Source organism: Salvelinus alpinus, chromosome 7, assembly GCF_045679555.1.
Source record: "Salvelinus alpinus chromosome 7, SLU_Salpinus.1, whole genome shotgun sequence".
Taxonomy (NCBI): domain Eukaryota; kingdom Metazoa; phylum Chordata; class Actinopteri; order Salmoniformes; family Salmonidae; genus Salvelinus; species Salvelinus alpinus.
This window is the reverse complement of record NC_092092.1, coordinates 10,053,262-10,311,689: the sequence shown is the minus strand read 5'-3', so window position 1 is coordinate 10,311,689 and position 258,428 is coordinate 10,053,262. Positions and strand designations below refer to the sequence as shown.

General features: G+C 43.6%; 6 protein-coding genes, 2 non-coding genes and 1 pseudogene across 21 annotated transcripts in view; 5 read left to right on the top strand and 4 right to left on the bottom strand.

Moving 5' to 3' along the window:
- LOC139580410 (suppressor of cytokine signaling 3-like) overlaps window positions 1-6,613 on the bottom strand; it is a 7,774-nt gene extending 1,161 nt beyond the window's left edge. The window contains exons 1-3 of the mRNA XM_071409058.1: window positions 6,266-6,613; window positions 2,432-2,845; window positions 1-2,179 (exon numbers count right to left, since the gene is read on the bottom strand). The exon at window positions 1-2,179 is cut by the window's left edge and continues 1,161 nt beyond it. Of these exons, the coding sequence (XP_071265159.1) occupies window positions 1,604-2,179; window positions 2,432-2,527 (672 nt within the window). The 5' untranslated portion in view covers window positions 2,528-2,845; window positions 6,266-6,613 and the 3' untranslated portion in view covers window positions 1-1,603. The remainder of the gene's footprint in view (window positions 2,180-2,431; window positions 2,846-6,265) is intronic.
- A 14,879-nt stretch (window positions 6,614-21,492) lies between these two features.
- On the top strand, window positions 21,493-46,170 carry LOC139580408 (CDP-diacylglycerol--glycerol-3-phosphate 3-phosphatidyltransferase, mitochondrial-like). 2 transcript variants are annotated; one of them, XM_071409055.1, is made up of 10 exons: window positions 21,493-21,724; window positions 30,444-30,651; window positions 30,843-31,017; window positions 31,110-31,299; window positions 31,420-31,598; window positions 34,299-34,501; window positions 34,690-34,981; window positions 36,162-36,310; window positions 36,577-36,715; window positions 45,161-46,170. In XM_071409055.1, the coding sequence occupies exons 1-9, from the start codon at window positions 21,561-21,563 to the stop codon at window positions 36,694-36,696; spliced, it is 1,680 nt and encodes a 559-aa protein (XP_071265156.1). In that variant the 5' UTR covers window positions 21,493-21,560; the 3' UTR covers window positions 36,697-36,715; window positions 45,161-46,170. The 2 variants fall into 2 exon arrangements, with proteins under 2 accessions (XP_071265156.1, XP_071265155.1); XM_071409054.1 differs by having other exon boundaries at window positions 21,494-21,724; window positions 45,158-46,170.
- Window positions 45,057-141,830, bottom strand: LOC139580409 (dynein axonemal heavy chain 17-like). The gene is made up of 77 exons (XM_071409056.1): window positions 141,296-141,830; window positions 139,588-139,778; window positions 139,302-139,494; window positions 136,090-136,189; window positions 135,906-135,991; window positions 135,690-135,815; window positions 135,344-135,496; window positions 135,135-135,221; window positions 134,769-134,936; window positions 134,112-134,228; window positions 133,751-134,019; window positions 133,346-133,541; window positions 133,020-133,166; window positions 132,754-132,862; window positions 132,566-132,669; window positions 132,334-132,471; window positions 131,557-131,700; window positions 131,279-131,464; window positions 130,893-131,147; window positions 130,337-130,506; window positions 129,795-130,017; window positions 129,480-129,596; window positions 127,691-127,777; window positions 127,450-127,602; window positions 126,963-127,211; window positions 126,593-126,715; window positions 126,343-126,465; window positions 125,797-126,113; window positions 125,554-125,680; window positions 125,303-125,455; window positions 125,057-125,182; window positions 123,842-124,081; window positions 118,740-118,900; window positions 118,380-118,536; window positions 118,163-118,267; window positions 117,862-118,019; window positions 117,540-117,678; window positions 117,159-117,386; window positions 116,504-116,641; window positions 116,176-116,308; window positions 112,840-112,967; window positions 112,546-112,694; window positions 110,277-110,559; window positions 109,815-109,988; window positions 108,348-108,721; window positions 108,106-108,208; window positions 107,806-107,953; window positions 107,516-107,607; window positions 107,143-107,304; window positions 106,846-107,010; window positions 106,480-106,671; window positions 104,987-105,253; window positions 101,645-101,806; window positions 101,278-101,511; window positions 93,983-94,243; window positions 93,128-93,345; window positions 92,764-92,971; window positions 84,729-84,844; window positions 84,287-84,479; window positions 83,317-83,552; window positions 82,491-82,613; window positions 81,918-82,122; window positions 64,012-64,176; window positions 63,783-63,923; window positions 63,499-63,669; window positions 63,143-63,265; window positions 56,773-56,966; window positions 56,547-56,695; window positions 56,333-56,460; window positions 53,401-53,628; window positions 52,498-52,689; window positions 51,879-52,058; window positions 51,616-51,798; window positions 51,344-51,526; window positions 48,331-48,474; window positions 46,363-46,588; window positions 45,057-45,393 (listed from the first exon to the last, which is right to left on the bottom strand). The coding sequence occupies exons 1-77, from the start codon at window positions 141,632-141,634 to the stop codon at window positions 45,146-45,148; spliced, it is 13,383 nt and encodes a 4,460-aa protein (XP_071265157.1). The 5' UTR covers window positions 141,635-141,830; the 3' UTR covers window positions 45,057-45,145.
- Window positions 57,841-57,893, top strand: LOC139581973 (U7 small nuclear RNA). Its single transcript, XR_011676300.1, has one exon. It is a non-coding gene; the product is annotated as a U7 small nuclear RNA (small nuclear RNA).
- A 225-nt stretch (window positions 141,831-142,055) lies between the features above and the next one.
- LOC139580407 (cytohesin-1-like) lies at window positions 142,056-200,834 on the bottom strand. 13 transcript variants are annotated; one of them, XM_071409040.1, is made up of 13 exons: window positions 200,530-200,834; window positions 159,607-159,689; window positions 153,286-153,350; window positions 148,204-148,270; window positions 147,981-148,099; window positions 147,167-147,247; window positions 146,965-147,077; window positions 146,701-146,849; window positions 145,494-145,605; window positions 143,989-144,065; window positions 143,819-143,890; window positions 143,539-143,693; window positions 142,056-143,239 (listed from the first exon to the last, which is right to left on the bottom strand). In XM_071409040.1, the coding sequence occupies exons 1-13, from the start codon at window positions 200,609-200,611 to the stop codon at window positions 143,161-143,163; spliced, it is 1,254 nt and encodes a 417-aa protein (XP_071265141.1). In that variant the 5' UTR covers window positions 200,612-200,834; the 3' UTR covers window positions 142,056-143,160. The 13 variants fall into 13 exon arrangements, with proteins under 13 accessions (XP_071265141.1, XP_071265142.1, XP_071265143.1 ...); XM_071409041.1 differs by lacking the exon at window positions 200,530-200,834 and adding an exon at window positions 184,650-184,845; XM_071409042.1 differs by lacking the exon at window positions 200,530-200,834 and adding an exon at window positions 176,749-176,887.
- Window positions 170,714-170,790, top strand: trnaa-ugc (transfer RNA alanine (anticodon UGC)). The gene has a single exon. It is a non-coding gene; the product is annotated as a tRNA-Ala (tRNA).
- Window positions 200,835-233,074: 32,240 nt separating the features above from the next.
- On the top strand, window positions 233,075-239,403 carry LOC139580406 (metalloproteinase inhibitor 2-like). The gene is made up of 5 exons (XM_071409039.1): window positions 233,075-233,624; window positions 235,603-235,703; window positions 235,813-235,921; window positions 236,502-236,626; window positions 236,727-239,403. Exons 1-5 carry the CDS (start codon window positions 233,495-233,497, stop codon window positions 236,922-236,924), a joined length of 663 nt encoding a protein of 220 aa, XP_071265140.1. The 5' UTR covers window positions 233,075-233,494; the 3' UTR covers window positions 236,925-239,403.
- Window positions 239,404-242,436: 3,033 nt separating this feature from the next.
- Window positions 242,437-250,957, bottom strand: LOC139580405 (sideroflexin-2-like; annotated as a pseudogene).
- Window positions 250,958-250,969: 12 nt separating this feature from the next.
- The window catches only part of LOC139580404 (ADP-ribosylation factor-like protein 3), an 8,911-nt gene continuing 1,452 nt past the window's right edge, over window positions 250,970-258,428 (top strand). Inside the window, exons 1-6 of the mRNA XM_071409037.1 lie at window positions 250,970-251,086; window positions 251,620-251,763; window positions 251,862-251,978; window positions 256,387-256,437; window positions 256,538-256,723; window positions 256,808-258,428. The exon at window positions 256,808-258,428 is cut by the window's right edge and continues 1,452 nt beyond it. Coding sequence (XP_071265138.1) covers window positions 251,084-251,086; window positions 251,620-251,763; window positions 251,862-251,978; window positions 256,387-256,437; window positions 256,538-256,723; window positions 256,808-256,855 — 549 coding nt within the window. The 5' untranslated portion in view covers window positions 250,970-251,083 and the 3' untranslated portion in view covers window positions 256,856-258,428. The remainder of the gene's footprint in view (window positions 251,087-251,619; window positions 251,764-251,861; window positions 251,979-256,386; window positions 256,438-256,537; window positions 256,724-256,807) is intronic.

Below are 258,428 nucleotides of genomic sequence, written 5' to 3'. Positions count from 1 at the left end.
CCCAGCCTCACCCCTACTTGTCTTCCTCACTCTTTCCTCACCCTTTCCTAACCTCTCCCCCAGCCTCACCCCTACTTGTCTTCCTCACCCTTTCCTAACCTCTCCCCCTCTCCCCCAGCCTCACCCCTACTTGTCTTCCTCACCCTTTCCTAACCTCTCCCACTCGACTTCTGACTATGTTCTGCTTCAGTTGTAGTTGTTTCTGCCTGTGTCTCAAATGGGAACCTATTTCCTATAGTGAACTACGTTTGACAAGAGTCCACAGGGTCCCAAAGTAATGCACTATAAAAGGAATAGGGTGCTATTTGGGACACACATTGTTCTGTCTGTCTGTCTGTCTGTCTGTCTGTCTGTCTGTCTGTCTGTCTGTCTGTCTGTCTGTCTGTCTGTCTGTCTGTCTGTCTGTCTGTCTGTCTGTCTGTCTGTCTGTCTGTCTGTCTGTCTGTCTGCCTGCCTGCCTGCCTGCCTGCCTGCCTGCCTGCCTGCCTGCCTGCCTGCCTGCCTGCCTGCCCCCTGGGACTATAATAAGATCCACTGTTAGCTTTGGTTTTCTGCCAGGGCTTTTGTCCTACTAACAGTGGTCTGCTCAGACTCACTGTCACAACTCCTGTTCTCAGAGAGATATGTGGTGTGGGGGGGGATAAAGACAAGAGGGAGAGACAGGGGCACCTCCATCACATTCTAACAGAAGAGCTTCCAAAGCTGTGTGTGTCTATCTGTGTGTGTCTATGTGTGTGAGGCTAGTGGCTGTCTTCAGCCTGTGTGTGTGTGTGTGTGTGTCTATGTGTGTGAGGCTAGAGGCTGTTGTCAGCCATGATCCCTCACACCTTCCTATGAGGCCATGCTAGTTGGCATGCAGCAGTGGAAATGTGTACGACACCATGCACACAAACACATTCACTCTGCTATGGGCCCCTGGTTTGACATTCACTGCCATACTCCCCACCCTCTCTCCTTTTCTCTCATTATACTTCCATCCCTCTCTCTATCTCCCTCTCTCTCTCACTCTCAATCCAGTCAGCCCATTTTACATGTCAGACAGGAGAAAGAGGAGAGGTAAGCTTCTGCTAATCAATAGAAAGAGCTGTTCCTCAGCCCCAGCAGCACAACAAACCCACAGGAAACCTTCTGACAACACTCCTAAAGATACTGCTAAAGGGTGTGTTTGCTTGCGTGTGTGTGTTGGCTTGCGTGTGTGCACGTTCACTGTCTGTGTCACTTTAATCTTTTTGACTACCCAATCACAGCTTCCGCTGGGAGAACGACTAACTTGGCTAACAGGGCAATAACCTTTGACCCCCAGGGTTTTCCTGACTCCCATTGACAGTCTCTCCAGGAGAGGTGTATCCATGGCTACCTATATGAGGCTCCACTTGATAGGAAAGCAGTGGCATCGATCTAGGATCAGCTTACCCTCTCCAAATCCTATCCTCAACCGTTAGACGGGGAAACCCCCCAACTGGACTGTGTGTGTGTGTGTGTGTGTGTGTGTGTGTGTGTGTGTGTGTGTGTGTGTGTGTGTGTGTGTGTGTGTGTGTGTGTGTGTGTGTGTGTGTGTGTGTGTGTGTGTGTGTGTGTGTGTGTGTGTGTGTGTGTGTGTGTGTTAGATGGGAGCATCGTACTCCGCCAAGAAGTCTCTTAGAGTGTGAGGGAGCTGGTGTGTGTCGGGGGGATCCGGGCCCCCCAGGTGTCCGTTCAGGGTCCTTCTACACAGGTGCTGGAGGGAGGACAGGGAGGAGGGGAGGGGTCGACGCAGTTCTAACGGAACCTTCTCTCCCCCAGAGTGGATCAGATACAAACTCCCTGTCCCCACAGTCTCCCCTGCAGTCGCAGCCATGCCTCCCCCTGTCCTTACCCCGGCCTCCCCATCTCCTCCTCCACCTCCCTCCTTCCCCATGTAGTGTCCAATCAGTTTGAGCACACAGTCGAAACGCGGGGGCGTGTGCGTGCAGTGGGGGTCAGGCTGCAGGTAAAAGCTTCCCCCCTGGCTGTGGATCCGGAGGTTCTTGGTCCCGCGAGCCGTCTGGACCGACAGTGTGAAGAAGTAGTGGTGGTCGGAGGAGTCTCGGACCAGGAAGGTCCCGGGGGGCTGGGAGCGGAGCAGAGCGCTGGCCTCACGACCCCCCACTGCACCCCAGTAGAACCCACTCTCCTGTAGCTTACGCACCGCACACAGCACCTGGAACAGGGGGAAATAATAGGTTTTAATAAAACAATTGTTTCATTTATGCAAAGTAGGTACATCAAATATACTATACACACAGCACCTGGCAGAGGAACTATAATATATGATGCTGTAATGATAACAATTAGACAAACCATCTGAGACTAAGAGGAATAATGATGATGATGAGTTAGCATTTAGTAAGAGGCTAGCTAGTTTGCATATAGTACATGTGGAGCTGCCACATGTTGACAGAGTTGAACTGGCCTGTTGGTAGTGTGCGTGCGAGCTGAAGGGTTTGTAGCGCAGGGGGTGCACGTCTGACCCCTGACCTCTGGCCTCTGGGTGGGTAACGCTGCTCATGGCTGGGGGGGTCGTGCCTGCTATGGGTTACCATGGCGCCCTGACCCCCCCTGCTCGGCTTGCTGACCGAGGGGTGGGGGGTCCAGAGCAGGGAGGGGGAGGAGGTACAAGGGGAGGAGGTGAGTTGTGATGGAAGTGGAGAGGAGAAAGGGAGAGGACGTGAGGGAGGAGGGGAGGAGGGAGGATGAGGACGTGTGGGGGGAGGAGGGGAGAGGACGTGAGGGAGGGGAGGAGTAGGGTAGTGGACGTGATTCCCAGAGTGAAGACACTGAGGAGCAGTCCAGAGAGGACCTCAGAGAGACCACCCACTGCAGACAGCTGCAGGGAGAGAGAGAGTGAGAGTTATCTCTATTGAAAAACTTAATTCATAACAAACCGTGTTTTTATTTATTTATAAACACACATATACACACACACAGTGCCTTCGGAAAGTAGTCAGACACCTTGACTTTTTCCACATTTTGTTAAGTTACAGCCTTATTCTAAAATTGATTAAATAGTTTTTCCCCCTCTCATCAATCTACACACAATACCCCATAATGACATCACAATACCCCATAATGACATCACAATACCCCATAATGACATCACAGTACCCCATAAGTACCCCATAATACCCCATAATAACATCACAATACCCCATAATGACAAAGCTAAAACAGGTTTTTAGAAACTGAAACATCACATTTACAGAAGTATTCAGACCCTTTACTCAGTACTTTGTTGAAGCACCATTGGCAGCTATTACAGCCGCGAGTCTTCTTGGGTATGACGCCACAAGCTTGGCACACCTGTATTTGGGGAGTATCACATTCTTCTCTGCAGATTATCTCAAGCTCTGTCAGGTTGGATGGGGATAGTCGCTGCACAGCTATTTCCAGGTCTCTCCAGAGATGTTCGATCGGGTTCAAGTCCGGGCTCTGGCTGGGCCACTCAAGGACATTCAGAGACTTGTCCCGAAGCCACTCCTGCGTTGTCTTGGCTGTGTGCTTAGGGTCGTTGTCCTGTTGGAAGTTGAACCTTCGCCCCAGTCTGAGGTCCTGAGTGCTCTGGAGCAGGTTTTCATCAAGGATCTCACTGTACTTTGCTCTGTTCATCTTTCCCTCAATCCTGACTAGTCTCCCAGTCCCTACCGCTGAAAAACATCCTCACAGCATGATGTTGCCACCACCATGCTTCACCGTAGGGATGGTGCCAGGTTTCCTCCAGACGTGGCGCTTGGCATTCAGGCCAAAGAGTTCAATCTTGCTTTCATCTTGTTTCTCATGTTCTTAGAGTCCTTTTGGCGAACTTCAAGCCGGCTGTCATGTGCCTTTTACATAGGAGTTACTTCCGTCTGGCCACTCTACCATAAAGGCCTGATTGGTGGAGTGATGCAGAGATGGGATAACCTTCCAGAAGGACAACCATCTCCACAGAGAAACTATTGAGCTCTGTCAGAGTGACCATCGGGTTCTTGGTCATCTCCCTGACCAAGGCTCTTCTCCCCCGATTGCTCAGTTTGGCCGGGCGGCCAGCTCTAGAAAGTGTCTTGGTGGTTCCAAAATTCTTCCATTTAAGAATGATGGAGGCCACTGTGTTCTTGGGGACATTCAATGCTGCAGACATTTTTTTGGTACCCTTCCCCAGATCTGTGCCTCGACACAATCCTGTCTCGGAGCTCTACGGACAATTCCTTCGACCTCATGGCTTGGTTTTTGCTCTGAAATGCACCGACATGCACTGTCAAATGTGGGACCATATATAGACAGGTGTGTGCCTGTCCAATCAATTTAATTTACCACAGGTGGACTCCAATCAAGTTATAGAAAAATCTCAAGGATGATCAATGAAACAGGATGAACCTGAGCACAATTTTGAGACTCATAGCAAAGGGTCTGAATACTTATATCTGTAATAAAACCCTTTTTTAGAGATTATTTTTTTCTTATTGGTTGTGCCTGGCTCCCGAGTGAGTGGGCCTGGCTGCCAAGTGAGTGGGCCTGGCTGCCAAGTGAGTGGGCCTATGCCATCCAAAGATTAAGGCTTAATTCATGTATTAAATTGACTGGTTATCTTATATGAACTGTAACTCAGTAAAATCTTTGAAATTGTTGAATGTTGCGTTTATATTTTGTTCAGTGTGTATATACACACAGTGCATTCTGAAAGTATTCAGAACCCTCACTTTTTCCACATTTTGTTACGTTACAGCCTTATTCTAAAATTGATTCAATTATTGTTTTTCCTCATCAATCTACACACAATACCCCACAATGACAAAGCAAAAGTAGGTCTTTAGAAAAAAAATTGAAAATGTATTACAAATAAAAAACAGAAAAACCTTATTTAAAAAAAAAAGTGGTCTGCCCGTTGTTAGGCCGGTTGGACGTTCTGCTAAATTCTCTAAAACGAAGACGTTGGAGGCAGCTTATGGTAAAGAAATGAACATTACATACTTTGGCAACAGCTCTGGTGGACATTTCTGCAGTCAGCATGCCAATTGCACACTCCCTCAAAACTTGAGACATTTGCGGTGTTGTGTTGTGTGACAAAACTGCACATTTTAAAGCGGCCTTTTATTGTCGCTAGCACAAGATGCACCTGTGTAATGATCATGCTGTTGATATGCCACACCAGTCAGGTGGATGGATTATCTTGACAAAGTAGAAATGCCCACTAACAGGGATGTAAACACATTTGTGCGTAAACACTTAGAGAAATACGTTTTTTGTGTGTTTAGAAAATTTCTGGGATAGTTTTTTTTTCAACTGAAGAAACATTTGGGGCGGCAGGTAGCCGAGTGGTTAGAACGTTGGGCCAGTTACCGAAAGACTGCTAGATCGAATCCCCGAGCTGACAAGGTAAAAATATGTCCTTCTACCCCTGAACATGGCAGGTAACCTACTGTTCCTAGGCCATCGTTGTAAATAAGATTTTTTTCTTAACTGACTTGCCTAGTTAAATAAACATGGGACCAACATGTTGCGTTTATATTTTGTTCAGTGTACATCATAGGCTGTATTAAACATGTGTTATCTCTATCTCCAGTATACAGTCAGACGATTCAATTGCCATCGATTGCCCCCCCCCCCCCCCCCCGCCGGGGGGATTCTCAGTAAACCGAGTTTTATGAATGAGTCCCGGTCCATTCTGAATAAACAACCTCATTCCCATGCAGCCTGCTCGCGCCAGCAGAGCGGCTATGGTTCTCCGGTTTCACAGTAAATAGGCTACCCCGGATGGGTCTGGTCTGGCGGTCTCACTGTGCTACTGGTCGTTGCATTTGGAGCGAGACGGAACGTGCCCGGCACAATAATGGATGGATCTTCATTCTCCAGGACCGCCTCTTGTTGTTACTCGAAGCGGCGCCATAACTGCCCGCTATGCATCTGCGAAACACGTCCTCCGCCTGAGCCAAGCTGGAGACTCTTCCAGCCACAGAATAGAAACATGACTTACAACGAAAACGCAGAAATAGACAATGCTATCTGAAATAAGGAGAATGAGTAGGCTATATAGCCTAGCGTGTGTCCCACATAGGAGTACTGTTCTGCATTGCGCCATTACAGCCTGCTGTTCGTAGTAGTGCTGGCTCCCTAGGATGTTTTAGAGAGGCAATTGCTCGAGCCCAAAAAGCTCACCATATCCCCATTATGATAACGTTTTGCCCAATTGCCCAATGCACACATGCACTATGCTATTTTACGCACCACAGAGTAACGGTCAAAGCGCCGGGTATGGAGCCTGTTTATTTACCTTGGAGATGGTTCCTGTCTCGGGCTCCAGCGTTCATCTCCGGGGGGAGAAAATATCCAAAGTCCCCGAGTTAAATCATTTATAAACTTGGTCATTAACTCCTGTCTCTTCTAACCGACAGAGGAACGGGTCCGTAGGCTATTGTCGGTAAAGACGTCGGGGTCCTCCCCCTTCTATTCTTATTCTCTCTCAATTCAATTCAAAGGGCTTTATTGGCATGGGAAACATGTTTATATTACCAAAGCAAGTGAAATAGATAATAAACAATACTCTCTCATTCTTTCTCTATCCAGCAAACGGAGGTAGTTGTGTTACAGCGACCAACGAGTAGTCTATAGAGCTGATATTCGTAAGGCTCCACCTCCTCGGCTCCGAAGTTCTTCCAGTAATAACACACACACACACACACACACGCACGCACGCACGCACACACACACACACACAAAAGAATAATCAGTGTGTGACCTTCTTTTACGGGGCGATTCCCGTATTAGCTGGTGAGTCCTCCCTTTCCCTCCACTCCGCCCTGACAAGATGAAACAGTTGAAGATGTTTATTTACCCTTGAGGAAACCCATAATTCCTGACTGACAACTAGCCTACATTGTACTTTACATTCACGTCATTTAGCAGACACACTTATCCAGAGCAACTAGGGTTAAGTGCTTGCTCAAAGGCACATAGACAGATTTTCACCTAGTTGTCTCGAGAATACGAACCAGCAACCTTTCATTTACTGGCCCAAAACTTTTAACTACTAGCCTACTGCTGACCGCACTGATAAACAGTGTTACACAATTTAGACTCATGCTTACTTGCCTACAGTAGGCCTAGGCTAGAATTTAGACAAGGGACCCAATTTAGGGTAGCCTCCCAGCTAGCACATAACGTTCTGAGAACCTTAGAGCTTGGCGAGAGTGTGGTTGTCTTATGGTTATTTTGCATACAACCTTCCCACAACATTCTGGGAATGGTACAACATAGTTGCTTGGCTTTGAACATTCTCAGGAGATTTAAGGAACTTAACAAAAAAAATGTACATTTCTTGGCATTTCATTAGTTTAACAGAATGTTTCCTAAAAGTTACATTTAATTTCAATTTTGGTAGTGTTCTAGGAACATTCTCCAACTGGTTTGACATGGAATGTTCTCAAATAGTTCAGAGAACATTAAGAAGTGGGAGAATTTGTGAGTATTTCAGTACTTCAGCATAACCTTTCCTACAGGTTTCCTCATGGTTCTATTTAAATGTCCTCAAATTGTTTCGAGAACGTTAAGAAAACTTTCCATAAAAAACACAAGAAAACCTTAGTAACGTTCAGAGAACATTTTAACAATGTTATTTAAATGCAGAGGATGCGCACAGTGCAACAATATGATCAAGTGTGAATATTTCTGCCACCCACAAACGGTTCCAAATAAATGACATTATTACGTGTTCCACCACCCATGTTATTTACATTATTAAATGTCCATGTGGGCTGTGCTACAATATCCGGACCCCTTCTACTGCCGGTATGGGGCACGGAACCACGCAGATCCTCTACGACTGGAATACTGACATAATCTGCCCTAGGACTCCAACAGGCCCCTCAGGCGCGACGCCCGCTGAAGGCCCATTCTGCTAACCTGCTAGGCCTGCTAGCTACCTAGAGCTACCTGGAACCCTACTAATTCCACGACTGGTCTATCGACGTCACCGCACGAAGAGGCAAAAACAGACTTACCCCCATCGCGACGTACCCCAAAGGCTAACTTGCTAGCCCCGGTCTGCTAACTGCTAGCTTGCCTGACCCAGTTGGCTAACTGCTAGCTTGCCTTCCCCGGTCTGCTAACTGCTTGCTTGCTAACCCAGTCTGCTAACTGCTAGCTTGCCAGCCCCGGTCTGCTAACTGCTAGCTTGTTTAGCCCCGGCCTACTAACTGTTAGCTTGTTAGCATCGGCCTGCTAACTGTCTGAATCGCCGTGTCCCCAGTCAGCCCAACCACTCACTGGACCCATATGTTCACTTGGCTACGCATGCCTCTCTCTAATATCAATATGCCCAACCACTCACTGGACCCATATGTCCATTACTGTCCTGGTTAGTGATTACTGTCTTATTTCACTGTAGAGCCTCTAGCCCTGCTCAATATGCCTTAACCAACCATGTTGTTCCACCTCCCACATATGCGATGACATCACCTGGTTTAAACGTCTCTAGAGACTATATTTCTCTCATCATTACTCAATGCCTAGGTTTACCTCCAATGTACTCACATCCTACCTTACCTTTGTCTGTACACTATGCCTTGAATCTATGCTATCGAGCCCAGAAACCTGCTCCTTTTACTCTCTGTTCCGAACATGCTGGACGGCCAGTTCGTATAGCATTTAGCCGTACCCTTATCCTACTTCTCCTCTGTTCCTCTGGTGATGTAGAGGTTAATCCAGGTCCTGCAGTGCCTAACCCCACTCCCCAGGTGCTATCATTTGTTGACTTCTGTAACCGTAAAAGCCTTGGTTTCATGCATGTTAACATTAGAAGCCTACTCCCTAAGTTTGTTTTACTCGCTGCTTTAGCACACTCTGCCAACCCGGATGTCTTAGCCGTGTCTGAATCCTGGCTTAGGAAAACCACCAAAAACCCTGAAATCTCCATCGCTAACTATAACATTTTCCGCCAAGATAGAACTGCCAAAGGGGGCGGTGTTGCAATCTACTGCAAAGATAGCCTGTAGAGTTCTGTATTACTATCCAAGTCTGTACCCAAACAATTAGAGCTTCTACTTCTAAAAATTCACCTTTCCAGAAACAAGTCTCTCACTGTTGCCGCTTGCTATAGACCTCCCTCTGCCCCCAGCTGTGCCCTCGATACCATATGTGAATTGATTGCCCCCATCTATCTTCTGAGCTCGTGCTACTAGGTGACCTAAACTGGGACATGCTTAACACCCCGGCCATCCTACAATCTAAACTTGATGCCCTCAATCTCATACAAATGATCAATGAACCTACCAGGTACAACTCCAAATCCGTAAACATGGGCACCCTCATAGATGTCATCCTAACTAACTCGCCCTCCAAATACACCTCTGCTGTTTTCAATCAAGATCTCAGCGATCACTGCCTCATTGCCTGCATCCGTAATGGGTCTGCGACCAAACGACCACCCCTCATCACTGTCAAACGCTCCCTAAAACACTTCTGCCAGCAGGCCTTTCTAATCGACCTGGCCGGGGTATCCTGGAATGACATTGACCTCTTACCGTCAGTAGATTATGCCTGGCTATTATTTTAAAGTGCCTTCCTCACCATCTTAAATAAGCATGCCCCATTCAAAAAATGTAGAACTAGGAATAGATATAGTCCTTGGTTCACTCCAGACCTGTCTGCCCTTGACCAGCACAAAAACATCCTGTGGCGTTCTGCATTAGCATCGAATAGCCCCCGTGATATGCAACTTTTCAGGGAAGTTAGGAACAAATATACACAGGCAGTTAGGAAAGCTAAGGCTAGCTTTTTCAAACAGAAGTTTGCTTCCTGTAGTACTAACTCCAAAAAGTTCTGGGACACTGTAAAGTCCATGGAGAATAAGAGCACCTCCTCCACGCTGCCCACTGCTCTGAGGCTAGGAAACACTGTCACCACCGATAAATCCACTATAATTGAGAATTTCAATAAGCATTTCTCTACGGCTGGCCATGCTTTCCACCTGGCTACCCATACCCCGGTCAACTGCCCGGCACCCTCCACAGCAACCCGCCAAAGCCCCCACCATTTCTCCTTCACCCAAATCCAGATAGCTGATGTTCTGAAAGAGCTGCAAAATCTGGACCCCTACAAATCAGCCAGGCTAGACAATCTGGACCCTCTCTTTCTAAAATTATCTGCCAAAATTGTTGCAACCCCTAATACTAGCCTGTTCAACCTTTCTTTCGTATCGTCTGAGATTCCCAAAGATTGGAAAGCTGCTGCGGTCATCCCCCTCTTCAAAGGGGGTGACACTCTAGACCCAAACTGCTACAGACCTATATCTATCCTACCCTGTCTTTCTAAGGTCTTCGAAAGCCAAGTTAACAAACAGATTACTGACCATTTCGAATCCCACCGTACCTTCTCCGCTATGCAATCTGGTTTCAGAGCTGGTCATGGGTGCACCTCAGCCACTCTCAAGGTCCTAAACGACATCATAACCGCCATCGATAAGAGACATTACTGCGCAGCCGTATTCATCGACCTGGCCAAGGCTTTCGATTCTGTCAATCACCACATTCTTATTGGCAGACTCGACAGCCTTGGTTTCTCAAATGATTGCCTCGCCTGGTTCACCAACTACTTCTCTGATAGAGTTCAGTGTGTCAAATCGGAGGGCCTGTTGTCCGGACCTCTGGCAGTCTCTATGGGGGTGCCACAGGGTTCAATCCTCGGGCCGACTCTTCTCTGTATACATCAATGATGTTGCTCTTGCTGCTGGTGATTCTCTGATACATCTCTACGCAGACGACACCATTCTGTATACTTCTGGCCCCTCTTTGGACACTGTGTTAACTATCCTCCAGGCGAGCTTCAATGCCATACAACTCTCATTCCGTGGCCTCCAACTGCTCTTAAATGCAAGTAAAACTAAATGCATGCTATTCAACCGATCACTGCCCGCACCTGCTCGCCCGTCCAGCATCACTACTCTGGACGGCTCTGACTTAGAATACGTGGACAACTACAAATACCTAGGTGTCTGGTTAGACTGTAAACTCTCCTTCCAGACTCACATTAAGCATCTCCAATCCAAATTTAAATCTAGAATCCGCTTCCTATATCGCAACAAAGCATCCTTCACTCATGCTGCCAAACATACCCTTGTAAAACTGACCATCCTACCGATCCTCGACTTCGGTGATGTCATCTATAAAATAGCCTCCAACACTCTACTCAACAAACTGGATGCAGTCTATCACAGTGCCATCCGTTTTGTCACCAAAGCCCCATACACTACCCACCATTGCGACCTGTACGCTCTCGTTGGTTGGCCCTCGCTTCATACTCGTCGCCAAACCCACTGGCTACAGGTTATCTACAAGTCTCTGCTAGGTATAGCCCCGCCTTATCTCAGCTCACTGGTCACCATAGCAGCACACACCCGTAGCACGCACTCCAGCAGGTATATCTCACTGGTCACCCCCAAAGCCAATTCCTCCTTTGGTCGTCTTTCCTTCCAGTTCTCTGCTGCCAATGACTGGAACGAACTTCAAACATCTCTGAAGCTGGAAACACTTATCTCCCTCACTAGCTTTAAGCACCAGCTGTCAGAGCAGCTCACAGATTACTGCACCTGTACATAGCCTATCTATAATTTAGCCCAAACAACTACCTCTTCCCCTACTGTATTTATTTATTTATTTTGCTCCTTTGCACCCCATTATTTCTATTTCTATTTTTTATTTACTTTGCACATTCTTCCACTGCAAATCTACCATTCCAGTGTTTTACTTGCTATATTGTATTTACCTCGCCACCATGGCCTTTTTTTGCCTTTACCTCCCTTATCTCACCTCATTTGCTCACATTGTATATAGACTTATTTTTCTACTGTATTATTGACTGTATGTTTTGTTTATTACATGTGTAACTCTGTGTTGTTGTATGTGTCGAAATTGCTATGCTTTATCTTGGTCAGGTCGCAGTTGCAAATGAGAACTTGTTCTCAACTAGCCTACCTGGTTAAATAAAGGTGAAATAAAAATAAATAAAATAAATATGTAGGTAAAACCTCTCATTCTCTCAAACAGAGGATCAGTGGACATAAAAGTTAAATCAAGAGAAACGACAGGGATTATCCAGTCGCAGTACATTTTAATGACCAAAAGCATGACATTTCTACCTTTAGATTTTGTGGCATAGAGAAAGTTAAGATATCAGACAGGGAAGGTGACATTAATAATACTCTGAGTAAAAGATAATGTTTTAGGATTTTCACCCTCAACATGAATTATGCTCCTATTTAAGATTACTCTGTTTTTTGTACGATGTACCCAATGGTTAATGAAAACTTGCTCGGTAGGTCTATGTCCTCATTGTGGTTTTACAGACGTGTTTAATATGTCTTATTACACACTTTATTCGAATATTTATGAAATGTATATTGCTATATTTGGTAGCACTTATTTGTTTTTCCTTCGCCTCCAACCCCTTTCGATGCGTGGAATGGATGTGGGTGGGGCTAGGTCTACATAAGGGTGCAATTTTTTTTTTTACTTACAAAAGCTCTGACGAAGGCCGTGAGGCCGATACGTAAGCTTATTAAAGATCAGTGATACTATCAAGAGCAGTGTGCGGTTTCCTTTTTCCTTCGTCTTGTTCAACTGTTACCATGCACCTGCAAAAAAGATTGCTCAGATGTGCGAGTGCCTTTTGAATGAATGAATTAAGAATGTTACTTAAAAACATACATTCTGTTCTGACAGTGAATAAAATGTTCCATGAAAAACGCAAGAAAACTTTAGTAATGTTCAGAGAACATTTTAGAATGTTATTGAAAAACATACATTCTGTTATCAGAAAGTGAAGAAATGTTTCATAAAAAACACAATAATCAACAAAACACTCTCTATCCTATATTTTGTTAAGAGTGTTCAGGTGTGTTGGTTCAGAGAACATTAAGAAGCAACATTCTACTGTGGGAATTTTAGTACTTCAGCATAATGTTTCCTACAGGTTTCATCATGGTTCTATAAACAGATGTGCGGGATAATGGTGTTGATGTGAGCCATTACCAGCCTTTCAAAGCACTTCATGGCTACAGACGTGAGTGCTACGGATCTGTAGTCATTTAGGCAGGTTGCCTTTGTGTTCTTGGGCACAGGGACTATGGTGGTCTGCTTGAAACATATTGGTATTACAAACTCAATCAGGAACATGTTGAAAATGTCAGTGAAGACACCTGCCAGTTGGTCAGCACATGCCCGGAGCACACGTCCTAGTAATCCATCTGGCCTCGCAGCCTTGTGTATGTTGACCTGTTTTAAGGTCTTACTCACGTCGGCTACGGAGAGCGAGATCACACAGTCGTCCGGAACAGCTGATGCTCTCATGCATGCCTCAGTGTTGCTTGCCTCGAAGCGAGCATAGAAGTGATTTCGCTCGTCTGGTAGGCTCGTGTCACTGGGCAGCTCGCGGCTGTGCTTCCCTTTGTAGTCTGTAATAGTTTGCAAGCCCTGCCACACAAGATGAGCGTCGGAGCCGGTGTAGTAGGATTCAATCTTAGCCCTGTATTGACGCTTTGCCTGTTTGATGGTTCGTCGCAGGGCATAGCAGGATTTCTTGTAAGCTTCCGGGTTAGAGTCCTGCACCTTGAAATCGGCAGCTCTACCCTTTAGCTCAGTGCGAATGTTGCCTGTAATCCATGACTTCTGGTTGGGGTATGTACGTACAGTCACTGTGGGGACGACATCCTCAATGCACTTATTGATAAAGCCAGTGACTGATGTGGTGTACTCCTCAATGCCATCGGAAGAATCCCGGGAACATGTTCCAGTCTCTGATAGCAAAACAGTCCTGTAGCTTAGCATCTACTTCATCTGACCACTTTTTTATTGATCGAGTCACTGGTGCTTCCTGCTTTAATATTTGCTTGTAAGCAGGAATCAGGCGGATAGAGTTGTGGTCGGATTTACCAAATGGAGGGCGAGGGAGAGCTTTGTACGCGTCTCTGTGTGTGGAGTACAGGTGATCTAGAATTGTTTTCCCTCTGGTTGCACATTTAACATGTTGATAGAAATTTGGTAGAACTGATTTAAGTTTCCCTGCATTAAAGTCTCCGGCCACTAGGAGCGCCGACTCTGGGTGAGTGGTTTCCTGTTTGCTTATTTCCTTATACAGCTGACTGAGTGCGGTCTTAGTGCCAGCATCTGTCTGTGGTGGTAAATAAACAGTCACGAAAAGTATAGTTGAAAACTCTCTAGGCAAGTAGTGTGGCCTGCAATTTATCACAATATACTCTACTTCAGGTGAGCAAAATCTAGAGACTTCCTTACACGGAACCCAAACCGGCTGCGCGAGTGCGCCATCGTGCATACATTTATTTTGTCCCCCTACACCAAAAGCGATCACGACACGCAGGTTAAAATATCAAAACAAACAATGAACCAATGACACATCATTTGGGGACAGGTTGAAAAGCATTAATCATGTATGGCAATTTAGCTAGTTAGCTTGCACTTGCTAGCTATTTTGTCCTATTTAGCTAGTTTGCTGTTGCTAGCTAATTTGTTCTGGGATATAAACATTGAGTTGTTATTTTACCTGAAAAGCACAAGGTCCTCTACTCCGACAATTAATCCACACATAAAACGGCCAACCGAATCGTTTCTAGTCATCTCTCCTCCTTCCAGGCATTTTCATCTTTGAACTTATATGGTGATCGCATCCAAACGTTCATAGTATTACCACGACCACCGGCAAAACAGTTCGTGTTTCAATCACCCACGTGGGTATAACCAATGAGGAGATGGGAGTGGCAGGACTTTCAGCGCGATCTGCGTCAGAAATAGAAAGGAGTTCTATTTTAGCCCTTGGCATCGCAGACGCTCGTTGGCGCGCGCGAGCAGTGTGGGTGCAATAATTGAATAACATGGATTTCTAAATTTATTTTGTGACGCTCACGCACGCGACGTGTCCGGTCTGGTCAGCATGTTAGATTTCGTGCACCAGTTGTGCACGAAATGACAACCACCATGTCGTCATTCAGCCATGATTCTGTGAAACATAGGATATTACAGTTTTTGATGTCCCATTGGTAGGATATTCGTGATCGTACCTCGTCTAATTTATTATCCAATGATTGCACGTTGGCGAGTAATATTGATGGTAACGGCAGCTTTCCCACTCGCCTTCTGCGTGTCCTCACAAGGCATCCCGCTCTGTGTCCTCTGTATCTGCGTTTCTTCCTCTTGCAAATAACGGGGATGTTGGCCCTGTCGGTTGTTTGGAGAATGTCCTGTGCGTCTTGCTTATTGAAGAAAAAATCTTAGTCTAATCCGAGGTGAGTGATCGCTGTCCTGATATCCAGAAGCTCTTTTTTTTGCCATAAGATACGGTTGCAGAAACATTATGTACAAAATAAGTTACAAATAACGCGAAAAAAACACATAATTGCACAATTGGTTGGGCGCCCGTAAAACTGCTGCCATTTCTTCCGGCGCCATTTTATACATCCAACCGGCCTCAACCACGTGTATCCACGCCAGCCCAGGACCTCCATATCCGGTTTCTTTACTTGCAGGGTTTGCAACCGTAGACTTTTGGCGTTGGGGTTATGGTATGGGGTTATGGTATGGGCCGGAATAAGCTACAATTGCATTTTATCGATGGCAATTTGAATGCAATTTGAATGCAATTTGAGATACCGTGAGGAGATCTTGTGGCCCATTGTCATGTCATTCATCGGCCGCAATCAACTCATGTCTCAGTATGATACTGCACGGCCCCATGTCACAAGGATCTGTGCACAATTCCTGGAAACTGAAAATACCCCAGTTCTCCATGACCTGCATACTCACCAGAAATATCATGTTTGGGATGCTCTGGATCAATGTGTACAACAGCGTGTTCCAGTTCCCGCCAATATCCAGCAACTTCGCACAGCCATTGAAGTAGAGTGGGACAACATTCCACAGGCCACAATCAACAGCCTGATCAACTCTATGCGAAGGAGATGTGTCACACCAGATACTGACTGGTTTTCTGATCCAAGGTATCTGTGACCAAGAGATGCTTATCTGTATTCGCAGTCATGTGAAATCCATAGATTAGGGCCCAATGAATTTATTTCAATTGACTTATATGAACTGTAACTCAATAAAATCATATAAATTGTTGCATGTTGCATTTATATTTTTGTTCCGTCTATATACACATATATACGTATATCAGTGGCGGTCGGTCCCGTTTAGGATTAACGAGGATGCTTTTTTTATTATTATGAGCATGGCCTTATTTTCTATGTCAGCATATTGGATGACTGTCATTCATATTCCATTCACCCAGCTCAATGTAACATCGATAGGTTTAGACTACTGAATGACACTCAAATTTTCCCTATACTATACCCATCATGAAGTTACTACAACCTGGCCTATGAAGGAACGTTTACAACATACACTACCATTCAAAAGTTTGGGGTCACTTAGAAATGTCCTTGTTTTTGAAAGAAAAGCAAGTTTTTTTGTCAATTAAAATAACTAAAAATAAATTGATCAGAAATACAGTGGAGACATTGTTAATGTTGTACATGACTACTGTAGCTGGAAACCGCTGATTTTTTATGGAATATCTACATATGCGTACAGAGGCCCATTATCAGCAACCATCACTCCTGTGTTCCAATGGCACGTTGTGTTAGCTAATCCAAGTTTATCATTTTAAAAGGCTAATTGATTATTAGAAAACCTTTTTGCAATTATGTTAACACAGCTGAAAACTGTTGTTCTGATTAAAGAAGCAATAAAACTGGCATTCATTAGACTAGTTGAGTATCTGGAGCATCCGCATTTGTGGGTTCGATTACAGGCTCAAAATGGCCAGAAACAAAGACCTTTCTTCTGAAACTCGTCAGTCTATTCTTGTTCTGAGAAATGAAGGCTATTCCATGCTAGAAATTGCCAAGAAACTGAAGATCTCGTACAACACTGTGTACTACTCCCTTCACAGAACAGTGCAAACTGGCTCTAACCAGAATAGAAAGAGGAGTGGGAGGCCCCGGTGCACAACTGAGCAAGAGGACAAGTACATTAGAGTGTGTAGTTTTAGAAACAGATGCCTCACAAGTCCTCAACTGGCAGCTTCATTAAATATTACCCGCAAAAAAACAGTCTCAACGTCAACAATGAAGAAGCGACTCCGGGGTGCTGGCCTTCTATGTGCACAGGTTGAGAGAATTTTGAGTAATCAAGGTGACAAACAGTGACACATTCAATACCGCCTTGTATACTCTTGCCTGCATCTAGCTGATCTAGGGCGTAATCATTAGTCTAACAGTTACAAATTTGAGTTCCCATTTGACAAATTCAGGTATGTTTATCCCGTTCCGTTTGCTTCCGTTTAAGAAATGTTTTTCAACAGAATCGGCGGAATGAATACACCCCCGATCACACGCAAACACAGTTCGCTTTCATAATAGCCATGTAAAAAGAGCATGATCACTTTGCTACATGTAGACAGTATGGTGGAATGGAATGCTCGAAGCATGTTGGCTAATGGGCAGGAGTTCAAGCAGTTCATTGTGGCTATTCCAGCTAAGCCTGATGTGATTTGTGTGCAGGAAACATGGCTTATCATACAGGGATATGTAGTGATTCGTAGGGACAGAGATGTGGGGGGGGGGCTTCCCTACAGGATGCTAGGCAACGGTATTGAACAGGAATATATGGTGGTGGAGGTGTGGCTGAGAGGAGGGGTGATAGTGAAACTACTATAATCTGTGTCAGATATTGGACCTGGAAGTGCTGGAGAGAGTGGAGGGCCTGATAGAAGTAAAGTAATGTGGTGTGGGGATTTTAATGCCCACAACACGCTCTGGGGGAAGGTGGAACGGACGGATGGAAATGGCCAAGTGATGGAAAGTATGATAGAAATTAAAGATCTTGGGCGCCTGAATGATGGCCGAGGGACCAGGATTGATGTAGCCACAGGGAAAGAATCTGCCTTGGCCCTCACTCTGGTATCTAGTGCGATGGCAGGAAACTGTGAGTGGGAGTTATGGGAGGAGTCGACAGTAGGGAGTGATCATTACCCCATAGTATGCACAGTAGGCGGGAGGGAGGAGGAGGTGTCAGTGGATGGAGTAGGCAGGTGGATGTTTGGAAGGGCAAAGTGGGATCGTTTTCAGGAGCTGAGTGAGCAGGTGATGGCTCGGGTGGATATGAGAGGGGATGTGGATTGTATGAATAACTGGGTGAGAACAGCTTTAGTGGGGGCAGCTACTGAGGCTATACCTAAGAGTTCAGGGAGGAGGAGGAGGAGGAGGAGGGGGAAAGCAGTCCCACGGTGGACGGAGGAGTGTGGGGAAATGGTGCGGAGTAAGAACAAGGCATTTAAAGTACTGAAAAGGATGTATAACTTCCAACATCTCATTCAGTTTAAGCAGGCCCAGGCCCTGGTGAGGATAACTATCCATCAGGCAAAGAGGGCATGTTGGCGTTGGTGTCAGAAGGGAGTGGGATTATCCAGTGTTGACGAGTGGGGAGGATGTGGCAGTAACAGATGAGGAGAAGGCAGAGATGATGGCCAAAGTGCATAACTCGGCAAATTTGAGGGGCAGAGGGGGAGAGAGAGAACGAGAGAGGAGCATCCTGGAGTGCTGGATAGGAGAGGATGTAAATGATGAGTTGAATTAACCATTTACTATGTCAGAGATGAAAAGGGCAATTGGTAAGGCTGGGTTAACTTCACCTGGGACAGATGAGGTGTGCTATGTTACGTTGGCCCATCTTAGTGATGAGGAACTGGATATGGTATTGGTGTTGTACAACAGAGTGTGTGAGGAGGGGAAACTACCAGGCATCTGGAAGGAGGCAGGAGTGGTACCAATCCGTAAGCCATGGAAGGACCCAACGAGGCCAACAAGCAATTGGCCAATAGCTTTAACATCACATGTAGAGGTCAGGAAGGCTCAGGTGAACATGGAGACTGTTTGTAGCTGTCTTTTCTGATGTGGAGAAGGCGTATGATATGATGTGGAAGGAGGGGTTGTTAATCAAGTTTGATATTATGGGGGTAGGAGGAAGAACGTACAACTGGATAAAGGATTTCCTGTTTGGAGTTCTATCCAGGTGAGGGTGGGGAAGTCTCTATCAGGCAGCTACCTGGTGGATAACGCTACACTGCAGGGGAGCGTGATTAGTCCTCTGTTGTTCTCAGTCATAATCAATAATATTTACTCTCAGGTATAGACGGATTTTGGGAGGTCGTTATTTGCAGATGATGGGGCCTTATTGAAGTGGGGAAGAAATGTGCCATATATGGTCAGGAAGTTACAGGAAGCAATTGACGAGGTAGAGTGGTGGGAATTAATGTGGGGATTTAGGTTCTCTGTAAAGAAAACTCAGACAGTGTTCTTTACCAGGAGGAAGGTGTGAGATGAGGTATGCTTGAGGTTATATGGGAGAAACTTGGAGAGGGTGGGGGCTTTCAGGTTCCTTGGGGTAAACTTTGACACTAGGCTGACCTGGGCAGAACACATTGAGAGGTTGGGGACCTTCAGGTTTCTTGGGGTATACTTTGACACTAGACTGACCTGGGCAGAACACATTGAGAGGTTGGGGACCTTCAGGTTTCTTGGGGTATACTTTGACATTAGACTGACCTGGGCAGAACACATTGAGAGGTTGGGGACCTTCAGGTTCCTTGGGGTATACTTTGACACTAGACTGACCTGGGCAGAACACATTGAGAGGTTGGGGACCTTCAGGTTTCTTGGGGTATACTTTGACACTAGACTGACCTGGGCAGAACACATTGAGAGGTTGGGGACCTTCAGGTTTCTTGGGGTATACTTTGACACTAGACTGACCTGGGCAGAACACATTGAGAGGTTGGGGTCCTTCAGGTTCCTTGGGGTATACTTTGACACTAGACTGACCTGGGCAGAACACATTGAGAGAGTGGTAGGAAAGTGTAAGAAGGTGCTAAATGTGATGCGCTGTCTGACGGGGAAGGAGTGGGGGGCTGGGCGTTCCTCATTGAGGACCATGTATGTTTCATTGATCCTGTCTGGCAGGGAAGGAGTGGGGGGCTGGGCGTTCCTCATTGAAGACCATGTATGTTTCATTGATCCTGTCTGGCAGGGAAGGAGTGGGGGGCTGGGCGTTCCTCATTGAAGACCATGTATGTTTCATTGATCCTGTCTGGCAGGGAAGGAGTGGGGGTCTGGGCGTTCCTCAATGAGGACTATGTATGTTGCATTGATCCTGTCTGACGGGGAAGGAGTGGGGGGCTGGGCGTTCCTCAATGAGGACTATGTATGTTGCATTGATCCTGTCTGGCAGGGAAGGAGTGGGGGGCTGGGCGTTCCTCATTGAGGATCATGTATGTTGCATTGATCCTGTCTGACAGGGAAGGAGTGGGGGGCTGGGCGTTCCTCATTGAGGACCATGTATGTTACATTGATCCTGTCTGACGGGGAAGGAGTGGGAGGCTGGGCGTTCCTCATTGAGGACCATGTATGTTACATTGATCCTGTCTGACAGGGAAGGAGTGGGGAGGCTGGGAGTTCCTCATTGAGGACCATGTATGTTTCATTGATCCTGTCTGGCAGGGAAGGAGTGGGGGGCTGGGAGTTCCTCATTGAGGACCATGTATGTTTCATTGATCCTGTCTGGCAGGGAAGGAGTGGGGGGCTGGGAGTTCCTCATTGAGGACAATGTATGTTTCATTGATCCTGTCTGGCAGGGAAGGAGTGGGGGGCTGGGAGTTCCTCATTGAGGACAATGTATGTTGCATTGATCCTGTCAGGCAGGGAAGGAGTGGGGGGCTGGGCATTCCTCATTGAGGACCATGTATGTTTCATTGATCCTGTCTGACAGGGAAGGAGTGGGGGGCTGGGAGTTCCTCATTGAGGACCATGTATGTTTCATTGATCCTGTCTGACAGGGAAGGAGTGGGGGGCTGGGCGTTCCTCATTGAGGACCATGTATGTTTCATTGATCCAATCTGTAATAGACTATGGCAGTATAGCGTATGTTTCGGCAGCTCAGACCTCATTGGAAAGGCTAGATCTCTGTTGATGTACTGGCTAAACAAGCACTTAGAAGTGGGGATGTTGAGGTTGTAGTTTCAATGACCAAGGCAGAGGCAAAAAGCCTGATATGGACAGCGATGGTGCAGAGATGGCGGGAGCAGGGGAATAGAGAAACTAAGGGAAGGCATTTATTTCTAGTACAGAGGAAAGTTGGGGAGAGGAGGATGGCAGGAAGGGACAGAAGAGAGGAGGCTATTTGTTTAGGGTGGGACACAGCCAGTTGAATAAGTCCTTAAATGTGATAGGAAAGCATCCAACAGGAAAGTGTCATTATTGCCAGGAAACAGAGACCGTGGCGCATGTACTGCTACAGTATCAGAGGGAAAGAGAGAGACTGAGATCTAGAATGAGGATACAATAGATTAGATTAAAGAGTATATTGAGTAGAACGTCCTTAGATATAGTCTCAAATATTTGTTATCTTTTTTGAAGAGCAACTTGGCTGGCAGGTAGGATTTAGTTCCTCCGTGTCTCTGGCCCACACTCCAGTACAGTAAGTGGCGGTAATGCACCATAACGTTGGATGCCAACCGCCGATAAACCCCACCGAAGAAGAAGAACGGCTGTAAAGATGGCGGCTCCCTTAACGTGGAGGAGGCTGGGGTACTGTGTGTACACGCGGGCCCTGGCTGGGGTTTTCACCCGAATATCAGACCGATTCTTCCGTACACGCGATCGGAGGAGAGGGTAAGATACGACTGTTGTGGAACTTAAGTGGAGAAGAAAAAGAGAGACAACACTGTTTTTCTTCGTCAGACGTAATGACAGCGCTCACATGACAACCTCTAGCTGGGTATGTCAACTCCAAGATGAGAACAACTCGGCTAGCCAACCACTTGTCGTGGCAGAGATGTATGCGTGCAGCCAGTCTTTACTTACACAATGTTTCAGTGTTCTTTCATAATGTAGGAAAAAAATCTATGTTGTCATTTTTCTAGCGTGCGTCAAATATTATTGCCACACGTTTTCTGTTGTAATCTGATTGTTGCTTGCGAATAGTTTCATAATGTAATTTGATAGTATTATGGTCATGGCGAAGGTTACATAATAAACATAAGCGTGCAAGTTCAGCCAGCACATGTAAGCGTTGCAAAACATTATCTCCCCTTGAATTTTCTTCCGGTTGCTTAGGCGTACTTTTATTTGTGAATTTAAATTTCCACCCCATGTGTTGTCAAGTCTGTGTAGGGTAACGTTAACAGTAACTCAGAAATTCTCAGAATGAGGAAATCTCTCTCGGGTCTTTTTGTGGTTTCCTGAAAACCTGAAGTTGCAACAACTGCCAGATATCTGTCTGCCAGTCAGTCTGTCCATACCTGCATATAGTCACGTGCCTTAGTTTCACATCTTTATTATCTACCATAGAGCGGCACACTGAGCTCTGAGTCTGTCTCTGGCCAAGGCTTAACTGGGAGTGCCAAGGTCGGTGCTGGAGGTAGCTTTGGGACACAACGTAGTCTGTGTTTTGGTTGGACTCCCTGAGTTGTGCACCGTTCTGGTGGTCCAACCAATACACAGACTACTAGTCTGGAGGATGTCATCCAGAAGGGGGAGATCAACCCTGGGCAGTCAAGGCTACTCCTCATTCAGACTAGAGCTGTCTCCCAAATGGCCCCATATTCCCTATATACTGTACTACATTTGACCAGGGAAAGTAGTACACTGAGGGGGGAATATGGGGCCATTTGGGACACAACTTTGAGCTTTATCTTCAACCCCATGACCTAAGAAGGCTATCATCACCTAGACAAGCTAGGCGATGGGACTAATGGCCGTAGAGACGGAACAGTTTTATCTCAAACATGATCTGTAGATATAGCTAACTAGCCAGATGCACTACATGACCAAAGGTATGTGGACACCTGCTCAGAGGTTGGAACATCGCTGCGGGGACTTGCTTCCATTCAGCCTCAAGAGCATTAGTGAGGTCGGGCACTGATGTTGGCCCTTGCTCACAGTCCGCGTTCCAATTCATCCCAAAGGTGTTCCATGGGGTTGAGGTCAGGGCTCTGTGCAGGCTAGTGTGCGGCTGCTTGGCCATGGAAACATTTCATGAAACTCCCGACGAACAGTTCTTGTGCTGACGTTGCTTCCAGAGGCAGTTTGAAACTCGGTAATGAGTGTTGCAACCGTGGACAGACAATTGTTTTTTCCACTTCACAATAACAGCACTTACAGTTGACCGGGGCAGCTCTAGCAGGGCAGAAATGTAACAAACTGGAATCCTATGACTGCCATGCTGAAAGTCACTTGAGCTCTTCAGTAAGGCCATTCTACTGCCAATGTTTGTCTATGGAGATTGCATGGCGGTGTGCTTGATTTTATACACCTGTCAGCAACGGGTGTAGCTGAAATGGCCGCATCCACTAATTTGAAGGGATGCCCACATACTTTTGTGTATATAGTGTATGTCTTCCCTTCCATAAGCTTCTGGTTGCTTTAGGTATACTTTTATCTGTGAATTCCTATTTCTGTCTCCTTGTGTTGTCAAGTCTCTGTGTGTAGAGTAAGACTAGCTCAGAAATTCTCAGCATGAGGAAATCTCTCTCGGGTGTTTTTGTGGTTTCCTGAAAACCTGAAGTTGCAACAACTGCCGTCTGTCTGTCTGTCGGACAGTCTGTCCACACCTGCGTATAGTCACATGCCTCAGTTTCACATCATCTTTAGTAGCTACCATAGAGTGACTATGAGCTTACAACTTTGAGCTTTATCTTCATCCGAAAGACCTGAGGAGGCTATCATCATCACCTAGACTAGCTAGGCTATATAATGGCCGTAGACAGAATGGTCATGGCACATAGAGGCTTGGCTACACAGTGTCAGTTCTACACAGCGTCAGTGCTCCATTTACTTAGCCAAGAGACAGAGGAATGGGAAAGGCTACAGAGGGGAGGGAGACGCTTGCATGTATTCAGGGTAATATTCATTAGGGCACACCGTAGCAAAACGTTTTTAAGTTGAAATTGAGTTCAAGTAGTCCCTCCATGTTTCAGTCTGTTTTCTTCCGTTTAATGCCTAATAGGAAATGAAAGACACGTCTGTCAATGGCCTCCTGACTGTGAGGTAGAAGAGGGGAGGATTGTGTTGCCGTAGACTTGGTTGTAATAAGAAACTGTGTAAATAGAAGGCACAATGATCTGAATTCACCCTCGAGGACTCATACAAATACACAAGGCAACCACGTTCTCACAACTGAAATAGCTTGCCTTTACTAAGCTGTCACCGGTACATATTGGCTATGTGTCCGAATACCTAGACTTGCGTTCTAAATAGTAGGCATTTTAAGTATGTGAAAATATAACGTTTTATAGAATTTGGAATTTCAAAAATCGAGTACTTTAAATGCAAATGTTATATACATTTCGGCTTTTCATCTAGTAGAATTCGTTGCTCACGCCTTCCTCACGCACCGTTTTAAGTAGATGTCCTGGATGGGTGGGAGCACGGGCCCAGTGACGTACTGGGCCGTCTTCACCACTTACTGGATGGCCTTGCGGTCGTGGACGGCGCAGTTCTGGTACCAGGTCGTGATGCAACCAGTCAGGATGCTCTTGATGCAGCGGTAGTATTTGGAGAGGACCCTGGGTGGCATGCCACATTTCTTCAGCCGCATTAGGCTGTAGAGACTAGGGTTGCACATTTTGGGGAATATTCAGAGGTGAAAACTTTCTGTGGGAATTAATGGAAATATTTGCAAATTAATATTAATACCATTTAAATGTAATGTTTTTTGCATTGGATATATTTACCATATCATATGGAGACAGAAACATAAACTTTATCATAAGTAGACAGAATTGCAAATGATTAAATCCTTCCAATAGAAATAAAAAGTGATTTAGTTACGACTTGAACTTTAATTAAATGAGTTGACTCTTCACATGGGATGGTTTCACTGGACAACAAAATAAATGGAATATTGAATGATCCCCAATGATCCATCGCAAATCCCCAAAATGTTTAAAACATACATCTGTAAAATGATAGTCTAGAAACTAAAGCTTTTGTTGTCTTCCTCTCAGGCTTCTATATATTCTCCCTGGACCTCTCAATGTCCACCTCTTGAAGCCTCATCTTCACTGTCACGTTCCAACCTTGTTGAGGATGGCTTGTTGTCGGGCTCAAAAAGCATCAAATTTGCCCAGATGGCCACCAATTTTTCAACCCTTGTATTGGTCAGCCTGTTGCGTGTTTTGGTGTGTGTTCCCAAACAAGGACCAGTTGCTGAGGCGGCCGATTGTTGGTTGGATTTGGAGGTTGATGGGGGCAACGGGGGAAAGAGCCTCAGATCCACAAAGTCCCTTCCACCAGGTGGCTGATGAGATATGTTGGCACGACTGCTATATTGCATCTCCATCCCAAAGCCCTTGCGTGGAAGTGTACTTCGTCAGACTGCCAAGAACCTTGCCCTGTCGAGACACGGTAGTGATGACACCATAGGCCTTGTTGATCTCTGCACCAGACAGGATGCACTTGCCAACATACTTTGGGTACAACATGTACACTGCGGCGTGTATGGGCTTCAGGTAGACATCTTCACGCTTATTGATGTATTTGAGAACTGCAGTTTCCTCTGCTTGGAGCAACAGTGAAGTCATCAGGGCAGTATGGATTTCTTCTCTTACATCTGCAAGCTGAGTCTGAACATCAGACAGGATGGCATTGTCTCCCTCAATCTGTGCAATGGCTACTGCTATAGGTTTCAGGCTGCTTACCACTCTCTCCCAAAATACATCATCCAGAAGGATCCTCTTGATGGGGCTGTCTATATCGACTGACTGATATGGCCATTTCTTGGCAAGACTCCCCTCCAGGAAACTGTCAAACATGACAACACCACCCCAACGGGTTTTGCTGGGCAGCTTCAATGTGGTTCTCTTATTCTTCACTTTGCTTGGTGAGGTAGATTGCTGCGATAACTTGATGACCCTTCACATACCTAACCATTTCCTTGGCTCTCTTGTAGAGTGTATCCATTGTTTCAGTGCCATGAGGAGCAGATTCAATGCATGAGCAACACAACCAATGGGTGTGATGTGAGGGTAGGACTCCTCCACTTTAGACCAAGCAGCCTTCATGTTCACAGCATTGTCTGATCAGTGCAAATACCTTTTGTGGTCCAAGGTCATTGCCTGCCTTCAGCTCATCTGCAATGTAGAGACTGATGTCTGTTGTCCCTTGTCTGTGCTCTTGTAGAATACTAGTTGAGGGGTGGAGATGATGTAGTTAATTATTCCTTGCCCACGAACATTCGACCACCCATCAGATATTGCAATAGTCTGCTTTCTCTATGATTTACTTGACCTTCACTTGAATTCTGTTGAACTCTGCATCCAGCAAATGAGTAGATAAAGCATGTCTGGTTGGAGGGGTGAATGCTGGGCGAAGAACATTCAGAAATCTCTTCCAATACACATTGCCTGTGAGCATCAGAGGTGAACCAGTTGCACACACCGCTCGAGCAAGACATTCATCCTCATTTCTCTGACTACGTTCCTCCATTGAGTCAAAATAACTTCTGATTCCAGGAGAACCATGAGCTGTTGCTATCAATAAGGTGTCTGATTCATCATTTTCACCTCGAATAGAAGTGGAGGGACTTTTGTCAGAAGTTGCTTGTGAGCGCTGAGGGAACTTCATGCACTTGGCCAGATGATTCTGCATTCTTTGTTGCATTCTTCCCATATGATTTGGCACAGTATTTGCAAATGTACACAGATTTTCCTTCTACATTAGCTGCAGTGAAATGTCTCCACACATCAGATAGTGCCTGTGGCATTTTTCTGTAAAGATTAGGAAAAAAATAGGAAAAAAATAAAATCCTGACTATAATTCCATGTACAGATAAATAGTTAAGCAGTTAGATTAAACAACTCCTTTTGTAAGAAATGTTTTAAAATGAAACCTGTATGGAAACAGTTGAATTAACACTCCTCAATTAGCAGGCTCAAGCAAGCTAAAACCTACATGGTAGCAAAAACTAACTAGCAGAAATTGTGAACAAGTTAGAAATAATTTAAACACACTTGGCTGTAGGCTACTACTTACTAGTTAACAAAAAATCATGTATGTCCTATAAAATATAGTCACCCCACCCAGTTGTCATGACGTTGGGTGAGGTTTATGACCCCCCCCCATAAATACCTTTCTCCCTTTTCTCTCCACTCTACTGAATGGACTCTTGGAAAGCCCTTAGTACCACAGAAAAAGTGTGGTTACATCAAAAGGTTGGGGAATGGAACAATAATTCCCCTTTTCAACCAGTTGAAAGTATCCATTGGTACTTAAAGAATATGATGTCAGATCAGATGTTGTCAGGGACATTATATCTGATGATCGGACGACATACAATGTATCTTGGAAAGTCTACACATTCTAGTTATCAGATTCACATAGAATTGTTGTGCAATTTAAATGTTTAAATATAAAACTATTTGTGCTAAAATTACATTTAATCTTTTCATTCTAAATGAGAGAATTGTTTTCATAAGTAAACTATGTTCACTCAGTGGCCAAGTGAACAGACATTGGTTGGAGAGGGATGAAACACGTCCTTCTCTTCATAAGAGAAGATAATTTTAAGCTAGGGTTCGTGCAGATAACCAAGAATTTTACGACGTTCAGATGAGACTGATAGAAGGTAAAGAATAATTAATGACTGACTGCTATTTATATAAAATATCTTTAAGAGTGGATTTTGGAGATAGCCGCTCTATATATAAATGAACACTTCCGTGGTGCCCCAGGTTATTAATGAGTTAATTGTTGTATGATTTAATTCAATCACTTAATCGATTTGATAAAATGGCCTGTCATCTCATTTAATCATACTAGAGACAACACAGTATTGTAATCAAAACTTTCCAGAAAGCATGTAGTCCTTGGCTCAGACAGTGTAGTAGTGTGGGCTCAATAGCATCTCATTAGTGTGCAAGATCTTGAGAATCATGTACATGTGATGGAAGAAAGCACTGTGCATGCAGAGGGTTGCAATTCCATTGAATTGGGGATAGTTTGACCAAAATATGCCACAAGACCTAGAATTACCTTTTGTGTATCCCACAACAAAAAAAACTGTTATAAGAACTTTTTTGATGAATTTAAGCAACATTCCCGGGCTTAACTTCCCATGGAAAACTTCTGGGAAATTTACCTGAAAGTTTCTGACCATTTGCAACCCTAGTAGAGACGCTGTTGTGCCCTCTTGACAAGAGTGGTGGTGTTGGTCCATGTCAAGTCCTCAATGATGTGGACGCCGAGGAACTTAACTGATGACTCTACTGCAGTCCCGTTGATGTGGATCGGGGCATGTTCCCTTCTCTGCTTCCTGGATTCAACAATCAATTCCTTTGTTTTGCTGACGTTGAGGAAGAGGTTGTTATTCTGGCACTGCAATGCCAGTTCACTTACATCCCTACAGGCTGACTTGTCATTGTTGGTTATCAGGCTTACAAACGTGGTGTCATCAGCAAAGTTGACGATGGAGTTTGTGTCGTGCAAAGCCACTCGGTCGAACAGGGAGGACACACCCCTGGGGGTCCCTGTGTTAAGAGTCAATGTGGAGGAGGTGTTGTTGCCAATCCCCACAGCCTGTGGTCTGCCCGTCAGGAAGACCAGGATCCAGTTGTAGAGGGTGGCGTCCAGACTCAGGGCTCTAAGCTTGGAGGGAACAATGGTGTTCAATGGTGTTCAATGGTGTTCAATGGTGTTCAATGCTGATCTGAACTGTAATCAACTAACAGCATTCCCACATAGGTGTTCCTCTTGTCCAGATGTGTTACAGCCGTGTTAATAGCGACGCAATTGCATCTTCCGTGGATCTGTTGGCGTGGGTCCAGTGTGCCTGGCATGCTAGCCATTGATGTGGGCCATGACCAGCCTCTCAAAGCACTTCATGATGACCGGGGTGAGCGCGACGGCGTGATAGTCATTTGGGCATGTCACCTTGTTTTTCTTGCCCATTGGTACGATGGTCGTCTCCTTGAAGCAGGTGGCGACTACAGCCTGGGACAGGTTGACATTGTCAGGGAAGACGCCTGCCAGTCCTTGCCACATGCGTCGTGAGTCTGAGTTGTGAGACATCAATTTTTGTCTATCTTTTTGCGTCCCTAATGGATTCAGAGCTTGTACCTGCTTGCCTTATACTCGTCGTGCGCCACAGAGTCATCGGGTTTTGTTGTACTGACAATAAATGCTGCAGTATGGTCTCTCAGCATGGTACGGATATCTACGTTCATCCAGGGGTTTTGGTACTTGTATTTTATTTAACTAGGCAAGTTAAGAACAAATTCTTATTTACAATGACTGCCAAGCAAAAGGCCTCCTGCGGGGAGGGGGTCTGGGATTAAAAATATAGGACAAAACACACATCGCAACGAGAGACACACTACATAAAGAGAGACCTAAGACAACACCGCATGATAGCAACATGACAACAATTGTTATTGTGGGTACATCAACACATTTCCCAATGAAGCCTGTGACTGGTATATATTCCTCAATGTTGATGGATGAGTCCTGGTGGGATGAATCTTTGAACATATTCCAATTTAGTATTCTCAAAATAGTCCTGCAGCATCTGCCTACTCTGTCCACCTTACTATTCTGTTTTGGTCGCTCCCTCTTGAGTTGCTGCTTGTAGGCGGGGAGTAGGAACAGATGTGATCTGATTGACCGAAGTGGGGGCGGGGGATGGCTTTGTACGCGTCGCAAATGTTTGTATACTGAACAAAAATATAAATGCAACATGTCATTTCTCTACCATAAGCCGCCTCCAACATAGTTTTAGGGAATTTGGTAGTACGTCCAACTGCAGAGCACTTGTAACCACGCCAGCCCAGGACCTCCACATCTGGCTTCTTCCCCGGGGGATCGTCTGAGGCCGCTGACAAAACTGTGGGTTTGCACAACCAAAGAATTCCTGCACAGACTGTTAGAAACCATCTCAGGGAAGCTCATCGGCTTGCTTGTCGTCCTCACCAGGGTCTTGACCTGACTACAGTTCAACGTTGTAACTGACTTCAGTGGGCAAATGCTCACCTATGGCCACTGGCACGCTGGAGAAGTGTGCTCGTCACGGATTAATCCCAATTTCAACTGTACCGGGCAGATGGCAGACAATGTGTCTGGCGTTGTGTGGGCGAGCGGTTTGCTGATGTCAACGTTGTGGACAGAGTGCCCCATGGTGGGGTTATGTTATGGGCAAGCTACGGACAATGAACACAATTGCATTTTATCAATGCAATTTGAATGCACACAAGATCCTGAGGCTCGTTGTCATGCCATTCATTGGCTGCCATTTGTTCAGTGTTTATCTATAGGAGGCAATTACCACTCCAGCTGAAGGCTTCCATGGAAGTAATTCCTATCCCTCCTGCCTTTCTCTCTTCCTCCCCCCCCCCCCAAGGTCATTGTTGCTCCTAGCCCCTCTCCTAGCCGAGGCAGACTCCTCTCCCCTTCCTCTCTTCAGATCCCCCGGGTCGACTGGAGCTCAGGGCACCGATGGCCTCCATGCCCGCTTCCTTTGGATGGCAGAACATGTACCCGCCTTCAGGGTGCCTGGCACACACATCCACATCCTCACCTCCCCTGACCAGTTTTACCAGGCAATGAAGGTAAGGTGTGTGTGTGAGATAGGGAAAGCTCCACACCCTCTAAGTCATGTGCTGTACTAAAGATGGTGTACTAAACATTCCCCCAAAAATGATGAAAATAATAATAAAAAAATTATAATAATAAGGGGTGAAGCCTCCTTGTTTGTCCTGTAATACCTGATTTAAACTAATTTCTTGTGTTTTCTGTTCAGGCTCGAATAAAGACGGCTAAGAGGCGAGTGGTGATGGCCTCGCTGTATCTGGGTACAGGACCCCTGGAACAGGACCTGGTGGACTGTATGCAGGAAGCTCTGCAGCGTTCACAGGAGGTTGACAACTCCGACCTGCAGGTCTCCATTCTTTTAGACTACACACGCGGCTCACGAGGTAGGAGGGGTTCTGTGTATGCGAGAGGGAAAATGCCATATAACTCTTACCAAGCTCAATGGGTGTCTGTGACCCCCTCTGTCTCTGTCTAGGTCAGACTAACTCTAGGACCATGTTACTGCCGTTGCTGCAGCAGTACAGCAGTGGGATGCGTGTGTCTCTGTACCATACCCCTGACCTGAGAGGGCTGCTCCGGCTCCTGGTCCCACAGCGCTTCAACGAGACCATCGGGGTACAGCACATAAAAGCCTACCTGTTTGACGATGACCTCATCATCAGCGGGTACACACACACGAACACACACACACCATTGTTGTAGTTGTTGGTGTTTTTCTCATACAGTTGATGTTGCTTGGTATACCTTTTTTACCTGTCTCTTCCATCTCTCCCCTCCCTCCGTAGGGCCAACCTGAGTGACTCGTACTTCACCAACAGACAGGACCGCTATGTGCTCCTGGAGAACTGTTGGGAGGTGGCAGACTTCTTCTCTGATCTGGTGGGCGCCGTGGGAGACGTGTCATTACAGCTACAGCCTGACAACTCTGTCAGCATGATGGAAAACATGGTGCACCCCTACAGAGGTATAAAACACATGCGTAACACCAATACATACAATGCATTCGGGAAGTATTCAGACCCCTTCACTTTTTCCATATTTTGTTACGTTACAGCCTTATTCTAAAATTGTTTTTTCTCAATCTACACACAATACCTCATAATGACAAATCAAAAACAGTTTTTTTGAAATTTTAGCAAATGTATTACTACTCTACTTTGTTGAAGCAACTTTGGCAGCGATTACAGCCTTAAGTCTTCTTGGGTATGACGCTACAAGCTTGGCACTCATGTATTTGGTGAGTTTCTCACATTCTTCTCTGCAAATCCTCTCAAGCTCTGTCAGGTTGTACAGGGAGCGTCACTGCACAACTATTATAAGGTCTCTCCAGAGATGTTCGATCGGGTTCAAATCCGGGCTCAGAGACTTGTTCCGAAGCCACTCTTGGCTTGTTGGAAGTTGAACCTTCGCCCCAGTCTGAGGGCCTGAGTGCTCTGGAGCCGGTTTTCATCAAGGTACTCTCTGTACTTTGCTCTGTTCATCTTTCCCTCAATCCTGACTAGTCTCCCGGTCCCTGCCGTTGGAAAACATCCCCACAGCATGATGCTGCCAACACCATGCTACAACGTAGGGATGGTATTGGCCAGGTGATGAGCGTTGCCTGGTTTGGCATTCAGGCCAAGGAGTTCAGTCTTGGTTTAATCAGACCAGAGAATCTTTTTTCTCATGGTCAGAGTCCATTAGGTGCCTTTTGGCAAACTCCAAGCGGGCTGTCATGTGCCTTTCACTGAGAAGTGGCTTTCATCTGGCCACGCTACCATTAAGGTCTGATTGGTAGACTTCTGCAGCGATGGTTGTCCTTCTGGAAGGTTCTCCCATATCCACAGAGGAGCTCTGTCAGTGATCATTGGGTTCGTGGTCACCTCCCTGACCAAAGCCCTTCTCCCCCGATTGCTCAGTTTGGCAGGACGGCCAGCTCTAGGAAGAGTCTTGGTGGTTCCAAACTTCTTCGATTTCAGAATGATGAAGGCCACTGTGTTCTTGGACCTTCAATGCTGCAGACATTTTTTGGTACCCTTCCCCAGATCTGTACCTCGACACAATCCTGTCTCTGAGCTCTACGAGCAATTCCTTCGACCTCATGGCTTGGTTTTGCTTTGACATGCAGTGTCAACTGAGGGACCGTATATAGACAGATGTGTGCCTTTCCAAATCATGTCCAATCAATTGAATTTACCACAGGTGGACTCCAATCAAGTTGTAGAAACATCTCAAGGATGATCAATGGAAACAGGATGCACCTGAGCCCAATTTAGAGTCTCATATCAAAGGGTCTGAATACTTATTTTTAATAAATTTACAAACGTTTCTAAACTTGTTTACACTTAGTCATTATGGGGTATTGAGTAAATGGTTTTTATTTAATACATTTTAGAATAAGGCTAATGTAACAAAAGGTGACGGGGTCTGAATACTTTCAGAATGTACTATACATAGCACATAAGTAACACACACATACATCTACAGAGGTAAAACACAGGGTCCCCAGGTGCTTAACTCTTTGCTCAGCTTGGCTGGCAAGTTCTAAATGTAGTGTAATGCGTTGTTCTTGGAAAGGTCCTTGGAATCGGATTAGTTGAAAGTGTAGCTTGTTCCAGCTCAGACACACAGTGAAATCGGTCCCGTGTGGCTCAGTTGGTAGAGCATGGCGCTTGCAACGCCAGGGTTGTGGGTTCATTCCCCACGGGGGGACCAGGATGAATATGTATGAACTTTCCAATTTGTAAGTCGCTCTGGATAAGAGCGTCAGCTAAATGACTTAAAATGTAAAATGAAATCAGAGAACTGGCACGTGTGTGAATGAAAGAGCGAGAGAGTCAGGAGAGGTAGACAGACAGAAAGAAAAATAGTGTGTGAGTGTGTAACCAGAGAACATTCAGTCAGGATGTTGGGTCTGGCGCTAAATGACATCATGTCTGCAGAACCGGACCACAGTTGTCACAGAGACCAGAAATAGAGCAGTGAAGTCACGGAGTTGCTGGTAAACACAGTGGGAAGATGCGCACGCACACACTCTAATCATTAGTGAATGAAGTTCTCCTGCTGGAAGAGGGCAAACTTTACAGTAAAAGCACGTCTTTAGAATGAACTCATGCTGAGGCTTGCAGGTATCTCTCTCTCTCTTTGTCTCTGTCACGGCCGTGAGTGGCGCCAGCCGGCAGGCGTAGTCCAGATATTGACCCATAGCCGTAATGCCCAGAACTAACTTTACACACTCACCTGCTCTACTGCACACATACTATGTGCGTGTGAGCGGGGAGAGCGAGTTTGTGTATGGTTACACAGAATTGTTAATTGCAAAAATAACAAAGTGGGCACCGCGCCTCTTTCGTTAAAAAGCTGAGGGAGAAATGGAACCACTCTGAAATTCAGACAGAGCTATGGACTGACCATCCATGCTAACAGTTAGTATTAACTGCATTTTGAGGTAATACATTGTTTACATTTATATTGTTTACAAACATGGGACAAAAACAAGCTTATATTTTGGGTTCTGATGGTGTGTGACAGTTGCACTAAGCTCATGAGGTTATATTCTTCAAGAGTTCATTGGTCTATATCATTAATTTACAAGTACAAAAATGGATATAGCAACTAAGGATTCTAGTTTTAACCAGGTCGGTCTGTTTTCCTCTCTTACATCCCTACATTATTTTGTCACCAGGTAACCGGGATGATTTCTCGGCGTCGGCCCGGCAACACATCATGGAGGTAGTGAACACGGCTCGTACGCGCCAAGACATCGCCAAATCTGAACGTTTGAAGCGGGAGAGCAAGGGTGAAGAGGGAGGGGAGGAGGACACTTGGGTTTTTCCTCTGATTCAGATGAAACCTCTGGGAATACAGGTGGATGAGGAGATCACACAGGTAGTTACACACCTGGACACCACTACCCTCACCAACTAATATTGAACAAAATAACTCACCATCGCATGTGTTTATTATTTTATATATATAATATATATATATTTTTTATTTATTTGTGACTTAATAAATGTAGAAATGTGGTGTTTTAGTGAAAGGACACTACATCTGAGCATCTTATTTCCTTGTAGCGTTTGCTGACAGATGCGGGTCCCGGTGCAACTGTGTTTCTGACGTCAGGGTATTTCAACCTGACAAGGGCCTACATGTCGCTGGTTCTGGGGGTGGGCGCCGACTATCGGATCCTCACCGCCTCCCCGGAGGTCAACGGGTTTTTCGGTGCCAAGGGCATTGCCGGGGAGATCCCAGCCGCCTACATCCACATTGCCAGACAGTTCTACAGCAAAGTGTGTCAGCTGGGACAGCAGGAGAGAGTTCACCTTCACGAGTATCACAGAGCACACTGGACCTTCCACGCCAAGGGTGGGACACACACACACACACAATATAATCCTTGGCCTTAGAGCCTAGATTGATTCTGAATGGTTCTACTCTATTGTGATTAGTTCTGTTTGGCTGTGAGTTATGACTGGTAGTGACGTTCCATGGTCAGACAGTGAGCATCCTAAACGGCACCCTATTACCTATATTGTGCGCTACATTTTGTAACAGCCCTATGGGCCCTGGTCAAAAGTAGTACACTATGTAGGTATTGGGGAATAGGGTGCCATTTGAAACTCACTCATGGGGCCAATTCCACCCTGACAGACTTGTACTGTTCTCTGGCTCTGCTGTTCTGTCCCTGTGGTAACCCAGACATGTTGTGTGAGACGGCGTCAAGTCGGGGCGGCAGGTAGCCTAGTAGTTAGTGTTGGACTAGTAACCAAAAGGTTGCAAGATCGAATCCCAGAGCTGACAAGGTAAAAATTTGTCGTTCTGCCCCTGAACAAGGCAGTTAACCCACTGTTTCTAGGCCGCCATTGTAACTAAGAATTTGTTCTTAACTGACTTGCCTAGTTACATATATTTTTTTAATTCAACTTTAGCCCCGAGCAAAGGAAACAGTCACTCCTGGGTTTGTATAGACGTTGGGGGTTTCTGTGTGCTTTAGTGTTTCCTTTATAGTTGTGGACATGGTCAACGAGAACCAGATTTAAACATGAAAAAATGCTGTAAGGAATTATATCTGAATTACTACCAACCTTTCGCTGATACTTCATATATAGAATAAAATGGTAATGTGTCCCAAAGAATATTCTAAACAACTGAAATGTTAGTGGTGCATTAGTAGATAGGTAAATTCTTGTCGTTTTTTTTCTTCAAAAGCCAGATTGAGCCACAGAGAGGGGGAAATGAACACACACAGTGAAGCAGCGTCAGTGGAATGTAATTTCACACGATCGTAGAAGTCCCATTTATTAGATAAAGCAGGGCGGGCCGGCCGTTTCCCGTAATCACAGCACACACTGCACGGGAGAAATCACACAGCACCCAGCTGGGAGAGAATCAATGACCATTAGAGTCGACCCTGACCCCCAGCTGCAGAACAAATCACTGATGTTGGGAAACCGCTCTCCCTTTTTCTCTCTCTCCTCCCTCTTTCCTTCCTCCACCAATCCCCCTCTCCTCCCCCTTTTTCCCTCATCCTTCGCTCTCTCTGCAGGGCTGTGGTACTACCTGCGGGGGCAGGTACGGCCGTGCCTGACTCTGATTGGCTCTCCTAACTTTGGCTACCGCTCGGTGCACCGGGACCTGGAGGCCCAGATCGCCATAGTAACAGAGAACCAGGACCTACAGGCCCACTTGCAGGAAGTAGGCCATTCAAACCAACACAACTTTATTTAAACAGACTTGATGGCTCGATACTATGGCTCTGTTTTATACAGCTCTCAACCAAAAGGCCTGTCTCCAAAATGCAACTAATTTGATAGCTTATGATCCCAGGAACTATGTGAAGCTGGTAATAATATGCAGAGCGAGCAAGCAGGGAAACCTGCTGTGTATCTCATATGTGTACACAAACTCGTTCACTCTCTCTCTCACACAATTACTCTCTCTGTCTCGTCTGTGTGTAACAGGAGCAGGAGATGTTGTACCAGAGGTCTACAGAGGTGTCCAGCTCTACGTTCCAGCAGCCAGATCGCCATGTCAAGCTGTGGGTCAAATTGGTCACTCCCCTCATCAAGAACTTCTTCTGAGAGAAACAGCCAAACAAAGGTAACGCCCACTCACACGCCACAGGTACCACACCCACATACTCCCTCTGAACGATCGTCTCCTAGTCACACATAGAAGTACAGATGCTTTTTATAGAATGGCAGAACTTGGTTTCTCCAAAATGTCCCTAGCCACTGCTATGTGTACCAGCCCTCAACCCAACCTAGCCCAAGGCCGCATCAACCTCAGAAGCTGAACCCAGCTACCCCTGATTTGAATCCTACTCCGTCACACACCTTTATCCACTTTACTCCCCCTCCTCCTCAACGTCCCGTCTCTCTGAGAGAAACTGTCTGACCCATCTGGCCTTTGACCCCTCAGCATCAACATTCTGTAGTCAGCATCTGGACCCATTCGGGTGTGTGAGAGAAAAATCATTGTGCTGATGGCTAGAGTAGGCGGTGTACTAGGCAGTGGGGTCAAAGGCGGCTTAGACGGGGGAAGGGTGGCTTATTGTTTGTGTTCTAACAGGGATGTAGACTTGCCTTACAGGAAGTATTTTCTTTTTATGGTGACGGTAAATGCTGAAGGGGAGGTGTCTCGTCACCACAATGTTACTCAGTGAGACAAATAGCCACTAAATGTCAGTGTGTGATCACCTGCCGTGAGGGTACAATGACTGATGGGGCCACACATTCCTCGTCATAATCCACAAGCATCCAAATACATGAACAAAGATGTTATCTATCTATAGTTTGTTTTTGTTACTGTGTAGTTCTTGTAAATGAACAAATTTAGAAATGTAAATTAAAACACACACTTAGTGGACACACACACACACTCACTGAGCATGTGAGGTGGGATCAGGGTCTGTTGACTGACCTGGTCTGGGAAACAGGGTTATCTATAGATGAACATCCATCCTCCCTCCTGCCTCTCAGAAACAGCCCTAGTATCCACTGGCGTAACGCAGTTTCTCTGGACCCCCCCCCCGCAAGGTCAGAGCCCCCCCCAATCAAAGTATAGAATACCGTCCATGGTGATTAAATTGCGAAATGTCTACACGGGTGGATGCTTATTGAGTCGATTTATAGGGTTTCTGTGGTGCCATGGCATAACTTTGCTTTAGCTAGTGTATAAATGTTTATTGGTAGGCCTATTTGGTTGTCATTTTCTCATGTTAAGCACGCTGTCGCAATGCTGCCATTTGTAGCTTGCTGGCTGGTGGCAATGTAATTACTTATTCTGTAAAATTATAAATGTTTGACGAAGCAGCATACGGTACTAATCAGCTACCAATATATATATTTTTGGATTATACAACTGTCCTGTATAGGCTACCTGAATCTGCATGACATGAACCCTCATGTTCTCTCCCAGCTTGGATAGAAAGTTGTGGATAAAACCAGTCTTAATGGCAAAATGATAGTCGGTCCACCTTCAAAACACTAGCTTACTAGGGATTGTTTCATTATGCAGTGTACTATCTATAGCTTTACAGTGCCTTGGGAAAGTATTCAGACCCTTTGACTTTTTCCACATTTTGTTAGGTTACAGCCTTATTCTAAAATTGATTTAAAATTGTTTGTTTTTTTCCCTCGATCTACACACAATACCCCATAATGACAAAGCAAGAACAGGTTTTTAGACGTTTGCTAATATATTACAAATAAAGGAAATATCATATTTACATAGGTAGGTATTCAGACCCTTTACTCTGTACTTTGTTGAATCATCTTTGGCAGTGATTACAGCCTCGAGTCTTCTTGGGTATGACGCTACAAGTTTGGCACATCTGTATTTGGGGAGTTTCTTTCATTCTCTGCAGATGGGCTCCTGACTGGCGCAGCGGTCTAAGGAACTGCATCTCAGTGCTAGAGGTGTCACTACAGACAGCCTGGTTCGAATCCAGGCTGTATTACAACCGACCGTGATTGGGAGTCCCATAGGGCGGCGCACAATTGGCCCAGGTTTGGCCGGTGTAGGCCGTCATTGTAAATAAGAATTTGTTCTTAACTGACTTGCCTAGTTAAAGGTTAAATAAAAATCCTCAAGCTCTGTCAGGTTGGATGGGGAGCGTTGCTGCACAGCTATTTTCAGGTCTCTCCAGAGCTGTTCGATTGGGTTCAATTCCGGGCTCTGGCTGGGCCACTCAAGAACATTCAGAGACTTGTCCCGAAGCCACTCCTGCGTTGCCTTGGCTGTGTGCTTAGGGTTGTTTTCCTATTGGAAGGTGAACCTTCGCCCCAGTCTGAGGTCTATAGCACTCTGGAGCAGGTTTTCATTAAGGATGTCTCTGTACTTTGCTCCGTTCATCTTTCCCTCGATCCTGACTAGTCTCCCAGTCCCTGCCGCTGAACAACATCCCCACAGCATGATGCTGCCACCACCATGCTTCACCGTAGGGATGATGCCAGGTTTCCTCCAGACGTGACACTTGGCATTCAGGCCAAATAGTTCAATCTTTTGTGAAACCAAGATTGAACTATTTGGCCTGACAGGACAAAAAGCAATGGGAACCTCCCCAGATTCGGAGAGACAGGTTTGGCGATGATAGGGGCAGCGACCTTAAAGAAGAAAGGATCTGAACCAGATGTTTTTTTGGGGGGTCAAGTTTAAGGAGCTCCTTTAGCACCTCGGACTCAGTGACCGCCTGCAGGGAGAAAGTTTGTAGCGGGCAGGGGAAAAAGAGGGGGGATCATCGGATAGTCACATTAGAAGGGGTGGGAGATGAGGAAATGTTGGACGGGCAAGGAGGCATGGCTGAGTCGAATAGGACTCGACTTAATGAAGTGGTGATTTTTAAAGATCTCAGCCATGTGCTCCTTGTCAGTAACAACCACATCATTAACATTAAGGGACATGGGCAGCTGTGAGGAGGGTTTATTTTCCAGGTCTTTAACTGTTTTCCAGAACTTCTTGGGGTTCGACCCACAAAGCGAACTACTCCGTAGTTACTTTAACTTTGGCCTTTCGGATAGCCTGAATGCACTTTATTTATAATTTGCATGAACGAGAGCCAGTCAGCCTGTCAGTATGCGTGTGCCGAGCTATTTGCCAAATGGAATTCTTGAGGTGGAGTAACTCTGCCGGATCAGGGGCTGAACCTGTGTTTTTTCCTCATTTTCTTTATGGGCTTGTATTTGTTAACGATACCACTGAAAATAGATTAAAAAAAAAAAGGTCTTCCAAGCGTTTGACAGAGGGGATCAAGCTGATTCTATACCAATTTACAGAGGCCAGATTGTGAAGGAAGGCTCGCTCATTAAAGTTTTTTAGCAAGCGTCTTATGACAAGTCAGGACAGGTCGTTTCACTGAGCAGCCATTACAAACACAGGCTGTAAAACAGTGATCACTAAGGTATCAGTCTGGTGTTTTCTGTAATGACCTGTAAGGATAACATTAATGGGAGTAGTCTTTTCTAGGTGTTTTGAGTCATACCTTGTGGGATTGGTAATAATATGAGAAAGATTTAGGGAGTCTCATTGCTTTAGGTCTTGGTCAGGTTGTTTAAGCATGTCCCAATTTAGGTCACATAGCAGGACAAATTCAGACTTAGTGTAAGGGGCCAGGAAAGAGCTTAGGGCACAGGCAGGTGCTGATGGTGGCCAATAACAACCAGCAATTAATTGAAAGTTTAATGTGTAAAACCAGCAAATCAAATTGTTTGGGGACAGGCTTGGTGGAGACAACCGAGCACTGAAGGTGTTCCTTGGTAAAGATTGCCACTCCACCACCTTTGGAAGATCTGTCTTGCAGAAAAAGGTTAGAACCAGAAAGGTTAACATCAGTGTTCAAAACATTCTTTCTTAACCACGTCTCAGTAATGACGAACACATCTGAATTGGAGCTGTGAACCCACACTTTCAACTGATACATTTTAGGTAATACGCTTCTACTGTTAACGTGCAGAAATCAGTGTAGCAGAGCACAAATCAGAATTGGGGTTAGCAACAGTAGATGGGCCACGGTGTACATGCACATTTCCAGATATAATCAGCAGTAATACAATCAGGGCACGGCAGAGGACGGGGAGAGCTCTGCAGTGTTGATTTATAACATTTGAATCATATTGTACAGCAATTTCATCAGGTAACATGAATACAAAGCCGGTGAGAGGTGGTTAGAATAAGATGGCAGGCCAAGAGTCTGTGTAACCAATGGAGTCCGAGTCCCAAGTGTGGAAACAAACAGACTGTCCCACGGTTGGGTAAACAAGCAAGTACATAGTCAACAAACCACGCAGGAGTCATGAGGCAAATTGCATAAAGCACAAGAGAAATTTAACAACTTGGGGCTAGCCATTGTAAGTTCAGAGTCACTCGCCTCAACAGTGCATGTGTGCTGGAGGCGACTGAAAGCTTGGGAGAGAGGGGGGTACCTACACCAGACGGGGAGACAGGCCAGGGCAGACGGTTTACAGATCGCCAGGTGGAATCCAGGCAACGGTAGTCGATGTCACAACCACTTGGGAGAAGCTTTTCTCGGGAGGCAGATTCCTTGTAGAAAATCCCAGCTAGCAAGTCTCTGTCCGTCTTTTCCATTAGGGAAAAGGAGGTCGTTAGCTAGCTATATTTTTTAAGTGTTAGCGACATGGTCCTTTACGACGTCCAAACAAAGTTGTCCAAACAAAGTTGTCCTGTGGCTGTTATATTTTGGGGATTCTGAGGAGGATATAATCTCTGCACAGATGGAGGGGGCTTCAAAGGCCTCTGCATTTGGGGGAGGCTGTGAAAGTCTCCTGCCATTGTTAGGCTCAAGAGTTTTCACACTGCACTTCAGTGCTAATTTCAGTCAGATTCTTTCCTAGCAGCTTGATAGCCTTATTTAAGAAGCTTTATATAACAAAATTACCTAGAGATTGTCTTTTACTTTTTGGCTTCAGAAAGTAGGTTGAACATTACTCACTCAATGTTGTGTTGGATGGCATTTCCATGTTCCGCTGTGTTTCTTCTGCAGGTTTTGGCTTGTTAGAAGTTTTCGTTTTTCTTGATAGTCCTTGGTGGTAGTAGTCCATTCAGGTAATTTTGTCCAAAATCAAGATTTTAGGTATGGAATTGTGACTTGGAATGACTGTTTTAATGTTAGTATCCTATATAAGTCCTTGCAGGTTGTGGGCTGACTGTTTTCTATACTGAGTATTGCCAACTCAGACAGCCTTTCCTGAGACATTAGGCATTATACAGTATTGTCCATTGCGCTATATACAATATAAACTTAGTTTTGAATGATGCCAAGATATACCAGAGATAAGGGACTGTTGATATTGCAACCACCCAACTCAAACACCGGTTCACCAGTATGAACGAATCGCAAACAGCCCTCAAGAACTGTTTTTCTACTAAGTTGATCACCACATCAGTAAGTGCGTCGATGATGTTGTCCCCACAATGACCGTACGTACGTACCAGAAGCCAAGGCTTACAGGCAACAGCCGCACTGAGCTAAAGGGTAGAGCTGCCTCTTTCAAGGAGTGGGACTCTAACCTGGACGCTTAGAAGAAATCCCGCTATGCCCTCTGACGAACCATCAAACAGGCAAAGCATCAATACAGGACTAAGATTGAATCCTACTACACCGGCGCTCATCGGATGTGGCATGGCTTGCAAACTATTACAGACTACAAAGGGAAGCACAGACGCGAGCTGCCCAGTGACACGAGCCTACCAGACGAGCTAAATGACTATGGGTGCTTCGAGGCAAGCAACACTGAAGCATGCATGAGAGCACCAGCTGTTCCGGGCAACTGTGTGATCACGCTCTCCGTAGCCGATGTGAGTAAGACCTTTAAACAGGTCAACATTCACAAGGCTGCATGGCCAGACGGATTACCAAGAATTGTACTCCAAGCATTTGCTGGCAAGTGTTTTCACAGACATTTTCAACCTCTCCCTGACCGAGTCTGTAATACCAACATGTTTCAAGCGGACCACGATAGTCCCTGTGCCCAAGAACACCAAGGTAACCTGCCTAAATGACTAACAACCCGTAGCACTTACATCTGTAGCCATTATCCCAGAAACCCTAGACCCACTCCAATTTGCATACCGCCCCAACAGATCCACAGATGAGACAATCACCTGGACAAAAGGAAACACCTACGTGAAAAATGCTATTCATTGACTACAGCTCAGCGTTCATTGCCATAGTGCCCTGAAAGCTCAACACTAAGCTAAGGACCCTGGGACTAAACACCTCCCTCTGCAACTGGATCCTGGACTTCCTGACGGGCCGCTCCCAGGTGGTAAGTGTAGATAACAACACATCTGCCACGCTGATCCTCAACACAGTGGCCCCTCAGGGGTGTGTGCTTAGTCCCCTCCTGTTCACCCATGGCTGCATGGCCATGTATGACCCCAACACCACCATCAAGTTTTCCGACGACGTAACAGTGGTAGGCCTGATCACCGACAATGATCAGACAGCCTATAGGCAGGTAGCCTAGTGGTTAGAGGATTGGACTAGTAACCAAAAGGTTGCAAGATCAAATCCCCGAGTTGAGAAGGTAAAAATGTCATTCTGCCCCTGAACAAGGCAGTTAACCCACTGTTCCTAGGCCGTCATTGAAAATAAGAATTTGTTATTAACTGACTTGCCTAGTTAAATAAAGGTAAAATAAATAGGGAGGAGGCAGTGTGGTTTCAGGATAACCTCTCCCTCAACGTGATCAAGACAAAGGAGATTATCGTGGACTACAGGAAAAGGAGGGCCGAACACGCCCCCATTCTCATCAACGGGGCTGTAGTGGAGCAGGTTGAGAGCTTCAAGTTCCTTGGTGTCCACATCACAACAAATTATCATGGTCCAAACACACCAAGACAGTCGTGAAGCGGGCACGACAAAGCCAATTTTCCCTCAGGAGACTGAAAAGATTTGGCATGGGTCCTCAGATCCTGAAAAAGTTCTACAGCCGCACCATCAAGAACATCCTGACTGGTTGCATCACCGCCTGGTATGGCAACTGCTCAACCTCTGACCGCCAGGCACTACAGAGGGCAGTGCGTACGGCCCAGTACATCACCGGGGCCAAGCTTCCTGCCATCCAGGACCTCTATACCAGGCGGTGTCAGAGAAAGGCCCTTAAAATTGCCAAAGACTCCAGCCACCCTAGTCATAGACTGTTCTCTCTGCTACCGCACTGCAAGCGGTACCGGAGCGCCAAGTCTAGGTCCAAAAGGCTTCTTAATAACAGCTTCTACTCCAAGCCATAAGACTCCTGAAAAGCTAATCAAATGGCTACCCGGATTTGTATTGACCCCCCACACACACACACATCTTTACGGTGCTACTACTCTGTTTCTTATCTATGCATAGTCACTTTACATCTACCGACATGTACATATTACCTCGACTAACCTGTCCCCCCGCACATTGACTCTGTACTGGTACTCCCTGTATATAGCCTCGTTACTGTTATTTTATTGTTGCTCTTTAATTATTTTTGGTAAATACTTAACCAACAATGCAGTTAAGAAAAATGTGTTATGGGCTTATAAGTAAGCATTTCGCTGTAAGGTCTACACCTGTTGTATTCAGCGCATGTGACAATTTGATTTGATCTGTTTGCATCTGCCAATATACTGGCGGCCCAGTATCCAGACGACCTGTCCCCAGAGCTTCCTATACAGTTAATATTTTCTGTAACGTGTTGAGCCTTGCTTTAAGGAGAATGAGAGGCTAAATAAAAAATGTTACAGAACTACAACTCCCTGTCTAGTTTCCCAAGCTCTTTTTACCATCCCTGTAACTGTCATTTCTGCAGAGAGATCATTTTCTAAACTAAAACTCATAAAGAACTACCTAAGAAACATTAGGTTCTCGGTCTGTGAATTTGAACACCTGAGTAAGCTCCACTGGCTGTGAGGGTGTCTGGTGCGCTAGTATCAACACCATACCATCTCCATGTGGTTTCACAGGTACACCCTCCCAGAATAAAAGTTAAACGTGGTTATATAAGTCTGTGGTTGAAGTAAGTACTTACTGTAGCTGTGATCTGGCAAAGAGGGAAGATGGGGGGGGGGGGAGATAAGCTTAGCTCTAACAATAGCTGAGTGGTTAAAAATTGATGTTATCTACAGTACGTTTATTGTTACTGTACTGACAACAGACTGGAAGCCTTCCAATAATCACACCTCAATTTCACATTCAAAAGGTTATCACCTGAGGTTTGTGTGTGCATGCCTGTATTGTTCTTTGCATCTGTGTCCTAACCATGCTTGTACAGGCTGCCCCCTAGTGGACCTTCCTAGGAACACTGGGACAGTGAGAAAGCTGTACATGATACAGTGGAGTTGTTTCACACCGTTTCCAAGCTCAACACACATCTTTCTCTTACCTCACTGATGGCTGTGTTCATTACATTCCTCCAATAGACATAGATGACAGAAATCTGTAATTCTTTTTGTGCAACATTGATGCTTTTTATTAATGAAAAAGGTATTTCGGATGAAAGTGGTCTGAGTGTTTCTGTGTTTTCTCTTGCCTCTCTCTTACACACTAAGCAGGAGGCAGACAGCGGCCAGTACCCACTTGGCAGGCTTCTCCTTGGTCTTGAGGTTGAAGGTCCAGATGAAGGTGGGACCCCTCATGCGGGTCTTGTAGACAGGACACTCATACACGTTCTTGGTTTCCTGTCGGTCCACCGGTACCGCCTTGATGAAGATCACCGGCATGTTGGGGGTCAGCTCCTTCAGACGAGCATCCGCTATCACCCCCGTCTGGGTGTCCCAGCGTGCCCCTGTACATACACAACCAGACACACATACCTAACGTAAAAAGTTGAACTCTAAACATATAAAAACATCATCTCTCCACAATGAGACTGTATGGTTGTGTATATCTACTGTACAAATGGACCACTTAATTATTAATGCCTGAGAAATAGCAGTATTTTTGTGACGGAAACTAGTTGTGTTTTCCATGAACATGCTGAGTACATGTTGCCAGCAGGAGGAATGTTAGTACAGGATGTTTTGTACATTCCATAACCATTCCATTAGTTTTGTATTGACAGAGGAATCTGGTACATGATGAAAGTAGTGTGTGTGTGTGAAGGTGACTAGACAGCCCGCTGTGTGTGGAGTTTTGAGATCCCTGGAGGAGCCTTAAGAACAATTGAGAGGAGAACTGATCTAGCAGTGTTTACTACGGTACTCTAACCAGCTCATACAGTGAGTCATCCCAGGAACTGAACTTGAAAGTAAGTTGGAATAGTAGAATGCACAAGGTACAATTTAGAAATTGGGTAGTGCATCATCAGTTCCTCTTGTCATGTCAGTCATTCCATATCTTAGACAGCTATTTATTCAGAAATGTCCAGATCAACTAGCCCATGTTAGCTAATGTTTTTTTGCCCATAGATTTTATTGTAATGTTTGGGAACTCCTGCACTAACCAGCTCATACAGTGAGTCACCCCAGAAACTGAACTGGGCACTTTGTGTGGATGGATGACTCTTTGTAACCTAAAAGATCATTTTATGAGTAAAAAAATAAATAAAATGGTATTAAAGTTTGGACTGCACCTGATGTGTATTATTGACTGACTTCATCTCCAGGAGATGGATGCTAATGGTTAAAATTGCCGCAAATGTGTTATACCACTAAATATCACTTAAAAAATCCGGCATGGCATTTTTTTGGTGTGTTTTATCTATATAGGGAACAGGATGGCATTTTTAGAATGCAACCAAGATGATAACCCGTACCCTCCATGTAGAGTCCGTAGACGTAGGCCCCCTCCCTGGGTGGACTGGTCATGTCCTCGCGGTTCTTCTTGGTCACCTCTACAGACAGACACATCCTGTCCAGAGGCCACTCGTTCTTCCTGGCCATGGACTGCATGATAGCTGTCAGGAACGACTGGGGGTTGAAGAACCCTGCCAGCCACACCGTGGTGGGGAGAGCGAAGTCTGCTGTCCACGACTCCAACTCCTACACAGACAAAAGTGATCAGAGTATGTATAGACAGAATATTCAATACGATCGCGTGTTATCGATAATGCGTCTTTCGAATACAATGTTCGGAGATCTCATTCTCGGTAAACACTGCTATGTCGGCTCAATTGGAAATTACCTGGCTTTAAAGGGGGGCTGAACTTCCTGATTTTAGCATCTGTTCAATTCTCCTCCATTAGGAAATGCGACAGAACATCTGGGTTTTGGAGCTGTGCTTTGATGTGTTTTTGTGTTCGAATGTGTGAAGCGTTTGTGTACGGTTTTGGCAGAGTTAAAGTACATTCACTCACCCTTCTAGTTAACTTGAAACAGTCTAACCAGGTTTTGTATCGAAGTCGCCTAGACTAGCAAGCAAGCTAGCCGACTTCTTTCGCCCAATTTAGCTTCAGCCGGCTTGTGCGACCGTGGCAAAATTGGTTTGACTTAGGCTATCCAATCTTTGGGGCTAGTTGGGGAACATCCAATAAATGACACAATGTAAATGGAACAATATGTTCATGTTGCACACCTAGTTGTCTCATTAAATTCTTTCAATATAAGTATATGATTTTCTACAATTTTATAGTTGGTTTGAGGTTGTCATTCAAATCTGGAGCAATTGACATTTAAAAAATATTGTCCCATGTACATTGTGTAATCCCCATAGGGATATATGTCAAACCATATTGACCATAGGCATGACAACCTTGTGAAGATGCTGGAGGAAACGGGTACAAAAGTATCTATATCCACAGTAAAACCATTCCTATATCGACATAACCTGAAAGGCCGCTCAGCAAGGAAAAAGCCACTGCTCCAAAACCGCCATAAAAAAGCCAGACTACGGTTTGCAACTGCACATGGGGACAAAGATCGTACTTTTTGGAGAAATGTCCTCTTGTCTGATGAAACAACAAAAATAGAACTGTTTGGCCATAATGACCATCGTTATGTTTGGAGGAAAAAGGGAAATGCTTGCAAGCCGAAGAACACCATCCCAACCGTGAAGCATGGGGGTGGCAGCATCATGTTGTGGGGGTGCTTTGCTGCAGGAGGGACTGGTGCACTTCCCAAAATAGATGGCATCATGAGGAAAGGGAAATTATGTGGATATATTGAACATCTCAAGACATCATTCTGGAAGTTAAAGCTTGGTCGCAAATGGGTCTTCCAAATGGACAATGACCCCCAAGCATACTTCCAAATTTGTGGCAAAATGGCTTAAGGACAACAAAGTCAAGGTGTTGGAGTGGCCATCAGAAAGCTCTGACCTCAATCCCATAGAACATTTGTGGGCAGAACTGAAAAAGCGTGTGCAAGCAAGGAGGCCTACAAACCTGACTCAGTTACATTAGCTCTGTCAGGAGGAATGGGCCAAAATTCCCTCCTTTTTTTATATTTTTTACTAGGATTAACTGTCAGGAATTGTGAAACACTTTAGCCAAATACATTTAAACTCAGTTTATGTAAACTTCTGACTTCAACTGTAGGTGCCAGGTGCACCAGTTTGTGTCAAGAACTGCAACGCTGCTGGGTTTTTCATTCTTAACAGTTTCTTGTGTGTATCAAGAATGGTCCACCACCAAAAGGACATCCTGACAACTTGACGCAACTGTCAACATGGGCCAGCATCTCTGTGGAATGCTTTCGACACCTTGTAGAGTCCATGGCCTGACTAATTGAGGCTGTTCTGAGGGCAAAAATGTCTCCTAATCAGAGAGTATATTATGGTGTTGTACCTTGATCCTGAGCAGCAGGTCTGCATACCAACCACCCAGGCCCTGCAGGGAGGGGTAGGCGAGCTTGGTCCAGGACTCTGGCACCGTGTCCAGGAACAGAGCGTTACCCAGCTCCTCCATGTCGGTTGTGATTGTCAACTCACCCTACAGAGACGGACAGACAAGACAATGTCACACCCAATGTTCCATCTGAGCTGCGCACAGAATCCCCCGGGACTGCCTTGCAGAAATATCAGCCCACAGGTCATCAACCAGTCAATTAATCTCCAAGGCATTTTCCATTTTAAACATTTCTTTAAAAATTCTTGTTCCTATTTTTTTATTATTCTCGGGCTGTTGGTGGTAGGTGCACCCGATATAGCTGCCCTACGCGCCAGGTAGGCGAACTGTTGCCATTTCATTTGTCTGAAGGTACACACTCTGCCTTCCCGGCGGGCCCAGTGAGCAAATCAAGTGCACTATAGGCCTACTGCTAGCCAATCAGATTGCTCAGACTACCATGTCTGTAGTAAGTAGCAGGCATAAAATAAAGCTACAGCAGAGTTGATACTTTGATTTCCATACGTTTAAAACCATGACTAGAGAGACTGTCAACAAATACTTTTCTGTATTTGTTGACAGTCTCTCTCTAGTCATGGTTTTAAACGTATGGAAATCAAAGTATCGACTCTGCTGTAGCTTTATTTTATGCTGCTTTTTTTAATGAGTGAGTTTAATTTCTTACTCAGCACTGTCAACACCTTTTATAAGCCATAAAATGCACATTCTTCCAATATCCACTCAGCAGTAATGAATGAGTAGGAAAGTGTATTTACAGGCTTGCGTTATTATTAGTTGTTTGGGTCTTTTTTTTAATATCAAGGAATATTTCACTCTCTGTTCATTGGAGTAAAACATTAATTTGTGCATGAGGCAGAAATAATACAGTGTGATGGGTTCTGACTTCTAAACTTGTAATATTGTTAATCATCAGGTATCCTATGGAAAGGAGCAGAGCCACAGTCTAGTTACACCAGAAGTTAATGGTTTTCTGTAGGAGGAATTTATATGGGGGAGTCAATTAAGGTTGGATATGAGCCAGGGGCTTGGAATGTTACTAAGTAAGGGAAAGGCACTGACAAAGGTGGAGAGCTGTGGATTAGTGAGGAATAGGGGCCGAGGTCAAGTCACAGTAATTGAGAAGGAACAGATTATTACTCACATCACTTAACTTCCTGCCTAGCAATAAATATGTAATGTTTAGAGGGAAGGAGGAGACTTAAATTGGGGTATATATACTTGTGCTGGTGGGAACATGTATTTTTCTGTTCAGCTGTCTGACACATTGGGTGAATAAACTTGGTTTTAGCTTTTCATAGTTGTCCTTCAGTTTTTAGAACCTAACAGGTGCTACATGTATTTCGCTATCAGCTGGAAGACGGTGTTCCTTTTATGGTCAGTGTCAGTGGGGGAAAGAGAGAGCGGAGGGGTGTTAAGAGGCAGACCCTCAGTCTGCTGCTCTCTCCCTCCACTGAGACTGACCATCAGATGCAGGCACCATCAGCCCAGTAAAATAAAAAATGATTTAAATGTATGCTCACTCAGCTATGCCTCACAATACAACAACAGATCTATTACCGGTGTGATCATATAGCCTACCTCAATTTGAAACAACAATGCATTGGCAGGGCAATTCAAACAAAGCTAATATGCGGTGATAATGTATTGGGCCTATAGCTCACTGCACAAAAGTCATTGATACAGTACTGTTTTTAATTGGTTAATGTTGCATAGGCTTACGTTTTTTAAGTCATGTAAAAAAAAAAAAATCTAAGCGGTAGATCTCGGGTTGCAATTTTGACTCAAGTGATCTTGACTCGGAAAAGGTTGGTGACTACTGTTCTAGAGTTTTCCCTGTTAACACCATCAACATTTCCCTTTACTGTGAATCGAATCAATGCAATATTAACCACTTTCAATGCAACATACCGAAACAAAATTAACTATGCAAGAGATTTTGTTGTAGGCAGAACGCATCGAAGTAGGATTCTATTGCATTGACACGCATTACTCAGCCCGTACTCTACACAGACCGGTGTGGCATAAACAATCAGAGCTGCAGTAGGGCTACTGTATATACAAATAGACCATTGACATATACTGTATGGATCTGTGTCATTTACTTTGAACTGGACTTTATTTACAACATAAGTGATCATGAGTAGATGCGCTTGTTTTGAGATGAAAGCGAGAGATGCACATTTTGTTCATATCCTTTGCTAGTTAGTGAGCTATTAGCCCAGTTATAGATCATTTGTAGTCAGCGATAGAGGAGTGATTGCTTCCTACAAGAACACAAAACATGTACATCTTTGAAAAGCGAGTCAGGTAAAGAGCTTTTTTTGTCTTAAAGGGACAGTGTTGTGTTTTGAGACAGGCTTGAATAAGCTATGTAGCCAATAGGCAGAGGTTAGCATAATTTGTCTGATTATCTGTAATAATGGTATGAGAATAATAAAGCATTTTATTTTGTAAAGTTGTTTCTTGCATCAAACACAACAGCATTTTCAGTCACCTTGTCTGAAGGACAAGTGGATAAACAGGTTAATGTAAAGCCCTGCATGTTTTTTTTCAAAAGACTCTTGGAATGTAGGCCTACATTGAACACCACACATTGGCTGAATGATAGAACAGCTATTTCCATGTTAAAATGTTATGGGATGTATTTTCTCCATTGTTTTTGATGGTAAGCCACTGGTAGGCCTACATTATGATCAAATAGCCACAGTAGCCTACTTGACCACTGTTAAAACTGTAACTTAAAGTGGGTACAGCCTCAGTGTTCACTGTTAACATGCGCTGGAAGTTGCACAGAATTTTCACAACGTTCAAGTTTGCGCTCAGCAGACCTGAAATTTGCTCAGTGCTGGAAAGAATGAGGGAACATTGGTCGCACCATTCGCTGTATACTCCTTTCAGTATGACTACAGACAACCACTGTGATGTCATGTCACACACTCTGTCTCTCCCGTACCTTGAGTCCGAGGTTGAGCTCTTTGAGAGAGCGCGTGATCTCCTTGGTGAGGAAGTTCATCCTCTCACACTCCTGGAAGGCCACGATGATGTAGGGAGTTCTCTCCTCCACCTTGGCCATTATCTCTATCATGTTGAAACCATCTGGCAGCTTCTCCAGAATCTCATCCAGGATGCCCTTCACCTGTAGGGGATAACACAGGCACACACAGGTCAGGACTCTAGTGGGGGTTAATTAAAGGCTCTGAGGTGTGGTGATAGTGTTTTTCATACCTTCTCCTCTCTGGACACCCCTCCTCCCCCGGCTGCGTCTGACTCTTTGGGCTGCATCTCCAGCACGGTGCGGAACAGCTTCTCTGAGGTGATGGTGAGGAAGCCAATCTCAGCGTTGGGGTGGAGGCCGTACAAGTAGGGGCTCTCTGGAGGCAGCACCTCATCTATGTACATATGGTAGCCCTGGACACACACACTGAGGGTTACTGATAGGTAACAATATTTTTAGTTTTTAAGGGTGTTGTCGTGTGTGTGTTCCAAACCTTGTAGTCAGAGTTGGGTGGTACAGGGAAGCTGGGTGCGAGGTACAGCTCTCCCTCCAGCATCTCAGGTCTGACATACTCCTCCAGATAGGTACGACACAACTTCCTGTCCCAGTCGTCTGTGATGTGGCCACCGTACATGATCTCCCCAAACAGATAGCGCAGGTCGTCCCACGGCACCTGGAGAGAGAGGGAGGTGGGGTGAGAGAAATGGAGAAAGAAGAAGGGGGAGAGAGGGAGGTGGGGTGAGAGAATGGAGGGAGAGAGAAATGGAGAAAAAAGAAGGGGGAGAGAGTGGGGTCAGACACACACTACAAGCATTGCCACCAATGTGCCGTTCTACCTGCTACACATAAACCAACCAAAATCAACTTATTTGATTAGAATGAATGCGCACGTCAGCCATCGAGCATTGAACCTCAGCGATTCTTGACATTGGACACGATGCAAGGCAAACAGTATAGCAGCTTTCATTGATTTCAAAGAAAGCAGTCCCTCGATGGCTGTTGTGCAGCAGCGCCATAAAGCTCTAGGCTGATTGAGAGATGGTGATGTCAGTCACACATTCATTCACCTTGGAGTTGGCCTCCAGGTAGTTAGTGATGTCCGTCACACTCACCTTGGAGTTGGCCTCCAGGTAGTTGTAGAGCACGTTGACGGAGATGGTGAGGTCTCCATTGTTGAAGGGGTAAGATCTGTTCCAGCCCTGAGCTCCAAACTTCCTCCTCTCAGCCACCACAGCGTGGAAGTAGCACAACGCAAACAGGATCACCTTGAACTCTGACTCTTTAGAGCACATTTCCAGAGTGTCCTAACACACACGTAGAGATAGGGAAGAGATTACATTCAACTCAAATTCAATTTAAGTGTGTGCATGTACTGTACACTGAGTACACCAAACATTAGGAACACCTTCCTAATATTGAGTTGCACCCCCCTAGGGATGCTGGCCCATGTTGACTCCAATGCTTCCCACAGTTGTGTCAAGTTGGCTAGATGTCCTTTGGGTGGTGGACCATTCTTGATACACACGGGAAACTGTTGAGCGTAAAAACCCCAGCAGCGTTGCAGTTCTTGACATAAACCGGTGTGCCTGGCACCTACTACCATACCCCGTTCAAAGGCACATAAATCTTTTGTCTTGCCCATTCACCCTCTGAATGGCACACATGTCTCAGTGCTTAAAATCCTTCTTTAACCTGTCTCCTCCCCTTCATCTACAATGATTTGAAGTGGATTTAACAAGTGACATCAATAAGGGATCCTAGCTTTCACTTGGATTCACCTGGTCAGTCTGTCATGGATAGAGCATGTTTTGTAAACTCAGTGTATATGCATAGTTGTCTCCGTTTCAGCACCAACTGGTAAAAATACTCTGATCTTGTAGATTATTTAGGCACATTTTAGGGTTAGGAAAGTATGCATGAATCATTAAAAAAAATGGTTTTAAGAGCCTTTACGCATTCTTAATGTTTTGTAAAGTCAGTGTTTGTTTGTGTGTGTGAGCGTACGTATGTGTTACCTGGTTGAAGAGATACAGGGCCTTGTGCAGGTTAGCTTGCATGCCGGTGGGCGGTTCGTTGGTGATCTTAATGCCATTCTCCAGCAGGCCCTGGGGGATGTAGTGCGACTCTGGCGTGGGCGAAGGCTCAGCTGACATGTACACGCGATAGTCATCATGGCTACCCATGCTGTAGCGCTCCACTAGTTTATCCAGGCTGCCCAGCCACTTGGCCACCAGGTGGATGTTCTACAAAGGGGAGGGTTTATTATTGAATACCTGGCGAGTAGTCTATATACAAGGGAAAAAAATATAAACTCAACATTCAGCAATTTCAAAGATTTTACCGAGTTACCGTTCATGTACGGAAATCAGTCAATTCAAATAAATTCATTAGGCCCTAGTCTATGGATTTCACATGACTGGGAATACAGATATGCATCTGCCGGTCACAGATACCTTAAAAAAGGTAGGGGCGTGGATCAGAAAACCAGTCAGTATCTCCTTGACATAGAGTTGATCAGGCTGTTGATTGTGGCCTGTGGAAAGTTGTCCCACTCCTTTTCAATGACTGTGCGAAGTTGCTGGATATTGTTGGGAACTGGAACAAATTGTCGATCCAGAGCATCCCAAACATGCTCAATGGGTGACATGTCTGTTGAGTATGCAGGCCATAGAAGAACTGGGACATTTTCAGCCACCAGGAAGTGCGTACAGATCCTTGCGACATGGGGCCGTGCATTATCATGCTGAAATATGAGGTGATGGCGGCGGAAGAATGGCCGGACAATGGGCCTCAGGATCTCGTCACGGTATCTCTGTGCATTCAAATTGCCATTGATAAAATGCAATTGTGTTTGTTGTCCATAGCTTTTGACTGCCCATACCATAACCCCACTGCCACCATGGGGCACTCTGTTCACAACGTTGACATCAGCAAAATCACTTGCACACACGACACCATACACACTGTCTGCCATCTGCCCGGTACAGTTGAAACCAGGATTCATCTGTAAAGAGCACTCTTCTCCAGCATGCCAGTGTCCATCGAAGGTGAGCATTTGCCCACTGAAGTCGGTTACAACGCTGAACTGCAGTCAGGTAAAGACCCTGGTGAGGACGACGAGCATGCAGATGAGCTTCCCTGAGACGGTTTCTGACAGTTTGTGTAGAAATCCTTCAGTTGTGGAAACCCACAGTTTCATCAGCTGTCCAGTGGCTGGTCTCAGATGTGGAGGTCCAGGGCTGGCGTGGGTTCACATGGTCTGCGGTTGTAAGGCCGGTTGGACGTACTGCCAAATTCTCTAAAACGACGTTGGAGATGGCTTAAGGTAGAGAAATGAACATTCAATTCTCTGGCAACAGCTCTCGTGGACTTTCTGCAGTCAGCATGCCAATTGCAATCCCTCAAAGCTTGAGACAGCTGATGCATTGTGTTGTGTGACAAAACTGCACATTTTAGAGTGGCCTTTCATTGTACCCAGCACAAGGTGCGCCTGTGTAATGATCATGCTCTTTAATCAGCTTCTTGATATGCCACACCTGTCAGTTGGATGGATTATCTTGGAAAAGGAGAAATGCTTACTAACAGGGATGTAAACATATTTGTCCACATAATTTGAGAGAAATAAGCTTTTTGTGCGTATCGAACATTATCTGGGATCTTTTATTTCAGCTCATGAAACCAAAACTTTATATGTTGCGTTTAGATTTTTGCTCATTGTAGTTAGTCTATAACTAGTCTATATGAGGTTACAATTGCAGTTTAATAACAACCAGAGCCATTTAAAGCATTAGGCAAAAAATATCCTTCACGTTGGAACAAAATATTCCATGACAATGGATGCGTCCCAAATGGCACCCCTATTATTATTATAGGACCCTGTCAAATCTGCCATGCGGAGAACGCAGACAGAATCATGGAATTCAGACATTAAAACGGGAATTCAACAATATTCAAAAATATATTGAACTTAGTAGGAAATCAACTAAATATATGAATTTGCCCAAGATTATCATAAGAGATTAACAAAATGCATCATTGATTCCTATTTTCCTTCAACTTTCTGAATAGGCAATGCGGGAATGCCCCTCTCTGTGTGTGCCTACTTTATGCAGCCGTTAGCCAGCTGATCCGACCCGCTTGCTTACAGCTGCACTAGGATCGGACAGGCTTCCTGTGTAGATTAAGACACAGAGGAGCTGGCATGAGATATGGCTCGGAAAACGTACCTCAATCAAGGGGTGAGAAATGCGTTGTACTTCGAATTGTCCCATTATCCCACCCAACTGTTACACCGAGAAGATTGAACGACTGCTAGTCTTTAAGTAAACTGCGGTGTCTTAATCCAATAATACACAGGAAGCCTGGCCAACCCTAGTGCAGCTGTAAGCAAGCGGGTCGGATCTGTTGGCTAGTAGCCTTTAGTGATGATGCCAATGATAACCTTTAACAATTAAATGTTAACTACAAAGTAGTCTATGTGGACCTGACAGAACAATATTATGATTATTTGCATCAATGCAGTGGCGATTTGTTTATCAAACTCTGCAATCACATGTGCACTACAGAAACACCACTAACCAAACAAGTAACTTGCTGGGCATCTACATCCAAAAATGAACATTTCTTAGATTTTTCTCAAACCTCAAAAGAGGTCTCCTGATGTGGTTTAAGTATTGTTGTGGACTTAGAACAGACAATGTTGTTGTTGTTTTTCTATTAAAAAAGTGTGATTTTGAGAGTGAAAACCTGAAAAAACTAAATGGAGAAAATGGAATTTGGGGGGAAAAATTTATGGAATTAGGCAAAAAATAAAACATTTACTTAAGAACCTACTATTCTCCGGCCTATATAGTTGAATAGGGTTCCATTTGAGACGAAGACCATGACTTGCACGCTGTTCAAACTCCAGCCTGTGAGTAAGGAGTAAGTGGTGCTCATTCAGTGTACCTGCAGTATAACCCAGTGTCCTTCTCTAGCTGCCATGTTCAGAGCAGCCTCGGCCACCACCTCCTGGCCCTGACCCAGAGACACGTTGTGGAACTTCCCGTTGTCAAAGGTGAAACCCATCTTCTTACCTGGACCAAATGACAGGATGGCAGGTTAGACATGAAACAGATAGGGTTCAAGGTCCTATAGCAAGTGTGTGTGTGCGTGTACAGACCTAGAGCTTCCACATCTTTGAGGGGGTCGACTCCCGGGGAGAGGATGAAGAACATGGGAGTAGACGAGCTGCTCTCCTCAAATGATACGGCGAACTCCACGCTCCTCCCCTCCACGTACTTTGTACCCATCTTCTCCTCCACAAAGGTACTACAACACACAGAACACTCAACATTACCAGAACAAACATCTGCTTCCTTTACACTATGTGTGTGTGTGTCTTGTACCTGACTGCGTAGGACATCCGGTCCGGTCTCATACACCTCATCATGCAGAGTTTCTGTAGGCCCGTCTTGTTCTTCCACTCCTGAGGAAACTTTTCCTTCTCCGGAGCCTCCGACTCAACAAACTTCTTCCAGCGCTTTGCAGATCCCTCCATGTCCCGGTCCAGGTTCTTAAACTCATCAAACTCCGACAGGGCCTGACACACACACACACATAAACACACATACACAAACCTCTATTACTCAGCTCTGCAGGGGGATAGTGTGTGTCAGTAGAGTGTGTGTGATTGTCGGTACACTCTCAGAAATAAAGGTGTACAAACGCTTGTCACTGTAGTGGTACGTAATTTGTACCTTTAGTTATAAAAGGTACATCAATGTACCCTTGCCTTTTTAGGGTACCACCACATTGACAAGGTCATTTGTTCCTTTTAAGTGGCAAAAAGTTTTTGGGGTGTTGTTTTAACACTGTAGGGTGTAAAGCCTTTTTGCATATTTCCCAGGGTGACTTTCAAGTAAATCTGAGTTACCAGTACCACCCATGACTGTTTTTGCTAGTGACAGAGACATGGTTGTGGCCTTCAATGGCTTTCAGTTCTGTAGCCCTCACTAAGTGAATATTTGATAATTGAAATTAAACTCTTTATGACAACACATTACATACAGGTAACTGCCAAAATAATGGAAACACTTCAGTAAATGAGGGACACAAAGTATATTGAAAGCAGGTGCTTCCACACAGGTGTGGTTCCTGAGTTAATTAAGAAATTAACATCCCATCATCCCACATGAAATACTACAGTTTACTATAGAATACCACAGAAATTACTATAGAATTCTACAGCAATCTGTAGTATACTATAGTAAATACTACAGTCAGCAAAAACACTACACTTTTTTAAATATAGTAAATTCTACAGTATTTAATTTGCATACAATTTGTGCCACCCATAAGTGAGAAAGCTAAATGCCAAGTATTGACCATATATTGTGTTCCCTACAGGTTATAGAAAAGAGCAGAAGCTCTGAACTATCTGTTCAGACCCCAGTACAACCTACCTACAGACTGGAAAATGTACTCTTTTAGTATTTATCCAGTAGGTTTCCTGAAGGAGAAAGCCCACTTATGTCAAAGATAATAAAACAAAAACACTATAGTAAATACGACACTACAATCTGCAAAAACACTACATTAATTACTATAGTATATACACTTCAGTTATCTTACTACAGTAGTTATACTATAATTAACTGTAAATACTACAGTATTCAAAAACTATACAGTGAATCCTACAGTAAATTCCACAAAAACACTACAGTAAATACTATAGAATTAATACCATTGTATACTATAGTATTTTTTCATTTGGGATGCTTAGGGTCATGTACACAAATGCTGGGCAGGCCATTATTTTGGCTACCATAGCTATGTCCCCATTGGATAACAATGCTCCAACCCACAGGGCACGAGTGGTCACTGAATAGTTGATTGCTCCATGCTTGATTGTTCATCTTGATGATAATAGATTCATCAAGTATATGGTTTGGCTACGTGTATTAATCTACACGCAGCCAGAGACAGTAGCAGCAGCATCGCCCTTGCAAAAAAAACGCTACAGATTGGCAAGTGAAACGCACACTGGGCACTCTGATTGGACCAGCAAACTGTCAATCAACACAGGGGTGAGTTAGCAACAGATTGTTGATTTGCTGTACCGCTATAGGTTCCGGTGCAGCACAAACGTCAAAATGTTGTGAGAGGATTGCCCTAATAAATAAATATGCAGCTCCCCAAAAAATTGGTGATCAAGAATATTAACTGTTTACTTTGCAAGCTCACCAGCAATGGTGGCAACAATTACTAGCATAGGTCTACTGGTCTTTTGGTATGTAACAATTGCTTAATATTGATAATTTACTTATGGGGCTTGTATTTGGAATGTGTTGTTCAAATCAAACATTACTGTGGCGAAGAGGCGCTGCTCTTCACGTGCGGTCTCCAGACTCCCGCCAGTAGTTTTTTTCTTCCTCTTGTTGAAATAAAATATTTGCTGTTGCTTTCACACGTTTACATGCATAGGCCCTATGTGGTAAATCTATATTCCATTTAATACTACAATAATTGCTAGCGTTTCATCATTCCATTGCTTTACTGTTTATTGCAACACGTAGACATTTCTGTTTCATGTTTGATAGGCCTACGATACATTTTCATTTTTATAGCCAACCATTTCTTACCCTGCTCTGAGTGGGCGTGATGTTTATAGTGCACATGAACATTCACAAGACTCATGAGGTAGAAGTTATGTTTATTTAATTCAATATATAGTTTCATTTGTTCATGTTTCCTGGGTTATGTCAGAGTTGCGTGTGTCTGTCCAATGTCTGTAATTTTTGTTGCGCCTTAGTGCGCATAGAAATAGGCGACGTGGCCTGCGCTCCACGCTTTGGAGTCGGAACGTTGAATAAGATAAAATGATTGTTCCATGTATGCATGGTGTTGGAATATCATTAATAATAATTACGTCTAATTAACTTCTTATGGCTGAAGGGGCAGTATTGAGTAGCTTGGATTAAAGGTGCCCATTGTAAACGGCCAGCTCCTCAGTCTCAGTTGCTAATATATGCATATTATTATTAGTATTGGATAGAAAACACTCTAAAGTTTCTAAAACTGTTTGAATTAAGTCTGTGAGATTAACAGAACTCATATGGCAGGCAAAAACCTGAGAAGTTCCACTTCCTGTTTGTATTTTTTCTTTTTTCTGGGGGTGCCATATTTTCAACCAAGCTCTTATTCAAAATACAGAGACATATGGATGAGTTTTCACTTCCTACGGCTTCCACTAGATGTCAGCAGCAAGTCTGATGACTCTAATGTGAAGGGGGGTCGAAGGAGACAGAATTTAGTATGAGGTGCCATGAGGTGACCATGCATTCAACACGCGCGTTCACGTGAGAGGCAGCTCTGTTCCATCTCTCAATTGAAGTCGATGTAGTTCTCCGGTTGGAACGTTATTCAAGATGTATATTAAAAACATCCTAATGATTGATTATGTACTTAGTTTGAAATGTTTCTTCGACCGGTAATATCACTTTTTGAAGTTTTTGTCCGATATAACGCTGACCAGAATTAGCGTTTGGATATGTAAACCAGACGCGGTAACAAAAGAAGGTATTTGGACATAAATAACGGATTTTTTCGAACAAAACAAACATTTATTGTGGACCTGGGATTCCTGGTGTGCTGTCTGATGTAGATGATCAAAGGTAAGGGAATATTTATCATATATTTTCTTGTTTATTTCGACGCAATCTTTGCTGCTGTGGTGTTTTACTTTTGAGCGCTGTCTCAGATTATAGCGTGGGTTTCTTTTTCCGTAAAGTTTTTTAAAAATCTGACACAGCGGTTGCATTAAGGAGAGGTATATCTATAATTCCATGTGTATAACTTGTATTATCATCTATATTTATGATGAGTATTTCTGTTGAAACAATGTGGCTATGCAAAGTCTTGATGTTTTTGCAACTAGTGAATCTAGTCGCCTCAATGTAAACTCAGATTTTTTTATATAAATATGAATTTAATCAAACAAAACATGCATGTATTGTGTAACATGAAGTCCTATGAGTGTCATCTGATGAAAATAATCGAAGGTTAGTGATTAATTTTATCTCTATTCTGGTTTTTGTGAAGCTATCTTTAGCTGGAAAAAATGGCTGTGATTATTGTGGTTTTGTGGTGACCTAACATAATCGTTTGTAGTGCTTTCGCTGAAAAGCCTATTTGAAATCGGACACTTTGGTGGGATTAACAACAAGATTACCTTTAAAATGATATAAAACACATGTATGTTTGAGGAATTTTAATTATGAGATTTCTGTTTTTTGAATTTGGCGCCCTGCACTTCGACTGGCTGTTGTCATATCGGTCCCGTTAACGGGACTGCAGCCATTTAAGACCAATGTAGCAATGGATGTGGAAATTTCCTTTAACATTGTAGAACCATTTTATTGGTTATAATTGCCAATTGGGTAATTGTATGGTCCTGGGGGCCAAGTACTTATTATGTAGGTCTACCTGTTTGAGCTCCTGTTAGACAAATTCTATTTGGTTTCTCAGATAGGGCAGGTTAAGCCTGATACAGAGGCTATTGCCCGTGTATATTTTGTATGATATGTCGCTTTCACCATTGTATCACCAAGACCTGTAAATAAATGTACACTCTGAGCTCGTCAACCTGCCTTCTGCTGCTACAAGGTCTATATTTTACAATTACATAGGCTGCTAATAAAAATATGTTGTAGGCAAAATAATGAAAAGGGCTGTCCTGTAGCCTCGATAGACAAAGATTTGTAGTTGAACAAGTCATTGCATGTATACAGTTTAGTCGGAAGTTTACATACACCTTAGCCAAATACATTTAAACTCAGTTTTTCACAATTCCTGACATTAAATCACATTCCCAGTGGGTCAGAAGTTTACATACACTCAATTAGTATTTGGTAACATTGCCTTTAAAATTGTTTAACTTGGGTCAAACGCTTCGGGTAGCCTTCAACAAGCTTCCCACAATAAGTTGGGTGAATTTTGGCCCATTCCTCCTGACAGAGATGATGTAACTGAGTCAGGTTTGTAGGCCTCCTTGCTCGCACATGCTTTTTCAGTTCTGCCCACAGATTTTTTATAGGATTGAGGTCAGGGCTTTGTGATGGCCACTCCAACACCTTGACTTTGTTGTCTTTAAGCCATTTTGCCACAAATTTGGAAGTATGCATGGAGTCATTGTCCATTTGGAAGACCCATTTGTGACCAAGCTTTAACTTCCTGACTGATGTCTTGAGATGTTGCTTCAATATATCCACATAATTTTCTTTCCTCATGATGCCATCTATTTTGGGAAGAGCACCAGTCTCTCCTGCAGCAAAGCACCCCCACAACATGATGCTACCACCCCCATGCTTCACGGTTGGGATGGTGTTCTTCGGCTTGCAAGCCTCCCCCTTTTTCCTCCAAACATAACGATGGTCATTATGGCCAAACAGTTCTATTTTTGTTTCATCAGACCAGAGGACATTTCTCCAAAAAGTACGATCTTTGTCCCTATGTGCAGTTGCAAACCGTAGTCTGTTTTTTTTAGGGCGATTTTGGAGCAGTGGCTTCTTCCTTGCTGAGTGGCCTTTCAGGTTATGTCGATATAGGACTAATTTTACTGTGGATATAGATACTTTTGTACCTGTTTCCTCGAGCATCTTCACAGGGTCCTTTGCTGTTGTTCTGCGATTGATTTGCACTTCTCGCACCAAAGTACGTTCATCTCCAGGAGACAGAACGCGTCTCCTTCCTGAGCGATATGATGGCTGCTTATACGATGGTCCCATGGTGTTTATACTTGCGGACTATTGTTTGTACAGATGAACGTGGTATCTTCAGGCGTTTGGAAATTGCTCCCAAAGATGAACCAGACTTGTGGAGGTCTACAATTTTTTTTCTGAGGTCTTGGCTGATTTCTTTTGATTTTCCCATGATGTCAAGCAAAGAGGCACCGAGTTTGAAGGTAGGCCTTGAAATTCATCCACAGGTACACCTCCAAATGACTCAAATTATGTCAATTAGCCTATCAGAAGCTTCTAAAGCCATGACATAATTTTCTGGAATTGTCCAAGCTGTTTAAAGGCACAGTCAACTTAGTGTATGTAAACTTCTGACTCACTGGAATTGTGATACAGTGAATTATAAGTGAAATAATCTGTCTGTAAACAATTGTTGGAAAAATTACTTGTGTCATTCACAAAGTAGATGTCCTAACCGACTTGCCAAAACTCTAGTTTGTTAACAAGTAATTTGTGGAGTTGTTGAAAAACGAGTTTTAATTACTCCAACCTAAGTGTATGTAAACTTCCAACTTCAACTGTATATATATATATTTTTTGACTCGAGTCTTGACCCGTTCTACTTGGGACCCGATTTGAGACTTGCTTGTGACTCAAATAATAGTAACTTGGTCCCACCTCTGGCAATAAGTCCAACTTCTAACAGCTTGGATTAGTTTAGAAAAATGTATGTTATTTGTCTTTGTGTAAAAAATAAATAAAAATATTATAATGATGGGTGAGGCTTTTGAGTGTGTGTGATGACTGTACCTTTATATTCAAAATATTGGGTACAAAAATGTACCATTATAATAGATTATCCGCACATGTACCCTAAAAGGTACCGCACAGTACCATGTGAGATTATATGTGTACCTCTGAAAGGACATTATGCAAATGTTGATATTTTTGTACCCCTGGTTACAATACTGTACCCTAACCGCACTCTTTCTTCTGAGAGTGTAGAGTGTGTGTGCGTGTGTGTTTGGGCTGTGCCCACCTTGATGCCACCCCAGCCCTGGTTGGCCAGGAAGTCGACCGGAGAGCCCAGGCCAGCTTTGTACGGGAACCTCAGGAGGAAGTCCAGCTCAGTAGGGTTGATCTCCTTCTTCATCAGCAAGATCTACTCACACACACATATAAATAGTATTCTCATCCACTAAGCAGAAATGTTCTACGTAAGTATATGGGCCTATGTGTGTCACCAAATGTCACTTTGATTCTGTAAGTTCCTATTTTGTCAAAAGTCATTCTGTCTGCGTCCCAAACGGTACCCTATTCCCTATTTAGTGCTCTACTTTAGACCAGGGCTCATAGGGCACCCTATTCACTAGTCTGTCTGGTGTGTTTTCTGACCTGGAATGCGACCTGAGCGATGAAGGTAAGCTTGTCCCTCTCAAACAGGCTGCGGTTGGTGTACATGAACACAGAGTAGGTGATCTGGTCTATCAGGTTGTTCACTCTGTGTTTCACCTCGTCCGCCGGCTCTGTAAGCATGATGGCCACCTCAAACACAACACTGAAGGCCTACACACACAGACAGACACACAAAACCAAGTTTTCATAAAATATTAGTTCTGAGGTTGATAATAAAGTCAAGAGTATTGAGAGTGTGATTCTAAAGTCCTGTGGAGTGTTACCTTGAGGGAGAACTGGTAGATGGGGTTGATTTTGTTCAGATCGTTGAGGATAAAGTAAAGCAGAGCAGCTCGTATTGATGCAGGTCTGTAGTTCTCTCTGGCCTCGTTGATCTTAACCTCTGTTATCTTCGCTTCGCGCACCTGAAGGCCACAAACCCAAACACTCTCCACTCACCTTCACACCATAATAGACCATCATTAGAGAAAGTGTGTTTGTGTGTGTGTGTACCTTCTCCTCGATCTCGGTGGCGGTTGCCTTGGTGATTTCCAGGTTCTCTACGAGGGCGGTGTCTCCCAAAAAGTTGCCGGAGGCAGCCGAGAGGCGAGCCAACAGAGAGTCCTCCAGCTGCTTCAGCACAATCTTAAAGTTGTTTTGTTGCTTGGTCAGCTCAGCCTATATACACATCGCAGAGCAACGGGGACGGGTTAGTCAGAACACCCGGAGTAGAGTAAAGGTGCCCTTAGATGCTGATCTTGGGTCCGTTTTGCATTTTCCCCACTAATGGTTAAAACGATTGGGGAATGTAGAAGCTGATCCTAGATCAGGTTGTGTGGTTCCCAACACTTCACCCCGGAGCCACACCACCTACCACTCATCCTGAAGAAATTCACTTGAAGACAGGGGAACTGACTTTTTTTTGTTGTCACAAACCAGATCAATTATATTGGATATAATTTTTCATTGCTTGATTTGGCTTGCCCTCTCTACACACACAAAAATGGTTCTACAGTGTAACCATAGCGGATCCCTTTTGGGGTGCTATATCGAACCCTTATTTGAAGGTACTATAAAGAACCATGCTCATAAGGTTCTAAAATAAACCTTTATGGTGCTATAAAGAACCCTTTCCTAAGCGACAAAGAATAATTAAAAAAAGGTTCTAAATAGCAAAGGGTTCTTTATCTTTAAGGAAAATGATTCTATAAATAACCTTTCTCGATCTCAAAGGTTCTACGAAGAACCATACAGGTTTTTATTTATTTTGGTTAGCCATATTAAATTGTAAAAATAATTTAGTTATATTTGTCTTGTTTTAAATGTATTTAATTCTGTCCTTGAGCTGTTCTGGTTTAATCATGTTCTGTATTATGTCATGTTTTGTGTAGACCACAGATAAAGTAGCATCTGCTTTGCAACAGCTAATGGGGATCCTAATAAAATATCAAATACCAAACACAAATACCAAACATTTAATGACATAACACAACAGATTAGACTACTGACACTCTCACCCACGGTTGCACAAAGTGAGCTGTGAGCAAACAAAGCCCTTACATTTTAATTATTTTTTATTTTATTTATTTCACCTTTATTTAACCAGGTAGGCCAGTTGAGAACATGTTCTCATTTACAACTGCGACCTGGTAAAGATAAAGCAAAGCAGTGCGACAAAAAACAACAACACAGAGTTACACATGGGATAATCAAAAGTACAGTCAATAACAATAGAGAAAATCTATATACAGTGTGTGCAAATGGAGTAAGGAGGTAAGGCAATAAATAGGCCATAGTAGCGAAGTAATTACAATTTAGCAAATTAACACTGGAGTGATAGATGTGCAAGTAGAAATACTGGTGTGTGGGCTGTGTACAGATGGGCTGTGTACAGCTGCAGCGATCGGTGAGCTGCTCAGATAGCTGATGCTTAAAGTTAGTGAGGGAGATATAAGTCTCCAACTTCAGCGATTTTTGCAATTCGTTCCAGTCATTGGCAGCAGAGAACTGGAAGGAAAGGCGGCCAAAGGAGATGTTGGCTTTGGGGATGACCAGTGAGATATACCTGCTAGAGCGCGTGCTACGGGTGGGTGTTGTTATGGTGACCAGTGAGCTGAGATAAGGCAGAGCTTTACCTAGCAAAGACTTATAGATGACCTGGAGCCAGTGGGTCTGGCGACGAATATGTGGCGAGGGCCAGACGAGAGCATACAGGTCGCAGTGGTGGGTGGTATATGGGGCTTTGGTGACAAAACGGATGGCGCTATGATAGACTGCATCCAGCTTGTTGAGTAGAGTGTTGGAGGCTATTTTGTAAATGACATCGCCGAAGTCGAGGATCGGTAGGATAGTCAGTTTTACGAGGGTATGTTTGGCAGCGTAAGTAAAGGAGGCTTTGTTGCGAAATAGGAAGCCGATTCTAGATTTAATTTTAGATTGGAGATGCTTAATATGAGTCTGGAAGGAGAGTTTACAGTCTAGCCAGACACCTAGGTATTTGTAGTTGTCCACATATTCTAAGTCAGAACCATCCAGAGTAGTGATGCTAGTCGGGCGGGCAGGTGCGGGCAGCGATTGGTTGAAAAGCATGCATTTAGTTTTACTGGTGTTTAAAAGCAGTTGGAGGCCACGGAAGGAGTGTTGTATGGCATTGAAGCTCGTTTGAAGGTTTGTTAACACAGTGTCCAAAGAATGGCCAGATGTATACATAATGATGTTGTCTGCATAGAGGTGGATCAAGGAATCACCCGCAGCAAGAGCAACATCATTGATATATACAGAGAAAATAGTCTCCCCGAGAATTGAACCCTGTGGTACCCCCATTGAGACTGCCAGAGGTCCGGACAACAGGCCATCCGATTTGACACACTGAACTCTATCTGAGAAGTAGTTGGTAAACCAGGTGAGGCAGTCATTTGAGAAACCAAGGCTGTTGAGTCTGCCGATAAGAATACGGTGATTGACAGAGTCAAAGCCTTGGCTAGGTCGATGAAGACGGCTGCACAGTACTGTCTTTTATCGATGGCGGTTATGATATCGTTTAGTACCTTGAGCATGGCTGAGGTGCACCCGTGACCAGCTCGGAAACCGGATTACACAGCGGAGAAGGTACGGTGGGATTTGAAATGGTCAGTGATCTGTTTGTTAACTTGGCTTTCGAAGACTTTGGAAAGGCAGGGCAGGATGGATATAGGTCTGTAACAGTTTGGGTCTAGAGTGTCACCCTCTTTGAAGAGGGGGATGACCGCGGCAGCTTTCCAATCTTTCGGAATCTCGGACGATATGAAAGAGTGGTTGAACAGACTAGAAATAGGTGTCGCAACAATGGCGGCGGATAATTTTAGAAAGAGAGGGGCCAGATTGTCTAGCCCAGCTGATTTGTACGGGTCCAGGTTTTGCAGCACTTTCAGAACATCTGCTATCTGGATTTGGGTGAAGGAGAAGCTAAGGCCATACAAATTTGACTTGATGTATAACAGATGCCCCGCTTAACATTTTCCCAAACAAATATACAAATAAATGTTTTACATAGATTCATTTTAAACTATTCCTTTTGACGAATCGACTGATTCGCTTCGTCACTGTAGTGGTTGGGATTCGGTTCAATCACGGTGAATAGAATTGTGGGAATCAAGTTTGTGAATTGTAAACAGTAAAATAAAAAATGTAGTAGCCTTCCTTATGGATCATGTTGTTGCAAAATTTGATTTTCAGATACACTACATGACCAAAAGTACGTGGACACGTGCTCATCGAACATATCATTCCAAAATCATGGGTTTTATGGAGTTGGTCCTCCCTTTGCTGCTATAACAGCCTCCACCCTTCTGTGAAGACTTTCCACTAGATGTTGGAACATCGCTGTGAGAGACTTCATTCCATTCAGCCACAAGAGCGTTAGTGAGGTTGGGCACTGATGTTTGGCGATTAGGCCTGGCTCGCAGTCGGCGTTCCAATTCATCACAAAGGTGTTCATTGGGGTTGAGGTCAAGGCTCTGTGCAGGCCAGTCAAGTTCTTCCACACCGATCTCAAAAAAACATTTCTGTATGGACTTTGCTTTGTGCATAGGGGCATTGTCATGCTGAAATAGGAAAGGGCCTTCCCCAAACTGTTGCCACAATGTTAGAAGCTGTAGTTTATGCTTTCAGTACTAGATTCATTCTCTGACCCTTTGATTGGGTGGACAATATGTCAGTTCATGCTGCAAGAGCTCTGATAGGTTGGAGAATGTCCTCCAGAAGTTATCATAATTACTGTGTAAGTCTATGGAAGGGGTGAGAACCATGTAGGCAGTATACCATATTTTATGGTATACTGGTATTGATGCATGGACCGGTTTGGATTTTTACTTTACCTTCTATACTGGTATTTTAATGTTTAGTTTGTTAAATGTGATACGCCATGTGTAATGTCAATGTTTATAGTTTACTTCACTACTTCAGTCATCTCTCTTCGCGCCACTTTCCACACAGACCTAGCCACGCCCTCTGTCACTCAAGGAGCGCGTTTGATGTTCCTCAACTACGAGACACTTGTTTAGTCTGCATGGTCAATGCAGCACATGCAAAAATGTTGATTACAATGCTGTTTTCACTTTGCTTCTTAATATAAATCCACAAGCGTTCTACAATTACACTGTTAGCTTGTGTTTCTTACATCAGCAAACAGCTAGTTTGTCTTTTCTTAGCAAGTTGCCCTAAATCTTGTGAGACACTATGTTAGCCGCTAATGCTAATAGCTAGCTAGCTAATAAATGTACTGAGTAAGAGCAAACGTAGCTAGCTAATACAGCCTGATAATACCAGTGATGGTGTAGACCTAAATCAGCATGTGGTTTATGCAACAGTTTCTTCTAAATCAAAGAGGAATATCCAAAGCAAGAATATGTTAGCTACAAGAAGTAACTAAGAGAAAACATGCAATGTAGCCAAAGCTTATAGGGTCCCCTAGGAAACACTTTTCCTACTTTATTTCCTACCCTGTCACAATAACTCCTCCCTGGCATTTTAATTCGTTGTCATCTCAAACAACACTATTCAAAGTGCTCACTATTATATTCTAACTATAGAATTATAATATTTGAGCTAACTCAAATCATGCTGGAGCTAGCCAGCTGAGGAGTTCCATCACCATCCGGACCCGTTTCTTTTGTTGCTGCTGCAGATACGGAACCCCACCGGGCCTTCACGACTGACTGCCGCGACTGACTGCCGACGTTATCTGCCCGAGGGATTTATCCAACCGGCACCTCCATCCCGACGTTACCTGAACGCTCATCTGAGGCCCGCTAATCGTTAGCTGTCTTATCGGCTGCTATCTGAACAAAACCCCACTACACGGAACCCCACTAACCTACCGACGGAAACGCACGAGGTATCTACAAACAGACCTCCATCCTATGCTGCTACCGATAGCCATATACCCGGCCAGCTGTCTGGATCGCCACGACCCCAACCAACCTCTACTCACTGGACCCTTATTGATCACTCGATTAAGCATGCCTCTCCTTAATGTAAATATGCCTTGTCCATTGCTGTTCTGGTTAGTGTTTATTGGCTTATTTCACTGTAGAGATTCTAGCCCTGCTCTCTATACCATATCCAACCTCTCAGTTCCACCACCCACATATGCGATGACATCACCTGGTTTCAATGATGTTTCTAGAGACAATATCTCTCTCATCATCACTCAATACCTAGGTTTACCTCCACTGTATTCACATCCTACCATACCTTTGTCTGTACATTATTCCTTTAAACTATTTTATCGCCCCCAGAAACTTCCTTTTACTCTCTGCTCTAGTAGCTCTAGGCGACCAATTCTCATAGCTTTTAGCCGTACCCTTATCCTACTCCTCCTCTGTTCCTCTGGTGATGTAGAGGTGAATCCAGGCCCTGCAGTACCTGGCTCCACTCCTATTCCCCAGGCGCTCTCTTTTGATGACTTCTGTAACCGTAATAGCCTTGGCTTCATGCATGTTAACATCAGAAGCCTCCTCCCTAAGTTTGTTTTGTTCACTGCTTTAGCACACTCTACCAACCCGGATGTTTTAGCCGTGTCTGAATCCTGGCTTAGAAAGACCACCAAAAATTCAGACATTTTCATCCCCAATTACAAGATTTTCAGACAAGATAGAACGGCCAAAGGGGGCGGTGTTGCAATCTACTGCAAAGACTGCCTGCAGAGTTCTGTTATACTATCCAGGTCTGTTCCCAAACAATTTGAACTTCTACTTTTAAAAATCCACCTCTCTAAAAACAAGTCTCTCACCGTTGCCGCCTGCTATAGACCACCCTCTGCCCCCAGCTGTGCTCTGGACACTATATGTGAACTGATTGCCCCCCATCTATCTTCAGAGCTCGTGCTGCTAGGCGACCTAAATTTGAACATGCTCAACACCCCAGCCACCCTACAATCTAAGCTTGATGCCCTCAATCTCACACAAATTATCAATGAACCTACCAGGTACCACCCCAATTCCGTAAACACGGGTACCCTCATAGATATCATCCTAACAAACTTGCCCTCCAAATACACCTCTGCTGTTTTCAACCAAGATCTCAGCGATCACTGCCTCATTGCCTGCATCCGTAATGGGTCAGCGGTCAAACGACCTCCACTCATCACTGTCAAACGCTCCCTGAAACACTTCAGCGAGCAGGCCTTTCTAATCGACCTGGCCGGGGTATCCTGGAAGGATATTGATCTCATCCCGTCAGTAGAGGATGCCTGGTCATTTTTTAAAAATGCCTTCCTCACCATCTTGAATAAGCATGCCCCATTCAAGAAATTTAGAACCAGGAACAGATATAGCCCTTGGTTCTCTCCTGACCTGACTGCCCTTAACCAACAGAAAAACATCCTATGGCGTTCTGCATTAGCATCGAACAGCCCCCGTGATATGCAACTTTTCAGGGAAGCCAGAAACCAATATACACAGGCAGTTAGAACAGCCAAGGCTAGCTTTTTCAAGCAGAAATTTGCTTCCTGCAACACAAATTCAAAAAAGTTCTGGGACACCGTAAAGTCCATGGAGAATAAGAACACCTCCTCCCAGCTTCCAACCGCTCTGAAGATAGGAAACACTGTCACCACCGACAAATCCACTATAATTGAGAATTTCAATAAGCATTTTTCTACGGCTGGCCATGCTTTCCACCTGGCTACCCCTACCCCGGACAACAGCACTGCCCTCCCCTCTGCTACTCGCCCAAGCCTTCCCCATTTCTCTTTCTCCCAAATACAGTCAGCTGATGTTCTTAATGAGCTGCAAAATCTGGACCCTTACAAATCAGCCGGGCTAGATAATCTGGACCCTTTCTTTCTAAAACTATCTGCTGAAATTGTTGCCACCCCTATTACTAGCCTCTTCAACCTCTCTTTGGTGTCGTCTGAGATCCCCAAAGATTGGAAAGCAGCTGCGGTTATCCCCCTCTTCAAAGGGGGGGACACCCTTGACCCTAACTGCTACAGACCTATATCTATCCTACCCTGCCTTTCTAAGGTCTTCGAAAGCCAAGTCAACAAACAGATTACCGACCATTTCGAATCACACCACACCTTCTCCGCTATGCAATCTGGTTTCAGAGCTGGTCATGGGTGCACCTCAGCCACGCTCAAGGTCATAAACGATATCGTAACCGCCATCGATAGGAAACAATACTGTGCAGCCGTATTCATTGACCTGGCCAAGGCTTTTGACTCTGTCAATCACCACATCCTCATTGGCAGACTCGACAGCCTTGGTTTCTCTAATGATTGCCTCGCCTGGTTCACCAACTACTTCTCTGATCGAGTTCAGTGTGTCAAATCGGAGGGTCTGTTGTCCGGGCCTCTGGCAGTCTCTATGGGGGTGCCACAGGGTTCAATTCTTGGACCGACTCTCTTCTCTGTTTACATCAATGATGTCGCTCTTGCTGCTGGTGATTCTCTGATCCACCTCTACGCAGACGACACTATTCTGTATACTTCTGGCCCTTCTTTTGACACTGTGTTAACAACCCTCCAGGCGAGCTTCAATGCCATACAACTCTCCTTCCGTGGCCTCCAACTGCTCTTAAATACAAGTAAAACCAAATGCATGCTCTTCAACCGATCGCTGCCTGCTCCTGCCCGCCTGTCCAACATCACTACTTTGGACGGCTCTGACTTAGAATATGTGGACAACTACAAATACCTAGGTGTCTGGTTAGACTGTAAACTCTCCTTCCAGACCCACATCAAACATCTCCAATCCAAAGTCAAATCTAGAATTGGCTTCCTATTCCGCAACAAAGCATCCTTTACTCATGCTGCCAAACATACCCTTGTAAAACTGACCATCCTACCAATCCTCGACTTCGGTGATGTCATTTACAAAATAGCCTCCAAAACCCTACTCAATAAATTGGATGCAGTCTATCACAGTGCCATCCGTTTTGTCACCAAAGCCCCATATACTACCCACCACTGCGACCTGTACACTCTCGTTGGCTGGCCCTCGCTTCATACTCGTCGCCAAACCCACTGGTTCCAGGTCATCTACAAGACCCTGCTAGGTAAAGTCCCCCCTTATCTCAGCTCGCTGGTCACCATAGCAGCACCTACCTGTAGCACGCGCTCCAGCAGGTATATCTCTCTAGTCACCCCCAAAACCAATTCTTCCTTTGGACGCCTCTCCTTCCAGTTCTCTGCTGCCAATGACTGGAACGAACTACAAAAATCTCTGAAACTGGAAACACCTATCTCCCTCACTAGCTTTAAGCACCAGCTGTCAGAGCAGCTCATAGATTACTGCACCTGTACATAACCCATCTACAATTTAGCCCAAACAACTACCTCTTTACCTACTGTATTTATTTATTAATTTATTTTGCTCCTTTGCACCCCATTATTTCTGTCTCTACTTTGCACTTTCTTCCACTGCAAACCAACCATTCCAGTGTTTTTTTAGTTTTTATTTTACTTGCTGTGTTGTACTCACTTCGCCTCCATGGCCTTTTTATATTTTTATTTATTTATACATATATTTGTTTGCCTTCACCTCCCTTATCTCACCTCACTTGCTCACATTGTATATAGACTTATTTTTTTTCACTGTATTATTGACTATATGTTTGTTTTACTCCATGTGTAACTATGTGTTGTTGTATGTGTCGAACTGCTTTGCTTTATCTTGGCCAGGTCGCAATTGTAAATGAGAACGTGTTCTCAATTTGCCTACCTGGTTAAATAAAGGTTAAATTTAAAAAAAAAATTTTTAAAAAAAATAGTCATTCTATTTCCATGATTCCAACAGTTTTGCTTCAATTCGCAAGTCAAATCGCGATTGCGACATTTGGTTAAAAATATGTACCAGATTATTTGCCCATATCGTGCAGCCCTATGTGGCAGTGTGGAAATGATCTCAATTGAGCAGTGGTGTAAAGTATTTAAGTAAAAATACATTCAAGTACTACTTAAGTAGTTGGGTATCTGTACTTTACAATTTTTTTTTTTTTTTTGACTACTTTTACTTCACTACATTCCTAAAGAAAATACTGTACGTTTTACTCCATACATTTTCCCTGACACCTAAAAGTACTCGTTACATTTTGAATGCTTATCAGGACAGGAAAATGGTTCAATTCACACACTTGTCAAGAGACCAGAACATCCCTGGTCATCTACTGCCTCTGATCTGGAGGACTCACTAAACACAAATGCTTTGTTTGTAAATTATGTCTGAGTGTTGGAGTGTGCCCCTGGCTATCTGTAAATTAAAAAAACAAGAAAATGGTGCAATCTGGTTTGCTTAATATAAGGAATTTGAAATGATTTATACTTTTACTTCTGATACTTAAGTACATTTGATCAATTACATTTACTTTTGATACTTAAGTATATTTAAAACCAAATACTTTTAGACTTTTACTCAAGTAGTATTTTACTGGGTGACTTTCACTTTTACAATTAACATATCTTTACTTTTACTCAAGTATGTCAATTGGGTACTAAATGCAGAAGTGCTGAAACTTGTTTTGGTTAAAGTTGAATTGAACAGTATAAAACAATAAGAATGGAGAAAGGCTCATTGAAATCACTTAGAATGTATGTGTTGCCACCCTAGTGTAACCGATGTGAAATGGTTAGCTAGTTAGCGGGGTGCGCGCTAATAGCGTTTCAATCGGTGATGTTACTCGCTCTGAGACCTTGAAGTAGTTGTTCTCCTTGCTCTGCAAGGGCCGCGACTTTTGTGGAGCGATGGGTAACGATGCTTCGAGGGTGGCTGTTGTCGATGTGTGCAAAGGGTCGCTGGTTCGAGCCCAGGTAGGGGTGAGGAGAGGGACGGAAGCTACACTGTTACACTAGGATCACTCACTACTCATAAAGCAAATGTAGAACTTTTATTATTCAAAAACTAAAAATACCATCAAATACCGTCATACCATCCATTTTTTTTATTTTTATAAATACAGTGATATAATATTTTGCCCAGCTCTACATGAGTCTCCTAGGTTTTGTATTGAAATCAATGTACCAAGAGGAGGACGGAAACTAGCTGTCCCCCGGCTACACCATGGTGCTACCCTACAGAGTGCTGTTGAGGCTACTGTAGACCTGCATTACAAAACAGTGTGTTTTAATCAATTATTTGGTGACGTGAATATATTTAGTATAGTTTTATCTAAAAATTATCACTTTAATGTTTCACAATTTTTATTTTTATGAAATTCACTGAGGAGGATGTTCCCTCATTTCCTCCTCTGAGGAGCTTCCACTCAGGTCTTCATATTTAGATTACCCTATGCACCCCTAGTTTGTTCCTTTAGTTAGAATGGCCGACAGCTCATCAGTCAATTACCCCTAACTTTCTATCCAATCAGAGACATTCTATTTAGCCTGCTCGTTCTAAGTCCCACCTCCAGTCAGTTGCAGCATGTTGAACTGTATTTGTGCGTGCATCTAAAAGTGAGTAGTAATACTGTATGTGAAGTTTTCTGTATGCTGTCGGGGGCATAAAGTAATTCGGGGGGGTTATTATTGAGGTGTAAGTTGCTTATGCATCGTCATTACTAGCTAGCTAGTTAGCCAGGCTAAAAATGTTCTATGCGTCATGCACACGGTGCATTGCAGTTATGTGCCTTTATGTAGGCCTATAAGAATATTACTGAGGTAAAGTGGTGACATTCAATAGACATTCATCAGACATTCATCCGACATTCAGAGCTTTTATCCATAAACTGCATAATGGACCCAGTTTTAGTGTTCTCTTTCTTTTCATACATTTTTACCTTCATGGCTGATAAACACGCCCCCTTAAAGTGAATTAGGGTAAAAAAATCGAACTAATCCTTGGTTCTCCTGTGATTTGAAAATCCTTTTTCTGCAAAAGAATCAAGCATGGGCCTTGGCGAGGAAAACTGGTGAAACAGCTGATTGTCTGCTTTTTAGGCAATTGAGAAATAAATGGACCGGAGGAATAAAAAAGGCAAAATCTAGGTATTTTCTTGATGCTATGACAGAGTCTGCTGGTGATCCCGCTAAATTCTGGAAAACTGTCAACTTACTTAAATGAGGAAACTCCTCGACTTCCCTGCCGAAGCAAATTACATCGGAATCTGGGATCATCGGTGACCAAACTGAAATTTGTGATGTTTTTAATAAGCATTTTATTTCTGCTGGTTTTCTTTTTGAGAGATAACCCTAACCCTAATGGCCAAAATGATCCTGACCGGTCTATTGTTTCAGCCCCTCGGCCTTTAGCTGATGTGGAAAACAGTAAGCCGGTTTTTAATTTTCAAAAAGTCACAGAAGATCTTATCTGCACTATCTGCTATAGATTCTAAGAAATTATTAGGCGCTGACAATCTGGATCCATATTTACTCAGGTGTGCGGCACCTATTATTGCTGGTGTAGTGACGCATATTTTTAATTAAACATTTGTCGTAGGAAAGATTCCTAAATCTTGGAAAAAAGCTTTTGTTTTACCACTCCTCAAGGGAGGTGATGGTAGTGAATTGGATAATTATCGGCCCATCTCTAAGCTCTCCTGTTTGTCTAAAATTCTAGAGTCACTGGGTGAATAGGCAAATACAATCTTTTTTAACTGTTAACAATACTCTTTCTAGTAATCAATCTGGCTTCAAACCTAAACACAGTACTATTACGGCCACTGTACGTGTTGTAAATTATATTACTAATGCCCTAGATAATAGAAAGTACTGTGCCGCCTTGTTCATAGATTTATCTAAAGCTTTTGACACTTTAGACCATGTGATACTTTTGGGTAAGCTGTCGTTAATAGGACTGGGACTGGATGCCTGTCGTTGGTTTCATGACTATCTAAAGGATAGAAGTCAGGATGTTAGAGTCGACGGCATCCAGTCAGAGCCATTGGAGTTGGTTAAAGGGGTCCCACAAGGTTCTATACTTGGTCCATTACTGTTCACTCTCTACATAAACAATATCGGTGATGAGATAAGAAAGTGTCAAATTCATTTATATGCTGATGACACTGTCATGTACTCTATCGCTTCAACGGCTGACCAGGCATTATCACTATTGGAGACAGATTTTAAGATATTACAATGGTCTTTTATACAGCTGAAACTTGTTTTAAATGCAAAGAAAACACATTTTATGATTTTTAATAGGTTCAAAAAGTTGGTTGAAAATACACTTGAGCTTAGATGGTTCTCGAATTAATCAGGTCTCTGCATATAAATACTTAGGGATATGGTTGGATGATAAACTGTCTTTTAAAATGCATATTGACGAACTTTGTAAACGGCTAAAAATCAAGCTAGGCTTCCTCTATAGAAACAGGACATGCTTGTCCTCTATAAATAGAAGACAAATTGTGCAAGCTACTTTTATGTCTGTTATTTGGGGATATTATTTACATGCATGCTACGGCATCAACACTTAAATCGCTGGATGCTACTTATCATTGCGCACTTAGGTTTATTACGTGTGCTAGCTACAGAACTCACCACTGTGTTTTATATTAAAATGTGGGTTGGACTTCGCTGTCCATGAGACGAGAACAACATGCTCTCGTGTTTGTCTATAAAGCACTTCTGAATAAACTACCTTCTTTATTTATCATCACTCATCAATATTAGAATTAGAATTCCTAAAATCAGGTCTCAAGCATGGATTACACTTGAGGCCCATGCGATTTCCACAGAGTTGGGTATGGCTGCCTTTTCCTGTTACTCTCCTTGCCTATGGAATAGCCTGCAGACTAAACTTAAACTTGAGACTCTTGTCCCCCCTGCTCATTTTAAATATTTATTGGAGCATTTTTATTTTTATATTGCTTGTAACTGTTTCGGGTAATGCAAGTTCTTGTGCTGTTAGTAGAATAACCTGTGTAAATGAAATCTGTTACTGTATATATATATTTTTGTATTATCTGTGATCGTTATGTTTGTCTTGTTTAGTTTTTTAATCATTGTACCTAAACTGTATGTGTAAACATGTATATGCAGGGCCCAGCTGTAAAAGAGACCTTGGTCTCAGTCTGTGTTCCTTGTTGAAATAAACATATAATAATAATAATTCATCAGACATTCATCAAACATTCGCCAAAATCCATTTACAATAGTAAAAATCAATAACTAAGATTCTGTTTGTCACAGAATCATCAAACTAGATATGATTAATTCTCTAAATGTCTAGCATACTTTTACAACCTTTGTTTTGAGGAAAAATTCCAGTTCCCTCCTTCCCCAAAACACTGTTCATATTTGACTATAAATTGTGCATTCCTGTATTATACTTATGCTAAAATGTTTATTATATTCTACTAAGCAATTTACTTTATGTTCGTATTCTTATATTTTATTATTTCTTATTGTTGTAGCATTGTCAAGAAGCTACCTGCAAGTAAGCATTTCGTTAGACAGTGTATCCCTCCCTATACGACTAATGCGCAATGTCCACCAGATGCATATGTGTTTTGCCCAATGTCTAGCCCGCATTTTCCATACTTGATGCACATGTGCTTTGCTTTTCAACTAGCTAAAATGTGCACTTCTGTTTGTGCCAGCCCACTGTAAAGAAACGCACAGGAGTTGAAAGTATTGAACGCATGCGGAACACAGAACGCACCACAGCCTAGTGCCGCACCCCCAATGTAGCGTAATGGACTGCTCCATTGACAATCAATGACTACCGCCGAAACGCAGTTTGATGCATTTGGTGGACATGAGGCGTAATAAAAACGTAATAATAACGCAGTTATTGCACCTTGCAGTGGTCACGTGTCTTTGCAGGCCACTTTATAGTTTACCGTCTATGTTTGCATACAGTGTAGCAGTGTAGACACTGCAGCTGTATTCTGCTTTGTAATTCATGTTCTCTTATACTGCATCATCCTTCAGATGTAATAGAAGCCTATTACATACAGCATATCATTTTAAGTCAGTATTGTGTTCACATCTGTGTGAAGCCTTATTTCCTTACGTTAACACTGGATACTGTAGTAAGCTAAGCTGATTCAGCCTTTCTATTGAATGCATCTTACGTTCATAATTGCATATTATTGTGTACTATAATCAGTGGTGTAGTGCTATTTTTGTAGTTGAGGGAGAGCAAAAAAAAGTAATTGAAGTCATCATTTCCTCAACCAAAGTTTGTACCGACAGATGTAGCCTACCAATATAAAACATGCCTAAAAAGCACCCTCCAATTGCAATGTCTGCCTATGCCCACACATATTGTCTCAAGAACTTTTAATATCCTCAGACACTAAGTTAGGCACACCTCCTTTCAAAATAGGCCATCATCACTGTCAATCACTTTTGACTGTTTTTACCCAAACTGCATGCCAATCATTTGATTGAATTCAATCAGTTTCATAGGAATGTGCAATTAAATGATCTTGAATTATCTTCTTGAATTATGTTTTGATGTATGGGTTCATTGTCATTTGTAAGGGACTGGTCCAAATTCACATGACAATTGCTAGCTAGCTAGCCAGCTAGTTAGCCTTGTGAGAGTACTTGACACCTTTCATTGAAGGTTAGTGCTTTCCGGGATCCTTGGGATGTCCCTATGCTAACCCCTTAACATTTTAAATATCAACTTCAATGGGGGGGAGAGAGGGAGGGATAGCAAGGACCGTTCACTGGGGCGAGACAATTATCAGAATTCAATGGCTACAGCCCTACAATCGCTGAAAACATAGCTAAATACCAATACATTGAAAATGTGTCCTTTGTCGTTGTTTTCCAGCTAGCTAGCATGAGGGAGCTCATTCTTCAGCGCCTTGGCAGATTTTTTTGCTGGAATCAGTGCAGTTTATGCTCCTTTCACTAGAGCAGTGTTAATCACTATTTTCAACTTTGGGTTGAAACTATCATTCAGAGGGCCGCACAGATTTTTGTTTTGTTGTACTTTTTCTTCCAATATTATTAATTATCAATTGAGAGCAAATTCTGAGCAATAGAGCACATGCAATTGATTTGATGTTATCACGTATACTCCCTCTCCGGCCTCTAGGTCATCAGGCTGCTGATTTTCCCGCACACCTGTCTCACCTGGACTCCATCACCTTGATTATCTTCCCTATATCTGTCACTCCCCTTGGTTCGACTCTGTTTTCATGTCGGTGCGTTGTTTGTGTTTATTTTATTTATTAAAAACACTCACTCCCTGAACTTGCTTCCCGACTCTCAGTGCACTCGTTACAGAATAACACCTAAGGGAAGCACCAGGGAGTGTTTTTTTGTATTTCATTTTTTGTGTCAGAGTAATGACGTCGTGTCCGGGAACTGCTACAGGCTCTCATGCCTCAGCCGGATCGCCAAGCTTTCATGACTCAGCCGGATCGCCAGGCTCCCCTGCCTCAGCCAGCTCGTCAGGATTTCATGCCTCCGCCGGATCGCCAGGCTCCCCTGCTTCCACCGGCTCTTCAGGTTCTCATGCCTCAACCAGATTTCCAGGCTCCCCTGCCACAACCAATCTGTCAGGTTCCCGCACCCCAGCTGACTCGACGAGTTCCCGCGCCTCAGCTGGCGTGACAGGTTCTCGCACATCAGCAGGGGTGACTGGTCCGCTCCTGATCCCCGGGTTCGTCTGGAGCCGGGCGTCGGGGAGGGGGTACTGTCACGTATACTCCCTCTCCGGCCTCTAGGTCATCAGGCTGCTGATTATCCCACACACCTGTCACCATTGTCTCGCGCACCTGGGCCTCATGACACTCACCTGGACTCCATCACCTCCTTGATTATCTTCCCTATATCTGTCACTCCCCTTGGTTCTCTCATCGGGTGTTATTGACTCTGTTTTCACGTTGGTCCGTTGTTTGTGTTTTGTGTTTATATTATTTATAAAAAGGGTATCTGCAGGTTCCATCAAGTTGAATGTAATAATTTTTTAATGCCACTTGAAATGCAATTTAATACTAATTTTGAGGCCAATGCTCATTCCGTGCGTCTCAGTATCTCAAATCCATATCAAATCAAATCTCTTGGTTGTAAAATAGACAGCTGAGAAAGAAAAAAATATACCTGCACAAACCTGAGAACATCCTCTCTTCAACTGTGTCAAGTATTATTACACAGGATAGCTGTGCTTTTCTTATAGCTACAGGAGCGCAGTGGGAAAAAGTGGCTTGCTCATTATCACTGCAGCATGCCCCAGTGAAACAGGAACATGGGCAGGGCAGACACATTTCATTATAGGAATTATGAAGATTCTGCACTATACTGTTTCACCCAATTTATTTTCTTCTTATTTTTCCCCCTTTTTCTCCCAATTTCGTGATATCCGATTGGTAGTTACAGTCTTGTCCCATCACTGCAACTCCTATACGGACTCGGGAGATGCGAAGGTCGAGAGCCATGCATCCTCCGAAATACGACCCTGCCAAGATGCACTGCTTTTGACACATTGCTCGCTTAACCCGGAAGCCAGCCACACCAATGTGTCGGAAGAAAAACCATACAACTGGCGACCGTGTCAGCGCGCATGTGCCCGGCCCGCCACAACAGTCGCTAGAGTGCGATTGGACAAGGAAATCCCGCCTGGATTAACCTTTCCCGAACGCGGACGATGCTGGGCCAATTGTGCATCACCTCATGGGTCTACCGGTCGTGGCCGGCTGCGACACAGCCCGGGATCGAACCCGGATTTGTAGTCACGCCTCAAGAACTGCAGTGCCTTAGACTGCTGCGCCACTCGGGAGGCCCGACCAAATCATTTAATAGCTAAATAGTTAACTAGCTAGCTAACGAGTAAACTAACTACCCTAGCTACAAGCAATGTTTCGAATTGGCTATCTATTTTGTAGCCTACCTTACTCTCTGTGCTCTATCATCTGGCAACAGCAGACTTGCAGTGGCACATGCACACACAGAGTTGTAGGCTACATGTGGGAGCTCTCTAGCATCTTGAAAATGTGCCTCGGTAGGAGTAGGCTATGATTTGATGTTCATTTTTTTCTCCAGATTTTGTCATGGTGGCAAAAATTAAGCAGCTGCACAACATGTACACTGTACATGAAACACTGTATTCATCTCCGGTCGCATTTTTTAAGACCATTGAAAACTGAATTTAAGACAAAACGGCCCAAGTCCATAACAAACCGTTTTGAGCACAGCCGTTTTAACAAACCCCTCAAGGAGTTTTCTGTCTGTTGCTGTTCTTGTTAAGTTGGATTTGGCCTGCTCAAAGTGCGCTTTGAAGTTAGACCGAAAGAGCTCGCCACCCAGCATGGCCTCGGCCATAGCCTATAGTTCTTCATTCTTCTCCCCACCGCCGGAGAGAAGACAGGGAACAAACCACCATTTACCTAACTCTAGGCTGCTATACATATTTATTTGGTTTGTCATTCTATAATTTTTGTTGGAATTTGAGTGGTTATTTAATATATTTGATTTGGAATTTATCAGAATACTTTTCCAAAAATAGTTTTGCCACCTCTAAGTATTCTCAAATTGGAAAAAGTAAGGGAGTGCCGCTCCCCCACGCTCTACACCCCTGCCTATAATATGTCTTCTACAGGTGTAGACAACTAAAAGACGTGATTGGATTGTGATTAGATGTTCCCGACCACGTCCGGAAGTAGTCAGACAGGCATTGTGAGATATCTTAGGCTGTGTTTATACAGGCAGCCAAATTGAAATTTTTTCACTAATTGGTCTTTTGACCAATCAGATTTGAAAAAGATCTGATGTTAAAAGATCTGATGTGATTGGTCAAAAGACCAATTAGTGTAAAAAATATCAGAATTGGGCTGCCCGTATAAACGCAGGCTTACAAGAGTGGAAGAATACCTGACAAATAATTTGCATACAGGGAGGATATCTGGTCACAATGTGGACACAGTGGATGGATAAGAGACATTTTACTACCATGTGTAGATGCAACAGCTACAATCAGAATGTAGATCAGATCAGAACAAAGGACGCATGCTAGCTCTAGGTATAAAAAAAAGGCTTCTGTCACCTTGAGCTCTTCCAGGTCTGGCCGTTCCTTAGCGACCACGGCGGCTAGCAGCTGGTCCTCCAGCCCGTCTCTGGTAACCAGGAAGTTGATGAGCGTACACTGAGCCTGCATCTCAGGCTTGTAGTGAGGGTTGAAGTACTTAGTGTGCAGGATGAGACGGAAGCTAGGGCTGTACTCTACCTCCTTGTCTCCTATCCGGATGTACCTGCCAGACAGAATGCATGAGAGAGACTGAAGGACATTTTATTTTCATTGGACGGCAAAGAAATATAATACATTTTAGGTGTGGCCCTCCGGACCTCAGTGAAGACCAAATGTGGTCCTCAAGGAAAATTTGTTTGACATCCCTGCCCTATGTGGAGTCATTGTGTGTGTCTGAAATGGCACCGTATTCCCTAAGCAGTGGACTACTTTTGACTGGTCAAAATAATATATGTCGCATTACTACCAGGTCAAAAGTAGTGCACTAAATAGGGAATATGGGATGCAGACATTGTGAGGAGTCATAGTGGCCCAGGGAGGGGTGTCAGAGGGCTGTACGTGGTATATAGAGGTGATGATGTGGTGACTTACTTGCCCTTCTTGATGGTGTTCCTGCCCAGTAAAGGGTCCAGGACGGGTTCTACATTCTCACTGATGTTCTCTATCAGCAGAGTGTCTCCGTTAGACACAGCGCTCTCGATGCTGTCCAGGTACCTGCACACACACACACAGGATAGGTAGTATATCAATGCCTGGTCAACAAGACCACACACTGGCTACTTGATAATGGAATTTATATGTTTAAATTAATGATTAGAATATTCCACCCTGAAACCATATAATTGTATGAAATTGATTAGAATCATAAAATTATATTCTGATGATGTGTGTAGGTTTAGTCAGAATTAGGTTAAAACAATGTATCTGTATAGTGGAAAAATCCAGACTGTCTGAGCAAGGCGTAGCTCAGGATTTGAACTTGTATGGGGGGGGGGGGAGGCCGAAGAAAGATACCGAGAACAGTTAGACTGTGTTTGAACCCACCTGGCAGGAACTGAGAAAACTTAGGAGAACAGGGAGGATTTCTCAAGGTTTCCCTAATCTCGGGGGAATGGAACTGATAAACAGTGGATACAACTCACCTACTGTTCGTGTGCATGTATGTGCGTATGATATCTACTGTTTGTGTGGAAGTATGTGCGCCGCTATAAAATGGATGTCTTTGTATTGTGGACTTCAGAGCGCTCTCGTGAATAAACATTTGACTATTATAGGCTGGGCCTCTGTCTGTTTTCATTTCAACCAGTATCTTATAAATTCTGGGTTGCAGACTGAGTAGTTAAGTTCAGTTTATGAACATTGAGAACATAATTATCTTAACACTACTCTATCTGGACTGTGTGTGAGAAGGACTGACCCTTTCTGTCCCAGCCGGATGACTTTAAGGTTGTCTCCGTATTTCCTTTTGATCCACTTGATTCCCTGGAGCTGGGCATCCACGATGAGCGGCCAGCGCTCCGTGTTGCACAGGATGGTGGCGTTCTCAATGGACATGCGGTCACTAGGCAAGCCCTGGTTGCTCCAGGCAGCGATGTCTGCGTCATCTGTCAGCAACATCAGGGGGTCCAGCCCCTCTGTGATCGGGATGGGGACCTGGGAGAGGGAGGGGTGGAACAGGAGATTACTACAGTATACTACATCTGCATCACTTTGCTGGTTAGCAAATGTTTAATTGATAACACACTCATACAAGTCAATCTCCTTTCAGGTGATTAAGTCATGTTGAACTGATTTATCATTCTATTCATTCAGTGACCCGGGTCTGACTGTGATGTTTCCGTTACTGACGTATGGTTTGTGTGCTGAGCCAGGAGTGTGTGGTGTACCTTGAACTCTCTGAGGTAGTGTTAGGAGTGTGTGGTGTACCTTGAACTCTCTGAGGTAGTGTTAGGAGTGTGTGGTGGACCTTGAGCTCTCTGAGGTAGTGTTAGGAGTGTGTGGTGTACCTTGAGCTCTCTGAGATAGTGTTAGGAGTGTGTGGTGTGTGGTGTACCTTGAGCTCTTTGAGGTAGTGTTAGGAGTGTGTGGTGTACCTTGAGCTCTTTGAGGTAGTGTTAGGAGTGTGTGGTGTGTGGTGTACCTTGAGCTCTTTGAGGTAGTGTTAGGAGTGTGTGGTGTACCTTGAACTCTCTGAGGTAGTGATAGGAGTGTGTGGTGTACCTTGAACTCTCTGAGGTAGTGTTAGGAGTGTGTGGTGTACCTTGAACTCTCTGAGGTAGTGTTAGGAGTGTGTGGTGTACCTTGAACTCTCTGAGGTAGTGTTAGGAGTGTTTGGTGTGTGGTGTACCTTGAGCTATTTGAGGTAGTGTTAGGAGTGTGTGGTGTACCTTGAGCTCTTTGAGGTAGGGCAGCCAGTACTTGTCCATGAGTTCAATGCGGTACTTCTTGGTGAAGTAGCCCACGTAGGAGACGAAGGCAGAGATGAGCATGACGTCACCACTCAGAGTCTTCTCCTGGATCTTAAACTGGGCCACCGACTCTGACCAACGCACCTTCTCTGAGGCCAGACCTCCCACCAGCCTGCCAGAGAGAGAAACACAGTCACACCATGTGTCAATATGACAGTTATCAAAGATGGTAGACTAAATGTTATTAAATCAAAGATATAATTTCAAATTCTAAAAATATTTAAATATCTCTATACTTAAACTGAATCAAATGTTCAAAGACACAGTTTGAATTTAAACCAGGAAGGCACAGGCAGTGAGTGTCATCCCATGTCTGTGGTTGTGTTTTGTTGTGCTGTACTGCACTGTAGCTGCACGTCACCTGTTGGCCAGGGAGATGGTCTGATTGGTGGCGTCTGCTTCCTGTTGACACCTCAGCTTGTCCGATGTGGCCTTCTCAAACTCCGACGTCAGTTTGGCCAGGTTAGCATTCAGTTGCTAAATACAAGACAACAACATCCCTCTTTCATGGATAATAAGACCGGGAGGGTGAGAATAGAAAGACAGCAACAAGGCACATTTCTGTTTCACAATGGAATTATTCTATTCTACACTGTAAGTTAATGTCAACTTGAGTCAAATCAAGGAAACCAGCTGCAATATGATTTCTAGTTCACTCAACTTTGTGTAAGAAAAGTTCTGCTAACATACATTACATTTGTCAAAGTTGAGTAAACTAGAAATCGTATTGCAGCTGGAAAAATATGGAAAAATGGAAAAGAAATAGAAAAAAATAGAAAAATAACAAATAATTAAAGAACAACAATAAAATAACAGTAATGAGGCTATATACAGGGGGTACCGGTACAGAGTCAATGTGCGGGGGCACAGGTTAGTCGAGGTAATATGTACATGTAGGTAGAGGTAAATTAACAGAGAGTAGCAGAAGCGTAAAAATGGGGGGTAACCATTTAGTTAGCTTGTTCAGGAGTCTTATGGCTTGAGGGTAGAAGCTGTTAAGCTGCCTTTTGGACCTAGGCATGACTAAGGTGGCTGGAGTCTTCGGCAATTTTTAGGGCCTTCCTCTGACACCGCCTAGTATAGAGGTCCTGGCTGGCAGGAAGCTTGGCCCCGGTGATGTACTGGGCCGTACGCAGTACCCTCTGTAGTGCCTTGCTGTCGAGGCTGAGCAGTTGCCATGCCAGGCTGTGATTTGGACACCAAGGAACCTCTCAACCTGCTCCACTACAGCCCTGTCGATGAGAATGGGGCCGTGCTCGGCCCTTACTTTTCCTGTAGTCCACAATCATCTCCTTTGTCTTGATCACGTTGAGGGAGAGGTTGTTATCCTGGCACCACACTGGCAGGTCTCTGACCTCCTCCCTATAAGCTGTCTCATCGTTGTTGGTGATCAGGTCTACCACTGTTGTGTCGTCGGCAAACTTAATAATGGTGTTGGAGTCATGCTTGGCCATGCAGTCATGGGTGAACAGGGAGTACAGGAGGGGACTGAGCATGCACCCCTGAAGGGCACCTGTGTTGAGGATCAGTGTGGCAGATGTGTTGTTACCTACCTTTACCACCTGGGGGCGGCCAGTCAGGAAGTCCAGGATCCAGTTGCAGAGGGAGGTGTTTAGTCCCAGGGTCCTTAGCTTAGTGATGAGCTTTGAGGGCACTATGGTGTTGAACGCTGAGCTGCAGTCAATTAATAGCATTCTCACGTAGGTGTTCCTTTTGTCCAGGTGGGAAAGGGCAGTGTGGAGTGCAATAGAGATTGCGTCATCTGTGGATCTGTTGGGGCGGTATTAAAATTGAAGTGGGTCTAGCGTTTCTGGGATTATGGTGTTGATGTGAGCCATGACCAGCCTTTCAAAGCACTTCATGACTACAGACGTGAGTGCTACGGGTCGGTAAACATTTAGGCAGGTTACCTTGGTGTTCTTGGGCACAGGGACTATGGTGGTTTGCTTGAAACATGACTCTGTCAAGGATAGGTTGAAAATGTCAGTGAAGACACTTGCCAGTTGGTCAGCGCATGCTCGGAGTACACGTCCTGGTAATCTGTCTGGCTCTGCAGCCTTGTGAATATTGACCTGTTGAAAGGTCTTACTTACATCGGCTACGTAGAGCGTGATCACACAGTTGTCCGGAACAACTGGTGCTCTTATGCTTGCTTCAGTGTTACTTGCCTTGAAGCGCGCATAGAAGTAATTTAGCTCGTCTGGTAGGCTCGTGTCACTGGGCAGCTCACGGCTGTGCTTCCCTTTGTAGTCCGTAATAGTTTGCAAGCGCTGCCACATCCGATGAGTGTCGGAGCCGGTGTAGTAGTATTCAGTCTTAGCCCTGTATTGACGCTTTGCCTGTTTGATGGTTCGTTTTGAGGGCATAGCGGGATTTCTTATAAGCGTGCGGGTTAGAGTCCCGCTCCTTGAAAGTGGCAGCTCAACCCTTTAGCTCAGTGAGGATTTTGTCTGTAATCCGTGGCTTCTTGTTGGGGTATGTACATATGGTCCCTGTGGGGACGACATCATCGATGCACTTTTTGATGAAGCCAGTGACTGATGTGGTGTACTCCTCAATGCCATCAGAAGAATCCCGGAACATATTCCAGTCTGTGCTAGCAAAACAGTCCTGTAGTTTAGCATCTGCGTCATCTGACCACTTCCGTATTGAGCGAATCACTGGTACTTCCTGCTTAAGTTTTTGCTTGTAAGCAGGAATCAGGAGGATAGAGTTATGGTCAGATTTCCCAAATGGAGGGCGAGGGAGTGCTTTGTACGCGTCTCTGTGTGTGGAGTAAAGGTGGTCTAGAGTTTTTTTCCTCTGGTTGCACATGTAACATGCTGGTAGAAATTAGGTAAAGCGGATTTAAGTTTCCCTGCATTAAAGTCCCCGGCCACTAGGAGCGCCGCCTCTGGATGAGCATTTTCTTATTTACTTATGGCCGTATACAGCTCGTTGAGTGCAGTCTTAGTGCCAGCATTGGTTTATGGTGGTAAATAGACAGCTACGAAAAATATAGATGAAAACTCCCTTGGTAAATAGTGTGGTCTACAGTTTATCATGAGATACTCTACTTCAGGTGAATAAAACCTCAAGACTTCATTCATTTTAGATTTCATGCACCAGCTGTTATTGACAAACAGACACAGACCGCCACCCCGTGTCTTACCGGAGGCACCTGTTCTATCTTGCCAATGCACGGAAAACCCAGCCAGCTCTATGTTATCCATATCGTCATTCAGCCACGACTCGGTGAAACATAACATATTACAGTTTTTAATGTCCCGTTGGTAGGATAGTCTTGATTGGAGCTCATCCAGTTTATTATCCAATGATTGCTTGTTGGTTAATAGGACTGATGGTAGAGGCGGGTTACCCACTCGCCGTCGGATTCTTACAAGGCACCCCGACCTACGACCCCCCATCTCTTCTTCATGCGAATGATGGGGATTTGGGCCTTGTCCGGTGTCTGGAGTAAATCCTTTGCTTTTGACTCGTTAAATAGAAAATCTTCATCCAGTACAAGGTGAGTAATCACTGTTCTGATATCCAGAAGCTTTTTTCGGTCATAAGAGATGGTGGCAGAAACAGTATATACAAAATAAGTTACAAATAACGTAAAAAAACACACACAATAGCATGATTGGTTAGGAGCCCGTAAAATGGCAGCCATCTCCCCCGGAGCCATTAATCATTGGGTTAGTGGAGTATTCCATGTCATCTCAACAATTTCCCAATTTGAAGTCCAGCCAACTTGAATATTTAAGCTACATGGACTTTTATAAGTAGATTTTTGTATTTTTACACTGTGTTCTGTTATGTAGTCGGTTGATCAGTGTTAGCACACAGTTAAGCAACAAACTCTACCAGGATACACTTCCACACTCCATCCCCCAGATGGCAGCACCAACCATGTCCAAGTGCTGTGCTTAGAAGGAAGCATTGAAAAGCACACCAGGTGCTGCCAATTAAGGTGATTGTCAGTAAGATGCCTTTTTGTATTTTTCCCTTTTTGTACATATTTATTTAGTCACCATATGAACAAATAATAATCCACTTGGACTGGCCAACCACTAGGTCAAGAGGGACCTGGCCCTGGACTTAAAGAGCAACTCCGCCACTTTTCAACCTCATATTCATTATCGCCAGCACCAAACCAGTGTTTATGTATGTGAAAATGGTGCATTTCTACGTATTGTAGAAAAGTTATTCCCAATGAGATCAAAAGATTTAAAAAGTTAAGTGATTTTCAAACACTATGAGATTCGCAGTGATGTGGAGCAAGAAAATACCCTCCCTCTGGCTAAAAACTAAAGTACGAAAATCACTGTTTTTCATACTTTTAATCCTACGCTGTGATACCAGAGAATACTTTTTTGGAACTTTTCTTCCTATCTTTTTAACCACAGATCATAGAAACGTGCCGTTTTCACATATTTGACCTGACCCGTTTCAGAATGCTGGTTGCATGACGGACGTCACTTCTTCACAGGAGAGGCATTTGAAAGTAAAAACGTGAACTTTGCCATAATAACAAACTTGTACATTACCGTTCAAAAGTTTGGGGTCACTTAAAAATGTCCTTGTTTTTGAAAGAAAAGCAATTTTTTTTGTCAATTAAAATAACATCAAATTGATCAGAAATACAGTTTAGACATTGTTAATGTTGTAAATGACTATTGTAGCTAGAAACGGCTGATGTTTTATGGAATATCTACATAGGTGTACAGAGGCCCATTATCAGCAACCATCACTCCTGTGTTCCAATGGCACATTGTGTTAGCTAATCCAAGTTTATAATTTTAAAAGTCTAATTGATCATTAGAAAACCCTTTTGCAATTATGTTAGCGCAGCTGAAAACTGTTGTTCTGATTAAAGAAGAAATAAAACTGGCCTTCTTTAGGCTACTTGAGTATCTGGAGCATCAGCATTTGTGGGTTTGATTACAGGCTCAAAATGGCCAGAAACAAATAACTTTCTTCTGAAACTCGTCAGTCTATTCTTGTTCTGAGAAATTAAGGCTATTCCATGCGAGAAATTGCCAAGAAACTGAAGATCTCGTACAACGCTGTGTACTACTCCCTTCACAGAACAGCGCAAACTAGCTCTAACCAGAATAGAAAGAGGGGTGGGAGGCCCCGGTGCACAACTGAGCAAGAGGACAAGTACATTAGAGTGTCTAGTTTGAGAAACAGACGCCTCACAAGTTCTCAACTGGTAGCTTCATTAAATAGTACACGCAAAACACCAGTCTCAATTTCAACAGTGAAGAGGCGACTCCGGGATGCTGGCCTTCTAGGCAGAGTTGCAAAGAAAAGACAAGATTAAGATGTGCAAAAGAACACAGACACTGGACAGAGGAAGATTGGGAAAAAGTGTTATGGTCAGACGAATCTAAGTTTGAGGTGTTCGGATCACAAAGAACATTATTCGTGACACAGAAAAAATGAAAAGATGCTGGAGGAGTGCTTGACACCATCTGTCAAGCATGGTGGAGGCAATGTGATGGTCTGGGGGTGCTTTGGTGGTGGTAAAGTGAGAGATTTGTACAGGGTAAAAGGGATCTTGAAGAAGGAAGGCTAACACTCCATTTTGCAACGCCATGCCATACCCTGTGGACAGCGCTTAATTGGAGCCAATTTCCTCCTACAACAGGACAATGACCCAAAGCACAGCTCCAAACTATGCAAGAACTATTTATGGAAGAAGCAGTCAGCTGGTATTCTGTCAATAATGGAGTGGCCAGCACAGTCACCGGATCTCAAACCTACTGAGCTGTTGTGGGAGCGGCTTGACCGTGTGGTACGTAAAAAGTGCCCATCAAGTCAATCCAACTTGTGGGAGCTGCTTCAGGAAGCATGGGGTGAAATCTCTTCAGATTACCTCAACAAACTGACAACTAGAATGCCAAAGGTCTGCAGACGATTCTTTGACGAAAGCAAAGTTTGAAGGACACAATTATTATTTCAATTAAAAATCATTATTTATAACCTTGTCAACGTCTTGACTATATTTTCTATTCCTTTTGCAACTAATTTCATGTATGTTTTCATGGAAAACAAGGACATTTCTAAGTGACCCCAGACCTTTGACCCTAGTGTATGTCATCTGTAAATACAAATCAAATATTTAAATTACGAGCCTAATTGGTTTAGACACAGAAAAAGTCCTGCTAGCCATGATTGTCTGAGATAATGGCTGGGCTGGACATGCCGAGATACATTCTGATTGGTCTTCCATGTTGCAGGCTTCTGTCTATAATATGAGCTGCTCCGATAATCCTTGCTACCGCAGTTTTTTTTTTAAAGATATAGCCACGGAGAACTGCAAAAGTGTTTCTACTTCCCTCAACAACATTGCTGCCCTGAAGTTAGCAGGTGCTATCGACAAACATCACTGGAAAGAAGTTGTGATGGACTACTTTCTGGTGACCGTGCCATGCTGACTCTCTGACTCTGAAAATGAATCAGACAATGAGGAAATCCCTGATGGGGAATAAATGTAGATCAACAGTGTTGTTGTCACGGAAGAAGTTTAATTATTTTTTAAATCAGTGGAATGCCCAGTGGAAGCTGAGTATGAGAAGGAGAAAATTATGACTTTTGATTGCAAATAAGGAGGGAGTCGAAAAAAGAACACAGAAGGCTGTTGTATAAAACACCTGTCTCCGGATAAAATTTTCAAACTAAGGGGATTACAGAGTATTTTGTGTAGATCGTTGACAAAAAATTACAATTAAATACATTTTAATCCCACTTTGTAAGACAACAGAATGTGGAAAAAGTCAAGGGGTGTGAATACTTTCTGGAGGCACTGCAGCTAGCTGGCTGGCCCGCTAGCTACATGTATGATCTGTGTAGTAATATTATTCATATCTCAGAAAGCTGTTTGCATTGTTAGTTATAGCTTACTGTTAGCTAGCTAGCTAACATTGAACCTACTTGGTTAGCTTTAGCTACCGGGAGATTCATGCTACATCATTTCATGCATGTTGGCTAGCTATAAAAATCTGTTTATATTGCTACTGTATGGGTTGGGATTATGGTTAATTGTTTAGCTAGCTAGCTACATGTCTAAACAAAAGACTCCACTTCACCAGATGATTACATGACCCATCAATTTAGTCAGGTGTGTCTGGGGGTGATTACAGCCATCTATTGTATTTCATGAACATGTGAACAGATATAAACATTTTAGAGACCTATCCACTTAGCTAGATGTAGCTGGGGGGGGTGGTTATATAATCTCTTTCACATGACACATCAATTTAGTGTGTCTGGGTAAGCCTCATCTAATAATGATAAAATATTTGTATCTCGATTTTGTCTTTCAGCATCAGCAGAACACGCCTGACTCTCCTCCACCAGTCATACAATAAGAATGGTCTAATGCCTCCAATCAAAAAGAGTGCCGGCCCTAGCAAGCACAGGTTACACCTGAAGCATGAGGATTTGCAGCGAGTTGTGAACTTCAACAACTATGCAGAGGATAATGCAATAGTATTACCAGGACGCCACCCAGAACACAAAAACGTTGGTGCAAAGCTGCTGCCATCTCATGTGACAAAAGCAGCGGTGAGTCTCCACCACAAATCCATGACAACACTTGGTATGTAAAGCAAAAAAAACATATTTTGATTATTTAATTACCACTAACATGATTAGTATTACTTTTATTGCTTTTACAGTCTTTATAAAGTGTATTTTTACCTGGAGTGTTTCCTTATTGTAGGCAACTACTTTCACTACTTTTAGTCTTGAAATCTTTGGTTGTTTACTACACTACCTCACATGTGAATCCTTAAAGAGATGGATGGGGCTGAGGCTTAAGAGGGGGTGAACAATGCTGAACAGGTGTGAACAAAAACTAAATACTTATTTTCCACCATAATTTGCAAATAAATTCATTAAAAATCCTACAATGTGATTTTCTGGATTTTTTCCCCCTCATTTTGTCTGTCATAGTTGAAGTGTACCTATGATGAAAATTACAGGCCTCTCTCATCTTTTTAAGTGGGAGAACTTGCACAATTGGTGGCTGACTAAATACTTTTTTGCCCCACTGTATAAGTGAATTTGCCAAATACGTTTGGTCCGCTAAAATGGGTGGATTATGTCCAAAAAGTGCTGTAATTTCTAAACAGGTCACCTGATATCGATGAAAATACCCTCAAATTAAAACTGACAGTCTGCACTCTAACCTTTTAGTCATTGTATCATTTAAAATCCAAAGTGCTGGAGTAAAGAGTCCCCCCAAAAATGTCACTGTCCCAATACTTTTGAAGCTCACTGTAGATGCACATCTTAAATCAGCTTACAGACCAACTAGGCCTAAGACCCCTAGATTTAGCGAGTGCAACTATATTAGAAGGCTAGTTAATCGGTTTTGTAACAATTCTATTGTATTCTCTCACATTGATCTTGGTCTTGATGATGGAGAGTTTGTCCAAGGCAGCGGCCAGCTCAGCATTGGCCTGGGCCAGAGTCTGGCGTTTGGGCTCCACATCACAGTACACCTCGTAGAACATCACAATGTTGATGCACCACGAACACAGACCTGCAGCAGCAAGTGACTTAGAGCGGATGTATTCTGGCTCGAATGTGGGGTCGTTCTTAAACGGTCTGCACAGGGAATAAAAAGAAGATACACACAAAATCTATCATCAACAAGATATAAAAGAAAATAAGGGGGAAAGGGACTCAAATCTTCAGAGAAATAAGGATTTCCTGATGAATCAGCCAAAGTGTTTGGATGTCAGCTAGGTTTGTGTTTCTCACTGGAAGGCCTTAATGCAGGTGTCAGGGATGTTCTCCTTGTTGTAGTTGATCAGGGCATCCAGGAAGGCGTCCACCTTGGCCATGGTGTTCTTGGCAGCCTTCCAGCTCTTGTCTTTGGGCACCTTCCCTCCGGGGGCCATCAGGATCATCACAGCACCCATCACGTTCACCACCGCCTCCGGAGGTGAGCCAAACGACTTCAACTCTGTTAGGTTGTTCTGCAGTACAGGGGGAACAGACAGGTTATATGACACACAGACTCACTTAACTCACTGAACAACACATACATACACTCTTCGGCATTTTCGGCTCACTACAGTAGTTTCGATTCCTACTAATCTTGTTAACTATCCTAGAATGTGTTGAAAGCTCTATACATACTACATACTATACACACACACACACACACACACACACACACACACACACACACACACACACACACACACACACACACACACACACACACACACACACACACACACACACACACACACACACACACACACACACACACACACACACACACACACACACACACACACACACACACACACACACACACACACACACACACACACACACACACACACACTCACTATGTTCTATCCTCGTGGGGCCCTAAAATGAATTTCCATTCAAATTCCCTAAACCTAACTATAACCACTAACCCTTTACCTCAACTCTAATTCTAACCCTAATTCTAACCCAAACCCCTAAACTTAAAATAGCCTTTGTCCTCATGGGGACGTGGGAAATATCCCCTCCAGGGATAATTTTCCTTGTTTTATCCTTGTGGAGACATTTTGGGATTTAAGGAACCAACCACCACCCCTCCCCCACACACATCCAGACCTTGTTGAGAGTGTTGAGAGCCTCCTGGGCAGCCAACAGGGCAGGTTCTGCTTTGGCTAAGTCCTCTTCACAAGACCTCTGTTTCTCTCCCACATTCTTGGCGATTACTTGCACTTTGAGCTCCTCATCGTTGGCTATGACCTTCTCCTTGGACACTTTCTCTGTTTCCACACCGACCACCTCGATGAGCTTGTCAGCATCCTCGTTCTTCTGCTTGAGCTCCACCTCCTGCACGGCCAGCTTGGCCTTCAGATCATCCACCTGGTGGAGGGAACCCACACATCAGAAACAGAACACAATGACACACACATCAGAGACAGAAGACAACGCTGTGCAACTCTTCTGCAGATTGTTCATCATTGGTATAAAGGAGAATATGTTCTTAGTCAACTTCATTGGTAAATTAAAGTTTGGTGGGTTATCAATGTCTCAATGCCTAATACAGTAATGACTAGTGGTGGGCACCAATATCAATAATTCGATGATATCGATTGCGTTTGATATCGATATGACGTAGGCACGTTATGATATCGTTTAATACTTATTTTACCCGCATATGTATTCACCCCCTTTGCTATGAAGCCCCTAAATAAGATCTGGTGCAACCAATTACCTTCAGAAGTCACATAATTAGTTAAATAAAGTCCACCTGTGTGCAATCTAAGTGTCACATAATCTGTCACATGATCTCAGTATATATACCCCTGTTCTGACAAAAAGACCAAAGATAACCCTGAAGGAGCTGCAAAGCTCCACAGTGGAGATTGGTGTATCTGTCCATAGGACCACTTTAAGCCGTACACTCCACAGAGCTGGGCTTTACGGAAGAGTGTCCAGAAAAAAATAAGCAAACATGTTTGGTGTTCGTCAAAAGGCATGTGGGACAATACAGTTGAAGTCGGAAGTTTACATACACCTTAGCCAAATACATTTAAACTCAGTTTTTCACAATTCCTGACATTTAATCCTAGTAAAGAATTGCCTGTCTTAGGTCATTTAGGATCACCACATTATTTTAAGAATGTGAAATGTCAGAATAATAGTAGAGAATGATTTATTTCAACTTTTATTTATTTCGTCACATTCCCAGTGGGTCAGAAGTTTACATACACTCAATTAGTATTTGGTAGCATTGCCTTTAAATTGTTAAACTTGGGTCAAACGTTTCGGGTAGCCTTCCACAAACTTCCCACCATAAGTTGGGTGAATTTTGGCCCATTCCTCCTGACAGAGCTGGTTTAACTGAGTCAGTTTTGTAGGCCTCCTTGCTTCCACACGCTTTTTCAGTTCTGCCCACAAATGTTCTATAGGATTGAGGTCAGGGCTTTGTGATGGCCACTCCAATACCTTGACTTTGTTGTCCTTAAGCCATTTTGCCACAACTTTGGAAGTATGCTTGGGGTCATTGTCCATTTGGAAGACTCGTTTGCGACCAAGCTTTAACTTCCCGACATCATGCTGCCACCCCCGTGCTTCACAGTTGGGATGGTGTTCTTCGGCTTGCAAGCCTCCCCCCTTTTCCTCCAAACATAACGATGGCCATCATGGCCAAACAGTTCTATTTTTGTTTCATTAGACAAGAGGACATTTCTCCAAAAAGTACAATCTTTGTCCCCATGTGCAGTTGTAAACCGTAGTCTGGCTTTTTATGGCAGTTTTGGAGCAGTGGCTTCTTCCTTGCTGAGCGGCCTTTAAGGTTATGTTGATTATAGGACTCGTTTTAAATCATACTCCATTGAACAGTTTGAACGACAGTTGAAATGTGCCAGCATAACAACATCCACGGTCATAAGCAATGTTGACCCTCATCAATTACGTTAGATAAACTAAAGTTAGCTAGCTAGCTAGGTTTGCTGAAAAACATATTTTTTATTGCTAACTAAATAATTGTTCTGTTTGCCAACTTAGTTAGTCAGCTAGTCTAGCTAGTTAAGTTAGCTAAACAACTACAGGTAGCCATAAATATGACTAAACATAGAATAGGTTTTACAATCTGAGATCTGTGTAACATCACAAAAATAATTTGGCTAGCCAGCTAATTTGGCTAAGCTGGAACACTAGCACGAGCCTATTGCAAATTAATGGAATCGAATGTTCGCAGAGCCTGTTTTAACTGGAGTGACGCTTAGAATTCCATTTTGCCTAAATGGCACCAAAAAATGTATCCCTTTTTATTTTACCACTACAATCTGTTCTTAGGACGAAACTGAAAAACAACAACTTGTGTAGAAAGTAAACATTTTGATGGTGCCAAGTGTGCTTATGTCTGCTTAACGAGGAAGTAGGTCAAAAAATTCAACTTTTGACTATTTCTGGTCTAGCGATCGATGACAGCAGAGTACGCTGCCCAACCTTATGTAATTAAGAAAAATACAGTTTACTTAACCAAAGTTAGTTCACTACATCCAAACTAATTTGTGATATATGATCATATCTAAACCTGAAATGTCATCGACTGCAAATTGCACTCTGGAGTCAGATGTTAAGATAATGTGTAATTTTGACTATTAAAAACAAAAACAATGTTGTAATTGAGAATTAGGCAGGTCTGATGCCGAAAAATAAATCAAATTATTGCCTACTTCACCCATATTTTATTTTTGCAAAGAAAGTAGTGTGTAGTTCCAGTAGTTAGCTACACCTCTGGCAAAAAAGTAATTAACTACTGAAAACACTACCAAGATTTGAATATAATTAAACTACCACCAAGCTACTGCAAAATGTAGTTAAATTACTAGTTGAACTACATTTCTGATAAAAATAATAATATTACCATATGTCCCAACTGCTTGCCGTAGTTTTGAAGTAATCACGAAAAAACAGGCCTTATTTTAGGGCATTTTTCACCCTGCCAGCTCCTATTAGCTCTATTGAGCACCGTGGCACCAACTTGCCTTCCGAATGTTCTATTCCCAGCTTATTGTTCTACGTCACAATACCTGCTTTGCTACTGTTAGCAATGAGACCTGCTCACGTTGCTGGTAGTTAAAATGTAAACAACAAAAAACTCTGAGGTCGTCCCATTGTTTACTATAGGGAAATATAGGTATGTATGTCTATTTTGCCAAATATCTCGCAATGTGTATATTTAGATTTCTTCAAATTGGACACCATTTTAAACATGAGAATCTCCTCTTTCTAATTAGGGATAGGCGTCCTGTTAACGGGACAGTTGTAAATCATGCAGCGCCTTGTGTCACGATAGCAGATTTTAGAGAAACAACAAATGTCGGTACATATAAGTGTCTTATATCGGCTGAAAGCTTAAATTCTTGTTAATATAACTGCACTGTCCAATTTCCAGTAGCTATTACTGTGGCAAAATGCCATGCTATTGTTTGAGGAGAGCTCCTAACAACAAAACACGTTTTTCACTGTGATAGGTTTGATAAATTCACCTCTGAAGGTGAAATGTGTACTTACATTCTGAAATCTTGCTCTGATTTATCATCCAAAGGGTCCCAGAGATAACATGAAGTGTTGTTTTGTTAGATAAGGTCCATATAGCATGAACGATCAATTTTGTATTTCCACTCGTTCAATTTGCAAAGAAAGGAATCTGTGAAAATCTAACCCTAAATGTTGTTTCAACCAGTCAAATCACGTCCGTATGTATTCCTCAGAGATCCTAGAACGTAACCAGACTTCACTATATCATTAGGGATGTAGTATATCCTATAGGACACCAAATTTGGTCAGAGAACGACGACTTCATGGCACGCCAATGACGTGGCGGTCTTCATTTGATCAACTGTATAGCCAGCAGCATACCACCCTGCATACCACTGCTGGCTTGCTTCTGAAGCTAAGCAGGGTTGGTCCTGGTCAGTCCCCTGGATGGGAGACCAGGTGCTGCTGGAAGTGGTGTTGGAGGGCCAGTAGGAGGCACTCTTTCCTCTGGTCTAAACAAAGATCCCAATGCCCCAGGGCAGTGATTGGGGACACTGCTCTGTGTAGGGTGCCGTCTTTCGGATGGGACGTTAAACGGGTGTCTTGACTCTCTGAGGTCATTAAAGATCCCATGGCACTTATCGTAAGAGTAGGGGTGTTAACCCCGGTGTCCTGGCTAAATTCCCAATCTGGCCCTCAACCATCACGGTCACCTAATAATCCCCAGTTTACAATTGGCTTATTCATCCCCCTCCTCTCCCCTGTAACTATTCCCCAGGTCGTTGCTGCAAATGAGAACGTGTTCTCAGTCAACTTACCTGGTAAAATAACGGTAAAAAAAAAAAAAAAAAAAAAAACTGTATCTTTGTCAAATAAGCACCAATCGGGGTCAAACAAAGCTATCTAGATAGCCAATGAGCTGGGCTTTACGTCAATGTTGGGAAACCCTGTGTCTGTCGCAAAATGTAGCTGCTAATCTTGTGCGACAGCATGCCTTTGACTAAGAATATGGAGAGATATGAAGTTATGAAAACTGGGTGTTTTGCAAATGTTGAACTTATAATATGGCTACTAATACAGTAAAAGCTAAATCAAAGTCCAAGTATACAGATTTGACGATATTCTTGCAGAAAAATGTGAATGTCTAAATCACGATTTGCCCAAATGTACCTTTGCACATACACTGCTGCCATCGTGTGGACTAGAAGTCTACCGATTATGATTTTTCAACACCGATACCGATTATTGGAGGACAAAAAATCCGATACCGATTAATCGGACGATTTAAAAAAATTAAAAAGTATTTATATATATATCATACACACACACACATTTTTGTAATAATGACAATTGCAACAATACTGAATGAACAATGAACACTTTTATTTTAACTTAATATAATACATAAATAAAATCAATTTAGTTTCAAATAACATGAGAACATATGTTAAAACGAACCACCAGCTTTCATGGGTCTTCAATATTCCCAGTTAAGAAGTTTTAGGTTCTCTCTCTAAACCATATACCTTTGACTAATCCGGAAACTATCACCTCAAACAAAACATTTATTCCGTTCCGTATTTTATCTAACGGGTGGCATCCATGAGTCTAAATATTCCTGTTACATTGCACAACCTTCAATGTTATGTCATAATTACGTAAAATTCTGGCAAATTAGTTTGCAAAGAGCCAGGCGGCCCAAACTGTTGCATATACCCTGACTCTGCGTGCAATGAACGCAAGAGAAATGACACAATTTCACCTGGTTAATATTGCCTGCTAACCTGGATTTCTTTTAGCTAAATATGCAGGTTTAAAAATATATACTTGTGTATTGATTTTAAGAAAGGCATTGATGTTTATGGTTAAGTACACATTGGAGCAATGACAGTCATTGATTGATTGTTTTTTATAAGATAAGTTTAATGCTAGCTAGCAACTTACCTTAGCTTACTGCATTCGCGTAACAGGCAGGCTCCTCGTGGAGTGCAATGTAATCAGGTGTTAGAGCATTGGACTAGTTAACTGTAAGGTTGCAAGATTGGATCCCCCGAGCTGACAAGGTTAAAAATCTGTCGTTCTGAGACAGAACGAGGCAGAACGTTCCTAGGCCGTCATTGAAAATAAGAATGTGTTCTTAACTGACTTGCCTAGTTAAATAAAGATTAAATAAAGGTGTAAAAACAAACAACAACAAAAAATCGGCGCCCAAAAATACCGATTTCCGATTGTTATGAAAACTTGAAAACGGCCCTAATTAATCGGCCATTCCGATTAATCGGTCGACCTCTAGTGTGGACACCATCTGAATTACAACCAGAGTGATGGCTAGATTTGGGGCCTTTCTGTTACATTTCAAAGATGGTGGTAGGGGGAAAAAACTGTTGTTTTTTTCTTTGTATTTTCTTCTACCAGATTTATTGTGTTATATTCTCCTACATTCAATTCAAATTTCCACAAACTTCAAAGTGTTTCCTTTCAAATGGTACCAAGAATATGCATACCCTTGCTTCAGGGCCTGAGCTACAGGCAGTTAGATTTGGGTATGTCCTTTTTAGGCGAAAATTTAAAAAAAGGGGGCTATCCCTAAAAATGTATTAAAAGGGTAGCTTTAGTGTAGTGTCACTTCTTTCAGTGTGAAGTACAGTATATGATACACTACATTACCAAAAGTATGTGGACATCTGCTCGTCGAACATCTCATTCCAAAATCATGGGCATTAATATGGAGTTGGTCCCCCTTCTGCTGCTATAACGGCCTCCATTCTGGGAAGGCTGTCGACTAGATGTTGGAACATTGCTGCGAGGACTTGCTTCAAATCAGCCATAAGAGTATTAGTGAGGTCGGGCACTGATGTTGGGCAGGCCAGTCAAGTTATTCCACACCAATCTCGACAAACCATTTCTGTATGGACCTCGCAAACTGTTGCCTCAAAGTTGGAAGCACAGAATCATCTAGAATGTCATTGTATGCTGTTAAGATTTCCCTTCCACTAGAACTAAGGGGCCTAGCCCGGACCATGAAAAACAGCCCCAGACCGTTATTCCTCCTCCACCAAACTTTACAGTTGGCACTATGCATTGGGGCAGGTAGCGTTTTCCTGGCATCCGCCAAACCCAGATTCATCCGTCGGACTGCCAGATAGTGAAGTGTGATTCATCACTACAGAGAACGTGTTTCCACTGCTCCAGAGTCCAAAGCAGTGGGTTTTACATGACTCCAGCTGACACTTGGTATTGCGCATGGTGATCTTAGGCTTGTGTGCGGCTGCTCGGCCATGGAAACCCATTTCATGAAGTTCCCGACTAACAGTTTGTGCTGATGTTGCTTCCAGAGGCAGTTTGGAACTCAGTAGTGAGTGTTGTATTGCAACCGAGGACAGACAATGTTTACACGCTACGCAATTCAGCATTCGGCGGTCCCGTTCTGTGAGCTTGTGTGGCCTACCACTTCGCGGCTGAGCCGTTGTTGCTCCTAGACGTTTCCACTTCCCAATAACAGCACTTACAGTTGACAGGGGCAGCTCTAGCAGGGCACACATTTGACAAACTGACTTGTTGGAAAGGTGGCCTCCTATGACGGTGCCACGTTGAAAGTCACTGAGCTCTTCATTAAGGCCATTCTACTGCCAATGTTTGTCTATGGAGATTGCATGGCAATGTGCTCAATTTTATACAGTACACCTGTCAGCAACGAGTGTGGCTGAAATAGCTGAATCCACTAATTTGAATGAGTAGCTTTCCCAACACAGTCGGACAGAGATGGAACGGGCACAAATTATATAGAAATCTTAAAATGAAGATATGATACAGTATAAAATGTAATAGCCTGTTTGTGTTACATTTAGTGCAGGTGGATAACTAACTCCCAGACAGTGTGTGTGGTGGTATACTGTATATCTGACCTGAGCGGAGGTGTTCTCCAGTTTGGTTAATCCGTTCTCCAGGCGCTCCATCTTGGACAGCAGCTCGCTCCTCTTGACGGCCAGGAGGTTCTGGTAGAGTTTGATCTGCTCCAGGAAGGTCTTCGGCGTGGTGTAGTTGTAGCGACGGTCTGACAGCAGGTAGGACTTGGACATCTCATTCACTGTCTTATGGACGAAGGCCATGAACTGGCTCAGAGAGTCCTTCACCTCGGGCTGGGGGGAGAGAGAAAATCAGACACACAGGAATACAGTAAAAGCTAAATGAGGGGTCTACATGAGGCAACTCAGGGAAGGGGCTAGGGATTGTTTTGGAACGGGGTCGAGGGGTGTAACGTGTCTTCCTCACCATGATGCCGTCTGTCTCGGAGAGGAAGCGAGCACTGACAGACACCAACGCCTCCTCTGGCCACTCGTGGAACCAGTCGATGGAGGTGCAGTTGACCACGGCAGGGAACTTCCTGGCTCGCACCCTCAGAGTGGATCCCACCGGAGAGAAACACAGAATCACCTACAGGACGACACACATGCGCACACACACTTTACCCAGCTAGCATATTTGGTTCCATGGAAGTTGTGGGAATGTATGTTTTTGGTTTCACATTGGTTGTGGCAACGAAGCCATACGTTTCCTGACCAGTAAAACTAAACGTTTTTTAAATGTTCTGAGAACAGAAGTGAAAATGTAGCCTGTTCTGGGAATGTTAATTTTTTGGTTGTAGGGAGGTTCTGAGAACGTTTTACTCTGGTTCCCTGAAAGTTTGCCTGGGAGGTTTTATTAACGCTCTGAGAACGGAAATGATTTGAAGGTAATTAAATAACATTGTGCGAACATTCTCAAAATGTTGTGAAAGTTATGGTTATTATTGAACGTTTTCTTAACACTCTAAGAATGGAATCTAAAGGTTATTTGGAGGTTTTTAACTAACTTCCTTAAACCTTTCACTTAATGTTTCAATAAGACTTTTAATACCTCATCACTATCCCTAACTATTTTGGGGAAACGTTTTTGAACTCCAAACACAGATAGGACACATGGAAATGTATTTGCTCATGCATTAATCATGCATTTTTTATTGTGACACGGCATCAGTGAAAATCCAAAATTCTATGATCTTCTGTTATCTATCCATGGATCTAGTGAAATCTAATTTTATTAGTCACATACACATATTTAGCAGATGTTATTGTGAGTGTAGCGAAATACTTGTGTTCCTAGCTCCAACAGTGCAGTAGGATCTAACAATTCACAACAATACACACAAATCTAAAAGTAAAATAATGGAATTAAGAAATATATAAATAATAGGATGAGCAATGTCTGAGTGGCATTGACTAAAATGCAGTAGAATACAGTATATACATATCAAATTTGTAAAACAGTATGTAAACATTATTAAAGTGATTAGTGTTCCATTTAAAGTGACCAGTGATTCCATGTTTATGTACATAGGGCAGCAGCCTCTAACATGCAGGGTTGAGTAACCGGGTGGTAGCCGGCTAGTGACAGTGACTTAAGTTCAGGGCAGGGTACTGGGTGGAGGCCAGCTAGTGATGGCTATTTAACAGTCTGATGGGCTTGAGATAGAAGCTGTTTTTCAGTTTTGGTCCCAGCTTTGATGCACCGGTACTGACCTCCCCTTCTGGATGGTAGCGGGGTGAACAGGCAGTGACTCAGGTGGTTGATGTCCTTGATGACCTTTTTGGCCTTCCTGTGACGGGTGCTGTACAGTAGGTGTCCTGGAGGGCAGGCAGTGTGCCCCCGGCGCACCAGTAGGGCTGTGGCAGTCACGAAATTTTGTCAGCCGGTGATTGTCAAGCAAATAATTGTCGGTCTCACTGTAATTCACCATTAATTAACATAAACTAATATAGCATCTCTTTGCTTCCACACATCCACTGATGATGACCTTTGGAACAACTACATTTTAAAAAGTCTAATAAATCCATGTAATATAGCCTTCACCTTCACAATAAATCCATTATTTATTTTAGACAGGTCGAAAGAAGCATGATATGAAGAAAATGTAGTCTATTTCAGAAGAACAGAATAGCATACTCTTTGAGTTGTCCTTATGTTACGTCCTCATCTAGCTATGCCAAATGGCTGTGGGCTACACTAGTTCATTTAGCAGACAAGATTTGCTTAGAATTCCATTATTATTTTATAGTTAAATGCCTCCTGGACCGTATACAGTGTTCCCCGCCGAGTTCCTTGAATTCCTATCGCACCTTGTAGTCATTGCATGTAATATAAAAAAGCAATATTCACATGGAGAAGTCCACAGACCCATTCCAAAAGGCTATCGGAGCCATCATCGACTCAGTGGGTTTTGTCTAACATGTCTCCAGACCTACGCATTGCCACAATCATACCCTGGATCTAGTTTTGTCCCGTGGAATAGATATTGTGGATCTTTATAAAAATCCTCGTTATCCTGGACCATCGGACCACCATATTATTACGTTTGCAAGTCTTTACTGAAGACTCATTTCTTCAGTAGGTCCTATGATTGCGTGTAGTCTGGCCCAGGGGTGCGAAGGTGAATGACAAGGCACTGGTGTGACAAACCACCCTTGCTGTCTCTCCCTGGCCGGCTCCCCTCTCTCCACTGGGATTCTCTGCCCCTAACCCTATTACAGGAGCTGAGTCACTGGCTTGCTGGTGCTCTCCTGTTCTGTCCCTAGGAGGGGTGCATCACGTCATACAAGGCTTTTTTTCTCTCAATATACTTAACTTCAGTGGGTTGAGTCACTGATCTTCCAGTCTGGTTTTGCGCCCCCTCGGGCTCGTGTGGTGGGGGAGATCTTCGTGGGCTATACTCCGTCTTGTCTCAGGGTAGTAAGTCACCACTATTTATGCTGCAATAGTCTACGTGCCGGGGGGCTAGGGTCAGTCTGTCCTATCTGGTGTAATTCTCCTCTCTTATCTGGTGTCCTGTGTGATCTTAAGTATGCTCCCTCTAACTCTCCCCTCCCGGAAGACCTGAGCCCTAGGACCATGCCTCAGGACTACCTGGCCTGATGACTCCTGGCTGTCCCCGTACCCAGTCTATCGTGCTGCTGCTCCAGTTTCTGCTGTTCGGCCTGCGGCTATGGAATCCTGACCTGTTCACCGAACACACTACCTTGTCCCGGACCTGCTGTTTCGACCCTCTGTCGATCGACCTCTGAATGCTTGGCATTGAAAAGCCAACTGACATTTACTTCTGAGGTGCTGACCTGTTGCACCCTCTATAACCACTGTGATTATTATTTGACACTGCTGGTCATCTATGAATGTTTGAACATCTTAAAGAATGATCTGGCCATAATGGCCATGTACTCTTATAATCTCCACCGGGCACAGCCAGAAGAGGACTGGTTACCCCTCAGGGCCTGGTTCCTCTCTAGGTTTCTTCCTAGATTCCTGATTTTCTAAAGAGTTTTTCCTAGCCACTATGCTTCTACATCTGCATTCCTTCTCTTTGGGTTTCTGTATAAACACATTGTGACATCTGCTGATGTAAAAAGGGCTTTATAAATACATTTCATTGATTGACAACCACGCTTTAACCAAGCTCTAAGAAACATATGGTTCTCAGAACGTTATATGCTAGCTGGGTGACCCCTCTGTAACGCTGCTGAACATACAGACCAAAACCCTCAACAACCCCCAATGACAAGCCAGACTGGCCACACTGAGTATCACCTTGAGCTGTTTGCGGACTCTGTCGATGAAGAACTTCCAGCAGTTTTCTCGTGAGTCTGGCAGGCCCACAGCCTTGACCTCGTTCCTCATGGCAACAATGATGTTCTCCACCTCATCGTCTTGGAACAGACCGGGGATCTCCCCCGACGCCAGCAGGTCATTGATCAGCACCAGGAACTCCTCCTCGGCCACCTGGCTGTCGGTCATCAGGAACACCGTCCCTATGTTCTTCACACCAGCCTTCATGTATTGGGCGGCCACGTCCAACTACCAGGAGACAGAGAGGGAGGAGGGTGGGGAGAAGGGAAAGGAGGGTGGGGAGAGGGGAAGGGAAAAGAGGGTGGGGAGAGGAGGAGAAGAGGGGAGAGAGGAGGGCAAGGGAGGAGCGGGGGAGATGTGTGTCAGCATCTTAACTTCTTCGGGGTAGGGGGCAGCATTTTCACTTTTGGATAAATAGCCCAATTTCAACTTCCTTCTACTCATCCCCAGAATATAAGATATGCATATTATTAGTAGATTTGGATAGAAAACACTCTGAAGTTTCTAAAACTGTTTGAATCATGTCTGTGAGCATAACAGAACTTATGTAGCAGGCAAAACCCAGAGGACAAACCATTCAGAATCTTTATTTTTTTGAGGTCACTGTCTTTTCAATGAGTTTTCATTGGGACACCAGATTTCTAAGGGACTTGTTTTCAGTTCCTACCGCTTCCACTGGACGTCACCAGTCTTTGGAAATTGGTTGAGGTTATTCCTTTGTGTAATGAAGAAGTACGGCCATCGTAAAGGAGGGTCACTTGAAGTAAATTGTTTGAGAGAGGCACATTACCAAAAAAGCTGCGTCAGTTTGTTTTCTTTTTGTATTGAACACAGATCATCCCGTCTTCAAATTGATCGATTATTAACGTTTAAAAATACCTAACGTTGTATTACAAAAGTAGTTTGAAATGTTTTGGTAAAGTTTACATGTAACTTTTGATATATTTTGTAGTGACTTTGCGCAAGTTGGAAGCTGTGTTTTTCTGGATGAAACGCGCCAAATAAATTGACATTTTGGATATATATCGACGGAATTAATCGAACAAAAGGACCATTTGTGATGTTTATGGGACATATTGGAGTGCCAACAAAATTGGCACTCCAATATTTCGTCAAAGGTAAGGCATGAATTATATTTTTATTTCTGCGTTTTGTGTCGTGCCTGCAGTGTTGAAATATGCTACTCTCTTTGTTTACTGTTGTGCAGATAATAGCATCTTATGCTTTCGCCGAAAAGCCTTTTTGAAATCTGACATGTTGGCTGGATTCACAACGAGTGTAGCTTTAATTTGGTATCTTACATGTGTTATTTAATGAAAGTTTGATTTTTATATAATTTTATTTGAATATGGCGCTCTGTATTTTCCCTGGCTATTGGCCAGAGAAAACTTTCCCTGGCTATACCCCAGAGAGGTTAACAGAGGTTAACAGGTGGCCAGAGCATAGCATCAAACCTTGAGGTCGGGGATGCCGTAGCCTTTCCTCAGGGTGATCTGGAACACCTCCAGGTTGGCGATGCTGGCAGCGAGGCGAGACAGAGACTGCTTGCCGCTGCCGCCCACCCCGACCAGCAGGGCGTTACCGCGAGGAGACTCCAGGATACGGTTGATACGGCAGATATGGGACATTGCGTCCTCAAACAGCACCTGAAGAACAAACACATATGCACGTACACACACAAACAAAGAGGGTCACAACAGGAAGGTCTAGGACTAGACTCTCCATCTCAATCAGGTTTTTAACTACTCTGGGTACTATCCAGTGATGACGCGATGCCAACACAAAGTATTTGCTTTTGTAGTGTGTCATGGTGGACTCACCAGGTTCATGACAGCATTGACTTCGTTGTAGCTGTCCAGGCCCTCCAGTAGCAGCTTGTTCAGAACCACCCAGTCTGGAATAGGGAAGTATTTGGGCTCGCCGATGCCTTGGGCAAAGTGGCAAAAGATGTTGGGCTTCTCAAAGAGGAAACCTGCATCTATTTCCTGCAGACAGAGGATAATACACACCAATATGGACAATGAGAAATCTGCTGTTAATATTGAATAACTTTATTCAACATTAGTTTAGTTATTTTTTCTCAATATCAGACAATGAGTGTTTATGTTAAGTCTTACCTCGAAGCACTTCTTGCAGATCTCTCCCTCAATCTTGGCAAACAGCACCATGTCCTTCTCCTCCACCAGCTTGTCTCCGTACACACGGTCACACTCATGAAGCCACAGTCTCACCAGCTCAGCAGGGGCCCTCACACACTCTGGCATGGAGAACAGAAGACCCTGGCAGCAGACAGGAGACACAGAGGGACGAATTGAACATCTCACACACAGGCACTAACATGATGGTGATCTCTCACCACATTTACACACACACACAGCAAGATATCTCCTTCCTCTCCTCAGTAATCCATAACAAAGTGTCTCAAACCAACTTTATGATGTATGATCAAGATGCCCATCATATAGATAGATGTAAGGGAGAAGGGTTTACCTGGAAGATGTTGGAGAGGTCTCTGAGGTTAAAGACGTAGTGGAACTTGACTGCCGTGGGAAGGAAGGAGGTGGAGATCCTCTGGTGGAACACTGGAGAAGAAAATATACACAGACAGGTAAGAACATGGAAACAGGGAAAATACTGTAGGCCTATATAATGCATTGGTTTCCCCCATCTCTGACACTAGTTCAATGTCATAAAATGAGATGGATGAGATGTTGAATTAAGTCATTACATTTTCAGTTTGACATGATGATTATCTCAGTGTTTCTAGGTAGTGTTCTTACTGATTGCAGAGGTGACCAGCGTAGGGCAGAACTTCTTGACGGCGGGGAGAAAGCCATTCATGTCCAGATGTTGGGAGAAGATGGAGTTATAGATGCTTTGGAGTGCGTCCTGGCCCGGGAAACTCACCGCAAAGACACAGAAGTGCCTCTTAGAGAGAGAGAGAGGGAGCAGGTTTACAGTATATTACCATACATAAGGCAACTATGGGATGTCTAAAAGTCTAAAACAGAACGACTAGAGAGGTTTCTTCTACTATGCTTCTTCTCCAGCCTTGTGTGTAGCGTTAGTCTGGTGAGTACCTGCAGTCGGGGGTCGATGGTGAAGCTGCCAGCTGTAGGGTTCATACAGGCCACATACTGGCAGTTATGGATGTCCTTCAGAGTCAGCTTGGCTCTGTCATACCTGGGACGGGAGGCAGGGAGAGGGGGATGAAAGGGAGGGAGAGAGGAGGAGAGAGGTAGAGAGAGTGAGGGATCAAAACAGTGATTGTTGTTATGTTGTGGTTGTGTAATGGTTGACTAGTCAATGGCTGTGATCGTACCAGTGTCCGTGGTCCATGTGCTGGCGGATGAGTGTGTGCGGAGCCACAGTGAAGTACTTGTCGACCTCAGGCATGTTCATGTCGTCTATGAAGTAGATGAGACTCTTGCTGCCGGGGGGGCCGTAGTTCCGGCCTGCCTTCTTCTCCAGGGGTTTCTCCAGTATGGCCTGCAGCATGGCCGAGGTTGTGTAGAAGTTGAAGGGGACAGACTGGACCACATAGTAATCAGTGCTGAGGCCGCGGAGCTTGTCTCCCATCAGGACTGACTTGCCACTGCCCGCGTTGCCCACCAACATCACAGGACACTTCCTCTCCATCAGTTTGTCCATGAAGTAGCGGATACGGATGGTCTCAGCCGTGTGAACTAGAGACGCCTGAGAGGAACAGGGTAAAGGTCAGCAGAATAACTCTCCAGAATCTGGTACTTAACAATCCTCTTAAGCTGACTGTCACTGAAATCGGGCACTAGAATTCCTTAAAAAAATATGTAGATGTTTACATTACTTATTTGATTGATTTCTCACTGTTTTATAAGTCAGAAGACAGCAATCCAGACTTTCCTAGGAGCATGTAAACGTCCTCTGTCAAATAAACTTGTATTTGCCTCCCTCTGGTGGTCGGCTGCATCATTACATCGATTTATATCACTTCACTGCAACATTACATCAAAAGGGCAGTCCTTAGAAAAACATTTATCCAGCTTGGCTGCTTCATGCCACAGACATGGCAAAGCAATCGGCATTATGATAACGAATGCGATCTACACACTTTCTAAAACCTAAAATAAGTAAATAAGTAATTGTGTGTGGAAGTCAAATATTTGCATTTACGTCAGAGGCAGACACATTGCATTTGCCCAGAATAACAAAATCAAGCCCTTTACATAGTCCTTCTCCCCTTGTCTGTAGGCGGTACACATGCTGTTTAAATGGCCCAAATGTTAGACGTTCACAAATGTAACAAATTCTGACGAAAGTATGAAAAGGCTTTTTCATTCACTTTTTTTATTTTTATTATAACCCCTCTCCTGTGAAGTCGCGACTTGCGACATATGCCTAGTTTCCTGAAACGGGTCACATATCATCATATTTGTATATGTTTTATTATACTTTTATTGTGTACTAGATCATATGGGTTGAAGTGTTTTTTTTGTCAGACATAAATAAACTATTCCAGGTGAAAGCCAAAGGTCATAGCTTTCTAGGGGTGGGGGACACACACTACTACATTAATAAAATATTGCCCTCTTGCTAGATTGATGACTAAAGCCATAGCGAAACAACGCAAAATGCCTGTCAGCTCAATTAACTCTCCAAAATCTCAATTTATTTGAGAGAAACGTCTTACTACAACACTGTTGCAGAACACCTAACAAAGACAAACTACAATGTCCTAGAAGCTAAGAGTTAGTCCACCGTGTCATTCATTAATTGGGTGAGTTGCTAGGCAGACAGACAGGACTCTGACCTGCAGTGGGAGGTCTGGATCCAGCTGGAACTTGGGGACTAACTCCGTCCAGGGCTGGAACTTCTTGGAGTCTCTGTCGATGTAGTAGTCAAACACAGTCCCCGCAGATGGGAACTTGATGGTCTTGAACTCATTCACCCACCACTTACTGAACTCCACACGGTAGTCTGTCAGCTACCAACCAAACACACACAGACAGAGAGAAGTTAGGTTAGTCTGAACTCAGCAGAATCTGACTGTCACTTTCCTTCACTTGTTCATGCATTTCGCAAAGTGAAAATATTACCCTGGCTGCCTCTGAAATTGCATGTTATTCCCTATATAGTGCACTACTTTTGACCAGGGCCCTAGAGGGGTGCAGTGACCCCCTTTGGACTCAAGGTGGCACAGCACCCCTCTTACAGTATTTGGGGAGAACCCTGCACCCCTTGAGGATGAACGTAGTCCTGAGTGGGTAGCTACCTGGTCCTGGAACATGGCCCCTCCGAAGGCCCAGATGCAGGCGAACACAAAGTAGAGCTCATAGAGTTCTTTGTTGGAGTCGGGCGGGGTGTTCTCAGGCACCAGTAGAAACTCCATGAAGTGGAGCAGGGTTTGGACCAGTGTGACCTCTGGGATAGGAGTGATTTTCTTGAAGCCGAACTTGAGCTTCTCCAGACAGGTAGGCAAGTACTTGTCAAACAGGATGAACAGGTTGGCTTTCTCCGACTGGACCTCTCGCTTCTCGATCCAGCTGGTCACCACCCTGAAGGAACACACAAACAGACAGGACACACGGTCACTCAGGTCAATAAATATGTGTTGCAGGTTTAGGGTGAATTCCACAAATTCATGGATTCTAATTCAATTGTCTCTCCCTGTAAATTCCATTTAATTCAACTCAAATTCCAGGTCACACTTTGAATTCAGAGATAATTCAATTCCTCTGAATTCCAATGTTAGGTAAATTCCAATAATTAAATTCCCAATTAAATATTATCCCCAACAATTTCACAAATTCCAATTAGAATTCAATTCCCTCAGGCTTTTAGGCTGATCATGTCACTGTTCATTCAGCATAGCTATACTGGAACTATAGAAATACAAATTGCAGTCCATTTCTTATACTAAATGCATTAATTCCATCAACTGGAAAATGTACATATTGAATTCCAATTCAAATCAATTCCAAATATTATTATTTTTACAATTCCAATTAAAACAGTCTAATTCCAATTCTATAACTTGAAGATTGTTGAAATTCTAATTGAATTCAACATAAATTCTCCACTTCATGAGTGAATTCAAGAATTGAATTGGAATTTCAAATGAAATTGTAATTGACACCAACCCTAACGTGTTATATAATGACAATATGACTTAAGGACTGCATCCCAAATGGCACCCTATTCCCCATGTAGTGAACTACTTTTAACCAGAGCCCTATTGTCCCTGTTCAAAAGTAGTGCACTATATAGGGAATAGGGTGTCATATGGGACACCACCGAGGTGTTCGTTTTAATGTACACTACATGACCAAAAGTATGTGGACACCTGTTCGTCGAACATCTCATTCCAAAATCACGGGCATTAATATGGAGTTGGTCCCCCTTTTGCTGCTATAACAGTCTCCACTCTTCTGGGAAGGCTTTCCACTAGATGTTGGAACATTGCAGCCGAGACTTACATTCAGCCACAAGAGCATTAGTGAGGTCAGGCACTGATGTTGGGCGATTAGGCCTGGCTCGCAGTCGGCGTTCCAATTCATCTCAAAGGTGGTCAATGGGGTTGAGGTCAGGGCTCTGTACAGACCAGTCAAGTTCTTCCACACCAATCTCGACAAACCATTTCTGTATGGACCTGTCTTTGTGCACGGGAGTATTGTCATGCTGAAACAGGAAAGGACCTTCCTCAAACTGTAGCCAAAGTTGGAAGCACAGAATTGTCTAGAATGTCATTGTATGCTGTAGCATTAAGATTCCCCTTTACTGGAACTAAGGGGCCTAGCCATGAAAATCAGCCACAGATCATTATTCCTCCTCCACCAAACTTTACAGTGGGCACTATGCATTCGGGTAGGTAGTGTTCTCCTGGCATCCCCCAAACCGAAATTCGTCCGTCGCACTGCCAGATGGTGAAGCATGATTCATCACTCCAGAGAACGCATTTCCACTGCACCTGAGTCCAATGACGGTGAGCTTTACACCACTCCAGCCGACGCTTGGCATTGCGCATGGTAATCTTAGGCTGGTGTGTGGCTGCTCAGCCATGAAGCTCCCGACAAACAGTTCTTGTGCTGAAATGGCTTTCAGAGTCAGTTTGGAACTCGGTAATGAGTGTTGCAACCAAGGACAGATGATTTTAGAGGTGCTAAGCACTTCAGCATTCCGCGGTCCCGTTCTGTGAGCTTGTGTGGCCTACCACTTCACGGCTGAGCCATTGTTGCTCCTAGACGTTTCCACTTCACAATAACAGCACTTACAGTTGACCGGGGTAGCTCTAGAAGGGCAGAAATTTGATGAACTGACTTGTTGGAAAGGTGGCATCCTATGACGTTGCCACATTGAAAGTCACTGAGCTCTTCAGTACGAGCAATTCCACTGCCAATGTTTGTCTATGGAGATGAATTGACTGTGTGCTCGATTTTATACACCTGTCAGGAACGGGTATGGCTGAAATAGCCAAATCCACTAATTTGAAGGGGTGTCCACATACTTTTGTATATATAGTGTATGTGTAGGGAGGTACTGACGGGCTCCATCCCAGGTCAGCAGAGTTGATGAAGAGGATTCCAGCCCGGGACACGGTGGCTGGAGTGGCCGTCCGCAGGTCCTTAATCTCAAACACCAGACGCATGGTGGAGTTAAGAGGGATGCGTTCGTTACTGGCCAGAGTCAACACCTACACAGACACACACACGGGGTTAGGACCATACAAACACACACACACAAGCTGTCTCTGTCTCACCTCGCTGCCAAAATCCCCAACCTGGAGGTGTTCCAGATCACCCTGAGGTCAAGGTACACACACACAAACACACACAGACCTTGTTGTCGTCCATGACCGTATTGAGGGATTCGATCCACATAGGGTCGATGTCTCCGTCCAGTACGATCCACTTGGGCCCGTCATGGCTGATGAGGGCCAAATCTCTCATCACACAGGAGAAAAGACCTGCAACCAGCGTGGCACACAACATTACACAACAACCAGACAGACTCCAAAATAGGCTTGTCACGATATCAACATTTTACAAATGATATGATACCACGCCAAGTATCACGATACCACGTAGTATCACGATACTACGGTGGAAAGAAATCAGTGGCCTAGCATCCTGTTCTCCCCGTCCCCCGACACTTGTTCACGTTTTATAAACGTTCTCCAAAAACTTCTCACTGAAACGTACACTTCTACTCAATACAACACATTGAATTTAACGTCACACTGTTCAGTGTATAATAGAATACTGTATAGAATGGCTGATTGCTCAGAAAGGCAAAGACCTAGCTGTGAATTGGCTGGAGGAATGGGAAGAAGGAATAAACAGTACATCAGTGGAGGCTGCTGAAGGGAGGACGGCTCATAATAATGGCTTGAACGGCACAAATGGAATGGCCTCAAACACCTAGAAACCGTGTATGATACCATTCCACTGATTCTGCTCCAGACATTACCACGAGCCCGTCCTCCCCAATTAAGGTCTGTGTATGTGTGTTTGTGTGTGTCTGCCACCAACCTCCTGTGAGATACATGCATAATGATCTGCATGTCATTGTGTCAGTAAGGGGAAAACACTGCATGAAACCTTGTTTACTCTTCAGTTAACAGAGACACACACACTCTCTCTGTCTCCCTCACTCTCGTAAAAACACACAGCACACACTACACACTGCTCCCAACTTTTAATATGTTAGGCACCAAACAGAATTTAAGGTGCACCAGAAAGAAATAGATTTTTTATATAGTTTAGGCTTCCATTAGGCCTATGTGAATCCTACCTTTTGAAGCACATCTCATGAGTATCAGACCCTTTTCCTTTCTTCCTGTGCTAATCAAATTTACCTAAACCTACTGTCAAGTTACAAGGGTGTTAGCTAGCTAGCTAACATGACTGAACAACGTTTTTGTTACCAAACCAATAATTAGCGACCCAGGATTCGTTTAAAACGCCCCGCGACATGGTTTGTGAAATTATACAAAATGTGTACGAATCCCGATAGAAGAAAAAAAAGGCATATCTGGTAATATGGGTCACATTGAACCGTTTAGGCTAGAGACAAAACCTCTGGTAATATGGGTCACATTGAACCGTTTAGGCTAGAGACAAGACCTCTGGTAATGTGGGTCACATTGAACCGTTTAGGCTAGAGACAAAACCTCTGGTAATATGGGTCACATTGAACCGTTTGGGCTAGAGACAAGACCTCTAGTAATATGGGTCACATTGAACCGTTTAGGCTAAAGACAAGACCTCTAGTAATATGGGTCACATTGAACCGTTTAGGCTAGAGACAAAACCTCTGGTAATATGGGTCACATTGAACCGTTTGGGCTAGAGACAAGACCTCTAGTAATATGGGTCACATTGAACCGTTTGGGCTAGAGACAAGACCTCTAGTAATATGGGTCACATTGAACCGTTTAGGCTAGAGACAAAACCTCTGGTAATATGGGTCACATTGAACCGTTTAGGCTAGAGACAAAACCTCTGGTAATATGGGTCACATTGAACCGTTTAGGCTAGAGACAAGCCGTTTTCTTTGCTGTAAAGCTGCAAGCATGCCTGTTGCGAAGCAGTGCTCCATTTTCCCTCTCTGACACTCAGAGGCTACATGACACTGAACTTGCAAAGTCTACTCAGACTGGTCTGTGCTATTGGTTATAACAGGCGATAAAATGATACAATGTATCAACAATGCTCACTTTGCACGCTGCTCCAATGTAACACACGTACAAATCTAACAACAGAAGACTCATCAGGGTCTGGATCCCGGCTCGCCATCATGGCTAAATTATATTTTTTTAAACTGACAGAGGAATAGACGCACGTGAAGAGAGGATGGAGAGAAGCAGGTAAGTGAGGGCTGGTAGGGGATGTGAAGAGAGGATGGAGAGAAGCAGGTAAGTGAGGGCTGGTAGGGGATGTGAAGAGAGGATGGAGAGAAGCAGGTAAGTGAGGGCTGGTAGGGGATGTGAAGAGCGGATGGAGAGAAGCAGGTGAGTGAGGGCTGGTAGGGGATGTGAAGAGCGGATGGAGAGAAGCAGGTGAGTGCGGGCTGGTAGGGGATGTGAAGAGCAGATGGAGAGAAGCAGGTGAGTGAGGGCTGGTAGGGGATGTGAAGAGCGGATGGAGAGAGGCAGGTGGGTGAGGGCTGGTAGGAGATGTGAAGAGCGGATGGAGAGAGGCAGGTGGGTGAGGGCTGGTAGGAGATGTGAAGAGCGGATGGAGAGAAGCAGGTGAGTGAGGGCTGGTAGAGGATGAGGCTGGTTGATTATAGCTGCCACACGTGATATGCACATGAAAGTGAAGTGGATATTATTGGACATGCGCATACAAGAGACTAGTGGCTGTTGCTTAAATTCAACTGAATGCATAAACAAAACTGACTTCATAAACATTTTATAACAGACGCCAGTATGTTCTTTAGATCGGTAAGGATGAAAAAGTCGGTAGTATCATATGAAACGGTACTACGGTATTCTAAAATGTTGGTATCATAAGTATCATGACGTTTTAGTACCGTGATATTAATGTGGTACCGGTATACCATGCAACACTACTCAAAAACACTTCAACACTATTAGGTTGGTCCTGGTCAGTCCCTGGATGGGAGACCAGGTGCTGCTGGAAGTGGTGTTGGAGGGCCAGTAGGAGGCACTCTTTCCTCTGGTCTAAACAAAGATCCCAATGCCCCAGGGCAGTGATTGGGGACACTGCTCTGTGTAGGGTGCCGTCTTTCGGATGGGACGTTAAAACGGGTGTCCTGACTCTCTGAGGTCATTAAAGATCCCATGGCACTTATCGTAAGAGTAGGGGTGTTAACCCCGGTGTCCTGGCTAAATTCCCAATCTGGCCCTCAACCATCACGGTCACCTAATAATCCCCAGTTTACAATTGGCTCATTCATCCCCCTCCTCTCCCCTGTAACTATTCCCCAGGTCGTTGCTGCAAATGAGAACGTGTTCTCAGTCAACTTACCTGGTAAAATAACGGTAAAATAAAAAAATAAAAAATAAAAACTCAGGTTGTACAGATGGGGCATTGTGACTAGAACTAGAGAGAGAAGTCCAGATGCAAAGCTGCTTGACTTATTGTGTTGTTAGGCCTTCATTGACTACACGTTTCAACTATATTTTAGCCTAACTAGTTCCATCGTACCGTCCTTCCATTCTCGGGTGGCAGGGTTGATGATGCCAAACAGCTCGTCACAGGTGACAGCCTTGGGGTCCAGATCCACGATCACCGGCTTCCTCTTCATGTTCTGATAGGTCTTATTCAACGAGCGCATCACCTGGAGACACAACACAACAGTTTGGCTTCTAACCAAACAGAACATTTGGCTCTATCCAAAATGGCACCCTATTCCCTTTTTAGTGCATTACTTTTGACATGATCCCATAGGGTGGCATTTGAAATGCAGACTCTTTCCAGACAACTGGAGTCAGAAAAGCACAATAGATGTTAGAGGGATGAGGATTTATGGTACCTTGGACTTGCCGGTGCCGGCATTGCCGATGATGAAGACGGAGTGTCGGACGGCCAGCAGCTCTTCCAGCTGAACCACCTTCAGAATAAAACTGTCCTCCGCCTGCAGATTCAGGTCCAGCACTGACTGCTTCACTACCTGAGATACACACCCACACAACAAATACCTCAGTTACAGGTGTAGGATATTAATTTGAGCCAGTTCGCTACAGCAAGGAAAATAATCCTGAAGCATCAGGAAATTTGAATTATTATGTGGATTATAATAAATGGAAACTTTGTTGTAGAGGTTGATACATTTTTCGTAAGGGAAATTCAACTCTGAAATTTCTATATGGAATTTAAACATTTCAGAAGCCTTTTTAAACCACAAATACACTACAAGTTTTACATTTCCTGCATTGCATAAAAGTTCTCCTGCAACAGGGTGATCAAATTACGACCCTACATCTGTAGCATCAGAAAATACTTTTTTAACAAAGACAACCGTTTTTTACTTCAGATGATTGATAGATAGATACTGTATAAACACAGGTGTACATATATTTGAGTGCTCATGTTACTTCTGCCCTTCCCACCTCCCTTCCCACCTTCTGTCTAGTTAAGGAGAGGCAAGTGTGTGTATGTGTGTGTGTGTGTGTTTTTGCGTGTCCGACCTTCTCAAAGTCCAGGTTTCTCTTCCTGGGGACGTCCAAAGCAGGGAACAGGTCTCCAATCAGTCCCAGGAACACAGGTGAGTCGTCCATTACGATCTTGGGGACGTTGAAGTCTCTTAGAGCTCTCATCAGGACCTGGTCCTCCGGGCGACCCGGGTCTCCTCTCTTCAAAGAGCCGGCCACCACCAACACAGACTTAATGGCACGAAGACCCCAGTCATAGTGGTCCTGTACACACAAACACAACACAAAGGAAACTATATGAATATGTTTTAAAGAGATGGTGAGAATGTAAAATCTCTGTGGTTGTGAGCAGACAGCAAGTCTGGGTGAATAGGGTGAGAGTGACAGTGTATTAAAGCAATGAGGTAGCTACTGTACCTGTTTGGAAAGCAGCTCTTTGCAGAGGGTGTAGAGGGTGATGAACTTCCTGGCCAGGACTCTGGCGTCGATGAAGCCTTCAGCCACCAACATGATCTCACAGATTAACTCAAAGTCCGGCACCACCATGGCGCATGGCCTACAGGAGAGAAACACTCAAGTATGAAGACAAGTAAGGGCAAGAGAGAAAGAGATGGTGACAGAGAGAGAAACAGTCTGCGAAGAAGAGGGAGAAAGAAGATAAAGAGATGGTGAGGCTGACAGAAGGAGAGAGTTTGTGAGATAGACAGGCAGAGAGAGAGATCCACTATGTGTATGGTACCTGAACAGAGCCTTGAGGTTCTCCGGTAGCTCTGCACGGCCGGCGTATCCCGGGTTCATGGTGATGAAGGCTCCCACGGTGGGGATCAGCTTGATGGTCTCACCCAGGAAGTTAAAGATGATCTTCTTATCTCTGATAGCGTCCTGAACAGACTTCACCTGGGGGGGAGTAGGGTCAGTGTCACCATGAGAGAGAAAGAGAGAGAGAAATAGAGGAGGGAGAGAGATGGGGGAAAGAAAGAGAGGAGGGGGAGAGAGATCACAATCAAGGTTTGTGGTGTAGAAATAGAGGAGTAACTTACCTGTACAGCGATGACAGACAACACCTCCACAGAGATTCGGTTGAACTCGTCAAAGCAGCCCCAGGCCCCAGTCTGAGCCAAACCCTTATAGATGTCTCCACAAGACTGGAAAGACAGGACAACATGAGGCACAATCAGAAACCACAACAGAATCTATTGTATGCTTGAATAAGATGACATTTTTTGGCAATATAAGAAGTCTGAGCAACAGATTCACCTTGTAATCCATCTGCTCAGAGCAGTTGAATACATAGACCATGATGCCGAGGGCTCGGCCCAAATCCTTGGTGGTCTCGGTCTTCCCGGTACCGGCAGGACCGGCCGGAGCCCCGCCCATGATGAGATGGAGAGACTGGGTCAGAGTGATGTAACACCTGGGGGAGAGACAGAAACTCTTTACATGATCGCTCACACAACAGAACTGAACAGAACGGAGTGAGACATTATGTCAGTTTGTCATTTTTGGGACAAAATTAGTATTGAAGAGGTAACATCCTGTCAAGATCAAATGTGAAAATATATATTTTGATGCATTAGATAGAATTCATATGAGCTGAGCTGTGATTGGTCTGTGCACCTGTCAGTCAGCGGGGTGATGACCAATCGTGGGGTGTTTCCCAGATACTCGTAGGAGTATCTGAACAGGGCATCACAGATGTTGGCGAAGCAGTGCTTGTTATGGTCGTCCCAGCGATGCCTCAGCTGAGACTGCCACATGAACGCCCCGACGTTATCAATCTGGAACAAAAAGACAGAGACAGAGCATATAGTCAAAACACTAGAGACCCTAGTAAAAACACCAGAGACCCTAGTCAAAACCACAGAGACCCTAGTCAAAACACCAGAGACCCTAGTCAAAACACCAGAGACCCTAGTCAAAACACCAGAGACCCTAGTCAAAACACCAGAGACCCTGGTCAAAACATTGAGTGGCGAACAAGTTGAGCCCCTCCCCTCATCATAAGAAGCCACTCGCCTGCCCTCTGGTCATTCTCGAGCATGCCGAACTTCCTCACACTCTTGCAAGTAGGGGATTGCGGTGAGATATCTCACTCATAATATCAGAGAACCAGGGTTACGCAAATAATCTTAAATGATCTTTCAATTATTCGTTTCGATATCTCACATGTGGGATATGGCCAACTCCCATATCGCAAACATGCTCTCTTTCCGAAGCCAGATAGTCTCATCGTATCAACCCTCAGAGGCCTCAACACTGAGAACACTACCAAAGAACGCGCAGTGACGTCTAGCCAGTAGAACCTCATAAAAGTATGAGGGGATGCCCAACAAGCCGCATTGCAAATCTCCTGCAAGGAGATGCCCTTGAACAGTGCTCTAGATGTAGCCATACCTCTGGTTCAGTGAGCCCTCAGGCCTTTCAGAAGCTGGAACCCCTTGCTATTATAGGCCAATATAATAGCTTCCACAATCCAATGTGATAACCGTTGACGGAGGGGCCTTCCCTCGCAGGGAGGCACCCAGGACACAAAGAGTTGGATGTAAGTCACCACAGTCGTAGTGTCCGTTCTGATCAAGACGTGGCAATTCCGAAGGGAGGGTAGAAAGTGTCTCAGTGAAAGAAACACTGTCAGCAATTCGAGGTCATTTATGTGAGCAATGTGGAGTTGTGGGGTCCACACTCTGTTTTTTGCATTCCCCTCGTGAACTGCGCCTCAGCCCGTGAGTGATGCATCTGTCGTCACCACTACCCCTAGCGGAGTGCCAGAAACGAAGATCGAGGGGCTCTTCCAGTGACTGAGAGTCAAGAGACATGCGGAGGTCACCTTTATCTGACGATTGAGGTAACGCCGCGTACACAGATGTTGGGAAAACATGTTGTGCAAACACGTTGGGCAAACACCCAGCCTTTCTCATCCGTTCTCATCCTCAGTAGGCCAAGGGGTACTACTGAGATCGACGATGCCTTCCCCTAGTGCTTGAATTAGTGCTGGGGGGAGAGCCGTGGCACAAAGGGCACACTCAGGGGTTAGAGTCGATTCCCTCCGTCTTCCTTGAGAGCGAACGCATGAGAATGGGAAGGGTTCGAGGAGCAAGGCCAGTCCAGACCGGACCAAATCTGAACCAATCATAGACGTCTATGTTTCCCAAGTTTGAACAGCACAGTACAGTAGCAGGGCTCGACATTAAGGCTTGTCCACTTGTCCAGGGCAAGTAAAAAAAATAGTCAGACAACCAGAATATAGATTTAATTTGTCCGAATGGACAAGTAAAAAAATCACAATATCAAACAGTTACTTAGATCAGAATAGGATCAGGCAGCGGCGCTGCTGCAGCGCACAGCAGGGCATGGTTGACATTCTGAGTGAATTGCCTATATTCTTATTTGCTATAGCCTATTTCAATAAATATGTTATATTTACACAAAGCAGGAGAACAATGTAGATAGAGCTAAGAGTCTCACCAGCGCAAAATATCTGGTCAGAAAATACGTTGTGTTTTTTTTCTCTCTCCCAAATGATCTGGGCCAATAGCCAAAGTCTATTTTTATCACGGAAACTCTGTTGTCTTATTGTTGCATAACCCCAAATTTTCAATTTTCTCTCCACTTGATATGAATATGACTTGGCCTGTTAAGCCACTATTTCAGTTTAATGCATGCTACATTTCTTCTGCCGTGCTATTTCATGATCAAACAATTAATGAATCTAACAGAGTTCTAGGCTAGCTCAGAAAGTTTTAAGTTCTTTTTGAACCCCAAAACATGGGACGCCTAAGGTAATAATGAGAGATAGAAGAAACATTAGCAAGATATAAAAATCTGAATTTGAACAAACCTTACAGTTGAGCAAAGCATCCTTCCTTGCCATTGAGAACCAAACTACCAAAAGCCTAATCCTACTAACTGAAATAGCATAAAAGCATTAAGACAAATTAAAGTTATGAAGAGTATTTTCCAAACTACTCTCATAAAGTGTTTGATGTCCTAAAGTTGCAGCTTTTAAATGGGAATCATTATGAAAGCCGTGGTGTCAATGCTATTCTCATTCACAGATTTATTTTGAATTATAAATATTTTAGGCCATAGTGATATTGATTAAACAATGGATGGAAAAATCTAATGAGGAGTCAAAAGAAAACTTAGGCTACAGCTGAGGAAAGCTTATGAAAGAACTGCGTAGTTGGCCTAGGCCTATTGCCATATTATTCTAGCAATGTGCAACCTACCTACAACAAATATAGTAGCCTAGGCCCAATAAGAGTGTTAATTGCTAAATTGGAATTATTTCGACACTATGGCCTATTTATTGCCTTACCTCCTTACTTCATTTGCACACACTGTATACTGATTTTCTATTGTGTTATTGACTGTACGTTTGTTTATCCCATGTGTAACTCTGTGTTGTTGTTTTTGTCGCACTGCTTTGCTTTATCTTGGCCAGGTCGCAGTTGTAAATGAGAACTTGTTCTCAACTGGCCTACCTGGTTAAATAAAGGTGAAATTAAAAAAAAATAAAAGAGAGGAGGAAAAAATGCAAATTATTTTATAATTATGCAGTTCTGAGGACAGCAGAGTTGCTCTGCAGCCCATGATGATTTACAAGCCATCACAAGACACACAGCCAGCGAAGGGCTCTTTGACTGTGTCTATCATGACACAAGGCGAGACCCAGATGCAGTCACAGGAGGCAAATGGTTGGAGTCTTACAATATTTATTAATCCAAAAGGAGTAGGCAAGAGAATGGTTGTGGACAGGCAAAAGGTCAAAACCAGATCAGAGTCCAGGAGGTACAGAGTGGCAGACATGCTCGTGGTCAAGGCAGGCATAATGGTCAGGCAGGCGGGTATAGAATGAGTGTCAAAACCCGGGAGGACTAGAAAAAGGAGAATAGCAAAAACCAGGAGAACGGGAAAACCGCTGGTTGACTTGGAAAAACATACAAGACGAACTGGCACAGAGAGACAGGAAACACAGGGATAAATACACTGGGGAAAATCAGCAACACCTGGATGGGGTGGAGACAATCACAAGGACAGGTGAAATAGATCACGGCGTGGACAGTGTCACTCTTTCCATCTGCGCCTAGGCTAAATTATTTCAATTTTCTCCTATGTACTTCATTCATTTTCAGTCATGCTTTTGGATGATGGCATTAGACTTTTTTGGGGGTGGGGGGGGGCAAGTGACTTCAGTAAAAAAATTGTCATACTTGTCCAAATGACAAGTGGCTAAAAAAGTTAATGTCAAACCCTGAGTAGAGTGCAGTACTGTACCATACAGTGCCATACTGTACCATACTGTACCATACAGTACAGTTTAGTCTAGTACAGTTATATTTTTGTCTTGCCCATTCACCCTCTGAATGGCACACATACACAATCCATGTCTCAATTGTCTCAAGGCTTAAAAATCATTCTTTAACCTGTCTCCTCTACTACATTGATTGAAGTGAATTTAACAAGTTACATCAATAAGGGATCATAGCTTTCACCTGGTCAGTCTATAGCTAGGTTTCCATCCAATTTGCGACAGATTTTCATGAGAATATTCTAAAATCCACAGAAAAACAATACGCACATTTTCCCACCAGAGATGTGTTTCCATCAAATTGACTTGTTGCAGATAAAAGGCTATGCGTGATGACGTAGTGCACATAAAAATACCTTTACATTTTCTTGTACCGAATAAAAAATACAAGTTAAATGGGTTTCCATCACATTTTCAACTCTACTGATGGTTTTCTCACAATAAATGTTACATAGTGAGTGTGCCCACTCTGGTATTGGCACGTGCAGACACAGTCTGCTCGTTGTTGGCTAGAGCGCACGTATAGCCTACATGACGAGATTATTATGGACAAAAGAGAGAGATTATTTGTATTTGTCAAACGGCAGCCAAGCATCGATAATCATGCACTTTCACCAGCCTGTGAAGTTCATCTAGTTTGGGGTTTGTCCCAATTACATTTGGCTTCCGCCACGCAAGCTGGGATAGCTGGAAGGAGTTGCTTGCCTGGGACGGTGCGAGAGGGGAGTGGACGCATGACTGGGGGTCATCGAACATTGCTTGGTCTTGCGACGAACAAAAGCATGGCTCTCTACCAATAAGCAGTGAAGCTAGGACGTCGATCTAGTCACTGCGACACAGTAGTGGGTTGAGCTTAATGAGAGAGAAAGCTATTAATTTGACCCTTTTAAGCCTTGTGGCGAGCTAGCCAGGTTAGCTAAGCCTTGCAGCTAAGCCATGTGACGCTAGCTACCAAAGGAGACAATGGTAAGAAAAAGAATAAAAGCAAATTCTTGCCTGAAGTGAAAACTTTCCTTTCGGCAAAGTCAGCCAACACAGAAGACGAAAGCTGAAAACATGTGCTCGGTGTTGTAACCTCATGTCACACCTGTGAACAGTTTAACATGAAAACAGATCAAGTCGTGCTAAGGAGCACTTAGAGTAGTACTCTTCGTGAGGAAGAGAGGTGAGAAGACCAGAGGGCGGGCGAGTGACTCCTTACGATGAGGGGAGGGGCTCACCTTGTTCACTACTTGACCTGTCTGTCTCTGACATACGTGTGTGATTGGTTCTTCGAGCTTCTGAGATTCTGGAGAATCCCACATTTGAGATATCGAAATTAATAATTTAAAAAATAACTCTAATCCTAGACCAGTTTTGTTTTGCTTGTTAGTTCAGTGGTTCCCGACAGAGAGAGGGTTAGGCTTACCTTGGTGCTGATGAGTTTGGAGACTACGTCTCGAGCGTGGACATCGATAGTACAGATGGTCATGATCTTCTGACGGTCTCCTCTGGACAGCTCTCCAATCAGCAGCGTGATCAGAGTGTTCAGCTGGATCACCTGTTTCTTGAAGTAGTCCTTGAGGGCGTTCTCATAGCCCTCCTCCAGTCTGGCGAATGCTATGCCCACCTCTGTGGTCCACCAGATTTGAGTGGTGGCCAGGGCAATCTGGAACACAACACAACACAGGTTGAGATATGTACTCGCAACAACATTTTTTGTGTTTCCATCCTGACAGTGAGTTATCTGCACACAAATCAAGATGGTGCTGCAGTGGATAGCAGCCATTTCATGGGCTCCTAATTTGTGTGTTCCTTTACACTGATCTTAACTTTTGTTGTACATGTCTTCTCCATCATTTCCTATGACCGAAAACAGCTTCTGGACATCAGAACAGCGATCACAAAACTTGATTTGGATGACAAATTCTACTTCAACGTGTTGGCAACTCTGGACGTTCTGCTTACTCCAGACCGGGCCCTAATCCCCGGGACTCGAAAGAGGAAGCAACGCAGCAAGAGAGGCAAACGCCATTTTTAAGAGAGGCCACTCTCCATATTTTCAAGCATAGTGGTGGCTTCATCATGTTATGGGTATGCTTCTACTCATTAAGGACTGGGTCGTTTTTCAGGATAAAAAATCAATGTAAAGGAGGTAAGCACAGGCAAAATCCTAGAGGAAAACCTGGTTCAGTCTGCTTTCAACTGGACACTGGGAGATGAATTCACCTTTCAGCGGGACAATAACATAAATCACAAGGGCAAATCTATACTGGAGTTGCTTACCAAGAAGACAGTGAATGTTCCTGAGTGGCGGAGTTACAGTTTTGACTTAAATCTACTTGAAAATCTATGGCAAGACTTGGAAATGGTTGTCTAGCAATGATCAACAACCAATTTGACAGACCTTGAAGAATTTAGAAAATAATTATGGGCAAATGTTGCACAATCCAGGTGTGGAAAGCTCTTAGAAACTTACCCAGAAAAACTCACAGCTGTAATCACTGCCAAATGTATTTCTACAAAGTATTGACTCAGGGGCATGAATACTTATGTAAATTAGATATTTCTGTATTTTATTTTAAATAAATTTGCGAACATTTCTAAAATCATGTTTAACCAAGAGATAGGTGAGAGTACAGACCTGGGCTGGGTAGTCAAACAGCCACTGTTCTCTGGGTTTCTCCTCGTAGGCCTGGACAGCCTCTCCAAACTCCACTCTCAGAGTGGCACACATCCTCTCCAGCACACGGTTCAGCCACATCTCCACCTGCACACAAACACAGAAGGAACATCTAAAATATATTGCATAGCATTGACTGTAGTATACAGAGCCCTAATGTAAGAGTTACACACTTAGTTATACAGTAGTATATGACTGTTTCCACACCTGTCCTGAGCAGTCACAGTCCTTGTCAAAGGTGACATACTCAATCTCTTCACTCCACATTCCCAGGGCCACCTTGATGGGCTTGCCACTCTCATCCAGCTGGAACTTGAGGTTGGACAGGCTGTCAAACAGCTTGGACAGATGCTTGCTGACCTGCAGATGGGAATACAGACAGTCACACACTGGAGATATGGGATAATATGTGGTCTGTTGCTGTGTTCTGTAGATGTACTGGCTGCCTGGAAGTGTACCTCCACAGGGTCGTTTCCATTGGACAGGATGTCCAGCAGGTCAGCAGAGGAGACGAAGTAGAACCTGGGGAAGGCCAGACGCTTGGTCTCCAGGTACTCAGCCAGAGCCTTCTCACACATAGCCAGTCTGAGGGGTAACACACATGGAGATAACCATTATAGTCATCGATTGGCATGGTCAAACCAGGGCAACATTGAAATCTTATATAATGTAGCTATATCTGTTCTAAGCCATTGTTTTACCCTGTCTCCAAACCCTCCAGTTTCTCCAGAAGCCCTTTCTTATTGGTGGACTCCACCACGTTGGTAACCTTCGTTGCCTCAGCCATGATTTCCTTGAAGTCCATGTCGATGCCATCAAATCGTTTGGAGTCTTCGGGCAGTTGGCAGCGGATGTCCTCAGAGCCAATGAAGATGCTCTCCAGATGGGTCCAGGTGCGCTGCACAGTGAACCAGATGGAGATGACGGAGTCTGCAGTGGACAGCCTATGCTGCCAGCCAGACACCTCCTCCAGAAAGTGAGCGATGTACTTGGAGGTCATCAGAGTCTGCAGCTGTACCTGAGGTCACCAAAGAAGAACAGGGGTTAGTCACTGATGTCATACATCTCCATAGTCATCAGGAAGTACATCTGCACAGGGACACAAATTATGGAGGTCCCAGTGAATGGAACTCAATGGACAGATCTCAAATGACACTCTATAGTGCACTACTGGCACTGCATGAAATGAGTGTGGTGACTGCCTATCTAATCCTGTTTGATGTGGTTGTGTGTTGTGTGTCGTGTACCTGGTTGTCTTCCAGAGTTTCCACCAGCTCCTCGTTGGGTTTGAGCAGCATGGTGCCTGTCCGGCCATGAGGCTCGTGTTCAAACACCATGGAGCTCCACGTGCTGTCCAGCTCGGCCAGAGTCTGAGGGGAAGGAAGGAGACCACAGGGCAGGGGTTAGTAGGGGGAGGGAGACTAAAAGGCCTGTTCACTATAATCACTAACCTATAATCACTAGGCTAACCACTATAGTTTCTATATGTGTCCTCACCTTCTCCATGCCAGACTCCTTGACGGCCTTGTCCACGATGCTGCGCACCTCGTCCTCAAACTGGTGCAGGTTGAGCTTCAGCAGGTCCTCAAAGGTGGTCTTCTCAGACATATCAAACTTCACCTGGGGGTGGACATGGATTACAGGTTCAGTAAAAGCTTTATAACCTAGCTCTTAGCTATATGATAAGGTATCAGCTCTTTATGACACATCATCAGTCCTGAATGTAATAAGGAAATGGAGAGAAGCATTTTCCAATATCATTGGATGCATCCCTAATGGCATCCTACTTCCTATATAGTCCTATAAAGGGAATAGGGTGCCATTTGGGACACGGCCATTGGTGCCTTTGACTGAAGCTGACTTGTACCTTGGTGGCCATCATGAGCTGCAGCCAGTGGCGGTCCCTGATGGCCGGGTTCTGCAGTTCTCCCACGGCGCGCAATGACGTCATCATGTTCTTCACCATGCTGTCCAATCCGGTAAAGGCGTCCCAGGCTCTCATCTCCTTGTCCAGCCCCTTGATGTCCTTGGCGTACTTCTTGGTGTCCATATCCATCTCCTCCACGTTGATGTCCTTCCACAGGGTGGTCTTCCAGTCATCCATGTTCCCGCTCACCTGCAGCCACAACCAGCACACAGTCACTCACTGTCCGTCAATCTATTGAATCAGTCTCATTGACTTTCGAACCATTGACACAGGTCAGCATAAGATCAGAGTAGAGAATGCTCCAAAGATGAATAAAAAAAAATCTATTAACCAGAATGACACTATTGCATGCATCCAGATTTTTCTCCCCATCATGTTTATGCTTTTTTTCAAAACACCAGTATGCCTGTGAGCTGTGGAGTCTTACCAGCAGGATCATGTCCCAGAGTTCTTTGAGCAGGACGATCTCCTTGCGGCAGGTTTTGAGCTGTTTGTAGTCGGGAACATTGACCTCAAACAGACCGGCTGAGTTTGACAGGCCCTCCATCTCTTCCTCCAAGCCCATGATATCCATCTGAATCTGTGGTTACCCACCGGATTGGAAGGTTTAGGGTTTATACTCAACACAGAGCTTAAATTAGATCCACAAAAGATTTTGAACTACTCACATCATCGAGAGCCCCGTGTGGGTTTTCAAAAGAGAATTGGAAGAAGGGCTGCTGTCTGAACTTCTCTCTAAACTCATACTGTTTGATCTGTGGACACAAAGGACTCACAGCTTCACACCATGCCCATAGAGTATCTCTCTCTTCGTCCGTCGTCTCTATGTGAGTTACATAGATGTAGCTACATACAGTGGGGAGAACAAGTATTTGATACACTGCCGATTTTGCAGGTTTTCCTACTTACAAAGCATGTAGAGGTCTGTAATTTTTATCATAGGTACACTTCAACTGTGAGAGACGGAATCTAAAACAAAAATCCAGAAAATCACATTGTATGATTTTTAAATAATTAATTTGCATTTTATTGCATGACATAAGTATTTGATCACCTACCAACCAGTAAGAATTCCGGCTCTCACAGACCTGTTAGTTTTTCTTTAAGAAGCCCTCCTGTTCTCCACTCATTACCTGTATTAACTGCACCTGTTTGAACTCGTTACCTGTATAAAAGACACCTGTCCACACACTCAATCAAACAGATTCCAACCTCTCCACAATGGCCAAGACCAGAGAGCTGTGTAAGGACATCAGGGATAAAATTGTAGACCTGCACAAGGCTGGGATGGGCTACAGGACAATAGGCAAGCAGCTTGGTGAGAAGGAAACAACTGTTGGCGCAATTATTAGAAAATGGAAGAAGTTCAAGATGACGGTCAATCACCCTCGGTCTGGGGCTCCATGCAAGATTTCACCTCGTGGGGCATCAATGATCATGAGGAAGGTGAGGGATCAGCCCAGAACTACACGGCAGGACCTGGTCAATGACCTGAAGAGAGCTGGGACCACAGTCTCAAAGAAAACCATTAGTAACACACTACGCCGTCATGGATTAAAATCCTGCAGCGCACGCAAGGTCCCCCTGCTCAAGCCAGCGCATGTCCAGGCCCGTCTGAAGTTTGCCAATGACCATCTGGATGATCCAGAGGAGGAATGGGAGAAGGTCATGTGGTCTGATGAGACAAAAATAGAGCTTTTTGCTCTAAACTCCACTCGCCGTGTTTGGAGGAATAGAAGGATGAGTACAACCCCAAGAACACCATCCCAACCGTGAAGCATGGAGGTGGAAACATCATTCTTTGGGGATGCTTTTCTGCAAAGGGGACAGGACGACTGCACCGTATTGAAGGGAGGATGGATGGGGCCATGTATCGCGAGATCTTGACCAACAACCTCCTTCCCTCAGTAAGAGCATTGAAGATGGGTCGTGGCTGGGTCTTCCAGCATGACAACGACCCGAAACACACAGCCAGGGCAACTAAGGAGTGGCTCCGTAAGAAGCATCTCAAGGTCCTGGAGTGGCCTAGCCAGTCTCCAGACCTGAACCCAATAGAAAATCATTGGAGGGGGCCGAAAGTCCGTATTGCCCAGCGACAGCCCCGAAACCTGAAGGATCTGGAGAAGATCTGTAGGGAGGAGTGGGCCAAAATCCCTGCTGCAGTGTGTGCAAACCTAGTCAAGAACTACAGGAAACGTATGATCTCTGTAATTGCAAACAAAGGTTTCTGTACCAAATATTAAGTTCTGCTTTTCTGATGTATCAAATACTTATGTCATGCAATAAAATGCAAATTAATTACTTAAAAATCATACAATGTGATTTTCTGGATTTTTGAAGTGTACCTATGATAAAAATTACAGACCTCTACATGCTTTGTAAGTAGGAAAACCTGCAAAATCGGCAGTGTATCAAATACTTGTTCTCCCCACTGTATATCAATGTGTTAAAAATTACCTCAAATTGCTGGCATTTCCTTCGGACGATGTTGACTTCATGTGCTTGCAATGGAGCCAAGTTCTGTTTGACTTGGAGGGACGTCTTTTTCACGTTATTCCAGTGCTCTGGAAGATCCTAAACCAAGACACATCGTTTCATGTTTAAAGGCTAAATAAAGCTTAGCTTCTTGTTTTGTTATTGAGCAAGGGAAACCCATGTAGTAAAGAGGTTCTGCCCTTGCTTAGAGAGCTGCTATAAAACAATATCTCTAGTGATCCTAGATCTGTAGTAAGGTGCCACTTTTACCTGGAGTCAGATCTGTGTGTCGCCTACCTGTAGCTGAGCATGGACCTCGTCAGGCAGCTCCTCTCCAAAGTCTTTGAGGAACTGGATGGTTTCCTTGAGAGGGGAGAACATGGTGTCTGTGGCTGCCTGTCTGTCTTTCATCCTCATCAGGTGACCCATGACCCCCACCAGGCCCTGGTAATCCCCTTCCTCCACTGTCTTGGTCAGCCCATCCTTCACCTCCTTGATGAAGCCGTCCAGGTCCCTCAGGCTAGGGGAACACAAACACACACACACACACACACACACACACACACACACACACACACACACACACACACACACACACACACACACACACACACACACACACACACACACACACACACACACACACGCTCACACACACACACACACACACACACACACACAAACACACGCAGACAAAGATGCGCTCACACACACACCCACACAGCAGCAGCAGACAATTAAAAGTTGAAGAAAGTCTTCATCCTACCAATGAATTCCATTCTGAAGGTCTTTAACGCAACACCCAGCAGTACTATTGTCCTGTCACTGTTGGTCTGTACCTGTTGGTGACTCGGTCTATGAGGAACTGTTTGAACATGAGGCTCCAACGTTTGATGGTGTTGAGCAGGGCATGTTTGAAGGGACGGATGTCAATCTGGAGCCAGTGCTGCAGCACCTGGGAGTTCTCCAAGTTGCTCACCTCCTTGTACAGTTTCTCATACGTATCGATCTGTAGGGGAACACACACAGCACTCATTGGGACCAACCCTGGAGAACCTAACACTCCTACATCAGTGGAGGCTGCTGAGGGGAGGACGGCTCATAATAATGTCCAGAACAGAGTAAATAGAATGTCATCATACACATGGAAACCATGTGTTTGATGTATTGATATCATTCCAGTCATTCCACTCCAGCCATTACTACGAGCCCGTTCTCCCCAATTAAGGTGCCACCAACCTCCTATGTCCTAAATAAGTTGCTAAGAGTCCCTACTGTGTTTTAGGGGGTGCATCCTAAATGGCACACTATTCCCTAAAGAGTGCATTACTTTTGACCGGAGTCCTACGGGAATAGGGAGTCATTTGGGATGCAGCCAGGGACTTCTTTCTGTACCTCTTCCTTGAAATCTTTCAGTGTGGGGGGGTTTTTGGGCACGCTGTCCTCTCCGTGCGCCTCAATCTCCTCCGGGGAAAGAACTTTGCCGTAGAGGAGGAACTGCTCCATGAAGTCGTCCCTGTCATCCTGCCACAGGTAGGCGTATTTATAGAGCACGTCCCGATACTCCTGGGCCTCTTTCATGGCCCCAACCACCTGGTTCAACACATTCTCACGCATGTCTGACAGCTCTGACATCTCATCCAACTCCACCTTGAGGGACACATGGGACAAACATACAAAGACACACACCATAGTTTACACAGGGTATGATGGTTCAAAATGGGACACACACATAGGTAACATTCAATCTCACACACACACACACACAGGGTTGTACTCACTTCGTAGCATGTTTTGTTGGTCATTGATATCCGAGGAACTAGTTCAGCAGCTTGGTACACATCATGGATGAGACTCTCGACCAGGTCGTAAAAGCCATCAGATATGCCATAGACCAAAGACGGGTAGAACGATGTGTCTCCATCCTCCAATTCAAAACGCACCTCAAAGAGTGGGTTTATACTCGACTGCAAGTCAACACAACACGCCAGTTAGTAGCACATAAAGGGATTTAACACGACTGATATCTATGAGGGTTTGTCTCTGAGATGAATTATACCTTGGCGAGCATGTTACTAGCAAGGAACTTGAGAGACACATTGACGACTTTGTAGAACCCGTCCAGGACTTTGTCATCAATGTAGTCGACGTAGGCCATCCACGAGTCAGTGCTCTCATCTGCTCCAAACAGCTTTTTATTCTCCTACAGACACCAGATACACAGACTCTTCAGCATGGCACACTTATCAAACATTGACTTTCCAAAACATTAAGAACACCTGCTCTTTCCATGACATAGACTGACCAAGTGAGAACTATGATTCCTTATTGATGTCACCTGTTAAATCCACTTCAATCAGTGTAGATGAAGGGAAGGAAACAATTTAAAGAACAATTTTTAAGCCTTAAGAAACTTGAGACATGGATTGTGCATATGTGCCATTCAGAGGGTGAATGTGCAAGACAAAATATTTAAGTGCCTTTGAACGGGATGTGGTAGTAGGTGCCAGGCACACCGGTTTGTGTCAAGAACTGCAACTCTGCTGATACACTCTCCTGTGTGTATCAAGAATGGTCCACCACCCAAAGGACATCCAGTCAACTTGACATAACTGTGGGAAGCATTGGAGTCAACATGGGCCAGCATCCCTGTGGAACACTTTCAACACCTTGTAGAGTCCATGCCCTGATGAACTGAGGCTGTTCTGAGGGCAAAAGGGGGGGTGCAACTCAATAGGTGTTCTTAATGTTTTGTACACTCAGTGTACTGAACACTCTCCCATAGTGTACTTATTCACTGTTTGTTACATACTGTATGTAGTAGTTGTTTCTTTACCTGTGTCAGTTGGTGGAGTTTCTGGCCAGACTCCTTGATGGCAGCGTACTTCTTGTTAAGGGCTGCTTGTCTTCCATCCAGGTCCAGCAGAGAGTCCTTATTGTCCTTCCTCTCAAACATGGGGCTCACAGACCACTCCTGTCAGTCACATCACAATACAACCATCACATCTCCCCTCCAGTGGTACAGTACAGAGGGGAAAGCAGGGGTGTATCAGATAGACAGTCCTAACCTCCATGATTATGTGCATGGCCTCCACGTTGGTCTTAGCCTGGTTGATTCTGCTCTCAAAGTTATGCAAGTTGTCTCTCATCTGCTGGATGTACTCCCACACACCTGGCACACACATAAGTGACCATTATGACCATCTGTTATGAATATGACTAGTAATGTTGTGATCATCAGCCTTCAGTCCAGTACCTTCCCCGTGCCAGCTCAGAGTGCTCTCAGCCAGGGCCAGTTTCTCATCGATGCCCTTCAGCTCCTCCTCAAGCAGCGGAAACTCCACTGGCAGGACTGTGGCTAGGATCTGTGGATGACAGATACCACCTCAGAAGGTTTTTACATTGAGTTTGTGTCTTTCAGTTGCAGTTTTAGAATTAAAACTCCACTCCTTGTATGTTAACCAAACATACATATATTCATCCATCTGTCTATGCCCTCCCTTCCAGTGTCCTGTCCTGTACCTGGTTGTACCAGGAGACGATGAGGTCCAGGTTGCCCACGTATTTTCTGAAGGTCTCACTCTGGGAAAAGACTTCAGCAGCGCTGGGAGGCACGTCCTGCTGGCCCTGGATGGTCAGATACTTCACCTCCCTCAGAACGGCCACCAGCTGCAGCGAGATAAACATGTTACTCCTTTCACACCTCACAGACCAGACACACAGAGATATGGCTAACTCTAGCATAGTCTGCTTAGTCTATAGAAAGTGTCAAGACAGAGAGCGAGAGAGAGAGAGAGAGTGTGTGTGTGTGTGTGTGTGTGTGTTTAGAGGGTGTTTCCCAGCCAGACCTGCTTGTTGAAGTTGACACTGAGGACGTTGTTCTTGGTGTTGCGTAGAAGCAGAGGCTGCTCCAGGTTGAACTGGCAGTCAGTGTCGACCCGGGATGTCCACTCTGTGTACACGCTCACACAGTACTGGTGCAGCAGCCCCATCATCTCTTCATACTTCTGGAACACCAGCCTGGCCTCATCCGTGTCCATACACCTGGATACAACACAACACACAGGACTGTTAGCCTCCAATACACACTGACAGCAACTGTCTGCAAGACCGTTTTAATGCATTTCATTTCAACATGCGTAGTCATAGAAAAAAAGTTAAAAGGTGTCTCAGATGCTTTGTGCATAGTTAACCAGGACACTGACAGTAGTGTATACTAGGGTATGAGTGGCGGACCATACTACAGCACGTACGGGTGGTGGATAGCCTTGAAGTTCTTCATGGGGATCTGGATGCGGTCTTGTACCTCCCGGGCCCAATTGAGTTGCCCGGCAACGTGGGGCATGTTTTTGGCAATGGGCGGGAAGCCTTTGCATGTCTCCACGGCTGCCATCTGGGCGTCGTACACCAGCTTGGTGTGGTCCAGCTCTGAGCTGAACATTTCCACCAGCTCCTTGTACTTAGACCAGATCTGGTTCTGGATGTGAGGGCGCTCCAGGATGAAGCCAAACATGTCCAACATCTACATGCAGGAGGAAATGGAAGGGGGTTTTGAAGAGTGACTTTCACTACTGTACATACTTTAGGTTTCAGAACACCTTACATTAGACTGACCTTGACAGCAGACTCTGTGGAGGCACAGTCATCAAAAGCCTGGCACAGGATGGTGCCTAACCGTCTCTCAAAGTCCAAGATCTGGTACTGGAACTTCCTGAAGTTCTCATCAAAGCTCTGAGGGAGAGGGAAAGAGGAGCAACTCTGAACAACACAGCTGGCTCTGCATCTGACATTACACCTCATTCCCTAGTAGTGCACTACTCTGAACAACACAGTTGGCTCTGCGTCTGACATTACACCTCATTCCCTAGTAGTGCACTACTCTGAACAACACAGCTGGCTCTGTGTCTGACATTACACCTCATTCCCTAGTAGTGCACTACTCTGAACAACACAGCTGGCTCTGCGTCTGACATTACACCTCATTCCCTAGTAGTGCACTACTCTGAACAACACAGCTGGCTCTACGTCTGACATTACACCTCATTCCCTAGTAGTGCACTACTCTGAACAACACAGCTGGCTCTGCGTCTGACATTACACCTCATTCCCTAGTAGTGCACTACTCTGAACAACACAGCTGGCTCTGCGTCTGACATTACACCTCATTCCCTAGTAGTGCACTACTCTGAACAACACAGCTGGCTCTACGTCTGACATTACACCTCATTCCCTAGTAGCGCACTACTTCTGTCCAGAGCCAAGGTTGGTTACCTTGTTGCCTGTGTCGATGGCGTCGTATTTGCACTCTGCGAATATTTTTATGAGATCAAGGAACTCCTCGTAGATGCTGAAGACCATGTTTCCCAGGGCGCTGCCTCGGACCCCCTGGATGTCCACCTTCTCCAGCTTTAGCAGCTCCACTGACACCGCATACACCTCCTACCAGACACAGGTTAGCCCAGAGTGAGTGAGTGAGTGAGCATGAGCATGAGTATGAGTATGAGTATGAGTGTGTGTGTGTGTGTGTGTGTGTGTGTGTGTGTGTGTGTGTGTGTGTGTGTGTGTGTGTGTGTGTGTGTGTGTGTGTGTGTGTGTGTGTGTGTGTGTGTGTGTGTGTGTGTGTGTGTGTGTGTATACCTCTATGGTCTGTAGACGCTGCAGGAAGGCATCCAACCTGGTAAACACCAGGTGTGAAGGGAAATCCCAGTTCTTTGAGTTTCCATTCTAGAAGACACAAATGTACCGAGGTAGTTGACTCTAGTCATAGAGTTGTAACACTTGAAGGTTTGATGAAATGTTGCCTTGAGTGTTGTAAAATAGGTGAGAGTGTAAGAATGTATACTGACTTTGAAGTATTTGTCCATGTCGACTTTGCACTGGTTGTAAGTCTCTCTGAGGGTCACCAAGGTGACAATGCTCATCCTGATGTTTCCCAGAATCTCGTCGATCTCCCCCACAAGGCCCTTCATCACCTCCTCTGGACCCAGGAAGTTCCTTGTCTGCAGCACACAGGAGGACAGTCTCCAAAATATGAATGTATGTAGCCGTTTCTTTACTAGGTGAAATGTGTTTTTGTAGTAGGGGCTAGGTCTGAGAAGTGTCATGGGGATAGGGGGTAAGTATATTCTGATTGGAGTTATTAAAAAGACATTGAAAAGACATGCACTTTGAAAAAACATCACTGACAATTACCATATCAATGAAGAGGTTGCAGATTTCTTGGAGGATGACAATGATCCTAGCAGGGTGGCTGTAGTGCTCAGAGTTAGCCCAGGTTAGACATACTGTGTGCATCACAGCTCCCACGTAGGTTGGCAGCTGCAAATAGGACAGAGGGAAAAGGTGTAAAGTGAAGGTTGAAAGATAATTACCTGAATTAATAGGATGGACACATGAAGCTGTTTTCACCTGTGAGTACTCCAACTGTTCAATCTCATCAAGTATCTTCTGCAGTGGCTTCAGATAAAGCACAATATCCCGTGCTTCCGTCCGACCTACAGTGGAGGAAGGTGGCATAACATAAAATGCATGCAGGTCCACGACCATTTGTGTTCAAAGAGAGAAATCTGAGTTAGTGAAAACATTGTTTAACCTTCATTGACATCCCTGTAGATACTCTTCAGTGCTGGCCAGTAGGTACTTGATGCTTTTTCAACAATTTCTGCCATCTTGCACACTTTTGGATCCATCAACTTCAGAAAAAAGAAAGGACCATGACCAATTGACCTATCGGTATTCACACTCCTGATACCTGCAGCGCACCTCGAGTTAGGGTTAGATTCAATCAGATTTACATCCACATAGCGTTGTTTTGGCAGTGTCGGAACTGCATTAGAACTGTCAAATCCACAAGCGGCCTGTTGCGTTACCTTATCACGGACACTGCCATTGGATGCAACTAAACCACACAGACTTTAATCCGATAAAGCCCACGCAGCCGTGTTAGAAGTTCATGCAGCTACGTTACGAATTCAAACGCTCAAATTAGACTGATTGCCATAAATCCTCGATCCAAATTAACATGAAAACATGCATTAGCCTAACATCAATGGTTTGACATTGGAGAGTCATTATTGCTAACATCGATAGAGCCTACGATTTCTACAAGCACCGTTTAGAAGTTGTAACGCAGTAGGTATAATAAGGAAGGGAGTCGTTTGTGAGACACGGGAGCAGCAACTCATCAATATGTCAGCTCATACCTAGCCCAGAATGTACTCTTAAGAAGCCAAATGTATTTTCTTTCATTTAACCCTTATTTTACCAGGTAAATTGACTGAGAATACATTCTCATTTACAGCAACAACCTGAGGAATAGTTACAGGGGAGATGAATGAGCCAATTGTAAGCTTGGGATGGTTAGATGACTGTGATGGTATGACAGCCAGATTGTGAATTTAGCCAGGACACCAGGGTTAACATTCCTACTCTTACAATAAGTGCCATGGGATCTTTAATAACCACAGACAGTCAGGACACCTGTTCAACAACCCATCCAAAATACAGCACACTACACAGGGAAATGGCATATTTTTTTTTAGACCAGAGAAAAGAGTGCCTCCTACTGACCCTCCAACAGCTTAGCTTCAGAAGCAAGTCAGCAGTGGGATGCAGGATGGTATGCTCCTGGCTAAAGTTACCATTACTCCTTAAGGTCCAAGGACAAGAGAACGACTGATAATCAGCCCGGCTGATATTGGCCTTTTCTAGTCTATCGGCCTTTCTCTATCGGCTTAGCCGATAGTCCCTCTACATAGCAAAATTGTTGCTATGCCAGCTGCCACTCACCACCTGCACAATGCAGAAGAATGTCTAGCTGGAAAAATCTGCAGCAGCAAGCTAGATCATTATCCAACAGAAAGGTGCAGTATTGACACAGTGACCAAAATCGACCAGCCGCAATCGTATCTGTAAATTGACAATTGATAGTCGGATTAGATGATTGTCATAATAGGGAAAGAATAAAGTGTTTTAAAATGCCTAAATAAAGGTTGTCAATAGGGTTAGCTACCTAAGAATCTTCCTACATGTTTATGGACCAAGAACGCTGTAGATCAGTGTGCGTGTGTGTGTTCTCACTTCTCAAACTATGGGCAGATTTCAGTCATTCAGACAGAACGTGCATCATTGTTTTATCTTTTTTCCTACTGTCGCTCTCCTTGTTAAATATTATTCACATTTGTGGCTTTACGCCATTGAGCTAGTTCTCATAGTAGCAGTAAACAGCAGCAAGTGATATGAGAAGCAAGTATATGAGCGATGGGAAGATGTGTAAGGGAGCGGAGATACAGCCTTGCTCTATCCAATCGTAGCAGTAGGATCAAGTTACAACCCGCCCATTTCTTGACAGCTGAACTAGCCAATTTAATTGTTTCTAATTTCGAGAGTCCCGCCCTGTTCAGCCGCCCACTAAAACCCTGGCTGGATGTTGATGTCCTAGGTCAGGGTTCTCCAACCCTGTTCCTGGAGAGCTACCTTCCTGTAGGTTTTCAGAAGCTCAAGTCAGCAGGATGTGGGCATTGTTATTAGGAAGGCCGTCTACTATGGATCGCTAAAATAATGATTATGATCACATCATCAATTTACAGTGGCAAGAAAAAGTATGTGAACCCTTTGGAATTACCTGGATTTCTGCATAAATTGGTCATAAAATTGTATCTGGTCTTCATCTAAGTCACAACAATAGACAAACACAGTGTGCTTAAACTAATAACACACAAGCAATTATACGTTTTCATGTCTTTATTGAACACACAGTGTAAACATTTAACCAGCGTCTCTAGTAATACCCGTCTGAATAGGGCTATAACATGGCAAAGAATAGGCTTATCAGCGTAGAGTGCAATGTCTGCACTGGGATCCTGCGCACAGCAGAAATATCTCTGAACTATTCTAGTTCCTAGACATCACCTTCTAAATTCAAACAAAATAGGCATTTTATAGGCTAAGTTGATGAGCAAGTGGGCGGCATCATGCTCATGTCAGTCCTCTAGAACGCAGATGTAGTCTTCCTAGTAGGACTCTGCAATAATGAGGTGATGTGTACATGTGTGCGCATCTGTTTTTACTCCAACCATAGGAGTTGGAGTCGAGCAAGAGTCGACTCCTTCAACTACGACCACAGGAGTCGGAGTCGAGCAAGAGTTGACTCCTTTTACTCCAACCACAGGAGTCGGAGTCATCTCCACGAATCCTGGAGTTGTGCACCATTACTGCTATGCAGCTGTCAGCCAACGCTGGTTAACACTGGTTATTACTGGCTATCCAGACTCCTTTCTCCAGCGAAATGCTACACCACACCCACGGACGTTAGTTTCTTCTCCGCAATGAGTCTAGATCTGAGTACCTACCCAACCCTTCACCGAATGCGAGCACATTCGGGGCCGTCTGATCAGTACAGAAAACGATGGGTTGGGCCAGAGCCAGAACACACGTGGGTAAAGCGGCGGTTTGAAAATGTGTCATTGGCTTTGATACTCTGATCGGTTAGAGACAATACAATCGCTTATGACACTACAAACGCCCCTCGTCACCACAAACAACTTCAATGATGGCAGTCTCAGACTAAAGTATGTAGAGAATGTCAGATCAGGGGAATAATTTAGTGTGAGTCATCAGGCTAGATTAGTGCTTGATCTGATTGAATCCTGACCTGCTAATGCAGGTCCCTTTTCGCTGTCGATTCAACACCACCTATTGTTGGCCTAACCCAATCAGGATCATGGACAGCTCCTAGCACTGACAGCGCACAAAGACACACGTTTCAAACAACAATATCATCTTTCATATTGTAAAATAGGGTACCTGTGCATAAATACACTCCAGGTTCATGAGTCTGTTGCTCCAGAAATCAAACTCCACTCTGGGCAGTGGGTTCAGTCCATCCAGGATCGGCTGGGCAGAGTCTTTACTAAGAACCTCTGTCACCTGGTGAGTCCAGTCGATTATCACCGTCTCAAAGGCATGCATCAACTTACTGTCAATGGAGCAAGAGAGCCTGCATTGGGGGAAAGGAGACAATGCACTGTTTATTTTCAACAGTCAATGTATTATACGATTTGAGTCTTTAGGGGAGGTGACAGTTTAATACCGGTAGGTGTATTCTGAATCTTCAAGAGCATCTGCGTTTGCTGGTAATGGCAGGAATGTTCTGCCTTTGATTTGACCTCCAACGACGAACACCTCATTCTTCAGTTTGTGTGCATGGCGAGACACATCATCTGAAACCACCCTGGGCCAGCATCTGGTGTTGTCTTTGTTGGTGTGTAGAGGGTAAGCAATCTGGAGAAACACTTGTTAAATTTATGAGCGACCGTTTAATTTATCAATAGCTACAACCAGTGCTTGACTTGGGTAGGAGCTCACTGCAGCCGAGTACCAGCCCCTCAAATGTTCTAGCTACTGCTTGAGCTCCTATTCCTCTTGTAGCTAGAATATTAGCTCAAAAATATTGTGGCGCTCCTGCACCTACAGTGGAAGTCGGAAGTTTACATACACCTTAGCCAAATACACTTAAACTCAGTTTTTACATACGCTCAGAAGTTTACATACACTCAATTAGTATTTGGTAGCATTGCCTTTAAAAGAAAATACGTTTCGGGTAGCCTTCCACAAGCTTCCCACAATAAATTGGGTGAATTTTGTCCCATTCCTCCTGACAGAGCTGGTGTAACTGAATCATGTTTTTAAGGCCTCCTTGCTCACACACACTTTTTCAGTTCTGCCCACAAATTTTCTATAGGATTGAGGTCAGGGCTTTGTCCTTAAGCCATGGTGTTTATACTTGCGTACTATTGCTTGTACAGATGAACATGGTACCTTCAGGTGTTTGGAAATTGCTCCCAAGGATGAACCAGACTTGTGGAGGTTTACAATTTTTTTAATGAGGTCTTGGCTGATTTCTTTTGATTTTCCCATGATGTCAAGCAAAGAGGCAGTGAGTTTTTAAAATGTTTTTTTTACCTTTATTTAACTAGGCAAGTCAGTTAAGAACAAATTATTTTTTGCAATAACAGCCTAGGAACAGTTAACTGCCTTGTTCAGGGGCAGAACGACAGATTTGTACCTTGTCAGCTCAGGGATTTGATCTTGCAACCATTTTCGTTACTAGTCCAACGCTCTAACCACTAGCTTGAAGGTAGGCCTTGAAATACATCCACAGGTACACCGCCAATTGACTCAAATGATGTCAATTAGCCTATCAGAAGCTTCTAAAGCCATGACATCATGTTCTGGAATTTTCAACGCTGTTTAAAGGCACAGTCAATTTAGTGTATGTAAACTTCTGACCCACTGGGATTGTGATACAGTGAATAATACATTTAATAATCGGTAAACAATTGTTGGAAAAATTACTTGTGTCATGCACAAAGTAGATGTCCTAACCGACTTGCCAAAACTATAGTTTGTCAACAAGAAATTTGTGGAGTGATTGAAAAACTAGTTTTAATGACTCCAACCTAAGTGTATGTAAACTTCCGACTTCAACTGTACCGTTAAATATAAACCGCCACATACACTTGAAACAAATAGCCAAACCGAAAATTGCAGACAAAAAATGCTTTCTGCTACTAAAATCAGTGAAATGTAGGCTAAACTGAGAACAGAGTAAAGAGCAGAAATCTCAACTAGCAAGCAAGTCGCAGAAATGAGGAACGCGAAGGGGGGGGGGGGAGAGAATTCTGTCAGGGGGGAGTTTTTCGGCACAACACCGGCACCTATTTCAGTCCAAGTCAAGCATTGGCTTGTGGACTAGTTGACATTGTGCTAGCTAGGCGGCCTGGCCTAACATTACTCACCCCCTCAATTGCGCCGATTGTAGCGTCCACTGGGGAATTCGCGACGTCTCCAATAAATACATTCTTTATATTGTCTTTTGTAATAACTTCTTTATCCTTCTTGATAAAATATACAGCTTTGTTTTTAATTGTTTGCGGAAACTCAAGGCTGCAAACAAGTTGGGATGCTGCATTTAGAGAAATAACAAGGCTATTGACGTCGGATTTTTCAATGAAGTTTCCGATCAAAGTTCGGGTTTCCTCCCCAGCAATAAACTTCTGCCATTTGTCAGGTTTCAACTTTAGCGCCTTTAAAGTCACGTTCTGTAAAAACACGATCCTCTGATCTTCTCCCTCCATGTTATCATACAGTTTGACAGCCACCGTCAGCTATTTCTTAATGTTCTGTGTACCTTAATCTTACCAGCTAATGTTAGCTACCAAGCTAAACTTCAACTGACAAAACGTTGGAAATCAAATGTGAAATACGTTCCTCGCGCTCAGAATGTTTACCCATTCCTAACGGTTTTTGTTTGGACTGTCAATCAGCGCTAAAGGCTCGAGCTATTGAATGTGGACCCTATCATTCCTGTGCCCATAGGTGGATCTCTATGGCGGTCTCCAGTTCTGTCGTGTTAACTTCACCTATCAAGTCAAATATTAAACAAAGACAGCAAATATGAGACTTGAGATTTGTTAATCTGAGATCTGGTTATCTGAAATCAAATAAACAAACATATGATGGCATAAAGAGGCACAAACCTTTATGATACAAAACAACTTCACAAGTAATTATGTTTTATTGATAAATAAACAAATAATTCAAGCTTGATTTACATTTCATAAACAGTGCATTGTGAACAAAAATTGCTGATTAATTTATCTGCCAATGAAAAACACAGCCCTCCAAAGGGGTCAGTGATGACAGAAATGCATATTATAAGACAACACATTTGTAACAGACATCATACAACTGTATAATAACACTGTAAAAGGTCTTTAAAAAATTATCCCCTGCAAACTTACTGCTGCTTCTGCAAAAGTACTTGTAACAATATCAGAATAAGAGACGGAATATTTCAACCTGAGTAGTGATATTACGATCCTTTGTTTCCCTCTCCCCTTTATTTCTTTCTCCCCTCCCTCCTTAACACCTCTTCCACGTGACTGTGCAGTTGTAGTAACAGAGGTATCAAAACAAGAAACTAAATTAAGAGTAGAACTAACACAGTGATGGCATTTGTAAGTCGCTCTGGATAAGAGCGTCTGCTAAATGACTTAAATGTAAATAACAAGGCTTTTGGCCGAGACAGTATTTTTTTAAACTATTGTGCCGACTCAGCTCCCATATCTCACCCCCGGATCACTGACACAGGCCAATGACCTGGAAACATTTAACAAAACAACAAAGTATCATCTCGACCCGTAAGGGGAGAAAGAGAGAGCGCGAGAGAGGAAACAGTGGTGGTTTGTTATGGGAACCATTCAGAAAGAGATGATGCTCTGTAGTAATGACAGCACTATGAGAAGAGGTTTATGTAAAAAGAGGTTAAATGGCACCTTTCTCTGTTCATTTTATATCAAAGCAAAATATTGCATGATGTAACTTCCTGTAGAGGGCGCTGAAGGAGGTCCAATCCTCTCGGCATCCTGATCTCCATCCTAAACCCGTGCCCCTTCAAAATCCTTCCCTCCAGTGTTTGTGAATATGAAGAAAGCAACATGTAATCAATATGATGACAACTTCCACCTTTCAGATTGTGGGGATATTCTGCTTTCTTATGTACATAATTCCATAGGTCCTTTAGTTCAGGTCCATAGACACTGAGCTATAGATTAGAGTGAGGCCTGCTTCTCCTGCTGAAGTGCTGGAGCCTGGGTCTTTCCTACAGGCTAGTCAGAGCCGACACCTTCTTCTTCCGGGCTGCCACCATCTCATAGAAGGGGTCCCTGCTGATGGCTTTTCTACAGGGAAGAGGGGGGAGAGCAATATTGATTTTACATTTGGCTCGGGACTAGAGCAGGATCGTACATATCAAGAACAGGACAGGATGGAAGTAAGAGAAGGGTTGTGTCCCAAAAATCACCTTTCTCCCAAAGTGTGCACTTGTTCACTTTCCTTCATGGATATGAAAGGAAATTACTGCTATAAGTCCCCCTAGCCCATGTCTACACCAATCCAATACTTTTAAATTTGTGCGGAGTAGTGAATGTGTGTACACTTCAGAAAGAAGGAGAGGTTATTGGGACAGCCAAGATCTCACTTGATGCTGGTGACCCATTCTTCCTTCTCCTCGGCTGTGGGGGCGGAGATTCGATAGAAGGTGTGGTTGCCCTCGACAACGCGTCCGTCCACCTCGGTCTTACACGCCTTTATCACCTGATCCCTGTGGTCCGGGATGAACAGCTCAAAACAGTTCTGAGAGAGAGAGCGAGAAGAGGGGGGGGGGGGCGGGGGGAGAAGTGTGACAGAGGCTTCTAAAAGGAAACAGGGAGCATGGCAGGAGAACGAGCACAGGAAAAGAGAGGGAGAGAGTAACTTACTGGTTTCTTAGAGTCGTCCACCTCTCTAATACTAAGATTCTCCAGAGGGATGATACCCCTAGGCTCCTTATCCTGGAGGGAGAGAAGGTTATAGCTCATAATTGATACAATGAAAGCAATGGAGAAAAAGCATGACAGAAAAAGAGAGAAATAGAAAGAGAGCAACTCACAGTAGTGTACTCAAAGTAGTACAGGCAGTTGTCTGTGAGGATGAACCATCGTCTCTTCCACGTCTTCACACGCCCTCCTGAGGGGGTTAAAGGTCAGAGTTCAATCAGGATTCATAGAAGCTAAATGCAAAGATTAAAGTTGCCCCTAGGCACTCCAGACAGACGGCAGCACAGACATCAGCCAGTACCAGGCAGGAGCCTATGGGCGTGTTCCAGGTCATCTTTAATGCAGTCATGCTTCTCAGAAGGCACATCATGACGACAACAAAGTCGACCATGAACACAATGCATTAGATGACATGTTAATTGGATGGTAGGGTTACATTTAATGGTTGTTTGCGTTTAGAGGTTGATAACATTAGACCTCACAGCATGAGTAACACAGAGCAGATAAATCACATCTTGCCAACAATTAAACACCATTTCATTCTTTATAATCAAATCATAGTTAACAGTAGATTTTAATTGGACAGAGCAGTGGGTAGTAGGGAAGCAGCAACCTGAAGCAAAGCACATACAGGCTGGGGAGGGTAATGTTTCCAATCCAGACATATATATTACATACCTCCTGGAGACCAAAATCACCCAAACAAAACAAATGAAGAAAGACAAAATAAACTACATTAAGCCATTAATATTTCTACTCATTTTTACCATAATTAGGCTCTATTCTATACTGAACAAAAATATTAAGACACAACATGCAACAATTTCAACGATTTTACTGAGTTACAGTTCATATAATGAAATCAGTCAATTTAAATAAAATGTATTAGGCCGTAATCTATGGATTTCACATGACTGGGCAGGGGTGCAGCCCTGGGTGGGCCAGGACCAGCCAATCAGTATGAGTTTCTCTCCACAAAAGGGCTTTATTACAGAAGAAATACTCCTCAGTTCATCAGCTGTCCGGGTGGCTGGTCTCAGACAATCACACAGGTGAAGAAGCCGGATGTGGAGGTCCTGGCTGGCGTGGTTACACGCTGTTTAATCGCTGTTTAATCAGCTTCTTTACATGCCACACCTGTCTGGTGGATGGATTATCTTGGCAAAGGAGAAATGCTCACTAACAGGGATATTAACACATTTGTGCACAACATTTGAGAGAAATAAGCTTTTTTTGTATATGGAACATTTATGTGATTTGTTTTCTCAACTCATGAAACATGGGACCAACACTTTACATCCCTCAACTCTGGACCTCGAAGCCAGTTTCCCTTCATTTTTTCATTATTCTCCTCTAATTAGGGACTGATTTAGACCTGGGACACCAGGTGTGTGCAATTAATTATCAGGTAGGACCAGCAGGCGCCGGACCTCGTAGGGTAAGAGTTGAGTACCCCTGCTTTACATGTTGCATTATATCTTTGTTCAATATATGTATGACTGAGAAGACCAAACTGGAGAGTGTAGGTCTGCATCTGTCCACCAGAGAGCAGTAGCAACATCAATAAAACTGGCTGTCCTGTTCTCCACTTACTGTAAACTGCAAAGTTGACACTCACCTAGTTTGAGTAGCCAGCCCTCCCGGTCGGGGTTGAAGAAAGTGTGTGTGAGGTCGTTCCCATCATCCTCTGGGATCTTAAAGGGTTCGTTCTTTATACTCTCATACAGGTTCTACAAAGAGAGAAAGGAATGGAAAGAAAGAGCGAGAGGGTGAGAAAGAGCTCATTAGACATTTGATGCAAACACAGAATGGGGGTATACTACAATTGTAGCTAGATCTACTCAGAGTTTTCTAAAGTTAACCAGCTTCAGTTAGCTTCACATTTCAGCTCAGGCTTTATCCGTACTACGACTTTGGGTATTGATTGTCCACCTGCCGCTAACTCTAGCAGGCTTGTAACTGTGCATGCATGTCACAAGAGGCTAGTCGAAAGCCAAACTCTTCATTGAGACAATGCTGAACCATCAATCCATGGGCGAGTCAATGTCACATTTGTGCCGAAATCAAAATGAAAGAAAAGTTACCTAGCAAATTCAGCAGGCTATAGTGTGATATAGGCTTGTTGAAGAGCAGTCTTTTATTACATATCGTTAATGCTGTCTTTGGTGTGCTTTTCATGAGCACCATTTTTTATGAAATAAAAGTATTAAAAATAGATTCTCCAGTACTTTTGTATACTTTTTAGCCAGTAGTTCTGTAAGTAGCACCAAAAGTTGTCTCTGAAAATGCGAGGGTCTGAAGCTCATTGGCTAGAACTCGAATTGCTAGGGGGCCAGCCAACGTGTGGGGAAATGCAGGGAAAATGGCACGGCACAGCTTCAAGAAAACAGTCGCTTTCAAACTAGGGATTTCGTGGCTAATTGAGGTAAGACAGTAGTTCTGCTAATAGATGATGCATGGATGAACCACAGACACATCCAGCCAAAAGCGGGAGGCTTAAAAAAAATAAAAATAAATCTTAGTCGCTAACCCGCCCGGGAGCAGGTTAGTTCTGAAGGATTCGTTGCCATAGAAATTGACCTGGCTAAAAGGTGAGCGACTTTCATGGTACCATTTATCCAGAGTTGAACTCAGAACTGAGCAACTGAGCAAGTTAAGTTTGGTAACTCCTCACACCACGTACATAGTATAGGGCTCAGGTCCTCAGCCAATCCTAGTATACTGTGGATAGAGGGAGGAAGAGACGGGTATAGAAAAAGTTAAAGGGAGGGGAATAGAGAGCTTGGTAGAAAAACAGAGGGATGAAGAGTGATGGGGAGAGATACCCTGAGTAGGTCCTCTGGTAAGTCTCCGCCATCGTTGATTCCTCTGTTCATGGCGCTGAATCTCTGGTGGGAGGGTTTGTCCTTCACATTGGGGTTATGGAGACTGGTGTTCAGCATGATCACAGCAAACGACAACACATAACACGTATCTGGAACACAGAGATGGACTGGAAGGTTAGTGTGTGTGTGTGTGTGTGTGTGTGTGAACGTGCTTGCGTACGTGTGTGCATGCAAGTGTGTGTGTGTGCGGTGGCCTTTCTATACCGCTGTGCTGGAAGACGCCAGGGTTACAGTGACAGTATCTCTGGGCAAACGCCTCCATCATGCGATCGATCTTCTGGGCTTCACCTGGCAACCGGAAACTCCACAGGAACTGCCTGGGGGAGAGGACATGCAAACATAAGTGTGGTGTGTGTGTGTGTGTGTGTGTGTGTGTGTGTGGTGAGCATGTGTGTATGTGTGTTACCTGAGGGCCTGGACCAGGTTAAGGTCAGTAAACTCATGCAGCTCCACAAAGGCTTGTAGAACCTCAAGATTGAAATCCTCTCTACAGAAACACATACAAACAGTATTCAGGTGTATGGTCATAAAAGAGAATAGATCAGCGTTGCATTCAGTAGGGAATACTGTAGCTAAACGTTTTGAAACAAAAAAGTAGTGTTTCTTATTGGACAAGTTCAATGTGGTTTCTTCATGTTTCATTCCATATCCGAATGTTTCTTGCCAACTGAACAGGACCTAGGTAAATTTAGGAGATTTATCAGAGAAAAGCTATGAAACCAGAAACATACCCAAATATAATCTAATAGATTAAATCTATAATCTCCTAATCCTTGCCTCCTCTCTGTGGCCAGCACATGTGTGTGTGTCCAGAAAGAAATGGGCCAAATCAATATCACTGAGTTGAGGACCAGAGTTTCCCAAACTTGGTCCTGGAGCCACTTCTTGGTGCCAGTTTTGGTTTTTACCCTAGCACTACACAGCTGTTTCTTGCTAAATATATTCTTAACTCTTCTTGAACTGCACTGTTGGTTAAGGGCTTGTAAGTAAGAATTTCACGGTAAGGTCTAGACTTGTTGTATTCAGCGCATGTGACAAGGTTATTTGTATCAAATCTCACAACTCATCATCATCATCAAGATTATTTGAGTCAGCTGAGGGGGGGCCCCAGGAACGAGTTTGGGAATCCCTGCATTAACCCACTTAATAGCTCATTCATCATCCTCTTTCGATGTCTCTCTCACACTCTCGCTCTCTTTTTGCTCTCACACGTTTCTCACCTCTCCCCTAGATAGTCTCCGATGGCGGTCTTGTTTAGCCCCTCCCCTTTATAGAGGAACTGGGCAATGTCATTGCTGGTGTTCTTCAGCAGACCGCTGTCAATCAAAAACCGGATCCCCTGATTGATGGTACACACAGCCAATCAGAACACAGAACCACAGCCAGAGCACCAAATCACAGGACAGAGTGGGTGATAGAGGCTGGTTTACGATTGGGCTTCACCTTCTCTGGGTCCATGTTGAACTTCTTGCACCCCATGGACACCTGCTTGTTTCTCTGCATGCTTTTCCTACAGACACAACAGTCATTAAGGTGGAACTGACAGTGTTTTAGCAACATGAAATCTTATTAAAATCTGTTAATTTACACCCCCTGGAAGAATGACACCTTTTTTTTACATTTTCTGACAAGCAAGTGCTTAAATATGGTCAGTTTCACATTTCCATACATTTTTTTAATGTTCGGGAATGACATATAGCAAGGCATTTGTGAAAATTCTATAGCAATATAGAGTGGGAAAGCGGCCGTGGGTTGGACAATTAGCCACTGCAGGTAATAAAACCATCTGTCTCGTCCAGGACCGGAGTCTACGCAGACCGGTGAGCAATAGCCAATCAGAGCTACACTAGGCCTTCATGCAAACAAGCCATTTGTCATACGGTCCTGCCATCATTCACTTTGAACTGGACTGTGTGTTTACAGGCAGCAGCAAAAGCGCGACTTCAGAGCATTACAACGCATTCGCCAAAAGCCACAAAATAAACAAATGGATTTCTGCAAATATGCACACTGAACAAAAATATAAAAACCCAACATGTAAAGTTTTGGTCCCACTTTAGCTGAAATAAAAGGTCCCAGAAATGTTTCACACCCTCAAAAAGCTTATTTCTCAAAAAGGTGGTGCACAAATTTGTTTGCATCCCTGTTAGTGAGCATTTCTCCATTGCCAAGATAATCCAGCCACCCGACAGGTGTGGCATATAAAGAAGCTGATTAAACAGCATGATCATTACACGGGTGCACCTTGTGCTGGAACAATAAAAGGCCTCTCTAAAATGTGCAGTTTTGTCACAGATGTTAATTGTTTAGGGTGCGCGCAATTGGCATGATGCCTGCAGGAATGTCCACCAGAGCTGTTGCCAGGGAATTGAATGTTCATTTCTCTACCATAAACAGCCTCCAACATCTTTTTAGAGAATTTGGCAGTATGTCCAACCGGCCTCACAACGTGTAACCATGCCAGCCCAGGACCTACACATTTGGCTTCTTCACCTGTGGGATCACCTGTGAACAGCCTCCCAAACAGCTGATGAAACTGGAACAAGCTGTCGTACACGTCGATAAAGAGCATCCCAAACAAGCTCAATGGGTGACGTCCGGTGAGGATTCTTTGGTTATGCAAAGAACAGTTTCATGGGAGTAGACACCCACCTCCATCACCACGGTGTCTACACCCATAAAACTGTTCTTTTCACAACCAAAGAATTTCTGTACAAACTGGGAAGCTCATCTGCGTGCTCATCGTCCTCTCCATGGTCTTGATCTGACTGCAGCTCAATGTTGTAACTGACTTCAGTGTGCAAATGCTCACCGTCGATGGCCACTGGCACGCTGGAAAAGTCCAATCAAGCAAATGTATTTCTATAGCCCTTCTTACATCAGCTGATGTCACAAAGTGCTAAACAGAAACCCAGACTAAAACCCAAAACAGAAAGCGATGCAGATTTACAAGCACAGTGGCTAGGAAAAACTCCCTAGAAAAGCAGGAACCTAGGAAGAAACCTAGAGAGGAACCATGCTCTGAGGGGTGGCCAGTCCTCTTCTGGCTGTGCTGGGTGAAGATTATAACAGTACATGGCCAAGATGTTCAAACGTTCATAGATGACCAGCAGGGTCAAATAATAATAATAATCACAGTGGTTGTAGAGGGTGCAACAGGTCAGTGTTAGTTGGCTTTTCATAGCCGATCAGAGTTCGAGACAGCAGGTACGATAGAGAGAGCTCTTCACTGATGAATCCCGGTTGCAACTGTACGGGGCAGATGGCAGACAGCGTGTACGGCGTCGTGTGGGCAAGCGGTTTGCTGATGTCTGAGATGGTGACGGTGGGGTTATGGTATGGGCAGGAATAAGCTACAGACAACGAATGCACAGAGATACCATGACGAGATCCTGAGGCTCATTAACGTGCCATTCATCTGCTGCCATCACCTCACGTCTCAGCATGATAATGCATGGCCCCATGTCACAAGGATCTGTACACAATTCCTTGAAGCTGAAAGTCCCAGTTCTTCCATGGCCTGCATACTCACCAGACGTCACCCATTGAGCTTGTTTTGGATGCTCTGTATCGACGTGTACAACAGCTTGTTCCAGTTCCCACCAATATCCAGTAACTTCGTACAGCCGTTGAATCAATTCTATGCGAAGGAGATGTGTCGAGCTGCATGAGGCAAGTGGTGGTCACACCAGATACTAACTGGTTTTCTAATCCACACCCCTACAGTACCTTGTTTTTAAGGTATCTGTGACCAGCAGATGCATATCTGTATTCCCAGACATGTGAAATCCATAGATTAGGGCCTAATTTATTTATTTAAATTGACAGATTTTTCTTATATGAACTGTAACTAAGTAAAATCTTTGAAATTGTTGCATGTTGCACTTATATTTTTGTTCGGTGTAATATCACGGGAGTCCTCTTACATTTGGGAACTTTACAGTCCTATTGTTCAAACCACCATGTAAAAGTTACGCTTTCTCTTCCTCACTTTTGCCCATCAACAAGATCAACAACTAATGCTAGAGGACATTAGAAAAACCCTCACATATTTTCAGCTAGTTGCACTGATAAACGATGAGGAATAGTAGCCTGCTCGTCCTTCTGCAGCTTGCCTGCCTATGCATGATTGTCCAAACCCACGTTTCAATGGGAACTTGCCTGCCCGCCTATTAATTTTGATCAATGCCAAGTACATTTGACTGACAACTAGCTAAGGGTGCGTTCATAGATTGCCTCTGCCTCCAGTGTGTCAGTGTGCTTGGAGTCATTCGTAAATTCAGAGCATTATCAGATTGAATTTACAAACAGAGAGCGTGTCGCTCTCCGAGCGTACACTGCTCGATTAACACTGGACACTGGCCGAGGAGTAGGGTTAATCTGAGCGTTCCTCACAACGGCAGTCAAGCACCCAAGCTAACTGGCTAAAGTTGGCTAGCTACTTCGACACAAACAAAACACTACTTCACTGACTATTTTACTCGCACTAGTAGAGCTGCGTTCCAGACTATTTACCTTTTTTTGCCCAAATTTATTCACACCGGTCATATTCAGCTGGTGTTGCGCGTTCTTAAATTCCTCAGTTATTCTGCACTCTGGCACACTCAGACGAGGGTGCTCTGAAATTATTCAGAGTAGATAGCATCATTTGTGAATTCACTCTGCCTAACTGGTTGTTCAAGTTCAGTATTTTTTTGGAACTACCAAGAAATGTATTGTAAAATTATATTCATCATGCATTGAACTGCATCCATCTATTCTCCAACAATGCCTTACTGTACGTCATGTAATTTTGAGTCAAATAGAACCTATTTTTAAAAACTCTTAAAGTTTGTTTTTAACAAACTGGGAATGTTATATTTTTTACGGATATTATGATTGTATCATATCTGCAAAGTAGTTAAAACGCTGTCAGTTCCACTTGAAGTCAGTATAACGCAAACGCGTTTTCGAGCCTTCGAAAACAATTCAAATGGCCTGTATAGTGCTGAGCGATTAACAGAAATGTCGGTTATTTTTAGTTTTTTTAGACAACTAATTGACCGAAGTCGGTTCAATTATTAGAATTGCATTATTTTTTTTATTGTGAACTCAATGCGCCATAGTTTCTCTAGAGTAATTCTCATGTCCGAACTGTGAGATGTAGTTTCCAACAGGCCAATGTTCTACATAATTATCACTTTTTGTGCACTAAACTAACTACTATGATCATACTCCATTGTGCTGTTACTTGTCTGGTCTGGGTTTCTTTTACGCCTGCTAGGTAAGAAATCATGAGCAGGCACTACAATCATGGGCCTTTTATGAATTGTTTTATTATGGGTTGTTAAAGCATTCAACCCACATAACGCATTTAATGTTTTAAATTATCGAAACCAAAATAGAAATTCATGATTATTTATTAATAATCACACCAAACCGACTTCAAAAAGAACTGAATCGCTCAGCACTAGGCATTTAGAACAGTGTAACGCCTTTGTAAACTTTTTTTTTTTTACTTTGTAAACCATTCATAAAGCTTTTATACACACTTTGTAGATAGTGTTTTGTACATTAAGGACACCTTCCTAATATTGCCCCCCTTGCCCCCTTGTCCTCAATGCATCGGGGCATGGACTCTACAAGGTGTCAAAAGCGTTCCACAGGGATGCTGGCCCATGTTGATTCCAATGCTTCCCATAGTTGTAAAGAGTTGGCTGGATGTCCTTTGGGTGGTGGACCATTCCATCACTGTTGAGCGTGAAAAACCCAGCAGTGTTGCAGTTCTAAAACACACACAAACCGGTGCACCTGGCACCTACTGCCATACCCCGTTCAAAAGGCACTTCAATATTTTGTCTTGCCCATTCACCCTCTGAATGGCACACACACAATCCATGTCTTAATTGTCTCAAGGCTTTAAAATTTTTTTAATTTATTTAACCTGTCTCCTCCCCTTAATCTACACTGATTGAAGTGGATTTAACAAGTGACATCAATAAGGAATCATAGACTGACCAAGTGAAAGCTATGTCATGGAAAGAGTAAGTGTTCCTAATGTTTTGTACACTGTGTCTATGCCCTATAAAATGTAGAAAGGGTATATCTATAAAGGTGTATAAAAGCTTTATGAATGGTTTACAAAGGCTTTTTAGTGTCTTTAGAGCTCATAATATATAGTTATATTATGCTCTCTAAAGACGTCATACATGCAATGAACAGCCCCATTAACCCATTTAAGTGTCTGTAGCCTTGGGGCGACCACTGTCCCAGACCCATCAGTGTCTTCAATGAGAGACGCACACACGATCACTGACATCATCACCAATACCATGGGTCAGTGGGTGGGGAGGTTGGGGACACTTCACTAAGGACGATTCTACTCCCCTCCCCCATCACCACGGTGTCTACTCCCCTCCCCCATCACCACGGTGTCTACTCCCCTCCCCCAACACCCATCACCACACAAAGTACATACAGTACATTGCTCAGTAGAGTTGCACACAATCAAATACTAAGGCAATAACAGGACATGGAAACACACACCTCTCATCGGTAATGCCTAGGTTGTCAATTTCATTTGTCACCTCTGCTATCTCATCCTTCAGCCTCTAGATGGAGGGAGTGAGAGAGAGAACGAGGATGAGTGTATGGTACAGTTAGATCTATTTGATCTATCAGTCACTTAATCACACACGAGAAATCTGACCCTCCCTCAATCTCACAGAGCAGCTTTGATCCAGCTTCAGATAATACTAATACCCAAGGCACTAAAAGGGAGGGAGGAATAAAGGTGAGAGAGGGTGTAATTGGTGTATTTCACAAACTGGGAAATATCTGCTTCTGAACAAGAGGTTTCCAGCGTTCTGACAGGAGACATACAGGTACTGTATGTGTTGTGTAAGAGATGTTACGTTTAGGCAGTCCTATGGGTTGTGTGCAGAGTGGGTGAATCTTCTATAGATGGTCCCCCACAGGTGCACCTTCTGCTAGCTGGGGTCAAACCAGACCAACCCTCCCTCCTCCAGCCCTCCCTCCCGCCACCCTCTTCACCTGACCCAGATCTACAATCCCCTGCTTTCTTTTCCCTTGACACCAGTTTAACATATTTTTTCTCTGTCATATGCACTCTCGCTCTCCCTTTCACACAGTCCCGTTCAGGGTCAGGTTAGGAGGGGGCAGGTCAAAATCTAAGCCCCTGATTGGCTAATCTGAGCCGCTAAAATCAAAGACACAGAAACAGAGAGATGAAACAAAGGGGGGAGGCAGTCAAACCCACTAATGAACTCAATCTATTTACACAGCAGCACTGGGCAGAGGGGGATGTGTGTATTGGGGGTTGGTAGTGTGGCTTGTTTCTCATACATACTCTCCTAATCCTCAAAGCCATGTACATGCAGAGAGCAGCACACACTCTCGCATTCAGATCCAGACATATACATACGTGCGTATGTACTTACTTTGTAACGCTCAACGCAGGAGATGAGAAGCAGGTACAGGGAGTGAACCATTTAATATAGACGGACATGCAACGTTACAAGAAAAGTGTCTGGACATAAACACGACAAACAATGCAACTACAGGGAACAACACAGAGGAGCAGACATATATGCAGGGACAAAATCAACAAAGTGAGGGAGTCCAGGTGAGTCCAATGAGCGCAGCTGCGCGTAATGATGGTAACAAACGCGTATGACAGGTACCCTGGCGAGGGGGAACTGGAGCAGGTGTGACATATGCCCTCCCAGGCCCACCAATGGCTGCGCCCCTGACCAGCCATGTGAAATCCATAGATTAGGGCCTATTAAATGCATTTCAATTGACTCATTTCCTTATATGTACTGTAGTATTTGTCTGTAATTAAGCCCCTTTGTGGAGGAAAACGCCTTCTGATTGGCTGGGCCCGGCTCCCAAGTGGGTCAGCCTAGCTCCTAAGTGGTTGGGTCTATGCCCTCCCAGGCACACCCATGGCTGCGCCCCTGCCCAGTCATGTGAAATCCAAATATTTGGAATTTATTTATTTATTTAAATTGATTGATTTCCTTATATGAACTGTAACTCAGCAAAATCTTTGAAATTGCTGCCTGTTGCATTTATATTATTGTTCAGTGTGTGTGTGTAATTATATAACACACGTTCAAAAGTTTGGGGTCACTTAGAAATATCCTTGTTTTTTTAAAGAAAAGCAAAAAATTTGGTCCATTAAAATATCAAATTGATCAGAAATACAGTGTAGACATTGTTAATTTTGTAAATGACTATTGTAGCTGGAAACGGCTGATTTTCTATGGAATATCTACATGGGCGTACAGAGGCCCATTATCAGCAACCATCACTCCTGTGTTCCAATGGCACGTTGTGTTAGCTAATCCAAGTTAGCTAACATAAAAATAAAAAACTGAATTACCTTACATAAGTATTCAGACCCTTTGCTATGAGACTTGAATTTGAGCTCAGGTGCATCCTGTTTCCATTGATCATCCTTGAGATGTTTCTACAACTTGATTGGAGTCCACCTGTGGTAAATTCAAATGATTGGACATGATTTGTTAAGGCACACACACCTGTTTATATAAGGTCCCACAGTTGACAGTGCATGTCAGAGCAAAAACAAAGCCACGCGGTTGAAGGAATTGTCTGTAGAGCAGATCTGGGGAAGGGTACCAAAAAAGTCTGCAGCATTGAAGGTCTCCAAGAACACAGTGGCCTCCATCATTCTTAACCTTTCTAGGACACACGTTCCGCTAGCATTCATCAGAACGCACTCCCAGGAATCCTAGTTCCACAATAAATTGTTTTGTTCGATAATGTCAATTATTTATGTCAAAGTAGCTACTTTTGCTAGCACGTTTAGTATACATGTCCAAACGCTCGCGCAGGTCCAGGCGAACTCGGACAAACTTCAAAAAGTTATATTCCAGGTCGAATAAACTGGTCAAATTAAGTAGAGAATCAATCTTTAGGATGTTATCATATATATCCAATAACGTTCCAACCGGAGCATTCCTTTGTGTCTACAGAAGTACTGGAACGCAAGGCGATATCATTTGGAATGCGCGTGACCAAGAACTGGCACTGCCAGACCACTTCCTGAAACAGTTCCCATCCGGGCCCACATCGCAGTAGAGGCTTCATTCGACATTCTACAGACTGTTGACATCTAGTGGAAGGCGTAGGAAGTGCAAACAAATCCATATCTTACTGGGATTTGAATAGGCGAAGAGTTGAAAAATCAACCAGCCTCAGAATTTCCACTTCCTGTTTGGAAGTTTGCCTGCCATATGAGTTCTGTTATACTCAGACATAATTCAAACAGTTTTAGAATAAATATGCATATATTAACATCTGGGACAGATGAGGCAGTTCACTCTGGGCACGCTATTCATCCAAAGTGAAAATGCTGCCCCCTATCCCTACAAAGTTAAAATGGAAGAAGTTTGGAACCACCAAGACTCTTCCTAGAGCTGGCCGTCCGGCCAAACTGAGCAATCGGGGGAGAAGGGCCTTGGTCAGGGAGGTGACCAAGAACCCGATGGTCACTGACAGAGCTCTCTAGTGGAGATGGGAGAATCTTCCAGAAGGACAACCATCTCTGCAGGACTCCACCAATCAGGCCTTTATGGTAGTGGCCAGACGGAAGACAATCCTCAGTAAAAAAAAAAAAAACACATGACAGCCCGCTTGAAGTTTGCCAAAAGACACCTCTCAGACCATGAGAAACAAGATTCTCTGGTCCGATTAAACCAAGATTAAACTTTTTGGCTTGAATGCCAAGTGTCATGTCTGGAAGACACCTGGCACCATCGCTATGGTGAAGCAAGGTGGTGGCAACATCATGCTGTGGGGATGTTTTTCAGCGGCAAGGACTGGGAGACTAGTCAGGATCGAGGGAAAGCTGAACGGAGCAAAGTACAGAGAGATCCTTGATGGAAACCTGCTCCAGAGCGCTCAGGACCTCAGACTGGGGGGGAAGGTTCACCTTCCAACAGGACAACGACCCAAGCACACAGCCAAAACAACGCAGCAGTGGCTTTGGGACAAGTCTCTGAATGTCCTTGAGTGACCCAGCCAGAGCCTGGAATTGAACATCTCTGGAGAGACCTGAAAATTGCTGTGCAGTAACACTCCCCATCCAATCTGACAGAGGTTGAGAGCATCTGCAGAGAAGAATGGAAGAAACTCCCCAAATACAGGTGTGCCAAGCTTGTAGCGTCATACCCAAGACGACTCAAGGCTGTAATCGCTGCAAAAGGTGCTTCAACAAAGTACTGAGTAGAGTCTGAATACTTATGTAAATGTAATATTTCCATTTGATAAATTAGCTAAAATGTCTTAACCAGATTTTGATTTGTCATTATGGGGCATTGTGTGTAGATTGAGGGGAGAGACAACAATTTAATACATTTTAGAATAAGGCTGTAACGTAAAAAAAAAAATTGGAAAAAGTCAATGGTCTGAAAACTTTCCAAATGCACTGTATATGCAGTACCAGTCAAAAGTTGACACCTACTCATTCAAGAGTTTATCATTATTTTTACTATTTTCCACATTGTAGAAAAATAGTTTAGACATCAAAACTATAAAATAACACATGGAAACATGTAGTAACCAAAAAGTGATTTATTTAACAAAATATATTTTATATTATAGATTCTTTAAAGTAGCCACCTTTTGCCTTGACAGCTTTGCACACTTGGCATTCTCTCAACCAGCTTCATGAGTCACCTGGAATGCATTTCAATTAACAGATGTGCCTTGCTAAAAGTTAAATTGGTGGAATTTCTTTCCTTCTTAATGCGTTTGAGTCAGTTGTGTTGTGACAAGGTATATAGAAGATGTCCATATTATTTCAAAAACAGCTCAAATAAGCAAAGGAACGACAATTCATCATTACTTTAAGACATGAAGGTCAGTCAATACAGAACATTTCAAGAACTTTGAAAGTTTCTTTATGTGATGAAACTGACTCATGAGGACCGCCACAGGAATGGAAGACCCAGAGTTACCTCTGCTGCAGAGGATACGTTCATTAGAGTTACCAGCCTCAGAAATTGCAGCCCAAATAAATGCTTCAGAGAGTTCAAGTAACAGACACATCAACATCAACTGTTCAGAGGAGACTGCGTGAATCAGGCCTTCATGGTCGAATTGCTGCAAAGAAACCACTAACAGCCACCAATAAGAAGAGACTTGCTTGGGCCAAGAAACACGAGCAATGGACATTAGACGGGTGGAAATCTGTCCTTTGGTCTGATGAGTGAAAATTAGATTTTTGGTTCCAACTGCCGTGTCTTTGAGACGCAGAGTAGGTGAACGGATGATCTCCTCATGTGTGGTTCCCACCGTGAAGCACAGAGGAAGTGTGATGTGTGATGGGGGTGCTTTGCTGGTGACTGTCTGGTTTATTTAGAATTCAAGGCACACTTAACCAGCATGGCTACCACAGCATTTTGCAGCCATCTGGTTTGCCCTTAGTGGGACTAACATTTGTTTTTCAACAACCTCCACGCTGTATAACGGCTATTTGACCAAGAAGGAGAGAAACAGAGTGCTGCATCAGATGCAGTGGTGTAAAGTACATAAGTAAAAATACTACTTAAGTAGCTTTTTGGGGTATCTGTACTTTACTATTTATATTGGACTACTTTTACTACACTACATTCCTAAAGAAAATGTTGTACTTTTTACTCCATACATTTTCCCTGACAACCAAAAGTACTCATTATATTTTGAATGCTTAACAGGACAGGAAAATAGCCAAATTCACGCACTTATCAAGAGAACACGTGGCCATCCCTACTGCCTCTGGTCTGGAGGACTCACTAAACACAAATGCATCTTTTGTAAATAAATGTTGGAGTGTGAACCTGGCCATCCGAAAAAATGTAAAACAAGAATATGGTGCCGTCTGCTTTGCTTAATATAAGGAATTCAAAATTATGTTTACATTTACATACGTATATTTAAAACCAAATTGTTTTACTCAAGTAGGTATTTTACTGGCTGACTTGAGTAACTTTCTATTAAGGTATCTATACTTTTAGTCAAGTAGAATTGGGTACTTTTTCCACCACAGATCAGATGACCTGGCCTCCACAATCACCCGACCTCAGAGTGAAGGACCACAGAGTGAAGGAAAAGCAGTCAACAAGTGCTCAGCATATGTGAGAACTCCTTCAAGACTGTTGGAAAAGCATTCCTCATGAAGCTGGTTGAGAGGATGCCAAAAGTGTGCAAAGCTGTCAGAGGCAAAGGGTGGCTACTTTGAAAAATTGAAAATATATTTTGATTTGTTTAACTCTTTTTTGGTTACTACATGATTCCATGTGTTATTTCATAGTCTATTTTCTGCATTGTAGAATAATAAAGAAATACCCTGGAATGAGTAGCTGTGTCCAAACTTTTGACTGGTACTGTATGCACGCACATACACACACAATCCCATTGTAGGATCGAATTCTTCCAGATCAGAGGGTAAATGCTGGGTATGGGCGGGGGGGGGGGGGGTGCAGTGCAGTACTAGGCTAGACAGAAACAAAACAAACACAGCCCTAGACAGAGCCTCATCTATCATGAAAGAGTGTAATGCTCTAGTGGACATAATGCATTCTCTTCCTTCTCCCCTTTGTCTCCCTCTCTCATGACTGGTTAGTGAAGAGGCATACTGTGCACACAGAAATTAGAGGGTTGAGTGTAGGGGAGGAGGAGGTCCTAATTCTTAGGACATGCAGTTCTTGGATTTCACAATTCATTAAGCAATTGAAACTGCAGAGAGAGAAAGTTGACATTCCATAACAAAATCAGCTGCTTTGCATTTGGCCGTAATGGTTTGAAAGTGCCAGCGGTTTGCTACTCTGTGTGTGTTACCTGTATGTCCTGCAGTAGTTCTTGTTTCCTACGGCGGATGCTCTCCAACTCCTGTCTCTCCTCGGGACTCAGATCATCAGGTACTAAGACGGGGGAGGTGAGAGTGAGAATAACAGTGCTCTGGGTCACCATGGTAACATAGCCTAGATCAATCAAAATAATACCTCCCCAACACCCTCCTAGCCACTGACTGGGGTGACACACACACTAAAAACCAGCCACATCCCACCCTCTCCCCATCCCACAAGCACTCACAAGACCAACCAAAACCTTCCAGACGCCCACACAGGCCTGAACAATATATACAGTACAAAGATAAGAGAAAGAGAGAACCACATGTCCATCGGGGAGGAAGAAAGGACACACCCATTACACCATAGGGTAGCTGAAGTAGGCTGGAGCAGGTGACCAAACTATCAGCTTCCATTTTAACATTGGAGCCGAGAATAACATCTCACTTCCGCGAGCACACACACTCCCAAAATCCATGTGATATTTCATCAGGGGAGGAGAACAGGATCAAAATGGATTACATACAAGCTTCTTTTTTGGGGGGGGGGGGGTGATTTTTTTCTCCCTCGCTCTCCCCTCCGCAGTGCTAGAGGCATCACTACAGACCCGGGTTCGATCCCAGGCTGTATCACCACTGGCCGTGACCGGGAGTCCCATAGAATGGAGCACAATTGGCCCAGCGTTGTCCGGGTTAGGTGAGGTTTTGGCCGGGGGGGGGGGGGGGGGCTTTACTTGGCTCATCGCGCTCTAACCACTCCTTGTGGCTGGTCGGGTGGCTGCAGGCTGACTGCGGTCGTCAGTTGAACAGTGTTTCCTCAGACACATTGGTGCAGCTGGCTTCCGGGTTAAGCGGGCGGGTGATAAGGAGCGCGATATGGTGGGTCACGTTTCAGAGGACGCATGACTCGACCTTCACCTCTCCTGTGCCCATTGGGGAGTTGCAGCAATGACACAAGATCGTAATTGGGAAAAGGGGGATAAAATAAATTCTGGCTTGTGAGCATTAAAAAATGTCCATAATTTCAGCCAAAGCAGCGAACTGTCAACCATAGAAGCCAGAGTGACAGCCAGTGAGACGGAGAATGCAGATAATGACAAATATTTACTTAAAAAGGAAATAATTAACCTTTATAGTTCACATTTTTTAAACCTATGGTAGATTGAATGTTCACTGCTGATTATTTTCATGGTTTTTCAGCCCTGTAGGCCAAAGTAACAGCCAGGCAGGGAGAGGTGGAGGAGCTGATGAGAGAGATCTCCAGAACATCAAATCAAAGTTTGTCACGTGCGCCGAATACAACAGCTCCCCTTACAGTGAAATTCTTACTTACAGGCTCTAACCAATAGTGCAAAAAAAGGTATTAGGTGAACAATAAGTAAAGAAATAGATACAACAGTAAAAAACAGTAGCAAGGCTATAAAAGTAGCGAGGCTATACAGACACTGGTTAGTCAGGCTGATTGAGGTAGTATGTACATGTAGATATGGTTAAAGTGACTATGCATATATGATGAACAGAGAGTAGCAGTAGCGTAAAGAGGGGTTGGCGGGTGGTGGGACAATGCAGGCTAGTATTGGTTGTTTACCTCAGTTCAAAAGTAGAAATGGCCCATTTATAATTTTTTGGCAGTAGATCAGGGTTTCCAAAACTCGTAAAAATTATTATATTATTGACTATGGCTTTTCAAAATCACCCAGTATTGCTATCTGCAGCGTTAGTTCTAGGCAAATGTTGCAATTCTTCAGCCATTCCTGGATCTGTGACCAAAAACGAGCTACATATGGACAAAGCCAAAATAAATGACATAATGACTGCCTCCTCACAGCAGAATCTGCAGAGCTGGGAAGATTGTATCCCCCATATATATAACATTCTATTGGTTGCAAGAATTTTGTATAGCAATTTAAATTGAAAAATTCGATGTTTTGAATCCAGCATTATTTTGCATATCAATTCATAAACCATGTGCTATGGAATGGGTACATAGAAAATCTCTTCCCAACTATTTATGGCACAGCTGTCAGTTTTTTGGTCCTTAAATGAAATTGGTATATGTTTTTATTTATCACACTTTTCTTTAACCATTTATGTTCTTTAATACAGGGCCAACATACAAGTTCCTTACTTTTTCCCCTTCTACTTGCATCTTCCATTTTTGTGGTAATGCTGCAATTAGTTGGTTGTAATTTTGGGTAGAGCAGACATTTCCAGATGTCTGTGTTAGCTGCATGTGTGACATAACTCTACCAGTCCTATTTATGATATCATACACTTAAAAAAAAAAAAAAGTATAATTTTATTCTTCGGGGTTGGCGCCCCCCTCGGGTTGTGCCGTGGCGGAGATCTTTGTGGACTATACTCTGCCTTGTCTCAGGATGGTAAATTGGTGGTTGAAGATATCCCTCTAGTGGTATGGTGGCTGTGCTTTGGCATAGTGGGTGGGGTTATATCCTGCCTGTTTGGCCCTGTCCGGGGCTATGGGACCACAGTGTTTCCCGACACCTGTCTCAGCCTCCAGTATTTATGCTGCAGTAGTTTGTGTCGGGGGGCTAGGGTCAGTTTGTTATATCTGGAGTACTTCTGTCTTATCCAGTGTCCTGTTTGAATTTAAGTATGCTCTCTGTAATTCTCTCTTTCTCTCTTTCTTTCTCGGAGGACCTGAGCCCTAGGACCATGCCTCAGGACTACCTGGCCTGATGACTCCTTGCTGTCCCCAGTCCACCTGGCCGTGCTGCTGCTCCAGTTGCAACTGTTCTGCCTGCGGCTATGGAACCCTGACGTGCTACCTGTCCCAGACCTGCTGTTTTCAACTCTAGAGACAGCAGGAGCGGTAGAGATACTCTCAATGATCAGCTATGAAAAGCCAACTGACATTTACTCCTGAGGTGCTGCACCCTCGACAACCACTGATTATTATTATTTGACCCTGCTGGTCATCTATAAACATCTTGGCCATGTTCTGTTATAATCTCCACCCGGCACAGCCAGAAGAGGACTGGCCACCCCTCAGCCTGGTTCCTCTAGGTTTCTTCCTAGGTTCTGGCCTTTCTAGGGAGTTTTTCCTAACTACCGTGCTTCTACACCTGCATTGCTTGCTGTTTGGAGTTTTAGGCTGGGTTTCTGTACAGCACTTTGTGCATCAGCTGATGTAAGAAGGGCTTTATAAATAAATAAATTGAGAAAAAAAAGCTTCAATTAGTATATTTGAGTTCTCAGGTGGATTAAACTGAAATTGCAACCAACTTTCTAAGGCTTATTTATAAAATAATTATATTTTGGAGATTATACCTGCTCACTTTTGGTTGTTTGAAAATAAAATAATCTGAAAAGGGAAAACTGCCATTCTTGAACATAGGATGAGACATTCCTACCAATTTACTAGAGAACCAGTTTGGATTTAAGTATAACTTTTGAAAGACTGTTGCCTTTAGTGAGAGGTCTAATGCTTTAATATTTAATACTTTCTGCCCTCCGAAATCATATTCGCTTTATAAATAGGCCCTTTTAATTTTGTCTGGCTTGCCATTCCAAATAAAATTGAATATTTTTGGTTCATATAAATTAACAGCAGGTCACTAGGTGTAGGAAAAACCATGAGCAAATAGGTAAACTGTGATATGACTAAAGAATTAAATCAGGGTGATTTTTCCATAAATACAGGTATTTTCCTTTCCATGGTAGCAAGATCTTATCTATTTTTGCTAACTTTCTAAAACAACTTATTGGAGTGAGATCATTTATTTATTTTGGGATTTGTATAGAGAGTATGTCCACATCTCCGTCAGACCATTTCATTGGTAAACTACACAGTAATGTAAAATTAGCATTTTTTAGTGATCCAATACGTAATATCATAATTTGGTTTTAATCCAGAGAGGATAGCAAAATTATCTAGATCCTCTATGAGGCCGTGGAGAGAGTCTAATAGTGGTTTTAAAAGAAAACATTAATCATCAGCGTACAATGACGCCTTCGTTTTTAAGCCACGGATTTCTAATCCCTTAATATTATTGTTTGATCTAATTTTAACAGCTAACATTTCGATGGCAATAATAAATAGATATGCCGATAGTGGACAACCTTGTTTAACTCCTCTAGATTTCCCAAAATTGAAATATTCTAGGCATTTATATATAAACTCCAGTCGTACTTTATCCAAAGCCTTTTCAAAATCAGCTATGAAAACCGGGCCTGGTGTCCCCGATATTTCATAGTATTCTATTGTTTCCAGTACTTGTCTTATATTATCTCCAATGTATCGTCCATGTAAAAAACCTGTCTGATTAGGATGAATAATATCTGACAATACTTTAATTCTATGCACCAAGCATTTTGCATCACAACACTGAAGTGTAAGAGGTCTCCAATTTTTAATGGACTGGATCTTTATACAGTGGGGAGAACAAGTATTTGATACACTGACGATTTTGCAGGTTTTCCTACTTACAAAGCATGTAGAGGTCTGTAATTTTTATCATAGGTACACTTCAACTGTGAGAGAAGGAATCTAAAACAAAAATCCAGAAAATCACATTGTATGATTTTTAAGTAATTAATTTGCATTTTATTGCATGACATAAGTATTTGATACATCAGAAAAGCAGAACTTAATATTTGGTACAGAAACCTTTGTTTGCAATTACAGAGATCATACGTTTCCTGTAGTTCTTGACCAGGTTTGCACACACTGCAGCAGGGATTTTGGCCCACTCCTCCATACAGACCTTCTCCAGATCCTTCAGGTTTCGGGGCTGTCGCTGGGCAATACGGACTTTCGGCTCCCTCCAAAGATTTTCTATTGGGTTCAGGTCTGGAGACTGGCTAGGCCACTCCAGGACCTTGAGATGCTTCTTACGGAGCCACTCCTTAGTTGCCCTGGCTGTGTGTTTCGGGTCGTTGTCATGCTGGAAGACCCAGCCACGACCCATCTTCAATGCTCTTACTGAGGGAAGGAGGTTGTTGGCCAAGATCTCGCGATACATGGCCCCATCCATCCTCCCCTCAATACGGTGCAGTCGTCCTGTCCCCTTTGCAGAAAAGCATCCCCAAAGAATGATGTTTCCACCTCCATGCTTCACGGTTGGGATGGTGTTCTTGGGGTTGTACTCATCCTTCTATTCCTCCAAACACGGCGAGTGGAGTTTAGAGCAAAAAGCTCTATTTTTGTCTCATCAGACCACATGACCTTCTCCCATTCCTCCTCTGGATCATCCAGATGGTCATTGGCAAACTTCAGACGGGCCTGGACATGCGCTGGCTTGAGCAGGGGGACCTTGCGTGCGCTGCAGGATTTTAATCCATGACGGCGTAGTGTGTTACTAATGGTTTTCTTTGAGACTGTGGTCCCAGCTCTCTTCAGGTCATTGACCAGGTCCTGCCGTGTAGTTCTGGGCTGCTGCCTCACATTCCTCATGATCATTGATGCCCCACGAGGTGAGATCTTGCATGGAGCCCCAGACCGAGGGTGATTGACCGTCATCTTGAACTTCTTCCATTTTCTAATAATTGTGCCAACAGTTGTTGCCTTCTCACCAAGCTGCTTGCCTATTGTCCTGTAGCCCATCCCAGCCTTGTACAGGTCTACAATTTATCCCTGATGTCCTTACACAGCTCTCTGGTCTTGGCCATTGTGGAGAGGTTGGAGTCTGTTTGATTGAGTGTGTGGACAGGTGTCTTTTATACAGGTAACGAGTTCAAACAGGTGCAGTTAATACAGGTAATGAGTGGAGAACAGGAGGGCTTCTTAAAGAAAAACTAACAGGTCTGTGAGAGCCGGAATTCTTACTGGTTGGTAGGTGATCAAATACTTATGTCATGCAATAAAATGCAAATTAATTACTTAAAAATCATACAATGTGATTTTCTGGATTTTTGTTTTAGATTCCGTCTCTCACAGTTGAAGTGTACCTATGATAAAAATGACAGACCTCTACATGCTTTGTAAGTAGGAAAACCTGCAAAATCGGCAGTGTATCAAATACTTGTTCTCCCCACTGTATATACACACACACACACCACTTCGGTCCCGTTTCAGTAATAATGATAGATTATCAGACACGCAACAAGAAGGTCTACCATTTATATAGGAGTGGTTAAAACATGCTAATAATGGGCCTCTGAGTATATCAAAAAAAAAATTGTATAGTTCCACTGGTGTGCCATCCAGCCCTGGAGTTTTCCTAGCCATAAAGGCTTTAATTGCATCAAGAAGTTCCTCCTCTGTAATTTGCCCTTCACATGAGTCTTTCTGTACATATGTTAATTTTACATTATTAGGGAAAAAATCCATATAATTAGCAGAGATGGAGGAAACTGAAATTAAAACATTCTTAACTTCTCTAGGATAGGGGGCAGCATTTTCACGTTTGGATGAAAAGTGTGCCCAGAGTAAACTGCCTCCTACTCAGTCCCAGATGCTAATATACCACCCTCATGGAGTCTGTTTCTGACCGTTTGAGCAGACACATGCACATTTGTGGCCTGCTGGAGGTCATTTTGCAGGGCTCTGGTAGTGCTCCTCCTTGCACAAAGGCGGAGGTAGCGGTCCTGCTGCTGGGTTGTTGCCCTCCTACGGCCTCCTCCACGTCTCCTGATGTACTGGCCTGTCTCCTGGTAGCGCCTCCATGCTCTGGACACTACGCTGACAGACACAGCAAACCTTCTTGCCACAGCTCGCATTGATGTGCCATCCTGGATGAGCTGCACTACCTGAGCCACTTGTGTGGGTTGTAGACTCCATCTCATGCTACCACTAGAATGAGAGCACCGCCAGCATTCAAAAGTGACCAAAACATCAGCCAGGAAGCATAGGAACTGAGAAGTGGTCTGTGGTCACCACCTGCAGAATCACTCCTTTATTGGGGGTGTCTTGCTAATTGCCTATAATTTCCACCTGTTGTCTATTCCATTTGCACAACAGCATGTGAAATTTGTCAATCAGTGTTGCTTCCTAAGTGGACAGTTTGATTTCACAGAAGTGTGATTGACTTGGAGTTACATTGTGTTGTTTAAGTGTTCCCTTTATTTTTTTGAGCAGTGTATATATAAAATCCTGTTTCTTATTTTCCATAATTAGCTATTAAATGTGTAGCAGCTTTGAGAATTTACTTGTATAGTATGCTCTCCCTTTAGGGGGCTTTGGCTTTGCAAGAAAAACCCTGCCAAGGCAGCTCAGAATCTTGAGGGGGCGGGGCAGTGCTGCTCTAGGTCTCTGACCACATTTTGGCTGCATACAGTTAGGGACTTCTCCTTAGTATCTGGGTCATTCAGGTGGGTGTCTACGGTATAGGGTTGTGGACCATTCCATCAATATAAAATCATAAATTAGATATAATATATTGTTAAAATGTAGTTCCCCATGATAGGACAGTAAATAAATTACATTTCTTTTTAAAACACTGTTCCACCATGATATGACAATAAATAAGACGTATAATTCAGTATAAAAAGTATATCCATCATCTGAACAACATTGAAAGCTCTCACACCCCCGCTCACAGCAATACATTGGTTCTGGGATATGCAACCATTTCCTTTCTCACTCAACGCCACACTTTCCCAAATATAAAAAAAAAAAAAAAAAACACACCACACATACTGTGCCTTCTGTTTACTGAGTTATCTTCACCATGTTGAATTAGTGCTTTTGTGTTCCAATTAAGTTATATTTGAAGATATAGATTGTATTATTACAATCCATAACCGGGCTAGAATTGCGTTTCATTATTTTCCTCATCTATAGGAACTTTGTAATTTTTAAAATAGCCATGGAGTAGTCTTTGTGTCTCTGAACAACTGGTTATCAATATATAGTTTATCGACGACGAGAGCTACTCATTTCCCTTTTAATCTATTTTCCTTGGAAAATTGGATACACAACTTTACGGCGTTCTGCAATTTCCTTCGGGAACTGGTCATTCGTGCCAATTTGTCCCAGCAAGTCTTTTACCCAGGCTTTTAACCATTATTTTATCTTTAAAAGGAAGCAAATTTGGCAACGATTGTGCATTCATACCTCTGCCCTCTGTCCAAAGCAGTGTACTCGTTCGAGTTGGATTTTGTCGACAGCTTCGCATGGAATCTGAAGCGCTGTAAGGAGGAACTAACTACAGATTCAGGAACTTCTCCTTTCTCTTGGATACCTGTAAGTACCAGATTCTCGCTCATGGATCTAGTCTGTGTCTCAAGTAAGGCTTCTCTCAGAACGGTGATCTCCTTTTTAAGTTCATTCACTTCGGTTTCAATCTTATTGACTGTCCCTTTTAGCTTGTTTGTTTCCTTCTCCAATGTCACAGCTTTTTCCATCACTCATCGAGGCTTGCCTTTATATCCTTGCTGACTAATTTGAAGTATACCCAGTTTGTCATTTATTGATTTTAACAGATCGTTTTCAACCTTTACCATTCCCGGTGGTGAAAATATTAAATCGTCTGTAGAATAGTCAAGTTTCGTTTTGAAATCGGTTCCCGTCTTACTCTCCATCATGTTTGGGTGTTGCTTGTTTTCGTAATATTTGTCAATAAAACAAGAGAAATGTGTTCTTATCCAGATTGAAGGTTATCACCCACCAGATTGTGTAGTGCTAACATCTAGTCTAACTTGCCGATATTGAATATTACGTTTTCATCTTGAGGTGCTCTACATAACTACGTTCAGTCCGCTATTACCTTTTTTGTTGTTGAGCAAAACTTTTTTATTTTCAATTAAAAATAATTGTTCTGAAAGCAAGAGGCTTCAAAGTTAAAAAAAAAACATTTGCAATCATATTTTGTAATAGAGCGCAAAACTTTATGCATTTTATCCCCCCAAAATATTTAGAAAACAAAAAATGTATTTGAAAACAAAACTCGCAGTCAACCACCCTCCATTTTGGCCATTTTTTGATTGTCAGTTTGGCTACAACCAATACCGTTCAGCCTTTCTTTCCGACACAAAGGAAGTTATAGCGGACACCTACGAAGAAGGACTGTGTGATGATGGCATCTCAGGTAAGCACCACTGGGCGTTCTTCTGTCCAACTCCTACATAGCTAGTAGTTAGCTCCTACGATTCAGTGTCAGTTCATAACATTCTACTATATTTCATACATACTGTAGAATGATAAATACAATTATTCTCAAGCTAACCAAAAACATTTAGCTACAAAATGCCTGTTCTCGCCATTTTCAATTCATCTAACTTTCAATGCAACTCATAAGTAGGCCATGTCCTATTTGTTTCATAGTTGATATATAATCATATTTCATGACAGTGTAACAGTTAGCTTTTTTTTTTACAGAAGGATGAAACACAATATGTTTGTCAGGGAATGCTATTCTGATATGTCAGATGACGAGTTAGACCAGAAAGTCAGGGCCATTAAGGCAAGGATCCCCCATGCAGGCTTTAGAATGGTCAGAGGAAGTCTCAGAGCAAATGGGCCATCATGTACAATGGAGAAGAGTTAGGGAGTCTTTGCAGCGTGTAAACGGTGCAGGTATCATTGCCAGAATGATCCAGCTTCGTTGCATTGCTAGGCAAAAATACTCTGTCCTGCTCCCCTGTCTCTAGTCCACATTGATACAAATCATTAAAATTGTTAAGGTACTAAGATGTATAATGTCTTCATCAAATCTAAGAAGTTATTTTAACTTTGTTATTCTTACTTATTCGTAGACAAATTTTCAATGTATGAAATTGGAGTTGTTCTTCGTCAACTGGTAATACATAAATAATGAAGCAGGTTAATATGTTAAACATTTCACTTTTAATTCCAATGCTATTTTTCAAGATACCGGTATAGATGGATTTTCAAGGAAGTATATTATTGTGTATGCATATTGCATATTTCCCATCACCTAATGAACAACCACAATACCAGTCTGGTGTTAAGCTTTCTGTGCTGTATTGAAGTATCCTGAAAATGACATCTGCTGCTTTATATTGAACGGTCATCTTAGTTATTGTATCTACAAAATATAAACTGTTTACTTTCAGAGAGCGAGCTGATCAAGGGGTGGAAAATGTAGATATTGCCAGATGCTCACTGTCTGAGGAACAGGCCGTGGAAGCTTTATTGCTGGAAAAAGTGTCCATAACCAAAGGTAATTAAACTGTTCAGTGTTCTTTTTCTCTCTGCCTGTCTTGTTGTACATAGAACCTGTCTCACAAGCATTCATTAAAAAAACCTTTTCAGATTTACACCACATAAACACTCAGCCATTTTCATTGGACTATCAAGCCCCTGCTGCTGCCAAGTCATGATTTCCCTGGTGGTTAGCCTTGCAATAACCAAGTGGTGAAACACATAGCCCTCTATATTTAAATGTTTCAGGTACACTCATAGGTGTCTGCATCACATACAGTCAGTAACCACTCACAGGGGCACACACACATACAACTTGCATTTCTATAACCTTGGACTCACCTCAGTGTTCACTATTCATGGAGGAAGACCACAGAGATTAGGTCCCCCCCCCCAACAAAACCTTTTCATTCACTCTGTTAGAGTGGAATGCTTATGGAGAGATGTTTGGAGTGCTGTGACATGTCAGTACTACAACTTGCTGCACAGTTTGGAGGAAGAAGGCTACCTTGACCTGTCGAATTCTATCTACCTCTTCTGTGTGGGATATGTGTTCCTACCTCGTCTGCAGGCAGATCTGCAGCATAATCACCCTTTAAGTACAGAGGCGAACCTGACCTTAGCACTACACAACTGATCAAGTCATCATCAAGCGGTATTTATGCATTAATTTGTGATCTGGTAATGTAAAAAGTCTAATAATGACTTTTGCCTCTCCCCCTTCTCCCTAAATCCTCTAGGTTATATCAGCTGAGTTGGTGAACCCCTCCCGCATCTGAACTGGCTGACAGGCGGCACAGCATGATCATAGGTGAGAGGTCACTTGGTCAGGTCAACAGGAAGTATTTTTAAAAGAGATGCTTTACATTGAAATTAGGGATGCATGATATAGTCGGCTGATACCGATGTTGGCATTTTTAGCTAATATCAGCCGACTATATCATGTCTAGTTTGTCTAGTTTAACGCCCGATGTCAAAGCTGACGTGCTTACCTATATAACGAAAAGGTACATGACGTAATGACACCACGTGGTCCCGTGTGGCTCAGTTGGTAGAGCATGGCGCTTGCAACGCCAGGGTTGTGGGTTCAATTCCCACGGGGGGACCAGGATGAATATGTATGAACTTTCCAATTTGTAAGTCGCTCTGGATAAGAGCGTCTGCTAAATGACTTAAATGTAAATGTAACGTAAAATTTTGCGCTATACGTGCAACACAGCATTCCTAAGCTAGCCCACAGATCTGATATCTGCCATTTTTTGGAGTCAACAGAAGTCAGAAATAGGATTATAAATATTCACTTACCTTTGATGATCTTCATCAGAATGCACTCCCAGGAATCCCAGTTCCACAATAAATGTTTGTTTTGTTCGATATAGTCCATCATTTGTGTCCAAATACCTTCATTTTGTTCGCACGTTCAGTCCAGTAATCCACATTCATGACGCGCAGTTCAGACGAAAAGTCAAACTCCATTACAGTTCGTAGAAACATGTCAAACGATGTATAGAATCAATCTTTAGGATGTTAACATAAATCTTCAATGTTTCAACCGGAGAATTCCTTTGTCTTCAGAAATGCGATGGAAAGCAGGTCGCTCTCACGTGACGACGCATGTTCAGCTCGTGCCAGACACCTGACTCAAAGAGCTCTCCTTCACAGTAGAAGCATCAAACAAGGTTTTAAAGACTGTTGACATCTAGTGGAAGCGTTAGGAAGTGCAAAAGGACCTATAACCCACTGTATATTGGATAGGCAAACCTACAAACCTCAGATTTCCCACTTCCTGGTTGGATTTTTTCTAAGGTTTTTGCCTGCCATATGAGTTCTGTTATACTCACAGACATCATTCAAACAGTTTTAGAAACGTCAGAGTGTTTTATCCAAATCTACCAATAATATGCATATCTTAGCCTCTGAGCCTGAGTAGCAGGCAGTTTACTCTGGGCACCTTTTCATCCAAGCTACTCAATACTGCCCCCCAGCCATAAGAAGTTTTAACACTACCAAGTGCGCTATTTTTCCGATGTTGCCCTACCGGAGTTACAGTAATAGCGTCACAACATACATACGGTGTTCCATAGTTTGGGTCTTTGCGTGTCAAAAAAGATACCATAGCACTGTCAAAGCTGTACGAAAAAAGACTGCAAACAAGCAAACACCGGCCACGAACGATGCGTTTACAATACCGCGTTGGTAATAAAGCATAATGTGTTTGACCGCAACTTTTGGGTGAGCTAGCTTTAGCTTGGTACCTAGCTAGCACCAATACAACCAGCCTGAAAACAATAACCAGTAGAAACTACAGTCATTTTCATTATTGTTAGCAATGATTTAGGAATCCTTGTGAGTAAGTATTAACTAGGTTGCCACTTGTTGTTCGCCTATTGATGAAAATAAATAGCTAACCAGCTACTTAACCCTGTTGCCCAGAGCTACCGTTATAAGAAGCCAGCTTGCGTCATCGGCTAGTGAGGCTCGACCGGACCGGGTTATGAAGCTAGCCACAAGTGGAATTTGCGGTTTGCCTTCAAAATAAGTGTCATTGACAGTAATGCAAATGTATACAAATAGAATCATGCCATACTTTTATTTAGATGGCTAACCGCAAAGTCCACTATTGTAGCTAGCTTCACATAGATGTTAACACCACCATTAATCAAATAAGAACAGTCTTGTAAATTAGGGTTATTTTAGATGACACCTAGCTATATAGTTAGTTCTGTCTTCTACACCTCTCTCCCAACCTCCTCTTTCTTTATAATGCACACCATATGTGCATTGAAGTACTGATTGAACTTTATAATATTTATAATGCATGTATTAATAACACCTGGATAATGAACTTTTAATAAAGCGTTTCACATTCTCCACTGGTTGAAATGAAGTAGCTCACTGAAATACGACACCTATCCTGTGTCCTCAGATTAATGCAGGTGAAGGGAGTTAGATATGCATAGGCAGTGTAGTTGTACTGTTATTTTTCTGTATATATATGAATTACAAATCAGCTTTTACTTAAATCATGTTTCTAATCTATTGCATAGTTACAATGTGTAATCATTGATGTCACAGGAGTGGTAAACACTGTTGAAGTGTATATCTGTAATACATACAAAGAATGGAGTTTGATACACCTGGTATTGGATGACTGAAAAAGAATGTAAAAGATTCATACCTGAACCACACCTTTATTGCCAAGGAAGAATACATGATCAGTGAATATATTCAATGTACAGGCTACACTGTGGGAATCTCATGCGTGGTAATAACTACAGTACATGTATATAGGACTTGCATCCTTGGCACAATAAAGTTATTATACTCTATCCATAGGCTTCATTAATGCCATTCAGACTTGAAGTCGATACAACTATGATAGCTGAGGTTCATAGGTTCTGAACTAATATTCATACCAAACGTTTTAGGTTCCATACACAGATCAGCTACATAATGTAGCTAGCTACACATCCATACAGTTATTTTTATCCTCCACTACACAATAAGCAAATAGTTGTACATTCAATGTGCAGTAAAAGCTTTAGCTAGCTAGATTCTTTACATTCACTGTGTTACAAGACAACCAGCAAACCAGGCTGTCTTCTCAGGAGTCCCTAAAACATTAATCAACCTGAATTACAATGTCATACTCATGTCATAACATTAGCTAGCTAGCTGGCTAATGTTAGCTAGCCAGCTAACTTGCTATATAGCGATATTTGTAAATTGACTTTATGACCAAAAAAATATGCACAATCATTTGCCTCTACATTAACATATTCCTCTCAATTGTACATTTTTTTGCTTGACTCGTTATAACGCCTAACATTTGCTTCCACCATAATGTTGTCAGCCATCTTTGCTGAAGAAAGTCACCAGCGACGGATGGCTTGCGTCAAATTCGTCATTGGAACCACTCGATATGATTGGTCATATAAAAACCTTGGGACCCAAATGCATAATGAGTGCTCTAACTCCCCCTTGTGGTGGTCTGGAACAATGAAGCCGTGACGCTGGGTACCTCTAAGTCCCGCAGTGTAAGCTCGCAACTTTTAAAGGAGGAACTGCTGTACCACACCTCCTCGTGCCTTATTGCTATTATAAACTGGTTATCGACGTAATTAGAGCAGTAAAAATGTATATGTTTTGTCATACCCGTGGTATACGGTCTGATATACCACAGCTGTCAGCCAACCAGCATTCAGGGCTCAAACCACCCAGTTTATAATCAGTGATAAATCAGCAAACAAATAGATGAGCTATACCACCTCCACTTATTTGCCCAGCCAGAGAATTAACCAAATATACACTGATCAAAAAAATAAAGGGAACACTTAAACAACACAATGTAACTCCAAGTCAATCACACTTCTGTGAAATCAAACTGTCCACTTAGGAAGCAACACTGATTGACAATAAATTTCACATGCTGTTGTGCAAATGGAATAGACAACAGGTGGAAATTATAGGCAATTAGCAAGACACCCCCAATAAAGGAGTGGTTCTGCAGGTGGTGACCACAGACCACTTCTCAGTTCCTATGCTTCCTGGCTGATGTTTTGGTCACTTTTGAACGCTGGCGGTGCTTTCACTCTAGTGGTAGCATGAGACGGAGTCTACAACCCACACAAGTGGCTCAGGTAGTGCAGCTCATCCAGGATGGCACATCAATGCGAGCTGTGGCAAGAAGGTTTGCTGTGTCTGTCAGCGTAGTGTCCAGAGCATGGAGGCGCTACCAGGAGACAGGCCAGTACATCAGGAGACGTGGAGGAGGCCGTAGGAGGGCAACAACCCAGCAGCAGGACCGCTACCGCCGCCTTTGTGCAAGGAGGAGCAGGAGGAGCACTGCCAGAACCCTGCAAAATGACCTCCAGCAGGCCACAAATGTGCATGTGTCTGCTCAAACGGTCAGAAACAGACTCCATGAGGGTGGTATGAGGGCCCGACGTCCACAGGTGGGGGTTGTGCTTACAGCCAAACACCGTGCAGGACGTTTGGCATTTGCCAGCGAACACCAAGATTGGCAAATTCGCCACTGGCGCCCTGTGCTCTTCACAGATGAAAGCAGGTTCACACTGAGCACATGTGACAGACGTGGCAGAGTCTGGAGACGCCGTGGAGAACGTTCTGCTGCCTGCAACATCCTCCAGCATGACCGGTTTGGCGGTGGGTCAGTCATGGTGTGGGGTGGCATTTCTTTGGGGGCCGCACAGCCCTCCATGTGCTCGCCAGAGGTAGCCTGACTGCCATTAGGTACCGAGATGAGATCCTCAGACCCCTTGTGAGACCATATGCTGGTGCGGTTGGCCCTGGGTTCCTCCTAATGCAAGACAATGCTAGACCTCATGTGGCTGGAGTGTGTCAGCAGTTCCTGCAAGAGGAAGGCATTGATGCTATGGACTGGCCCGCCCGTTCCCCAGACCTGAATCCAATTGTGCACATCTGGGACATCATGTCTCGCTCCATTGCACCAACGCCACGTTGCACCACAGACTGTCCAGGAGTTGGCGGATGCTTTAGTCCAGGTCTGGGAGGAGATCCCTCAGGAGACCATCCGCCACCTCATCAGGAGCATGCCCAGGCGTTGTAGGGAGGTCATACAGGCACGTGGAGGCCACACACACTACTGAGCCTCATTTTGACTTGTTTTAAGGACATTACATCAAAGTTGGATCAGCCTGTAGTGTGGTTTTCCACTTTAATTTTGAGTGCGACTCCAAATCCAGACCTCCATGGGTTGATAAAATTGATTTCCATTGATAATTTGTGTGATTTTGTTGTCAGCACATTCAACTATGTAAAGACAAAAGTATTTAATAAGAATATTTCATTCATTCAGATCTAGGATGTGTTATTTTAGTGTTCCCTTTATTTTTTTGAGCAGTGTATAAAAGAAAGCGGACAAAAAGAAGGCGGGATGCTAAAGTTGGCGGAAAAACGTCTTGGTTTGAAAGGTGTATCAGTGACAACACCATGAATGCTGTAATGATTGGGTTAACGGGGTAAATAATGCTGTAATCAATGGGTTAAATAGTGCTGTAATGGTAAAGAGTCTGTATGTTAAGGCCACATGGAGTCTAAATGGCTCCTCTTACTTCTATCAATAAACACATTTAAAACAATGAAGAATCATCTTTTGTATTGTGGATATTTTACAATCAGCATTGACCTGATACATTTGTTAAAACTAGCTACCAGTATATGACAGCAGTTCAATGTTTGTGGTGGATATTGAGAAGGCTTGGGAGGGATAGTTTGGTTACATTGTGTAGTCTTGTCCATCCAAACAGACACACACACTGTTCTGCCCACGCACTGATAAGAGCATGCAGTTACTGTTGCATCTCTCAATCAGACCTTAACACACACACATTGCGTTATCAGCTGATACAGCATGTACTCAATTTTTGCTGTGTGTTTCCTGATGTCAAGAGGTGGCTGTTTCCTAGCAGTGTGACGATAATATGAGCCGGAATAGGGGTAGACACACAGCGTTTAGCGTTCCTACCTGAGTGAGTTGGTCTCTTCCAGTCCCCCCACTGTTAACAGTATAACACAGGTCCAGACGCAGGTCTCTCCCAGAATACTTGCTTCACCCTTTAGTCTGTCTACCAGTCTCCACAGAGCCCATTCACACACAGTCTCCACAGAGCCCATTCACACACAGTCTCCACAGAGCCCACACACAGTCTCCAGTCTTGTCTACTGTACCTGTAGAATGACTTTCCTAGGTCCAGTACCAGACACTTCTCACCCAGTCCAGCCCAGAAAAACTCCAGCTCAAAAAAATAAAGTTCAGTCTAGTCCTTGTCTAATCCAGTCTCGCAGTAGTAGTAGTACTCTCTCAATAATATAGTCCAGACTTCTCTCCTAGTACAGCAGACCAGTATTAGCCTGGTTCTTCTGTCCCAGTGCAACCCACCAGTACCCCAGTCCAGCCAAGCAGTATAACCCAGACAATCCCAGTCCCTCTGAGCCCTCCAATCCCGTGGTGCAATACTAAAATAACCAACACGGCCCCCCCTCTCCCCTGCAACCAGGCAGACTGTCCTTAACCCTTAATTACCTGCCAAGCTTACCATCTGTCTTTCACATCACCACACTACAAGCTTGTAATGAGAGCGAGAGAGCGAGCAAGGTAACAGGCTAGCTGCTCCACCACACCACAGAGGGCGTGAGGAAGAGCACGAGAGAGCAAGTGTGTGTGTGAACCAGGGGAGTGTTCAGCTCAATCCCTCTACCATTTGTTGAGAAATCACTGACATTACAGGGGGAAACCCTCCCCCGCAACTCCTCCCTCTTTCCCTCCAAGCATTATACACAGTCTCCACCCCGTGGACTCTCACACATAGCCCTAGGTATGTGTACTCATGACTGTCAGACTGTACACCAATGACCTCCAGCACTGAATATGATCTATGACTTAATGATAAACAAACCATTTATGCAACAAGGGGCACTCTGTCCAATTATTTCACTTCTTTTTTTCTTTTTTTTATCAGGCAACATGAACAACTTGTCCTCTAAGAGAGGCTACAGTACATAAACCTCAGTGAGTATTACTCAATGTGTGCTTCAAGGTTGGATTGCTGCGAGTCCATTAGCTACAGTTTCAGTTACTGATACTAAGTTGATGCAAAAAACCTCTGGACAGACCGGATCCCAGTTTCCCAAAAGCATCAACTTCTTAAGGCTAGGGGGCAGTATTTTGACATCCAGATGAAAAGCGTGCCCAAAGTAAACTGTTACTCAGGCCCAGAAGCTAAGATATGCATATAATTGGTAGATTTGGATAGAAAACACTAACATTTCTAAAACAGTTAAAATAATGTCTGAGTATAACAGAACTGATTTGGCAGGCAAAACCCCAAGGACAATCCATCCAGGGGAGAAAAAGAAATTGAGGTCATTGGATTTTCCAATGCTTTTCTATGGGAAACTCAATTTATTAGGACCAAAATTTCAGTTCCTATGGCTTCCACTAGATGTCAACAGTCTTTAGAAATTGTTCAATGTTTTTCTTTTAAGAAATTAAGTAATCCTATTCTTTCCATGTGTCACTCAGAAGGACTCTAGTCTTTTGGGTGAGTGTGAACAGGAGCGCGCTCCTCGTTTTTCTTCGGTATTGGAAACAGATTAAATTGTAAAATGGAATATCGATTATTTAAATTTTAGGGTACCTGAGGTTGGATTAGAAACGTTGTTTGAAATGTTTGGACCAAGTTTACAGGTAACTTATTAGATACTTTGTAGGCATGTTGGGCGAGTTGGAACGGGTCTATTTCTGAATCAAACATGCCAAATAATTGGACATTTTTGGGACATAAAGGACTTTACCGAACAAAACGACCATTCATTTTGTAACAGACATTTGGAATTGCAAAAAGATGAAGAATTATAAAAGGTAAGCGATTTATTTTATTGCCATTTCTGACTTTCGTTATGCATCTGTTTGGTTGGAAAATGTTTTTCATAGTTTTGTATGTGGGTCGCCTCAGATAATCGTATGGTATGCTTTTGCCGTAAAGCCTTTTTGAAATCTAACAAAGCGGCTGGATTAACAAGAAGTGTATCTTTTAAATTATGTAAGACACTTGTATCGTCATGAATGTTTAATATTACTTAGTATTTTTGAATTTCGCGCTCTGCAATTTACCGGATGTTGTCAAATCTATCCAGTTAACGGGATTCGAGCATTAAGGGGTCCCTAAGAGGTTTTAATTAAGGTTAAGTTCATTGTTAGAACCTTCATAGGAGCATCGTTAAATCTCAGAGCTGTCATACCTTGGATCTAGTTTTGTCCTGTGGAATAAATATTGTGGATCTAAATGTTTTTCCTCATAATCCTGGACTATCGGACCACCATTTTATTACATTTGCAATCGCAACAAAACTGCTCAGACCCCAACCAAGGATCATCAAAAGCCGTGCTATAAATTCTCAGACAATCTGTCACGTCTGCTCCCGCTCTTCCCTCCCCCTGGCGCTTGAGTGCGCCAGAATGCCTTGCATCACTCACTCCTGCCATCCATCACGTACACCTGCCTTTCCTCGTCACGCGCATCAGCGTTATTGGACTCACCTGGACTCTCTTATCACCTGTTCATTTCCTCCCCTATATGTGTCAGTTCCCCAGCTCTGTTCCCCGCTTCTGCATTGATTGTTTTCTGTTTGCTAACGCTGTTTATGTCTCGTTCCATGTCCGTTATTTATTAAATGTTACTCCCCGTACCTGCTTCGTCTCTCCAGCGTCATCCTTGTGACACAATCCAAAGATTCCTAGATGCCCTTCCAGACTCCCTCCGCCTACTCAAGGACTTGAGTACAAAAAACTGAGGATCTAAATTTAACCTTGAGTAATACCCTAGATGCAGTTCGACCCCTAACAACAAAACATTTGTCACAAGAAATTTGCTCCCTGGTAAACAGAAAATACCCGAGCCCTGAAGCAAGCTTCCAGAAAATTAGAACGGAAATGATGCTCCACCAAACTAGAAGTCTTCCAACTAGCTTGGAAAGACAGTACCGTGCAATATCAAAGAGCCCTCACCTAATTGAGGAGAATAAGAACAATCCCCAAAAATGTTTTGATACTTTTGCAAAGCTAACTAAAAAGCAGTATTCAACGAGAGGATAGCTTTCACTTCAGCAGTAAAAAATTCATGAAATTTATGAACTGAAAACATGATCATTAGAAAATAAATTAAACTCCTCTTTGAATCTGTGTATTTCTCCAAAGCTCAGCTGTCCTTAGTCTGTACAGAACTGCCAGGACCAATGGAGACACTCAAGTTTTTTAATCCTGTTGTTTCAACACATTCATGGAAATAGTCATGACCTCTAAATCATCAAGCTGCATACTGTGTACCAAACTCACTAAAAAAGTGGCTGTAATAAAGCCAAACCTTGACCTAGAAAATATTTGTAAAAAAACACAAAAACACCATTAAACCTATCGAATCTCCCATTCCCCTCAAAAAAAAATTAAAAGCTGTTGCACAGCAACTCACTGCCTTCCCGATAATGTATATGAAATGCTTCAGTCTGGTTTTAGACCCCATCATAGCACTGAGACTGTACTCGTGAAGGTGGTAAATTACCTTTTAATGGCGTCAGACCAAGGCTCTCCATCTGTCCTCGTGCTCCTAGACCGTAGTGCTGCTTTGACACCATCCAGCCCCACATTATTTTGGAGATTAGAAACCCTAATTGGTCTACACGGACAAGTTCTTGCCTGGTTTAGATCTTATCTGTCAGAAAGATCTGTTCGCCTCTGGATGGTTTGTCCTCTGACAAATCAATTGTAAGTGGCACCATTCCTCAAGGTTCCATTTTAGGACCACTATTGTTTTCACTATATATTCTACCTCTTGGTGATGTCATTCGGAAAAACACTGTCAACTTTCACTGCTATTTGGATGACACACAGCTGTACATTTCGATGAAACATGGTGAAGCCCCAACATTGCACTCGCTGGAAGCCTGTCTTTCAGACATAAGGAAGTGGATGGCAGCACATTTTTTACTTTGAAACTCAGACAACAGAGATGCTAATTCTAGGTCCCCAGAAACAAAGTGTTCTGCTGTTGGATTTGCCAATTAAGTTGGTATGGTTGTACAGTCGTCTGAAAAAAAACTGAAGGACCTCACCGTTACTCTGGACACCGATCTCTCTTTGACAAACATGTAAAGAATAGCTTCCCCCATCTTCGTAACATTGCAAGAATCAGAACCTTTTTGCCCAAAAATTTGGCAAAAAAGATAATCCATGCTTTTGTCACTTCTAGATTAGACTACTGCAGTGCTCCACTCTACCCGGATAAAGCACCAAATAGGCTTCAGTTAGTGCTGAAACACAGCTGCTAGAATTCTGACTAGAACCCCAAAATTTGATCATGTTACTCCAGTGCTAGTCTCTCTATATTGGCTTCCTGATTAAGGCTGATTTCAATGTTTTACTGCTAATGAATCTTTCTACTCATTTTGTTCATTTGAGTCAGTTATGCCCTGGGCACACAGAATCATCGTTCGCCGGTAGGGGGTCCTACGAGCCTCTCGTTCACATGTAGTTCACCATAAGGGGCTTATTGGAGCTGACATTTTTGACAGACTTGTGAAAGCGTGATTTTAAAACTTTTGATTGCTAGGCCTACAGATATTATTTATTGGTACTTTGAAACAAGATCTAGTTGTGGCCGCACTCGGATTAGATTGTGAACGACTATTTTGGCGGAATGCATTGCTTGATAGCCATGAGAGTGATAAACACAATATTGTTTGCAAACTGCAGCACTCCAAACGATTTGTTCTACAGTTTGTTGAGCAGAGGCTGTGTATGTTTTTGTTTCTACAAAGCTGCGTCCATCATAATGTTCAATTAATTGCATTCATTCTTGCGCCAAAATTGCATTCATTCTTGCACCATGCGATCAATTATCAGTTTTAAACATGTACTTTTCTTCTCTATGCTGCCTGCAGCATGATCAATTTTGCCTGCGCGCACATGACAGACAGTTGGACAAACCTACTCATTCAAGGGTTTTTATTTTTACTATATTGTAGAATATTTGTGAAGACGTCAACACTATGAAATAACACATATGGAATCATGTAGTAACCAAAAAAAGTTAAAAATAAATCAAAATACATTTTAGATTCTTCAAAGTAGCCACCCTTTGCCTTGACAGCTTTGCACACTCTTGGCATCCTCTCATCCAGCTTCATGAGGAATGCTTTTCCAACCGTCTAATGTCCATTGCTCGTGTTTCTTGGTCCAAGCAAGTCTCTTTTTCTTATTGGTGTCCTTCAGTAGTGGTTTCTTTGCAACAAATTGACCATGAAGGCCTGATTCACACAGTGTCCTCTGAACAGTTGATGTTGAGATGTGTCTGTTACTTGAACTCTGAAGCATTTATTTGGGCTGCAATTTCTGAGGCTGGTAACTCTAATGAACTTATCCGCTGCAGCAGCGGTAACTCTGGGTCTTCCTTTCCTGTGGAGGTCCTCATGAGAGCCAGTTTCATCATAGTTTTTCCAACTGCACTTGAAGAAACTTTCAACGTTCCTTCAAATGTCTTAAAGTAATGGACTGTCGTTTCGCTTTGCTTATTTGAGCTGTTCTTGCCATATAGGGCTATCTTCTGTATACCACCCATACCTCGTCACAACACAACTGATTGGCTTAAACGCATTAAGGAAAGAAATTCCCCAAATTAACTTATAAAAAGGCACACCTGTTAATGCATTCCAGGTGAAATGCATTTCAGGTGACTACCTGAAAGAAGACGGAGCTGCTCTTCCTCCCGGGGAAGGACTGCCCGTTCCATGATCTCGCCATCACGGTTGACAACTCCATTGTGTCCTCCTCCCAGAGTGCTAAGAACCTTGGCGTGATCCTGGACAACACCCTGTCGTTCTCAACTAATATCAAGGCGGTGACCCGTTCCTGTAGGTTCATGCTCTACAACATTCGCAGAGTACGACCCTGCCTCACGCAGGAAGCGGCGCAGGTCCTAATCCAGGCACTTGTCATCTCCCGTCTGGATTACTGCAACTCGCTGTTGGCTGGGCTCCCTGCCTGTGCCATTAAACCCCTACAACTCATCCAGAACGCCGCAGCCCGTCTGGTGTTCAACTTTCCCAAGTTCTCTCACGTCACCCCGCTCCTCCGCTCTCTCCACTGGCTTCCAGTTGAAGCTCGCATCCGCTACAAGACCATGGTGCTTGCCTACGGAGCTGTGAGGGGAACGGCACCTCCGTACCTTCAGGCTCTGATCAGGCCCTACACCCAAACAAGGGCACTGCGTTCATCCACCTCTGGCCTGCTCGCCTCCCTACCTCTGAGGAAGTACAGTTCCCGCTCAGCCCAGTCAAAACTGTTCGCTGCTCTGGCACCCCAATGGTGGAACAAACTCCCTCACGACGCCAGGTCAGCGGAGTCAATCACCACCTTCCGGAGACACCTGAAACCCCACCTCTTTAAGGAATACCTAGGATAGGATAAAGTAATCCTTCTAACCCCCCCCCCCCACTTAAAAGAGTTAGATGCACTATTGTAAAGTGGTTGTTCCACTGGATATCATAAGGTGAATGCACCAATTTGTAAGTCGCTCTGGATAAGAGCGTCTGCTAAATGACTTAAATGTAAATGTACCTCATGAAGCTTGTTGGGAGAATGCCAAGAGCGTGCAAAGCTGTCATCAACACAAAGGGAGGCTATTTGAAGAATCTCAAATATATTTTGATTTGTTTAACACTTTTTTGGTTACTACACGATTCCATGTGTTAAAAAACTTATTGTTTGAAACAGAAATGTCTACGTGTTGCAATAAACAGTAAGAATGGAATTCTGAAATGCTAGCAATTATTGTAGTATTAGAAACGTGTGAAAGCAAAAGCAAATATTTCAAAAACTTCTCTGGTGACTCCTTGTGGCGGGCCGGGAACCTGCAGGCTGACATCGGTTGTGAGTTTAACTGTGTTTCTTCTGACACATTGGTGCGGCTGGCTTCCGGGTTTAGCGGGCTGGTGTTAAGAAGCGCGGTTTTGCAGGTCATGTTTCGGAGGAGCCCATTGGGGAGTTGCAGCGATGAGACAAGCTCAAAAAAGGGAGCTGCATATTTATTTATTATGCCAATCCTCTCTTTCTACAATTTGACGTTTGCACTGCACCCGATCCTATATCTGTACAGCAAATCAACAATCTGTTCACTAGCTCACCCGACCTGTGTTGATTGACAGTTTGAAGGTCCAATCAGAGTGCGCGTTTCACTAGCCAATTTGTTGCAGTATTTTGTTTTTACTTTTCCAAGGGAGATGCTGTAGCTACTGTCTCTGGCTGTGTGTAGATTAAGCCACGTACACCAGGATTCCGCAACTGGCAGCCTGTGATTTTATTTGCCCCCCAACACTTGCTCCTTCGATGACATAGACTGGCTAGGTGAATCCAGGCATAAATGAGCATTTCTCTCTCAGCCTCACTGCAAAATGTGTATAATTGCAGGAAATGAGCTCTAAAACTGGATACCTTTGTCACTGCAGCCAACAGGAGGGCTTTTAAAATGTTCAGTTGACGACAGCACCGTTGGCCATACCGACTGCCACGCCCCTACCACCTAAGCTCCATTTTGATCCAGAAGAAACCCTGCAAATGTATGCAAGGTTTGAAATTATTATGCTTTAGTCAAATATTGTATCTGTTTGTGCGTCTTGCGGTCAATTTGCAGTCTACAAATAATTTGTCATTTCAAGTCAGTCGAGTCCCAAGTCTTGAGGTTCCAAGTCAAGACATTCTATTTTCACGTCTAAAGTATTCACATTTGTCATGTGACTTGAGTCCACAACTGCTGTTTTCTACCAGATAAGTTGTTCAAGTTTATTAGTCGTATGTACTGGATACGCATGGAATAAATCGTCCAACTAAATGCTTACTTGCAGGTTCCTTCTCGACAATAAAGTACTTTTATTGCCTTCAGTTACTCTTTAAGGTAAGATTTAAAGCTGACCCGAGAGCAGCACTGCTTTTCTTTTGATCCAATTAGTATCGACACATGCCTCAACAATGCACTTAGCAAACACTCTCGCTGCGTGGTGTTTTGGAAAACGCATCTTACGTCTTCGGCTGTTGTAGGAACGATGTATCGTAGACACACACGCATTATGATTTCAGTGATACACAGTGCACACACCGCTGCATAGCCTCAACTCAGTCCGCTAAATGAACCTTTTGTGCTAAGGTCGTCTGGAAATTAACATATGAAGACCTGTTGCGCTATTGCAGGCTGGGTAAGTTATTTTAGCCAGTCAACCGTAAAAGGCACGGCGAAAAACATGTTACTAATAGCCAACAGAAACAAGGTATCAATAACTTAGATGAAAAAGAAATAGCATACAGGTATTAACTGTTTATAAAGCTAGGGCCTACATCAAATAGCATTTGCTAATTAAGTCTGGTGCTAACGTACTTACCCACTCCGTCTGCCGACTTCATAACCATCATGTAGCCTTTCTGTAAACTACGAATCCTTTCAAAAACTTTACAAATTGCTGCTCACGTAGCAACTATTAATTGGAATGCTCAGATTATATATATTTTTTAAAGAGGCTGACTTTTTATCGACTTTCTATCTTAAAATTACGTGTAACAGCTGTGAATTGACTCAGAACTGGGGCGTCCCATATGCGGTGAAACAAGGCGTGGTTTAGTAATACTTGCTACTGGGCAGCCAATCAGAAGCTTTGCTATCCCGATATTCGCTAAGCTCCACCCCCAGAAGTCACACATGCACACACACAAGCATCCTTGCTGCCCATGTTGACTCCAATTCCCACAGTTGTGGCAACGGTCAAGTTGCCTGGATGTCCTTTTGGTGGTGAACCATTCTTGATACACATGGGAAACTGGGAAGCATGGGAAACCAGCAGCGTTGCATTTCTATAATAGCCTCTTCAAAGGAACTTAAATATTTTGTCTTGCCCATGAATGGCACACACACAATTCGTGTCTCAAGGCTTAAAAATAATGATTTAACCTGTCTCCTCCCCTTCATCTACAATGACTGAAGTGGATTTGATTTAACAAGTGACATCAATCAGGGATCATAGTTTCACCTGGTCAGTCTGTCTTGAATAATATTTTGTATACTCAGTTTATAGTTTCCACTAGTTACCACAGTCACAAAGTCAAAATTGGAAACTAACATTTGCTTTTTTATGTTCATTTAAGGTTAGTGTTTGGCATAAAGTTAGCAGTGTGGTTAAGGTTAGGGTTACGTTTAAAATCACATTTTAAGAAGAAAAATAGTAGAAATGGAAGGGGTTTATGACTTTGTGGTTGTGGTAACTAGTGATGACAGATTTATAGCGCTTGACCTCTGAATGGTGAATGACGTGATGACAGGCTAAAGGACCATTTTAACTCTCCATCATAACAATGAGAGAGAGAGATAGAGCGAGAGTGCAAACATGTGAGAATATACAAGGACAGATAGAGAGAGACAGAAAATTACGTGGCTAGACAAGAGAGGAAGAGAAAGAAGAGAGATGAAGAGTAGGGGCAAAATGGGACAAAAGAGGGAGAGCGGGTTTTAAAGCACAGCTGTGTGCTTGAATCAGAGCTTCATTCACTAAGTTTGGCCACAGAGAGAGGAAAACAGGATATGCTGTGAGAGAGAAAGGGAGAGAGCATTACAGGATATGCCACTGATATCTGCAGAACCAAGGAGAAAGAGTTTCTGAAAAGAAGGTATTCATCTATATATACAGTGGGGCAAAAAAGTATTTAGTCAGCCACCAATTGTGCAAGTTCTCCCACTTAAAAAGATGAGAGAGGCCTGTAATTTTCATCATAGGTACACTTCAACTATGACAGACAAAATGAGAAAAAAAAATCCAGAAAATCACATTGTAGGATTTTTAATGAATTTATTTGCAAATTATGGTGGAAAATAAGTATTTGGTCAATAACAGAAGTTTATCTCAATACTTTGTTATATACCCTTTGTTGGCAATGACAGAGGTCAAATGTTTTCTGTAAGTCTTCACAAGGTTTTCACACACTGTTGCTGGTATTTTGGCCCATTCCTCCATGCAGATCTCCTCTAGAGCAGTGATGTTTTGGGGCTGTTGCTGGGCAACACGGACTTTCAACTCCCTCCAAAGATTTTCTATGGGGTTGAGATCTGGAGACTGGCTAGGCCACTCCATGACCTTGAAATGCTTCTTATGAAGCCACTCCTTCGTTGCCCGGGCGGTGTGTTTGGGATCATTGTCATGCTGAAAGACCCAGCCACGTTTCATCTTCAATGCCCTTGCTGATGGAAGGAGGTTTTCACTCAAATTCTCACAATACATGGCCCCATTCATTCTGTCCTTTACACGGATCAGTCGTCCTGGTCCCTTTGCAGAAAAACAGCCCCAAAGCATGATGTTTCCACCCCCATGCTTCACAGTAGGTATGGTGTTCTTTGGATGCAACTCAGCATTCAGTTGAGTTTTTACCAAAAAGTTATATTTTGGTTTCATCTGACCATATGACATTCTCCCAATATTCTTCTGGATCATCCAAATGCTCTCTAGCAAACTTCAGACGGGCCTGGACATGTACTGGCTTAAGCAGGGGGACACGTCTGGCACTGCAGGATTTGAGTCCCTGGCGGCGTAGTGTGTTACTGATGGTAGGCTTTGTTACTTTGGTCCCAGCTCTCTGCAGGTCATTCACTAGGTCACCCGTGTGGTTCTGGGATTTTTGCTCACCGTTCTTGTGATCATTTTGACCCCACGGGGTGAGATCTTGCGTGGAGCCCCAGATCGAGGGAGATTATCAGTGGTCTTGTATGTCTTCCATTTCCTAATAATTGCTCCCACAGTTGATTTCGTCAAACCAAGCTGCTTACCTATTGCAGATTCAGTCTTCCCAGCCTGGTGCAGGTCTACAATTTTGTTTCTGGTGTCCTTTGACAGCTCTTTGGTCTTGGCCATAGTGGAGTTTGGAGTGTGACTGTTTGAGGTTGTGGACAGGTGTCTTTTATACTGATAACAAGTTCAAACAGGTGCCATTAATACAGGTAACGAGTGGAGGACAGAGGAGCCTCTTAAAGAAGAAGTTACAGGTCTGTGAGAGCCAGAAATCTTGCTTGTTTGTAGGTGACCAAATACTTATTTTCCACCATAATTTGCAAATAAATTAATTGAAAATCCTACAATGTGATTTTCTGGATTTTTTTTCTCATTTTGTCTGTCATAGTTGAAGTGTACCTATGATGAAAATTACAGGCCTCTCTCATCTTTTTAAGTGGGAGAACTTGTGCAATTGGTGGCTGACTAAATACTTTTTTGCCCCACTGTATAAGCCTCTGAAAAGAAGGTATATAAATAGTAAATCTGACTTTCTGTTTAAGGAGTTCATCAGTAAAATGATTTAAGCCATGGTGAATGGGGAATTAACCACAGTGGCAGGAGAGGACAAAAACGGAGGAAGGGAGAGGACAAACAACACCTTCAATGTAGATTATTTATTCAGAATGCTTTTTAACCTTGAAAGGATGATAAGGTATAAACAACAGAAAAATCTACAGGATTGTGGTATTAAAAGGTGGCTATTTTCTCTTCGGTCATCTCACATCATCTCATGTTGAAAACTGCAGAGAGAAAAATAGAGCATGTCACAACCGCAGTATTACACTAGTTTGAAATTACACATTAGGTAGGGTAGCACAATTCTGACAACTTTCCCAAAATGTTCATGTTTTCCAGAAAATCTGGTGGGACGATTCCTGGAATCAGGAGGGAATGAGCAGGAAATCCGGAATCCTTCAACCAGAATTTCTCGAAAACCTGGGAATTTTGGGAACGTTATCGGAATTTTGTAACCCCAGTGGGCTGGAATAACTTTACTCCTTCCTTACCTGGAGATCCATCCATGCAATCCATGGAATTCGTTTCTGAAAAGATGTCATTGTATAGCATGGGGTCAACATCCTTTAGTAGGGTGATCATGAGCTCAGACGCACGTTCACCTTTGTCATAGATCATGTCCACAAGGACACGTGCTTTATTTGCCCGCCCATGTGTCTCCATTATGGTTTCCTTCTCAAATTGATTGATCACGTTTTGGCTAAAGAGTATATCTACTAGACGATTGATGTTGGCCTCGTTCAATCTCTTCACAATGTTCCCCCTTTCCCTGTACAATCCTTCAGCTGTCCAAATTGAAATAAAGAGAACATGAGAATGATTATTAGAGAATGGTTATTGACAATCATACGTTTGATACCGTCAGTCTCTGTAACAAACAAATTCCTGAAGCCACCTGAATCAGCATTAAGTACTAGAGCATGTAGAAACAGACTACCCCTTACAAAAAAAGATTGCAGTTTTGAAACTGCAGTAAAAGTGCAGTAACTGCAGACGATTGTAGTATTTTGGACGTAGTAATTGCAGAATTAATGCAGTTATTCTGCACTCTAACTGCAGTTACACTACAAAATTACTGCAGTAAAAACAACTGTTATTTTTGATGCAGTATTTGCAGCATACTGCAGTTATACTGCACTCTAACTGCAATCGTTTTTTTTTTCATAAGGAACATAGCCAGGAGACTTACATGCGACTAGTGCGTTCAGAATACGAAGATTGCATTGAAAAGACGAGTCTAGACTCTCAAAAGTCGCTTTGTGGTCTGACTATGTTCAGATCTGGCTGATCAGGGATGCATTGTGTGTGGATTTCTTCTGTCTGGATGCTATCAGGCTACCGAAAGCACATACAGTGGGCGAAGTCATCAGCACTCCTCCCACAAGTCTCCAGAAAACGTGTGCTTTTGGACCAAGATGCACCTTTTCATTATAACATTGGAGGAAATAATTTCCTAGCGTGTGAGGAACGTGTTTGCTGGCCTCATAAATGCTAGCCAGCTGGCTAATATTTAGAATCATATATATATACTTTGAAGTTATACTGCAGTGTACTCTGGCTGCAGTCTTTTTTTCGTAAGGGTTCCACCATTTGTAGAACACATACTGGCATGTGAATATAGCACGGGAAAAGGGATTCCGGAAACACTTTGGACACGGTAGAAGTGTAGATGCATGACACATTCAGAATTCCATGATCAGAACTCTATGAATAGAATACTAAAGCTGCATGAACTGTCAAGTCCAGACAGAAAGTTGAACCTCATTTACTGAACTTCTAAACAATTTAAAAACTCTAGAATGTTATTTAGAGACCAGCAAAAACAAGCAAAAATTACCCCTGCCATTATCACATTGGTTGCTGTAGCTTCATTTAACTCAGTCACCCTACAAACACAGCCTATTAGCAATACAATTAGCCGCCAAGCAATAAATCACATTAACTCAGCACCGGGATTAAAAACTATAATTTAATGAATGGGTAGGGGCCCCAGAGGTTAGGGACCATGGCCACATGCCCTGCGTGCCCGGTCGGTAATTGGGCCATGATTACTACAAATTTAGATCAATGAACCGTGCAGTGCATTCTGCTCGATTATGGGACAAGGAGCTCCTTGTCCCATAATCATGCAGAATGCACTGCATGGTCCATTGATGCTCCTTGTCCCATAATCGAGCAGAATGCATTGCACGGTCCATTGATGATGCAAGGGAAACATACACAATGGGTGTTAATACGATTCCAATGGAGTTTTATCGAGCCGGATACCTGACAAAAGGTTTTAACGTACATATCTTTAGGATCGTAAGAAAATCCATACGTAAATTGTTAGGATCGTAAGAAAAAACGTAAATGTTAACTTTCATCTGTGAACATACAAATACCATGTTACAACTACGGAATAAAATTTTAGGCTGAACAAATCTTGTGTTGTAATTCTGACATACAATAATACCTTTCAGTATTTTGGCAGTTTCATCTCACCACCAAAAAAAATGTACACCAAACGGCCTGTGAGGAGTGCTACCCGAACAAGCATAACACAGTATAAAAAAATCGGAAGCCAGGGAAACCGGTATCCTGCACGTTTTCAAGTTAAAAATCGCCATTCTCTATTACTCCTCAGTTGAGTTTACTTCACATTTAGGTAGCTAATGTTGAAGGCATTCAGTTGTACAACTGACTAGGTATCCCCCTTTAATACAATGGATTTGTTTTCCAGCCCAAGTCTAGATAGCACTAGCTGTATTATGCCTACAACAATGAGGTTTCAGTCCTTTAGGTGTATCACTACTGCATGAGCATATCTCTGGGTGACTTGGACATTCCCATGCATGCACCTTATCAAAATATGACTCATTCAATATTGCACCATCCTCATAACCAGTAGTATCTACCAGGAATAATGAATCATAACCAGTAGTATCTACCAGGAATAATGAATCATAACCGGTAGTATCTACCAGGAATAATGAAACATAACCAGTAGTATCTACCAGGAATAATGAATCATAACCAGTAGTATCTACCAGGAATAATGAATCATAACCAGTAGAATCTACCAGGAATAATGAATCATAACCAGTAGAATCTACCAGGAATAATGAATCATAGCCAGTAGTATCTACCAGGAATAATGAAACATAACCAGTAGTATCTACCAGGAATAATGAATCATAACCAGTAGTATCTACCAGGAATAATGAAACATAACCAGTAGTATCTACCAGGAATAATGAATCATAACCAGTAGTATCTACCAGGAATAATGAATCATAACCAGTAGTATCTACCAGGAATAATGAATCATAACCAGTAGTATCTACCAGGAATAATGAATCATAACCAGTAGAATCTACCAGGAATAATGAATCATAGCCAGTAGTATCTACCAGGAATAATGAATCATAGCCAGTAGTATCTACCAGGAATAATGAATCGTAACCAGTAGAATCTACCAGGAATAATGAATCATAGCCAGTAGTATCTACCAGGAATAATGAATCATAGCCAGTAGTATCTACCAGGAATAATGAATCATAACCAGTAGAATCTACCAGGAATAATAAAATAATTATTGATGTTTGGTGAATCTATGAATTATTTATGACCATTGGAGTCTTTGCCACTGAAAATATTTTTTATAGAATATTTAAATATTTCTTTCATCACTCAAAATCTTGCCAAAGCATATTCTGTAGGAGCGGTTAATATGAATTTAATATAATTTGACATGATTTATATGAATCGGATCATGAACATATGGACTTTGAAATGAACAAGGGAGAGGTTAAACATAGGCTAAGTTTGGCATAAGCTTATTCCCACACTTTACAATAACTCTGTTGCAGTGGTCTTAGGTAGTCTCCAAAAATGCCATTCCCTCCATCACGACACTGCTGCCCAGTTGAAGAGCTTGTGATCTCCATGCAGCACCACAGCACCATGAGCCTTCGGAAAAGCACCCGTCAGCCTCAGAAGATGCCCGTCTGGTGGCATGCAGTCATAGTCATTATACTTTAATGTAGGCCTATTTGCCTACTAGCCAAATAAAGTGCAGAGCATGCATGATGCATGCAACTTGTCATTCCAACATATTTGAACATTTCACTCATCCTAATTTCAGTTCATTCAGTCAGTATGTCATCCATTCAGTAATTTGTCTGAGTTGCAATAGGAACTAAATCAAAAAGAATAGAACAGTCTTCTCCATCCATGTGTGTATTCAAAATGATCTAATAGACTATCACTTTAATAATTCAATGTTTAATTTAGGCCTATCTAAATACAAAATAGGCCTTCAACTTGGAGGCATTGCAATCATTTTGGGTACAGGTGTCTTGTGGAATAATTTTAGAACTCTATTTGTGTTTTATAACTGTTTTTATTAAAGGGCTCGCCTGCAAAAGAGACCCTAGCTCACAGGCCTTTAAATATAGCCTCTAATTACATTTTAAACAAAATAGTTGAAAAAGCACATGCCGTGGCTGATAGGGAAAACAGATCTGGCAATAAGAATAGGCTGTAGATAGTCTTGACCATTTGCGACCCTTTGGCTATTTCGCTCAGGACAGGTTAAGCCAAGACTCAATCAATATTTTGTTTCGTCTCATTTATTGATATGGAAATAGCCTCTGCGTGATGGGGTTGCGCACGCAAATGGCTATAACAAGTCAACATACTGAGTGGAATTCACTAGTACAACAGTCAAAATGGCTAATAAAAGGCTCCCAAATACTTGAAAATGTGTGATTCATTAGGTTACATGATCACCACAATAGATCCACACGGCTATAAAAAATGTATTATGAAATTATATGGCCATTAAATAACACACAACAGCATGGCATATTTAGATAGCAGAATAAGCCTAAATCATATTTACTGTCTATTTTGAAGCTCAAGCAGTTATTCTAGACAAGGCTCTTCTGTATCTTTATAGTATCATTCTCTCACAAGCCATTTGCTGAAGGCCCAAGCCTATACTATGTCTTTTGCCGGTATAATGTCATTATTGAATGCAGTTCTAAACAAGCTCTAGACTTTTATTTTGTAAATGAAACCGGAAGCTGCAAAGCAACTAACATCTGGGCTAGAGTTGCTTGATTGACTAGCTAACTTCGACTAGCTATGTTCAGTTCATGGCCTTTGCAGATGCCACATTACTGACAAAAGTTTGTACTCATAAAAAAGATATGTAACCGAGTAAAGGGAGACAAAAAGTAAGAATTGAACGTGTAAATGTTCATTCATAGTCGTAACATAGGGTTTTGAACGTTTACAGATCAATTTTAACATTTACGTTTCATGTTTCACGCATGGCTTTTCTTACGATCCTAACAATTTACGTATGGATTTTCTTACAATCCTAAAGAAATGTACGTTCAACCTTTTGGCAGGTATCTGGCTCCATAATTTCCCTCCATAGTTTGTGATCTTGGGAAAAGTGCAGTTTCAGAAATACTTTAAGGCAAAGTTTAATTCACTCAGCCCTTCTTGTTTATTAGTGTGCTTGTGGTACTTCAGCACAAACACTTCTGCGTTCTTATCCACTGCCATAGATAGACAAATCTTTAAGTTGTACCTAAGAAGGTAAGATGAACAAGTGTTTCATATTTACAGTTGAAGTCAGACACCTTAGCCAAATACATTTAAGCTCAGTTTTTCACAATTCCTGACATTTAATCCTAGTAAAAATTCCCTTTCTTAGGTCAGTTAGGATTACCACTTTATTTTAAGAATGTGAAATGTCAGAATAATAGTAGAGAGAATTATTTATTTCAGCTTTTATTTATTTCATCACATTCCCAGTGGGTCAGAAGTTTACATACACTCAATTAGTATTTGGGTAGCATTGCCTTTAAATTGTTTAACTTGGGTCAAATGTTTCGGGTAGCCTTCCACAAGCTTCCCACAATAAGTTGGGTGAATTTTGGCCCATTCCTCCTGACAGAGCTGGTGTAACTGAGTCAGGTTAGTAGGCCTCCTTGCTCACACACGCTTTTTCAGATCTGCCCACAAATGTTCTATAGGATTGAGGTCAGGGCTTTGTGATGGCCACTCCAATACCTTGACTTTGTTGTCCTTAAGCCCTTTTGCCACAACTTTGGAAGTATGCTTGGGATCATTGTCCATTTGGAAGACCCATTTGCGACCAAGCTTTAACTTCCTGACTGATGTCTTGAGATGGTGCTTCAATATATCCACATAATTTCCCTTTCCTCATGATGCCATCTATTTTGTGAAGTGCACCAGTCCCTCCTGCAGCAAAGCACCACCACAACATGAGGCTGCCACCCCCGTGCTTCACAGTTGGGATGGTGTTCTTCGGAGTGCAAGCCTCCCCCTTTTTCCTCCAAATATAACGATGGTCATTATGGCCAAACAGTTCTATATTTGTTTCATCAGACCAGAGGACATTTCTCCAAAAAGTACAATCTTTGTCCCCGTGACGCCTGTATCTCTTTATCAGAAGAACGTGTTTGATCACGTGCTTTTTCAAAACGTGTGTTGCAAAATGCGAGATCCCACTTATTTCGCCGTGGTTCCGGTGCTTTCTTCGATTCCAAGCTGCTTTCTAACACCGACCTCTACTGGACACTGTACTTACAAAAATATGAAGCATTTTGTACGGTCAATTTTATCTGACCGGTAGTTTAGCAGGTAGAGATGGGAACTATGGAACATTCAGGGACGTGAGGGTATGAGGTCGAATTCCGTTGAAGGCACACTGTTTTGAAAATTGTTTAATATGAAACCACACTTTCTGCACTGTTCAAATTATTTGTTTTATTTGGTATTGCATAAGCATCTGTGTTAAGCACCCAAAATAATGGCATAGATTCCGTTTTTGAACATTAGTAAACATGAAGGCAAAAAAGGGAAGCATGAGATGCGAACCTGATACTACAACTGATTATTGACTGACCATTAAAACTTCTCTAGGGTAGGGAGCAGCATTCGGAATTTTGGATGAAAAGCATGCCCATATAAAACTGCCTGCTACTCGGGCCCAGAAGATATGATATGCATATAACTGGTAGATTTGGATAGAAAACACTCTAAAGTTTCCAAAACTGTTAAAATAGTGTCTGTGAGTATAACAGAACTGATATGGCAGGCGAAAACCTGAGAAAAATCCATTCAGGAAGTTTTTTTTTTTTGGGTTTTGTAGTTTTCTATTCAATGCCATTACAGTATCCATTGACTTAGGACTCAACTTGCAGTTCCTATGCCTTCCACTAGATGTCAACAGTCTTTAGAAATTGTTTCAGGCTTGTATTCTGAAAAATGAGGGAGTAAGAGCAGTCTGAATGAGTGGACCCTGCCGTGTCACAGAGTTTTTCATGCGCGCACCGAGAGAGTGCCTTTCATGTTTACCTTTTATATTGACGACGTTATTGTCCATTTGAAATATTATCGATTATTTAGGCTTAAAACAACCTGAGGATTGAATATAAACATTGTTTGACATGTTTCTATGAACTTTACGGATACAATTAGGATTTTTTGTCTGCCTGTTGTGACTGCGTTTGAGCCTGTGGATTTCTGAAGAAAACGCGCAAACAAAACTGAAGTTTTTGGATATAAAGAGACTTTATCGAACAAAAGGAACATTTATTGAGTAAATGAATGTCTTCTGAGTGCAAACATATGAAGATCATCAAAGGTAAGGGATTCATTTTATCTCTATTTCTGACTTGTATAACTCTTCTTCTTGGCTGGTTGCTGTTTGTAATGATTTGTCTGCTGGGCTATGTTCTCAAATAATCGTAAGGTATGCTTTCACCGTAAAGCATTTTTTAAATCTGACACCGTGGTTGGATTCACAAGAAGTTAATCTTTAAACCTATGTAAAATATGTTTTGTTTTCTGAATTTTTATAATGAATATTTCTGTATTTGAATTTGGCGCCCTGCAGTTTCACTGGCTGTTGAAGAGGACGCTACCATCTCACGGACCCTAGAGAGGTTTTAAAGCCAACGATTTACCACTGCGCCACAGAGTTTTGATGAAGACAGTAGATCAAAAAAAATAAAGTATATCTGATAATCACACACTGCTATTTATTGTTGACCAGCAGATGTCACTAATGTGCATTATGAACAGATAATGAAGTTCTGAGTAATCAACCATTTTCCAGCACAAATTGATGAAAGCGCCGAAGCCTTCAGAAAGCCTCGGTTTCCCATCACTACTCATACCGTAGCTACAGCCCTGTACACGGCATAATACTAGAAGTATTTAAAGGTGCCGTCCGTAATATTGTCATATTCGTCTCCCTTTTAACTTCAGAGAACGAAAACCAATCATGAAGCAAGAATACATTGCTGTGTGATGGCTGGCTGACCGAAGTAATTTCATTACTTTACTAAAAACAAGTTTTTAACTCTTTAATTTTAGTGATGATAGGAGTGGTGCACACATATTTACCACACAAACAAGTAGAACAGGTTGCTATGATACAACAAAATACAAAAAGGCCAGCACTCACTAATATATAAATGACTATTTAAACTTTATTTTACATTCTCTCATGGCAACATAATCCAAGTGAGTGCTGGCCTTTTTCACTTTTGATGTGATAATTTGTTGGCCTCCGCTTCCAAGCACCCAGTCATTTGTTTAAGCAAGAGGATAAGAGTTTAGTGCATTCTCTCTCTTTACAATACTATGATACAGTACACACAAATTAGAGAAATTGTTGTTCCCAGCAACATATCACATTCATTCTGTATTAAAAGACTAATAGTTACCTGCCATACTCTGTTGAAAATCTGAAAATGCCTTGTGTGCGTGCGCGCAAGAAAACGAAAGAGAAAGTTAGACAGTTTTACTCAAGACTGGTTGTCACTACCTGGGCAGGAGGCAAAGTCATAAACCCCGCCTATTTCTGTAACTTTTACTCAAGACTGTGGTTGTCACTACCTGGGCAGGAGGCAGAGTCATAAACCCCACCTATTTCTGTAACTTCTCTTTTTAAAATCTGATTTTAAATCTTACCCTAACCTTAAAGGAAAATTCCACCCAAAAACTTTGTCTACATCATAAAAATTCATTAAAACCAAAATGTGCTTTTTCATTTGAATTTAAGGTTAGGATTAAGCATAAGGTTAGCAGTGTGGTTAAAGAAAAACTATATTTTGGTATTTGTTTCATTAGTCCACTGTTGATATAGTCCGAAAATGTTTTGCATGTCAGCAATCAAGTTTTCAAGAAAGTTTAACTTTCAATATACAGAAATACAGCCGGTAAGATCTTGAAAACTTGATTGCTGACATGTAAAACATTTTCGGACTTTATCAACAGTGGACTAATGAAACAAATACCATAATATAGTTTTAGGGTGGATTTTTGTTTTAACCACACTGCTAACCTTATGCCTAACCCTGACCTTAAATTAAGACCAAAAAGCATTTTTTTGTTTTGACACATTTTTACGATATAGACAATTTTGACTTTGCCGCTGGCCCATCTAGTGGAAACGCAAGACAAGGCGGGTTTAAACAATATAAAACAATAACTTGGCCAGTAATCCAGTTCATTAACTCACTATAATGACATTCTCGTTACATAATTTAAAGTGTATGACACCATGTCGCAGCCCAGTCATGGACGAACAAGTTTGATTAAAAAATATATAAAATGAAGGAAGATGACACTATCGTGCGAACCAGAACTGTACCGTGCAGATTATAATATTATATTTACAGATTGTCCTTTCCAGCACAGTTCCAGCAACTATGGTGGATGCAGTACAGTTTGGCCTGACTTGGTTTGGCTTGGCATAGAAATGTGAAAATAGTATAGTTGAGCTGTTCTTTTTAAAGAGGCAACACACACAGAGAAGCGAGACAGATAAACAGGATGGAAGTAGAGAGGGATTTAGCAGCTGCGTGCTTGAATTAGAACTTTATTAACTGAGTTTGGCTTCGGAGAAAGAAAATATGGCATAAAGAACAGGAGAGAGAGGGGGAGTTGGGGAGGCGGGGAAATTAAAGTGAGTATGAGAACAGTGAGAGGAAGAGCTTCTGAAATGAAGGTATAAAACTGAAAATATATATGATTAAGCCTCTGAAAGTAAGGTATATAAATAGTAAATCTGACTTTCTGCTTAAGGAGTTTATCAGTAAATTTGATTTAAGCCATGGTGAAAGGAGATTTAACCACAGTGGCATGAGGGGACTAAAACAGAGGAAGGGAGAGAACGAGAGAAAGATCGAGAAAAGTAGAGAGGAGGAAAGGGAGAGGGACAGATTGGACAGAGTGGTTGAATAATGGAAAATGCAAGCAAATGAGAGGAAGAAAGATCATGGTCCACTAGAGGCTTAAAACGTGTCAGTCCACTCATCTCACACCCACACACACACTTTCTCTCTCTCATGAAATGTCACCCCCCCCCCCCCCCCCCCCCCCCCACACACACACACACACACACACACACACACATTAGCACAGAGCACATCAACCTGAGGAGTTTCACTGAATTCTATAAATCACCACGGCAACAGTACGTTGATATGGAACTGTCTGTGACAGAACATCAATCTTTGTATATTTGTTAAGGGTCACAGTAGAGGGATTTTGATGTTTGTGTTGATTTATTTTACAATTCAAACTCACACATCTGAAGACAATGCATTTCAAATCATTGAGAACAACACAAAAGAGTTTATCAACTTATTAGATGGGACTTGTAAAGCAAAAGTCCTGACTTTAAATCTTTGTCATACTTCTTCTACACGTTACTCTTATAACTGTTTAAGCTAGAAACACCATTAAAATGCTCAGACTGGTCTGGAATAGTCTGCTTGTATACAACTTTTTGATATACTATTGTATTTTTTGTCCATCTACATTCACTTTAAAGTGGAACTGACAGCGTTTGATCTACTTTGCAGATATGAAACAAACAAACAATCATAATATCAGAAAAATATATAAAATTCCTAGTTTATACTACAAAAGCAACTTTATATGTTTTAAAAATAGGTTCTCTTTGACTCAACATTCCAGGACGTTGTTGGAGAATAGATGGATGCAGTTCAATCCATGATTAATATAATTCACCAATACATTTCTTGGTAGTCCCAAAAAATACTGCTATCAGGTTGCAAATCACAGCTGGCTGGGTACATTGTTTGCTTCCTCCATTCAGGATGTACTGTTCCAGTTTCAATGACTCAATATTTGGGGGGAAACGGACAAATGTAACTAAGTCTGGGAATGTCAGTACAATCAAACTAGTAAGGACAATGATCACAAGTCAGTCATAACGTGGTTAATAGGCTAGCATATCTACATACACTATCGTTCAAAAGTTTGGGGTCACTTAGAAATGTCCTTGTTTTTGAAAGAAAAGAAAATTCTTTGTCCACTAAAATAACATCAAAATGATCAGAAATATAGTGTAGACATTGTTAATGTTGTAAATGACTATTGTAGCTGGAAATGGCAGATTTGTAATGGAATATCTACATAGGCGTACAGAGGCCCATTATCAGCAACCATCACTCCTGTGTTCCAATGGCACGTTGTGTTAGCTAATCCAAGTTTATCCTTTTAAAAGGCTAATTGATCATTAGAAAAACCTTTTGCAATTATGTTAGCACACCTGATACCTGTTGTTCTGATTAAAAAAGCAATACAACTGGCCTTTAGACTAGTTGAGTATCTGGAGCATCAGCATTTGTGAGTTCAAATACAGGCTCAAAATGGCCAGAAACAAATAACTTTCTTCTGAAACTCGTCAGTCTATACTTGTTCTGAGAAATGAAGGCTATTCCATGCGAGAAATTGCCAAAATTCCCAAAAATTCCCAAACATTAAAAAAATGTGTGAAAATGACCATATCTATGTGTTCACTAAAATGCTGTCAGATCCGCTTTAATGTGACCTTTTTCAACATTATAAAGCTCCCATTGTGACATCATTACTTCCAACTTCCATGCACTGTAAATGCAACAATAAAAATAAAAAAACTTTGACAAAAATCAGCCACTTTGCCCACTTTGCCAAACACTTACACAAAACGTTAGAGGGTATAACATCTTCCTCTACTTCTCTGCTATTCAAATCTGAAATAATAACAGAATTATCTGGTACCAATCAAACATTACAGCTGTTCAAGTGACTGCATCAAAAACATTTTCTGTCACTTTTTATATATAACTGACATTTTGGCCACTTTCCGAACAAGTTAGACAAAAAGTTAGAGTGTTTGGCATCTTCGTCTACTTCTCTGCTATTCAAATCTGTCCACGGAACAAAAATATCCGATACGCTGTTTTAGTAACCACGTCAAATAATTTAGCTAACTTCCCACTGTTGAATTAACTGTCATGGACTTTTCAGAATTCCCATCATGAGACAATGAGTAAACATAACAACACTATCCATTTATTTATCTATCAATGTATGTATATATCCTATTTATTTATCTATCCAGTCATAACCTCCTTTTAACATCTTTATCCTTTGATTAAGAAATGCATGTATGGTTAAAGTAAGGGATAAACACTTGGGATAAAATAAAGTTTTACAATTGCCTCCTACTCTGTTATTACAGTTTGCATATCCTGTGGTATTCTAGTAGGATGGTGTATAAGAGTGTAGTAGGCTAGTCTGAGTCTAGTTGTTTGTGATGAAATATGTGATCTAACTGCCCCACAATCCAAAGTAATAAGGTTGATAGGTCTTTCAAAGTAATCAGACCATTTATTTTACTAAATTAACTTAGACTATATTTAACTTCTTGGCTTAAGTAAAACGTTTTATACTTCTTCCTCTACCACAAACATACTTGTAAAGAGTTAAAGCAAGTCCCAACAATGTTTCTTCATGGAAAATTACTATCTAGTTTCCATTGTGGTCCTCTTGTTTTGGCAGGAAATAAACTTGTTTCTGTTATCTTGGATGATTAGAGGTGACCTACCTTTAGTTGCTGCAGGTCTGACTGTTGGACAAAGAAATGCCTGGAAACTGGAAGCACACAGCTCACTAACAGTCCCCATCATTACACTGTGTCTCTGTGTGTGTGTGTGTTAAACTAGGTGTTGAAGCTAAGTGTTCCGATGTTCTTAGCGTCTTTCCTCTTTTCTCTGTGCTCTTCTTTCTTCCCTCTCTTCACTGTCTCTCTCTTCTTGTCTTGTGACTCTGTCTGTCCCTTCAGGCAGCACCGCTCCACACACAGGTTTATCAATCCCACCGTCGAGGCGCAGTTCCTGGGTTCAGCTCACTAGGCGCTCCCCTGAATGATCCAACCTCCAGTGTTCTCTCCCGTCCTCTGCCAAACACTAATTCACTCTCCTATGAGTGCCTCTTCTTTTCTCTCTCCCCCCACTCTCTCTCCTCTTCACTGTCATTAATTTACTTGACCTCCCTCCTCTATTTTTCAGTTTGCTGCTTACTCACTCTCTTTCCAACACCCCCTCTCTCTCTAGCAGTTGCTGAAGTATTCTTAGAACTGATTACATATTACACAAGCAAACACACACACACACACACACACACACACACACACACACACACACACACACACACACACACACACACACACACACACACACACACACACACACACACACACACACCTTCTGCTCCCCTCTCCACAGTGGTGTGTATTCATGGATGCCAAGGGGGAGCCAAGCTTCCCCCCCCAAAATTGTACCAATATTTTTTTTTTACTATTAAAATAATGTATCTTTCGTCTCTCTGTGTTTCATAATTTTCCTTGAATTTGCAAGAGGCTGAATGTATTGCATAGGAGAAAGCATCCGAGTGAGTGAAACAACGCCCCTCTGTCTCTCTACATGTAGGCCATCTATCTGATGCTGTCTGGTCCAAACAAGTATGATATTGTTGCTGCCTGTAGCATTGAAAGGAATGCAAGGGAAGCCAGCAAGCATTTGGCCTCCCTTGATGAAAAAAAGTATAAAAAATTTGCCAATCAGTGTTGAGCTAAACTGAGCGAGGTCAACTGTGAATGGTCCTGGTGCACCAAAAAAAAAAAGTGTCAAGGGAAGCTTGCTTGGATTTTGACGTCACTCCTATCAAATTGCATAAGAGCATACGTCATTGACAGAAACAACTTCAATTGTCGCATCTTCAATTGTCGCAGCCATGGATGGAGATAGGGATTTGGACTTGGTTTTACTTAATTCTCTATAATGGCCAATGATTCTAACGGCGATTCTAATCCAACCATTAATTCATACACTTTATAATGCTATCTCCTGGAAGCATTCCCACTAACAACACCCTTTATAATGCTATCTCCTAGTAGCATTCCCACCAACAACACCCTTTATAATGCTATCTCCTAGTAGCATTCTCATCAACAACACCCTTTATAATGCTATCTCCTAGTAGCATTCCCACCAACAACACCCTTTAAAATGATATCTCTTAGTAGCATTCCCACCAACAACACCCTTTATAATGCTATTTCCTAGTAGCATTCCCACCAACAACTCCCTTTATAATGTTTCCTACATGTTTCAAGCAGACCACCATAGTCACTGTGCCAAAGAACGCAAAGGTAACCTGTCTAAATGACTATTGCCTCGTAGCACTCACATCTTTAGCCATGAACGGCTTTGAAAGTCTGGTCATGGCTCACATCTAGGGCTGTTACGGTGATGGTATTACCACCACACAGGCAGTCACTATTTATGATGGCAGTCAAATTCCATGTGACCGTTTAGTCACGGTAATTAGGCTTCTCCAAGCTCTGAATCTGCTGATGGTCATTTGTAGCCTAGCAAACTTGCTAACTGCCTGGTACTCAGCACTCTATAAGTCCCTCTAATCACTCTGACATCAATGCAAATGTTATCGAGAAACGAGTCAAACACTTAATGAGAGCCCATGAGTTCATTTTGCGCAACACTTCTACAGGCTATGCAATTGCATGAGAAAACAGAGTGATGGCCTCTATTAAAAAGAAGAGGAAGCCATCAGCTTTCTATATGCTAGGCCTACTATATTTATTTCTAAACCTTCCTAATATTAAACACATTGCTTATCTTACCACAGGAAAAGCGTACTCCATTCGCTATTTAAATGCATATTTTACATTTTTTTCCCCCCTCTGCCTGTTTCCCGACAGGTGCATGATAATGGTCCATTCTAAATGAAAACAAAATGAAAACATATATCATTTAGTATATGTAAAGACAAGATTAAATCAAGAATAGTGTGATCGGTGACAATATTAGCCTATCACTTGTGAATGATGCCCAGCTTAAGGCAAACCGCGCATGTTTGTTTTTTTACTTTTTCAAATCATAGCCGCACACCTCATGTAGCATAGCCCATAGGCCAGTATGTTTTGATAAGGGTTGTAATCACAACTAAAGTGGCCAAATATCTTCTTAAAATTAAGCACATTTGGCATACAAATGCCTATTTGGCATACATACGCAGGGCATGAGTTTCAAGTTTGGGGAAGCTCATTTTCGAAATGCGTTCTCTGGAGTGATGAATCACTCTTCACCATCTTGCAGTCTAACGGATGAATCTGAGTTTGGCGGATGCCAGGAGAACGCTACCCGCCCTAATACATAGTGTCAACTGTAAAGTTTGGTGGAGGAGGAATAATGGTCTGGGACTGTTTTTCATGGTTTGGGCTAGGCCCCTTAGGTCCAGTGAAGGGAAATATTAACACAACAGCATACAATGACATTGTAGACGATTCTGTGCTTCCAAATTTGTGGCAACAGTTTGGGGAAGTCCCTTTCCTGTTTCAGCATGACAATGCCCTTGTGCACAAAGCGAGGTCCATACAGAAATGGTTTGTCGAGATCAGTGTGGAAGAACTTGACTGTCCTGTATAGAGCCCTAACTTCAACCCTATCGAACACCTTTGGGATGAATTGGAACACCGACTGCGAGCCAGGCCTGATCGCCCAACATCAGTGCCAGACTTCACTAATGCTCTTGTGGCTGAATGTTCCACGACCAGGTGTCTACATACTTTTGGCCATGTAGTCTGTGTACCTCAATAACCTCGTACCCCTGCACATCGACTCAGTAGTGGTACCCTGTTCCCTGGTACCCAAGTTATTATAACCATTATGTGTATTTATTATTACTTTTATTAATACGTGTTTTACTTTTCTATTGTTTCTCTATTTTCTTTCTCCCTGCATTGTTGGGAAGAGCCCGTACGTAAGCATTTCACAGTTAGTCTACACCTGGTTTTTACTTAGCATTTCACAAATAACGTTTTATATTATTTGATTTAATGGTTCACTTTTTCCAAGTGTTTTGTCTTCTGCTCTCCCTCCCTTTTCTCTCTAAATCCTTGCCTCTCATTCTCTTTTCTGTTATTTGTTCGTTCTTTGTTTGCCCCTTGTTGCTCAACCCTCTCTCTTCTCTCTGTTCTTCTTCTCTCCTTTCTCTTCTTCTTCTTCTTCTCTCCTCTCTGTTCTTCTTCTCTCCTTTCTCTTCTTCTTCTTCTTCTCTCCTCTCTGTTCTTCTTCTCTCCTTTCTTTTCTTCTTCTCTCCTTTCCTATTTATTCTAATTAGTTCTGAACTCTAGTGCAGTTCCTCTGTGATCACTTTCAACCTGTCTCAACCACCACCCTTGACTGCCCCTGACCTTGACTAACTAAGACTGACCTTGGCCTTTACATGCCTAAGGCTCTAGGTTTCATCTCTAGAGAGCCAACTTCTGAAAATGAGCAGTTTGAGATAGGGGGAGGAAAGGATGAGAGCAGACACACACACAAACATACGAAAGGGGGACCTACTTGGAAAGGGCTCCATCTTTTTCTCAGAGTAAATTTATTTTCTATCGCTAATTCAATCTCTGTGTCTATCTCACTTGTGGAGTTGCTTGGCAACAACAGACTCATTCATAATTGGGTGGGGGGGTTGAAGCCTTTGAAATTTGGTTTATTTGTTTACTTTCGCTTTCAAGGACAGTGACACTTTCTCTAAGAACATTTCACGCACGCACGCACACACACACACACAAAGACGCACAGAGTCAGGCCCGGGATAAAATCTGATCGTGTTTTGTCAGCTATGCACCTTTAAAAGGCAATGTTTCCACATTCACGGTAAACGGTGCATATTCCGGCTCAATTGGACATGACCTTTAAATCTACCGTTGATCGGAATCAGTCCTGGGCTCAGAGTGACAATCCTTTACGATCTTTTCTGCTGCGTGGGAAATATACTTAATGTGACGGCTGGTCTCGGGCTTCTCTCCTCCTTTCTCTCCCCTCCTTACTCTCCCCTTCTTACTCTCTCCTCCTTTCTCTCTCCTCCTTTCTCTCCCCTTCTTACTCTCCCCTCCTTTCTCTCTCCTCCTTACTCTCTCCTCCTTTCTCTCTCCTCCTTTCTCTCCCCTCCTTACTCTCTCCTCCTTTCGCTCTCCTCCTTTCTCTCCTCTCCTTTCTCTCCCCTCCCTTCTCTCCTCCTTTCTCTCCTCTCCTTTCTCTCCCCTCCTTTCTCTCCTCCTTTCGCTCTCCTTTCTTTCCCCTACTTTCTATCTTCTTCTTTTGATTCTTCTCATCCTTGTTCTGTAAACAGAAGAGAAGCAGAAATACAGCATTGTATGTGAGAGGGTTGTATAACAATATTACCAAACTGACTCCAGACCAGTCAGCCAGGCTAGATCTAAAGAGCCCTGGTGGGAAACTGAATCTATAAAACACTGAAACTAAAAACCAAAATTCTGTATGTGAAATAACTAGTTAATCAGATCTAAATTTAAAGTAGTCTGGCTGATACCAAACTGACTCCAGACCAGTCAGCCAAGCTAGATCTAAAGTAGTCTGGCTGATACCAAACTGACTCCAGACCAGTCAGCCATGCTAGATCTAAAGAGCCCTGGTGGGAAACTGAAGAGAACATTTCTGTGTCAAACAAACAACAGTTACCACTGACCTGGTCGCCTGTTTTGAGCGTGTTTCAAGTTCTATTTGTCTTATGTATATGGTTCCTCTTATAATACAGGAAGGCAAAATGTATATTTCAATATTTATACATATATCAGGGAAGGGGGGAATTTGGGGGCGAGTGTTTAAACTGTTAGCAATGGTACATAAAAGTCTGGCAGTGTGTGCATGCATGCGTGTGTGTGTGTGCATGTGTGCTAAGGTGTGGAGAGTCAGTGCAGGTGGTCAGTCCAGTTCAAGTGTTCAGCAGTTTAATGGCTTATAGATAGAAACTCTCTCTGAGATTGTTGGTATTAGACCTCATGCTCCGATACTGTCTGCCCCATGGTACGGGAATGAACAGGAAATGACCTCATGCTGGGGTGTATGTGGTCCTTGTTGATGCTGAAGGACTTCCTTGCGCACCGTTTCAAGTAGATGTCCTCAGTGGTGTACAGTACTTAAGTAAAAATACTTTAAAGTACTACTTCGGTAGGTTTTTGGGGTATCCTGTACTTTACTTTACTATTTATATTTTTTTACAACTTTTAGTTTTACTCTACTACATTCCTAAAGAAAATAATGCACTTTTTACTCTTTATATTTTCCCTGACTCCCAAAACTCGTTACCTTTTGAATGCTTAGCAGGACACGAAAACTGTCTAATTCACGCACTTATCGAGAGAACATCCCTGGTTATCCCTACTGCCTCTGATCTGGCAGATTCACTAAACACAAATGCTTTGTTTGTAAATGATGTCTGACTGTTGAAGCTTGCCCCTGGCTATCCATACATTTAAAAAACAAGAAAATCGTGCCATCTGGGTTGCTTAATATAAGGAATTTGAAAATGATTTATTCTTTTACTTTTACTTTTGATACTTAAGTATGTTTAAAACCAAATACTTTTAGACTTTTACTCAAGTAGTATTTTACTGGGTGACTTTCCCTTTTACTTGAGTCATTTTATTTTACGGTATGTTTACTTTTACTGAAGTATTACAATTGGGTACTTTTTCCACCACTGGATGTCCTGGATGGGTGGGCCGTCTTCACTACCTGCTGGAGGGACTTGCGGTTGTGGATGGAGCAATTCCTGTACTAGGCCGTAATGCAACTGGTCAGGATGTTCTCGATGGTCCAGCAGTAGTATTTGGAGAGGTGAATTTCTTCAGCCACCTTAGGGCTCCCGAGCAGCGCAGCGGTCTAAGGCACTGCATCTCAGTGCTAGAGGTGTCAATACAGACACCCTGATTCAAATCCAGGCTGTATCACAACCGGCCGTGATCACTCCAACACTCAGAGATCATTTACAGATAGCCAGGGGAACACTCCAACACACAGAGATCATTTACAGATAGCCAGGGAACACTCCAACACTCAGAGATCATTTACAGATAGCCAGGGAACACTCCAACACTCAGAGATCATTTACAGATAGCCAGGGGAACACTCCAACACTCAGAGATCATTTACAGATAGCCAGGGGCACACTCCAACACTCAGAGATCATTTACAGATAGCCAGGGGCACACTCCAACACTCAGAGATCATTTACAGATAGCCAGGGGAACACTCCAACACTCAGAGATCATTTACAGATAGCCAGGGGCACACTCCAACACACAGAGATCATTTACAGATAGCCAGGGAACACTCCAACACTCAGAGATCATTTACAGATAGCCAGGGGAACACTCCAACACTCAGAGATCATTTACAGATAGCCAGGGAACACTCCAACACACAGAGATCATTTACAGATAGCCAGGGACACACTCCAACACTCAGAGATCATTTACAGATAGCCAGGGACACACTCCAACACTCAGAGATCATTTACAGATAGCCAGGGACACACTCCAACACTCAGAGATAATTTACAGATAGCCAGGGGAACACTCCAACACTCAGAGATCATTTACAGATAGCCAGGGAACACTCCAACACTCAGAGATCATTTACAGATAGCCACGGACACACTCCAACACTCAGAGATCATTTACAGATAGCCAGGGACACACTCCAACACTCAGAGATCATTTACAGATAGCCAGGGGAACACTCCAACACACAGAGATCATTTACAGATAGCCGGGGGAACACTCCAACACTCAGAGATCATTTACAGATAGCCAGGGAACACTCCAACACTCAGAGATCATTTACAAACAAAGCATGTGTTCTTCCACCAATGCATCATATCAAATGCGGTAGGGCATGTACTGTACCTGGTGTGAGAGTCATACGTGCAAACGATTTTCACACTCAGTGCTCGATGCGGGCCAAGCGGCATCCACATTGAGAGTGTGTTTAGCCGCTATCTCGGCAGGCCATGACGCTGGCCAAGTGGGACCCATGGCTGGCTACCCATTGCTCTCCAAATGTATGAAGGGAGTTCGACGTCTGTGTCCAGCAGTGACCCGCTCAGTGCCAAGCTAGAACCTTGACGTGGAGCTGTCAGCGCTTGCTAAGCCGCCCTCGAGCACTTAGAGTCGATGTCTTTGAAGCACCTATCCACGAAGGTGTCATTCTTGTTGGCTATTACTTCCAATAAGGAAGATTTATGGTTGAACTCACATTGAAACGCAAATACCCAGATAATGGTAAGATAGCAAACAGAATATGTAAAAGTTAGCTAACATAAAGCAACTGACAGAATTATAACTATATTTATACAAAGTCAAATATTTCTTAAAGGGTGAGTCAACTTTTCAGTGAGCACTGAATGTTTTTTCCGAATGGGTCCAGACAAGAGGAGTGTCACCCTCCATCTTAACCCTTCATTCTTGCCGAAGGTCCTGTCTGAAAGAAGTGAACTGGCCCTTACATTTCTCCGCATATGCCCCTCCCGTGACTGCTGGGTGTTTTTCCCCAAGTGTTCTGTGTCAGATCAGGGCCTACATTACACAGACACAGGCAATATGTCTGATTGGTTATTCATTTGCTATGGTGAGAGAGTTCTGGGCCAGAGCCAATCGATGCAAAGTCTCTCACATTGGATTGTGGACACTATTACTACAGCATATCGACTGGCCAGCTGGCCTCTGCCGTAGTGACGCATTCTACTAGAGGAGTAGCTACATCGTGGGCCCTGCTGTGAGGAGTTCCCCTCGATGACATTTGCGCCTCGGCCAGTTGGGCATCTTCTAGAGCCTTTTCTAGTTACTATCGAGTCAAGTTGCCCCCAACATTGAGATTGGGATGGCTGTGCTGGGTGTTGCCTCCATTTCCCTGAGTGGGAACGGAGGGACACAGCAACTGTAACTGCCCTGAGCTCAGTCCTACAGGACTTTGTTCTCTGTCTGGCCCTTAGCTAGTTCCCCGATTCATCTGGTATTGTGATACCATATTGGAGTGATCCAATGTATTGCTACGTAATGAAGGTTATGTCTGTAACCACAGTTATTAGAGATATTGGATCACTCCAATCCTCTGTGTTGGTGATCTACGGCGCCTTGAAAAAGGACACGAGGTGGAACAAAGGAGTGAATGTAGTATTTCCATATCTGGGAGGCTGAGAGATTCTGAGGGTTGAGGGTTCAATTCTTGGACCCACTCTCTTCTCTGTATACATCAATGATGTCGCTCTTGCTGCTGGTGAGTCTCTGATCCACCTCTACGCAGACGACACCATTCTGTATACTTCTGGCCCTTCTTTGGACACTGTGTTAACAACCCTCCAGACGAGCTTCAATGCCATACAATTCTCCTTCCGTGGCCTCCAATTGCTCTTAAATACAAGTAAAACTAAAAGCATGCTCTTCAACCGATCGCTGCCTGCACCTGCCCGCCCGTCCAACATCACTACTCTGGACGGTTCTGACTTAGAATATGTGGACAACTACAAATACCTAGGTGTCTGGTTAGACTGTAAACTCTCCTTCCAGACTCACATCAAACATCTCCAATCCAAAGTTAAATCTAGAATTGGCTTCCTATTTCGCAACAAAGCATCCTTCACTCATGCTGCCAAACATACCCTTGTAAAACTGACCATCCTACCGATCCTCGACTTCGGCGATGTCATTTACAAAATAGCCTCCAACACCCTACTCAATAAATTGGATGCAGTCTATCACAGTGCTATCCGTTTTGTCACCAAAGCCCCATATACTACCCACCACTGCGACCTGTACGCTCTCGTTGGCTGGCCCTCGCTTCATACTCGTCGCCAAACCCACTGGCTCCAGGTCATCTACAAGACCCTGCTAGGTAAAGTCCCCCCTTATCTCAGCTCACTGGTCACCATAGCAGCACCCACCTGTAGCACGCGCTCCAGCAGGTATATCTCTCTGGTCACCCCCAAAACCAATTCTTCCTTTGGCCGCCTCTCCTTCCAGTTCTCTGCTGCCAATGACTGGAATGAACAACAAAAATCTCTGAAACTGCAAACACTTATCTCCCTCACTAGCTTTAAGCACCAGCTGTCAGAGCAGCTCACAGATTACTGCACCTGAACATAGCCCATCTATAATTTAGCCCAAACAACTACCTCTCCCCCTACTGTATTTATTTATTTATTTTGCTCCTTTGCACCCCATTATTTCTATCTCTACTTTGCACATTCTTCCACTGCAAATCTACCATTCCAGTGTTTTACTTGCTATATTCTATGTACTTCGTCACCATGGCCTTTTTTTTGCCTTTACCTCCCTTATTTCACCTCATTTGCTCACATTGTATATAGACTTATTTTTCTACTGTATTATTGACTGTATGTTTGTTTTACTCCATGTGTAACTCTGTGTTGTTGTATGTGTCGAACTGCTTTGCTTTATCTTGGCCAGGTCGCAATTGTAAATGAGAAGTTGTTCTCAACTTGCCTACCTGGTTAAATAAAGGTGAAATGTAATTTTTTTTTTAAAAGAGATAACTTCTTCTTATTCATGATCCAGAAGTGTTTGTCGGTCGTAGGAAATTATTGCACGAACATTCTGAGCAAACAAAGTAATAATTAACGCAAAAATAGTAATAAAAAAGCAAAGTCCAGGGCCTCCCGAGTGGTGCAGTGGGGAGCTGTGCCACTAGAGAGTCTGGGTTCGAGTCCAGGCTCTGTCACAGCCGGCCGCGACCGGGAGGCCCATGGGGCGGTGCACAATTGGCCCAGCGTCGTCCGGGTTAGGGGAGGGTTTGGCTGGCAGGGATATCCTTGTCTCATCGCGCACTAGCGACTCCTGCTGCGGGCCGGGCACAGTGCACGCTGACACAGTCGCCAGGTGTACGGTGTTTCCTCAGACATATTGGTGCGGCTGGCTTCCGGGTTGGATGGGCATTGTGTCAAGAAGCAGTGCGGCTTGGTTGGGTTGTGTTTCGGAGGACGCACGGCTCTTGACCTTCGCCTCTCCTGAGTCCGTACGGGAGTTGCAGTGATGAGACAAGACTGTAACTACTACCAATTGGATACCACGAAATTGGGGAGAAAAAAGGGGTGAATAAAAAGTGCTTGTGTGTCTGTTTCCAGATTACAGAGACATTTTTACTCTAACATACAGTAAGTGGCCCTGAAAGTGAAAACAAGCTCTCTATCTCCCTCTTTTTCTACCTCTCTCTTTCTCTCCCCCCCTCTCTCTCACCCATCCATCCACCCCAGACACTTCTCACAAATGCATCAAACCTGGCTGTCATGCCAACCAACACAGTTGAAAGGGAGAGGTTACTTTTGTAGAGAGAGAAAATTAAAACTTACTCCTGCACTCAGATGATTGGTATTTAAAATAAATTATAATGAAAATATATTTGTCACATGCGTCGAACACAACAAGTGTAGTCTTTTTGTTCCAGACTTGGCGCTCCGGTACCGCTTTCCATGCAAGAGAACAGTCTGTGACTTAGGTGGCTGGAGTCTTTGACCATTTTTAGGGCCTTGCTTATTCCTCTGGTATAGAATTCATGGATGGCAGGGAGCTCTACCCTCTGTAGTACCTTGCGGTCCAGATATATCCTCATATATTTTGCTGACGTTGAGGGAGAGGTTGTTATCCTGGCACCACACTGCCAGGTCTCTGACCTCTTCCCTGTAGGTTGTTTTATCGTCGTCGGTGATCAGGCCTATCACCGTTGTGTCATCAGCAAACTTAATGGTGTTTGAGTCGTGTGAGGCCACACAGTTGTGGGTGAACAGGGAGTACAGGAGGGGACTAAGCACGCACCCCTGAGGGGCCCCAGTGTTGAGGGTCAGCGTGGCGGATGTGTTGCTGCCTACCCTCACCGCCTGGGGCGCCCATCAGGATGTCCAGGATCCAGTTGTAGAGGGAGGTGCTTAATTCCAGGGTCCTTAGCTTAGTGTTGAGCTTCGAGGGCACTATGGTGTTGAGATTGAGTCATCTGAGATTGAGATTGAGTCATCTGTGGGTCTGTTGGGGTGGTATGTGAATTGGACTGTGTCCAGGGTGTCTGGGATGATGGTGTTGATGTGAGCCATAACCAGCCTTTCAAAACATTTCCTGGCTACAGATGTGAGTGCTATGAGGCGATAGTCATTAGACAAGTTACCTTGGAATTCTTGGGCACAGAGACTATGGTGATTGAAGCATGTACTGTAGGTATTACAGACTGGGTCATAGAGAGCCGGTGTAGTAGGATGTGTGTGTGTGTGTGTGTGTGTGTGTGTGTGTGTGTGTCTATTTGTATTTATTATGGATCCACATTAGCTCTGTGTGTGTGTGTGGAATGATGAGTGTGATTTACCTGTGTGCTTGCAGATCAAATCATACTATGATTATGATAAAAAAAATATTTATAGAAGTCTCCATCTTTGTCTGGATAACACATGACTCTAAAACCAGAGGATTTTATACACTGGCCTGGTTGCCATTTCTGTTTTAGCCAACTCTCTTGCAACCAGACTAGTGAAAAAAATTATCAGCACTCTGTCCTGTATGCCACACGGTGCTGCTATTGCTCCAAGTGACAAGCTTTTCCCCTCAACAATATATTCATTTTAAAACATACCCATTTTCATAGATGTTTCATGGGTCATATTTGGGCTTTGACATTTTTTACAAAAATAAATAATTTTTCTGAACACCCCACGACATAAAGGACATTTTTTTCCCATCTCAGGCATCCAAACCCTATTGTTATTGGACATTTTTTCCCCCGATAAGGACACCATTTGTCTTCAACCTCGTTATGGACGCTATGTAAGTTGTCTGAATATGATTATAAAAGATACTTGTGATAAAATCTACATTTCCCTTGTAATCATATGTCCCTCAAACTAATTCAATAATTGCAAATAAAAAAATGTACATAATATCTCATACTTTTTTTTTTTTATCCCATTTTCTCCCCAATTTTCGTGGTATCCAATCGCTAGTAATTACTATCTTGTCTCATTGCTACAACTCCCGTACGGGCTCGGGAGAGACGAAGGTCGAAAGCTATGCGTCCTCCGAAGCACAACCCAACCAAGCCGCACTGCTTCTTTAACACAGCGTGCCTCCAACCCGGAAGCCAGCCGCACCAATGTGTTGGAGGAAACACCGTGTACCTGGCCCCCTTGGTTAGCGCGCACTGCGCCTGGCCCGCCACAGGAGTCGCTGGAGCGCGATGAGACAAGGATATCCCTACCGGCCAAACCCTCCCTAACCCGGACGACGCTATGCCAATTGTGCGTCGCCCCACGGACCTCCCGGTCGCGGCCGGCTGCGACAGAGCGCGAACCCAGAGACTCTGGTGGCGCAGCTAGCACTGCGATGCAGTGCCCTAGACCACTGCGCCACCCGGGAGGCCCTAATATCTCATACTTTTGCTACACTCAAGCCTGGAATGGACACTGTGTGAAGCAACCTCAATTGTTTTATCAAAAGTATGGTTTCTGTCGGCTCCTCTCCTTGTTCGGGCGGCGTTCGGCGATCGACGTCACCAGCTTTCTAGCCATCGCCGCTCCATTTTTCATATATCCATTTGTTTTGTCTTGTTCCGTACACACCTGGTTTTCATTCCCCAATCAATCAACATGTATTTAGTCCTCATCATGTCTTTGTGTGTAATTGTTAACGATACTTTTATAGTTTGTTCCGTGTTTTTGGGCACTTATGTCATTTTTTTGTCCCTATTGTTGAACGGAATAAAAGTGTGCCTGTTTACTCTACTCTGCTCTCCTGCACCTGACTTCGCCTCCCTTACACAGCCTTAACAGTTTCCCTTCAGAATTTGAACTAAAATCTATATTCTCATGATTGCTCTAAACATTTCAGACTGAGCTCAACAAACATTAACTCCATATTTCATAACCTTTCCAAAATGGTGTCACAAAATGGTCATGTAACAGGGTTGAGACTAGGGTAACAGGGTTGAAGAGACAAATATGGCTTCCATATAGATTGGTTTTGTTTTCTCTAAAATTCACTCCCACATATAAACATTGTATTTCATAGATATAACCATGTAATGATATCAATAAATATACATTTTAATTCAACTGAGTTTCATTAATCCAACTGCAGTAAAATACTAAACAAAAACATAGCAGGAAAGAACACTGAACAGGTTATCAGAACAGGTCAACAGGTCAGAACAGGTCACACTGAACAGGTCATCAGGTCAGAACAGGTCATCAGAACAGGTCAGAACAGGTCATCAGAACAGGTCAACAGGTCTGAACAGATCATGAAAACAGGTCAGAACAGGTCACACTGAACAGGTCAGAACAGGTCAGAACAGGTCACACTGAACAGGTCATCAGGTCAGAACAGGTCAACAGGTCAGAACAAATCACACTGAACAGGTCAAAAGGTCAGAACAGGTCCCACTGAACAGGTCAGAACAGGTCCCACTGAACTTGGTCAACAGGTCAGAACAGGTCCCACTGAACTTGGTCAACAGGTCAGAACAGGTCCCACTGAACTTGGTCAACAGGTCAGAACAGGTCCCACTGAACTTGGTCAACAGGTCAGAACAGGTCCCACTGAACTTGGTCAACAGGTCACACTGAACAGGTCACACTGAACAGGTCAAAAGGTCAGAACAGGTCCCACTGAACTTGGTCAACAGGTCAGAACAGGTCAACAGGTCAGAACAAATCACACTGAACAGATCAACAGGTCAGAACATGTCATCAGAACAGGTCACACTGAACAGGTCACACCGAACAGGTCATCAGAACAGGTCAACAGGTCAGAACAGGTCACACTGAACAGGTCATCAGAACAGATCAACAGGTCAGAACAGGTCACACTGAACAGGTCAAAAGGTCAGAACAAATCACACTGAACAGGTCATCAGAACAGGTCAACAGGTCAGAACAAATCACACTGAACAGGTCAACAGGTCAGAGCATGTCATCAGAACAGGTCAACAGGTCACACTGAACAGGTCATCAGGTCAGAACAGGTCAAACTGAACATGTCATCAGAACAGCTCACACTGAACAGGCCATCAGGTCAGAACAGGTCAACAGGTCACACTGAACAGGTCAGAACATGTCATCAGAACAGGTCAACAGGTCAGAACAGGTCACACTGAACAGGTCATCAGTTCACACTGAAAAGGTCATCAGGTCAGAACAGGTCACACTGAACAGGTCAACAGAACAAGTCACACTGAACAGGTCAACAGGTCAGAACAGGTCACACTGAACAGGTCATCAAAACAGGTCAGAACAGGTCACACTGAACAGGTCAACAGGTCATCAGAACAGCTCACACTGAACAGGTCATCAGGTCAGAACAGGTCAACAGGTCACACTGAACAGGTCAGAAGAGGTAATCAGAACAGGTCAACAGGTCAGAACAGGTCACACTGAACAGGTCAACAGGTCAGAACAGGTCACACTGAACAGGTCAACAGGTCATCAGAATCATACAAAAATTGTGTGAACATTTCTAACCTTTTTCAGGGGTGGGTCAATATCACTAAAGTGTTTTTTTTTGTCCTCAAGATAAATCATTCAAAATTGTATATTAAAAATATCCACTGGATCAAATTTCAGAAGGATCCTTATGTGTATACGCCTTCATGGTAACAGAAGCATATTGACAGACTTCAATGTACATTTTACACTATTTTATTTCAGTGGAAGGAGGCAATTTTTCAATGTCTCAAGTGCTGCTCAATCAACTTCAATGAGAATAATTAGGAATAAAATTAAACATTTAAAAAAATATTTCCTTTATTTTCTTCATTAAATGTTATCTTATGTATAGTCTTTTTATGTTAAACGCTGCACTTTTTATAAGAATATTGACTCTTTTCTGTACGTCCTCAAAGTCGTTGTCCACCCTGTTACATTGTGGTTACTGGCACTTTAGGAAAATATATATTTTCTACAATGTCATTACAAACAGGAAATTATGCCACTACCTTGGCAAAAAAAAAGCAACTGTGGTGGACCTGGTGAGTATCAAGATTTCATACTATTACATTTTCATCATCATCATCATATGTTGGTGATGTGATGTGGGAAAGCATAACATGTCCACCCTGTTAAGCAAAAATACAAAAGACGTTAATCGAATTTAATAGTTTCAAAATATATTTGTCAAACAATGTAAATTCCTTTTCAAGTGGTAGCCATTATCCTAGCTTCATCACAATCACTTGGAGCATAGTTTCTAATTTTAGATCAAAATGTCCACCCTGTTATCCATGTACACGTAACAGGGTGGACATGCACTCAACAGGGTGGACAAATGGATATCTTGCAGTATATGTGTTTCAAAATATGTTTTTGTTCATAAATTGTATAACATAATTACAGTATATATAGCATGTACAGTATTTTAAGAATAAATAAATATCAGTTGAATCAGGTCTTTCTGAAGGAATGACACCTCTTAGTGCAGCTGAAAGACAGCGGCAATACAGAGAACAATGTAATGCTGACCCAGAAAGGAGAAAGTATCTAGAGAAAGAGAGGGAGGAATGGAGGAAAGATAAAGAGACAGGGAAGAAGAAGGTAATAGCTGAACTCAGTGACAGAATACAGCTTGCAGAAAGGAAGAATTGGAGAGATGTTAAACGGATACTCAGAGCCAGGACGTTGCTACAGTCCCAAACACCCCTCTCAACTCCTGAAAATCAGCCTGGGCCAGAGGTAACCCTCCTTCCTCCCCATACACACATACATGTTTCTTGTACAGTAGCTGGTTGAGTATAGAAATGTATAAGGTGTTTGTTACTCTTTATATCTTATCATACGCTAGCTTTTCTCACCTCAGATGCCATTAAAGGAAAGATGAAGAGCCATCAGGTTCTCACCAGGCCAGATAAAATACAGGGACATTACCTGTACGTGCAAGAAGGATAGTGGCATGTTGGACTGTCCTTGTTAACAGCTCAAAGAGGCAACTCTGTGTGACCCTGCAGCATCTAACCAGCTCCATGCATCTCATGACAAGGCTGACACCACATGCCGACCTGGCACCATTGAACTTAATCACGTAGGGGAGTGGTGTGTCCATTATGACCATGAAGGATACCCTGGCATCATCATGGATGTAGAGGAACATCACATTAAGGTTAAGTGCATGCACCGGAATGGCATCATCAAATTCTTCTGGCCAAGTCTAAAGGAAGATATTTGTTGGTACTCTGATGGACAGATCATTTGTCTGATGCCAGACCCACAGGCTGTTAACGCTGTGTGCAGATGGAAAAATCCACCTGGAAGTATGTGGAAGAGCATTTGGGGTGAAAGGGGGGTGTGTCACACCCTGATCTGTTTCACCTGTCCTTGATATTGTCTGCACCCCCCTCCAGGCTGCACATTGGCTTTATATAGTAAGAAGAAAATAACATAGCTATATACAGTACAGAGAGTACCAGTACCGAGTCAATGACCTCATACCCCTGCACATTGAGGTAGCTATGTACTGTACACATACAGTAGGTAGCAGTAAAGTAACTAGGCAACAGAATAGATAAGACCGTTGCAGCAGCATGTGTGTTGAGTGTGAAAGTGTGTGTGGCATCAATATGCATGTGTGTGCATGGGTGTATGTAGTGTGTGTTGGGTTGTCAATGAAAGTATGTGTGAGTGTAGTCCAGAATTAGTGCAAGAGATAGTGGTAAAAAGGGTCAATGCAGGTAGTCCGAGTAGCCATTTGATTAGCTAAACTCAGCAAAATAAGAAACTTCCCTTTTTCAGGACCCTGTCTTTCAAAGATAATTTGTAAAAGCCAAATAACTTCAGATGTTCATCGTAAAGGGTTGTTACGTATGCCTCTTGGAGGGAACGCAACACCCTGCTACACTCAACTCCCCGTGGAGTGAAAGAGGTATGTGACTGCAGGTGCGGGTAAGGATGACAGAGGCAGAATATTACCGTTTACAGGGAATTTGGAAACAAAGCAAAGAAAGTTAAAGTTAAAGAGCCCCCTCTCCTACCTTAACTACCCACAACTTACCCAACTAGCACCACCTGGCACACTAACCAAAATACAGGGGATGGTCTGCCCAGGTCTTACCTAGTGTGCATAGACAGGACATACTACGGGTATATGTATGCCCGCAGGCCTCTTGCCTAAGCACTCCCAAAGTGCCTTCCCCTTCCCCCCCTGGGAACAAATGAAACAGAATAAACTTAGAGTGAACAATTTCACTAGTCAAAAGCACAGTCCGACGGCACACAAACATCAGCGGGACCAACTACAAAATACTTCACAAAAATCCATACAGACCAACAACAAAACAGGACATACCAAGACGCTCTCTTTGACCAACAACGGACATACCAAGACGCTCTCTTTGACCAACAACAAAACACAGGACATACCAAGACGCTCTCTTTGACCAACAACAAAACACAGGACATACCAAGACGCTCTCTTTGACCAACAACAAAACACAGGACATACCAAGACGCTCTCTTTGACCAACAACAAAACACAGGACATACCAAGACGCTCTCTCTGAGCAACAACCAACACAGGACATACCAAGACGCTCTCTCTGAGCAACAACAAAACACAGGACATACCAAGACGCTCTCTCTGAGCAACAAAACACAGGACATACCAAGACGCTCTTTCTGAGCAACAACCAACACAGGACATACCAAGACGCTCTCTCTGACCAACAACCAACACAGGACATACCAAGACGCTCTCTCTGACCAACAACCAACACAGGACATACCAAGACGCTCTTTCTGAGCAACACAGGACATACCAAGACGCTCTTTCTGAGCAACACAGGACATACCAAGACGCTCTCTCTGAGCAACAACCAACACAGGACATACCAAGACGCTCTCTCTGAGCAACAACCAACACAGGACATACCAAGAAACTCTCTACTAACAAAGGAACTCTGGCTTTAAAACCTGCAGAAGGAGTCGGTAATTGAAAACAGCTGTTCTCCTGACGAGAGGGTGGGGTCAGAGCTCCAATCTGCACTGGGGTTGACCAATCAGCTGCTTTGGACTTCAGGAAGCCATTTCCTGAAATACACACAAACAAACCCACAACACAGAAACTGGGGAACGTAACAAGGGTTTAAACACTGTTTCCCATGCTTGTTCAATGAACCATAACCAATTAATGAACAAGCACCTGTGGAACGGTCGTTGAGACACTAACAGCTTACAGACGATAGGCAATTAAGGTCACAGTTATGAAAACTTAGGACACTAAAGAGGCCTTTCTACTGACTCTGAAAAACACCAAAAGAAAGATGCCCAGGGTCCCTGCTCATCTGCGTGAACGTGTCTTAGGCATGCTGGAAGGAGGCATGAGGACTGCAGATGTGGCCAGGGCAATAAATTGCAATGTCCGTACTGTGAGACGCCTAAGACAGCGCTACAAGGAGACAGGACGGACAGCTGATCGTCCTTGCAGTGGCAGACCACGTGTAACAACACCTGCACAGGATCGGTACATCCGAACATCACACCTGCGGGACAGGTACAGGATGGCAACAACAACTGCCCGAGTTACACCAGGAACGCACAATCCCTCTATCAGTGCTCAGACTGTCCACAATAGGCTGAGAGAGGCTGGACTGAGGGCTTGTAGGCCTGTTGTAAGGCAGGTCCTCACCAGACATCACCGGAAACAACATTGCCTATGAGCACAAACCCACCTACGCTGGACCAGACAGGACTGGCAACAAGTGCTCTTCTCTGACGAGTCGTGGTTTTATCTCATCAGGGGTGATGGTCGGATTCGCGTTTATCATCGAAGGAATGAGCGTTACACCGAGGCCTGTACTCTGGAGCGGGATCGATTTGGAGGTGAAGGGTCCGTCATGGTCTGGGGCGGTGTGTCACAGCATCATCGGACTGACCTTGTTGTCATTGCAGGCAATCTCAATGCTTTACGTTACAGGGAAGACATCCTCCTCCCTCATGTGGTATCATTCCTGCAGGCTCATCCTTACATGACCCTCCAGCATGACAATGCCACCAGCCATACTGCTCGTTCTGTACGTGATTTCCTGCAAGACAGGAATGTCAGTGTTCTGCCATGGCCAGCAAAGAGTCCGGATCTCACTCCCTTTGAGCACGTCTGGGACCTGTTGGATCGGAGGGTGAGGGCTAGGGCCATTCCCCCCAGAAATGTCCGGGAACATACATGTGCCTTGTTGGTGCAGTCCATGAGGAGGAGACGCACTGCAGTACTCAATTTAGCTGGTGGCCACACCAAATACTGACTGTTACTTTTGAATATTAAATTTCTGTTAGTTACGTCTGTGGAACTTGTTCAGTTTATGTCTCAGTTGTTGAATCTTGTTATGGTCATACAAATATATATATATATATTTTTAAAGGGGTGGATCAGCTTAATATTGCTGATAGATTGTTTCTTCCATCAATGTAATTGTCTGCATCATTTCCAATCCTCCATATATTTTTGGGGTAAATATATATATATCCATATACATGCACATACCTACAGTGGGGAGAACAAGTATTTGATACACTGCCGATTTTGCAGGTTTTCCTACTTACAAAGCATGTAGAGGTCTGTAATTTTTATCATAGGTACACTTCAACTGTGAGAGAAGGAATCTCAAACAAAAATCCAGAAAATCACATTGTATGATTTTTAAGTAATTAATTTGCATTTTATTGCATGACATATATAAATAGGGTGTCTTCCCACTGTATATAGATAAACATACTTTTTTAAGAATATACCTTTATTATTCCCCGCAAACCCTACCACCCCCTCCCCAAATTGGAGTAAACTAATAAACACTTAGGCTTCTATCTTCAGTTTATACATCTTATACACATTTTACAGACACAATCTATTTTACAATAGTTATATTTTGTTTGTTTTTAGTCCTTCCTCAATTTCTGATGTCCATCCAGTTTGATTTATATTTGTAACTGTGCTATTTCACAACTTTTCTGAACCTATATACATTTTACAGACTCCGTATGCTTTACATTGGTTATCTTGTTATTAGTCCTGCCCTTCAGCTCCATTCAACCCCTCCCATCTATCTCTCAACATAATCCATTTTGGATTTCTATTTGCCATATATTTTTCAACTGTGATGTGACGCTTCACAAAAGTACTGAACCTTTCTATTCTCATAGCTTCTACAGATTGTAAATAAAAAATTTAAATGTTTGCTAAAACAATTATTATATTATTGATTGATTGACTATGGCTTTTCAAATCACCCAGTATTGCTATCTGCAGCGTTAGTTCTAGGCAAATGTTGCAATTCTTCAGCCATTCCTGGACCTGTGACCAAAAACTAGCTACATATGGACAATACCAAAATAAATGATCAAATGACTCTGCCTCCACAGAGCAAAATCTGCAGAGCTGGGAAGATTGTATCCCCCATATATATAACATTCTATTGGTTGCAAGAATTTTGTATCGTAATTTAAATCGAAAAATGTGAAGTTTTGAATCCGGCGTTATTTTGCGTATCAATTCATAAACCATGTGCCATGGAATGGCTAACTATTTTGCAATTTATATGGCACAGCTGTCAGTTATTTGGTCCATAAATGAAATTGGTATATGTTTTTATTTATCACACTTTTCTTTAAAAATGTATGTTCTTTAATACAGGGTCGACATACAAGTTCCTTACCTTTTCCCCCTTCTACTTGCCGCTTCCATTTTTGTGGTAATGCTGCAATTAATTGGTTGTAATTTTGGGTAGAGCAGACATTTCCAGATGTCTGTGTTAGCTGCATGTGTGACATAACTCTACCAGTCCTATTTATGATATCATACACTAAAATTATACCTTTTTTAAACATTTATTCGAAAAATACGTTTTTTTTAAATCAATTAGTATATTCGAGTTTAATCACAATATTTGTTGTATTATTTGTTCTGTCTTTTCAGGTGGATTAGACTGAAATTGCAACCAACTTTCTAAGGCTTGTTTAAAAAATAACGATATTTTGGAGATTATTTCCTTTTCAAACAACTGAAAGTGAGCAGGTGTGATCTGAATAAAGGGAAAAAGGCCATTCTTGAACATAGGATGAGACATTCCTACCAATTTACTAGAGAACCAGTTTGGATTTAAGTATAACTTTTGTATGACTGATGCCTTTAGTGAGAGGTCTAATGATTTAATATTTAATCATTTCTGCCCTTCGAATTCATATTCGTTATATAAATAGGCCCTTTTAATTTTGTCTGGCTTGCCCTTACAAATAAAATGTTATATTTTTTGTTCATATAATTTATAAAGCAGGTCACTAGGTGTAGGCAAAACCATAAGCAAATAGGTAAACTGTGATATGACTAAAGAATTAATCAGGGTGATTTTTCCATAAATAGACAGGTATTTTCCTTTCCATGGTAGCAAGATCTTATCTATTTTTGCTAACTTTCTATAAAAATGTATTGGAGTGAGATCAATTCTTTCTTTTGGGATTTGTATACCGAATATGTCCACATCTCCGTCAGACCATTTCATTGGTAAACTACACGGTAATGTAAAATTAGCATTTTTTAGTGATCCAATACGTAATATCATAATTTGGTTTTAATCCAGAGAGGATAGCAAAAGTATCTAGATCCTCTATGAGGCCGTGGAGAGACTCTAATTGTGGTTTTAAAAGAAAACATTAATCATCAGCGTACAATGACGCCTTCGTTTTTAAGCCACGGATTTATAATCCCTTAATATTATTGTTGGATCTAATTTTAACAGCTAACATTTCGATGGCAATAATAAATAGATATGCCGATAGTGGACAACCTTGATTTACTCCTCTACTTCTCTTCATACAAATATTTACACAGGACATTTTTTTTTCTGAGTTTATTTAGCCGTCTTGTTTAGAAGTCTTATGGCTTAGGGGTTGAAGCGGTTCAGTGTCCTGTTGGTTCCAGACTTGGTGCATCGGTACGGCTTGCCGTGCAGTAGCAGAGAGTCTTTGACCATTTTTGGGACCTTCCTCTGACACCGCCTGGTATTGAGGTCCTGGATGGCAGGGAGCTCGGCCCCAGTGTTGTACCGGGCCGTCAGATGCCAAGCAATTGCCATACCAAGCGGGGATGCAGCCAGTCAAGATGCTCTCAATGGTGCAGCTGTAGAACTTTTTGAGGATCTGAGGGCCCATGCCTAATCTTTTCAGCGTCCTGAGGGGGATGAGGTGTTGTCGTGCCATCTTCACGACTGTGTTGGTGTGTTTGGATGATAGATCCTTAGTGATGTGGACACCGAGGAACTCGAAGCTCTCGACCCGCTCCACTACAGCCCTGTTGATATTAGTAGGGGCGCGCTCGGCCCTCCATTTCCTGTAGTCCACCATCAGTTCCTTTGTCTGACTAACGTTGCGGGAGAGGTTGTTGTCCTGGCACCACACTGCCAGGTCTCTGACCTCCTCCCTATAGGCTGCCTCATTGTCGTCGGTGATCAGGCTTACCAGCGCAGGAGGCCTTTTGCCTTTTGGTAGGCCGTCATTGTAAATAAGAATTGGTTCTTAACTGACTTGCCTAGTTAAATAAAGGTTAAATAAACAAAAAAACAGGAGGAGACTATGCACGACCCCGTGTTGAGGGTCAGTGTGCCGATGTCTTGTTGCCTACCCTCATCACCTGGGGGTGATCCAGTTGCAGAGGGAGGTGTTCAGTCTCAGGGACCTTAGCTTAGTGATGAGCTTTGAGAGCACTCTGGTGTTGAACGCTGAGCTGTAGTCAATGAACAGCATTCTCACGTAGGTGTTCCTTTTGTACAAATTGGAAAGGGCAGTGTGGAGAGCAATAGAGATTGCATCATCTGTGGATCTGTTGGGGCGGTATCCGAATTGGAGTGGGTCCAGGGTGTCTGGGATCAGTTGTGTAAAGGACTTAAGTAAAAATACTTGAAAGTACTACTTAAGTGTTTTTTTTGAGTATCTGTACTTTACTATTTATATTTTTGACTACTTTTACTTCACTACATTCCTAATGAAAATATTGTACTTTTTACTCCATACTTTTTCCCTGACACCCAAAAGTAGTCATTTTGAATGCTTAGCAAGACAGGAATATGGTCCAATTCACACACATATCAAGAGAACAACCCTACTGGCTCTGATCTGGCGGACTCACGAAACACATGCTTTGTTTGTAAATGATGTCTGATCATGCCCCTGGCTATCTGTAAATGTCAAAAACAAGAAAATGGTACAGTCTGGTTTGCTTTATATAAGGAATTTGAAAAGATGTATACTATTACTTTTGATACTTAATTAAGTATATTTTAGCAATTACATTTACTTTTGATACTTAAGTATATTTAAAACCAAATACTTTTAGACTTTTACTCAAGTAATATTTTACTGGGTGACTTTCACTTTTACTTGAGTCATTTTCTATTAAGGTATCTTTACTTTTACTCAAGTATGACAATTGGGTACTTTTTCCACCACTGTCTGGGAGCATGGTGTTGATGTGAGCCAGGGCTACAGATGTGAGTGCTACGGGGCGATACGGTGATCTGCTTGAAACATGTAGGTATTACAGACCGGGTCAGGGAGAGGTTAAAAATGTAATTGAAGACACTTGCCAGCTACACGTCCTGGTAATCTGTCTGGCCCTGTGAATGTTAACCTGTGTAATGGAATTTTAATGTTTGTGCTTTTATAACTTATTTCTGTGTTCTATTTATGTGCTGTTCTATAAACAAATGTCTGTGTTCATGCAAGGGGCTAACTGAACAAATCCTCACTATCAGTAGCTGAAATTTGGCAGTTCTCCCAGACCTTGTTTTGAGAACGAATGAAAGATAACTCAGTTTCAAGGTCTCAGCTTAGAGAGAAGAAGACTCGTGAGGTATTGGTCTGTCACATCTTATGAACCAGTATTGGTCAGTCACATGAATGAAACAAAATGGTAATGATTAATTCATTATGCTAAATCATGCAAATATAACTTGTCTGTGTATAGCCGTATATAAGACAACTGCTGGGACTACCCAGGCAGAGCTCCTGATTGACATGTGTACTATGGTGCATTGAGTTGGTTGAAACCCCGCGCTGACAAATAAAGGATGATTCATTTAAGATTGACTTTGAGTGTCCCTGTGTAAGAATTTCCACGACACCTGTTTAAAGGTCTTATCCACATCGGCTATGGAGAGCGTGTCATCCGGAACAGATGGCGCTCTCATGCATGGTTCAGTGTTGCTTGCCTAGAAGTGTGCATAGAACGCATTGAACTCGTCTGGTATGCTCGCTTCACTGGACAGCTCGCGGCTGGGTTTCCCTTTGTAATGAGTGATAGTTTGCAAGCCCTGCCACATTGTCACGTTCCTGACCTATTTTTATGTTATTTTGATTATTGTTTAGTTGGTCAGGGCGTGAGTTGGGGTGGGCATTGTATGTTGTGTGTGTTTTGGTTAGTCTATGGGTGTTGTATGTGTATGGGATAGAGTTTGTTAGGTTGTCTAGTTATGTCTATGGCTGCCTAGATTGGGTCTCAATCAGAGACAGCTGTCATTCATTTGTCTCTGATTGGGAGCCATATTTAAGGTAGCCATAGGCAGTAGGCTTTTGTGGGTAGTTGTCTTGTTTAACGTTTGTTGCTTGTCTGTGCACTTGCGTTATTTAGCTTCACGATCATTTGTTGTTTTTTGTTTGTTTGTATAGTGTTTTCGTTTCATGTTCATCTTCGTTCGTTTAATTAAAAGAAGATGGCTTATTTTCCTCATGCTGCGTTTTGGTCCGTCTCTCCTCCACACGATCGTGACACACATCCAACGAACGTCAGAGCCGGTGTAGTCGGATTCAATCTTAATCCTGTACTGACACTTTGCCTGTTTGATGGCTTTTAGAGTATGACAGGGTTGAGTTTTTTGGGTCAAAATGACCATTGCTCCTCATATGTTGAAGAACAGGAGACCACATGTCAGGTATTGAATTCATAAACTGCATATATTTATTCTATAAATAATATTTTTATTTCATGTAACAGAGCTCGACGGCCCCAATCTAACAATAAAAATCAACTAAATATAGATGTAAAAGAATGTGATAACTTTCCTGTCTTTGCACCATGTTATTCATATCAGGACTCAGGCTAAAACCCAGATGCTGACAGTTCGAATCACAGATGTTTATTGACAAAACAAGGGGGCCGGCAAACGGCAGGTCAAGGCAGGCAGAGGTCAGTAATCCAGGGCAGAGTCAGAAAGGTACAGAACGCCAGGGCAGGCAGAATGGTCAAAACCCGAAGAACTAGAGCGAATAGGAGTACAGGAAAAACCATGCTATAGGCTTGACGAGACAAGACGAACTGGTGTAACAGTATCGCTTCCGTCCCTCTCCTCGCCCCTACCTGGGCTTGAACCCAGGAACCCTCTGCACACAGACAACAGTCACCCTCGAAGCATGGTTACCCATCGCTCCACAAAAGCCGCGGCCCTTGCAGAGCAAGGGGAACAACTACTTCAAGGTCTCAGAGCGAGTGACGTCGCCGATTGAAACGCTATTAGCGCGCACCACCGCTAACTAGCTAGCCATTTCACATTGGTTACACTGGCAACAGACAAACATAAAACACAGGTATAAACGCACAGGGGATAATAGGGAAAATGCGCAACATCTGGAGGGGGGTGGAGACAAGCACAAGACAGGTGAAACAGGTCAGGGTGTGACAGATCAGAAGGCTTGTATGATGTCACTTCCAGTTGATGATTGCACATAAGGATAAGTTCAGTACTTTTATGGGGGGAGATTGGTTGGCGTAGCAGGGTTGAGGATATGCAACTAAATATTGTGATTTTAATCAATAATCATGGATTTATTTGGAAAAATACATTCTCAGCAAAAGAGCACAAATAGATGTTTACATCAATGGCAATGTCACGATCGTGTGGAGGAGAGACGGACCAAGGCGCAGCACGTGAAAAGAACATATTTTATTAGAAGAGGAAAAACACAAACTACACAAAACAAAACAACAAACGACCGTGAAGCTATAAACGTTAGTGCACACAAAAAGCAACAAACGTCCAACATAGACAATTACCCACAAACACCTAAAGCCTATGGCTCCCAATCAGAGACAACAATAACCAGCTGTCTCTGATTGAGAACCAAATCAGGCAACCATAGACTTTCCTAAACACCTACACTCAACCATAGACATACCTAGACACATACACTCAACACAAACCCATACACTACAACCAACACCCCCTATACCATATAATCACCCAAAACACACACATACCCCATGTCACACCCTGACCTAACTAAAATAATAAAGAAAACAAATAATACTAAGGCCAGGGCGTGACAGTACCCCCCCCAAAAGGTGCGGACTCCGGCCGCAAAACCTGACATATAAAGGGAGGGTCCGGGGTGGGCCCTAATATGGCGGCGGCTCGGGTGCGGGACGTGGCCCCCACTCCAGCATTGTCAATATCCGCTTCGGTGTCTCTGGTAGATCCTGGCTGACTGGCGGATTCAGCCGATCCCGGCTGACTGGCGACTCTGGCTGCCCATGGCTGGCGGGCGACTCTGGCTGCCCATGGCTGGCGGGCGACTCTGGCTGCCCATGGCTGGCGGGCGACTCTGGCTGCCCATGGCTGGCGGGCGACTCTGGCTGCCCATGGCTGGCGGGCGACTCTGGCTGCCCATGGCTGGCGGGCGACTCTGGCTGCCCATGGCTGGCGGGCGACTCTGGCTGCCCATGGCTGGCCAGACGCTTAAGGATAAGAATGATGATGGTGTCTTAAGAATCGTTGACAGACATGTTCTCCACTTGGTTCTGGAGCTGGTCTCCACCTCCCTGTTTCTTCTTCTTCAGGCTGACTGCTCTGGACGCTCATGGCAGGCTGACGGCTCTGGACGCTCATGGCAGGCTGACGGCTCTGGACGCTCATGGCAGGCTGACCGCTCTGGACGCTCATGGCAGGCTGACGGCTCTGGACGCTCATGGCTGGCTGACGGCTCTGGACGCTCATGGCAGGCTGACGGCTCTGGACGCTCATGGCAGGCTGACCGCTCTGGACGCTCATGGCCGGCTGACGGCTCTGGACGCTCATGGCTGGCTGACGGCTCTGGACGCTCATGGCTGGCTGACGGCTCTGGACGCTCATGGCTGGCTGACGGCTCTGGACGCTCATGGCTGGCTGACGGCTCTGGACGCTCATGGCTGGCTGACGGCTCTGGACGCTCATGGCTGGCTGACGGCTCTGGACGCTCATGGCTGGCTGACGGCTCTGGACGCTCATGGCTGGCTGACGGCTCTGGCTGCCCATGGCTGGCGGGCGACTCTGGCTGCCCATGGCTGGCGGGCGACTCTGGCTGCCCATGGCTGGCCAGACGCTTAAGGATAAGAATGATGATGGTGTCTTAAGAATCGTTGACAGACATGTTCTCCACTTGGTTCTGGAGCTGGTCTCCACCTCCCTGTTTCTTCTTCTTCAGGCTGACTGCTCTGGACGCTCATGGCAGGCTGACGGCTCTGGACGCTCATGGCAGGCTGACGGCTCTGGACGCTCATGGCAGGCTGACCGCTCTGGACGCTCATGGCAGGCTGACCGCTCTGGACGCTCATGGCAGGCTGACGGCTCTGGACGCTCATGGCTGGCTGACGGCTCTGGACGCTCATGGCTGGCTGACGGCTCTGGACGCTCATGGCTGGCTGACGGCTCTGGACGCTCATGGCTGGCTGACGGCTCTGGACGCTCATGGCTGGCTGACGGCTCTGGACGCTCATGGCTGGCTGACGGCTCTGGACGCTCATGGCTGGCTGACGGCTCTGGACGCTCATGGCTGGCTGACGGCTCTGGACGCTCATGGCTGGCTGGCGGCTCTGGCAGATCCTGTCTGGTTGGCGGCTCTGGCAGATCCTGTCTGGTTGGCGGCTCTGGCAGATCCTGTCTGGTTGGCGGCTCTGGCAGATCCTGTCTGGTTGGCTCAGATGGCTCAGACGGCGCTGGGCAGACGGATGGCTCAGACGGCGCTGGGCAGACGGATGGCTCAGACGGCGCTGGGCAGACGGATGGCTCAGACGGCGCTGGGCAGACGGATGGCTCAGACGGCGCTGGGGAGACGGATGGCTCAGACGGCGCTGGGGAGACGGATGGCTCAGACGGCGCTGGGGAGACGGATGGCTCAGACGGCGCTGGGGAGACGGATGGCTCAGACGGCGCTGGGGAGACGGATGGCTCAGACGGCGCTGGGGAGACGGATGGCTCAGACGGCGCTGGGGAGACGGATGGCTCAGACGGCGCTGGGGAGACGGATGGCTCAGACGGCGCTGGGGAGACGGATGGCTCAGACGGCGCTGGGGAGACGGATGGCTCAGACGGCGCTGGGGAGACGGATGGCTCAGACGGCGCTGGGGAGACGGATGGCTCTGGCAGGATGAGGCGCACTGTAGGCCTGGTGCGTGGTGCCGGAACTGGTGGTACCGGGCTGGAGACACGCTGGTGCCATGTAAGCCGGCCCGAGGAGACGCACTGGAGACCAGACGCGTTGAGCCGGCTTCATGGCACCTGGCTCAATGCCCAATCTAGCCCTACCAGTGCGGGGAGGTGGAATAACCCGCACTGGGCTATGAACACGTACAGGAGACACCGTGCGCTCTACTGCGTAACACGGTGTCCGCCCGTACTCCCGCTCTCCACGGTTAGCCTGGGAAGTGGGCGCAGGTGTCTCCTGTACAAACCCATACACTACAACCATATAATCACCCAAAACACACACATACCCCATGTCACACCCTGACCTAACTAAAATAATAAAGAAAACAAATAATACTAAGGCCAGGGCGTGACAGGCAAAATGTATGGATTATTTGCACATTTTATTATATCCTAAGTACAAATTCAATGAAGGCCACGCTTGGTGTCAGTTGAAAACAAGATATTTTCTGATATTAAAGATTTTCTTAAACTTCATTACAGGAGACATTTATTTTTTAAATTCGATTTTGGTGGCCCAATATTTAAAATATAGGTCAGAGGGATTCAAATCGTACCGGTTTCATGGAATGACCATCATACAGTTTGTGTATGTGTGTGATTACCTGTATGTGTGTGAGAAGCTGTGTATGTGTGTCACACCCTGACCTTAGTTATCTATGTTTTCTGTATTATTTTGGTCAGGTCAGGGTGTGACGAGGGTGGGTATGCTTGTTTGGCTTGTCTAGGGTTTTTGTAGATCTAGGGTTTGTGTAAGTCTAGGTAATTGTAGGTCTATGGTGACCTGAATTGGTTCCCAATCAGAGGCAGCTGTTTATCGTTGTCTCTGATTGGGGATCCTATTTAGGTTGCCATTTTCCCTTTTGGTTTGGTGGGTTCTTGTCTATGTGTAGTTGCCTGTCAGCACTCACTTTATATAGTGTCACGGTTCTGTCTTCATTAAAAGAAGAATGTATGCATATCACGCTGCACCCTGGTCTCCTCATTACAACGAACGTGAGCAAATGCATACATGTATGAGTGTGTACCAACTTAGCTGTCACTTTCACAATTCTCAGCCCTGGCCATTGCTACACGTTGTTCTTCTGGGAACAACTTCTGTGTAACATCCTCACCCCGTAACAACCTGCCAGAAAGCAGAAGTGACAGAGGAAGTGTGCAAAGTCACAGCCTCATACGATGATAAGCCTAGCCTGACACAATACATTAGAATGTCTGCTTTTGCCTCCACACCGGTTGGTATACTTTATCACACACATCTACATTATCATCATGATGGTTAACTGCCTGTGCTGACGATGATAGTGCTGATCTTTACTGATGCACTATGATGATTGACTACAGAGCAGCCGTCTTGTTCTGGGGTCATTTCAAAGCGAGATAGAGGAGAGCATAGAGATGACTAAACCACCAGATCTGGGCACACGCTGCACATTCTCTACATGGTTTCCCAGTTGTGTTGGTCACCACATCCATTAAACTACAGTTGTCCGTCCGTCCCTCTCTCTCTCTCTCTCTGTCTCTCCCTGTCTCTCCCTGTCTCTCTCTCTCACAAACACACACACCCTGCACATATTTTCAGATAGGGACAAGTACAAACACATTGACACATTGAACAAACAATCGTCTGATGCATTGCACTATATTGTTTCTAGCTTGCGCTAATTTTCAACAACCGTCCAAATGGGCTTTTATGGAAACAAAAGTAAACAAAGAAATACATAATCAATTGAAAATCCCATATCAGTATTATATGCACAAATCCAATGTCATACATATTTACCCCTGAAATGTACAACCTCAACTGCACCAACAGAGACATTCAGTTGGTAGTGCATTGTTATAGAACACTTATAAACACAAGCACAGAAATGTTTGTGTGAGTGTTTGCAAAAGGGATGGACAAATTCTGTAAGGTTATAAGGTTATTTGTCCGGATTGGGTTGACTGACCACTTTTGGGGTTTCCATGGTGACAGTGACACACGTTTGTACTTCTGAACTATCTGTCATACTGTCTATATCTTGTGTGTCACTTTCAGAGGTTGCCCCCATACATGCAACTGTTGTCATAGATGTACTTCAACATATTATTTTTTAAAGGTCAACTGTCAGTCGTAAAATCCCAACTCTGGTGACCAGCAGTCACAGCATTATAAGCCTGATATAAATCATCCTGACCTCTTGACCTCGCACAGTGGGGTCAAAACAAAACCCCTACTATTCTGACCTTTCAGAGGGCAAGGTCTCTCCCTCCTCTCTCTATCAAGTCCTCATTCTCTCGTTCTCCTTCTCAACATGCAAATAAGGTCAGCAGCTCTACTGGACAGAGAAGAGAATGCGATTCAAAACAGAGGAGAGGAGAAGAGAATAGTTGCCTGACGACTCAAACTGAACTATTCCTCTGCTTTATTGTTCGCTACATACTTCAGTCTGAGACTGCCATTATTGAAGGCGTTTGTGTCGAAGTCAAAATGAGGTGTGTTGTACAAAACAAAGCGTTAAAAGTACAAATCTCTGAGCATCGTTGCACCATTAGCTGCAAAAACTCAACGTACCCAGTTTTGGAAGCAAACCACTCGATTTCGTCCCTACGTTATATCGGCATGGAACACGTCACCCTCCCTAGGAGAGGGGGTGACCTCGACAATTTATTGTTAAAACCAGAGGCTGCCTGAATCTTTAATTTAAAGACCCTTGCTCCCATCGGTCTCAACGTAGACTTTGATCTGAAGCCATTCTTGTGATTATTGTGATTTTGCTATTCATTGTAAATGTTTGTAGGCCTATGTAGCCAAATTGTACCTATGATCGTATGCTATCTATTTATGTTTTTTATAAGTTCTATTTATATCTGTAAATAAACCAATGATATCAAGCCACACCCGGCCATAATTACAGACACCTGTGTGTGTCCTTTGACACTATATAAATAGTGACCTGCAGTGTTTGTCATTATAGTCTGATGAAGACAGCTTGTCTATTAGCACTTCGTTATTAGGTTATTAAATGATTGCATCTGAGCTCCTAGAGTGTGCGGCTCTCATTTATTTTTCAAGTGTTCTACTCTGCTAGCCAGCACCTCGCCTAAACAGGTGTGCGTTTCTTTCACCTCCAGTACAAAACAAAGTCATCAGTGATTGGATCATCTTTAACCAATCAGAGTATCAAAGCCAATGATGCATTTTCAAACACTGCTTTACCACCTGTATTCTGCCTCTGGCCTAATCCATCGGTTCCTGGGACCAATCAGATAGTCTAGAATGGATTTCCATTCTAGAACTCCTTGAGAAGGTACTCAGATCCATGAGAAGGTACTCAGATTGAGAAGAAACTCAGATCTCAAATCAAACAGTTATTTGCGCCATTCTGTCATTTTCTCAACAAGGCAGCATGTTGCATTGTCCAGAAACATACATCTCTTTTCCACAAATTAAATGTTTGAGTTTTCTAGTAAATTTGTATTATTTATTATTATACTGTATCTGTAACCCAATTATGCCTAGTAGGTTAGGTCTACTGTCTAGCCTAGGCCTACTATGTTATGTTTGTAAAACATTTTCGTCATTTATTTAAGAGGACCACAATTACAATTATTTTTGTTTCATCCTTGATGATTTGAAATGCATTATCAGCATGTGTGATTGTATTGTGTTTTAAATTATCAAATACATCTATCTATCTATCGAATGCAATCAACTTTCTGTCGGTGCAAAACACGCCTACCGGGCGCCCGGGCGAGATTAATCGAACCCCCTCAATGTGGAGAAAAAAACTACGTCCGTAGGCGTGGCGTGGCGTTCGGCCGGAGTAAGGAGTTTAGGCAGGCAGGCAGGCAAAGAGAATAGGAAAACGTTCATCCCAGGGCTCGAGCGCTTACCGCTGGACGAATCGTCACCGAGAGGGGAGGAGTCCATCCTGCAGCAGCCTTAAAAGCAGCCTAATCACGGCGAAATTAAAACACACCCAAAAGATAGAAACGCGCAACGACTCAAAGTGAAGGTCACACATTTGTTTTTTCCCTGCGAGGGACTACTAGGGGCTCAGGACCTGCTGTTTTCTTATGTTATTTGGTTTTGGTTAACGGTCTTTGTAGCTGTTGACACATAGCCTACAGACACACCTACAGCCCACTCGGCGAATTTCACTCTCTATACGGGCATTTTTTCCCCCGCATTTCAAAGGACGGTAAACAACGGAGACACCTCTGGAGAAAATGCAGTTATCAATTAACGGCGTACTCTGCACACTGACGGTGCTACTTCTGTGGCAGGCGGAGGAGCTCGTTGAAGGGTGCAGCTGTGCCCCCGTGCACCCACAACAGGCGTTCTGCAACGCGGACGTAGGTGAGCAACGGCTACGCCCTCACGTGCACCTTGTTGTTTCTCTGCTACAGCCTCTGTCAAGAGGTCTGGTCCTTCATGGCAGGTAGTAGTGTGCTTTCCAGCTCTGTCGCTACACTGGTGGCAGCGGTGGGATAAGTTAGTTGGTCACTTATGCAGTCGCTTAGGCCTATACGTATGATGGACGTGTCAGTTTGTACGTTCACATTGTAGTTTGTAATTTGTTCATGTAGGTGATATGGTGTTATTTGGGACGCAAACAGTGTTCTTTACTTATTCAGTTACACTGGCTGTTTCCTGTTGCATGATACAACAGGAAATGTGTAACTGAGGTGGTTGGCTCGCATGAGTAGTAACTTTGCCTGAGATCTGAAGGCTTGTCTCCACCTGACTATGCTGCAGCCATGTACAGTAAAACAGAGGACACACACAGTCCCCTATGAGTTTAGTGTTTTGGTATCTGCTGTGGGGCTAGGAGTGCGGTCTGGCTTGTGGACGTGGCACAGCAAATAGAAAATGAAGACATAAAGAGGGGGAGAGAGCAGGGGAAACTAGGATGGAATAAGCAGGGTTGTATAAATTATGCTCGAATCCCTCTGAACAAGTCTGTCATACCAGTTTCACTCTCCTCTACTTCCTCTGAGGGGTGTAGCTGTGAGGAATGACAGGAATGTTTCTGGTGTTTTCCTGCTCTGCACTGACCTAATGTAGCAGGATAGCAACACACACACCACTTCAAAGACTCAGGTGCAACACACAAGACTGCACAGACGTACAGTACACACCACTGATGTATAGCCTTCTCTCAGTCACATACGAATGCGTCCATCTGGCAGCGTATGCCATCTGGCTGTCAGTTCTGGGTACTCAAAAGGAAAAAGCTATAAAAGTTAAGGACCTCTCTCAAATATACACGGTATCCATGAGAATAGGGACACACACACAGAGTTGACTTACAGGGTGGGATCCCCTGACTTTGTCAACAGTGTTCACTCCTCAGAAGTCATCTGCTTCCTGGTCATTCTGACTAGTGAAAACATGATTCTGAAAAAGCCATTAAACAGGCAGCAGTCCCAAATCACTGTTTCCCTGAGCTGAGCGTGCTGTCTACACTGTTCTATTCCCAGAGTCCTTAGTGCTCATTAGCTTCTGGGTCTGAATGAGGTCAGGAAACAAGAGGAAAAACTCCACAGAATGCAGGAGACTGAGCCAGCCAGGTATACTGCTGGCACTCGGTGTGTTTGCATCACCCTCCGTGAGCTCCCTCTATGAACTTGGGAAGTGGTTACATGTGCAGATAAGCATGCGACCTGGACCAGGGGAGAGATGGAGTCAGACGTTTACTCTGCAGTGAACCCCTCCCATGTTTGCTTCTGTGTCACGCCAGAAAGGGAACCTGAGGGGACAGGGCAATGGCAGTCACCCCTGTGGAGTGTTTTTTTAAATTATTTTTTCTCCTGTGATTTTTACGTTCTTGCCTATTGCTCATATTTTCCATTCCCTTCCCATAGCTAAAGCATGACGTCGTTTGTGAGGCTTTTAACACACAGGAACTACAGCTTATACTTTATCATACTAGTAGGTCTGTCCTCTATCCTTCAGTGTCACTACATTTTGTCTGTCTCTCGATAATGTGCCTAAATCACAGCCTTGTGTTCTCACTGCCTGAAACATCTCTCCCTATCCATATGTGCTAACAAATGGTGATGTGATTTGGGGCATGAACATCTGGAATGTTACTGGCAGCTTGTTCACATCCTGAAACAGTCAAAACAACAAAGGCTGTTTTGACTCCCTGTATTGTGGGTTGTTGGTTTATTACTGTGCTGTAGGAATGCCAGGCTGCAGTCAAGGCTGTTCAGGCTGCCTGGGCACCATCTGCAGGTGGTTAACTAGATGTGGTGGGAGAAGGAATTCAAACAGAAGCTTTGTTTTCGGGACTCGTGTGTGTGTTATGTCCTCTGATCCTGTTTCCCTGCAGTGATCCGCGCAAAGGTGGTGGGGGAGAAGGAGGTAGATGCTGGGAATGATATCTATGGTAACCCCATCACCAGGATACAGTATGACGTCAAACAGCTCAAGGTGAGACTACATCCACGACCTCTAACCCCCTCTGACCTCTAACACGTCACCTGTGGTTGTGTAAGATATGAGACCTGTGTTCATCTAACCCTGACCTGTTGAGTTGTAGATGTATAAGGGTCCTGACCAGGACATTGAGGAGATCTTCACTGCTCCAGTCTCCGCTGTGTGTGGCGTTACCTTCGATACCAGTGGCAAGAAGGAGTACCTGATCTCAGGTGAGGATAGTCTGTTGGACCTTACCACACACTGATGGCATAGTTAATCTCCCTCCGCTATGTGCTAAAAGTAGCCTGATCCCAGAGCTGTTTGTGCTGCTTTGCCTAGTCTTACAGTTATTAGTGTTATAAGGAGTTGGCAAGACGGCACAAACAGATCTGGGATCAGGCTGTGCCAGAAGGTGCCGAGTGAGCACAACTAGAGCAGACATGGGCTAGACGTAAAGCGAGACACAGAGGGGCATTAGATCATGCGTGCTTTGGTTTCCCTACTCGTTCTCTCACAGCCTAATTACAGGGAACACCAGGCCAGGGACTGCTGAGGCTAGTGTTTCCTCCTTTAGGATTCCCAATGGACCTCGGCATGGTGAAAACCATTTTCTGTAAGACTAGCCTTTCAATGACTCACCCCTCTCCTCATTCTACTCCTCACACCCTCTCCCTTTCCTAACCGCTGTCTGTCCCCATCTAAGGAAGGGGGAGGAAAGAAAACCATGTCTGATTTAGTGTTTCAGAACCACATTTCTGTTGCTGTTTTTTTAAAGAGGATCTCTTCCCTGCCTTATCTTTTCTTCTGCAGGCAAGGTGGAGGCAGGTGGGAAGATGCATGTGACCCTGTGTGACTACATCACTCCCTGGGAGTCCATGAGCCCCACTCAGAAGACGAGTCTGACTCAGCGCTATCAGATGGGCTGTGACTGCAAGGTAGGGAGGTGGTGGGAGCAGGGTGGGGATTTGGAGGAGGTAGATTGGTAGGGAAACATCTCCTGTGACTTGTCTTAACCTGGTGTGTGTCTCTGTGTAGATTGTGCGCTGCCCCTCCCTGCCCTGTGCCATCTCTGCTCCAGAGGAGTGTCTGTGGACAGACCTGATGATGGAGAAGCAGGTGCACGGTCGCCAAGCCAACCACTATGCCTGCGTTAAGAGGGCCGACGGCTCCTGTTCCTGGTACCGCGGTAATGCTCCGCCCAAGAAAGAGTTCATGGACATCGAGGACCCCTAGTCACTTCCTGCCACCACCCCCTTCCAGCTGCCCACTGCAAAGCCTGATTTTTAAGAAAAATAAATCTAAACAATTGAGTGAAATATTAGGAGAAAATAAGTTCTGTGTGAAAGGGCAAGATGAATATGATACAAATAAAATATAACGAGGCAAAGCTGATTGATTTGCGTGAGATCGGTGAAATTGTTTACTGGTTCAAAAATACCTTGCTACTTCTCCCTTCTGTCTGCAGATCTAAAGGGACCTGATGTATTCATAGTATGGTGATGGCATTCACAGGAGGTTGGTGGCACCATAATTGGGGAGGACTGGCTCGTTGTAATGGCTGGAACGGAATAAATGATACCATTTCATTGACTCCCTTCCAGACATGAGCTGTCCTCCCCTCTGCATCCTCCTGGGAAATCGATCCACATAGCTCCCTGAATGTTCATTTTGTCAAATTGCTTACACATACTTGGTTCCTTCAGGTCAACAAACAGAAGGGTTAGAGGCTAGGGGAAGGAGCTAGACTGGCTCAGGGTGTTTGTAGCGATTTAGGGTCATGAGACTGGTCGAGTGATTTTCACATCCCCCTGAGGCTGGCGTCAGGAGGACTGATTCTTTAAACTATGGGTGTCTCAAATGGCACCCTATTCCCTATAGTGCACAACTTCTTTTTTTTTTTTTTTACCAGTGCCCAAGTAGTGCACTTTATAGGGAATAGGATGCCATTTTGGACAGAACCCTTAAAGAGAAAGGTGCACTTGATTTAACTCCTTTTGTGCACCTCCTGGGCAGAGAACTCACCTTTTGACCTACTGTATGGAATGGTTGCAAAAGGGAGAACTCTGCTTAACTGTCGGGCCGGGGGGGGGGGGATCTAAATCAAGTGCAACTCTTTGCCCCTGAACTCCTACCTCTCTCAAACTACCCAGGGTAGAACAACCCCATATCTATTCAATGATGGCTAGACAATGTTTCCACATTCTGTTTGATTCAAGTCCTAATACAAGTTGCCTTTCTGTGTTTTTTCTTTAGTTAAATGCTATTTGATGTTGCTTCTCATGCCCATGTTATCACAATCAGATTGATGGTGAGGCGGGACTTCCCAGATTATTCTAATCGACATTTGGAAAGAAAGTAGTTTAGTTTTTATAAGTGGTTGCGTTCGTTTTGTCTGAACTCTAAGCATCCCAGTCAGACAGATCTGTGAATAACATTTAAAACGACCTTCTAGAATGCGTGTCTCACCAGCCCAGTTGATGGTATCACATTTTACCCCTGCCCTTCCCCCTTCCCCACACTCCATAACCTTCACCCCTATGCCGCCCTCCCCTCGACGGTCCTTCTAGACTCAACACCCCCCTCTGTCTCCACCCACTACCCCTTCTCTCTCTCGATAGCTATACAGCAGTGGAGGCTGGTGGTAGACGCTATAGGCTCATTGTAATGGCTGGACTGGAATGAATGGAACTGAGTTAAATGTGGTTTCCATATGTTTGACTCCATTCCAGTCATTACAATGAGCCTTTTCTCCTATAGCTGCTCCCACCAGCCTCCACTGCTGTATGGTACCTATGCCTCATTGGAGGCTGGTGGGAGGAGTTACGCATATACTTTTGTATTTTTATAATTATTTCTGTCAGAACTACATTTTATACTTTTTGAAGAGGAATTCCAGTAGAGGTATAACTGTGATTCTCTAGTGATCTTAATATAGTACCCCAGACAGGAAGATGTGTATCCCAAATGGCTCCCTACTCCATTATATAGTGCACTATATGGGCCTTGGTCAAAAGTAGCACACTACAAAGGAAATAGGGTGCCTTACGGGACACAGCCGCGTTCCAGGCAGTCTTAACTGCAGTCCATTGCGCTGTGCAAATGTTCAGATCTTACATTGCGGCAGGTAGCCTAGTGGTTAGAGCGTTGGATTAGTAACCGAAAGGTTGCGAGATCAAATCCCCAATGCCCAGAGAAGTGTGAACTTCTCAGGAAACCACGTCAATAGGATCTAGTGTCTTAGGCACATACTCCTAACATCTCAAAATAATGCTATATATTAATTTGGATTTAAAGTATCAGAAGCCTTAATTTAAGAGTGGGCTGTTTTCCATTTTGATTACATTTTACATATAGATTGTTTCTCCCTATCAAGTCTCTTAAAAAAATATATATGATGACGTGGTGTATGTCTTTCGCTGGGAGCACGTGAGAATCTTACTCCTAGCCACCTACTTGCAAGGAAGGCACTTGCATAGATCTAAATAAGCTTGGCTAGATATAAACATAGGCAATGCCTTGGTAATACCATATTTCTTCTACCTTATCCAATGCTTTCTGATGTACACATGGTATGGAGGGGGAGATTGAGTGAGATAAAGGGGTTGAGTTTGGATACATCCAGACTATGCATGTTTAATCCTTTGTGGACGTTCAGTTGATTGACAAAAATATACAACAGTATTATCAAATAAAACCAAACCTTTTGAAATAACTTTCTCTGTGTCTGTGCTGCTGGTAGTTATAATCCTTGATTAAATGATGTTTCACATGTTGCACCCAGTGGAGGCTGCTGAAGGGAGGATGGCTCATAATGTCTGGAAAGGAGTGAATGGCATCAAACAGTTGATGCCATTACCACGAGCCTGTCCTCCCTAATTAAGTTGCCACCAACCTCCTGTGGTTACCTGACTGAAGAGAAACAGCCCGCTTCCCATATTGCACGGAGTACTTGAAGTACTTTGCCTGTTGAATGAACTTTCAAGTACAGGGAGTGAAATTTGGACTGGAGTATGTTTGATGTTGAGAATAAAGGATACCACATTTTAGATCTTAAAATGGTTTTGGGGCTGATTGTTGACCACTGCAGGGATAACAATGTGGCATTGTTGAAGATTACTGCTTATTGGAAATGCATCACAATGAAAATGTTAACACCGATTAAAACCTTTTAAAATAACTTTCTGCTCAGGGAATTGACATTGTGACTCAATAGCTACAGTCTGGAAATGTTGAAAGTGATCAATGTTTTATCTTCCAAAATAATATGGAAATGTTAGCCAATGAATGGAAAGGCTAGAGCTGCTCATTGGTCTCACTGGCCCAGAGGGGTATTCTACAAAGTAGGTTCAATGAGTTAGTCCGATAACTTTGTTAAAACAGGCTGAAGTAAATTGATTTTCTGGTTCATAAACAAAGCTAAATGTAGGTGTTCTTGGTTGAGTTAAGCTTTAAATGGGCATGGTCTGCCTTATCTTTCAAATGAACCAAGTTATTTCAGCAGTGGAGGCTGCCTCATATTAACCTTTATTTAACTAGGCAAGTCAGTGACGAAAAAATGTACAATGACAGCATAGGAACAGTGGGTTAACGCCCTTGTTAAGAGGCAGAACAGATTTTTACCTTGTCAGCTCGGGGATTTGATCTAGCAACCTGTCGGCTACTGGCCCAATGCTCTAACCACTGCCGCCCCATAATGTCTGAAAAGGGGTAAATGGAATGGCATCAAACACATGGAAACCTTATTCCACATTTCCACGAGCCCGTCCTCCCCAATTAAGGTGCCACCAACCTGTGTATTTCAGAATATATAGGCATGTTAGCAGGTTAACTATTTGAACCTTTGTAGTATACCCCTCAGGTCCTAGCCTGGTTCAAATACTACCTCAAAGATATTTTTGTTCAGAAAACTGTTTTATTACAACCGACAAATGCATATACATCAGTTGTACACAGGCTTCAAGGTCCAGAGTTGAGTTGGGCTCCTGAGTGGCGCAGCGGTCTAAGGCACTGCATCTCAGTGCAAGAGGCATTACTACACTCCCTGGTTTGAATCCTGGCTGTGATTGGGAGTCCCATAGGGCGGTGCACATTTGGCCCGGGGTAGGCTGTCATTGTAAATAAGAATTTGATTAACTGACTTGCCTAGTTAAATAAATTCCTTTTTAATATAGGGAATAGGGCTGCATCTGGAAAGCGGGCGTTTCAGTTTCTCTGTCAAGAAGACATTGCCCCCTGATGGTACGTTTGTATTACCACAACTTCTACATCAGTAAGGATGTAACCTAACAGCATGCGTAAAAGAAAAGCCTTAAAACTAGGGCTGCGTCCAAAAACACCTGGGAATTCGCACTTCTGAGCATTGTAAGAAAAACTTTTATGCTCATATATGCTTGAAGCCAAGATAGGCCTTTATATCTATGCATTAGCCTTTAGTAACAAAAGGCAAAGATCCTTGACCGACTCGCTCACCTGTGCACCTCACCTTTTATCAACAGCATTCAGGACAACTGAATTATTTAGGGGAAAAAATTAGCTCCAACTGACAAAAATCATTTTTGAACTGTCATCCAACTCGGAATTCAAGATCGGAAACTCCGGCATCTTTCTACAGCTCCGACTTCCCGACCTGAAGATCACTGAAGTCATGATTTTACCTAGTTTCCCCCTCCCCCCCAGTTTCCAATTGTTTCGAACGCGCCAGTGATCCCCGATTTATGGTGCTTTAGAAACAACTGGGAACACGGAAATAACCGTGGTCAAATCATGACGTCGGTGATCTTCAGGTCGGAGCTGTAGAAAGATGCCAGAATTTCCAACTTGGAATTCCGAGCAGGATGTCGGAGATTTACGAGTTCCCAGTTGTTTTGAACAAAAAACATGACGGGAGAGGTGTTAAGTGGAGGAGTTAAGTGGAGTGTCGCCTTGTTAACGTCCAAAAACGGAAGTCGCGTCACAAGCTCTTTACATTTCCCCTGAAAACTGGAACATCCGATTGTTGAGGACTTGGCAGAGGCTAACTCCATTAGAGAAGAATCAGTGTATAATACCCATGTATATCCCAGTCTTTCAGTTCTTGACTGACTGTAGTACAGAGAGGGTGGAACTAGAATTCTGAAACAAAATGCACCAAGACAGTTTAGTCAATGAGAATAAATTATACTTGTCAATAGAAATCTGGTGGCATCAATGACTTCTTCACCACTCAGCCAAATGTACATTGGCTAGGCTCGCTTCACTTCAGCGTATGTGAACACAAGCATTCTAGAACACTAAACTGTGGAACCATAGACTCAGAACACTGATGCATAGATCTTAGGGCAAAACCACAGAACATTCTATAGAACACCTTGCATGATGGCTTTAGTAAACGTCCATTCCTGATATGGCATCACATTGTTTGGGCAATACACTACAGTTCATTTGCACCCAACACTGATATGTGTACACACACAGTTGGTCATAGTTTAATCTTAGGTCAAGAGTCACTAACACAGGCTGCTTCTGAAATGGCACCCAAATGGCTCTGGTCAAAAGAAGTGCACTATGTAGGAAATAGAGTGCCATTTGAGACGCAAATGATATTTGGGACACACACAATGTCCAAAGGGTCATTGTCCTTCCAGACAGTTTTCTAAAGAGGCTGAAATGTGTGATTGAAGATTTTCAGACAGCACAAAGTGTACATGGTTAGTAGCGTCACTTGAATCATACACTGTATGAAATTAACATTATGGACAGAAGTATAAAAAGAGAATATATATATATATATTTATTAATTACACACACTTTAACTCTTTTAATTGCAAGAAGAGACTGACCCTACCGTTACACTTGTTTAAACCGAGCTGCACTGGGGTCAGAATACAGTCATGGCTACATTAAGACACGTGGCGCCGTCATGAGATATGGGTCGAAAACGCACCTCAATGCAGGGATGGGATGTGCCACTGTACTTAAAATTTGACCTTTTTCCAGTGTCTTCTGGAGAACATCTCCACTTCAGTCACAAAGATTTGTTGAAAATAAACAAAGACAAACCAGGAGAAAGCTATTTCTCCTACAAGCGTTCCTATTGGACATTGCCGAGGATGCTGATTGGCTCATTTTGTTAAAAAAATTCAGATGCTCTCCCTGTTTGGCTGATGATTAATAAGGCAGGTGTGTGTGTGTTCAGAGGCCCTTGTTGAAGTAGACGTATTGTACACTGCCCATGGAGCTGAAAGAAAGTGAGAGGAAGACAGAGTGAGATCCAAACCAAGTCTAATATGTTACTGTAGGTGTGATCTTGAGCACTATCCTATGTGATGGAAATGTTATACTTGTGCTTTTCTAATAACTAATTTCTGTGTTCATGCAAGTGACTGACTGAACAAATCCTCACTTATCAATATCTGCAATTTAGCAGTACACCCAGACCTTGTTTTGAGAACGAAAGATATTTCAGTTTCAAGGTCTCAGCTTAGAGAGAAGAAGCCTCGTGAGGTATTGGTCAGTCACATGAATGAAGCAAACGTTAATGATTAATTAATTAAGAATAAGCTAAATCATGTAAATATGACTTGCCCTGCAGTATGTAAGAGAACTAAGGGGACTGCCCCGTTAGAGCTTCTGCCAGACGTTCATTATGGTCCATCAAGTTTGTTGGAACCCTTCCAGCGCGCTGACAATAAACAATGATTCATTTAAGATTGACTTCGAGTGTCCCTGTGTAAGAATTTCCACAACACCTACAACATGCCTTTGCTGATCGTAAAGATGAGATGCTAAAACAGCTACTACATCATGGAGGGGCCCTACTAAACGCTGCCCAGTCGACAAGCTACTTACCATTGCTGAGAGAACAGGGAGCAGGCTACCGGCACCATGAAGACCAGGCTGCAAAACAGACATGGAGGGTTAGGTGACTGTGTGCCCACTAAGACAGAGACAAGTACGTTTGTGTCCCAAATGGTAACCTATTCCCTACTACATGGTGCACTACTTTTGGCTAGGGCCCCATAGGGCTCTAGTTAAAAGTAGTGCACTATATAGGGAATAGGGTGCCATTTGGCACACCCTGAGAAATGTAGTACCAAACAACAATCTTCATGGTGAAACCTCCTAAACAGTCCTACTTACAACGCTACCACCACTATCACTTGTAAAGGTCCGTGGACGAAGGTGATCCTCTGTTAACAGAAAGACAGGGCTGGTTAGCTGGTTAGCTGGTTAGCTCACCAAACAGCACCTCAATCTGCACTCCAAGCACACTTAGTCAAGAACAGCGTAACTGGATATTTAGTCAACAGAACTGTAACTCAATGTTTATTCAATAACATTGTAGCTAGTTAGCCTATGCATGTCTAGTAGCAGAATTTGTTGTTTTGATTAAAGGCCCACCTGCATAAACCTGTTATCCTCCAGTCTCTGCATGATGATGGGGAGAATGACTAGGAGAAGAGAGGGGGCACAGGAGAAGAGAAAGTAGATAAAGGAGGGCAGGTGGAAAAAGAAGGAGAGGAATGAGTCATTGTAGGGAGTAACAGGATCACGCTCCACTTTCCATTGTCTATGGAGCGAGGACTGATCTCAAATTCTACAGCCCTCCCTCTTAAACCTTTGACACGTACTCATGCCCGGTGCTGCCATGGTAACCCGGGAAATTACCACCTGGGTGATGCCCTCCACAGCTGCTTTCTGTCGAGTGTAAGAGGAAAATGTTCATTTTTCTGCTCTTGTATAACAGTCAGAAATACGATATTTAGTAGAATATTTAATTATTCAAACATTACCTTGAAATGACCCAGTTTGTTTCCATTCTCATCTGTTACAGCGATGCCATTCAGGAGCTCTCTGAGAGGAGAGAAGGAGATGGTCAACAACTCACTGTTGTGTCTTCATGGGGATGCTAATACACTAGGAGCACAGATGAACTCACTGTTGTGTCTTCATGGGGATGCTAATACACTAGGAGCACAGATGAACTCACTGTTGTGTCTTCATGGGGATGCTAATACACTAGGAGCACAGATGAACTCACTGTTGTGTCTTCATGGGGATGCTAATACACTAGGAGCACAGATGAACTCACTGTTGCCTCATTGGGATATTGACAGTTAGCTGACGCAAATGGAACCCAGGGCGCCACCAGGGGAGGAGCTTTCTACAGGAAGGGGCAGAGACAAGACAGGAAGGGGAAGTGGAACATGTAATCAATCAAACCAGTGTGTGTGTGTGTGTGTGTGTGTCTGTGCATCAAACTGTACCTTTGTGTAGAGGTTGAGTCCCACAGCAGTAGCTAGAGCAGTGCTAGTTGCAGTTAAATAGGCTACTCCTATCTGACTGAGGAGGGAGAGCAGAGATAGAGTGTAAGACATATAAACAGCGCTTGATATTCTCCATGTGCATTACATTCAGCGTAGCTGTGTGTGTGTGGTCTGCATGGTCTTACTTGGAGGTGATGGGGGAAGCAGCGTTTCCGTTGGTGTAGTTGACTAGAACGTTGAACGACTTATTCACTCACTGCCAGAACACTACAGTAGGGACTGTCCGAGAGAGAGAAAGGTTTGAAATACATGACTAGAAGTCATTGCACCAAACTCACCTATCTTTGGTTCATCTATAGATCGATAATTCTGTCAGAAATATATATATATGTGTGTGTGTACGTACCTGTAGAACTGTAGCATACCGCCTGTTATGGCCATCCCTCCGGGCACTTGGAAGGACATTCGACCAATCAGGTTCATGCGATCGCCGGTGTCTGGGTGAAAGGCGGAGTCATAGAGCTTCTTGGCGTAATGCAGCTGTTCCTCTGTGGTGCCAGGGGGAAGGGAAGATGCTCTAGAACAGGAGAACCACACATAAACCAGGTTCTCATCATGAGGAACAACCACTGTAGATATAACACTGCAGAGAAATTACTACTTCACAGTGGTATAATTAAGCAATAAGGTACAAGGCGGTGTGGTATACGGCCAATATACTACGGCTAAGTGCTGTTCTTATGCATGACGCAATGCCTGGATACAGCCCTTAGCCGTGTTATATGGCCATATATCTACCCAGGATATATCTACCCAGGTTATATCTACCCAGGTTAGAGCGTCGGACTAGTAACCGAAAGGTTGCAAGATCGAATCCCCGAGCTGACAAGGTACAAAATCTGTCGTTCTGCCCCTGAACAAGGCAGTTAACCCACTGTTCCTAGGCCGTCATTGAAAATAAGAATTTGTTCTTAACTGACTTGCCTAGTTAAATAAAGATAAAAAAGAACTAAAAATAAATATACCACAAACCCCCGAGGTGCCTTATTGCTATTATAAACTGGTTACCAACGTGATTAGAGCAGTAGAAATACATGTTTTGTCATACCCGTGGTACACGGTCTGATTTTTTTGTTTATTTTATTTATCCGTTATTTTACCAGGTAAGTTGACTGAGAACACGTTCTCATTTACAGCAACGACCTGGGGAATAGTTACAGGGGAGAGGGGGATGAATGAGCCAATCGTAAACTGGGGATTATTAGGTGACCGTGATGGTTTGAGGGCCAGATTGGGAATGTAGCCAGGACACCAGGGTTAACACTCCTACTCTTACGACAAGTGCCATGGGATCTTTAATAACCACAGAGAGTCAGGACACCCATTTAACATCCCATCTGAAAGACAGCACCCTACACAGGGCAATTTCCCCAATCACTGCCCTGGGGCAATGGGATATTTTTTAGACCAGATGAAAGAGTGCCTCCTACTGGCCCTCCAACACCACTTCCAGCAGTATCTGGTCTCCCATCCAGGGACTGACCAGGACCAACCCTGCTTAGTTTCAGAGGCATGCCTGAAGTGGTATGCAGGGTGGTATGCTGATATACCACAGCTGTCAGCCAAACAGCATTTAGTGTACAAGTGTGTATTTGAAATGTGTTTCTAGGATATCCCAACTCAGAGACACATGCAGAGAGCTGGAGTCAGAGCCAGGGTCCACTATTTTACCAGCGTCCCTGGAGAAAATAGGGCCTTGCTCAAGGAATTCGAACCAGCGACCTTACGTTTACTGGCCCACCGCTCTAACCTCGAGGTATCTGTGTGTGCGTGTACTTCACAGTGGTGTGTGTGCGTTACCTGCAGCTCTCCACCAGTGCTTTAGACTTGTCCAGTCGTGAGTCTGGCAGTAGTGCTGTGCTCCAGTCTGTGATGTTGACAAAGTGCTTCAGTCTGCCAATAAACGTGGACTGATCCCACCGCAGCGCATCTATGTCAAACCTGCTCACAGCCATCGTAACCCTCCGCCTCACCACCTAGGTCTAAAGTCACAAACAAGGTCTCCAAACCACCTCGGCCGTCCCAAACTGAGTTGAGTCTGCAGTCACCGTTTAGCTCCTTGGTGCTGTACCTACATCAACGTGGTCCAATCAGCCCCTCCGGCCTGCCCCTGCAAGAACAGAAAGACATGTTGATTCTTTTTCCTGTTTTCAGTTGTGAGAATTGCCCACTTTAGTAGACCTAATAAAGCATAGGTCTAATCTTGAGACAACCTATGTTATTACAGTATCATATCATTCACATTTTCCTTTGTAAAAAACAAATCTCCCCTCCCAGGGTTCAGTGGGTAATCTACTTTCTAACCAATCAAACCTGCTCTGACCAGTTAGCCATAACCTTTGAACCCAACCCTGGGGCAGACCTGGGAGCCGACGTGAGTAAGACCTTTAAACAGGTCAACATACACAAGGCTGCGGGGCCAGACGGATTACCAGGACGTGTGCTCCGGGCATGTGCTGACCAACTGGCAGGTGTCTTCACTGACATTTTCAACATGTCCCTGATTGAGTCTGTAATACCAACAAGCTTCAAGCAGACCACCATAGTCCCTGTGCCCAAGAACACAAAGGCAACCTGTATAAATGACTACAGACCCGTATCACTCACGTCTGTAGCCATGAAGTGCTTTGAAAGGCTGGTAATGACTCACATCAACACCATTATCCCAGAAACCCTAGACCAACTCCAATTTGCATACCGCCCAAATAGATCCACAGATGATGCAATCTCTATTGCACTCCACACTGCCCTTTCCCACCTGGACAAAAGGAACACCTATGTGAGAATGCTATTCATTGACTACAGCTCAGAGTTCAAATACCATAGTACCCTCAAAGCTCATCACTAAGCTAAGGAACCTGGGACTAAACACCTCCCTCTGCAACTGGATCCTGGACTTCCTGACGGCCCCCCCCCCCGTCAGGAAGGGTAGATAACGACACATCTGCCACACTGATCCTCAACACTGGAGCTCCCCAGGGGTGCATGCTCAGTTCCCTCCTGTACTCCCTGTTCACCCACGACTGCATGGCCAGGCACGAGTCCAACCCCATCATTAAGTTTGCAGACGACACAACAGTGGTAGGCCTGATCACCGACAACGACGAGACTGACTTCCTCCCTATAGGCTGAGACCTGGCCGGGTGGTGCCAGAATAACAACCTATCCCTCAACGTAACCAAGACTAAGGAGATAATTGTGGACTACAGGAAAAGGAGCACCGAGCACGCCCCCATTCTCATCGACGGGGCTGTAGTGGAGCAGGTTGAGAGCTTCAAATTCATTGGTGTCCACATCAACAACAAACTAGAATGGTCCAAACACCGCAAGACAGTCGTGAAGAGGGCACGACAAAGCCTTTCCCCTTCAGGAAACTAAAAAGATTTGGCATGGGTCCTGAGATCCTCAAAAGGTTCTACAGCTGCAACATCGAGAGCATCCTGACCGGTTGCATCACTGCCTGGTACGGCAATTGCTCAGCCTCAGACCGCAATGCACTACAGAGGGTAGTGCGTACGGCCCAGTACATCACTGAGGCAAAGCTGCCTGCCATCCAGGAGCTCTACACCAGGCGTTGTCAGAGGAAGGACCTAAAAATTGTCAAAGACAGCAGCCACCCCAGTCATAGACTGTTCTCTCTACTACCGCATGGCAAGCGGTACCGGAGTGCCAAGTCTAGGACAAAAAGGCTTCAATAGTTTTTACCCCCAAGCCATAAGACTTCTGAACAGGTAAACAATGGTTACCCGGACTATTTACATTGTGTGCCCCCCCCCCCCCCCAACCCCTCTTTTACGCTGCTGCTACTCTCTGTTTATCTTATATGCATAGTCACTTTAACCATACATATGTGTACATACTACCTCAATTGGCCCGACCAACCAGTGCTCCCGCACATTGGCTAACTGGGCTATCTGCATTGTGTCCCACCTCCCACCAACCCCTCCTTTTACGCTACTGCTACTCTCTGTTCATCATATATGCATAGTCACTTTAACCATATCTACATGTACATACTACCTCAATAAGCCTGACTAACCGGTGTCTGTATATAGCCTTGCTACTCTTATTTTAAAATGTATTTTTACTGTTGTTTTATTTCTTTACTTACACACACACACACCTTTCTCACTATTGGTTAGAGCCTGTAAGTAAGCATTTCACTGTAAGGTCTACACCTGTTGTATTCGGCGCACGTGACACACACACACACCTTTCTCACTATTGGTTAGAGCCTGTAAGTAAGCATTTCACTGTAAGGTCTACACCTGTTGTATTCGGCGCACGTGACAGATAAACTTTGATTTGACCTCCCTGCGGTTCCTGCAGTGTGTTTCTATCTCTCACGCAACAAAGTGAACTGACCAATGATTTCATTTATAATCAATCAATTAATCATCCACCCTTCCAAAGTTATTCAAAGGAGCATTTCCTGCCTATTTCAAACAGCCAGAGATAGGATATCAGGCGGGGGGGGGGGAGGAGGAGGAGAGGAGGCCAGTCAAGACTTTTGAGATGCACACAGGCCCTGGGAAAGCTAGAAGCAGGCTGGAACCAGAGTTGTTTGTTTGAACAGCAGGGTCATGGTGTGTACTCTCTCTGCTGCAGCTGCACACTGACTGAGCAGAATAGCATCTAGCATCTCAGTACAGCAACATATGAACAAACAAATAAATATATGAACAAATTAATTAATTAGCAAACGTTTGGTATTGGTGGTGTGAAGAGAATTAGAGAGTAAGGGCAGAGGGAGAGAAAGGTGCAGGGAGGAAGATGTTAATGAATAAGAGGGGGTGAGAGAGTTGAAGAGAAGCCTTAAAGCATGTGATGTGATGAGGTTGGGACTTGTCTGAGGCAAGGCTATGATCAACCACAGGTATTCATTTTCCACAGGGCAGTCTAGTTAGACTGGATGTCAATCATCTACCTCTGCATCTCAAAAACCCCTTTCCTTGTCTCTTCCTTCATCTGCACTTATCTAAAAACACAGGGTGTGAAACCTGTTCTGCAGAACTGTAGCACATGAGGGAAAGCAGACTAGGACATTAAGGTACTGGTTACTAATGGGTCCTAACAGTTCAACCATGAGAGATAGAGAAACTACCATAAAAAGGCAATTAACTTAAACTGCAGCAGGAAACAAGTACCTAGCTAAACATGCGATGCAATCTTACAAGACAGTCGAGAATAATTGTTGACATCGATCCTTTGCCAAGTGCATCTGCGATTTCATGTCTAGAACAGCTGCACTCACATATGAATTGGACCATCACATATTGTGGGGACATTCTTGTAATCACCGTAAAGCTGTCATTCAACAGCCCGATACAACTTGCCTGTCAAGTTAGCCGCATTTTGCAAAGTATGGACAATAGCAGCTGTGTCCAACAAGCACGTCCAGAAATACGAAACGGTGCAAAACATAGAGCGAAACAATCGTACTGTAACTGTATCAATAAATACAAACAAAACAACGTAACACATACGTTACCTTTCAGAGCTGAACTGCAAAAATGTTACAACTTGCTATTGCTAATTGTTTCAACTGGGGATTGTAGTTGTTTGCGTAGTAGGGAAGGGTGCACTTGGCACTGGCACCGCCTCCTCTGCAGACCGGAGCAGCTCACTCTCTCTCGAAAAATAACTTAAGGAATACATTATTATATGAACTTTCAGTCATCTCATCCTTTAAAATATGCACGCAAAAGATCTTGACTTTTCTCTTTCTAAATCAAACACAAAATACATTGCAAATAAGAACATGACAACAATGCTTGTTAGCTAGCTAACGTTACTAATTTATATCCAGCTAAAACGACACAATGATAAATAAATAAGATAGCTTGTTGTTATTTATGCCTCCACTAGTACACAATGTATTTCAATCGTGGGACCAATTTACGTTGGGAATTGTTAGTTGACAGAGCTTTTGTTAATAGCTAAAGTAGCTAATTATAATGCTAAGTGGCGTGCCCTAGTTTACGCCCACACTTGTTGTGCTCTCGCGTGAACTTGTGTACAACGTCATCACCCCCTACTAGGGGCCCTAGTAACATCGGTAGCGTATTGGGGAGATAAAGCAACAAGATGGTGAGTTGAATTTATTGCGATAAATAGCTATTATAATGTAGATCGAATCAAATAAAGGCATAATTAACAATACGATTGTTCAAAATGTTGCCACTGTACCTTTTAAGACATTCATAAATTGGTGAAAAATGTAGATTTTTGGGGAAAAGCTGACTGCCGCGGTCTTGTTGCTCTGTTGGTTTATCATGAGATTAGCAGCCTAGCATAGCTAAACCCTTTGAAACTGTTGCTAGCTACATAATTAGTTAGCTAGCTCAGTCGCTTCAGAACGCTTTCCATATTTGTAACCACGGTGAATTCCTAGAGAGAGAGAGAATAATTAGTTCGAGAATCATCTTCTATTTTCTGTGTTCTCTCTGCGCATCCTTGAGGCTCGAGTCGCAGGCAATTGACCAGCCTGTTGTGGAGGGATGCGAGTAGCCAGATAGCTAGTTACTGTAGTTAGCTAATTTAGAAAGCAGCTAGGCTCCTGTTGCTGCTCCATTGCTCATGTCACGAGTCGGGATAACGGATCGGGTTTTGATATGTTGCAGGGTTTGCTGTCAATCCTTCGGAAGCTAAAGAGCACACCAGATCAGGAGGTTCGGATCTTGTTGCTGGGTTTGGACAACGGGGGAAAGACCACTCTGCTGAAACAACTGGCTTCCGAGGACATCAGTCACATCACCCCCACACAGGTACAGTACTACTGGGGAACACATACGCACATCACTAGGGGTTTGGGGGGTGTTATTTGTGCTAGACTATCACTTATAAACCCTCTCTCTCTCTCCAGGGCTTCAACATAAAGAGTGTTCAGTCTCAGGGTTTTAAGTTGAATGTGTGGGACATCGGGGGACAGAGGAAGATCAGACCCTACTGGAGAAACTACTTTGAGAACACTGATGTGCTGGTGAGTGGCTTAACCATAGCTTCCTTCATGGGGGAACGACTATTTATTTATATATATATTTATATACACTGCTCAAAAAAATAAAGGGAACACTAAAATAACACATCCTAGATCTGAATGAATGAAATATTCTTATTAAATACTTTTTTCTTTACATAGTTGAATGTGCTGACAACAAAATCACACAAAAATTATCAATGGAAATCAAATTTATCAACCCATGGAGGTCTGGATTTGGAGTCACACTCAAAATTAAAGTGGAAAACCACACTACAGGCTGATCCAACTTTGATGTAATGTCCTTAAAACAAGTCAAAATGAGGCTCAGTAGTGTGTGTGGCCTCCCTACAACGCCTGGGCATGCTCCTGATGAGGTGGCGGATGGTCTCCTGAGGGATCTCCTCCCAGACCTGGACTAAAGAATCCGCCAACTCCTGGACAGTCTGTGGTGCAACGTGGCGTTGGTAGATGGAGCGAGACATGATGTCCCAGATGTGCTCAATTGGATTCAGGTCTGGGGAACGGGCGGGCCAGTCCATAGCATCAATGCCTTCCTCTTGCAGGAACTGCTGACACACTCCAGCCACATGGTCTAGCATTGTCTTGCATTAGGAGGAACCCAGGGCCAACCGCACCAGCATATGGTCTCACAAGGGGTCTGAGGATCTCATCTCAGTACCTAATGGCAGTCAGGCTACCTCTGGCGAGCACATGGAGGGCTGTGCGGCCCCCCAAAGAAATGCCACCCCACGACTGACCCACTGCCAAACCGGTCATGCTGGAGGATGTTGCAGGCAGCAGAACGTTCTCCACGGCGTCTCCAGACTCTGTCACATGTGCTCAGTGTGAACCTGCTTTCATCTGTGAAGAGCACAGGGCGCCAGTGGCGAATTTGCCAATCTTAGTTTTCTCTGGCAAATGCCAAACGTCCTGCACGGGGTTGGGCTGTAAGCACAACCCCCACCTGTGGACGTCGGGCCCTCATACCACCCTCATGGAGTCTGTTTCTGACCGTTTGAGCAGACACATGCACATTTGTGGCCTGCTGGAGGTCATTTTGCAGGGCTCGGGCAGTGCTCCTCCTTGCACAAAGGCGGAGGTAGCGGTCCTGCTGCTGGGTTGTTGCCCTCCTACGGCCTCCTCCACGTCTCCTGATGTACTGGCCTGTCTCCTGGTAGCGCCTCCATGCTCTGGACACTACGCTGACAGACACAGCAAACCTTCTTGCCACAGCTCGCATTGATGTGCCATCCTGGATGAGCTGCACTACCTGAGCCACTTGTGTGGGTTGTAGACTCCGTCTCATGCTACCACTAGAGTGAAAGCATCGCCAGCATTCAAAAGTGACCAAAACATCAGCCAGGAAGCATAGGAACTGAGAAGTGGGCTGTGGTCACCACCTGCAGAACCACTCCTTTATTGGGGGTGTCTTGCTAATTGCCTATAATTTCCACCTGTTGTCTATTCCATTTGCACAACAGCATGTGAAATTTATTGTCAATCAGTGTTGCTTTGTAAGTGGACAGTTTGATTTCACAGAAGTGTGATTGACTTGGAGTTACATTGTGTTGTTTAAGTGTTTCCTTTATTTTTTTGAGCAGTGTATATATCAGTTGAAGTTTACATACACTTAGGTTGGAGTCATTAAAACTCGTTTTTCAACCACTCCACAAATTTCTTGTTAACAAACTATAGTTTTGGCAAGTCGGTTAGGACATCTACTTTGTGCATGACACAAGTAATTTTTCCAACAATTGTTTACAGACAGATTATTTCACTTATAATTCACTATATCACAATTCCAGTGGGTCAGAAGTTTACATACACTATGTTGACTGTGCCTTTTAAACAGCTTGGAAAATTCCAGAAAATGATGTCATGGCTTTAGAAGCTTCTGATATACTAATTGACATCATTTGAGTCAATTGGAGGTGTACCTGTGAATGTATTTCAAAGCCTACCTTCAAACTCAATGCCTTTTTGCCTGAAATCATGGGAAAATCAAAAGAAATCAGCTGAGACCTCAGAAAGTCTGGTTCATCCTTGGGAGCAATTTCCAAATGCCTGAAGGTACTACGTTCATCTGTACAAACAATAGTCCGCAAGTATAAACACCATGGGACCACGCAGCCGTCATACCGCTCAGGAAGGAGACGCGTTCTATCTCCTAGAGATGAACGTACTTTGGTGCGAAAAGTGCAAATCAATCCCAGAACAACAGCAAAGATCGTGGAGGAAACAGGGACAAAAGTATCTATATCCACAGTAAAACGAGTCCTATATCAACATAACCTGAAAGGCCGCTCGGCAAGGAAGAAGCCACTGCTCCAAAACCGCCATAAAAAAGCCAGACTACGGTTTGCAACTGCACACGGGGACAAAGATTGTACTTTTTGGAGAAATATCCTCTGGTCAAACAAAAATAGAACTGTTTGGCCATAATGCCCATCGTTATGTTTGGAGGAAAAAGGGGGATGCTTGCAAGCCAAAGAACACCATCCCAACCGTGAAGAATGGGAGTGGCAGCATCATGTTGCGGTGGTGCTTAGCTGCAGGAGGGACTGGTGCACTTCACAAAATAGATGGCATCATGAGAAGGAAAATTATGTGGATATATTGAAGCAACATCTCAAGACATCAGTCAGGAAGTTAAAACTTGGTCACAAATGGGTCTTCAAAATGGACAATGACCACAAGCATACTTCCAAAGTTGTGGCAAAATGGCTTAAGGACAACAAAGTCAAGGTATTGGAGTGGCCATCACAAAGCCCTGACCTCAATCCCATAGACAATTTGTGGGCAGAACTGAAAAAGCGTGTGCGAGCAAGGAGGCCTACAAACCTGACTCAGTTACATCAGCTCTGTCAGGAGGAATGGGACAAAATTCACCCAACTTATTGTGGGAAGCTTGTGGAAGGCTACCCGACACGTTTGACCCAAGTGAAACAATTTAAAGGCAATACTACCAAATACTAATTGAGTGTATGTTAACTTCTGACCCACTGGGAATGTGATGAAAGAAATAAAAGCTGAAATAAATCATTCTCTACTATTATTCTGACATTTCACATTCTTAAAATAAAGTGGTGATCCTAACTGACCTAAGACAGGGCATTTTTACAAGGATTAAATGTCAGGAATTGTGAAAAAAGGAGTTTAAATGTATTTGGCTAAGGTGTTTGTAAACTTCAACTGTGTGTATGTATGTATATATATATATAAATAGTACCAGTCACACCTACTCATTCAAGGGTTTTTCTTTATTTGTACTATTTTCTACATTGTAGAATAATAGTGAAGACATCAAAACTATGAAATAACACATGGCATATCACTGCAGAATGCTGTGGTAGTCATGCCGGTTAAGTCTGCCTTGAATAATAAATAGCTCACTGATAGTGTTACCAGCAAAACACCATCAAACCTCCTCCTCCGTGCTTCACGGTGGGAACCACAAATGCAGAGATCATCCGTTCACCCACACTGCGTCTCACAAAGATAAATCTCCAATTTGGACTCATCAGACCAAAGGACTTATTTCCACCCATCTAATGTCCATTGCTCGTGTTTCTTGGCCCAAGCAAGTTTCTTCTTATTGGTGTCCTTCAGTAGTGGTTTCTTTGCAGCAATTCGACCATGAATGCCTGATTCACGCAGTCTCCTCTGAACAGTTGATGTTGAGATGTCTGTTACTTGAACTCTGTGGAGCATTTATTTGGGCTGCAATTTCTGAGGCTGGTAACTCTAATGAACGTATCCTCTGCAGCATGAGATCCAGTTTCATCATAGCGCTTGATGGTTTTTGCAACTGCACTCGAAGAAACTTTCAAAGTTCTTGCAATTTTCCGGATTGACTGACCTTTATGTCTTCAAGTAATGATGGACTGTTGTTTTCTTTGCTTATTAGACCTGTTCTTCACATAATTTGGACGTGGTCTTTTACCAAATAGAGCTATCTTCTGTATACCACCCCTACCTTGTCTCAAAACAACTGATTGGCTCGAATGCATTAAGAAGGAAAGCGATTTCCAAAAAATGAACTTTTAATAAGGCACACCTTTTATTGAAATGCATTCCAGGTGACTACCTCATGAAGCTGGTTGAGAGAATGCCAAGTGTGCAAAGCTGTCATCAAGGCAAAGGGTGGCTACTTTGAATAATCTAAAATATATTTAGATTTGTTTAACACTGTTTTGGGCTACTACATGATTCCATATGTGTTATTTCATAGTTTTGATGTCTTCACTATTATTCTATATTATGGAAAATAGTACAAATAAAGAAAAACCCTTGAAGGAGTTGGTGTGTCCAAACTTTTGACTGGTACTGTATGTTTACACACACACACTTACACACCACCAGAAGTGTGCTACTAATACTTTTGAATGGAAACATTACTGCGTTTCAGATTTACGTCATCGACAGTGCAGACAGAAAAAGATTTGAGGAGACGGGGCAGGTGAGTCTTGTCTCAAGTGATGTTTGTGTGCTGTGTAACGTGCATATTCTACATACACACAGGTTTATATTGGGATCCCATGCTGACGTGTGTGTTCTAGGAGCTGGCTGAGCTGTTGGATGAGGAGAAGCTGAGTGGGGTTCCAGTGCTGATATTTGCCAACAAGCAGGACCTGCTGACGGCAGCCCCAGCCTCTGAGATCGCTGAGGGACTTAACCTGCACACCATCCGGGACCGCGTCTGGCAGATCCAGTCCTGCTCTGCCCTCACCGGGGAGGGGGTACAGGTGAGATGCAACAGGGTTTAGGGGCAATTTGTGTTTTCAATTCAGGAAGTTGATTATGTAATTTTCCTCCCATCCTGTTTTCAGGACGGAATGAACTGGCTCTGCAAGAGTGTCAATGCTAAGAAGAAGTAGCACAGATGTCCGTTTTCACACACCCCTGAGCCTTTGGGAGGACGGGGTGTACCTGTGAATGTACACACTAAATCAACATGGACTTGAAGAGTTTTTAACCGCCTGGCTGGCCTCTACACATTGTTTACTAAACTACAACTCTCGCTAGAACTACAACTTCCATGTTGCTCTTCAAAATGGAGTGGGGGTACAAAGGGAACTCATCCCAGGAGACCAGAGACCCCCCCTCCCCAGCCTAACCATCCCACCTCCAACCCGTCCTAACCATTCCACCTCCACTCCTTCAAGACACTCCACCCCAGCCTAACCATCCCACCTCCACTCCTTCAAGACACTCCACCCCAGCCTAACCATTCCACCTCCACTCCTTCAAGACATTCCACCCCAGCCTAACCATCCCACCTCCACTCCTTCAAGACATTCCACCCCAGCCTAACCATCCCACCTCCACTCCTTCAAGACATTCCACCCCAGCCTACCCATCCCACCTCCACTCCTTCAAGACACTCCACCCCAGCCTATCCATCCCACCTCCACTCCTTCAAAACATTCCAGCCCAGCCTAACCATCCCACCTCCACTCCTTCAAGACACTCCACCCCAGCCTAACCATCCCACCTCCACTCCTTCAAGACACTCCACCCCAGCCTAACCATCCCACCTCCACTCCTTCAAGACACTCCACCCCAGCCTACCCATCCCACCTCCACTCCTTCAAGACATTCCACCCCAGCCTATCCATCCCACCTCCACTCCTTCAAGACATCCCACCTCCACTCCTTCAAGACACTCCACCCCAGCCTACCCATCCCACCTCCACTCCTTCAAGACATTCCACCCCAGCCTACCCATCCCACCTCCACTCCTTCAAGACATTCCACCCCAGCCTATCCATCCCACCTCCACTCCTTCAAGACATCCCACCTCCACTCCTTCAAGACACTCCACCCCAGCCTACCCATCCCACCTCCACTCCTTCAAGACATTCCACCCCAGCCTACCCATCCCACCTCCACTCCTTCAAGACACTCCACCCCAGCCTATCCATCCCACCTCCACTCCTTCAAGACATCCCACCTCCACTCCTTCAAGACACTCCACCCCAGCCTACCCATCCCACCTCCACTCCTTCAAGACATTCCACCCCAGCCTACCCATCCCACCTCCACTCCTTCAAGACATTCCACCCCAGCCTATCCATCCCACCTCCACTCCTTCAAGACATCCCACCTCCACTCCTTCAAGACACTCCACCCCAGCCTACCCATCCCACCTCCACTCCTTCAAGACATTCCACCCCAGCCTACCCATCCCACCTCCACTCCTTCAAGACATTCCACCCCAGCCTACCCATCCCACCTCCACTCGTTCAAGACATTCCACCCCAGCCTATCCATCCCACCTCCACTCCTTCAAGACATCCCACCTCCACTCCTTCAAGACACTCCACCCCAGCCTACCCATCCCACCTCCACTCCTTCAAGACATTCCACCCCAGCCTACCCATCCCACCTCCACTCCTTCAAGACACTCCACCCCAGCCTATCCATCCCACCTCCACTCCTTCAAGACAT

Coding starts and splice junctions, on each gene's coding strand:
- LOC139580409 (XM_071409056.1), bottom strand. CDS start 141,634: ATGGAGGGAGAAGATCAGAGGATCGTGTTTTTACAGAACGTGACTTTA. Junction 134,020..134,111: donor CCACAGAGTCTGCTGTCAAG/GTCAGTCTAATG, acceptor TCCTGCATGTAG/ATGTTGGACATGTTTGGCTT. Junction 82,614..83,316: donor ATCCGGCTGGGACAGAAAGG/GTCAGTCCTTCT, acceptor GTGTGTGTGCAG/GTACCTGGACAGCATCGAGA.
- LOC139580408 (XM_071409055.1), top strand. CDS start 21,561: ATGCCAACCGCCGATAAACCCCACCGAAGAAGAAGAACGGCTGTAAAG. Junction 31,300..31,419: donor GATGACCTCATCATCAGCGG/GTACACACACAC, acceptor CTCCCTCCGTAG/GGCCAACCTGAGTGACTCGT. Junction 31,599..34,298: donor CATGGTGCACCCCTACAGAG/GTATAAAACACA, acceptor TTTTGTCACCAG/GTAACCGGGATGATTTCTCG.
- LOC139580407 (XM_071409040.1), bottom strand. CDS start 200,611: ATGATGGGGACTGTTAGTGAGCTGTGTGCTTCCAGTTTCCAGGCATTT. Junction 147,248..147,980: donor GGAGACTATCTAGGGGAGAG/GTGAGAAACGTG, acceptor GTGTTTCTGTAG/AGAGGATTTCAATCTTGAGG. Junction 143,891..143,988: donor ACTACTTTGAGTACACTACT/GTGAGTTGCTCT, acceptor CTCTCCCTCCAG/GATAAGGAGCCTAGGGGTAT.
- LOC139580406 (XM_071409039.1), top strand. CDS start 233,495: ATGCAGTTATCAATTAACGGCGTACTCTGCACACTGACGGTGCTACTT. Junction 235,922..236,501: donor GAAGGAGTACCTGATCTCAG/GTGAGGATAGTC, acceptor TTTCTTCTGCAG/GCAAGGTGGAGGCAGGTGGG. Junction 236,627..236,726: donor AGATGGGCTGTGACTGCAAG/GTAGGGAGGTGG, acceptor GTCTCTGTGTAG/ATTGTGCGCTGCCCCTCCCT.